The 288,358-nt window shown below is 38.9% G+C and overlaps 4 protein-coding genes and 2 pseudogenes across 8 annotated transcripts in view; 3 read left to right on the top strand and 3 right to left on the bottom strand.

The window, feature by feature from the left end:
• LPIN2 (lipin 2) overlaps nt 1–33,212 on the top strand; it is a 96,255-nt gene extending 63,043 nt beyond the window's left edge. For all 5 annotated transcript variants that reach the window (XM_058556880.1, XM_058556878.1, XM_058556877.1 and 2 more), the window contains exons 5-20: nt 4,551–4,658; nt 5,333–5,459; nt 6,656–7,001; nt 16,316–16,415; nt 19,373–19,560; nt 21,362–21,455; nt 21,891–21,960; nt 22,738–22,827; nt 23,496–23,578; nt 24,860–25,004; nt 25,974–26,122; nt 27,195–27,281; nt 28,268–28,420; nt 28,802–28,916; nt 29,574–29,677; nt 30,012–33,212. In XM_058556880.1, coding sequence (XP_058412863.1) covers nt 4,551–4,658; nt 5,333–5,459; nt 6,656–7,001; nt 16,316–16,415; nt 19,373–19,560; nt 21,362–21,455; nt 21,891–21,960; nt 22,738–22,827; nt 23,496–23,578; nt 24,860–25,004; nt 25,974–26,122; nt 27,195–27,281; nt 28,268–28,420; nt 28,802–28,916; nt 29,574–29,677; nt 30,012–30,156 — 2,104 coding nt within the window. In that variant the 3' untranslated portion in view covers nt 30,157–33,212. The remainder of the gene's footprint in view (nt 1–4,550; nt 4,659–5,332; nt 5,460–6,655; nt 7,002–16,315; nt 16,416–19,372; nt 19,561–21,361; nt 21,456–21,890; nt 21,961–22,737; nt 22,828–23,495; nt 23,579–24,859; nt 25,005–25,973; nt 26,123–27,194; nt 27,282–28,267; nt 28,421–28,801; nt 28,917–29,573; nt 29,678–30,011) is intronic.
• A 2,681-nt stretch (nt 33,213–35,893) lies between these two features.
• On the bottom strand, nt 35,894–87,534 carry EMILIN2 (elastin microfibril interfacer 2). Its single transcript, XM_058556874.1, is given in 9 exon segments — nt 35,894–36,931; nt 39,361–39,489; nt 40,184–40,216; nt 41,770–41,833; nt 41,835–42,190; nt 56,097–58,025; nt 62,132–62,307; nt 86,699–86,821; nt 87,337–87,534. Coding segments are annotated over 9 exon segments (3,282 nt in total). The 5' UTR covers nt 87,471–87,534; the 3' UTR covers nt 35,894–36,593.
• Nucleotides 87,535–123,126: 35,592 nt separating this feature from the next.
• SMCHD1 (structural maintenance of chromosomes flexible hinge domain containing 1) lies at nt 123,127–252,151 on the bottom strand. Its single transcript, XM_058556873.1, has 48 exons — nt 251,659–252,151; nt 245,012–245,087; nt 244,321–244,482; nt 237,090–237,172; nt 236,309–236,439; nt 225,237–225,351; nt 224,996–225,115; nt 219,833–219,999; nt 217,740–217,830; nt 216,826–217,036; nt 213,779–213,899; nt 213,517–213,700; nt 210,973–211,167; nt 209,045–209,158; nt 208,378–208,484; nt 207,535–207,617; nt 207,252–207,365; nt 199,831–199,908; nt 199,635–199,754; nt 196,636–196,780; nt 193,024–193,120; nt 191,579–191,651; nt 189,255–189,394; nt 188,476–188,610; nt 185,724–185,951; nt 182,342–182,490; nt 181,340–181,428; nt 180,644–180,762; nt 177,031–177,198; nt 173,990–174,115; nt 171,128–171,207; nt 170,743–170,900; nt 169,330–169,445; nt 167,571–167,635; nt 157,171–157,258; nt 156,158–156,289; nt 155,184–155,336; nt 150,696–150,822; nt 150,400–150,519; nt 148,863–148,948; nt 148,118–148,240; nt 144,765–144,955; nt 142,183–142,292; nt 141,841–141,911; nt 139,680–139,851; nt 132,163–132,321; nt 131,773–131,875; nt 123,127–124,178 (listed from the first exon to the last, which is right to left on the bottom strand). The coding sequence occupies exons 1-48, from the start codon at nt 251,833–251,835 to the stop codon at nt 124,154–124,156; spliced, it is 5,997 nt and encodes a 1,998-aa protein (XP_058412856.1). The 5' UTR covers nt 251,836–252,151; the 3' UTR covers nt 123,127–124,153.
• Nucleotides 252,152–254,298: 2,147 nt separating this feature from the next.
• Nucleotides 254,299–254,941, top strand: LOC131415151 (chromobox protein homolog 3-like; annotated as a pseudogene).
• Nucleotides 254,942–271,784: 16,843 nt separating this feature from the next.
• On the top strand, nt 271,785–272,927 carry LOC131415131 (actin, cytoplasmic 2-like; annotated as a pseudogene).
• Nucleotides 272,928–280,577: 7,650 nt separating this feature from the next.
• NDC80 (NDC80 kinetochore complex component) overlaps nt 280,578–288,358 on the bottom strand; it is a 46,859-nt gene continuing 39,078 nt past the window's right edge. Inside the window, exons 15-17 of the mRNA XM_058556861.1 lie at nt 286,811–286,941; nt 284,622–284,724; nt 280,578–281,021 (exon numbers count right to left, since the gene is read on the bottom strand). Coding sequence (XP_058412844.1) covers nt 280,884–281,021; nt 284,622–284,724; nt 286,811–286,941 — 372 coding nt within the window. The 3' untranslated portion in view covers nt 280,578–280,883. The remainder of the gene's footprint in view (nt 281,022–284,621; nt 284,725–286,810; nt 286,942–288,358) is intronic.

The raw sequence follows: 288,358 nt of genomic DNA, 5'->3' as shown, positions 1-288,358 counted from the left end.
AAATTTGGATAATTTTTTGTGTGTGTCAGTATCAAAATACTAGCTGGGAAGAGCTTAATTATACATGTTGTAAAATCTACTTTTACGGCATTGATTCCCAAAGAATTTTAAGCTAATAAAAAGTATCACAATTTCTTAAAAAGAGACTCTTCCCATCCTTTTTCTTTCTGCTTTCAGTCTCTTAAGGGTTATTTATCTTTTCCTTCTCGAGAAGAATAAAGGACTCTTTCAGATCTTCCATTGCTTGATTTTGATGTTTTTAAGAAGAGTATAAACAGTTCCTTTAAAAGTTTTGACTTATTTATAGTAAAATATGTAGGTAGGCTAATTTGGATTAGCACTGTAATACTCCCTTAAGTGCCTTAGTTCCTGGAAATATTTTTGCTAACTAAAATTCTTCCAAGATCCACCAGAAAGGACACTGAAGTGACACTTTTGCCTCCAGAGTTTTGTTGACATGTCCTTTGTTAAAATAGAGCAAAGTTTAAGCTCTTGAACAACCTGCAGCTTCAATTTAGGAAGTTAAAACATTTCTAAAACATAGGTACAGTCACCTACTAAATGCATGAGAATCATTCTAAAGGAATTTTATAAGTGAACGCATTGCAGAAATATTAACACCTGCCCTACTTCTCCAGATTGTGCAAAAGGGTGTGCCAACCAAATTTGTCCAAGTACTGGCATGGTCCACAGTTACAGAGGGCCGCCAGCTTCTCTCTCGGAGCCAGGACCTTGCTTGCTTGGTAAGCAGGCATGTCAGAACGCATGTAAACTAGGGCCTTATAAATAATAATTGTCAGGAGCTTGGTGGTTTGCTTTTTCTTTAGGTTACCAGTGAATTATATTGATGCTGCCACTTGGAGGAACTGTTCTCTGAAATTTCCTTAAAACAGGATCTGTTTAATTATGCAGCCAACAGAAATTAGGACTTAAAAAAGACAAAATGTAACAGTTGTGAGAATGCTGAAATAAGTACTGAGCTGAAAAGTAGCTGAGTGGGCTGGTTACACCCCTGAGGGTGGGACAGCAGCCTCCTGATCACCCGGGCCGCCATTTCTTAATCTATGAAATAAGAGAATTGAACTGCATGGTGTGCAAGACTCCTTCCAACTCAGCATCTAGATTCTAAAATAATTTAGGGGAAGATATTTGGGGTGAAAAGTATTAACAGCATATTAAATAGTGCGTTACAGAATCTGAGAGAAAAAGAATAGGAAGTCAAGTGCTTTTGCAGTTGTGAGATCTAGAAATTACATGGGATTGGGGAATTTGCAGCTTTCAAATATCTTCCCGTCCTCAGCTCCTACCACTTAGGAAAGAAATCTGTTTCCAGAGAAGATACCTAAAATAGGTTTTTATTTTATTTTGATAAATAGCATTCTATTTAAACTCTTTACTTTTCAAGAATTTCATTGATATTAGTAGAATTAAGGTTAATTCAGGCTCTTTGAAGGAGGCAGATGAAAGACGGAATCATCCTTTAAAGCAGGTTGCTGCCTTTGCACAACCAGAAGAAACTCATTGGTGGAAATTGGAGAACTTTAAGCTACACAGGGCTTTGTGTAAACTGTACCTAGTGACCTCTCACCCATACTACAGATGAACTTTTGGCTTGAATATATCATGGAAGCCTTATTTATCCTTCCAGAAGATGCATGGGTATGTAAGTGTGTATCTGTATTAAAAACATTGCACCTAAGCATAAGTAGCCTTCTGGAAAGAAGAGACTTTTCAAATTGGATGGTACTCTAGCACAATCTTGAGAGCAAATATACAAAATGTGCCACTGGTGGAAATAACTTAAAATACACAGCAGTAACCAAAATGGAAGGGTAAGACCACACCATCAGAAAGGAGTCTCTTCTTTTAATCCACAAAAGCAGACTTGCTTACAAGTTAGACTTGGGAACCAAGTACAGGGAACCTAGGACTTTTCACAGGGAGCGTCTATGGCCCTGAGGCTGCATACTTCATCTCTTGATCAACAGTTGGCTTCTCGAGAACTCTTCATGTTCTTGTGTGGTGACGTGAATCTTACAGCTTACTCCCCACCTTCCCTCCCCTTCATTTCTGACACAATAAAGAACATTTCAGGGCTCCTTTCAGTCCTCTTGTAAGGTATCTTTTATGGGAGATGACCTATATCCAAATGCAAACTTAGATCATTAGCCACACTGAAATTTATTGACCAATGCTGTGCTAAGGTTGAGAATAAACATATTGTTAACAGAGTTAGTGATCTTTGGTCATGATAGTTAGCAACTCCATTTATCTCTTACATACTACCAGTTAAATAGACAAAAACTCGTTCAGTCCCTCTAATTTATCCCACATAAATAATTCAGGCTATTTATTTTAACTTCCTATTGATTTTTTTCCTTCCTTTTAAAAAAAATTGGGGTATAATTTACATAAAATAATATAGATCTTAAGTATGCACTTCAGTGAATTTTGATGGTTGTATACATTATGTAACCTCTGTTGGCTTCTGAATAGGGAAGATAATTGGTTTACAAAAGAATGTTGAATTTGAAGACATGATGTTGGAGTGCATCTGTGAAGGCTGCAGTGCTCTGTACACGCTTACATTCCCCCAACCCTGATTCAACATTAAACATTTTCCCTACTCAAATCCTCTGCTGTTCAGCGTTAATGTAGATATTTGTCTTATGTTTTAACATAGGTGTAATCAGTGTTTGTACTATTTTCTTCACATTCTAATATGTACACTTCCTTATATCCTCAAGTCATGTACTTAGTTGAAGTTACTTTGTCATGGTCTGCGTAGCTGGTCGCCTATTCTCAGGCGTATGTGCCATTTTGAGAAGTGCTTAGCAGACTTTTAGAAGTCCTATTTTAGTTAATGAATCATGGGACTGAAAGGAACCTCAGCATCAGCAGCCTTTTCCATCACTCTAACAAGTCTAAAGTAATGGGCTCTATTTTTGTCAGGATGTGCCCAGAGAAGACCATTTCGTGTTATAAATTCTTAATGGTTTCTGATCTCTGTCTCTCAATATTTTACTAAATCCAGTTTGCTTTGCTGAATTCTTCTTGCCTTAACTTTTATACTGCAGTGAAATATGTTCCAAAAATAAAATATTTTTAACAAAAAGTTTCTGTGGCTTTTACGTTGTTCCTTCCAAACTGCTTTCCAATATGTGAATAGTGATGGGTTAAGCTGTACTATCCTTTCCAGTTTGGCAAATAAAGACTGTTCATAAGCATCTGATTTTCCTTTCTTAAGACATAGAGTATTTTTACCTAGATGTCTGCCTTTTTCAAGTGTATATTTTTCTCCCCTTGAATGAGGGTTGTATGCCAGTTTAATCCTTCCGAGAGAAAGAAGATTCGAGTTAAGAAAACCTTAAATTAGAAGATACAGCTATGTGGAAAAACCATTACATGTCAAAGTTAGTGGTAAAGCAGTGCGTGTTAAATTAAGATATAAAGGAAGAAAAGTAATATTAAAAATTAGTAAACTGATTTATGTCCTATTTTTAGTCCAGCAAATTAAATGATACAGATATTCTCATTTTACATTTAATATCTGTCCTGGTAGAGCACTGAATTTTCTGTAAGAAGTTCTCAAACTTGTATAGTATAGTGCCTCACGCTTTTCAGAGTATTTCTTTGTACTTGATAACTTTTCAGAGCTTTCAACATAATATATAGCACATGAGTCCCACAGGGACTGAAATAGACAGAACAAGTGATCAATTAAACTAAAGATGAAAAACTGGGGTCCACAGTGCTTCTGAGGGATGTTTTCAAGGTTATATGGCAACTTAGTTACATTAACTCTGCAAATTCAAGAAAACCAAGGGGTAAATTAATTAAAACTTTGTTAGCATTAGTTCAGCCTGCTGCAGTCCTAAGGTCTGTGTATGAATCTTAAAGGCATTTGTCGTCTTTTGTATCATCATCTTCACGTCCGTACATCACGTACATTCTGTCTAAGTAAGGAGATAGTTCTTAGGTGATGCTTGGGCCAGGCCAAGAGGAAAATAAGTTATAGGTTTTTAAGAGTTTTTAGGGTATTTTTGAATTTTTGAGCCATAGCCCTTGTCTTCAACTGAAGGGAGAGGACAGTGGAAAGAACAAGAGCCTACTTGTTTTGAATCCAACTACTTGCTAGCTTTTGTGTCTTTGGGCAAATTAGTGTACTCTGGATCCTTGATCCCTCATATCTAAAATAGGGTATTCCCACCTCTGATTTCTAAGGATTGAATGAAATATACATAAAGCCTTAGTTTTCTTCTCCTAGCCTTTGAATCAGTTACCCCTAAGGGATGTAAAAAGGAATTTTTAATCACATCTTCTTTTCTGTCCTCCCTCTGTTTATCCCATGTTTAAATAGTGATTGCAGTAATGTACAGTGGTGGCATCACTCCCTTCTCCTTCATGTTTTCGTTTTCAGAGGGTTAGTTGCTAATCACGTGGCCTTCTTCATCTGTATTGTTTAGATGATGTGTCAGTATTTGGGGGATATTTTTAAGCTGACATAAATGTCACTGTTCCTGCCTGCTTTTGTTTTTTTCCTTTCACAGAGGATCTTCAAATGCTTCCTTAAAGGAAGAGGAATATAAAGAGCCTTTGCTCTTCCATTCTGGGGATCACTACCCCTTATCTGATGGAGACTGGTCCCCTTTAGACAAGTAAGTATTTTCGAAATTTTTAAGTTTCTTAAAGGAAAGATACATGAAATAGTTTTTCTGTTATTTGACTAAAATATTTCCCATTTCTCTTACGCAGTAGAGGAACAGAAGGTGTACTTTTAAATACAGATCTTTTTCTCTCAATAATTATTTTGTTCTTAAACTTGATCTGACTTATTCTCACAATGTTGGTCTGTCTAGATCTATATAATCACATAGAATTTGGCCCTCTTCAATTCTTAAATTATAATCTTTTAGTGTCAGCTGTTAACTGTAGCTGTGGATAATACTGTGAAGAAACGTGCAGTCACTTTGTTCAAATCCAGTTTGTCTCACATTAGTGATGTTAATCTAGCCCGTCTTTCCATGCATTTCCTCTCCTGTAAAGTTACCTTTCTCATTGATTTCTTGTGAGAATCAAATGGGATAATGCATATACAGTGTTTACAGAGGACCCAGCAAGTCGCAAGTCCTCGATAAGTACTAGTTGGTGTTGTTTTTATTATTATTAAAGAACTCAAGAAGAAATAATTGACATTCCCTTCAATAGAGTCTTTATATCTGCAGGAAAAAGCTAATATATTCAGACTTACCTTTCTTTTAATCTCTTGAGCTCAGCAAGACTGAGGTTCCTGACTTTAAAGTCGTCACATTTCTTTGTCCTTTGTCTGCAGCCCCTATTCCCCGACGGCAGTGTGCCCTAAGAGCGATTCAGAGCTAGAGGTGAAACCCGCCGAGAGCCTGCTCAGATCTGAGTCCCACATGGAGTGGACGTGGGGCGGGTTCCCAGAGTCCACCAAGGTAGTAGGGTTTACTTGCCTGTGGAGTGTGTCCAGTTAAAAATGTGTGGGGGGTCCCTTGTCCATGAGTAAAGGGGCAGGGCAATTTCTGAGCGAGCTCACGTGAATATAAATGATGGTAGTGCCCTCATCTGGTCACATAAGTAAATCCAGATTTAACATTTTTTATTACATTTGCACTATGTGTTGACAGCAAAAGGAATCCAGCGTTATTTTGTGTGTGTTTTTATTTAGTAAACAATGTTGATTGTTAATTAACATTTTAATAAGGAAAATTTTAAAGGTACCTAAAGGAAACTAAAATTTCCACACTGAAATTTTAAACAGGAAATTGATTATGAAAGCTTTTTGCCAACTCATAATGAAAGGAGAAAGAGTTGGAAAGATATATTTCTTGAGACAGAAAATGTTTAGACCCTCTATTTAATTTAGTTTTTTAAAAATATACGTTTTGGTTATATGTGTGATTGCATTGAGCCTTGACTGCCCACTTGAACACTGTTTTAAAAGAGCCTTGGGGCTGGTCCTGTGGCTTAGCGGTTAAGTGCGCGCGCTCCGCTACTGTTGGCCCGGATTCGGATCCCGGGCGTGCACCGACGCACCGCTTCTCCGGCCATGCTGAGGCGGCGTCCCACGTACAGCAACTAGAAGGATGTGCAACTATGACATACAACTATCTACTGGGGCTTTGGGGAAAAAAAAAGGAGGAGGATTGGCAATAGATGTTAGCTCAGAGCCAGTCTTCCTCAGCAAAAAGAGGAGGATTAGCATGGATGTTAGCTCAGGGCTGATCTTCCTCACACACAAAAAAATAATAAAAATAAAAAAATAATAAAATAGCCTTGAGGTAGACCAACCAGGGCTAAATTTTCATGTAGTACTCAACTTTTCTCCATCAAAATGAATATTCTCTCTTTACATATGTAAAAATTGTCATATTTCCTCAGTCCTCTCCAATGTTTCTTCATAGTAGAACAATTATAAATATAACTCTTTTATAAATATCATGATATTGAACAAAATACAGTTACTAGTTTTTTCCACTTTACTGAAATATTTCTCACATACAAAATATGTTAACTGAATGTGTTAAGTTATAAATAAAATGAACACATTTACCTACATCCAGCTTCAGAAATAGATTGTAACAAACACCTTTGAAAGTAGTTTAATTTTTAAACAATTCAACTTTTTTAGGTCAGCAAAAGAGAGAGACCTGACCATCATCCTAGGACGGCTACGATTACTCCATCAGAAAATACCCATTTTCGGGTAATTCCCACTGAGGACAGCCTCATAAGTGATGTTGAAAAGGATGCTTCCATGGGAGAAACGGTCTGTACCATTGTGAAACCCAAACCCAGAGCCCTGTGTAAGCAGATGAGCGATGCTACTGGAGCTGCAGAACTTCTCGAACCTCTCCTTGAGCCTCCTCCGATCTCATCTATGTTAGATGCGGACCACCTTCCTAACCCCTCGTCAGTGGAGGCTCCATCAGAATCAAAACCAGCAGCTAAAGTAGACTCGCCGTCAAAGAAGAAAGGTAATCATTTCTGTAATTTGGCATCAGGTGCTCTAAATTTAGATGGTAAATTATTTCAGCGTTTCAGATAACATGTGATGACTAGCTTTATATTTGTGTTCCCTGATCAGAACCTCTCGCACACTGTTGGGATTGCTTATTTAGCATGGCTCCCCCTGCTCTGCAGGTTCCTCTGGAGCAGACTCTGACTTCCTCCCTGCGCTCTCCCTGCTGTTACTCAGTAGGCCCTTGAGAAATATTTATTGAAAAAATAAACAGAAGTGTTCAGATCAGTTAATGAGTAAAATTAACCACTTTATTGACAAGGTGTGTCAATAAAGTGAAACGGAATCCTCAAAAATTATATGATTAAACAAAAAATTAGATAAGAGAAAAATGTTTTCACCTGAGACATCTGGTTAGTTGAGGCCAAATTAAGTACTTTTTTGCAATAATATGGGATGTAAATAAATGTACACAAATTATTAGTAAATATTCTCTTCTTTCATTATTTCCCTGTAAAACAGAAGATAGAGTCTAACTCTTGGCTCAACATTTCCGTCTCACTTTTAGAATACAAGTTGAATAAATCAGAACATTCTTACCATTTAAAAACATAAAGTCATCCATTGATACTTGGTACAGGAAGAGCCAGAACACACTCACTATCTGAACATTGGCCTTTGGCCCTATTTTTAGGGAAGGTTTCACTTCCTAAAAATACCCATTGTAACATATTGCCAAATACCTACTTCACTTTTTAAAAAATTCTAACACCAAAGGTTAAATAATCACAAACTGGCTTAATAAATATCCACTCCAGGCATAGACCTTCATGGTCACTCAGAAATAATTTATTTAAAAGAAATGAGTTCAACTGTCACAGGTATATGTGGCCAAATGTGATCTTTCAGCTGATGATCCAGCTTAACTTGGTACCTGTTCTTTCACAGCTTGGCACTTCTGAAACCAAAGACCCATAACCATGTGTTGTACTCTAAGAAATGTGAAGAGGGAAAATCCAATTTTCAGGGTGAAAATTTGGTTTTAATCTAGGAAATAAGGACCCCCATTCTTAGCCCATAGTGACCCCTAGGGGAAATAATGACCCTTAATCTTATAGCACGTAGTGTAGGGACTGACTAGACATAGGAACACTGAGGGGTTTCCCCCATTCGTTTGGCCTCATCCCCTGCCCCCCAAACTTTTTTTTTTTTTTTATTGATATTTTAATGGTTTCTAACATTGTGAAATTTTGGGTTGTACATTTTTGTTTGTCCATCACCCCATATATGACTCCCTTCACCCCTTGTGCCCACCCCCCACCCCCCACCCCCACTTCCCGGGTAACCACAGTCCAGTTTTCTCTGTCCATGTGTTGGTTTATATTCCACATATGAGTGAGATCATACAGTGTTTGTCTTTCTCTTTCTGGCTTATTTCACTTAACATAATACGCTCCAGGCCCATCCATGTTGTTGCAAATGGGATGATTTTGTCTTTTTTTATGGCTGAGTAGTATTCCATTGTATATATATACCACATTTTCTTAATCCAATCGTCAGTCGAGGGACACTTAGGTTGCTTCCACTTCTTGGCTATGGTGAATAATGCTGCAATGAACATAGGGGTGCATAAGCCTCTTTGGATTGTTGATTTCAGGTGCGTTGGATAGATTCCCAGTAGTGGGATGGCTGGATCATAGGGCATCTCTATTTTTAATTCTTTGAGGAATCTCCATACCGTTTTCCATAGAGGCTGCACCAATTTGCATTCCCACCAGCTGTGTATGAGGGTTCCTGTTTCTCCACGTCCTCTCCAACATTTGTTGTTTTTTTGTCTTGGTGATTATAGCCATTCTAACGGGCGTGAGGTGGTATCTTAGTGTTGTTTTGATTTGCATTTCCCTGATGATTAGTGATGTTGAGCATCTTTTCATGTGCCTATTGGCCATCTGTATATCTTCCTTGGAGAAGTGTCTGTTCATTTCCTCTGCCCATTTTTTGATCGGGTTGTTTGTTTTTTTGTTGTTCAATTGTGTGAGTTCTTTATATATTATGGAGATCAACCCCTTGTCAGATGTATGTTTTGCAAATATTCTCTCCCAGCTGGTTGGTTGTTTGTTCATCTCGATTCTGATTTCATTTGTCTTATAAAAGCTCTTTAGTCTGATAAAGTCCCACTTGTTTATTTTTTCTTTAGTTTCCCTAGTCTGGGTAGGCATGTCATCCGAAAAGATTCCTTTAAACCCAGTGTCAAATAGTGTGTTGCCTATATTTTCTTCTATGAGTTTTATAGTTTCAGGTCTCACCTTCAGGTCTTTGATCCATTTTGAGTTAATTTTTGTGAATGGCGATAGCACATGGTCCACTTTCATTCTTTTGCATGTGGCTGTCCAGTTTTCCCAACACCATTTATTGAAGAGACTTTCCTTTCTCCATTGCATGTCCTTAGCACCTTTGTCGAAAATTAGCTGTCCGTATATGTGTGGTTTTATTTCTGGGCTTTCAATTCTGTTCCATTGATCTGTGTGTCTGTTTTTGTACCAGTACCATGCTGTTTTGATTACTATTGCTTTGTAGTATGTTTTGAAGTCAGGAATTGTGATGCCTCCTGCTTTGTTCTTTTTCTTTAGGATTTCTTTAGCTATTCGGGGTCTTTTGTTGCCCCATATAAATTTTAGTATTCTTTTTTCTATTTCTGTGAAGAATGTCATTGGGATTCTGATTGGGATTGCATTGAATCTGTAGATTGCTTTAGGTAATATAGACATTTTAACTATGTTTATTCTTCCAATCCACGTGCATGGGATATCTTTCCATTTCTTTATGTCATCGTAGATTTCCCTCAATAATGTCTTGTAGTTCTCATTGTATAGGTCCTTCACCTCCTTGGTAAGATTTATTCCTAGGTATTTTATTCTTTTTGATGCAATTGTAAATGGTATTATCTTTTTGAGCTCTCTTTCTGTTAGTTCATTATTAGCATATAGAAATGCAACTGATTTTTGTAGATTGATTTTGTACCCTGCAACTTTGCTGTAGTTGTTGATTGTTTCTAACAGTTCTCCAACAGATTCTTTAGGGTTTTCTATATATACTATCATGTCATCTGCAAATAGTGAGAGTTTCACTTCTTCGTTACCTATTTGGATTCCTTTTATTCCTTTTTCTTGCCTAATTGCTCTGGCCAAAACCTCCAGTACTATGTTGAACAGGAGTGGTGAGAGTGGGCAGCCCTGCCTCGTTCCTGTTCTCAGAGGAATGGCTTTCAGTCTTTCCCCGTTGAGTATGATGTTAGCTGTGGGTTTGTCATATATGGCCTTTATTATGTTGAGGTACTTTCCTTCTATTCCCATTTTATTGAGAGTTTTTATCATAAATGGATGTTGTATCTTGTCAAATGCCTTCTCTGCGTCTATTGAGACGATCATGTGGTTTTTATTCTTTGTTTTGTTGATGTGATGTATCACGTTGATTGATTTGCGGATGTTGAACTATCCCTGCGTCTCTGGTATAAATCCCACTTGATCATGGTGTATGATCTTTTTAATATATTGTTGTATTCGGTTTGCCAATATTTTGTTGAGGATTTTTGCATCAATGTTCATCAGCGATATTGGCCTGTAATTTTCTTTCTTTGTATTGTCTTTGTCTGGTTTTGGTATCAGGGTGATGTTGGCCTCATAGAATAATTCAGGAAGTGTTCCATCTTCCTCTATTTTTTGGAATAGTTTGAGGAGGATGGGTATTAAATCTTCTTTGAATGTTTGGTAAAATTCACTGGAGAAGCCATCTGGTCCTGGACTTTTATTTTTTGGGAGGTTTTTGATTACTATTTCAATCTCTTTACTTGTGATTGGTCTATTCAGATTCTCCATTTCTTCTTGGTTCAATTTTGGGAGGTTGTATAAGTCTAAGAATTTATCCATTTCTTCTAGATTGTCCAATTTGTTGGCATATAATTTCTCATAGTATTCTCTTATAATCCTCTGTATTTCCATGGTATCCGTTGTAATTTCTCCTCTTTCATTTCTAATTTTACTTACTTGAGCCTTTTCTCTTTTTTTCTTAGTTAGCCTGGCTAAGGGTTTGTCTATTTTGTTTATCTTCTCGAAGAACCAACTCTTTGTTTCATTAATCCTTTCTACTGTTTTTTTGGTCTCAATATCATTTATTTCTGCTCTGATTTTTATTATTTCTCTCCTTCTGCTGGCTTTGGGCTTTGTTTGTTCTTCTTTTTCTAGTTCTGTTAGGTGTAATTTAAGGTTGCCTATTAGGGCTTTTTCTTGTTTGTTAAGGTGGGCTTGTATCGCTATGAGTTTCCCTCTCAGGACCGCTTTTGCTGCGTCCCATATGGTTTGATATGGCATGTTATCATTTTCATTTGTTTCCAGATAGTTTTTGATTTCTCCTTTAATTTCATCAATGATCCATTGGTTGTTCAGTAGCATGTTGTTTAATCTCCACATTTTTGTCACTTTCCCAGTTTTTTTTTCCTGGTTCATTTCCAGTTTCATAGCCTTATGGTCTGAAAAGATGCTTGTTATGATTTCAATCTTCTTAAATTTATTGAGGCTTGCTTTGTTTCCCAACATATGGTCTATCCTAGAGAATGTTCCATGCGCGCTTGAGAAGAATGTGTAGTCAGCTGTTTTTGGGTGGAGTGCTCTGTATATGTCTACTAGGTCCATCTCGTCCAGTTTTTCATTTAAGTCTAATATTTCTTTATTAACTTTTTGTCTGGATGATCTATCCATTGCTGTAAGTGGGGTGTTAAGATCCCCTACTATTATTGTGTTGTTGTTGATTTCTCCTTTTAGGTTTGTTAATAGTTGTTTTATGTACATTGGTGCTCCTATGTTGGGTGCATATATATTTATAAGTGATATGTCTTCTTGATGGAGTGTCCCTTTTATCATTATATATTTCCCTTCTTTGTCTTTCTTAACCTGTTTTATCTTGAAGTCTACTTTGTCTGATATGAGTATGGCAACACCTGCTTTCTTTTGTTTGCCATTAGCTTGGAGTATTGTCTTCCATCCTTTCACTCTGAGCCTGTGCTTGTCTTTAGTGCTAAGATGTGTTTCCTGAAGGCAGCATATTGTTGGGTCTTGCTTTTTAATCCATCCTGCCACTCTGTATCTTTTGATTGGAGAGTTCAATCCATTTACATTTAGGGTAATTATTGAAATATGAGGGTTGAATGTTGCTGTTTTGTCACTTATTTTCTGGTTCTTTTGCATTTCGTTTGTTTCTTGTCCCATTTGTTTTGGACTGCCAATTCAGTTTGGTTGTTCTGTCTTATGATTCTTCTAGTTTTCTCTTTGTTTATCATATGTGGTTTTAATTTGATTATTTGTTTAGTGGTTACCTTGAGGTTTGGGCGAAAAATCTTCTGTATGAGATAGTCCATTATCTGATAGCCTCCTATTTCCTTATACTAAGTCAATTCAGTCACTTTCCTCTTTCCCTTCTAAGTTGCTCTTGTTATACCTTATTCTATCTTGTGTTGTGGCTGTGTGTTTACAGTGATGAGGTTAAATTTATTTTTGGTGAATTTCTTCCTTTGATCTTTGAGTTTAGTATTTAAGTGGTTGCTAACCTATTCCGGTAAAGATCTACTATTTCTCTGATTTTGTCTACCTACTTTTCTCCTTACTCCAAGCTTTGTGTTCCCTTTCTCTTCTTGTTTTCAGGCCTGAGGGCCTTCTTGAGTATTTCTTGTAGTGGCGGTCTCGTGGCCATGAACTCCCTTAGCTTTTGTTTATCTGGGAGAGTTACTATTTCTCCATCATATTTGAAGGATATTTTTGCTGGATAGAGTATTCTTGGCTGAAAGTTTTTGTCTTTTAGTATTTTGAATATATCATTCCAGTCTCTTCTAGCCTGAAAAGTTTCTGTTGAGAAATCCGCTGAGAGCCTGATGGGAGTTCCTTTGTACGTTATTTTTTGTTTTTGTCTAGCTGCCCTTAATATTGTTTCTTTGTCGTTGACCCTGGCTAGCCTTACCACTAGGTGTCGTGGTGAAGGCCTTTGTCTGTTAATATATATAGGCGTCCTGTTGGCTTCGCTTACTGGTATTTCCTGCTCCTTCCCCAGATTTGGGAAATTTTCAGCTATTATTTCCTTGAATAGGCTCTCTGTTCCTCTTTCCCTCTCCTCTCCCTCAGGAATACCTATAATTCTTATGTTACATTTTCTAATAGAGTCCGATATTTCTCGGAGTCTTTCTTCATTTCTTTTTAGTCTTAGTTCTCTCTCTTCTTCCATCTGGAGTATATCTGTATTCCTATCCTCTAAAGTACTAATTCTTTCCTCCATATTGTCAGCTCTGTTCTTTAAAGATTCCAGATTCTCCTTTATCTCCTCCATTGTGTTCTTCATCTCCATCAGCACTGATAGGTTTTTCTTTATGATTTCAATCTCTTTTGTGAAGAAACTCCTAATCTCATTTAATTGTTTGTGTTGTCTGGTATTTCGTTGAGTGTTTTTATGATAGCTATTTTGAAATCTCTGTCATTTAGTTTATGGATTTCTGTGTCTTTGGGGTTGATTTCTGGGTGCTTGTCATTTTGTTTCTGGTCTGGTGATTTCATATATTTTTGCATTGTGGTTCCTGTGTTGGTTTTGATTTTCCTCATCCTGGAAGTCTCTGGTTGCAATTTCCACCTGCCGCCACTGTCTGGTGGTAAAGGGCTGTGTAGTCTAAGCCCCCTGCGCTCTGCCCCAGTTTTTCTGCTGCGATCCGCAGTTTTGTTTTGTTTTGGTTTGTTTTTTTCCCCCACTGCGATCCACGGGTCCAGTCCAGTTTATTCAGGTCTGCCTCGGACCGCTAGATCTGGTCGAGCTGCAGACTCCGGGTTGCGGGGAGGGGGGAGCTCTCTCTTTTGCCCTCTGGGTCCCTGACGTGGGAGGCTTCTCGTTTGCTCCTCTTTACCTGCTCTCTGGGTTGCTCAGATGTTGATGGTAGCCCTGTGGCTCCTCTGAGCCCTCTGTGCCGGAGTTTCCCACTGGCTGAGAGAGCCCGAAGAGCTACAGTTTCCCGCCGAGGGCCGCCCCTCCCCCCTCTCTGGGAGCCGCGCGGACCGGATCGCTGATCTGATGGGGAGGGAGCGGAGTTCTCCTTACCTCTCCCCACTTCCTCCGGGGGCCCAGCACGTTCTGCTCTCAGATGTGCGGCTGTGTGGATCCCTCCGCTCTAGCTTTTCACTGTCTGGGATTCCGTTGTTGGTCTGTGGCTGTTACTTTTGTTGTATCTTGTGGGGGAAGAATTCACGGGAAAGCTCACTCCGCCATGATGCTGACGTCACTCCCCCCCAAACTTTTTATTATGAAACTTTTTATACATATTTGCTTTCTCTCTCCCTCCCTCTTTCTTCTCTCTGTCCCTCTCTCCACTCACACACACACAGATTTTTATTGTAAGCCATTTGGGAATACGTTGCAGACATTATGATGAATACTCCAAGATACACCTTCTAAGAATAAGAACCTTCTGCCTATAGCCACAGTACCATTGTCATCTTGAAGAAGCCATATTCATATTCATGCTTCCTCAAATGTACCAAGAATGGGCCGGCCCCGTGGCTTAGCGGTTAAGTGCGTGCGCTCTGCTGCTGGCGGCCCGGGTTCGGATCCCGGACGTGCGCTGACGCACCGCTTCTCCGGCCATGTTGAGGCCGTGTCCCACATACAGCAACTAGGAGGATGTGCAACCATGACATACAACTATCTACTGGGGCTTTGGGGGGAAAAATAAATAAATAAATAAAATTAAAAAAAAAAAAAAAGAAAGAATTCTTAAAAAAAAAAAAAAAAAGTACCAAGAATAGTTTTTTAGCTGTTTCTTTTTTTCCCCAAACCAAGATCTCAAGGTTAACATGTTGCATTTGGTTTTCATATTTAATCTTTTTTATTTAGAACAGCTCCGTCCCCCCCCCACACATACTCGCTCACTCTCTGTCATACACACACTCCCCCACTACCCTTCTCTCCCTCTCTCCACCCACTATACTGACCTTTGGAAAAGCTCAGCCAAGGGTCTTGTATCCTTTCTCACATTCTGAATGTATCTGACTATTTTCTTTGTGGTGACATCCCCATGTTTCCTTAGATTGGAGGTTGGCTCTCAAACTGCACTGTCTAATAGGAATGTAATATAAGCCACGTGTGTAATGTTAAGTCTTCTCATATTAAAAAAGTACAAATAAACAAGTAACAGTAAGTTCAGTAATATATTCTAAGCCAGTAAACCCAAACTATTATAATTTTAACGTGTAATCAATATAAAAATTATGGAGACATTTTACATTTTCTATAGTAAGTCTTGGAAATCTGGTGTGTTTTATATACATTTTTTTAACACATTTTACATAACCTCACTTCAGACTAGGACAGTTCAGGTGCTCAGTAGCCACATGTGGCTGGTGGCTACTATAGGGGGCAGTACAGATCTAGAGGCTTAGATTTGGATTAATTTTTTTTTTTTTTTTTTTTTTTTGGTGAGGAAGATCAGCCCTGAGCTAACATCCAATGCCAATCCTCCTCTTTTTTCTGAGGAAGATTGGCCCTGGGCTAACATCTGTGCCCATCTTCTCTACTTTATATGGGATGCGGCCACAGCATGGCTTGACAAGCGGTGCGTCAGTGCACGCCTGGGATCCGAACCTACGAACCCTCAGGCCGCCGAAGCGGAACGCGCGCTTAACTGCTGTGCCACCGGGCTGGCTCCAATATTTTTTATTTTCTGAAGATTACTGTATGAGATATATTGGGTACTTCATATTGCATCTTATAATGTCCCACCCTTAATGATTCTAAATGTGATCGTTTGTTTAAGGTATTGCCTGCCAGATTTATCCATTGTAAAGGATTTTTGTTCTTTTGCAAGCAGAAGGTCATGCGTGGTAATACTTTGGCACCATGTGACTGTCCTGTTCCCCAACAGCCTTTCCTTTATTAGAACAATGGTTTCTCATTGCCGATGATTTCATCAAGTTTGGTCATTCTTGTTCATACTATAAATATAAAAAAACTTTATCATCATGTAAATGATTTAAGGGCTAGGATTATTCACGTGACAGCAAACGAAAGAATGAGTAGATTAGCATATGTTCATTGAGCAGCTGTTATGTGTGTAACACTGAATTTCTCTTCCGTTGACATGAATGGTTGAGAACCAACACGAGTGAAAAGGTTAGTTAACACCTTTAAAAATAAAATGCAGTTCTAATCATGGTCAGTTTTATTGTTTGCAAATCTTTGTTTTCTTGCAGAGTTGTCAATGAAGAATAAGCAAGTTCTTGTCTCTGATGTGTTTTTCTTATAAAACAGGTGTCCACAAGAGAAGCCAACACCAGGGACCTGATGATATTTATCTGGATGACTTAAAGGCTCTAGAACCTGAAGTTGCAGCTCTCTATTTCCCTAAAAGGTAGTGTATTCTTTGTATATTGAAGGATGAACAGCTCTAAAATATCTAGCTATTTCTAGAACAAAACATTGTATCTGAGAAAAAGGAGCAAGATGATGGTGTCCTTTAGCTAAGTCAGATGATTGCTTCAGATTTTGGAAAATTCAGAAATTGTGCGTTTGTTCTTCAGACTATAGTGATTTGAAACTAATCATTTACCTATTTAATAAGAAGAAATTTTCAATGCAGTAAGAAAAGGTACATTGAACCTACATAAGGGTATACTAGTGGATCTGACTTCAGATTAGCACTTAGAGTCATTAATGCAAACTCAACATGCTTGGGAAAATTCATTAGCATTTATTTTATTTATTATGTGTTTTAAAGGTAATATATCTTTATTCGAAAACATTTTATGGAGAATGCCTTCACTCCTTCAGTGAGTCTGAGCTCCCAGGCTTTTTTGAACTTGGGCCTGGGTCTGATGAGGCACCGTTCCAGCTGGCCTGTGCACCCCACATTCCCTAGAGCTCGCCCCCCACTGTTACACTCCCCCGCCTCCCTCACAGGTTTCCCCTTTGAATAACTCTAAAACCTCAGATATGATATACTTGTGCTGTTTTCCCAAGTTCATTTCCATTCTTAGGGAAATTCCATTATGATACTCTGTGATTACAAAAAACAATTTACTTTTCCCCATGGAAAGTATGGCATGAATATAGAGTCATAGGCAGACATAATTAAACACTTGTAAATAAATTATTGAAAGACATTTCATTAAGTTCTTATTTAAAATAGAAAAATGAGATTGACATGAAGATATTTAAATTTTTTATAAATATTTTTAGAAGGTCCTTAAAACTCTGTCCCAACTCTCTGCCCTAAATTTGTCTCCAGTACCTACTTCATGTAAGTAATAGTTGGATTTTTAGGGTGAGAAAACTGAAACTGCTCCATTTTTTGTTAAAATGTAAGCTGTCTTCGAATTGTCACTTTCTTTCAGATTTCCTAGTCCTAAATCGTTTATTTACTTTGGTGTTCCTAAGCTAGATTTCTTAGTTTCCCTTTTAAAAAATGGGGAGAGTGACTAATGCAATGGAACCTTGCTGTGCTCTGTTAGAATTTGACTGTGGAGGGTCACTGCCCATTCACCAAGTAAGCTTCTTACCTCATGAATGAATTATTTCTTGAGACATTTCATAAATACATAAAGATAGTGAGACTGTTGTAATGCTTTCAAGCATTTATTTTGTTATTAGCATGATCGTTGTCATTTTGACTAAATATCCTGTATTTGTAGTTATAGCTAAACTTTGTTATAAATTACATTACTCTCGTGGATTTGGCAACATGTTGAGTCAAGTGGCATCCTCCGTGTATTTAGAAATTACACTGGTTAGGGTAACACTAGCTGCTCTAACTGATAAAACTCCATACCTCAGCGGCTTACCACAACACTAGTTTATTTCTTGCTCATGTGACATTCCAGTGCTGGTGCTTGGTGGGAGGCCTTGCACACAGAGATTCAAGAGCACACGCTCCTTCCATCCTGAGGCTCCACCACCCCTTAGGGCCCCGACGGAAAGGAGAGAGGATTGCACAGGGGAGCTTTCAGGGGCCAGGCTGGGGAAGGGCACGGCGTACCCCTTCTGTCCACGTCTGACAACTTGGTCACGTGGCCACACCTGACTGTAAGGGGACCTGGCTGTGGGCCCAGGAGCAAGAGGAGACGCATGTTTGTGAACACACAGCAGCCTTCTGTTTGCATTTTACCCGGGGGTCTGCCCTGCCCCTCAACCCCAGCATAACAACAGGTTCTGCTGCTTCACATGGGCTTTGGCTTTCACCATTTCCAGTGAGGAGAACTTTCTGTTGTTCCACTTCATCTCAGTATTGTGGTATGGGTCTACATTGCCATTAAGAGAGAAAATTTCCAAAAACAAATCTTTTGTTGGTTCAAATGCAAACGTAATAGCTTTTGAAACATTTTCCTTTATGACATATCTGTACTTTGCTGCCACCTACTGCTCAAATTTCAGATTTTTCTAAAGATCCTGTAATCGATTGAATTGCATACAGTGATCACATATGTTAAATATACTGGCTTTTTGAATAAAAGAATTTGAAAATTCTAAAACAGTATCTCAATGTGACGTTAAATATCCTTCAAAGGGTATAGAGCAGTAAACATTCGTGATTAAGAGACTTAAGGTTCCATTTCCATGTTCTTTTTCTCTCAAATTTATGTTCCATTACAGAAAGTTTCCCTTAGGATCACTTTCCAAGACCTGGCTCTGTGCCTTATCATCCAGAAAAGTGAAAATACTGAATAAGCGCATCTTCAGTCCTGGCCCTCACTAGTGTCAGAACAGTTTTCTCTAGTTTATTTCTCAATACAGTTCTTCAAGGTGGGGGTCTAGCCTCCTGAAATTTTTATCTTGCTTAACTTCTTTGTTCTGTTTTGTGAAATAGCAGATGAATTTAGAAAAGACGTGTTTTTAAAAATAATACAGCCTTGGACTACAGTAATTTTGTACAGGATGTATATGTACCACAGCTTTTTCTAGAAGTTAGGATCAAAACGTTTCCAAACATCAGATTTTTCTTAATTACTCTGTCATTTTCATCATGGAAATGTAAATAAATGCTTGTAACTCTTTTACTCTTTTAATTAAAATCAGAAAGGCCATAATTGAAAAGTTTGCATTACTGTGAATGACTAAAGTGATTTTTGTGATACATTTACTGTATTCACAGTTAATTCCTCAGTAGTGCTATTAGGTTATTTATTTCTAATGTCATTTATGATATGATTCTGAACACTACCTAAGAAAAGCGATGTCTGATTGTTGGTCAATCTGTTCCTTTTTTAAAGGGGGTATGTTATTTGGTTCGAGCCCCCAGAGAACCATGTGGTAAGCTAGAAGAACAAGAAGTTGTAATAAGGCAAATCCTTTTCTCCCCGTCCCCTCCCGCAGTGAATCAGACCCTGTCTCCAGGCAGTGGCCCGAGTCTGACACGCCCTCTGGCTCCCAGTCCCCACAGTCCGTGGGAAGCGCAGCCGCCGATAGCGGCACTGAGTGCCTCTTGGATTCTACCATGGACTTGCCCGACGTCACCCTCTCCCTTTGTGGGGGCCTCAGTGAGAACGGAGAAATTTCTAAAGGTACACCAGGTGGTCGTGCCCTGCCTTCACTTGAGAAAGCAGCCGGGTCATCACTCGATAGAAAACCTGCTGTTTAGCCATTGCAGGGTATTAAATTCTTTAATGATTTTGTGCAGGTAACAGGTGATCTCCTTTAATGTCAGACCCCTAGCCCCTCCTTTAAGGTACCTCATGTGGGGTGACATTACATATAAGTGGCTTGGGGGAGGGAGGGTGCCTTGAAGGCTCTCATTTCACATTAAGAGGTTGAGAGTTCTCAGGCCGCCCTGACTGTGTTGTTTTCTCGTCTGTAAAGTTGTTGAAATATTTGTGGGACTGGGCTCCAGCTGTCTTCCTGGAAAGCACAGGGCCTTAGACGTGCGCGTAGGGCCTGAAGTTGTTGAAAATTGATTATCTGCTAGTAAATGTTCTTTCTGGCAAAAAGTAGGAGGGATTACTCTCTGTCGCAGTCTTGAGAGTTGGCCTGGGAGAGTAATTTGCTCAAGAGAAAGGAAGGCGCTTATTTAGCAGAGGTGGTTCAGACGCCTCCGGTGTGGGCTGAGCACCCGTGTGTGTCTGTCCCAGGTTCTTCGGCCTGTTTGGTTTTACATTCCTTTGTAAACTAAACCCTTCTTACTATTTCCTCTATTTGGCTGGTGGCCCTTGAATGATTTTCCTCTAAGGAAAGGTTTTCTTTCCGTGGCTAGCATCATCTTTTGTCTTCTGTCACCCTCAGAGCAGCTGAAGGCCTGCGTGTGGCAGACTGCATGCCCTGAGCCTTACAGCTGTGCTTTCCCAAATCTTCTTTTTAGGGTCACAAGGTGCTCGTTATGCCTCTTTCTTCTCCATTTCTTAATTCTATTTGTTTTATTTTTTGCAAGAAATTGTGTTATAGCCAATGGTTTCTTCTGAGGACAAAATTAAATAGGTCACATTCTTATTATAATGCTCATAATCCCTCACTTAAAATATAGGTGTTCGGGGGGGATGGAAAATATACAATTTATATGCACTCTAAAATTTATATTTTTTTAAAAATATATAACTTAGGTAGAATCTGTTATTGGAGGAGGCAGAAATGGCAAGTAAAAGTAAATAATATACGAATTACCGGGAGGAACAATCCCAGTGAGAAATTTCTGTTAGCCTGGATCTCCTAGAGTGTAGGTTTAGGAACAGGGTACAGAAATTCATGCAAAACCCTCATTCATTCTGAAAAAACTTGGGATTTATTTCTAGACAGACTCCAAGACAAATTCTGCTGTGTGTGAGTTTCTTTCTCCAAGCAACTGTAAAACATTTTGATTATTCTTTCTAATGTAACTTGTGCTTAAAGCTGTGAGACCCCCATGAATATTCACCAGTTATGCAGTTGCCTGCCAGTAAAGAGTTCCTCCCTTTGATGGGAATGAAACTCACAGTTCTCATTAGTTATAGACCGTGTGTGTGTGTGTGTGTGTGTGTGTGTGTGTGTGTGTGTGTGTGTGTGTGTGTGTCTTCATGTCTTCCTCTCTCTATGGCCACATCTGTAATCTATTTTCCTAAACGTCTCTGACATATCCCTTTCTCCTGTTTTTGTTTTGTTTTGTTTTTTACACTGGGGGAGGAGTGGTGGAAGAGGGAGAGGATAGAAAGGAATTGTTCTTTCTTGTCCTAGAAAAACAAAGTGTCTGATGTTTTGCTTTTGATGGATATAAAAGTAGTTTTTTTAAAAAAGGACTTATTTTGTCCTATAGTCCTGTCAATGCAGAGAGCATTGTGATAATCTCATATGGGAGTTTGTGTAATCTCTAACCAAACGGATCATTATTTTACATTGCAGAAAAATTCATGGAGCATATCATTACTTATCATGAATTTGCAGAAAACCCTGGACTTATAGACAATCCTAACCTTGTAATACGGATATATAACCGGTAAATACACTCTTGCTTTTATAATTGTTAAATACTCTTGCTGGGTTTTTTTCCAAGTGCTCTTTTTAACTATCTCAGTTTTTCTTGCTATAAAATATGCCATCTCCTATAAATGAGCTTAATGGGCAATGACTTGGACGTGAAAGTGAAGCCTTAACTTTATTTTTAAATAAGGCCTTGAAATGTTACTCTGTTTTATATGTTTTACTGCTTTTCTGTTCTGTTCAGAGAAGTTTGGCTTAAAGCAAAGATTATTCATGTGACAAAAAATTTAGTGGATCATCTTTTCATTGAAAAGAATAAGGAATTTTCTGTAACTTCTACCCTCCTCCTCCTCTCCTCTTTTCTCCCTTCCTCCCCCACTTTGTATCCCTCTTCTCTCTCGTGCTCTCCTCTCTCTGTGTAATGGTTTTGCACAATTTTTATTTCTCACAGTTACTATAACTGGGCTTTGGCCGCTCCCATGATCCTTAGCTTGCAAGTGTTCCAGAAGAGTTTGCCTAAGGTGAGATGGTCTGCCATTTGTTGCCTTTTCAACAGTATCTACAGCATATAGTACTTAGAAAAATCCATGTGTTCATATTTCTAAACTGGGTACTGTTCAGAGTTTTAAGTTTTATTTAATATTATTAAAGATCCAAAGAGTTCTATGTGCCTACTCAAATTATCTCATGCCCAAAATCTAGAAAATTAGCTGGGCTGCCACATCTTTGTCATTTTTACTAGATATTTATACCAGTTTCTGATTGTATGTAAAAGTTGAGAGATTTTACTAATTGTTAGTTAGTTAAATATAGAATGAATGAAAAAAAGTTTCTTCTCATTAATATGGAAAGAAGCAGCACGAAGAGAGTGATGTGGCCACCAGAAGCATGATATCATTGTGATTTGGTCAGATGGGGGCTAGTAAACCTGCTGTGCAGAACCTAAAGGTTTGCTTTGAATCTGTCCACCAAGAAGACATCATCAGCCTGGTTAGTCCTCATAACTCATGAGAAGCATGTTTTCCAAGGGTGGAGAAGTGAGAGCAGCCCACCCCCAGCCCCTAAGGGGGCTGCTCCTACGTAGCCGACTACCCATCTCATACCACAGGATGCCACGAAGCCATGCTGCCACAAAAGAGGACACCGGCCATCTTTCAGAGGAGTTCAACACTCAGGAGGAGTTTGGGAGCATTACTCACATTCCATGATAAGGCACCATCCTGCAGGCTAATGTAGAAAGTCGTTGGGTGCTTTGTGATTGACAGGTTGCTAGACTAACTCAAGTTGATTGTTTTAAGGCCACAGTCGAGTCCTGGGTCAAAGATAAGATGCCAAAGAAATCTGGTCGCTGGTGGTTTTGGCGTAAGAGAGAAAGCATGACGAAACAGGTAACTGATCTGGAGGTAATCCTTCCTGTGGGCTGAAAAGAAGGGCATCTTTCATTTCTTCAAAAAACCTTTTTGCCAAGCACAAGAAAGTCAGTTTGGGCTATATAATGCTCTTCTACAATCATTATAGTCACAATTTTGGAACAGTTAATGTTCAAGTTCTATGCTAGATCTTTACGTATGTTACTCACACCTTTACTGCATCCTGACAGTGTAGATGTTTGAGTTCTCGTTTCATAGGTCAGGAAACTGGGGCACGAAGAGGGAAGCAGCTTGACAGCGAGGGCACAGAACTAGGTGGAGCTGAGGGGTGGAGCTAGAGTTGGGCCTGGGGTCCCCCTCCAAAGCCTGTGCCCTTTCCCCTTCCCTGCCAGCGTCCCAGTGTCTTGAGAATGTGGGCCAGAGTGTTATATTTTGTGACTTGAAATGGTGCTCTTTTTAAAATTTTTACTTCTGGCTTTGTAGTGCAGCTTTCTGTGCAGCAGCAGATGACTTCTGTCTCAAGTTTCTGTCCTTTGGATCAAACGAGAAAGTCTGTTTCTTGAGCATTGTTAAGTTGTGGATTAAGAAGGCAGTTTTGCCTGTTCCTGGAGAGGGCTGCTGATGAATTTTTGCTTGCCAGTAGGGGGAACAACTGCACGTTGCCGTTAACTGTCTTACTGTTTTAGCTGCCGGAGACCAAGGAAGGGAAGTCGGAGGTGCCGCCGACCAGTGACCTGCCGTCGGGCGCAAAGGAGCCGGCTGGTGGCAGGTGGGGTGCCTGTCCCTCCTCCTTGCTCACAGCGCGCGGGCCACCCCTGCTTTGGCCGTTGTATTCAAGTTGATTTGGGCAATTTTTTTTTTTTTTTAGGAAGATCAGCCCTGAGCTAACATCCATGCTAATCCTCCTCTTTTTACTGAGGAAGACCAGCTCAGAGCTAACCTCTATTGCCAATCCTCCTTTTTTTTTTTTCTTTCCCCCTCAAAGCCCCAGTAGATAGTTGTATGTCATAGTTGCACATCCTTCTAGTTGCTGTATGTGGGATGCGGCCTCAGCATGGCCAGAGAAGTGGTGCATCGGTGCGTGCCCGGGATCTGAACCCGGGCCGCCAGTAGTAGCGCACACTTAACCGCTAAGCCACGGGGCCGGCCCTGGGCAATTTTGTTTAATTCTTAGTCAGAAACATCTTTCTGCTGTGGACGTGCATGACAATAAGTGGCTTGTTTGTGCCACTCAGTTAGCAGATGATAACGTATGTTTTTCTAAAAAATATTATCAGCTTAGAGGAGTAAATATGCTCATCACTGCTTCTGAAATACCTTGCTCCCTCCTGGAGCCACGGAATCAGATGCCTGTGAAATGCAGGCCTCTGAGGGGATCTTGAGGGGTCTTAAGATGTGCTGCCCCTGGAGCTCCTGCCCCCTTGCTTCCAGTCAGGTGCAAAAGGAGATATAAAAGAGAATCTCAAAATGGGTGTGGGTTCATTTCATTTCTTGGAAGAAGTAGCACCTGTTCGTACATTGGCTTGACTGGCCCTGAGAGGAGGTGCCACCAGATACCCCATTCTTGTCTCTGCCATCCTGTGCTTTCCCCAGTCATATACTTTCTTCTCCTGCCATCCCCTGACTCGTTAATTTAGTAGTCTAAGCCTGAGCATTCACTTTCTCACTCTTTACCCTCTTCTTTTAAAAGGAGCGTGTAAAATCTTTCTTGTTAGTTTTTTAGATCAGTATAAGCAATTATATTTTCCACAATTTACATCTTTTGAAACATACATATTCTTTTCAACAAGGTATTAGACCTAGTGGCATTCACTGGTCATGGCAGAGAAGGACCAGTCACGGCCAGAAAGTAACTGCCAACCAATCTCGAGCCAGGGGGAAGGTGGCTTGTCACTGCGTGATATGGATATTCAGGCCTGGGAAGCAGGGAACAGCTCTGCCCATCCCTAGAGTGGATTTAGGATCTTTTTCTTTTCTTGATCCTAAATGAAGAGCTCTCATCAATAAAACACCTTGCTGCCTCTCCAGTAACTGGGTTGATGTTAAATAGGCTGGCCGAGGATGACTCGTCGAGTGACGAGGGATCACAGGAGCTGGAAGAATCGATCAAAGTGGACCCCATCCCCACAGAGCCCCCAAGCCGCTGCAGCACCACCTCGTATAAGAAGTCTCTTCGACTCTCCTCGGACCAGATTGTAAGTCGTGTGTCATCCTGGGGATCCAGTCGGATTGTCTTAGTAACTGTTGAATCGGACTTGCTTCCTCTTCTGTCCACCCAGTGCGAAGCTTACGTGCACTGCATAGTGTGTGGTCATGTAAATGCTCACATAAAGTAGAACAGCATCCCCCACGCCCAGGGACCACCGGGATCACCTGGGAAACCTGGGACACAGCTGCCCCACTGCCCCAGACCTCCCACCTCACTATCTGGGAGTGAACCGAGGAATCTGTATTTTTAACCTGTTTCCCCAGTGAATCTTACACAGCCAGCCCAGCACTGGGCCACGTACTATCTCTTAGGAGCCACAACAATAGAGAAATGACGTTTTCTTATTAAGACACAATTTCCCCTTTCCTGTTTGTTTCCCGCTCCCTGACTTGCACCTGTTTTCAGTGTGAAATGGTCTTGCTGTGCCCCAGGGCAGTCTCAGGTATGCAGGAAGAGCAGAGAGGGTTTGTGTTCTGGGGGATTAGAAAAGTCTCTTGGAATCTCGAAACACTGTTCAGGCCACGTCTCCCTCAGCCCAGCTTCTTGTGAGCCAGCCGTCTGCACAGCACTGGGCTAGGTGTGTGCTCATGCGACAGAAACCATCCTGCCCTGAGCTGCGGTTCTGGAACACCGACGGGTGTTTTATAAATATTCAGACTCTGTTCCAAACTGTATGTTTTCAGCTGATTTTCTTTTTCTCTCTTATTAGAGTTATCATATTTATGTATTTCTTTCCGTTCTTTATACATTCACACACACACATATACATTTATATATTTTTTTTAGAGATTAGGATCGTTTTTCACGTAACATTCTCTCTTAAGCAATCTCTCAGTGACTACATATTACTGGAAAATGTGACTTTTAATTGTTGCGTATAATTCCACCAAAGTGATTTACCATTTTCAAAATTCTCCCTCTTTAATTTTCTTTATTCTTTTACTTTTTATCAAAGGCAAAACTGAAGCTCCAAGATGGCCCAAATGATGTTGTTTTTAGTATTACAACCCAATATCAAGGTACCTGCCGCTGTGCAGGGACCATTTACCTGTGGAATTGGAATGACAAGATCATCATTTCGGATATTGATGGAACAATAACCAAGTAAGCAGAAGCAGTGGTGGGTGGCAGGGAGGGGAGGCACAGGTCAGTGTGTGGTGGGCGGTGCCTTGCCCAGCACTTGGCCCTTGGCCACTCCCAGGAGTGTTTTTTAAACTATATGCACTGAGACGTCCTGAGTGCAGTCCACACGGCGTCATTTTATGGATGGAGGAGGTGGGTGGAGCCCTACAAATGTAACATCAAAAATAACTTTTGGGGGCCAGCCATGTGGTAGAGTGGTTAAGTGCGTGCGCTCCGGTGTGGCAGCCCAGGGTTCACTGGTTCGGATCCCAGGTGTGCACCAATGCACTGCTTGTCAGGCCATGCTGTGGTGGCGTCCCATATAAAGTAGAGGAAGATGGGCACAGATGTTAGCCAAGGGCCAGTCTTCCTCAGCAAAAAAAGAGGAGAATTGGCATGGATGTTAGCTCAGGGCTGATCTTCCTCACAAAAAAAAAAAATCATAATAACTTGTGGGGCCAGCCTTGTGGCGTAGCAGTCAAGTTTGCGCATTCCACTTCAGTGGCCTGGGGTTCGCTGGTTCAGATCCTGGGCGTGGTCCTACTCACTGCTCATCAAGCCGTGCTGAGGCAGCCTCCCACAGAGAAGAACTAGAAGGACCTACAACTGGGACATACAACCATGTAGTGGGGCTTTGGGGAAAAAAAAGAAAAAGAGGAAGATTGGCAACAGATGTTAGCTCAGGGCCAATCTTGCTCAAAAAAAATAAATAACTTTTGGAAGGATTTAGTTATTTGGTCTCAATTCTGGTGTTAAAAAAAGACTAAGAAGCTGTTGAGATTAGGGAGGAGAGAAAGAGGATGTGTGGTTGTAAATGATCTCTGAAAATGAACACCTAGCTCTCGTGTCTGATTGTGCTTGAGGAAGTTCCTTGGTGGGTGTATTTGCAGGGACAGCCTCACTGTTGAAGGAGCCGTGACGCGATCTCCCCTGTAGAGTGTCACCCGACCCCCTCCACCCAGTGCTTTTTGGCTGCTAGTATTGAACTAAACAGGAAAACACTGGGGTTTATGTGCTCGATTCCTGATACCTTTTCCTTTCTCTACCCTCTTAGGTCTGATGCTTTGGGACAGATTCTTCCACAGCTGGGTAAAGACTGGACTCATCAGGGTATAGCGAAGCTCTACCATTCCATCAACGAGTAGGTATCGTGTCCCATGGGTCAACACACTCTAGTGAGCTAGCGTTTTGCTTTAAGAACTATAGAAAAAGAGCATACTTCAAGCCCATGGAAACTGTTCATAATCCAGCTACTCCTGTTCTTCTTTCTCACTTCCTTCCTATAGCCTCGCACAGAGAAGAGTGGCAGCCACCACATAGGGAACGTGAGCTGTGTGCCAGGCGTTACGTTCTGTGTTTAACCTATATGGTCTCATTCTCACAATGCAGTGAGTTTTAGGCACTACGTGTATCTATAGTTATAGCCACAATTGGGTTTTTTTAAGCTATAATTTAACAAGAGAGCTGATTTTCTTTTTTATTAATTGAGTATTTTTGAATTGTATTTTGTTGATAGTACAATTCAAAAGGTAAAATGATAATACCTTCCAAAAGGTAACATAGGTAATACACGTGTGCGTGGGGGAAACATTTCATCCATGGTGTCCTCTCTGTCAGAGAAAACAATGCTCTGGTCTTTGTGGGACCCTAATACATACAAGTTAAATTTATTTGAAAAATTAGAGTGTCTTACGCATTAGGTGAGAATGCCGTAATATAAATGTCAGTTACCCAGATATAATTTTGCTACTTGTCTTAACCGAATAGGTTGCATTCTGCAAATTGTCTTTATAAATAAGATCCTCTGTATCTTTACTTTAAAGCAGATAATTTAAAGATAGTCCAAGACTTTTGTCTGTTGTATATTCTGGCTTTTATGGACTAGATGCTGAAGATACATCAATGCTTGTAAATTTAACGTAATGCCTAGTTGCATATACTTCTGTTTTTCCCTGTGGTATTTTCCCTGGAAAGGTGAGATCTTTATAATCCTAACTACTTTCCTGTTAAATTCAAGAATTTGATTTTCACAGTAAGAGGAGCTTTATTTGGATCTTTTAAAAGAAAAGTGCTTTTTTTTCCCTTTCGTCAAGGCACGTCTGCTAAACAGGACATGTTCTCTTTCAGGAATGGCTACAAGTTTCTGTACTGTTCTGCCCGTGCCATTGGCATGGCCGACATGACCCGTGGCTACTTGCACTGGGTCAATGACAAGGGCACGATCTTGCCCCGGGGCCCTCTGATGCTGTCCCCCAGCAGCTTGTTCTCGGCCTTCCACAGGTACATCTCCAGTGGGCAGCCGCACTGCGTGCATGTTTGTGTGTGTGCGTGCGTACGTATGTCAGGCTCATGGGAAGGGTTTGTATCTGTTTGCGAGCTTCTGGGTCTCCTGGTTCTTTGGCTCCCCCATAGCATTCCTCCTCACACAGCTCACCTGGTCTGTGTCAGACATGGTCAAGAAAAGTCACGTTATCAAGTGTTCTCCTTCCCTAAACCCGATCCCGTTGTCTTAGTCGTCACATTGACTGGCAAAGGAGGAGAAAGATACCAGTTACAAAGGATTAAAAAAATTGGGTGGTTGTGAGCATTAAAATCTTTTTAGGACCACACACCAGGGAAAACTACCATTCTGAATTTGGTAATTGTATTTTTTTTCTCTAGGGAAGTAATAGAAAAGAAACCAGAAAAGTTCAAAATTGAGTGTCTAAACGATATCAAGAATCTGTTTGCCCCATGTAAGCAGCCCTTCTATGCTGCCTTTGGAAACCGTCCAAATGTAAGTGTCTCCTCTGGGCTACACGTTCGTGGTGGGTAACATCCAGAGAAATGTCCTTTTTAAAGTATAGGTATGTCATAATTCCAAACCAACTGTATGAGCAAAATGAATGTCTGTCCTGCTTAATGGGTTTTCTCTTTATCTGTTTCAAATTTCTGCTGTTGGGGAGGTCCTGCAGGTGGAGATCTTTCCCAGAATTTGGTATATGACAAAGGGCACTTTCACTTTGTTTCTGTGGCTTCAATTCCACTTCCTCAGGCAGTTCTGACTCATGTTCTACGTAGTTCTAAGCCGTGTCCTTGGATCGGCCCAGAACCACAGCATGACTTCTTGCCCTTCGTTAACACTTCCCTGACCTGCCTCCTCCCCGGGCTGCAGAGGTGCTGCGTCCTGGCCTCTGGCAGGCAGTGGGGCCCTCTCCTGCTCCTCTCCTTGGCGCCCAAGTTTTCTGACTCCCCGAGCGCCCTCTGGGTTTGGCTCCACTGTTTAGTGTTGTCTAAAGCTCAGTTTCATGGCAAAGCTGCACGCTGCCCGGCTCCACATGTCTTCCGTGGGCAATCTTCTGTTTATGCAGTTCTTGTGGCTCACGAGGAACCGGAGAAGCATCTCCTAATTTCTTCTCTCTGTAATCATCCTGTTTAATGTTTTCTTCTGCAGGATGTCTATGCTTACACGCAAGTTGGAGTTCCAGACTGCAGAATATTCACTGTGAACCCCAAGGGAGAATTAATACAAGAAAGGACCAAAGGAAACAAGTCATCGTAAGTGCGTTCCCATTTCTCAGCCTGGGGCCCTGCAGCCAGGGGTGAAGATGGGGACAGACAGATACTAAGGATCAGGCCCAGAACCGTACCGTACCTGCCTTTTGGAGGCTTTCCTCCGTGCCTGTGTGTTTTCCCCTCTACAACAGCTGTTTAGGGATCACGGATTATCCTAGACTTTGAAGAGGGAGGCTGTGCCCTGCGGAGGGGCATCTGTCTCGGATCCTACCGATTTGAGGAATCTGAATAACTAACTTAACAACCTGCAATCTCGTGCTCTTGGACCAACTTCAAAGTTACAGTGTGGCGTTTCTTCCCCAATCCCTTCTTCTAGGTATCACAGACTGAGCGAGCTCGTGGAGCATGTGTTCCCACTTCTCAATAAGGAACAGAATTCCGCCTTTCCATGCCCAGAGTTCAGCTCCTTCTGCTACTGGCGAGACCCAATCCCCAAAGTGGACCTGGATGACCTGGCCTGAGGCAGCACCTCGGGGGGAGGTCCTCAGTTACTCGCCTGGAAGCGAGAGAAAGTGACTGGCATTTCTGCTGGACAGAGGACACTGGGCTCTCCGAGCCACAAGCGTGGAACAAGACATGAGTTGCCGGGCGGGCACCAGCAGGGACTGAGAGAGCTCCTGGAGCTGGAGCTGCTGCCCTCCTGCACCTTCGCGGATCTGGCGGGGTTGCTGCAGCTCAGGGCCCTGGCGGGAGAAGGGAGGGGAGCTCAGACCTGTGGTTGGAGGCCTGCACTCCTGTCACTGGTCGGTCCTCACACACGCTGTGTCAGGTTGTGTACTGGGTGCTCCTTTAATTGAATAATTTAAAAGGAAGAAAAAAGAAGCTAAATAAGAGTGGACCAAAACATTGCGCAAAGTAAAGTGTTATAATTTCCACTGGGCAACTGAGAGTGTTTCTTTCTAAAACCAAGGCTTTCTTCAGAGTATCAGTCAGGGTCCACCAACTGCTGCAGGTCCAGTTAGTGATGTTGGATCAAACCGCCTGTGCACGTTCCTTCTCTGGGCTCCTCCTTCCCTGCCACACTGAAACAGGACAACTGCTCAGCCGGGCTGGGTGGGGCCCCAGGGCCACTAATCCCAGCCCCACAAACATGGGCTTCTAGGGAAGAAAAGCCCCTTCGATCATCGCCTTCTCATCTGTGACTACTCCCTGATGAGAGACCCTTAGGTTATGTCTTGGACCTAGCCAGAAGAAACAGGTGTTGCCGGATATATTTGGTGTCTGTAAGAACTGTACTAACAGTGGGAGTTAGTTAAACAACAACAGCCCTGTTTTCAGGGAGGCCTTAGAAACGCAGATGTGCATGCACGTTGGGTCCTGGAAGAGTCCTTTTCTGTGTCCCTCTGCCTGCAGCTCAGTTTCCCAGCCTGGTTGTAAGGAGCTCATGTCAGAGTCCGAGCAGACAGCACATGGAAGGGTTCTGTCTCATAAGCCCCTCCAGAGCTGTGGGCGCCTAGAGACGTCAGGCTGGGTGTTGGCATCACCTCAGTATTAAAGTCAAGAGAACTTAGAGGCTTCCAGGGGACCAGAAATGACCAGACATAGGCCTCTGCTGGTGAGAACTCAGTGGGCCGAGTTCCAGAGCAGAGAGTGGGAGCCGCAGGTACAGGTCCCCACTCTGGAAGGTCTCCATGTCCACCTCGGCTTTCCCCTGTACTTGAGAGTCTCCTAGTTTCAGTTTGCTTCACCCAAAATAATACTGATCTAGAGATGGAGAAATGGGGGCGGTTATTTTTCCAGATTGGAGAGTTACAAGTCCCTGATGTAGTTCAGCGGTTTTCCTAGTGCTGTTGGATGCAGAGACGATGGTCAAGTCCCGTGAACATGGTTCTCAGTAGGCGTGTTCCGGGAGGAGGAACGATACACACTTCCTCCAGTGCAAACCTTCCCACCTTAAATAGTTCAAGGATTGCTTTATGAGTTCATTTATGTCGGTAGGTTAGAGAAGCTAGGCTATGTTTATATGAAGTTCTGCCCAGTTAGTGAATTGAAGTCCTAGCAGAGCAGCATCTGTTGATCTCATAGATGTCATCGTCATGTTCTCAACCGTATTTGCTTTAGAGGAAGAACGTGAGCTTTACGTGCTTGACCTGAGCTTAGCAGGGCTTCTTTGCCTATGTGCGGTGCGAAAAATCATATCCACCTTCTGTAGTTTTTCTTAGGTTGTCCTTGAAAGAGTTTTTGACTAGACGGTTTTTTTCTTGATAAGCTCTTCTCTCTGGACACAGGGACCTCGTTAGATGGTCCAGCCTAGGAACCCGGGTCTCCCTGCCCTGCGTTGAGTGTGATCCTTCTGTCCCCATGTCCATAAGCACTAGACTTTGTAATTTTGTTGCTGCAGATTGATCCGGTGGGTACATGCGCTAATTAACGAGTCTTTTCCTTCTTTAAAGGAGTCCCTCTGGCTGAAAGTAGATGATTACTATTACTATATATAGTGTTATGAAAGTATTAAGTTTGTGCTGAAAATCCATTGCCATTTGGTACAAATGACATTTGTTCTTTCTGTGAAAGAGAGATGCCCTCGAGTGTGTTTGTACACAGATCCTTACGATGGTGAGTTAATGTGGAAGCGTTAGCCTCGTGCTCCTTTCAGTGATGGGCGGTATCACGGGGAGATTGCAGGCAGATTGGGCTCTTCTAAGTCCTCCTCTAGGCTGCTCCACTGGGGAAATGGCCATGGGCCCTTTCCCTCTTTCCAGTTCAGCCTAACTTTAGCATTTGCCTTGAAGTCCGCATGTGGAAGCTTGTGCAGCTATGGTGCCGACATCCGCATCTCTGGCAGGCGTTAGGAAGTAACACATGTAGGCCCGGAGCATGCAAACTCAGCCCCCGTGTGTGAGTACTGTGCTTGCTGTGCTTAAAAAAATCTGCGTAGTTTTCAACTGGAAAAAGAAAAAACTAGTGTGATGTCCTATAATGAAAGCTGCTGACAATCAGAGGGAGAACAGCTGAGGAACAACAGCCAGCTATAATGCCTGAGAAGTACTCACGCCCTGTAGTTGGCACCCCGCCCTCCTGGAGTGTGTTCTTGAAGGTGCAGGCAAGACCTTTTGAAAACAGGTAGAAAGTAAACTCTGTTTTCACAAGTTGGTGAATACAGACTCTTCCAGGGAATTTTATCATCTTTTTAAGTATCATCATGTTTACTCTGGGAAGTCTTGTTTGTTTTCCCCTGTTTTGGAGCATGCTGGGTTTAATGAAATTAAGTTCTTGCTTAAAGTAACTGCTCTTTCCAGGTGAAAGCTACTTTTTTGGTTTGTATGGAAGGTAAGAAAGGGAGGGAGAAACTTTGCTCTTTTAATTTAATAGTTACATTCGGTCTGTGATGAAGTATTTGATTATTAGACAGCAATGCCACTAATAAGTTTTAAGTTGTCAGAAATTAATTGTAAACATCAGTCCAGTACTCTTAGTTATGGCAAAGACAGTTGTCTTAAGATAAATGGCTCATATTTTGGTGCAGTGTTTGATGTTCAAAACAAAATGTTACAACAATAAACAAATGTAAACTGAATGCATTTGACTCTTTTCTTCAGATGATTTAAACCATCTTTATACTCTTGCCAGAAATTGATAATTTCCATAAATTAGCATTTTGATCTTTGCTGACACTTAAGTTTGTCTACAGAAGGGACTTCTTTTTGGTGCTTATTTTTATAAAACCTGACTCCAAAAGTGAGGCTACACCCACAGGAACTAACCTCTTCACTTTGTAGGTTCTGCCAGGGAATGAGTCACTCATACATATGTAGTTTCTGTGAGTCTCACTGTTGTCTTCTGGGCTGTGCCTGCCCCACCCCAGCCCTTCAGGGGTCCCCTGAGTGTCCTGCTCAGACCCCTGCCCCCCCACCTTCACTAAACCCTTCCTCAGGGTGAACACTACTTAGTAATCCTGATGTCATCAGCATAGGAGAGTCGACGTGATCTTGGATGAAAAACCACACCCCACATTTTATTTGAATGAGTGTCTTTATCCCCTCAGATCGCTGGGCCCTCCCAGATGCAGCATATGCTGAACACGTTGAATCCCAGCATGCCCTCCCGGAGTGTGCCCTCGAGTATGGAAAAGCTTTCCCTTCATGCTGCTTCTCTGTGACGTGATGGCCAGGTGAGAGGCTGGGGCGAAGGGAACCTTTGGGGTGTGGTTTGGGAATAGAAAGGAAGGGCTCAGGCAGGGAAACTGATTTTAAAGGAAATGGCTTTTACCCTAAACTGCTTCCGGGAGGAGCAGCGTGGGTTCCATCCCGAGCTCAGAGCCTGTCTCTGCTGCAGCTTCCTTCTGCCGCCCTCCCCACCCCTTAGGGTTTGCGTGTATCCTTCCTTCCCATTGATCAGACAGTACAGGGAAAACGTGTATATGTTTAGAAAGTGGATGTGGATGTAGGTAAACGGACAAGCGCGGACTTGGGTACGTCTCTCTGATCACAAATACACCTTTTTTTTTTCAAACTGCAAATGGAAACACTTCAAATGCTGATGGGGTCACTGAGAAAGCTAGAGTAATGTGCTAACATGGAACTAATTTTAAGTGCAATTTGCATTGATTTGCATTCTTTATTGCTGGTATTGTTTTGTTGTTTTTAATCAATTAAATGAAGCCATTTGCTGATGTTACATGTGGGGGGAAAATGTCCCAGTCCTGTCTCTGCTTAAGAAGTGCCCTGACCTTTTTCTCAGCCACGACTTTATTTTAGAAGTTGTAACCTGGTGCCTGATGAAGTCCTGGGGCTTGGTTCATCTGTCTCACTCACAGGCACATGGGTTAAGGGCTGTTGACGCTGGAAGAGGCTGCTCTGAAGCTCCCACCAGCGCTTCAGCCCTGAACTCAGCCAGCCTTGCATTTTCTCTCTGTACAAAAGGACAGCCTTTCCCTTCTGGAGATGCTGCCTCCTACGTGGGCTGTGGTCCAGCTTGCATCCTTGTTTATCTCGCAGTGACTGCAGGACCTGGTGAGACTTCCTAGTCTACTTGCCTGTCGTGGGTACACAGAGCTGAAATTCACCTTTTTCGGTAAATGAGTTGTCAAGATGTGCTGAGAGAGGAGGACCAAGTTTCACTTGGTGCCCTAGGGAACCATCTATGGAGTAGAAAAAAAGAATTGTCACTATTTACCTTCTTTCTGCTCCCTGTCTCTCTGGCGGAGCATTTGTCCCCTTTGGCACTAAGATCTCTAAGGGGGGTGAGAGAGAGGACAAAGCATATGCACATGCCAAGTGGGTTTTCCTGAAAAGGCTCCACTGCATGAGGGTTTTTCCATGAGTCACTTTCTGGACAGCCAGCAGTAACTCTGACGGCGACCTTTAGCCAGTTCCCCAGCTGAAGAAGCAGAGGATGAGAATGCCCTTCTCCCTCCCCTCCTGGAGAAAGAGGTCCAGACTTGAAAATACTAAGACAGCAGACCTTCAATGCTTGGTCACTTGTCCCTAGCTAGGGGAGGGAATGAGGAAGACCGTTTCTCTCTCAAGTGTCCAGTGGCCACCCTGAAGTCTCATTTGCAAACAGTCCTGGAAACTCAAACTTTTTACAGCATGAGAGTATCTGGTGGCTTGATTCAGGCCAAGGAAACTTGTTTCTACGGTCCACATCTTTCCCTGGGCTCTGGTGGACTTGCCTCCCCCAGTGGCACTTGATTGGCCAATAGATTTTACCAACCTGATGAGCAGAGACCACCTGGAGCTAAGGGTCTGATGAGCCTAGAGGTTTCTGTGGCCGCTGGTAAAGGAGGAACGTGCCTGGGCTTCCCTGGAACAGAACGTGCTCTCCATGGGAAGATTCCTGCTTTTTTCGGATGATCTCAGCTTTCAGTGTGATCAGTTTTATGTTGGGCCCCTTGTTGCCTGGGAACGCGCGAGTTCGTAAAGCCACATCTGCTGTGAGCTGTGCCGCCAGCGATCTCATTAGCTTGGGCAGCAGCTGATTAGATGGGAATTTTCGGCATCCCCTGGAGGAATCCCTCTTCAGCTGTGGGGACCACAGGGGGCCTTGACCCGCAAGCACATCTGGTCTGTTTTACAAGCCAAAAAAAACCCCAAGCGTACAGCCTGGACGCTGAGGGGGCCAGCAGTTGTACAGTTGAGATTAATTTATTCAAGCTTACTTTCTACAGCCATTAAAAAAAAAGTCAATTACCTTTCTGCAGTTTGCTTTGTAGCAAGAGCTCTCAATCCATAAGGCACCAGACTTAAGTAACTTGAAGGGGTTTTACATCTTTATTGAACTCCCTGTCTTTGCACTTAAATTGTACATGTCATTCAAGGAGCCCAGCAAGTGGCGCACAGTCTCGCGCATCCCTTCACAGCTGGGCAAGGCCGGGGTGAGCGGTGGGGAGCCAACCGGGGACACCCAGACTGTAAACCCCAGGGCTCGGTGGCGGCACGTGCCAGTTTAGCACTTCAGTGTTTAAACTCTCCTCCTTCATGCAGTGTAAATAAAGACAGTTGGTAACAGTTTTGCTCTCTAGTAAAGACAGATACCAGTTCTCGCCGGCCCGCCTGCTCTCAGGCCTGCAGCCCAGCAACTCTTCCTTCTCCAGCAGCAGGACTGCTCCGAGGTTCACCCCGCAGGCCCCTCAGGGCAGAGCTCAGGCCAACTTGGAGGCGGGAGCTGGGAGACAGATGCAGGGGGGAGAACCCAGCTGACAGGCAGGGCTGTTTCCAGCTCTTCAGTTGTCCAGTCAGAGTGACAGAAGTCACTGGATCCAGTAACCACGTGTTCACTCCTGCCTGCTGGGGACTCTAAGGTGTGGTGGCCTCTGCAGCCAGCTAGGCCTTTATCTTGAGGAAGTGGGGGGGATGTTGGCAGAAAACTAGACCAGTGCTCCAGTTACACACACAAACCGAATACGTTAAAGCTTCCGATCCTCACAAGGCTCTCCCCGTCCCTTGCCCCGGCCGCCCTAGAGGTGGGAAAGGAAAGGATATAAGAAAACCCCACTGAATGTGGAGTACATTTCATCAAAGTCCGTGTGGGCCAGCCTGCCCCCAGTCACCACGATGTTGACGCCATCTCCTGCCTTCAAGTGCACGATGAGGTGGAAGGCCCCCGGGCCCCCACAAGTGTGCAAAGCCCCTTGGGGCTGGTGGTATTCCAGGAATTCTCTCCTGTAGCCGGCTGTGTGCAGCTGGGCCACGCTGGCATTGGAGACCGACAGGACAGCTTCCACATACGCGTCCCTCTCGGGTGTGAGCGTAGCCGTGATCAGGTAGCGCCCGTCGTACGGAGCCGTGAAGATCCCTGGGAGGAGGAAGGCAGACGCCTGCATTCATGTGACGCCATCACAGCCCTTTGTGACAGGTTATCAGTTAACCCGGATGTTGGGGGCCAACCATCTTAAGAGGTTTGCCTGGGACTGCCTCAGTTTTAGTGCTCAGAGTCCTGGGCAAACCAGGAGAGTTGGTTACCCTACCTGTAGAAGGTGGGCTGACACTCAGACAGAGGTAATGCCTTTTTATACCTGCACCCACCCAATGACAGACCTCCTGAGCTCACACTGCTCTTTGCCACTGATCCAGTCCTCACTGCTACACCCACTGTCTTATGCTGGTAACATCCAGAAGAGGACAAATACTGCAAAACCTCCAGGATTTGGCATAATTAATGTAACTCACCTCTACCCAGAGCAGCCCTAGGAAAAACCTGCCCCTTACTGTTGTGCACAGTGCAGGAGAGAACTAGCCAGCCTTGCTGGAAGAGCTCTCAGTCCCTCTAACAAACATGCCCAGCAACTGGGTCTACCAGCCTTTGTGATGCCATAGGCATGGCACGTGCTTCGTGAAGACCCAGGGCTGAGGCCCAGCCCATGGCCTGCTCCCACCTCACCTAAGGTTTAATGGGGGGGAAGCAGCCGCCCAGATCCTGGTTGCCCCCTCGCAACCAGGAATTTTCTTCCTCATTGAAAGCACCCGAAGCCCAACTTAGAATCAGCCTCACAGCTTGGATGCTGGACAAAACATCCACGAAACACCTGAGCTGCCTCCTGAGGAGGCAGGACCGAAAAAAAACCCACCAAGTTTGTCACTAACCCAGGGAGAGACCACAACCAGCACTCCTCAGGTGGAAGAGGCAGTCTCCCTGTGTTGGACCAGTATATAGGTGGCATCCATTTATGGTGAGAAACAAGCTGATATTCACTTAGCCCATGACTCGCAGGTACTGGGGCTGGGGAGGCAGGGGAAGTGGTGGTCAGAGGTGGGGAGATGGTGTGAGACGAGATAAGGTTTGTAGATGTACCATTTGCAAAGCAGCAGCAGCTGTAGCTGGCCCCAGAGCTGGAAGAGTCAGAGGCCACACCAAGTCCTAGCAGGAGCAGCCACTGCCCAAGGGCTCTGGGGAGGGAGCTAGACATGGACCACTGACCACAGGTCAAGAGCTGACAGAGAATGGAGGGCCCAGGAGCTGAGAAAGAATCTCAGGGGCTTGGTCTTCAATCTGCCCTGAAAACTGGTCAAAATGCCAGACACCAGGCTCCCTTCCCCCACTTTTAATAGTAAGAAACCTAAAACTCCAGGAGTCTTTCCCGAAGCACCTGGGCCCTGAGGACAGACCCGCCCCAGAGGTCTGGACTCATGGCCTCGTCTTCGCTTGGAGACTGCCTGTGATGAGGCCTCCCTCAGGGTCACCCAGAATTCCTTTACTGAGGACCTGCTCAATGAAAGAGTATGGTTCTGGGCTGGGAGTCTCGGGAACATGAGAGAAATGTGGGTCACTGTCCCTGCGTGCAAAGACGACCTGACCTGTCGGAGTGGACAAGCCATCCCCACCACCAAGACGGCATGGAGTGAAGGCCCCAGGAGGAAGCCAACCTCAAGCCCTCCCATCACCTGCCTCGGGGCTCTGCCCTGATCACCCCAGGCACACCTGGAGCGGTGCCTCCCTCACGGCTGCCAATGGGCTGGCAGGGAAGCACTCCCCCAGGGGACATCGGTGGGCCGGTGGGGCCCTGACACACCTTCCCTTTACACAGGACACAAGATGCCCATGTCTGGCCTGGTGAGAAGGGCTCTTCCTCCAGTCTCCAGGGACAAAGCCCAGCCTCAGGGGTGGTGGGGCTGGCAGGAGGGAGGAAGCCTGTGCAGGAACCCAGGGTGACCTCTATCCCCAGTATCTCTGGGCATGGGACAACATGGGTGTTATGGACAGAATCCCAAGCAGACAGCTTAAGTGGTTCTGGTCCAGAGCAGGAGACCCACACACAGGTCGTGGCCCCTCCTGGAGGGAGCATGTCCCTTTTCTGGCTCTGTGCATCTGAAGGAGGCAGGTGGGGGTGGCTTCTCTCCTGTCCTGTCGCAGGGGTTAGGATAATGGTTAGATACCGAGAAAGAGGGGCACTTGGTGGCACAGCTGGGAGGGCCCAGGGCGTGATGCCTGCAGCTAGCAGAGACTTTCTAACAACCTGCTCACACAAATGGACGACGTCCCCGTGGGGAGTGCCAAGGCTGGTATGCTGATCTCAGGCCTAGAAAATGTCACTGCACACCAGCCCTGCGGCCTGCGAGCTGCAGCCTCTTCATGAAAGCCTGCAAAACGGGGAAGAGCAAGACAGGCCAACGGCTCCGCGTGTCCTCGCCGCTCAGGGCGCCTCCTCCGGGGTCCAGGGCGCCTCCTCCGGGGTCCAGGGCCCCAGAAACGGAGGGCAGGGGAAAGCAGGTGCTGCCAGGACTCACCGGTGCTGGGGTCATACACGTCCCCGTCGTTCACCAGCACTTTGTTAAAGAGAACGATGCCCCCGTCGCTGGGGAAAGGCTTCTGGGTGAGCCCGGCAGAGAAAGACACCAGAGAAGGTGCTGGAACCCCTGGAGCAGAGAGAGGACCAGTGTTCACAGGCTCCTAGGGACGGGCACAGGGTCAGGGCCTGGGAAGCTGAGGCCCACGTGCCGGTCCCGAGGGGCGACCGCTTTATTTCCCTGAAAGTGGTGAAGAGCACGGGACACAAACCGCTCCTCACACCCAGGGCCAGCTGTCCCCGTCAGAGGCGGCCAGGGGCACCGAGCAGGCCGGGCATGAGACTGGCACTTGCTGGGAGTGCGCATGTGAGAGACCGTGTGTGTGAGAGGGAGTGTAAGAGAGAGGGAGTGTGTGTGTTGGGGGATGGGGTGGGCAAGGAGTGGGTACTGGGAATAATCTAGGGTGCTGCTTAGTTCTAGAAGGACCACTAAAACTTGGCCCCAGGAGGCTGGTCAGGGCCCCGCCAGGCAGAGGCCCACCCAGCGGTCCCCTCGGGAAACTCCACGAGCTGGGAGGATACGTGAAGGAAAGTCCCTGTCTCGGCATGACTTGGACCCTCTCTGAGGAGCAAACCTTGGGAGGCTCGTCCACTGCAGTCAGCAGAGGCCCTATCCCCTGGAGAGCGGGCAGGTGGGGACAGGCTGGGCCCTGGTCTCCACCCACGCTGACAGCCCGAGGGAGGAGGCAGGACTCGCAGGGGAGGGACAGAGGCTGCCGAGGAGAGCCTCTGGCCCCCTGCCCCTGGTCTCCCGGCACACGTACCTGGGGAGGCTATGGGAGGTGACTTGGGGTAACCTGCAAAACAAAATGTGATGGAATGTCAAACAAAACCCTCAACAGCACCTCATTTTTCTGAGCCCCTCTTTCTCCCTGCTCCTCACACTCCGTTTCTTAAATAGACACAGATAAAGGGCACCCACTCGAGCTGCCTTCCTAGAAACAGGCACAGTTGCACCCCCCTGTGCCTGCTCCTTCACTAGCCACTGAAAGATGGCCCTGAGGGTGAGCTGGCTGGGGGAATATGAGGAAGAAACACGGGGCGCTGGAGCCTTGGGGCCCAAGCCAAGGTGGAGAAGTCTGCAGACTGAGTCAGAGTCACTCATGCCAACTGTGCTTGACCCCTAGGAGCAGTCTGTGCACAGGCTTGGCCTCCAGCTGGGCTGGATACAGTGCTGGATGCATGGATGCGTTGGGGGGGCAGGGGGAGAGGAGGGGGGAGGAAGGGGAGGGGGAGGGGAGGGAGGATGGCTGCATGAACTGACAAACGAACAAATAGCCCAAGAGTGTAAGTATCCATGATACTGGAACTATCAGAAGACGTGCTGTTGTCTTAGAGGGCAGCGTGTCTGCCCAGGGGAGAGCTGTGACTGCAGCTTGGGTGACTGAGAAGGAATAGAGGAGAGGAGAGCTGGTGAGAGACAATGTGTCTCCTTGTCTCCTCAGCAGCGACCCTGCCTACCTGGCAGCCAGGACGCTGCAGGGGTCATGGGTGCGCCAGACCATCCCTGCTGGTGACTGTCTGTGAGGGGACTGGTTTGCCCTGTCCTATGGGAGCTGACGTGACCTGCCCCAAGCACACCATTTGTTTACATGTCATCACCCTGAGCCTCCATTTCCTCATCTGTAAATAGAACTGATGTCAACTTTGTAGTGCTGTCAGGAGAGCTGTAAGAGACCAGGGACCTGGTTCAGTCCTGGCATGCATTGGGGATCCCACAAATGCTTGCTCCCTTCTCCTCCTCCCTCTGGCCTTTACCCGACACCACCCCCCTCCAGACCTCCCCCCCACACACAGTGGTGCTGCCTTCACAGCGTGCATGGAGCGCTTCCTAGCCAAGCACTGGACTAGGCTTTTCTCCTCCATCCTCACAGTAACTCCTTGAGGTCCTATTATCTTCCTCACGTTGCAGGTGAAGGACCTGAGCCTTAGAGAGGTTAGGAGGCTGCCCCTGCTCCCAACGCTTGTGATAACACGGCTGGCATTTGAACCAGAGCTCTACGGCCCTCCATTCTCATGTGTGGCTTGTCTTTGCTGCTACACAAGCTCCCTGCACACACTGGTTGCCCAGCTACACTTCCTGCTGGGAAAACCAACGAGCTGCCCTGGTGGCACAGGTATTGCAGCCCATGGGAATTCTAAGTATAATGTATTGCACTGTCCCCGGGGTGTCCCAGCCTCTGGGGGTTCCATTAGCATGAACTGGTCCCTCAGGACCCCAGCGCCTTTGGAGAGCTGAGTTTTGGACCTTGTATCCTGAAGGCGGGACGCACAGAGCCTCAGCAGCAGACCCCCGAGGCTCAGGCTGCGCCCTCAGTGTATTCTCACCCCCGGCCGCGACGGGCCTTACCTGGTGCTCCCGCGAAGCCTTCCGAGCTGGGGACAGGCCGCTGCCCCGTCTGGCCGTCCACCCCCCTGGGGCAGGCCCCTACCCGACACGCCCATCCTCCCCGGAGGCCCGGCCTCTCCAGTCTCCATAATGACCCCAGTGGAGCCAGGCAAGAAGGGCAGCCCTGTCCAGCCAGGCCGCACTGGCGGGGGCAGCGGCCACAGGGGTCTTTTGGGCAGGACAGGCTGCTGGCCCGTGGGCAGCCGTTGTTTAGGGTCCTCAGGAGGTGGGGGGCCACTCGGCCTCGGCAGCGGCGCAGGGGTCAGCTCTGGAGGAGGTGGCTCCGTGGGGGCCTCCACCAGTGCCGGGTGCCAGGGCCGGCGGGGCGCCGGTGGGGTCTTCCCTCGGGGCGAAGGCTGCGGCGCTTCTGAGGGCTCCTCTGCTGAGCATTTGGAAAATGGAAAGAAACACACAGGGTTAAAAACCTCAGACCCCTCTGTGAGATGCGACAGGCTTGGCTCCCTGTGAAGGTCTGTGCTTGGGTGGCTGTCCCTGTAGCATTGAATTTGTGGGCACTGCCCCACCAGGACATACAAGAGCAGCCACCACAGCATGGGGACAGCCTGCCTCACATCTTTGGAAGGAGTGGTGGGCCAGTCAGGACCCCTTGCTCTTGGGAGGGGTGTTGTCAGCTTCTTTCTATGTGATGGCTGCACCCTCCAAAACAGCATCATTCTGGGCTTCAGCACCCCAAACTTCCTGATTTCACTGCATGATGATACCATGGATGTATCACAAATTACTGAAAGGGACCTACTGCCACCGATGACCTTGCATTCTCTCAAACAAGCTGTTCTTGGGGTCACTGTGGATGGCTTCACAGACTGAGAGCCTGCCGGGTGCAGAGACCATGGCCACCCAGGTGGGTGTGGGGGTGATCAGGCCGCCCCTGCAGCAGGCACAGCCCCTAAAGGAGCAGCAATGCCCCATGCCTGTCGCCACAGCCTTAAGATCACCAACTGAAGGACTTTCCACTGGAGGAAGCTCCTGATTCACACTTCCCTGCTCTCTTGGGATGGCGCTGTGAAACATCCGGGAGGCTGCCGCCCTTTCCTCCTATGAGTACGTTCCTGGAACTAGCCTTCCAGGAAGCCTTCCTGAAGGCCCACGAGACATCTAAAAATAACCGGGACTGGCCGGATACCACCCTCAAAAGCCAAACCCCACCCACCTCCTCCGTCCATATGGTGTCTGTGATGTCCAGGTTTCAAAGCTATAAAATTATGTCCAGGCAAAATCAGTGACTGCATTTTGACCTACTGCCTAGTTTCGTTTTAAAACTCACGAAGGTAACTGGCAGATCAAACACACGCTCCCCCTCCACCCACAGAGCCAGGTCTAGCCTAACTCCAGCCCCAGAGGGAGGTTATTTCTCAAACAGCCTTTCCTGATCAGTGCTCCATGGGAGAATTAAGCCCTACAAAGAATGAACGAGTGATGACTTTCTCAGTTCTCCCCAGGACAGGACAGAGCTAACACCATTCTAGATGCAGAGAAGAGGTTAATTCACTCCATACAATGGAACAGCGTCAGGTCTTCTCTTCAGAACCCTGGTTGAGAAGGGCTGGGTTAGAGAAACTGAGGCAGAGGGATTCCAGACATGGGGACACCAGCCACAGTGGAGGACAGGAATGAGACAAGTGTGAAAACACTAAATCAAAGTCTCCACACTGAATTAGGAGGCTCCACGCCCCCTTCCCCTGCTCAGCTCCCAGGACACTGGCTTATCCATCAGGTCAGAGGCAGGAGAACTCTTCAAACTGACCATGGGGAAGCTCACAGACGTGAAACCCCATCTAGTGCCTCACCTTCAAATGTGAACCACAGTCAAGATCACCTGATGTGCAAGGAAAGCCTGCAATATGGAAGACAGACACCAAAACAAGCCACCAACCAAGTAACGGAAAGGAACTCTGAAGAAACAGACATAATGCAAGAAAATAAACACGTAATACCCTCAGAGAAACAGAAGACGCTGCATCCAAGATGCAAGAATAGATTGCTATAAAAAAGGCATAACCAGAGGATGAGAATGAGCATTTGTTGATTGAAAATATGCTTGCCAAAATAAGGAAATTCATTGAAAACACTGGTAGATAAAACCAAGGAAATCTTTCAGAAGATAGAACAGGAAGATAAAATGATGGACAATTGGAGGGAAATCATAAGAAAATTAGAGGGTCAATTCAGAAGTCTTTCCCAAAGAAAAGATCAGAAAAACTGGGATGGTAAGGTGGTAAGGAGAGAATTATCAAATACACATAGAATTTCTCAGAACTGAAGAAAATGAAAGATCCCAGCACAATTATTGAATAAAAGACCCAAACCACAGCATATTCAGAAAATTGAGGATAAAGAGAAGATCCTACAGGCTTTCAGGGGAAAAGAATTTTAAGGTGACTGTGAATCAGAATATCATCAGGCTTCTCAACAACAGTACTGGAAACTACAAGACAAGAGAACAATACCTTCAAATTCTGAGGGAATATCATTTTTAACCTTGAATTCTATACCCAGCCAAAATATCCATCAATTATGAGACTAGAATAAAGATATTTTCAGACATGGAATATTAAAAAAAAAAAAACAGCTCTCTCTCAAGCACCCTTTCTTAAAAAGCTACTGGAAAATGCACTCCACTGAAACAAGGGAGTAAACCATGAAAGAAAGAAACATGGAGTAAAGAAAAGAGTCTCAGACAGGAGAGAGGTTTGAAAAATTTCTAGGATAGTAGTGAAAGAAGTTTCAGATTGAAAGCCTTTTAGCAAGTCTAGAGAATTAAGCAGTCCAGATTGGATCAAGAAGAGAGAACTCGAGGAGGGAGGTCACTTGTTTTAAAAAATGGAGCCAGCAAATGATCTGATACTTTTTATGGTGTAGAAAGCTGTACTGAGAGTGTGTTGGAGGGTGAGAAAAATCTAGAATAGATACACAAAATCTAGTAAATAATAATGCAACACTACTACTAATTCAGAGAAAAGCAACACAAAAAGCAACATAATCATATTTAGCTGTTATTGAGCTATTTGGCTCATAAAAGCATAAATGTTGACTATCAGTTTCTGTGGTAAAACTCTATTGGGTGTTGGGAGCAGGGGTAGGAGGGGGAGATATGAGAGAGCCTAATATATAGTCTAATGTCGGTAGTTAGTAAATACTAATATATATAATGTCTAAATACTATATGTAATATCTATATAGAGGATACCTAAAGCTAATAAATCAATTTAGAAATATAGAGGACAATATCAAGGAAGAAAACAGCTGAGTTACACATGCTGCCTCTGGGGAGGGAGAAAGGTGATGGGGAGAAGTGGGGGCGGGGGGCTGGTTTTTATTATAAGCTTCTCAGTACTATTTATTTTTATAAAATGTAACTGTAGAAGATACTCACCAAGGGCCTGTTTCTACGCTTTCCCCTTCAATCCCGGCATGCTTGAGTCTGTCCCTCGTCTTTCTTCTCCTTCCTCCCCCTCTTCCTCCTCGTCTCTTGACACTGCCCTCCCCCAGAAGTTGTCCTTCCTCCCAGGGCACAGGCCTCTGCCGGAGCCCTGAGCCTCACCTCCCCTCTTCTCTTGGAGTTGCTCCATCCAACATCCAACTCCACTATTCTCAGGCTCTCTTTCCGTCCTCCTCACCGGCTCCTTCCTTTTAGCCCAAGTTTAGGTGTCTCCATCCAAAACTTAAGAATAAATGCTTTTCCTCCATCCTACAACCCTCAAGGAATTAGAGTTGGCAAACTACCTTAAAATACCAAAGTACAAGCCCCTCAAACTGGTCCTTCTTTTCTTACCTATCCCCACCAAACCCTTCAGACCAACCCTGTTTCTCTGAAGCCCACCATCATTCTCCCAGTCACCTCACCCAAGCGTTCAGTCATATTTTACCCCCTCCCTCTCCTTTACACACACACACCCCTCCCCCAATCTGTTGCTAAGTCCAGCTGACTCTAACTCTAAAATATTTTTGGCTCCTCCTTCCACACCTTTTTCAGAATGCTCTTTAGAGAGCATTCTAGTCATATTATTCCCTGCTCAAAAGTCATCAGTGGTTTTCCACTGCTCATAAAATCAAATCAGACCCCCTCCAGCTGACATCCGAGCCCCCACCACCTGCCCCATCTCCTGCCACTTTCAGTACCCTCGCTGGTGCCCAGCTCTCATCTGAGCTTCCCCACCTTCGTGCGCTTGCTTTTGTTGTTCTCACTCCCTAAGGTGGCCTCTTCTGGCACCTGCACTGAGAGAAACACACCATCACTGAAGTCCCAGTTCAGACACCACCTCCTCCAGGAAGCCATCGTGGATCTGCCCAGTCATGCTTGAACCATCCTGCCTCTGAACCATGAAGCCCTTTGGGCCTCTAAGGGTGCCTTCAATTCTTTATGTCTTTCCTCTCTTGCTGGATGATGAGCTCTTGAGGACACATTTTAATGATCTTTTATCCCCAGGGCTTGGCACAGAGCTGGCACATGACATTGAGACGTTTAAATGTTTGGTGAATGAAAGAAGGCTGGAAGTACGGCAGGTACTATGGGCTGCACACTAATTCCCCCCACCCATTAAATTGGGCATCCGAATTTTGCCAACAATCATTGTCATTCTGGGGTCCTGTTAGGGCAATGCTGGTACCTAGGGACAGTGAGAGTTCTCTCTTTCACATTCACCACCTCTCAACACCAGGCCTGTCATACCAAGTGGAAGGCAGAGGGAAAAGGATGGACAATTACAGCAGTCCCCCTTTATCTGTGGAGGATGCATTCCAAGACCCCCAGTGGACGCCTGAAACCGCAGATAGTACCGAACCCTATATATACTATGTTTTTTCCTATACGTACATACCTATGATGAAGTTTAACTTATAAATCAGGCACAGTAAGAGATTAACAACAACTAATAATAAAATAGATTATAACAATATACTGTAATAAAAGTTATGTGAATATGGTCTCTCTCTCTCAAAATATCTTGTTTTTGTTTTCTTTTGTGAGGAAGATCAGCCCTGAGCTAACATCTGTTGCCAATCCTCCTCTTTTTGCTCAGGAATATTGGCCCTGGGCTAACATCCGTGCCCATCTTCCTCCACTTTATATGGGATGCCACCACAGTATGGCTTGACAAGCAGTGCGTCGGTGCGCGCCCGGGATCTGAACCTGGGTACCCTGGGCCGCCACAGCGGAACGTGCGCACTTAACTGCTGCGCCACTGGGCCGGCCTCTCTCAAAATATCTTATTGTACTGCACTCACTCTTCTTGTGATGATGTGAGACAATACAATGCCTACGTGATGAGATGGAGCTAGGTGAATGACACAGGCATTGTGACGGAGCGTTATTTGCCGACTACAGTTGACTGCCGGTGACTGAAACCGTGGAAATGGAAACTGGGGATAAGGGGGGCTACTGTATATTCCTTGGGCCAAATATCCTCCATAATCTCTTTGGGGAGTCCGTCCATGAGTGCTGTGGAGAACTGACTGCTCCAAAACATCCCGTCACATCACAGCAAAGATGGCAAGGAGAAAGCTACACTGGATCCGGATCGTTCCCCTAGTCTCGCCAGCTCACGCTCGCTCCACAGCATCACGTGGTGCTTCAAATGCATACATTTATTATAAAGTTGTAACAAAGACTGGACAGCATTTTGCTCTTTCTGGGAAGATAACTCTGGCAGTCAGTGGCTTTCTGAATGGAACATATGTTTCTAATTCAGATAGTGACCATTTGAATTGAGTTCTTCATAAGAGCCAAGTGTTGCTGCCCGCATGTTTAACTCGTGAGGAGTGGGAAGGAGCCATCAGCCACACATGTGCTGGCTCTTGTTCCGGGAACCTGCCCCAGGGCCCAGTGCTGATGCCAAGATGTGGCCTCAGGCCACCAGGAGTGGCCCAACAGCCTTACTGTGGATGGACCTGACACCCAGGTAGTAAAGACCACTCCCTCTCCTTTAAAGTGATTATAATAAAGGCAATTTCAACTTTACTAAAACAAAGACCTGGCTAAGAAAATCCCCGACAGTCCCTGAGGCTGATGTGCTGAGAACGCGTTATCCTCCAGCTGATCAAGGCCCTCACTCTGTGGACAGGAGCCTGGGTTGTCTGTCTCCTCCTGCAGCCACTAGGGAATACTGACGGGGAGCCAGCTGCAATGTAAACCTAAACCGCAAAAATAAAGGCCCCTTAGCGTGTTCCTGGCAACTTGGTGGTGTCTCGTCACAGAGTAAGAGGCCGTGAGGGACAGACACCGGCCTCAGATGTTAGAGTCTGCGTCCAAGGCCCGGCTGTGGGAAAGTGCTGGAACCTCCTGAGTTATCAGCCTCGTCCATCACGTGGGCTCACCCTGCACTGCCTCCTGGCAACCAGGCATAATTCGGTGCCAATCGGATGAAGTGATGGGAGCAGGTGAGCTTCCCTGATTATAAACACTGTGCAATTCACTAGAGTCAGGTCAGGGTGGGATCTGATCTGCCTGGCATCCGGAGCGTGTGTCTGCAGACCAAACGTGCCAGCTATAGGAGGATTTTAAAGATGTCAGTCAAGACTTCTGACTTTAAAAATCCATCAAAATGCAGACATACAGCATACTAAGAAGATGGATGTAAGACGTTTTCACAGTCGACTGCCACACTATGTGGCAAAGCTGAGTTCCTGGAGTAGCCCACGCCACCACTGACAGGTGTGAGAAACGCCTGAGCCCTCGGGAAGTTCACAGGAGCTGTGCCTCCTGTGCTGAAGAGGCACATGGCGGGCTACGACAAAGGGGCTTCTTGAGGAAACAGTTGATCTTCCCTGCAGGAAGGCTGAGGGAAGAGCGGAACAGGAGGCATGCCCCTAAGTGGAGGACACACAGGCATGCAAAAGGATTCTCAGGGCTGAGACCATCGACAGAAAACCTGAATTGTTCTGACAACACAGGAAGGGAAAACATCTATTCACTGGAATGGTTCTACTCTGAGCAAATGGCCATCTAAATGCTCTTTTTGGCTTTGGCTGGAATGAAGAGAAAAAACCCCTCAAGCATGTAAGAGAGAGCACTGTGTTGGTTACATCACAGAAAGACCCACACTGACTCTTCCTCGACAGGGCATGGTGTGGGCTGAGCAAGAAAATGAGTCTAGACGTGACCACACAGAAAGCCCATGGAATGAGGCTAAACAGGGCAAAGAGTCTACATTTCTGAAAAGTGCAACCTAGAGACCACTGAAACACAGAACCAGCTTTAGTCGCGTGTGTTACAATCTGTGGGAATACATTTGAAATGGAAAGTAATTTGCAATCACTGAATCCAGAGAGGGGGGTCTCGCCTATCTGAGCATCAGCATCACATGGGAATTTTTTTGTTGGTAGAAATTCACAAGCTAATTCTAAAATCTATATGGAAATGCAGAGAATCTATGCTACATGATTTTAAGACTTACTCTAAAGCTGAAGTAATCAAGACGTAAGGAGAGAGAGATCAACAACACCGGGAACAGAATGGAGTCTGTACGTGGCCTTGACCACACACGGTCCACTCCGGTTGGTGGTGCGGTGTCGCAGTCGGTGGTTTTATTCTCTCTCCTCACTTGCCTGCTTCTCCCCCACTTTCGGGGCACAGCTGGCCAGGGACAGTTGTATCCTTCCTTCCACTTCTGGAACCAGAGCTAGGGGTTTTTTGTTTTAATTACAAATTTAATTACAAATTCCCGGGTCTCATCTCATCCCTGTTGAGCAGGAATCTCCTGAGTGAATCCAGGAGTTATTTTGTGTGTGTGTGTGTGTGAGGGAGATCAGCCCTGAGCTAACATCCGTGCTCATCCTCCTCTTTGTGCTGAGGAAGACCGGCTCTGAGCTAACATCTATTGCCAATCCTCCTCCATTTTTTCCCCCAAAGCCCCAGTAGAGAGTTGTATGTCATAGTTGCACATCCTTCTAGTTGCTGTATGTGGGACGCGGCCTCAGCATGGCCGGAGAAGCAGTGCGTTGGTGCGTGCCCGGGATCCGAACCCGGGCCACCAGCAGCGGAGCGCACGCACTTAACCGCTAAGCCACGGGGCCAGCCCTGTGAGTTATTTTTTAAAGCTCCCAGAGGATTTTTGCACACAGCCGTGGGAGAGCTCAGCTCTCAGAAACCCGCAGAAAAGCAGCTGCTACCTAACACTTGCTAAAGAGCATTACAAAAACCAGACGCCCACAGAGTGGCAGGGTGCGTACTGTCAGGAGTCGCATGGTCCGAGTGTGTGCAGTTTACTAGCCTCTATATATTTGTAAAACTCTGAATTCATCCATCACGCTATCTTGGACCTAAGCTGGCCCCAGACTCAGCCGCTTTCAAGTTAAGGGCCAAACCGTAGTAACATTGGCATCAGGCCACTCGGCCCCCGGCCAGGCTTTATGGTTAAATACTTATTTGAAAAACCTGTGCTTTTTCATTCTTACAGCAAAGCTGAAGTTAAGCAACTTGATAAAGATGAGATTCTTACATCTATAACACGCCTAAATGAAACAATGCTATTAATACAATTCAAGTATTATGAAAAATGACCCTAAGACATGAGCAGAAGAAAGAGGTGGGAGATTTGAAAAAGGAAGTAATGCTGTTGTCACTAGAGTATGTTGAAACGAGATCGTAGCATCTAGGCAGGCATGTCCCTTCTTGGAACGGTGACGTGGGGAGGAGAGCTTCCCTGATGCACAGAAATAGCCCTCTGCCTACCATCTCTGCTCAGCAGGGACCAGGTTTCTCAACACCAGGAACTCCCTTCTCTCCCAACTGTAAGAGGAATGGCAGAAACGCTGGAGCGCAGCCGGGGCTCAACATTGAGGTCAGAGCAGGAAGAGGCTGTGATGTGCCAGCCGTCTGAGGCTGCAGCCCGGCTCCGTGCTGTTGCAGGTGGGTGGAAAGGGAGAAGGTGCTGCTGAGAAGGTGTAAAGGGCTGGCACCCCCGCCATCTGTGACAACCGGTGCGAGTGTGTCCAGGCACAGAACGCCAAACCCCTCTGGCCACGTCGGGCAGAAGAACAAAGGACTCATGAACCTCCTCATCATTTAGAACCTAATCTATTCCTCAGTGCCAAGCTTCTCAAAGTATTTGAACATGAATCTGAATGCAAGGGAGAGGAGATTTCTAGGCTCTGTGCACTTTCTACCTGACCCCCAAGTGAGAAAAGAAAAAGAAAGGGGAAGAGGGAGAAAACCCTGTCTGGCTATCTAGAGCATTCTGTAGAGCAGCCAGGAGCCTGACCCCCAGGACATTCATCCCGCTCTGCCATCTGAACAGGCTGCTCTCACTCCTCTGAGGCTGGAGGCCCCGGGAGCTTGTAGGAAGAGAAAGGGAGGAAAGTTCATCCAGAAGCAGACTGAACATCCTTTATAGAGGACAGTGGGGTAAAATAAGAGGTAATACTTACTGAGTGATTACCAAGGGCCAGGCACTATTAATACTCCACTACTTAGGAGTATTAATCATCATACCAACATCTTAAGGTATTATTATCATTATTATTTCCAATTAATAGATGCAGAAAGTGAGGTAGATAACTTGCCCAAAGTCACAGAGAAAGTGTGGAGCAGCTGGGATTGCAAACATGGAAATAATAATCACTTCCTGGCTCAAGATTCTCCAATAGTTTCTCACAATACTTGAAATCCAAATCCTTTATCATAGCCTATAAAATCCTACATGATCTGTTTCCTACCCCCTCTTTGACCTCACCACCTCTATGACTTTCCCCCTTGCTCACAAACTTGATCAAACGGGCATTCTGAGTTTCAAACAGGGCAAACTCATTCCTGCCCCAGGGCCTTTGAATATGCTGTTCTCTCTGCCTGAAACACTTTTCCCACAGATTTATGCAAGGTTCACTCCCTCATCTTATTCATGTCTCTGCTCAAATGATATCTCCATCGAGCAGCCCTCCTTGACCACTCATGTAAAATATATTGTCCCCCACTCTTTATCACCTTACTCTGCTGTACCTTTCCTCACACACTGATTGCTAGCTGGATCCGATCTTCATTTGCTTGGCTGTGCATCATCTGAATTCCCCACTAGAGTGTAACATCCACGAGAGCTGACACTCCAGCACTAGGACACGACTCAGTAAATATCTGCTGAATGAATGAATGGGGGGGAGTGCACAGGGGCCAGGAGAGGGCATCACACCCACTTTACTGAGCTGAGGGTGAGACAGTGAAGAGCATACAGTGGTTCTTCACCCTGGAGAAGTCAGGCATCTCTCTGAGTCCCACATGAAAGTCATGGACCTTTTGTCCAAAAATAAAACCAAGCATTTGCATATAATCTCAAGAATCCCTTTACACCCCAGGGAAGAACATCTGCACTAATGGGGGGGGATACCACAGAGACCTGGATCTATTTGAGCATCAGCTGGCCCCTTCTGCTCCCCACTGGCTGCCTCCTGGATAATTCAGCCCCCATTAGGGATGCTTCTGAAGAAAAGAACATGATCTGTGAGCAGGGCAGTGGACTGAGCAGAAACCCCGGAGTCTGCATCCCTGGTCCAGCAGTCTGGTTACCGGCTACTGCACGCTATGTTAGGCATCCTCACCTCTGGACCTTTGCTCATTGTGGGAGATATGATGACTAACATTAATACTCCTTGCCTCCCGACACACACAGGCCACATCATCCTTTAAGAGCTGACTTACTTTGACCAATGAAATGTGGCAGAAGGGACGCCATGCCAGCTCTGAGCCTAGCCTGGATGAGGCCCAACAGCCTCTACTTTCCCTTATGAGCCGGGTGCCATGTGGTAAATCTGACCACCCCGAGACCACTGTGCTGTGAGGAAGCCCAAGTTAGCCACCTGGAGAGAGCCATTGGGCCATGTGGAGGAACCCCGAGGCAGGAGACATGTGGCTGAAGTCTTCCTGGACCTTCCAGCCCAGCCAGGCCCAAGTGCCAGCTGACTGCAGCCAAGTGGGTAACTCAAGCTGATGCCAAATGTAGGGGAAGAGCCGCCAAGCCAGGCCCTGCTTGAGTTCCTGACCCATGGACTAATGGAAGATAATACATCTTTTGTTGTTTTAAGCCACCAAGATTTGGGGTAGGCTGTTACACATCAATAAATAACTGATCCATTTTCACCAACTCCTCACCAGGTACGCCCTCCCCTCCTGCTTTTCTGAACCCTACCCATCCTCAATTATTAGCTCCAGAAGTTTCTCTTGTCACTCACCCCTGATCCCACCAGCCTCCGAACTCTCAACCTACTCAATCTTGAAGACTTGGCTCAGGGGCTCCCTCCTCTGAGAAGCCCCACCCAACTTCCACAGCACCCGTGGGTGCTTCTCCACATGTCCAATGTGCCTATGCACACCCTGTTCCCACAACCATATCTGTCTGCTTGTTTGTTCCCCTTCAGACTGTTCTTGTCACATACATTGTCATCCACATACTCCATACACACAGCTCATACCTACCACACAATAGGAGCTCCATAAAAAACGATGAACTAAAAGATAAGCCCCACACTACTCGCTGGACCTTTGCACACCATCTCATTCATTCTCTCTGCAGACCTGTGTGTCTCTTTACCACTGTGATGTTTCCATCGTGCTACTCATCTCTATGGCCCTCACAGAGCCTTGCACGTAGTAGGCACTCAATAAATGTTCTGTTGCCTTTTAACTGGTCCATGTGTGACTTTCACTGTGACTTTAGCTACAGATTCGCCCATGGACCTCTGATACTCAGCTTCCAGATCTCCTAGACCTGCATGCCATACAAGGACGGACAAGGCTCTGCTTGGTTATTTTTGGCTCTTTTAATCAATGAAATTCCCCAAAGTCCATGCATTCTACATTCACAACAATGAGTTCATTCCAAAAGGGTAATCTTTGGAAGTCACATTCTCTTTAATGGCATTCATTTCCAACTCCTACTTCAACAGAAGAGTATGAAAGAGTTAACACAGCTTCCTGCACTGCCAAAGAGTTGCAATCAACTGGAAATATCAGGTTCAATCTGTTATTATAAAGCACAATCCAGACAGCACTGTCACCACAATGGACAATCATTCTATGAACACACACATAGTCTTGTGACCTTTACTCAACATTCCAGAGATACAGGAGCTGCGTGGGCCTGGTGAGAGGGGGAGGGTTATAAATAGTATGGTGTAGTGGGCCCAACTACAGGGTAGCTCCTTATCTACAAACTCCTTGTCTCTGGGAACTCTAAAGCAAACTCCTTATCTCTCGGACCCTCCCCACGCCTCTTGGGGACCTTGCCCTGCTCTCCCTGGCCAGGCCAGGGCTCATCTGCCTCTTATGCTCCAGCCTTCCCCTCCCCGGGTTTTATGTCTCAGCTGGGACCTGATCATAAAACCTTATAGGCTCACATCAGGCCATGAAATCTCAGCTCAACACGTAAGGGCCTTTGTCACCTGGAGCTGAGCAACGTGCAAAAGGTGATAAAGACCCCAAGGGGAGGACAGGAGAAAAGAAAACAGGGAGAGGACAGGTCAGGAAGTGGGGTGCTGGGCACACAGCTGGCCCTCAGCAAGTCCTTACACACCCAGTAAGTCTGTGTTCAACTCTGGGAGACACAAAGGAGATGTATGCTGGACTGGAAGACAACGATTCTTGGATGCAGCCACCTCGCAGCTGTGTGACCTTGGATATATTTCCCCTCAGGAAAGCAGTATGCCTTCCCTATGAGGTTGTTGTGGGGCTCTAAGTCATGTCCCAGAAGGGACTAACCCAGTGCTGGTACACAGCAAGTGCTCAATAAATGTGGGCTCCCTTCTCATTCCTTTTCCCTCTCTGCCTCTGATTAGAAAAGGCTAGCTTATCATTGAGGCTACCTAAACGTAAGAATCCAGGTGTAAGAGAAGCTCTGTCCTTCAGGGATGATGTGCTGAATCCCCAAGTAACAAAGAAATTAACTTTTGTTGAATATACTACTCAATACTATTAAGGGACCATTCATTCATCCATTCATTCAACAAATATTTCTTACTCTCATACACTGCTGGTGGGAGCGCAAACTGGTGCAGCCACTATGGAAAACAGTATGGAGATTCGTCAAAAAATCAAGGATAGAACTACCATATGATCCAGCTATTCCACTGTTGGGTATTTACCCAAAGAACTTGAAAACACCAATTTGTAAAGGTACATGCACCCCTGTGTTCATTGCAGCGTTATTCACAATAGCCAAGACTTGGAAGCAACCTAAGTGCCCATCAAGGGACGAATGGATAAAGAAGATGTGGTATATATACACAATGGAATACTACTCAGCCATAAGAAACGATGAAATCCAGCCATTTGTGACAACATGGATGGACATTGAGGTATTATGCAAAGTGAAATAAGTCAGAGGGAAAAGGTCAAATACCATATGATTTCCTTCATTAAGTAGTAGATAATAATAACAATAAACAAACACATAGGGACAAAGATTGGATTGGTGGTTACCAGAGGGGAAGAGGGGAGGGAGGAGGGTGAAAGGGATAATTCGATACATGTGTGTGGTGATGGGTTGTAATTAGTATTTTGGTGGTGAATATGATGTAATCTATGCAGAAATAGAAGTATAATGATGTACACCTGAAAAAAACAAAAACAAAACAAAACAAATATTTCTTGCATGTCTGACATGTAGTAAGCATTGCCCTGAGGACAACTGATGAGCTCCCTTGTTCTAGGCACTACGGGGCTTTAAACAGTTACTGTCTCTAAGATGCTTTTGTGCAGAGTCCTTTCTCTGTCTTTGGAAAGGAGTAAGACAGGATTCTATCTGCCATCATCTAGGCCCTAGATTTTAGAGAACAGAAGGTGGCCCAAAGATGATGATCACAAAGATTATAATGACACCAGCAAACAAAACGTGATGCTTGTGGAGATGTGAATGGATAAGCACTCAGGCGCCTCCCCAAGTAGAAGACAGGACAACAAGATCCACTGCCCCAAGTTGTGCCAAAAATCAGACCCCAACTCTAAGCTCGCCAAATGATAGTAGAGATCAACATTTTGCCATCTACCTGTGGTGAAGTTTTCCTTTTTTATTTTTATTTTGTTGTGAACTGATACTTCTGTAAAATGCACAGATCATGTACTTGAATGCTACGGTGATGCCCAATTATTTTAAGTTTCTAAACACTCTCAATATTGGTATTTATCTCATTGGTACCCAGCACCAAATGATTCACAAATTTGCACCAATCTATGAACCACACTTTGGGTAACACTGATGTAATTTAGTTGATTCCACACACCATCCAAAATCTAGCATAATACATGTGGCAAACAAATACAAGAAATGGAATTGTAAAGGCTAACTTACTTGCTGATGGTTGAAATTTGATCAGATCTTGCAGGTCAGTAGAAATCTGGAAAACGTGGCTATAGAACTGCTGGATTGAATTCTTCAGGCCAGCGATGTCTCTGGAATGTGACCCGAGTGTCTCATTCATCTGCCTGACGCAACTCCATAGGCTGCTGACGTGCCTGTTGAGCCCTTCCTTGATCCTCTGAAGACTTCCAGAGATGGAGTCCAGTTTGCTGCAAGTTTTCTCCATACAAGACACCCTGCCCTCAACCACGGAGACCTCCCTCTGGACCCCATGTATATTTTCCTTACAAGTGTCCAGCTCAGAGAGGACCTGGCTCTGCAGCATCTGCCACCTCTCCTCCAGCTGGCCGCAGCAATGAGCCATGGGGCCCTGGGGAGACGGGAGGGGCTCCACCATCCTTTCTTGCTCATCCCCCTTAGAAAACTCACCCACTCCGGTGTTTTTACCTTCTCTACAATTGCTCAGCTCCTTCTGAAGATGATTCACATCATCTTCTGTGTGGTTTAGTTGCGAATAAAGAAAACTAAAATCCTGTTGAAGTTTCTGGATGCTACGTTCGGTTTCTTGAAACTTCCTATGCATCGTGTCATTTAGAGATTTCAAAAGGCTCAAACTATCACCCATTGTGTGGTCTTCTCCATTTGGCAAAGTACCTTCTATCCCATGCGGTTCCCCCTGGAAGTTCTGCAGGCAAACATCCTCCACAACTTTCACCTTGTCCTTTAAGTGGCTTAATTCCATCATGATCTGTTCACGCCCAGCCCCTGAAACACCTGGTAGAGCTGACCCTGGGGCCGTGACTTCCGCGTCAGTGCTGTTGGCTATGTCTAGAAGAACGCCACCCAGCCGCTCTTCCAGAGACTGTATTTTCTGATCAAGTAGTTGCTTCAAGTCATCTACCTCTCCATTAATGGTCCCCCGAAGGGTTTCTTCAATGTAAAAGCAATGTTCTTCTGCATTCTTCTCTGTCACATTGATCCTTGCATCTAGTTCATTCCATCTCGCATCAAAGTCCACATCTGGCTCTGGAACTACGAGGCGGTCAAACTCATTGTCCAGTCGTCCATTCAGCATTCTGGTGGCTTCAGCAACTCTTTCAATTTTCTGGTCTAACATCTTAATCTGTTGTCCAAAGCCACCAATCTTTTCACTGTCACAGCAATTTGATCGGGCTGAAGGATCCTGTAGCCGGGCTCGAAGTTCATTTATTTCTTTTCTCAGGTTTGTTTCCTTCTCTCCTATAAGCTCAATCACTCCCAGGTAGCTGCTCCCATAGTCATCACACGGCTGTTGGAGACCAATCAGCTTGTACTCACATGTGTTCTTCAGATCGGCCAGCTTTCTGTCCATTCCCTCCATGAGCTCCTCTCTCAGGGCATCAATCTTACTATCAACATAGGCTTGGTAGAGTTCATTGGCTGTCATGGTGACTGTAGGGCCCTGGGCAGCCTCCTGAAGCTGTTTAAGCTGCCCTTCATAACCCTTCACTTTCCCATCCAGCTCTTCCAGCTTGTCACTTTTGGTCTTCAGAGTGTCCTTGACTTCGGCCAATTCAGACTGGATGTCCTTCATGCCAGATTCCTTATTGTTGAGGACACCAGGAAGCTGGATCGTTTCTGTGTCTCCACCAATGGCACTGTCAGGCCCTGGCTGGGGGTGCAGGTTACTGAGCCATGATACCAGCATTTTGCTAGCATCGTCCTGAATGGCATGTTTGAGGTTTTCGTTCACTCCAGCAATGGAAGACTGGAGATCAAGAACTGTCCTTGTGAGTCGGATAATCTTCTCCTCAAGCACCTGGATTTTCTTTTCCTGAAGTTCTTGGGGTACCTGTTTTGGATCTACCACCTGATTTGGTTCTGTTGCATGAGTTGGTGACAAAGTCTTCTTGGGCTCTGAGACTTGGCTTGGTTCATTGTCTGTTACAAAGAAAGAGTTGGACGTGACTTATCATTTTCTACCTTTATCCAGTTTCTACAAAGACAATAAACAGGGTACTTACGGAGTACACTTAAACCTCACTTACACATCCCCTCTCACCACAGGCAATCATTGTGGTAGAAGGAAAAGAGTACGGGCGTTGAGTCAAATAGACCTCCACACGCATTCTGGCTCTGCTTTTTACTGTTTGCCCTTGAACAAGTTAACTAACTTCTATGAACTGTAATCCCCTCATCTATGAAGCAGATGTACTATCTTCCCTCCTAGGGTTGTTAAGAGAACATGTACATGGCACATAATAGATATTCAATGGTCTCTTTTACTCTGAAGGAAAATATTATTTATCTGCTTTATCATATGAACACATCATTCCCACATTAGTGAACTGCAGCCACACCCCAATGGTTGACTGCACACTGTAAAAACACAAGAAGCCACTTCAGCGAGAGCCACTCATTAGCTGTTGGGTAGGATGATATCACACAAGCAGCAAATTATCCTCCAAGCAACTCCTAAATGTTTTTACTTTTATTAGCACCCCTATGCTAAAAGAGTCCCACAGACATTGTTTAGCCCTGTTATGCAGTTAGGGAAACTAAAAAGAGAGACAAAGCAACTGATTCTATTGGCATCTCCTAACAACAGAGCCATATGGCCACATGTAGCAAGAGTCACTAAGTCAAAGAATACAAACATTGAATTTTCAATAATCCTACTTTGAGAAATATACTCCCAAGGAAATAGTCCAAAAGAAAGAAAAAAATATTATAAAGATGATTGCGATGAGTTATAAAATGAAAATAAACTGATAGATAAATTAAGCAAAAAGGAGATTATTGAACCCCAAAGCAATAGGAGAATAAGAAGCAAACCACGCTCTTGAATGCAGTAGGATACAGAGAATACCAGAAAGGGGTTAATATTGATTAGCCTGCAGGCAATACTGAGACAGACCGTGTAAAGTGGAGAAAGTCAAACACAACATAGATTACAATGAAATAAACTGCATTAATGTACACTGACAAACATTGGAAGTAAATTTAGAATGTTGTAGATAGAGTTTAGTATTCATTGTTTTTTCCTCTAAACTTTTGTACAAGATCATAACAACAGCTATTATTTATTAAAATCAATTTAGCAGTAAAACCAAGACTGGAATTCAGATAGCCAAACTCACAAGCAGAGAACTATCAAGCACACCTTGTTGTCCATACTGAAAAACGTATTCTATCTCGAGACACCAGAAGAAGAAAACAAGTTGTGGAAACACATACAAATGAAATGCTGTTCTGAGCAAAGGAAATGAAAACAAAGGGCAGGAGTGGGGGGAGGATCAAGGATGTAAGAAAATGCTTCTCTCATATACTGCTGGTGAGGTGGGAATTGATACAACTTTTTGGAAGGATAATTTGGTAATATGTATCAAAATACTCAGAATCCTTTTGACCCTGCAATTACATTTCTAGAAATTTTTTCTAGTAAATAATCAGGGATGAATCCAAAAATTTAAGAGCAAAAAAATGCTGATTTGCATATTATCTATGATAACAAAAACTGCTAACAACCTAAGGGACCGATGGTAGGAGACGGTGTTCAAATAATCACACTCTCTGAAGCCATTAAATGATACTGTAGAATATTTAATGACATGGAGCCTTGTTCGTTATAGATGAGGTTAAAAAATAAGTTTCAAAAGTATTACATTTTTTAAAATGATAGTGGATTGAGGATAAGCATTTCTTTTCATTCCTTCCTGAAATTCCACTAAAACGGCAGGGAAAAAAAAAAGGACCCCTGGAAAAAAACCACTCAAGTCACACATAAAAAATTGGGAGTCAGAATGGTTTTGGACTTTTTAATAACAGCAGTTGGAAGCCAGAAGAAAATTGAGCAACGCTTTCAAAATTCTGAAGGAAAATTATTTCCAACCTAGAATTCTGAAGCTAGAATGAAAATACTTTCAGACTATAAAATATCAAAAAGTTTACCTCCCATGCAATCTTCTCATCAAACTACTAGAAGATGTGCTCTACCACAACAAGGGAGTAAATGGAGAAAGAGCAAGCAGTGGGTGCAGGAAACAGAATCAACAGGAGAGATGCAAGTTAAGACTGCAGGGAGGGCACGGCCCCGTGGCTTAGTGGTTAAGTGCTCGCGCTCCGCTGCTGGTGGCCCGGGTTCGGATCCCGGGTGCGCACCGACGCACCGCTTCTCCGGCCATGCTGAGGCCACGTCCCACATACAGCAACTAGAAGGATGTGCAATTATGACATACAACTATCTTCTGGGGCTTTGGGGGAAAAATAAATAAAGAAAATTATAAAAAAAACAAAAAAGACTGCAGGGTAGCAGCTGTGAACCAGGAAAAGAGAGTAAACAGTCCAGGATGGACAGGCGAGTAGGCTTGAGGACAGATCTCTTCAAGAAGACGAAACCCATGTGTCTAAACATAATGAGAGGATGTTTAGATAACCAGAAGAGAGTGTGGGTTGAAACAGGGATAAAAACATAGAAAATCAAGTAAAGGAAACCATAAGACAATTATTAATGCTAGAGAAAGCAACAAGCTGTATAGGAAAGGCAGCATATTCATAGTATACTACAGGTCTCAGCTGCAACATTATCTACATAGTTGCTGCAATGTAAACGACAAATAGTGAATAAATAAACACATGGTGTAACTGTATAGAAAGGATGGGGTATAGGAGCCATGTGTTGGAGAGCAGATGAAAGGGAGTCAAATCCTCACCTTCCATAACGAGAAGTCAACAGATAGGGAGGTAAATTCCGAAAGACCATCTGAAGAGTTTAAAGTGACGAATGACCCCTGGGAAGGGAAAGTGGGGGCGGAGAAGGATCCCTGCTTCTCCTAATAGTCCTTACAAAGCTATTCGACTCATTAAAATGCATGTAGGTTTAAACTTTTATAAAAACTAAAACGAAACAAAGCAGAAATAAACTATCTATTATGATCCCACAGACCCCCTCATGTGTGCCCATCCTAGTACCTATCATGATTTATTGTAATTACTTGTCTAATGTTTGCCCTCCATGATGTCAGGGGCTGTGTCTGTCTTGTTTTTCACTCTTCCCAAGTGTATAGATATAGCAGCTCATAAATATTTGTGGGATGAATGAATGAATTTTTCTTTAACAAATTGTATATGCCAACATAGGAAAGAGTAATAATATTCTATAACATAATATTAACAGTAGTTATCATCAGGTAGTGAGACGAAGTATACTTAAATATTTTTCCTATATTTTATAAACATCCTTTAATTGACAGGCATTCCTTTTTAAATACAAATTATTTTAAAATCTATTTTACAGACATTGTTGGGAAGTATTACCAGTTTCAAAACTACAAACACCTCATAGGAAAATATAATCATTTAAATAAGACTAAATATCCAATTCATAAGAAAATCTACGTTACATTTATTCTGACTCAACTTTAAAAAGTAAAGAAAGATAAAGTGATATAGAATAAAATGACAAAAAATTTTTATCCATAAAAGTCATTCTCTTAATGTTACACTTAAAAGCAAAGGTGTACTATAGGTGAAAATTATAATTACTTTCTTAGCTATTCATTGAGTTTGTGCTACTTCACTTCATAAAAAAAAAAATTCAGGAACAAATTTAAGACAATCTCACTAGATACTTCTAACTTGGGGGCTTAGCTTTGCAAATATCTCATCCTGAACAGAATCAGAATGATTCTATTTACCTATTTTTTTAAAAATAATTTTAACTCTTCACTCAGGTTTATGGGAGCTTGTAGATGAAAAGTAAAGTAAAAACAAAGCATCATGACATTTGAATCTCTCCTCATCTGTGCCCCAGGCTACGTGTCTGAAACCATTGGCACCGTCTACACCGATTCTAAGGCCTTGGCTCTTACAAGTTGGCCCCTAACAAAGGCCAACAAACTTGTGTGCCACATCTGCCGCAGATATATACGCATGTTATTTGAAGATCTTGGAAAGCTCAACATTGCAAATCATAAATCCTGTTGTCTGAAGGAGCACGGGAAAGATCAGCGGCACCCATGCACAGCAATGCACAAATCAGAAGTTACCTGTGGCTTTCTTCATGCTATTTCGAGGCTGAGCGGGCGTGGGGCGGAGAGTCTTCACGGGGTCTCTGGGACCTTCCTGGCAGTCTCCTCCTCTAAAGCCAGGGCAGCACCTCCATTCCAACTGTGTCACCGTCTTGTACCTGGTGACATACCTCGGTCTGAAGTTCACGCGATACCTGCCGAAGAAAAGGGTGGCACCTCTTTACCAGCTGCTATTGCAAGCACCCCTGGCCCTCCCGGGGTTGGACCCGAATAAAGAGGATGCAGGTCACTCAGGGCCTGCCTGCTCTCTCCAGGCTGACTCGGAGGGGATCACTAGTCTCCTCAGTCTAGCCCTGACCCCCTGGGGTTCAGCCAAAGTCAGACTGGTCTCAGGAAGGCAGGGGCTTCCTGAACCAGGGTATTGGCCTCCTCCTCCATCTCTTAGATCCACCTGCACCTGGCTCCCCTCCCACTAAAGGCCAGGAAACAGACAACTTAGAAAAACTTAGCCCCACGATTCCCATTGGATATGGACATTTTTCACAAACTGAGCTTTTATTTCACCAACCAACTTCTGTCCACAATTTGTTTCTTTGTGGAGAATTTTCCAGGTGTAACCCAGGGTCGTTTTTTTTTTTTTAAAGAAACATGCCTGGCAGCTTTAGCATCTGTGTATTCATCTCAGCGCCCGCTTTCCCTAACACTAGCAAAAGCAGCAGGCCGCAAGCCTTTGGAGATGGCACGTTACGCTATTTGTGTTCAGATCTTTTCTTTTTTTTTTTTTTCTTTGTGAGGAGATCAGCCCTGTGCTAACATCTGCCAATCCACCTCTTTTTTTGCTGAGGAAGACTGGCCCTGGGCTAACATCCGTGCCCATCTTCCTCCACTTTATATGGGACGCCGCAACAGCATAGCTTGCCAAGCAGTGCGTTGGTGCGTGCCCGGGATCCGAACTGGTGAACCCCGGGCCACTGCAGCGGAGCGTGTGCACTTAACCGCTCGCGCCACCAGGCTGGCCCCCAGATCTTTTTAAAAAGATGCCCTGTTCCATACGACTAGTGACAGAAATAAGGAAGCAGAATGAGAACCATTCGAAAATCCCCTTTCGAAGTGCACCTTCCCTGATGCACCTGCACATCACACAGAGACCCCTGTGAGGAGCTGTCAAGTCCTCCAGACCCAGGACTGGGCCCAGGACAGACAATGACAACCCAGCAGCCCCTGGGCATTTGGAGGGGTGGACCCAGGTGCCCCTGCTCACAGCGCAGACACAAGCCTGCTCTTTAATTTTCCCCAAGTTCTATTTCTGGCTTGGAACCATCACTTTCTTGAACCTCTTTGCCTTCTCTTCATTTTGAACATCAGCACTAGCAGCTGGCCTTTTTTTGGGCCAATTCCCAGAAAGAAATAGGCTTTGTATCACTTCCCAGGGTTGCTGTGTACTGTTCAGGGGGCATTCAGGTTAACCAGCTGCCCGGAGGCCTGTGTGGCCTTGTACCAGCCAAGTGGCTCCATCTCAGGCCCCAGCCTCACGGCAAATGGAGTTCAAAGTTACATTCCTGAGAAAATTATAGATTACTAAATGTAGTGGACCTTCGGCATCTTCCCTGAGGGCCAAAACCGAGTCACTGAAAACCTCAAATGTAAGGATCCACCACCAGGACAGGCAAGATGTCCCTTTAGAAGTCCAGGAGGGCCCTGCTGACGGCGCCGCCATCAGCGTTAGTGTCTCAACACCTTCCATCACCCGTTTCTCTTGGTCTCTCAGGACATTGGTTCTCAACCCTGTCTGTGTGCTAGAATCACCAGGGAGCTGTGAAAAACTACCAACGCCTGGGTCTCACCCTCAGAAGGTCTGATTTAATTGGTCTGCAATGGGGTCTGGGCATGTGGATTTTGAGAAGCTTCAGTGGGAGTTTTCAAGGAAAACTGAATAGAAAGCCCAATAAGTAAAACAGAAAAGCAAGGGCTGCTCAGGGGTGGTGGGCTGGACCCCCTTCTGGCCCTTCATTCCCTCCCATTCCCACCACATCCCCCATCAGGCCCCACTAGTTAGATTTTCATCTTTTCACAAATGAGAAAGCAGACGCTCATAAAGGTTAAGTGACTCGTCCAAGTTCCAACGGTCAGGAAGGGCCAGGGCTGGGATTCAAACCCAAGTGCTCCCCCCAGGACCTCACATGGCCTCCCAGGAGGCAGAAGCAGCGAGTCTCTCTGGCACTTGCCTTAAATTCGAAATGGGCCCACCCAGAGATGTTCCAGAAGGCCCCACGAGCTGGGTAAGAAGGTAGCCACTGTCCCCATTGGGCAGACATTCCACTTCATTGTTTTGCATGCACAAGTGTAGCATAACGCTGGAAAAATGTGTAATCTCAGAAAAACTTGGTTCCTCTGAGCATTTAAGACTGAATGTGAAAATGTGTTTGCTCTTGGGTTTTAATCACGCGCCAGCAGATGACAGCCCATATTAAACCCTCTTGGACGTGGCTGAGCCAAGACTAGGAGAGCAAAACATGCGGCTCAGATGCCCGTGGAAGAGGGACGACCTCCCACCCCACCCGGGGGCCTTAATAGCCCCTCGCTGCTGAGCCAAGTCTAAGCAAGTTCTTGCTTTTCCAACACACTTCATTATTTTCTTTAAAGTCAGTTATGATTTTGGAGCCAGCTCATAACTTAGGAAAGTTCCCCAGAGCTCCGGCCTTCCCCTCCACCCCCACCTTTCCCTAACCGCTTGCTGTGGGGTTTCCGGTTTCCGCAATGGGGTGCAGGTTGACAGCGTCTCTAACCAAGTTTTCAGGTCTAGCGTGTGGAAGAGGCCTTCCTGGCGAGCGGTGACAGCTGGAAATGATCAGGCGGCCACTTCCAGCCGTGGGAAAGCTCACATTCTGACTTCTCTGTGCACGATGACACGGATCCCAGAGGCGGCCTCAGGTCCTCAGGCCTCAATTTGGGGGGTGTGAGGGAAGGAGCTATGGGTTGTCCAGCCCCACAGCCCTACTGGGATTTTTCCTGCAGAGACAGGGACCCCCTTCCACAGTAGCCAGCCAGGAGGTACCCCAGAGGATGGAGAGAAACCCAGTAGGATTCCCAGGCCCCTTGCCCCCATCACCCAGGGCCCTGCAGGCCAATATCCTCGCCAGGGAGCTTTAAAAAAAAATGCCTAGGCCTTTATCCCTCAAAATTCTAATTTTAATTGGTTCAGGGGCAGGGGGTGCCCAGGCATCTTTATCTTTCAAAAACTCCCCAAGTAATTATCAACCTCAGCTGGAGCTGAGAAGCGCATCCCCAGCCCCAGGGAACCATCTGCCCTCATAGCTGGGAGCCTCTGAGGCAACAGGGGCCGGACACCCAGGCAGAGAAGTGAATGGAGCCAAAGCAGCCCCAGTGTTACCCCAGGGCCCCTGGGCTGTTAGCACACAGGAGATGTGCAATAAATACTTACTGAATCAGCTAACTAACTGCACCCAGCTGGGGGCCACCAAGCCCAGGGACCGACGACAGCCACAACAACAGAGTCACAGTGGTGCTGGGCTGGAGGGCTGACTCAGGCTGCAGTTTTGGCCCCCATCCCAGTCTCGGGTTGGGACTGTAACAGCATCCTGTCCCTCAGGAAGCCCCGTCGGCAGCTGCCTCAGACACCCCCGGGGCCCCTGGGACCCCGGGCAATGAGCTGCCCACAGCCTGAGCCGCACCCCGCCCCTCCGCCTCAGCCACACCGACTCTCCCCAACTCTCCTCTCCCCTTCCTCTCCCTCTGAAACGCTTTTTGGGGTGAAACAAGAGTTCACCATTATTATGAGTTCAGCCTCTGTGTCAGAGCACCCGATTGGCCCAAGAAGATTCTAATGAGAAGGAAGGTGGCAAGAAAAGGATGGAAAAGTTGAGTCAGAGTTCAGGGACCACATGACTGGAAGCGTCCCGGTTAAAACAGAATGTGACAAAATGACTGTGCCTCCATTTGCCAGCACCCCCACAAAGACTCCTCCCTACTGACCAGAGGAGAGACCTCTGTCCCAACTCGCTTCAGCTCACACTGGATTTGCTTCTTGATGCTCGTCTTGTCCACAGACTGTAAGCCCCATCAGGGCAAGAATTCCTGAGGGTTTTGTTCTCTACACTATCCCCACTTTTAAAGTTTCTGTCATTTTGTAGGTGCTCGATAAACATTATTAACCATTAATTAATTGATAATTGATTAAATAATTAATGATCCTAGGTCTACTTTTGACAAGGTTTTGGGGAGTCCAACATCCACATGAAAAACCCCAGAGTTACCCTCAGGTCCAACCCCGAGCAGATGTGAATTCCTGAGTCTTCCCAGGCCAAACCAAGCTCCCAAATCCTCAGGTCATGACGAGCTGGACAAGAACCACACCCAGAGGGTGACCTGGAGCTGCACTGCCCAATATGTGGCCATTAGCCACGTGCAGCTGCTTACATTTAGACTAGTTAAAATCAGATCAAATTGAACATTTAGCTCCTCAGTCACCTTCGCCACATTTCAAGTGCTCAACAGCCACATGCGGCTCGTGGCTACAGTATGAGGCAGTATGAGCATCTCCATCATCGCAGAAAGTTCTGTTGGACAGGGCTGGCCTAGAGATTCATGAGATGCTCAACAGATGGGCACACGTCTATATCTCTTGATTTCCACCCCACATCTACCCGTCCTACTTTCTCCTCTCACATCGTTAGAACTGCAAGTAGAACGTTTCTCTGAAAAAATAACCACACGTCACTGGCAGAGGATCATCTAGACAGCTGCTCCACGAGAAGGATCTTTTCCCTGCATTTAGTATTTACTTGTATTTTATTTTAACACGGGCCACGAAACTTTGCACAAATCGAAAGCCCAGTGCACTCTTGGGCTTGGGGATACTCACTTATCCTGGATTTCTCCCAAGAGCAGACTTTCTAGTAAACCCTCCTTCCTCCAGTCACTGGCTTGCCCCCAAAACCTGGAGCCAACTCTTCTTGCTTCCTTCCACACGTGTGGTCTGCACGGTATCGATTGGAAGGGGACTGGGAGGGTGGAGAAGGAGGCCAGAACGAAGAGGTGCTCCCCTCTCTCTGGTAGTGAGCACCCTGATCTGGAGAAATAACTGCCTACTGGGGACAAAAAAAATTAGGATGTAAAGGCGAAAGTCATTTCACAGAGTTTCAGAATGCGCACCCAGGGCAGACTCGCTTACTAGCATTCAGCCACTCCTCCAAGTTCTCCATAGAGCAGCAGTTCACGCTAGCCACGGTAATTCAATTTTTTTTTAATTATGGTAAAATACACATTATATAAAATTTACCATCTTAACCACTTTTAAGAGTACAGTTCAGTGGCCTTAAGTACATTCACATTGTTGTGCAACCATCACCACAACCCATCTCCATAACTTTTTCATCATCCTAAACTAAAACTCTGCACCCATCAAACACTATCTCCCCTTTCCCCTCTCCCCAGCCCCTGGCAACCACCATATTACTCTCTGTCTCTATGAATCTGACCACTCTAGGTCCCTCATGTAAGCAGAATCATATAGTATTTGTCCATTTGTGACTGGCTTATTTCACTTAGCTTAATGTCCTTGTAGGAGAGGAAAAGACTTTTCCTCTACCCTCCTATATTTGTTCCTGGGGTTTGTAAATTAAACTTGACAAAAGACAGATGAACAAGAGAAAAGACACAAATTTTACTCATGATAATATTTTTATGTGCACGGGAGCTTCACAGAAAAGAAGCGAAAACTCAAAGAAGCAGTTAGACTCAGAAGCTTATATACCATTTTAACAAAGGGTGAAAAACTGTGGAGAAGTGGCTAGACAGAGCAAAGGGAGTTGGGGCTTCCAGGGGCAGTAAATAGTGGGAGTGTGGCTAGGAAATATACGGGAAACTAACGGAAGATAAGAGCTATGTTAGAAGGTTTGTTTATGCAGACTCATCTCAATGCCAGCTCTCTGTGTCCAGTGACAAGGGTCACTCTCCTCATCCTGGTACAGGACAGGTGGGAAATTTAACCCTGCCTTTTAGACACACAGGGGAGGGCAGAGAGGTCTTCTTGTCTCTGCTGATTCTCGGCAGCTTTCAGCTCAAAATAATCACTATGCCAAAGTGACGTGTTTTGGAGTGGCGTGCCCTGATCCCCTTCATCCTTAGCTTCATCCATTTCATAGCATGTGTCAAAATTTCCTTTCTACCCAGTAATTCACTTGTACAAAGTTTGGTTTCAGTGTTCTAATTTAGAAATTGATGAGACAGTGGACTGATTTTCTAGGAACTTCTTGTGGCAAATGGGTGTTTTTCTTTCTTTCTTGTTCTTGTTCTGTCAGTTGATGAATCAATAAGTGAGCTTTTTATTGAAGTAACACTTTGCCCAAAGTGAATACAGTCGGGTAGTAGAGGCTATAAAGTTTAAAACTGGAAGAGATTTCAGAAGTATGTAGAAGGAAAAGTGGTTCCACACCAGCAGAAGAGACTCTTCCCCTTTGAATCCACTTTGTCTGACTATCAAAAAACTGGCCATTTGAAACCATGCGCGTCTACAGAGATGATCTCTGCAATCTGAGGAGGGGACTCTAGCCCCCAAGGTCCCTTCCAGTGCTAACTTTCACATTCTTTAAAGTCTTCCCACACAGGGTAAAATGAAGGAACCAGAGGGCCTTTTTTTTTTTTTTTTTTTTTTTGGTGAGGAAGATCTGCCCTGAGCTAACATCTGCCAATCCTCCTCTTTTTTTGCTGAGGAAGACTGGCCCTGGGCTAACATCCGTGCCCATCTTCCTCTACGTTATACGGGACGCCACCACAGCATGGCCTAACAAGCGGTGCGTCAGCGCCCACCCAGGATCCGAATGGGTGAACCCCGGGCTCCCGAAGCCAAGCACGTGCACTTAACCGCTTGCGCCAGAGGGCCTTCTTCCAGGTTAAAGCACATCACACACAAAAATCAGAATTTTCATCTTATCTTTTTCTGCTACATTACATATTCTTAACTAGATCTCTGCAGGGAGAAATTAATAACATGTAAGGAAAGAAATATAAAATATTTTACTTGACTTTTTAGGAAACTCCATCTACATTTTAAAAGTAAAATGCTTGTGCAAACATATTTCTGAAATACAAAATGTATCTAATTAATCTAAAAGTCAGATTGATGAGCCCTGATTAAAATCAGATTACCATATAGCTTTGTACCCTTCTTAAAAATAACAGATGCTAGACCGAAGCAATGTGTTCCGAATGAAAATGTACGTATAGGAGACTGTTTCCCAGCACAAAGCAGATGTTTGCTGGAGAAACCACAAATCTAAGCCGCTTCTTTTTCCGTTTCCTTTTGAATTAGTGTCCTTGTACTTAGACTGGCAAATTAGATTTCGAAACCTAAAATCCTCTTTACTTCTCAGTAGTTTGCCCTGATCACACAGTGTAGTAAGGAGAAGTTCTCCCCATAATTCTCCACAATTTATCACCCCCCTTAACCCGGAGGGCAGAGCGATTCTCTGGTCCTGAAGAAAGGTGATCAAGAAGGCTCCAGGCTCAGCCCCGGCTTGGCTGCAGCGAACGGCGAAACTGTTCTTCCCAGATTTACCATAAGGGCGGTCGGTACCTTCCTTCGGAGCAACTTGCATCGCTGGAAATGACATCATCCCGCAGAGCAGGGCGCGCCCAGCACCATGAAATACAGCTTGTGCGCGTGTTCCAGTGAGTCCGCAATCCTACTTTTAACTTCCTCACTTTGGGAGATACAACACTCAGGCCTGTGCCCTGACAGTGGGGAGGAGGCCAGCGAGCGTGGGGCGTCCCCCAGGGCCTGAGCTAATGGGGATGGCTTTCTGGAGTGCTGAATAATCCAAGATGCTGTGAAGGCCCAGGCTCTCCTAAAGAATTCTTTTGGGCAGGGCTATTGCTGATGCAGGCTGTTTCCCCCAAATATAGTCTATACCACTCCACCTCTCAAACTTATGTCATGTTGCCTCATTCCTGGAGTCGGATCACAGGGCGCTCTCCTCCCAACCCTCCCTGACGTGCTCGGACCCAGTGTTCCCACAGTGCAGCTCTGAGAACATCTGCTACCTCAGCCCTTCGCATGATGCTCACCACGAAGACAACTGTCCGTGGTTTGGGGATCCAAACCTTTCCTTTTAGAGCCACCGAATAACTCTATTTTGATTACTTCCCCTTTCTTAAGATGAAAAATTACTTCCTCAAATTCTCCTACAAAAGTCACAATAATTTCAAAATCCTTTTTCCTGGGTTTCCCTTAACTTGGTTTGCAACATCGACCCTTCCTTCCTCAGGATCTCGCTCACTCGGTGCTTTCTCCTCTTCCTCAACTCCACAGCCTCCAGACCCTCTTCACCCTGCAGCTACCCATCCCACGTTCAGTCCTGCTCTTCCCTGTGCTGACAGGGGACTGGCCGTGACGTCCCATCTGTAATCTATTTTGGACCTTTGCGTGAAGACGACGGATGGCGGCAAGCTCTTAAACAGGCCGCACCCGTAACTTGGTGGCAGCCACTTGGACGCTTAGAAAATCCGGAAACAGTAGGAGTTTCTCTGCAGATATAAAAACAACATTTTCTTCCTTTGGGCCAATTCATTCTCAGTTAAAAAAATAATCTGAGAATTGAAAACACATTGTTTGTTTTCTAATTTATGACTACAGTGGGGGGAAAAGGACCAAACATTATAACGTAGTTCCATATTTCTCACATTGTCCAGACTAACCCAGTACTACTTTATGGGTTTTGTGTGTGTGTGTGTGTGTGTGTGTGTGTGTGTGTGTGTGTGTGTGTGTGGAAGATTAGCCCTGAGCTACCATCTGTTGCCAATCCTCCTCTTTTTGCTGAGGAAGACTGGCCCTGGGCTAACATCCATGCCCATCTTCCTCTACTTTATACCTGGGACGCCACCACAGCACGGCCTGATAAGCAGTGCGTAGGTCCGTCCCTGGGATCCAAACCCGCGAACCGCAGGCTGCTGAATCAGAGTGTGCGAACTTAACCACTATGCCACCAGGCTGGCTCCCACTACTTTATGTTTTTTAAATCCACACTTAACACAATGAGGTGAAGACATTTTCATTCACCTGCACTCCGCTTAGGAAGAGCATGGCTTTTCTTTGGAAGAGGCTGCCACAACCCACTCCACCTCCAGGCCTGAAGGTGTGGACAACCAGGGGGTTGGGGGCTGCTTAGCAAGATAAAAAGAAGAATTTTGCTTATTTGCTTTGAAGTGGGAGGGGGCGATGGAGCAGAGGCCATGGAGTAGAAAGAGGAACTTTTCTCTAAGAAGACTTGGTGGCCACTGGATTTGTAAGAGTAGTGATACTTACAATGTCATTTAAGACATTTGTGCTGCTACCTACAGTCTTCATTGAAGTTCTCACTGCTCATGCAGGCTTATGGGACTGGATTTTTCTTAGGAAACTTGAGGGTATGGTGTTCCATACCTCAGCCAACCCTACGTGGTTCTGAGAGAGCCACCATGGAACCAGCTACACAGAGGCCGTGGACACCCGTGGCATAGCGGTTAAGTGCGCGCACTCCGCTGCGGCAGCCTGGGGTTCGGATCCCCCGTGCGCACTGATGCACTGCTTGTCAACCCATGCTGTGGCGGCGTCCCATATAAAGTGAAGGAAGATGGGCACAGGTGGTAGCCCAGGGCTAGTCTTCCTCAGCAAAAAGAGGAGGATTGGCAGATGTTACCTCAGGGCTGATCTTCCTCACAAAAAAAAAAAAAAGTAACACAGGGGCTGTGGACACTATGCCTTGGGAATTGTCCCAGGCTAGAGGGAAGTTCTTGGGTGTCCACAGTTCCTGTAAATTGAGAAGTGACGAAATAAATTTCTAGGCCCAAGATGGAGCTGCTCCTGCCTGGGTGCCAAGTCAGCAAACCAAACTTCTGTGTTCCTGTAAATGCTCCACTTGACCAGAAACGCAGTCTATCCAGTCAGCCAATGCCCAAATGCCAAGCCAACTTGGACTCTATACTTATTAACCCTTTCCTTGATCTTTCTAAATAAGGTCAGATATGCAACCCCAGCCAACCCCGCCCTGTTTCCATGTTGCCCCTTCTAGTGCTCTGTAGAACTCGCTGTTGCCCAAAAGCCCTCGGGAAGAGTGAGGCTCTGGACTCCCCCAATCCATGGATTATTTTCCCTTGAACAAAGGACAAACTCATCACTAAAGGGTATAATTTTTGTCATTTGACAGAGGGGAGTGAGACAAACATATAGACTTTGAGGTGAAGAGGGGCCCAACCAACATCTGTTAACAAGTTGAAAATATACGTGGCTGGCTTTCCATTTCTTTAAAATCATGTTTTTTAAGAAAACATACATAGATTGCATTATTTTGTTGTTTCATTTAAACAAAACCCTTAAATCGGTGGCTTAAGTAATGGTTCTCATCCTCCTACTAATCAGGGTCATAAGCTGGCCCACTACCCAAAGGCTTCACTAAAATTAGCTTCAATTATTGTAAATAAAATATAAAGCAAGCACAGTATTTTCAAAGAAGCTACAAAATTAATCTTTAAAATAATTCCCTATGTTTTTAGCATCTAAGTTTCTCAAAATGCAGTTCTATCTTTGGTCATTGTATCCTCCCCATAACACCAAACCATTCTTTCTAGTTGTATAACATGAACCCTCACAAAATGAAAGCTGTCTCATACATCAGAGAGAGAGGCAATGTACGCTTACATTGGCAAAAAACTTGCCAATGTAAAAAAATCTTGGCAAAAAACTTTTAGGGCCAGCCCCATGGCCTAGTGTTTATGTTCAGCATGCTCCACTTCGGCAGCCTGGGTTCGGTTCCCGGGCACAGACCCACACCACTTGTGGGTGGCCATGCTGTGGTGGTGACCTACATACAAAATAGAGGAAAACTGGCACAGATGTTAGCTCAGGGTGAATCTTCCTCAGCAAAAAAAAAAAAACACAAACTTGTAAAGGTTACACTGAGATAGCCAGTTCAGGAATGTAAATTAAAATTTATATCATTACTTTGGTTGATTTAACTGGAATCCACCATATCTCAAATCCTCATTTTAGCTGTAAGCTGAAATCCTCATTTTAGCTTGCAAGCCTTAGCATTTTCATTATTAACAATTATTTTCAAAAATTATATATGTATGTCACAATTTCCATTTTTAAAACACAAGACATGGACAGTTGTTCAAACTTACGGTCTCCATGACTAAAAACTGAAAACAAAACTCAGCACATACGATTCTTAACAATGGGAGGAAAGACAAGCTAAAAACACATGCTTTCCCAAGAATAGACCCTAATGTAAACCATGGACTTTGCGTGATTATGATGTGTCAATGCAGGTTCATCACTTATAACAAATGGACCACTCTGGTGGAGGGTGTGGGTAATGGGGAAGGCTGTGCATTTATGGAGGAAGAGGGTAGGTGGTAAATCTCTGTACCTTCCCCTCAATTTTGCTGTGAACCTTAAACTGTTCTAAAAAAAATAGTCTTAATAGAAAAATAAAGAAACAACCCACATGCTCTATCTTTCATCCATTCATTCATTCAGCAATAATCCTTTGGGTGCCTACCAGGTGGTACCCAGGCACCACATTATGGCTTTCCTTGAGCCACCAGTATCCAATATGGAACAATGATACTTCTATGGAGACCGTATGGAGAATAACATCTAATTCCATTATCCAGTACAATAGTCACTGTTCTAGTCCTAACTTGGCCAAAGACCAGTTATATCAGACAAGACCCCAAAACTTCTCTAATCCTCAGATACCTCAAATGTATATTTGGATTTATAATATTTTCCCCTCTTCTACCTCCCAGATATTGGAAGAATAAAATTAGACAACAGAAGAATAAAAACTGTGAAACTATAAAGTTTTATATAATTGAAATTTGTAAACAGTGTGTGTATGTGTGTGTATATATATATTTACTGTCAGGCAAAAATATGCAATAAGACTAAAAACATGGGTCCCTTCTATAATAATGGACTCAATTGCTCAGGTGAAGGATTACAGCTGGTTCCTGATCATCAAAGGTAATGAACAATGAGGTCCTGATGGTCCCACAGATAAAGGCAATCCTGCCACAACCTCCAAATGACAGTCCATGAACTACTTTGCCTTCCTTCACAACACATGGTACTTTTTATCAATACCTTGGACAACGGACTACTCAGAGTGCTCAGTGACAGCTCTTCACACATCCTCAAACCCGCGCAGCACTACTGCGCATTAAGCACAAGTGAGCCGTCACCTGGCCATTGGAACTGGCTTGATGCTTCTCATCCTCTCCACGGCCAGGTCCTTCTCCCATCTCACCTGCCTCAGGTCTGGCATGAACTGTGGCCCGGATCCCAACAGGGCTCCTCCCGCCGCCCCTTGACCCCACCCCATTCTCTCCCCTCTCGGATCCATTTTACACATGTTGCCAGATCAACATTCGGAAGCACAGCTCTGATGGTGTCCAAGATCAAAACCCTCCCATGACTCCTCTTTGCCTAAATGATAAAGCCCAAACTCCCTACCCTGATTGTTATGGGTTGAATTGTGTTGCCCTAAAAAAGGTATGTTGGAGTTCTCACCCCCAGTACCTCAGAATGTGACCTTATTTGGAGACAGGGTCTTTACAGAGGTAATCAAGTTAAAATGAGGCCATTAGGGTGGGCCCTAATCTAGTATGACTGGCGTCCTTATAAAAGAGGAAATTTGGACAGAGAGACACACATCGAGGGAAGACGATGTGAAAAGACACAGGGAGATGACGAGCAGCTACAAGTTAAGGAGAGTGGCCTGGAACAGATGCTCCCTCGTGGCCCTCAGGAGGAACCAGCCCTGCGGACACCTTGACTTACTCTTCCCTGTGGATGTCCCTTCACTTCCACCTCTAGGCCCTTGCTCATGTTCTTTCTCGGCTTATGCTGGCGTCCTCTCACATCTGCATATATTCAACTAGACCCTTCCTTCAAAGCCCTGCTAAAATATCACCACTTGCAAACAAGTTCTCAGATTCCTCCTGGCTGGAAAGAATTTCTTCCACCTCTGAACATCCTCAGCCATTTGTGCTTCTCTGATTGAAATTCTCATTCCTACCTTTTATTTTGTAATTATTTCTATTAATGTCTCATTTCACCTGGACGTGAACTTCTGGAGGGCAAGAGAGAGTTCCTTGCTGTGTCCCCATGGGGCCTAGTCCTGGGCCAGACGCAGGCTTTGCACAAAAATAGTTGTTTAATGAAACTGAGAAACCAACAGTCTTCAAATAATAAGTCTTTAACCCTATTGAGCTTTCTGCCAATTCAAAATGGCTTATACTAATTATGCATCCTTAATCCAACATTTTCCATGACTATAAATGAGGTGTTTTTTTTTTTACTCTATTATAGTTTTATCAAGTGTTCTACATCTGTTATGTATTTACCATCCAACTGGTCTTCAGAAAAATCAGAGCAGTAACTTAGTATCAATATAAATGATTTTCTACACTGTATTTTGCCACAAGTCCTCAGCTATGAAACAACTATATACAAATGGTGGTACACACATACAAAGGAACATTACTTAATAAAAAGTAATCAACTACTGATACCTAGTACAACGTGGAGGTACCTCAAAATAATCATGCAGAATGAAAAAAGCCTAATATAAGAGTACATACTGTATGACTCTATTTACACAAATCTCTAGAAAATGCACACTCATCTATGGTGACAGCAAGTAGATCAGCAGTTGCCTGGGGAGTGGGTGTGTGGGGAGCAACTGGAGAGAAGGTTACAGAGAGGTGTGAGGAAACTTTGGAGGTGATGGATATGTTCAATATCTTCCTTGTGATATTGATTTTACGGGTACATACACATGTCAAAATATTAAATTATATGACTTTAAAATGTACAATTTATGTAAATTACATATGTAAAACAGCTTTACTGAGGTATAAGTATATATTTCTGCCTTAGGATGTTTTAAAATCTCTTCAGGACTGTGAGGGCAAAGTGCTAGACAGTCTCGTCTTGACCATCCAATAATACATCTCAGTTCAGGAGAAACCAAAACCAGCATCACCAAGTCTTTTTCAGAGTTTCAAAATGAGGATTTAACTAAAGTTTTGGTTTGTTTGTTTTTTAATGTATCAGATTACTCTTCAGACACACAACCAATTGTTTTATCTACTGGGAACTCAGGCCTAAAATTTATTTTTATACTTTTAAAGGTATGGATCAACGATCAAGGAAGACAGTCAAAACACAATTTTCTTTTTTATAACCACCTTCAAATTACCATTTTGTGTAAACAAAACATCAAAGACATAAATTAGCATTTTGAAAATACAACAAAGAGTGACTCTTCATTGGGATCATTATTTTCCCAGTGACGGTTCTGACAAGGAGTGCATGGAGGGTACCTTGCTATTTCCTTCAGACAATGAGCCACGAATGGTCTTTCTGCTTTGCCGCCAGCACTATCAGTGAGCAGGGAATCTGTGTTCTATCTTGCTAGCTGTTTTTTGCGATGATGCAACAGAATGACTCCCAAGTATCTTGCGAGTGGCCAGAAAGTGATGCAACGCGTTGGGATGGAGGAGGGTGCATCGTTTATCATGACCCAGCTGGAGCCCTGACCTTGCACCGCTGCCCTGGAACGTTGCTGCCCCAGCTGAAAGCAGCCAAAGAATCTCCAGCGTGGACCACCTGACACACAAACCAGGCATGAACACTGTCAGGACAGTCGGCCAGATTTGAGATTCTGGAATGTTCAAAATATTCAGAAAGTCTCGACTATGCCTCCCTGCCCAAAGCCTTCATTCCACAGCATGTGAGAGCAATTTGGGTTGAAACCGACATGTGCCAGAGAAACGCTTTAATGGTGAAAAGATCGCCTGATTGTGAAACCCACAGCCGCCCCTGAATTCTGTGTTGCAACCAGCACCACAGCTTTCGTGCTCCGCTTTCAAGATATGTGGAAAGGCTTCAGCAGAAAAACAAGTGGCATTTTCACAACTACGATTTAGAAGAAAATTTATGTCCTCATCTCATGATCTTTTATTTTTTTTATTTTTTATTTTTTGGTGCGGAAGATTGGCCTGAGCTAACATCTGTTGCCAATCCTCCTCTTTTTGCTTGAGGAAGATTGTCGCCGAGCTAACGTCTGTGCCCATCTTCCTCTACTATCATATATGGGAGGCTACTGCAGCACGGCTTGAAGAGCAGTGCGTAGGTCCGCGAGATCCAAACCTGCGAATCCTGGGGCACCAAAGCAGAGCACTGGAACTTAACTGCTACACCACCAGCCCGGCCCCGCTCATGATCTTTTAACAGCATCCTTGTTGAGCAGATGTAGGGAAACAACTTGAAGCAAGAGGGAACTTTCTAGTACTTTGTTTTATAATGGACTATGAGCAAATCTCTGTAAAAGATACCAAGCTAAGTACATTCGGCAGACCCCGTACAATCACAAATGTGTATAAAGATGGGAAAAGTTAGGAAACAGTGGAGAAGTCTCAGAGAAAATTCTCTTTCATGGAAGCAACCAGTTTGAGAAGGCTTCACCTCACCCATTTGTCCCCAACCAAATTTCTTTCAACCAATGCTTTGTAAAGTACACTGTCTTGAAAGGCTGACGCTGCAGAGAATGATTTTTAGGCATATTCCCTAATCTAGTATTTTCTGAGGTGGAAAAAGAAATAAAAAGCGCAGCTGGGTCCTGACACAGCCAGAAAAGTTTGCTTCTACAGCATTTTCAAACCAAGAATTTGGTTAGTTTGAACCCGTCCCACTTTTTTTCAGCATCCATCACCGCTTGAAAACAGGAAGGAAAGAAGAAAACTTAGTGGTGAGTTTCATTTTAATCATTTCATTATTTTTCCCCCAATTTGAACTGCTGTCACACTGAAAACTACGTTGTTCCTCTCTTGATCCTCCCAGGAAATCATTCTTCCCCAGGAGAAGTCATGCTCCATCGTTTTATCAAGTGGTTCATTGTTATTTTTAAGTCCAGAAAACTGCTTCATCAAGGATGGAAGCAGTTAATTCTGAGCAGTAAAAATGTCATGTAACCAACAACAAATCAGAACGTTTGGGTGACAGTCTGGAAGTAATCTGAACGCTGGCACAGTGTGTCAGTGTTTGGTTTTAAAATCAGTATGTAAAACGCTGTCACTGCCCTGTGCAGTACCTACCACATTATTCACACTCAGCAAACATTAGTAACATCTAACTATTACCAACATGAGGAAGAGAGTTTTTCCCAAAGACAAAGAATTAAAGCAGCACGTTAGTGGGTTGGTGAAAAATGGACTGGGGATCAGCATAGTTGACCAGCGCTCACAGTGACCTGGAACACCTGGCTAACCTCTCCTTACCAAGCTACCTACCACAGGCACTCAGACACCTGCGGAACCAGTCATCAATGCCCACGGCAACTGGAACATTTGCTTTAAATCGACCGTAATCACTTACGTGCATTCCCTGAAGAAACTGTACTGCTGGCCCTGCTTCCAAGGCCATCTCTAAGAGTTTAACCTCATCTTTAAAAGTTGATTTTAGAACTGGGCAGCCACGTGCAAAAGAATGAAAGTAGACCATCATCTTACACCATACACAAAAATTAACTCAAAATGGATTAAAGACTTGAATGTAAGACCTGAAACCATAAAACTCTTAAAAGAAAACATGGGCAGTACACTCTGTGACATTGGTCTTAGCAGTATCTTTTCAAATACCATGTCTCACCAGGCAAGAGAAACAAAAGAAAAAATAAACAAATGGAACTACATCAGATTAAAAAGCTTCCACAAGGCAAAGGAAACCATGAACAAAAAGACAACCCACCAACTGGGAGAAAATATTTGCAAATCATATATCTGACAAGGGGTTAACTTGCAAAACATAAAGAACTCATACAACTCAACAACAACAAAAAAACAAACGACCCAATCAAAAAATGGGCAGATGATATGAAGACATTTTTCCAAAGAAGATATACAGATGGCCAACAGGCACAGGAAAAGATGTTCAACATCACTAATTATTAGGGAAATGCAATTCAAAACTACAATGAGATATCACCTTACACCTGTCAGAATGGCTATAATTACCAAGACAAAAAAATAACAAGTGTTGGAGAGGGTGTGGAGAAAAGGGAAGCCTCACACACTGCTGGTGGGAGTGCAAACTGTGCAGCTACTAGGTTTGGAGAAACAGCACAGAGATTTCTCAAAAAATTCAAAACAGGAATACCATATGATCCAGCTATCCCACTACTGGGCATTTATCCAAAGAACTAGAATCAACAATTCAAAGAGATTTACGTATCCCTATGTTCATTGCCGTATTATTCACAATAGCCAAGATGTGGCAGCAACCCAAGTGCCCATCAACTGATGAATGGATAAAGATGTGGTATATATATATATACAACGGAATACTACTCAGCCATAAAAAAAGACAAAATCATGCCATTTGCAACATGGACGGACCTTCAGGATATTATGCTAAGTGAAATAAGTCAGACAGAGAAAGACAAACACTGTATGATTCCACTCATATGTGGAAGATAAACCAACACATGGACAAAGAGAACAGATTAGTGGTGACCAGAGGGGAATGGGGTTTGGGGGAGGGCGAAACGGGTAAAGGGGGACATGTGTAGGGTGACGGATAAAAATTAGACTATTGGGTTACCGGCTGGCCCCATGGCATAATGGTTAAGTCCAGTGCGCTCCGCTTTAGCAGCCCGGGTTCGGGGGTTTGGATCCCAGGTTTGGACCTACACCACGCATCAAGCCATGCTGTGGCACTGACCCATATACAAAATAGAGGAAGACTGGCACAGATGTTAGCTCAGAGAGAATCTTCCTCACCAAAAAAAAAAAAATTAGACTATTGGGGGTGAAAACTATGCAATCTATACAGACACTGAAATAATGTAGACCTGAAATTTACACAATGTTATAAGCCAATATGACCTCAATAAAATAAAAAAGTCGATTTTAGTGATTTCTTTCTTTATTTCATTCTTTAGCACTTCAGACTTTCTAACACATCAGGACACATTAACTTCAAATTCAAAGCCCTCAAAGATAAGACCACCTGAGAGGAACAACACTCCAAGCAATGAGAACAGGAGGTTCATTAGACATTGCCTGCTATGTATACCTGACGTGAGTGTAACAGGGTGGTTTTTCAAAGTTCTGTCAGCTATGTTACCTCACTGGTAACATAGAGATGAGGAAAACATGCCTCAGAGAGGCTGAGTGACTTGCCTGAAGTCACACAGCTCGGTGGTGGTAGAGCTCAGGCCAAAAGCCAAGTTTTCTCTCTCCTCTTCCAGAACACGTTGGCCACACCAGCCAGCCTCCAGGGACTACTTCAGGGAATGCCTGCCCCCTCCTCCTCCCATTTTCTGGCTACCTCAAAATTTTAATTCATATACCAACGTGGGTGGACTACATCAGCGGAGACCAATTAATGCGACTAAAACAGGGTTTAACAGGAGCAAACTGTTTTTCTTCTTGAAGTTTTGAGTCAAATAACCTCTATTTGAATCCTATGAATTTTTCTCCAAGATAAGAAAGGTAGAAAATGAAGCCCATAAGCATAAAGCTCTTTTTCTAAGACCCCCATCTCTGCTCTACCTAATGTGGCTGAGCTTGTGATGAGAATAAAATAAAATAATGAATTGGAAGTGTTCTGGAAACACCAAAGGGCTCTACAAACACAGCTTCTTATCTACTGTGAACCTAGGACGGGGAAAGAGCAGAAGAACAAAGAAACTTGAGAGGAAGACCCCAGGAGTCCAGGGAAGCACAGGAGATACAGCCCCCAAAGGCTGATGAGGATGGAAAACCCGCAGAGGGAAACGCACCAGCCACAGTCCGCGCCCGAGGCTGGGCACCTCCACACTGGCTCCGGCTCCCCTGATTCAAGTTCCCCTCAGCACCAAGGAGCAGGCTCCTAACAGCTAACGGATTGCAAGACACTTGTTTAAAAACTGAAGGAAAAAACATTCCCCCCAAAGCTCTACACACAACAGGCACATTTTGGATTGAGTGTAGAAAACGTAGAATTGGCTCTGGAAGAATGTAAGCCCTCATTTTTTCCCCAGCCTTAAGTGTTCTTTGTTTTTTTTTTTAAAAAAAAAAAGCTCTTCCTGGCTGAGGTTGCTCTCTAATAGACAACTTTTCTTCCAACTGAATAACCATCTGCTCCCCCTGGAATCTGAGGGTTGGAGGGGTTCTGGAACTCAGCACTTAGAACTCGCACCTGCTGCAAATTCGCAAATTCTTAGTCCGTGTTATCACAGCAGCACAGCCGTCTCCAGTTGGCCCCACCCAGATTCCCTCCCCCGACTGGTGAATTTTTTTTTTTTTTTTTTTTTTTTTTTTAGAGCTAATAGGAAAAATTCCACCGAGATCAGCACACCCAAGAAGGGTGTGGGGGCGGAGTTGGGTAGATGCTGATAAACCCAAGTCAGTTTGTGGTATCGGAGAGCAGGAAGCTCCTCAGCCCTGAGATGGGGGGTGCCAATACAGGGGCGTCATCCTGCCTCACTTGTGGGGGTCTCTGAATCCTCACCAGCAAGGCAGCTGCTCACACACAGGACGCCCCCAGACGCCTCCAATGCTAACAGCGGTCAGCTGGACCAACGCAAGGTGAGTGGGAGGCTATGGGAGCAAGTATCTGGAGCTACTGCCACGAAGCATGAATGATGCATGAAAGGAACAATGCCTGGTCCAAGGCGGAGAAGAAAGCACCGCTGCTCTCCACCAGCGCTGCACCCGAGCACCGCCAGCCCGCGCAGAGGGGCGCTAGGAAACCCCGGGCCCTTCCCCTCGCACAGCGTCACAGCGCATCACACACACGCACACCTCGGGTGTGGGCTGAGACTGCAAGGGGCTGCGCGAGTGTGGAGTGGGAAGAGCCTAAGGCTTGGAAATAACAGACCTGGATTTGGATCCAAGCTCTGCTGCATCCTAACTACATGCCCTCCAGTAAAATGGGGATAACGCCCCCAGTGGTCGTGTAAAGCCGGAAGGTAATGAAGGTAAGAGACTCACATGTTACAACAATGGCCTCCAAGGAGAAATTCTCACGAAGTCAGGCCCCGGACACTGGGTTAAGCCTAAGGAAGGTCATCCTGCCTGATACCCTACAGAAAGAACTCTAAATTGTTCACATTCCCATTCTCCCAAAATGTGTCCCTAAAACCAGCCCGTGACTACGACAGACCTCTCGACCCTTGTGCCGCCCCGAAGACCCCAGACTCAGAGAGAGGGATGCACCGGGACGGTCCTAAGTGCTACGTGGGTGGCAGCGTGACGGTGGCAGGCCCCCAAACAGTCCCGACTGCCAACGGTTTTTACGATGAATCAGAAAAACTCCTCAACGCAATGAAATTTTAAGAGATTTGGCTTTCTTAATATGGAAGTATAAAGTAAAACAACGATCTCAGAGGGGGAAAAACTTAGAACTACGTTAAGAATAGGGAGTAAACGGTAAATGACTACCATCGAGCTTTATGCTACAAAAGCTTTGTTCGAGTCTACAGGCAGCTGCCCCTCCCCACTCACTTCCAGCGGATCATCCCACTCCCTCCTCGGGTCCTATCGGCAGCCCCTAGGAATAAGCTGAGGGAAGACAGATCAGTTTTTGCTGAAGCCTGGGGGATCCAGACCCCTCCTCACATCTAGTGCCTGTGCACGAGAGAGGCAGAGACAGAGACGGGGAGCAAGGGTGGGGGAGACAGAGAGACACACACACAGACACACACACGGAGAGAGGGAGAGGGGGGCCGAGAGAAGGAGGGGGGTGAGATACAGAGAAATCCCTAATTTTAAATTCCTATGAGACAGGAAATCTTTACAGGAATGAAGAATTCTTTATACACAAGAAGGGTATTACTAACTCCCAAGCATTAGGGCATGGACTTTGAATTGTCTTTCCAGAAGCATGCTTTCACCACCACCCCTTGTGACAGGTTTCAGGGCAGTGGCTGAGCTCAGGGACGTGTGTAGAGGTCCGGGTTACTGGCCCACACAGTTAGACTCTGCAATTCTGTCCTCCCTAATATCACCCTTTAAACAACTGGCCTAACAGCCCAAACCAATCAAACCAAATCTGCAAGAATTTTATTAAAATAAGAAACAAACTGTATAACACAGTGGACAGTGTGAAAAACGATAGCGTCCACTGCCTCACAGCAAATGACCCACAGTAAGAGATTTAAGCACACGACGCACGTACAGACAGCTCTCCGTCATTTTTACATGGGAACTGCCTTCCATGAAAGGGTGTGAATGTCCTTAATAGTTGGGAACTGTGCAATCCACAGAAGGCTCACACTAACACAGACAAATGCAATCCACCGCTGCAGGGCCAGAGGCCGGTCCACGAAGGCCAGCCGTCCTGGATTTGGAGGCAGCTCAGCCACTTACCGTCGTGTGACCACAGGCAAGTTAGGGAACATCTGGTCCCCGTTTCCTCATTGGTCAAATGGGGACAGTGGTACTCATCTTGAAGGGTTGTTGCAAGAATTAAATAAACTAATAGACGGAATGAAAAGCCTGACACACAGAAGGTTCTTTACAGTTTCAGAAAAGTAATTACTCAAAATGCCCACATACACAAAAACCCTTCCTGCTCCTGGTTTCACATAATGATACTTAAATCTGGAATCTAAGATTCTTCATATAGGCAAATGGAGCATCATCTAAACCTTCTGGAAACTCACATGTGCTAGGTCTCTATGGCCCATGGAGGCCTGGTGCCCAAGGACACAGCCTGGCAGACGTTCTCCTGTTGTTTGTATGGACTCCTCCACCAAACCCCTGGTTTCCTAGCTGGTCTCCCCCTCAGTCTCACAGGATATTCAGTCTCTCTCTTTGGCTTTTTCACTTCTCTCGGAAAACATGCAGCATTTTCTCTCTTTTTAAGTAATTCTTCACCTACTTGGCTACTATCAATGCCTTTTTCCACCAAAGCCTTTGAAATACACTGGATTCCTGTGTAAGTGGGTTTCCCCATGACGTGAATCTCACACAAGTTACAAGCGTATACTCCACTGACCTGAAACTGTCTTTCTGCAAAAGCACATTCCCCCTGCTACCTAAAACCACCGGCCTTTCTGGAACCCCAGCCTCCCGCGTTTCTCCTCCCAGCATCTCTGAGATAGAATTCCCTCCTCCAAAGGCTTGGCTTTGCTCTCTCCCCCTGCCTGGCTTCTCTGCCTCCTTTCCCTCCACTGCTCTGCTCCAACCATGCGACTACATCAAGGCCTTGCTGGCTCACACCTGCCACCTTGGACGATCAACTGTCACCAGCTGCTAAATTGTATTTCTAGCTCCGGCATCTCAGCCAGCCTCCAGTCCTGTACTTCTAACAGCACCCAGAAAGCATCCCTCAGTAACTCTAGGATTAGCTTCCAAAGAACCTGCACTTCCACAGGCCTCAGGTTCTAAGGATCAAATAATGAAGACCTCACCTGAAAACACCTGTGAATTGAGAGAAGTTACTTAACCTTCCTAATTCATCAGAAATACCTGGGAAAGTCTGTGTTAAGTAGCCATTCCTCCTCTTTAAGTATAAAAGGAATGTTTCTCCCTTTGTCTTCATTCATCCACTAATCCTCAAAACTTGGAAACATTTAGTAGATGAAAAATAAGGTAAACCATTCCTTTCCCATCTCTAAAGAAACAAAGAAAAAGTCAAGACTGAAGTAGCTGCTTCAGTTAATTTTAAGGTTTTCAGCTTGATCAGCTAAAAGTCTTTTTATTTTTAAAATTTTACACTTACAATGCAGTACTTAAAATGTAAAAACACTTGAATTGTTTACATAGTTATTATTGAAGAAAAAGACCCAGGTCACTTATTTTGGTTTTGTTTAATAAAACAACAGAAACAGCTCTCATTTCTGATTGTAATTTTTATTGTCCTTCCCACCGGGTGGCAAAAATACACTCCACTGCCTTCATTAACCTGAAGATCTGGAGGTGATTCGCTCCCCACTGACACCCAAGAATCTGTTTCACTGAGTTTTGGTCAAATACAACAATTAAATCATCATTTGATTTTCCAAGCACTAAAATAATTTCAGAAAATTTAAAAAAAAAAAAAAATCTTTTCAATGAAAAGCCTTACCTCCCAAAATGAAAAATTCATTTATATCTGAGTTGTCACAAGTATTAAGGTTAGAGCAAACCACAAAATGTAGTTCTTGTGTAAAACGAATGAAATATTCCAGACTAATAATTCTAATTTTAAAGAAATGCATTCCAACTATGCTGAATACTTAGTTCCTGTCTCTACCACAGTGTAAAAATCTTACTTTCTCCTTTCACTGACTGCTGGCCATACACTGTGAGGTCTACATCTTAGTGACTAGAGAAACAGGCAGTATGACAGCCCTGCACTCCTCTGACAATGTACCCAACTCAGTGTGACTGCCAGTGATTCAATTTTAGCCTGATTCTCTGTGTATAGAAAGTGGGGATCTCCTCTAAGTTGTTGTTTGTTTGTTTTGTTTGGGAGGGTTGGTTTTGTTTTTGCCTAACAGGAATTATCCCTGCCCTGTTTGCAGTTCCCACAGCAGTCCCTGTGGGGTGGCCCGGGGCCCACTTCCACCTCACAGGCTGAAGGCTCATCCACAGCCTTCTGGAATAACATTTCCTGGATCACAAGTTTTAGTCTGTCCCTTTGCTTTGCCAAAGACAGATCTGCCCACTGGCTAGTCTTTGCTATAATGACAACTGCGCTCTAAGACAAACAACTTATTCTTAAGGGAAAACAATAAATTTCAACCATCACATGTGTCTCCCCACAGCCATTTATTCACACTGGCTCATCCTCCTATATCTGACTTACACAAAAACACAGACTTGCTGGATGACAATGGAATGAGTGTGATATATTTAACAGAATCTGTACTCTCTTGCATTGCTTCCTCTTTTTTTTAAGATGGTGAAATCTTTATAAGCAAAATGATGATTGATTCTTCCCCTTGTCTTTGAGGACCATTCTCTCCTGACAACCTCTTAGCTGAATCCCCAAATCTAACTTGAAAAAAACCACGACACACTTTTAAGCAAGTTATTCCTGGGGACTTGAGTTTGGAGCTCTACAACACTGGAAGAGGTCAGTTTTATGGGGACATTTGGACAAAATTCGCCTGTTTGAGAACACTGGCTAGAGCAAGCCTCTCGTCTAATCCTCATCTAAAAGTTTTTAGCAGTATACATTTTGGAATCTTCTGTGTGCCCCAGAACACACAATATGGATCTAATTAGGTCCAGCTGCCTTATGTTAGTAATAAAATTGAAAGAAAAAAAGAGAAGTGGGAGTGGGAGCTTTGTTCACCCCTCCTATGCCCTGGCGGTCACAAGCTCGCAAGTCGTGCGCATCCTCAACGCTCACTCAAGGTAGCACACACTTCTTCGGTACCCCAGCGCGCCTGGTACCCCGCTCAGCGTTCAAACTTTTTAGCTGCTGAGTTTTCACTCGTTCTGGAAGAGATCTACTGACGGGCTTGAGCCCGTCGCTCCGACCCCACCCCACCCCCACCGCCCAGGCCCGCCGCGCCCCGCCCGTTCCTCGGCTCTACGACTTACACTAGCGCGGACGGACAGGGCATCTGGTTCCAGGGACAGTTGTACTGAGCCTGAATAAAACTCTCACTTCCCTCCAGCACAGAGCAGCTCACATTCTTGTTCACAATGTAGGCGCACCAGTTCCTGGGGTGAAGGAGAGAGGGAGAAGTGCACAGTGTAAACCCGGAGAACAATGAGACTAGGAAAGAGGGTACGAGCTGATACAGCAGCGGACAGAGCGAGGGTCAGGGAGCCCGTCGTTCCTACGGAGGCGGGAGCTCCACAAACCAGACATCCGGAGGGTGCGCGGGTGCGCCTTTGGAGAGCATGCACCTTTATCCGACAAAAGACAGGGAAAGACATGGTGCCAGGGACTCCAGTAATTCCTTGGAGTAGTTTCCTGATCGCCCTGCTCTGCAGGACACTCACTCCCTGTGCCCCACGCCCCGGAGGCAGCGCTGCTTGAGGCGCTGGCGAGGTCGGCCGGGGCGCGCACGACCACCCAGGGTAGCCCGAGGGGAACCCCAGGCTGCTGCTCATCGCTCCTGACAGGGCAACTGCGGGGTCCCGCGGCGGGTCGGGAAAGAGTAGGCAGGGGCCCAGGGCTCCTGGAAGGAGCCTCGCCATCCTGGGGGCGAGGAGAGAGGCTGCGCACTTACTTGTTCCTGGCGCTGGGCCGCGCGGGGTGCCTGGGCTGCGGGCCGGCGTGGCACAGCCCCGCGCCGCCCAGGGTCAGCAGCGCCAGCGCCCAGCGCCAGGGCGCGCGGGGCCGGGGCTGTGTCCGATGCCACATTCTGCGCGCGGCGGGCGCGCCCCGCCTGCCGATCCGGAGCGCGGCGGGTCGAGGCGAGCGCTGCGAGGCTGCGGGCGGGCGTCCGGGGCGCGGCCTGAGAAGTCAGAGGCTCCGGCGCTTCCCGGCGCCCCTGCCCGCGCTCCGCGCCCGCCCCCTCTGGCTTCTAGCTCCCACTTCTCCTTTTCCACCCCGTGCGCCCGCGCTTCTGCTCGGTCCCTCAATGACGCACAGGTCCCCCCGGGTGCCGCCCTCTTTATTTCACTTCCCTCTCCGAAACGTGACTCTCCCTCCACCAAGTCTCCCTGTCTCCCGTCTCCTTGCCTCTCGGCAGGGGGTTTGGGGTAAAAAGGCTAAAGGGTTTGAGAGAAGGGTCTTTGTTACAGAATTTCCAATTACTCATTCCTTTGGTCTCTTCCCAGAAGCTGGGCAACTCCACCTCCCACCTTCCAACAGGCGCGCCCCCGGCCCCTCGGGAAGTGGCCGCAGTCGGCGAGTCTGGCGGTCCTCACGTCGAGCCTGGGTGCCGGCTTCCCAGGGTGAATGAGGGACATCTTTATCAGTTCTTTATCGGATTCGACTCGGATTTCCTCCTCTGGCAAGATTGGGCCATTCTCCTCATTTGGACTTAGGAATGGTCTAGGGGGAAATGAACGCGGGTCCTCTTTCTTGACTCAACTCTGCCTTATGCATCCATTTAACAGTTTCTAAGTCAGCGTGCAGGGCAGCAGGGGATGGTAGAAGCGACAGCCCCACCACTTCCCAACAGCTTCTGAAGAACAGCATCGGAGTGTTGTATTCTTGGGGTGCTGGAGACAGCCATGTATTTGAGTTAACCTGCTGCATCTAACGAACACTAGGGCGAAGTTATTTGCAGACTGCATAGACTAACTGCAATATCTGTGGGCTAACAGGCGCTGTTGGCTGTGAATTATGTGGACAATAAAGCTTTGCTATGTTCCCTACTCTAATTAAATGAAACCATTGGTCACTTTATCTCTAATATGCTTTGATGATGTTGTTGGGCCTTTTGATTTGCAAATGGAAGAAAGAAAATTCCCTAAGTAGAAACTTTACAAGAGCCAAGCAGAAAATTATACCATGTAAGGACATAGTCTGTCCATGAACTCTCTAAGAGGAAGATCACACAAATAGTGGACTGAAGTCATCCTAGCCTTCAAAAGAGCCACCCTGAGGAGAAAATCACAAAAAGGGATAAAAAGCTGTCTTGGGTAACCCAATCTGTATTTTTCTATGTTACTTCCCTATTCTCCTCATCCTAACACCATTTTTGTTCACAAAGTGTCACGGGAAAAAAACGAGCACAGAAATGAAGAATGACAGAAGAAAAAATGGAGGAAACGCACAAGTTATGTATGTCTACAACTAATAGCTAACAGACCACAACTTCTCTTCAATACAAGTAATTCTCAAACTTGAGAGTGAGTTGAACTGATCAAGTCAAATCTATTTTTTCCACTGAATCAGAGTTATGCTAGGAAGCTATATTCTTGTCCAAGAGTTTGAGGACCGACTGTTCATTGAGATGACCACAATACTATATTTAATCAGCTATAAATAGCATTTATCAGTAAATAAATTTTATTCTGAGCATCTGTTACATGCTAGGCATTGTGGGAAAAAGCTGAGGATTCATGAGGGAGCCCAAACTGACATGGGCTCTGTGTTCACAGCGCTTCCAGGCATTCCTGTGCAACCAAGGGGGGAAAGTTTCTGATGTACACCCAGTTAAGTGAGACAGTATTTGTCACACATGTTTCTCTAGACACAAGCCCACGTGTACCTGGTGAGGGGCTGCTCTGGGAAGTTGGAAGAAGACTCTTGGCTCTCAGGAGGACTTGAGGCCAAGATCCCAAGAAACTCTCTTCCCTTTCTCTTCTCTAGCCAGCGGAAGGGACACTTCAGACCCAGGAACCAGAGAGCCCTCCAGGAGGCGGAGGGAAGCTTCCCGAGAAGAGAGACATTAAGCACATTAGGAAGCAGACTAATTGGGCAGGTCATCTGGTCCCGGCTATAAGCAATAATGTGGACATAATTGGCAGAATGCTGTAAGTGTGAATTCTTTATAAGCTGCCAGCTACCTTGAAAACTGTCAGTTTCCTATAACAATCTGAAGGAATTTCTTCAGCTTTTAAAACAAAAGTGGACCATAGTAACCTACACTCTAGATTGTGTGACCAACTTACCTAAAGCAAAAATGCAAAGTAAAACTACTTCATAAAATCCATTCCATCGCTACTGGTCATGATAAAAGATGCTCGTTAGGCTTGGGGACACTTCTCCCGAAGTGGTGAGCCTGCTGGGCCCCCAGGACACCCGGACTCCCTTTCAGTTACCTGGCAACAGGCGGGTACATTTCCCCCATCTGTGCCCACGCTCAGTCATCTGGGCACAACACATTTGATCAAGATGAACTGATTTGCACAAGGATGTGGTCAAGAGTCATAAGACGAGCCTGCGTGTCCTATCCTTCTCGTTCTTCATCTTTGTTTTCTAGAACTCAAAAGAAATTTCCCCCTGATTTCTAGGTGTACTTTTAGATATCTTTACAGCTTCTTTGTGCTGCTTATCTAATGATGGAAAAAGAAAGTCCTTGAAGACTGGATGTCTTGCATAAATTTTTATTGCAAAGTATTTCTAACATAATACACCTTAAGAAAATGTCTTACCCATTCATAAGTTAGTGATAAGATGCCCTTCATTCTTTTAAAAAAAAAATGCAGTTTGGTAGGGAAAGAGAGACAGAAACATCTCTGAGAAAAATTAGCTGGCGCACCATCTAGCTTGGTCTTGGCTTTCGAATGCTCCGGTTCAGTTGATACAGTTTGTTTAGCTGCACTTGACATATGCATTGCTTTGGACAAGGGGCCTTCAGAGCAAATTCAATGAGTCCCCAGACTTCAAAATTTACAAGCAATAGTTACTTTCCTGTCTTGTCAAAGGTTTTGCTCAAATAGACTGAAACAGAACAAAAAACAATTGCTCTCTTTGGTTTTTCTTAACTTACATATTTGCAAATATCCTATTTGCTATACCTAGCTAAAGATTCAAAATCTCAATATCTTCTGAACCCAAGACTGGTCTTATTTATCAATTGATTTATTCAATAACACTGTTAAGGATTGTGGCTATTATCTTAATCATCTTTCTTGAAAGATGCCAGGAGCAAATTTCTCTATATTGATCAGGGGTGTGTGCCTTAATACATTTTAAACTAACTCCTGAGAACATCAAAACTGTGAAAAGTTGAAATCATACATGAAAAAAATAGTGTTTAAAAGCTCATGCAATGGAGTTAGTGTACTGTTCAAAATTGGGTACCCTCACCTCCTTAGCAGAATGATCTTGGAGAAGTCAATCAGCCTCTGTTTTCCATTTTCTCCTCTGAAAATGGGAATGCCTCATGTGGCTGTTGGGAGGATTAAGTGAGTAAACAGCTTAGCACAGTGCCTGGCACACAGTAAATGGAGGATAAATATTTACAATTGTTGTTATTACTCACCACTTCAACATTGCAACAAATTTGCACTCAGGTTCAGGAGTTTCGTCAATCTTTTGTTGTGCCAACTGACGTGGGAATCTGACTATCTACTACAGTTCTTCTTTTGGAATAAGAAATATAAAGAAGTGGCTATCAAGAGGGCGCATGCGTGACTCAATCACAATGACTCCAAATGTGACAGTCGGGAATAGAATACCGTGCTCTTTACTTCTAGCCCAGTTTTCTTTCTACTGCTCCCCAAGAGAAAACATACAGCTCAGCTTATTGTTGAGCAGATTTCATCGTCTCCATTGCAAAGGAATTTATTTTAGAGCAATTCAATGAGATCTTTGGGAGGATTAATAAATCTACAAACATAAACTCAGATCATCAGGCATCAGTGAATATTTTCTTCTTCCTCAAAAAGATGAAATTAATTACTAATTCCATGTCCCTTAATTTTTTTCAGATGTTTCTTAGATTTAAGAATGCTTCCTACAGCTAACTATAGGCCATACAGTACGTTTGAGAATTCACTGCTGTCACACTTATGGTGTGGTTTTGAACACATTTTTTTCTTCATAAGTAATAACTGACAAAAATAGGTTCTTAGAATTTTGTTTGTTTGTTTCCAAGAGAGCTAAAATAGCTTAGGCAATAATGTGTTCATATATCTGAGCCACACCAAGCTATGTTGTAGTTCATCATTTATTTATGGAATGAGAGTTGATTATTCTGGAATCAACAAAATGTTTTCAATAGGCAGCATGTGTTTGATGATTATAAAATAATTTATTAAATTTTATCACAATCTTGGTCCATACTCATTAGAATAGTATTCATGAGCAAATTAACTCTTTCTAGTATTTCAGGTTGTGCAGTTCTAAACAATGTTTTAAGTATTTAAGTAAAGTCAGTTCTCATTGTTTGCTGTAGTATATAAGTTCTATAAGCTGCTGGAAACAGGGAAATAGCAAATTCTGAACAATTGCTCCTAGGGGAAATACAGGGTTAGGTTCCTACAAGCCTCTGGTCACTAAGTTTTTGTCAAGCAATCAATACATAACCTTGTTTTATGTGTGTTTCTATTTAATGACACCTTATTTAATATATATTATTGATTCATTAACGTTGAACTCACAGCCAACACCGCTGTAACTCGTGCCTGAACAAAGCTTATCTAACACACATCTTTTCTCCAGAAGGCATCACAGCCTTCTTGTGCTTAGGAACACTAGACAGCACTTCAGCACTACGCTTGGGGTCATTTTAAACAGTGAAATCATCAACAAGGAGCGCAAAAAACGTGGCGCTAAATTTACCATGAGAAGGACATTTGTATATAGTATGAGAGCTAAAACAAGAAGGCAGAGCGTTGCCTTGCTTGACCTCAACTGGGAATGTGCACAGTAAGCAAGTCAAATTTTTCGCCACTCTGAGCAAGTCCACAGATGGCCATGAAGGTGCTGCAAGTATTGCTTTTGGAGTTACAAATAAATTTAGTGGGTAGGTAAATTCACAAATACAGAATCTGTGAGTAATGAAGATCAACTTTAAGTATGGGAACAATAAGAAAATGTTACGTTTGGGGGAGATAAGGAAAAGTTCTCAGAATTTTGTGGCCATCAAAAGGTCTGTTTCATCAGTAAGCATATTGAGGAAGTTTTGCATATTGAACACTATACCAGGCAATGTGGGAGCCAGAGAAAAACAGATGTATTTCGTTATCATCTTAATTGACTGGGAAGCAAGACACACATGTATGAAATGACTTAAGAACAATTACGAAGTTACATTCCGTAAATAGAATTTAGCATAGTAAAAACTATGTACCTAGGTGATGATAAAGAAATAGAACTTGAGGCAATCAGAAAAGTTGAATATTAATTAGGAAAGACCATGGAGAAGTGTGGGTTTAAGCTGTGTTTTATTTTTTGTTTTCTTTTGCTTTAACTGAGCTATAATATTGAAAATGAATGTGATTGCAAGAGAGGAAGGTGCAATTAATATGACCTTTTGTATTGTATGTCTTTAAGAAATAAAGGCAGAGGACAGCAGGTAGACCAGCTAGACTGAGGTATGTGGCCTAGAAGTAGCCAGGAGGTGGGTGAGGTAGAGGGCCAGGTAGGATTGAGAAGTACTGAATGTGAGGAAGGGGCGCAGGACATGTCACTGTTAAAGGTACTGTATAGGCTAGTGGAGAAACTCTAGTTCATTTTTTTGCTCATCTAAAGATAGGTCAGGTGACCAGATGTCCTGATTTGCCCAGGCCGGTTCCAGGTCACTCCTGTTGTGGATCAGTTAATACAGTTAATTATTTTTAGTGTCTTCTTTCATCTTCAAAAGTGCCCAGGTTTGGACAATAAATTATATGGTCACTCTAAGAGACCTAAAATGAACTGAAAGCCACACCCTGTTTAACACAAGCATAGTGTTTATAAAGGCTAAAATATTAGCAAATGTCAATGCAAATAATAAAATAAGAAAGAATTGGGCTGCCATAAATTGTAACTTTACTTGGGGCAAGTTTTTCTCCCCAAACTTGTTATTGCCACGTGTGTTTTGGTAACTGTTTGGAGTTTATAATTATTAAAAAAAAGTCGAGTGAGCACTGGAGACTTGGTTGTCTGGTCGCTTTTGACGAATCTGGATATTTGCATGAGCTTTCCTTGGCTCCAGTCTTCTCAGACTTCATCACTTTTAAACTCATTCCCAGGTGCTCAGTAAGAACACAGCGCCGTGGGGTTACATTCTGTTTAAATGCTCTGGCCTGGTCATAGCACATTTAAATATGCAGAGCAGGGAAGGACCTGCTCAAAAGCAGCTCACAATCTACCCCATTGACGTCTTTGAACATTTATTGGTTGAAGAGACTAAAACAACATAAATACTATGCCATAGTTGCTTACATCTTTTGACTAATGGAAAATGCAAGGTGAGATGAGTTTCACACTTAGAGAATGTCAAGGGTCAAGGAGGAAAGTGCCTTAGTTTTCTATTATGCTCTTGCATGTTTTTCCCTAACTTTTAAAAATACAAAACCAAAATATTTTATTTCCTGAATATTCTGAGATTACGCATTCCAAAGGGCTGTGTGGGGGCAAAGTGGTGCCAGGATTCCTGGGAGGAATAGGAAGAACATTAGAAAAAAGGTATCAGAACTCAATTCCAATGTGTTTCAACTCTAAAAGAATCTTTGGCTTTACCTCTGGGATTTCAGTTTCATAAAGGTTTTAAAATATGTATATTCATAGATTGTAGTTTTCTAATGTAAATTTTATCGAAGCATAACCTTCTTACAAAAAAAGTACATAAATCATAAGTGATCGGCTCCATGAATTTTCAGAGTGAACACAGCTCTGTAACCAGCACCCAGATCATGAAGCAAAACATGACAGCACCTTAGGGCCCCTTATGGCTCCTTCCAATCATTAACCCTTCCCAAAAGTCACATCGATTCTGACCTCCAACACCATCACTTAGTTTTGAATAAAGGTTGGTTGAAGAAAAACTATTTCTTATTTGTCTTATTCATATTTTATCCCTAATACCTGGCACATAATACTTGTTTAATAACGGGTTGAATGAGTGAAAGAAAGTAGACAGGTGTCTGCCTTTTACAAGACAGTTGATCAATTATGATACATAATATATAAGGGGAAAAGTGGCATTAAATTTGGGTGAGAACTGGGATCTGGGGATACTAACTTAGAAACAACTCGAAAACTCAAACTTTGAACAGAAGAGTACACTTCAGTTTTATCTTTTAACAAATGTAAACAACTTGAGTAAATATAAACCTCTGTAAAGTTTTCCTTGGGCTTTTCCCAACTCTGCTCACATCACATCCATTGTAACTGGTGAGGCCAACCTCCAGAGACCTTGTAAGAGAGGCCATCCCACCGGACCAGCACAGCCAAGAAATGACTATTTTCAGCCCTTCTCCACCCTGCTGTGAGGCCCAGTCAGTCAGAAGAAAATAAGAGTCACCTTCTCCCTAGGCCAAAGCATGTGATCTCCAGTCAGAGCGCTTCCCTCCCTAATGAATGAGGTAATGAGGGGCCAAATAAGGTTTCAAACATAGGTCGCCCCAGAATTAGAGTTTTCCTTAACTGTACTTTTAAAAAGCTGGAATTAGAACCAAGCATTGCCAAATCACTGCTTAGCCAGAGTGATCTGTCAACTGTAGAGATAACAAATAAAAGGAAAATCCATTTCAGGCTTTGAACTGCTGCTCCTAAATGATTCCCAAGAAAAGCAAATAAATTATGTCTTCTGTAGGACAGATTCATTATGAATAATCTCATTAGGTTGAGGTTTCAAATACTTCTTTAAGATACTTCAAAATTTTAAAGGGAGAAAGTCTGGACGATGGAAATTATTTTGCTTAGAGGATGGTTTCCTCCAATTTGCCCCCCTTGCCCAGAGATAGGTCATACTTTCTCAGAGATGAGACTGCAAAGGCGCAGTGCAGAGCTAAAGCCCTGACTGGAGAAACACAAATCCGCTTCATCCACATTAAAACTAGTCTTCAAAAATCAGAATGTTAAATCCAGAAACAAGTCTAATTTTCTTGGGGAGAGCTAAAGAGGAAAAGTGGGTCTTTCTCCTTTTTACCTTTTTCCACTCATGTTTGAGTGGAGACCCTTAAGTAAATATAATCTTTGCATAAACTGTTCCCTCCATGTGGAATTTTCTCTGTGTCTGGAGAACTTCAACTCCCCGTACAAGACCCTGGCAGTCCTCATCTGTTCCCTGAAACTGTTAAAGTTGCCTCCAGGCCCTCACACACGTTTGCAACATACAAATGATAAAAAATTGATAGAGGAACTTAACAAATCAACAAGAAAAATACAAACAATCCAATAGAAAAATGGTCAAAAGACTAGAATCTGCACTTCACAAAAGAGGAACTCAAATGGCCAATATAAAATATGCTCAACCTTATTAATAATCATGGAAGTGTAGATTAATATCTAATTAATTAAGATCTAATCCAAATAGATACCACTCTGCACTACCAGATTGACAAAAATTTAATAACCTGATAACACTGAGTGTTAGTATGAATGTGAAAGAGACTCAGACACTGCTGATGGGAGTGCAAACTGGTACAACTGTTTTGGAAAACAGTTCTTCATTACTTTTTACATCTGAACAGTCATATACCCTAAAACACATCCATCACACCCCTAGACATATAGCCTAGAGATCTTGCACATATGCACTGGGTGACTTACATTAAAATGTTCTAGTAGTATTGTTTCTAACAGTCAAAAATGGGAAATAATGTTCATTAATGTAAAATGGATAAACTGTGGTACATCCATATAATAGCATACTATGCAGCAATGAACATGGACAAACTACCAATATGCACATCGACATAGATGAATCTCACAAATGTGCTAAGTGAAAGAAGCAAGTTAGAGAAGACTATTCCATTAGAGTATGATTCTTTAATTTATGTAAAGTTCAAAAATGCCAAAACTAAACTATGTTGTTTAAGGATGCATATTAGGTGGTAAAATTATAAAGACAAGCAAGGGAGAAATGTGGCAGGATAGTGGTTACTTCCAGAGAGGAGGGAGGGGCGATAGATCAGAAAGGCACATGGATGTCTCTAGGGCAGTGTTCTTGTTAATGACTTTGTAGTTATTTAGTTATTAAATGGTTGTTGGCTTCATATTTTTATATATATTATTAATATAAATAAAACTCATACATATATATTTCACAATAATAAAGAATGTTTTAAAAAGCATACCTGGCAAAATGTAGATCTATACACCTTACCTCCTCCTGAAAAAAAGCTTTGGGTGATACTTTGAAACACAGAAGTAAATCTTTTAGGGAAATTATGGTGCATTTGTCTATGTCTAGAAATCTCTACAAGCTTGACTCTGTTCTTTACTCATATTGAGGCTCAAAAATATATTTGTCATACTTATTAAACATATTTTTGACTGTTTATTCAATGAATTGAAAACACACTCTCTTCTGGGGAGAGCTTGGCTCTGAGAGCAGGGCATGGTGACCAGCTCTACAATGTCAGGATGTCATTAAATCACCTTGTTCCTTCTCTTATTGCTTTAGGATTTTTCTCTTCATTTTCCCCTTTCTATCATTTATTCAGATTCCAAAAATCAGATTTTCTACTTCTTTCTCTGTATAATCTACTTCTTTTTTTTTTTAAGATTTTATTTATTTATTTTTTTCCCCTCAAAGCCCCAGTAGGTAGTTGTATGTCATAGCTGCACAACCTTCTAGTTGATGTATGTGGGACGTGGCCTCAGCATGGCCAGAGAAGCGGCGCCTTGGTGCGTGCCCGGGATCTGAACCTGGGCCACCGGCAGCAGAGCGCATGCACCCAACTGCTAAGCCACGGGGCCGGCCCTATATAATCTACTTCTTTTTCTCAATCTATCCCTTAATAGTAAAACTTCTCTGTAATCTGGACTTGAGATGGCAAAAAAACAAAACAGAAGAGCTTTACATAAGTCCGACAACAATTTCTCACCTCTTATTAATTTGGTTTTTGGGGGAGGGAGGATGCAGAATGGTGGGGAAAAAATATGAAAGGAAAACCAGGGCAAAAGAGAGAAGCAGCAGCAAAGTGGTGGTAGGAGACCAAGATTGGGGTAACACTTTAGAAAAAGAACACCCTGTCAGAGGTGAGTGATCATTGGAGCTCCCAAAAGTAGAGCCTAACCACTGTGCTCTGAGTCTCAACAATCATTTTGACAGCAAAAATGAGCTGTAAGCCCTAGAGCTATAGTCATGGTTGTGTTTCCATGCGTGATTACTATTGTCCTTTTCAATGAATTAAAACTCTGCTTCACAGAGATGTGATTAGAAATAGTGTGTGTGATATGTTTAGCACAATACTGTGCTAAACTCTATAAAACTCTATAGCACAAAGCTCTATAAAAACCCTTCTTCCTGGTTGCTCTGGGTTTGATTTTGGTTGTTTAATGGAGTGATCACATTAGACCAAAATGTTCACATTTCTCACTTAATTCTGGGTGAAATTTGAAATGACGTTGAATTTCTAAATGATGCAAATCCTCTTGAGAATGTAATTTCTAATGATTCGATGCCAGCACTCTATAAATAGGAGTTCCTTAAAATGTATTTGTTGAATAAACGAATCCTGGATGAGACTGAAGTATTTCAAATTCAACGTCACAGGAACCTTTTTTATTCTTCCCTTTTTACCTCAATCACGAGGGGAAGGAAATGTCTGTGCCCCATCTGAAGCCCAGGCCTCATGGTCTATACCCTAAAGCCAATTCTGTTATAATATTTTCCTGGGCTTGTCCAGGAGCTATAGTAGGTAGAAATTGAGGGATTATGGGACACCATTCTTCACAGAGAACACCCATGGGTTTCTATGGCCCCTACATATAGTGAAATTTATTAATCTTTTTCTTTATGGTCTTAATAAATCATTTTCTATCCTGAGGTCATGAAGTTATTTTCCTTCTATATCCTCTGTGGTAGGTAGCCAGCCTCCCAGATGGCCCCAAGACCCCCACTTTGGTATTCACACCATTGTGTCCCCTCCCACACAGTCTCAGAGTTGGTCTGTATGACTCACTCTGGCAGAAGTGATAGATGTTATGTCACTTCCAAGGTTAGCTAATAAAAAGACATCAAAGCTTCCTTCTTGGTCATTCTCTTATACTCCCTCTTCCCGATCACTTGTTTTGGGGAAGCCAGATGCTATGACATGAACAATTCCATAGAATGGCAGAGAACTGAGACCTTTGCCCAAAACCCAGCAAGTAACAGAGGCCCACCAAATGTGAGTGAGTTTGTAATCAGAACCTCCAGCCCCAGTCAAGGCTTTAGACACCAGACAGCTTGACTACAACGTCATGAGAGACCCTGAGCCAGACCACCCAGCTATGCCAATCCCAGATTGCTGACCCTCAAAAACTGAGTGAGATAATAAATGTTTGTTATCTTAAGCCACTAAATTTAGGGACAATTTGTTACACGGTATTAACTAATACATCATTTAATATCTTTCTAGTTTTGTGTTTGACACTTAAGCCTTTATACCATTTGGCCTAGATTTTTGTGTATGGTGTGAGGTAGGGGTTCAATTTAATTTTCTCCCATATGGATAATCAGTTGTCCCAGAACCATTTATTGAAAAGCTTATCCTTTCTCCATTGATCTACAATGCCACCTCATTTGGATATCAAGTTTCCACATATGCTTAGTATGTTTCTGGCCTCTCACTTCTGTTCCAATGATTAATTTGTCTACCCCATGACAATATCATACTATCTTAATTAGTTCAGCTTTATAATAATTTCTTATATCTTCTAGTTAAGTCTCTGTCTTCATCAAGATTGCCTTAGACAAAATAGACCTTAAAACAAAGACTGTAACAAAAGACAAAGAAAGGCATTTTGTAATAGTAGAAGAGCCAATCCAAGAAGAGGATATAACATTTGTAAATATTTATGCACCCAACATAAGAGCACCTAAATATATAAAGTAAATATTAACAGACATAAAGGGAGAGATTGACAGTAATACAATAATAGTAGGGGACTTTAATACCCTACTTACATCAATGGATAAATCATCCAGACAGAAAATCAATAAGGAAACATTGGCCTTAAATGACACATTAGACCAGATGGACTTAATAGATATATACAGAACATTCCATCTAAAAGCTGCAAAATACACATTCTTTTCAAGTGCATATGGAACATTCTCCAGGATAGATCACATGTTAGGCCACAAAACAAGTCTCAACAAATTTAAAAAGATTTAGGGCCAGCCCCATGGCTTAGCGGTTAGGTGCATGCGCTCCGCTACTGGCGGCCTGGGTTCAGATCCCAGGCACGCACCAATGCACTGCTTCTCCGGCCATGCTGAGGCCACATCCCACATACAGCAACTAGAAGGATGTGCAACTATGACATACAACTATCTACTGGGGCTTTGGGGAAAAAAACGGAGGAGGATTGGCAATAGTTGTTAGCTCAGAGCCAGTCTTCCTCAGCAAAAAGAGGAGGATTAGCACGGATGTTAGCTCAGGGCTGATCTTCCTCACAGAAAATAAAATAAAATAAAAAAGATTTAAATCATAGCCAGCCTTTTTTCCAATGGCAACAGTATGAAACTAGAAATCAATTACAAGAAGAAAACTGGAAAAAACACAAACACGTGGAGACTAAACAACAAGCTAATAAACAACCAATGGGTCAATGAAGAAATCAAAGAGGAAATGAAAAAGATACCTTGAGACAAATGAAAATGGAAATACAGTTTTCCAAAATGTATGCGACACAGCAAAAGCAGTTCTAAGAGGGGAGTTCATAGCAATACAGGCCTACCTCAAGAAATAAGAAAAATCTCAAATAAATAATCTAACTTTACACCTAAAGGAACTAGTAAAATGAACAAAGCCCAAAATTAATAGAAGGAAAGAAATAATAAAGATCAGAGTGAAAATAAATGAAATGGAAACTAAAAAAAAATAAAATAGAAATGTCAATGAAACTAAAAGAAATGGATAGATTCATAGAAACACACAACCTTCCAAACTGAATTATGAATAAATAGAAAATCTGAATAGGCCAATTGCATAATAAAATTGATTCAATAATTTAAAAACTCCCAGAAAAGAAAAGTCCAGGACCAGACAGCTTCACAGATAAATTCTACCAAACATTTAAAGAAGAGTTAATACTCACCTTCTCAAATTATTTTAAAAAATTGAAGAGGAAGAAATGCTTCCAAACTTATTTTACAAGGCCAGCATTATCCTGATAGCAAAGAAACCATAAAAAAAAAAATTATAGGGCAATACTCCTGATGCACATAGATGCAAAAATCCTCAACAATATATTAGTAAGCTGAATTCAACAATACATTAAAAGGATCATACACCATGAAGAGTGGGATTTGTTCCAGGAACGCAAGGATAGTTGAATATCAATTTATCAATCAACGTAATACACCATATTAACAAAACAACAGGTAAAAATCGTATGATCATCTCAGTGGATGCCAGAAAAGCATTTGTCAAAATTCAACATCCATTTATGATAAAAACTCTGAACAAAGTGGGTATAGAGGGAAGGTACCTCAACATAATAAAGGCCACATATGACAAACACACAGCTAACATCATACTCAATGGTGAAAAGCTGAAAGCTTTTCCTCTAAGATCAGGAACAAGACAAGGATGCCCACTCTCCTCACTTTTATTCAACACAGTATTGGGAGTCTTAGGCACAGCAATTAGGCAAGAAAAGAAATAAAGGAATCCAAATTGGAAAGGAAGAAGTAAAATTGTCATTATTTGCAGATGACATGATACTATACATAGAAAACCCTAAAGACTCCACCAAAAAACTATTAGAACTAATAAATGAATTCAGTAAAGTTGCAGGATATGCAATTAATATACAGAAATCAGTTACATTTCTATACAATATAATGAGCTATCAGAAAGAGAAATTAAGAAAACAATCCCATTTACAATGGCATCAAAAAATAAAACACCTAGGAATAAATTTAACCAAGGAGGTGAAAGACTTGTACCCTGGAAACTATAAGGCATTGATGAAAAAAATTGAAGACAACACAAATAAATGGAAAGATATACCATGCTCATGGATTGAAAGAATTAATAGTGTTAAAATGTCCATACTACCCAAAGTAATCTACATATTCAATGCAATACCCATTAAAATACCAATGATATTTTTCACAGAACTAGAACAAAACATCCTAAAATTTGTATGGAACCACAAAAGATCCCGAATAGCCAAAGCAATTTTGAGAAAGAAGACAAAGCCAAGGTATCCTGCTCCCTGATTTCAGACTATACTACAAAAGTATAATAATCAAAACAGTATGATACTGGCATGGAAATAGACACATAGATCCATGGAATAGAATAGAGAGCCCAGAAATAAACCCACACATGTATGGTCAATTAATCAATGACAAAGGAAGCAAGAATATACAATGGAGAAAAGACAAGTTTTTTCAATAAATCGTGTTGGGAAAACTGGACAGCTACATGCAAAAAGAATGAAACTGGACCACTATCTTACACCATGTACAAAAATAAATTTAAAGTTGATTAAAGACTTGAATGTAAGGCCTGAAACCATAAAACTCCTAGAAGAAAACTTAGGCAGTTAGTTTATTGACATCAATCTTAGCAATATTTTTTTTTTGGACCAGTCTCCTCGGACAAGGGCAACAAAAGCAAAAGTAAACAAATGGGACTACATCAAACTAAAAAGCTTTTGCACAGTGAAGGAAAACCATCAACAAAACAAAAAGGCAATATACTGAATGGGAAAAGATATTTACAAGTCATATATCCAATAAAGGGTTAATATCCAAAATATATAAAGAACTTATACAACTTAATATCAAAAAACAAAATCCGGGGCTGGCCCGGTGGTATAGTGGTTACGTTCGCACACTCCGCTTTGGCAGCCTGGGGTTCGCAGGTTTGGATCCCGGGCGTGGACTTACTCACCGCTTGTCAAGCCATACTAGGCGCCCCACATAAAATAGAGGAAGATGGGCACAGATGTTAGCTCAGAGCCAATCTTCCTCACTAAAAAACAAAACAATAAAACCACGCAAAAACCCAACGGGCAGAGGACCTGAATAGACATTCTTCCAAAGAAGACATACAGACAGCTAATAGGCACATGAAAAGATGTTCATCATCACTAATCATCAGGTGAATGCAAATCAAAACCACAATGAGATACTATCTCATGTCATCAGAATGGCTATTATTAAAAAGACAAAAAACAACAAGTATTGACGAGGATGTGTAGAAAAGGGAACCCTTGTAACTGTTGGTGGGAATGTAAGCTGGTGCAGCCACTATGGAAAACAATATGGAGGTTCCTCAAAAAATTAAATAAATCATTTTATTCCACTTCTGGGTATTTATCTGAAGAAAACAAAAATGCTAATTCAAAGAGATATATTCACCCCTATATTCATTGCAGCATTATTTACAATAGCCAAGATATGGAAGTAACTTAAGCATCCATTGATATATGAGTGAATAAAGAAGATGTGGGACACAGATCAATGGAATAGAATCGAAAGCCCAGAAATAAACCCACACATCTATGGACAGCTAATCTTTGACAAAAAAGCCAAGAACATACAATGGGGAAAAGAAAGTCTCTTCAACAAATGGTGTTGGGAAAACTGGATAGCCACATGCAAAAAAATGAAAGTAGACCCTTTCCTTACACCATACACAAAAATTAACTCCAAATGGATTAAAGACTTGAATGTAAGACCTGAAACTATGAAACTTCTAGAAGAAAACATAGGCAGTACGCTCTTCGACATCGGTCTTAGCAACATCTTTTCAAACACCACATCTGACCGGGCAAGAGAAACAATAGAAAAAATAAACAAATGGGACTACATCAAACTAAAAAGCTTCTGCACAGCAAAGGAAACCATCAACAAAACGAAAAGACAACCTAACAATTGGGAGAAGATATTTGCAAACCATACATCTGATAAGGGCTTAATCTCCAAAATATATAAAGAACTCATGCATTTCAACAACAAAAAAACTACCAACCCAATTAAAAAATGGGCAAAAGACCTGAACAGACATTTCTCCAAAGAAGATATACAGATGGCCAACAGACACATGAAAAGATGTTCAAAATCACTAACTATCAGGGAAATGCAAATCAAAACTACAATGAGATCTCACCTCACGCCCGTCAGAATGGCTATAATTAACAAGACAGGAAACAACATGTGTTGGAGAGGATGTGGAGAGAAGGGAACTCTCATACACTGCTGGTGGGAGTGCAAACTGGTGCAGCCACTGTGGAAAACAGTATGGAGATTCCTCAAAAAAGCAAGGATAGAACTACCATATGATCCAGCTATTCCACTGTTGGGTATTTATCCAAAGAACTTGAAAACACCAATTTGCAAAGGTACATGCACCCCTGTGTTCATTGCAGCATTATTCACAATAGCCAAGACTTGGAAGCAACCTAAGTGCCCATCAAGGGATGAATGGATAAAGATGCTGTGGTATATATACACAATGGACTACTACTCAGCCATAAGAAACGATGAAATCCGGCCATTTGTGACAACGTGGATGGACATTGAGGGTATAATGCAAAGTGAAATAAGTCAGAGGGAGAAGGTCAAATACCGTATGATTTCCTTCATTAAGTAGTAGATAATAACAACAATAAACAAACACATAGGGACAGAGATTGGATTGGTGGTTACCAGAGGGGAAGTGGGGAGGGAGGAGGGTGAAGGGGATAATTCGGTACATGTGTGTGGTGATGGGTTGTAATTAGTATTTTGGTGGTGAACATGATGTAATCTATGCAGAAATAGAAGTACAATGATGTACACTTGAAATTTTTACAATGTTATAAACCAATGTTACCGCAATAAACAAAAAATTAAAATAAATAAATAAATAAAAAAGAAGATGTGGGAGATATATATCACAATGGACTATTATTCAGTCATGGAATATTACTCATAAAAAAGAATGAAATCTTACCATTTGCAACAACATGGATGGACCTACAGGGTATCATGCTAAGTGAAATAAGTCAGACAGAGAAAGACAAAAACCATAAGTATGATTTCACTTATATATAGAATCTAAAAAACAAAACAAATGAACAAGCAAAACAAAGCAGAAACAGACTCATAGATAAAGGAAATAAACTGGAGGTTACCACAGAGGGGAGGGGTTGCGGGTGGGCGAAATAGGTGAAGGGGATTAAAAGGTACAAACTTCAAGTTATAAAATATGTAAGTCATGGGGACGTAATATACAACATAGGGAATATAGTCGATAATATTGTAATAACTTTGTATGGTGACAGATGGTAACTAGTGTTATCATGGTGATCATTTCGTAATGTATATGAATATCGAATCACTGTGACGTACCCTGAAACTAATATGATATTGTATGTCAATTATACTTCAATAAAAAAGAAAGAGTGTCTTAGGTATTCTGGAATCTTTGCACTTCCATACATATTTTTTTTATTGTGGTAAAATATACATAATATAAAATTTAACATTTTAACCATTTTTAATTATACAGTTCAGTGGCATTAAGTATATTAACATAGTTGTGCAACCATCACCACCATACATCTCCAGAACTTTTTTCATTTTCCCAAATTGGAAATGCAATCATCCCTCAATATCCATGGGGGATTGGTTCCAGGACCCCCAAAGATACCAAAATCCATCGACGCTCAAGTCCCTTATATAAAATGGCATAGTATCTGCATATAATCTATGCACATCCTCCCATATACTTTAAATCATCTCTAGATTACTTATAATACCTAATACAATGTAAATGCTATGTAAATAGTTGTTATACTGTATTGTTTAGGGAATAACGACAAGAAAAAAAGTCTCTACATGTTCAGTATGGATGCAGCCATCGTAGGCCATCCACGTTGGTTGAATCCCTGGATGCAGAGCCCTGGATATGAAGGGCCAATTGTACCTATTAATAATTCCCCATTACCCCCTTTCGTCAACCCTTGGCAACAACTATTCTGCTTTTTGTCTCTATGAATTTGACTACTCTAGGTACCTCATATAAGTGGAATCATACAGTATTCATCTTTTTATGACTGGCTTATTTCACATTGCATAATGTCTTCAAGGTTCACCCGTGTTGTAGTATATGTCAGAATTCCTTTCTTTTAAATGCTAAATATTATTCCATTGTATGTATATACCACATTTTGTTTATCCATTCATCCATCAGTGGACACTTGGGCTGCTTCCGCTTTTTGACTATTGTGAATAATGCTGCTATGAACATAAGTGTACAAATATCTATTCAGATTCCTGCTTTTAATTCTTTTGGGTATACAGTGATGCGTTGCTTAACAGGAATATGTTCTGAGAAATGCATTGTTAGGCGATTTCATCATTGTGCGAACATCACAGAGTGTACTTACACAAACCTAGGTGGTGTATATAGCCTACTACACACCTAGGCTATATGGTATAGCCTATTGCTCCTAGGCTACAAACCAACATGTTACTATACTGAATACATAGCCAATTGTAACACAATGATAAGTATTTGTGTATCTAAACAGAGGAAATATACAGTAAAAATATGGTATAAAAGATAAAAATGGTGCACCTGTATAGGGCACTTACCATGAATGGAGCTTGCAGGACTGGACGCTGCTCTGGGTGAGTCCGTGAGTGAGTGGTGAGTGAACGTGAAGGCCCAGGACATTACTGTACACTGCTCTAGACTTTATAAACACTGTACACAGGCTACACTAAATTGATATAAAAATATTTTTCTTTCTTCAATAATAAATTAAACTTCACTTACTATAACTTTTTTACTTTATAAACTTCTAAATTTTTTTAACTTTTTGACTCTTGTAATAACACAGCTTAAAACACAAACACATTGTACAGCTGTACAAAAATATTTTCTTTCTGTATGTCCTTATTCTATAAGCTTTTTTTCTTTTTTTTTAATTTTTAAGCTTTTTTGTTAAAAACTAAGACACAAACACACACATTAGCCTAGGCCCACATAGGGTCAGGATCATCAGTATCACCGGCTTCCACCTCCACATCTTGTCCCACTGGAAGGTCTTCAGGGGCAATAACATGCATGGAGTTGTCATCTCCTGTGATAACAATGCCTTCTTCAGGAATACTTCCTACTTCCTAAAGGACCTGCCTGAGGCGGTATCATTCTTTTCAGAAATATGTCCATGGTGGTTTTCTTGGTTTGTTTCTTTTTTTCATCATAGATTTGCTTGTAAGCAAATAATGCACCGTGAACATTTCTCTCTATTAATGAAAACTTTCGGTCTTGGGGTCCATGTTTTGAAACTTTTTAAGGAGCTTGTTGAGGTCTGCAAAACCTTCTGTTAAACGCTTCACTGAGAATTTTCTTGGGGGTTCTTCTTCTTTTTCTTCTCCTGCAGTTTCCTTTTCTCTTGTCTCTTCTTCAGTTATGCTTTCCTATTCTAGTTGCAACAACTCCTCATTAGTCAATTCCTTAGGCATCACTTCTAAGAGCTCCTCAGTGTCATCCTCATCCACACCCAAGTTCAAGTTCTTTGCCATCTCAACCACAGCCTTGAGGCTTTTGCAACCTCCTCATCCTTGGCAAATGCTTTGAAGTCATGGATGAACCTCTTGAGTGTCTTCTTCCAGAAGCCATTGATACACTCCTTGGTGACATCACCCCAAGCCCAAGCAAGGGTCTTGATGCACTCATAGATGTTGTAATCCTTCCAGAATGGCTTTTGTGTCTTCTCAGTGTCTTCCTCAGTTGCAGCAATAGCCTGGGAAAGCTCCTCCTCAGGTAATTGGCCTTAAAAGCTGCTATAACTCCTTGATCCATTGGTTGGGTCAAAGAGGTGGTGTTCGGAGGGAGAAACACCACTTTGATATTGGGATGAAGATCATCAATAAAAGGAGGATGGCCAGGAGCATTACCAATAACAAGCAAAATCTTGAAAGGTATGTTATTCTCCAACCAGTACTTCTCCATTCGCTGGTATAGCAATTCAGGAGGGCATCTTGGAAGAGGAGCTGGGTCATCCATGACTTCTTATTGCTCCTGTAGTGCACTGGCAGTGTGTGTTTATTGATATGCTTGAAGGCCCTGGGGTTCTCACTGTGCCAGATCACAAAGAGTTTCAATTAATCACCTGCAACATTGCCCCCAATCAAGGCTGTTCTCCTGTCCTTAAGAGCCTTGAAACCTGGCATTGACTTGGCTTACTTATGGATGAAAATCCTTTCTGGAATCCATTTTCAGAATAGGGAGGTTTCATCCATATTGAACATTTGCTCTAGCAAGTAATTTTCCTCCACAATCAGCTTACCTAGAGTTTCCAAAAATAATTCAGCTGCCTTCATATCAGCACTTGCAGACTCACCACTCACTTTCACATTATGTCATGAATAATGATTCTTGAATCGTTTAAACCACCCAGAGCTAACATTAAGTTCAATATAATAGTTAGGTCTAACCTTTTCTTTCAACATTGCAAACAAAATTTTGCTTTGGCCATGATAGTCATGGTGCTGAGAGGGATACGCTTCTGTGTCTGGTCTTCAATCCAGGTCATTAGAAGTTTCTCTATGTCTGATATGGGCCCTTCTTTAATTTTTGTTAGTCTCAAGGCCTTCACTGAAGCAGATACCTTAACAACTTCCATCGCTTTGTTCTGGTTCTTCAAGATCGTAGCTATGGTGGAATGGGACATGCCTGACTGGCGAGCAGTAACCATCACTGATTTTCCAACTTTGTAGTTCTTAATCACATTTAATTTCATTTACAGATCAATCACTCAATATGGCCTCTTACTGGCAACATTAGCAGTGGATTTTGTATGCTTAGGGGCCATGACGAATAAAACAACATGAGATTAAATCAAGCACAAGAGGAAAAGATGCAATCAAGAGACAGAGTAAACATGCGATGTATGAGGGTGCTGCTGGCATAACATGGCATAGTCTTACAGTAAACTTTTTTTATAAGTAGAAAGAATACACTCTAAAATAATGACAAAAAGTATAGTATAGTAAACACATAAACCAGTAACAGTCATTTATTATCATCATCAAGGATTATGTACTGTACATAATTGTATGTGCTATATTATTACACGACTGGAAGCACATTACTTGCAGGTTTGTTTACACCAGCATCAGCACAAACATGCGAGTGATGTATTGTGCTGCAATGTTATGATGGCTATGAGATCATTAGACGATAGGAATTTTTCAGCTGCATTATAATCTTATGGGACTACTGTCATATATGTGGTCCGTTGTTGACCAAAACGTCCTTGTGCGGCACATGACTGTGTACCCAGCTGTGGAATTGCTGGATCACATGCAAATTCTATGTTTAATTTTTTGAGGAACTGCCATACTGTTTTCAACAGGGGCTGCACCATTTTGCATTCCCACCAGTAATGGACAAGTCTTCCAATTTCTTCACAAATCACCAACACTTGTTATTCTCTGCTTTTTTGATAATAGCCATCCTAATGGGTGTGAGATGGTATCTCATTGTAGTTTTGATTTGTATTCTCCTAATGATTAGTGATGTTGAGCATCTTTTCATGTGCTTATTGGCCATCTGTATATCTTCTTTGGAGAAATATCTATTCAAGTCCCTTGTCCATTTTTTAATTGCATTGTTTGTTTTTTGTTGTGGATGAGTTACAGGAGTTCTTTATATACTATGGATATTGATCTTTTATCAGATATACGATTTTCAAATATTTTCTCCTGTCCTGTAGGTTCCCTTTTCACTCTGTTGATAGTGTCCTTTGATGCACAAAAGTTTTTAATTTTGATGACGTCCAATTTATCTATTTTTTCATTTGTGTTCATACTATTGATGTAATATCCAAGAAATCATTGCCAAATCCAATGTCATGAAAATTTCACCTTATGTTGTCTTTTAAGAATTTTACAGTTCTAGCTCTTACATTTAAGTCTTTGATCCATTTTGATTAATTTTTATATATGGTGTTAGGTAAGGGTCCAACTTCAGTCTTTTGTATGTGGATATCCAATTTTCCAAGCACCATTTGTTGAAAAGACTGCCCTTTCCCCATTGAATTGTTTTGGCACCCTTGTCAAAAATAATTTGACCATATATACAAGGGTTTATTTCTGGGGTCTCTATTCTATTCCATTGGTCTATATGTCTGTCTTTATGCCAGTACCACAGTGTCTTATTGTAGTAGTTTTGCAATCAGGAAGTGTGAGTCCTCCAGCTTTGTTCTTCTTTTTCAAGAATGTTTCAGCAATTCGGGGTCCCTTGAAATTCCATTTGAAGTTTAGGATGGGTTTTTTTATTTCTGCAAAAATGTCATTGGAATTTTGATATGGAATGCATTGAATCTATAGATCACCTGGGTAATACTGACATCCTTTTTTGGGGCGGGGGGTAGGAAGACTGGCCCTGAGCCAACATCTCTTGCCAATCCTCCTCTTTTTGCTGAGGAAAATTGGCCCTGAGCTAACATCTGTACCCATCTTCCTCCACTTTGTATGTGGGATGCCGCCACAACATGGCTTGATGAGCAGTGCATTGGTTCAAGCCTGGGATTCAAACATGCGAACCCCAGGCCACCAAAGCGGAGTGTGCAAACTTAACCACTATGCCACCAGGCCGTCCCCAGTATTGACATCTTAAAAATATATAATCTTCCAGTCCATGAACATGGGATGCGTTTCCAGTTGTTGGTATCTTCTTTAATTTTTTTCAGCACTGTTTTGTAGTTTTCTTTGTACAAGTTTTTCATCTCGGTTAACTTAATTCCTAAGTATTTCATTATTTTTTATGCTATTGTAAATGGAGTTGGTTTCTTAATTTCCTTCTCAGATTTTTAATTCTTGGTGCATAGAAATGCAACTGATTTTGTGTGTTGACTTTTTATCCTGCTACTTTGCAGAATTCATTTATTAGTTCTAATGGTTTGTGTGTGTGTGTGTGTGTGTAGTCTTTAGGATTTTCTATATATAAAATCATATCGTCTGTGAACAGAGATGATTTCACTTCTTCCTTTCTCATTTGAATGCCTTTTATTTCTTTTTCTTGCCTAATTGCTCGGCTAGGACTGCAGTACTATGTTGAATAGAAGTGGTGAAAGCAGACATCTTTGCCTTATTCCTGATCTTAGAGGAAAAACTTTCAATCTTTCACCACTGAGCATGTTGTTCTCTGTGGGTTTTTAACATATGGCTTTTATTATGTTAAGGTAGTTTTCTTCTATTCCTAGTTTGTTGAGTGTTTTATCATGAAAGAATGTTGAATTTTATCAAATGCCTTTTCTGCATTGAGATGATCACGTGTTTTTTCCCCTTCATTCTCTTAGTGTGGTATATTACACTGATTGATTTTCATATGTTGGACCATTCTTGTATTCCAGGAACAAATCCCACTTGGTCATGGGGTATAATCCTATTAATATACTGCTGAATTTAGTTTGCCAATATTTTGTTGAGGATTTTTGCACCAATGTTCATAAGGAACATTGATCCGTAGTTTTCTTATAATGTCTTTGTCTGGCTTTGATATCAGGGTAGTGCTGGCCTCATAGAATGAGTTAGGAAGTGTTCCTTCCTCTTTAATTTTTCAGGAAAGTTTAAAAAGGATTGGTATCAGTTCTTCTTTAAATGTTTGATAGCCTTCAACAGTGAAGCCATCGGGTCCAGGGCTTTTCTCTATCAGGAGATTTTTGATTACTGATTCAATCTCTTTACTAGTAATAGGTCTATTCATATTTCTATTTCTCTGTGATTTAGTCTTGGTAGGTTTTGTTTTTCTAGTAATTTGTCCATTTCATTTAGGTTATTCAACTTTTTGGCATACAATTGTTCATAGTACTGTCTTATAATATTTTTTATTTCTATAGAATCACTAGTAAAGTCCCCACTTTCATTTCTGATTTTAGTCATTTGTGTCTTTTTTTTTTTCTCCTAGTCCATCTAGCTAACGGTTTGTCAATTTTGTTGATCTTTTCAAAGAATCAATTTTTGATATCAATAATTTTTTTGATTCTCCATCTCACTTATCTCTACTCTGATCTTTATTATTTCCTTCCTTCTGCTGGCTTTGGGTTTAGTTTGCTCTTCTTTTTCTAGACTAAGTTGTAAAGTCAGATTGTTGATTTGAGATCTTTCTTGTTTTTTAATTTAAGCATTTATAGCTATAAACTTCCCCTTAGCGGTGCTTTCACTGTGTCCCATAAGTTTTGGTATGTTATGTTTTCATTTTCCTTAGTCTCCAAGTGTTTTCTAATTTCTCTCATAATTTCTTCTTTGATTCATTGGTTGTTTAAAAATATGTTTAATTTCCACAAATTTATGAATTTTAATTCCTTATTTATTATTTCCTTATTTATTTTTAAAATGGAAATATAATTCACAGACCATGAAATTGACCCATTTAGAGTTAATTCAATGGTTTTAGTGTATTTACAAATATATGCAACTATCACCACAGTCGTTTTTGTAAACATTTTATCATCTCAAGAGGAAACTCCATATCCTTGAGCTCTCACCTCTGGTATTAGTTTCCTAGGGTTGCCATTATAAAGTGCCAAAAACTAGGTGGCTTATGTTTTGTGCTGGTCTCAGCCTATCAATAACCAATGTTGTGATTGGACCAAAACTTGCAGTTCTTATTATGATTGCAAGGCATCCTTCAGGAATAGCCATCAGGAAACTTTTAAACAATAAAAATTTATTACTTACAGGACCTGGAAATTACACAGCACACTTTGGGCCACACAGCAAGGTCATGGGGAGAGAGTGAGAGGAAAAGCACAGGCCTGGGATTCTGTTTTTATTGGGCTCAAGTGTGGGGACCTGGGGTTTCACGGGCTCACTCTTTACTGGTGAATTTAAAACATAAGAGTGGAAATTTAAAGGCAGGAAGAGAAAAAAAAAGTGGCCCAAATGGTCAATTATGAAAATCAACCAAGATCTCTGACACAAAGGAGCCTCCGTCAGGGAGGCAGCCTTGTTCTTCACGTAGTTGTGTGGCTGGAAATGTGTTTATCTGAGATAGTTGTCTTTGAAATGGATGTCTTGGCAATCAAAGCTTAAGTCAGGTAGTTGCATCACAAAAAAAACCCAAAAACAAAAAACAAAAACCAATTGTCAGGGCTTACATTACAGCTTATCACAACATAAATTAATTGTCTCAGAGTTTCGGAGGCTACAAATCTGAAATCAAGGTGTTGGCAGTGCCATGCTCTGAGAACCTTTCTGTTTTAGTCCACTGGGGCTGCTATAACAGAATACCATAGATTGGACGGCTTATAAATAACAGAAATTTATTTCTCACTGTTCTGGAGACTTGGAAGTCTAAGATCAAGGTGCAGGTAGATTTTGTGTCTTTTAAGAACCGTTTCCTGGTTCATAGATGGCCACCTTTCCTTGTGTCCTCACATGGTGGAAAGGGCAAGGAGTCTCTCTGGAGTCTCTTTTATAAACTAATCTCATTCATGAGGGTTGAACCCTCATGACCTAATCACCTCCCAAATGTCCCGCCTCCAAACACCCTTACATTTATGATTAGGTTTCAACATATGAATTTTGGGAGGACACAAACTTTCAGTCTATAACATCTTTCTTGCTTCTTCTAGCTTCTAGCTCCTTGGTTTGTAGATGCATCATTCTAGTCACATGGCCATCTTCTCCCCATATTTCTTCACATTTTCTTCCCTCTGTGTCTGTCTCTGTGTCCAAATTTCCCCCTTTCATAAGAACATCAGTTACATTGGGTTAGAGCCCACCTTAATGATCTCATTTTAACTTCGTTACCTCTGTAAAGACCCTATTTCCAAAGACAGTCATGTTCTGAGGTACTGGGGTTAGGACTTCAGGATCTTTTTTGGGGATACAATTCAACCCATAAGGATAACTCCATATCCTTTGGCATCATAACCTTGTCACTCCACCCCACCAACCCTAAGCAACAAGTAATCTACTTTCCATCACTATAGATTTTCCGATTCCAAATTTTCATGTGAATGGAATCATATAGTATGTGGTCTTTTGTGACTGGCCTCTTTCACTTAGTGTAATGTTTTCAAAGTTCATCCATGTTGTAGCATGTATCAGTACTTCATTCCTTTTCATGGCCAAATAATATTGCATTGTATAGATAGAAGAAATGTTGTGTACCCACTCATGGGCAGTTGGATTGTTTCCACCTTTTGGCTATTATGAATAATACTGTTATAACATTCATGTACAAGTTTCTGTGTGGATAAATGTTGTCATTGCTTTTGGGTATATACTCAGGAATGGAATTGCTGGGCCATATGGTAATACTATGATTAATCATTTGAGATTGTTTTCCAAAGTGGCTGGATCATTTTACATTCCCATCAGCAATACATGAGAATTCTAATTTCTACACATATTTGCAAAAATTTGCTGTTATCTGACTTTTTGATTATGGCCATCCTAGTGGATGTGAAGTGGTATCTCATAGTGGTTTTGATTTATGTTTGCCTGATGAATTATGAGGTTGAGGATATTTTCATGTGCTTATTGGGCATTTGTATATCTTCTTTGGAGAAATGTCTATTCATATCTTTTGCCCATTTTTAAATTGGGTTATTTGTATTTTTATTGTTGAGTTGTGAATGTTCTTATATATTCTAGATATAAGTCCCTTATCAGATATATGATTTATAAATATTTTCTCTCATTCTGCTGGTTGTTATTTCACTTTGATAGTATCCTTTGAAGCAAAAAACTGTCTAATTTTGATGAAGTCCAGTTCATCTCATTTCCTTTTGTTGCTCTTGCTTTTGGTGTCATATCTGAGAATTCTTTGTCAAATGCAAGGTCATGAAGATTTACCCCTACGTTTTCTTCTAGGAGTTTATAATTTTTGCTCTTATATTTGGGTCTTTGATCCCTATTGAGTTAATTTTTCTACATGATGTGAGGTAGAGTCCAACTTAATTTTTTTGCATGTGGCTATCCAGTTGTCTCAGTACCATTTGTCAAAAAGATGATTGTATCCCCTCTGGTTGGTCTTGACACCCTTATTGAAAATCAATTGGCTGTAGGTTTATTTCTGAACTTCCAGTTCTCTTCCATTCATGTATATGCCTATCCTTGTGCCTATATCCCATTGTCTTGATTACTGTTGCTCTAGTAAGTTGTGAAACTGGGAAGTGTGAGTCCTTCTACTTTGTTCTTTTTTCAGTATTGTTTTAGCTATTCTGTGTTGCCTGCAATTCCACACAAATTGTAGAATTGTAGAATCAACTTGTTAATTTGTACAAGTCAGCTGGATTCTGATAGGGATTGTGTTGAATGTGTTGATTAGTTTTGAGGAGTACTGTCATCTTAACAATGTCAATCTTCCAAACCATAAATATGGGATGTTTTCCATTTATTTAGATGTTCTTTAATTTCTTACAACAATATTTTGTAGTTTTCAGAGTATAAATTTTGTGTTTTTGTTAAATTTATTCTAAAGTATTTTATTCTTTTTGGTGCTATTGTGAATGGGATTGTTTTCAATTTCATTTTTGGATTGTTCATTGCAAGTGTATAAAAATATATCTGATTTTAGTATATTGATCCTGTATCCTGCAACCTTGCTGAGCTCATTTATTAGTTTTAATGTTTAGTGTATTCTTTAGAGTTTCCTATATGCAAGATCATGTCATATGTAAACAGAGGTAGTTCCACTTCTTCCTTTCCAATCTGGGATGACTTTTCTTTCTTTTTTCTTGCCTAATTGCCCTGGCTAGAACCACTAGTATAACGTTGAATAAAAGTGGCAAGAGAAGGGCCAGCCTGGTGGCTTAGTGGTTAAGTGTGTGCGCTCCGCTACTGGTGGCCCAGGTTTGGATCCCAGGCGTGCACCGATGCACTGCTTCTCCAGCCATGCTGAGGCTGTATCCCACATACAGCAACTAGAAGGATGTGCAACTATGACATACAACTATCTACTGGGGCTTTGAGGAAGAAAAAAAGGAGGAGGATTGGCAATAGATGTTAGGTCAGAGCCGGTCTTCCTCAGCAAAAAAAAAAAAGGAGGATTAGCACGGATGTTAGCTCAGGGCTGATCTACCTCACACACACACACAAAAACGTGAAAAGAGCAGATATCCTTGTTCCTAATCTTAGAGGAAAAACATTATATCTTTCACCATTAAGTATGATATTAGCCCTGAGTTTTTCATATATAACCTTTATCAGGTTATCTATGAAATGCCCTTCTATTACTACTTAGGGCTTTTTATTATGAAAAGGGTTGGATTTTGATAAATGATTTTCTGCATCTATGGACATGATCATGTGATTTTTAAAAATTCTATTGATACGATGTATTACATCAATTCATTTTCAGATGTTAACCAAATCTTGCAGTCCTGGGATAAATCGTACTTGGTCAGGGTGTATAATTCTTTTTATATGTTGCTGGATTTGTTTTGCTAGTATTTTGTGGAGGATTTTTGCACCCATCTTCATAAGAGATATTGGTCTGTACTTTTTTTGTGTGTGTGTGAGGAAGACCAGCCCTGAGCTAACATCAGATGCCAATCCTTTTTTTTTTTTTTTTTTGCTGAGGAAGACTGGCCCTGGGCTAACATCCGTGCCCATCTTCCTCCACTTTATATGGGACGCCGCCACAGCATGGCTTAACAAGCAGTGCGTCGGTGCACGCCCGGGATCTGAACCGGCACACCCCAGGCCGCTGCAGCAGAGCACACGCACTTAACCACTTGCGCCAGCAGGCCGGCCCCTGTAGTTTTTTCTTGTGATGTCTTTATCTGGTTTTGATTATCAGGGTACTACTGGCCTCACAGAATGAGATGTGAAGTATTTCCTCCAATTTTTTGGAAGAGTTCGTGAAGAATTGGTATTAGTTCTTCTTCAAATTTTGGTAGAATTCAGTAGTAAAGTCATCTGGGCCTGGGCTTTCTTTGTAGGTAGTTTCATTATTATTATTATTGATTCAATCTCTTCACTTCTTATAGGACTATTCAGATTATCTATTTCTTCTTGAGTCAGTTCCAGTAGTTTATGTCTTTCAAGGAATTTGTTCATTTTGTCTGAGCTATATAATTTGTTCACATATAATTGTTTATTGTATTGCTTTATAATCTTTTTTATTTATGTAAAGTCAGTAGTAATGTCCCTCTTTCATTTCTAATTCTAGTATATTCTCTATTCTTGTATATTCTCTTTTTTTCTTCGTCAAACTAGCTAAAGGTTTGGAAATTTTGTTCATCTTTTCAAAGAACCAACTTTTGGTTGCATTGTTTTTCTCCATTGTATTTCTAATCTCTATTTCATTCTATTCATTTCCACTCTAATTTTTATTATTTTCTTCCTTCTGCTTACTTTAGGGTTTTCTCCTCTTATCCAGTGTCTTACAGCGAAAGATTAGGTTATTGATTTGAGATCTTTTTTCTTTCTTAATATAGTCATTTACAGCCATAAGTTTCCCTCTAAGAACTGCTGTTGCTGGGTCCAGTAAATTTTGGTACGTTGTGTCTTGATTCTCACTCATCTCAGTGTAATTTGTTGAGGTTTGTTTTATGGCCTAGCCTATGGTCTGAAGAATGTTCTATGTTTGCTTGAGAAGAATGCATATTGTTGTTGTTGGGTGGAATGTTCTATATGTGTTAAGTCTGCTATTTTGTTGTTGATCTTATGTTTAGTTGTTTTATCCATTATTGAAAATGAGGTATATAGTCTCCAACTATTATTGTTGAATTGTCTTTCTTCATTTCTGTCAGTTTGTGCTGCATGTATTTTGGTGCTCTGTTATTAGGTGCACATACGTTTATAATTGTTATATCTTCTTGATGGATTGACCCTTTTATCATCATAAAGTGTCCCTCTTTATCTCTGATAACATTTTTTATTTTAAAGTCTATTTTGACTGATGTTGGTATAGCTGCTCCAGATTTCCTGATTGCTGTTTGCATGATGTATCTTTTTCCATCCTTTTAATCTATTTGTGTCTTTGAATTTAAAGTGTGTCTTCTGTAGATAACATATAGTTGGATCATTTTTTAAAAATCCAGTCTGGCAACCTCTGTCATTTGGTTGGATTGTTTAATCCATTCACATTTAATGTTATTATTGATGTACTGTTTACAGATGGCCATCTTCTGTGTTCTCACATGGTGGACGGGTGGGTAGAAGAGAGATATCACTCTCATCCTCTTTGTATAAAGCTACAGTCCTATCAAATTAGGGCTCCACAATTGTGACTTCATTTGACCTTTAGGACCTTATGTCCTAAAGACTCTATTTCCAGATACAGTCACTTTGGGGGTTAGGGCTTCAACATAGGCATTTAGAGGGGAAACCAGTATGTAGCATTTTAATTTAATTAGTGATATTTTCACTATATTTTTCAAGTTTTTTTTTAATGGTTGCTGTAGAGTTTACCATATATATCTTATTAGAGTCAACTTCAGATTTATACTAGCTTCATTCCAGTAACATATAGAAATGTTTCTCCTATATAGTTCTATTCCTTTCACCCCTTTTTGTGGTTTTATTGTTACCTGTGTCTATTAATGTTACCAACCCAACAATACATTATTATAGTTATTACTTTACAATCTGTCTTCAAATCCTTAGCCCATTACAACTTTGCTCTCACCCACCTCCTTTATGCTGTTTGGCAAATATACTACATTTCTATACATTATAGGCCCAACAATCTATTATTTTATACAATCGTGTATCAAATCAGTTAAGAGAAAAAAGGAGACAAAATATGCATTGATAGCGTAAATTACATAATTACCTTTAGTAGTGATTTTGTGTGGATTTAAATTACCACCTCAGGTCACTTTGCTTTCATCCTGAAAAATTTCCTTTACTATTTCTTCTAAGATGGGCTTGGCTAGCAATGAATTGTTTCTGCTTATCTAGGAAAGTCTTTATTTTGCCTCCATTTTTGAACAGTAGCTTTGCTGGATATAGAATTCTTGGTTGACAGCTTTATTTCCTTTGAGCACTTTGAATATGTTATCCTACTGCCATAGGTCTTCACTGTTTCTGCTGAGAAGCTAGCTGTTAATCTTACTGGGGTTTCCTTGTAAGGGATGTGTAATTTTACTCTTGCTGCTTTCAAGATTTTTTCCTTGTCTTTGACTTTTGCCGTTTGATGTCTCTGTGAGTCTCTCTGTTTATTTTATATGGAATTCATTGAGCTTCCTGAATGTGTAGGTTATTGTTTTTCAATAAATTTGTGAAGTTGTCAGCCATTATTTCTTGAAATTTTTTTTTCTACTCACTTCTTTCCCTCTCCTCTCCTTTCCTTCTAGTACTATTATACGTATGTTGGTGTGCTTAATGTTGTCTCACATTTTCTCTGAGCCTCTGCTCATTTTTCTTCTTTTTCCCATTTAGTCTGCATAATCTCTATCAATCTATCTTCAAGTTCACTAATTCTCTCTTCTGCCAGTTCAAATCTACTGTTGAGTTCCTCTAGTGACTTGCTTTTTTCAGTTATTGTACTATTCAACTCCATAATTTCTATATGGTTCTTTAAAAAATGTTTCTATTTCTTTACTGATATTCTTTATTTGATGAAACATTGTCATTGTACTTTCCTTTAATTCTTTAATCAAGCTTTCCTTTAGTTCTGTGAACATATTTATAATAGGTACTTTGAAATATTTTTCAGTTAGATCTGACATCTAATCACTCTCACAAGCAGTTTCTGCTATTTCCAGTGTATGAACCATACTTTCCTGTTTCTTTGCATGTCTCAAATTTTTGTTGGAATCTGTACATTTTAGATAACATATTGTAGCAACTCTGGATATTGGTTCAGCTCTCCCTGGGGCTTATTTCCTTGTTTATTTAGTGACTTGCTGGATTATTTTAGTGATCTATTTCCCCACCCCACTCCCTTAGTGTTAAGTTTATGATGTTTCTCCTTGGGAGGCACAGCTTTGGGTATGTCCCACAGTGACTCTGGGACGACAGTTGTATTGGTAGGGCTCTCTTCTCTTTGAACCCACAACCAGCTGTTACACTCCAATAATAGCTTGTTGATTGCCCTTTTACATCAATGCCCTGAAGCAAAAATTTCTGCACAAACTAATTTAATTAAATTGTGTCTTGATGGGGATAGAATAGTTTCTGAGGTTAGTGTTTGCTCTTTGACACATGGAGGGCTCCTCCCAGCTGTCTTACTCCCCAGTTCTCTCCAAATTAGCTAGCCTATAATCTAGACTATATCTTCCTTCAATCCATGGACCTCTTTCCAATTTCCTATACCACACCTTCACTGTTTTTGAGAATGCTGTTAGGTTTAAGCTTCTCCATGCTCTGTTGTAAATGAAGTCAGTTCCTTAGGGAAGAGATTAGGAGCTATCTGTTTTACATGCTTCTCTCTCCTCCTCCCTCCCAAACAAAATCTCAGAGCTAGGGCTCCAGAGCTGGGGATGACGACACACTTTTGAGTGACACCTCTGCCCTAGGAGCTGAGTATGGTAGAGGGGGCAGAAGTCCGAGATCCTCTTGGCTTTCTTCTCCTGGGATGGAACCACCACCTCATGAGCCAGAGGAAGGGGTATCAAGGCTTCAGTATTCTCAGCATGCCATGCCCAACATAAAGCCTCCATTACACAAGTGGGGCCTAAGTGGAAGAAGAGAGCCCTCACCTCTTGGCCACACTGACCTGGGACTTAGCCTCAGCAAAAGCAGTTGGGGGCAGGTTGAGAAACCACTAAATTCTTCCTCCTCCTACAAAGCCCTCTGGCTGGAAGATGGAGGGACATGGGGCCCAGCGATCTTGGCTGCAGCAGTCTGGAGTGGAGTTTCTGCCTTGCTGAGCTGAGAGGTGGGAAGGGAGCACTCAAGCTTGGTTCAAAATGCCACAGATGCTCATTTTTCTTATAGAAGTTTCACAGGTTTTCTTGAATAGATGTTTCTTCATTTGCTGTTTGCCCTTAGGACCACTCCCAGAGATTTAAATTGTTGCTTTTTATACTTTTCACTAGTTTTACTGGGGATCACCATTAGCAGGGCTCCTCGTGCTGTCATGGCGAAAGTCCATCTCTCTCCATACTTAATTCTTAAAACACAGTTTTGATTAAGACTGCTGAAAAACTTGTAATTACTTGTGCTGATTCAGTATTTCCTTAAAAGCCCAAAGCTTCAGTGATCTAGTCCCAACTGAGATCTAATTTTATTTTCCATTGCACTCTAGTCAGACTCAGGTCCTTTCAAAGACATGCTGTCTTTCCTGCCTCATTGTCTTCACGTATAGTGTTCTTCCTAACTGGAATAATTCTTCCCTCCTTCCCCAAATTTCAGCATAAAGTACATATCCATCCACGCCATTTCAATGTGTTACATGCTTCACAACCTCTCTTCAATTCTTCATTGGAAACTTACCAGATGCTAGACCCTATGCTAATAATTCAACCATCGCATTTGATTATCAAACAACTCTACAAAACAGGTATTATCATCCTCATTTTAAGTGAGGAAACTGAAATACAAATAGGCTAAATAATTTGTCCTAGTCACAAAGCTAGTAAGTATTAAAGCCTAGATTATAGCATAGGCTGAGCTTATACAGAGCTTCTTTAGCTCTGGGATCAAACACGCATAAAGAGAACATGTCTAAATGTTTTACTCAGCATGTTGCTCAATAAATGGCAGCTATTATCTTCTTCCACAGTTCAGACACACTGGTTTGCAAATAGTAGATATAAATATTTGCTAAATTAATGAATTTATGAATGTTCCAATAAAAATCATTCTGTATTTCAAACTAAGGCCAACTACTTTTTAGTTTTACATTTTGAAGCAGCTCAATAATCATATTTATAAATGTCTTATGAAATTGGCATTCCATTCTAACCAATAATCTAAATTAAATTCTCTTTTTATAAAAAAAATCAGGCAATTAGTACATGAATAGTTAATACAAATGTAGCCAAAGCTCACTATATTGTTACTTTTAAACACAGCTGAGTGGTTTAACTTTTCACTAATATTCGACGAAGGGATCCATGGTTGAACTGTCAGCAGTTCTTAGAAAAAATTCACTCTGCAAAACTATTGAAGAGAATTATGCAATATGCTCAACAAATCAAAACAGAATTCTAGTCTATAAAAGTGCTGAAATAAATTTTTTCACTAAAATTTGGTAATCATTTATCAATAAATATATCACAGAACTTGTATCTAAATGAAATCAGAAAAAATACAAAGTAAAAAATCCCTCTAGCTTTTAAATACTACCCTATAATTTCTAGTCCAACATAAGTAATGGTCTCTTTCTGTATTAGTTTTTTTCCTGGCTATTTTAAAGTATAAAATTGAATTCCAATGTTTAACTACACCTAATAAATTCAAATCTTCACCAGTGGACTATTAATAGGTCAAGGTACATAATTCTTTACTCCTACTAAAATCAAAATATAGAAAAATGAAACACAATGTTCCATTTCCCTCAAGAATAAAAGAATAACTGTGAGAAGAAACACAAATGAAAAAGAGAGAGGTAAGCAAATTCTATCAGTAGAGATTTAAATATGGTATTCTACAAAGACGTAATTATTAATATTTTCCATTTCATGTTTGTTTATTGGAGCATGGTCTTAAAAATCAGAATACTAGGAATTTATTTTATATTATCAGACATTATTTTACTTTGAAATTAGGCTTCCTAATGTAAAAAATATTACACGTCTGTTTATACTGTGAATTGCTTGTCACTTGGGATAGACGATTCTTTAACACCAATTGATCTCTCCCCCAAAAAGGAATTAATTTTAAATATTTTAAATATCTGAAAATAATGTCTGAAAATAAAATATTTTCAGACACTTAAGTTACTGAAGAATCAATAAATGAAATAACTGCTTGCACAAAGCCAGATTTTGGAGATACTTCACCTTATATTTAAGATAATTAGTATTTTAAGGCCAAATGTCCTACTATGAATTTTAATGCTGCTACCTATCCCTAAACCTAAGCATATACATTCTAAAAGGTAGCAACCTCTTTCTGAAGTCAAAAGAAGTATACTATGTGTTTAACAGACATGCAAAATACAATTATCTTAATAACACATATACAAGTAATTTTATACATATAATTACATAACCATGAAGAGGAAGAGATGATTCCATGAAAATGTTTATCAGATATAACTGAAAAGACATTCTGACAGTATAAAAATGATACAAATTCCAACTTTTTACTAAAAAGTATTATTTGAAAGTTATATACTAAAAATATAATGGAATTAATCCTACCCATTTCATAACGACTATAAGTAACCAACTCACAAAGTTAAAAGTATAAAAAATTTAGAAGATAGAACTTTTATCTTTTTGGCACTAATATTTAACAACACTAATAATTTAACTAATAAAAAGTAGTTTCACTTAAAAGGAATCCAATCTTTCTTTTAGCAAACTCTATTACTGCCATTTGTTTCTTGGTTCAACAAAACAGTTAAATGACTTCCAATTATAAAGATAGGTTAACATCATAATAGTTTTTACCAAGGTAACTTTTATGGAGCTTTCAAGGTAAAAAAAGGAAAACACTCATCTGTCCAATAGGGAAGAAACAATCCTCTTTATTAACCTCACCATATATTCAGAAAGGATTTAAAAAACACACACATTTTCTGGGACACAAAACTGTACCAAAAAGTATTTCCTTACAAAATAACTTCACAGACCAATAGCCCTGGACTTACACAAAGACATATATATTGACATACATGAATTAATACACAATCCAAATGTTTTCGCAGCAATTTTCTAGCAAGATCCTTATTGCATTAATATGGGAGTGTACAACTTCTTTAGCCCTTAAAAATAGTAATAAAAAATTACAAAATAATGTAAATATTGAATTAAAAATGAAACTATAAAATCTAGTATTTAATAAAGTCAAACAATACTTATAAAAATTGATGCTGCTGCATATTTTATATATATACAGGGTAAGTCTTTAGAAATTTAAAATGCTACTTGTGTCACAAGTTCGCTCATCAATTTGTTTTTCCATGTATCTTAACATTTGACTTCCCAGATACCTGTGCTTTTTCTATTTTTATTCTGAATTCTTCATTAAAAATTTCCTCACGTTTACAATTAAATACCTAACCTCTAGAACTTTCCTTAGACACAACAGACAAAACAGTTTTGTTAAATAAATTCACACAAAAGTAATAAAAAAGTTTGTTTTCAAGAAATAGTTCTAGCATATCCATGATAATCAGACTGAAAAATAGTACATACACTTTTCTTCAGGATTAATAAATGCTATGTGCCAGTTTTATAGTCACTACCATATTTGCACGTTTTCCTCTGACACATCTGCAAGATAATGACGACCAAAGGGCATGATGACCGGAATAATTCCAGTGAATCCACATTGTTCAGTGAGATTTATAAAATTGAATGGTCGCTTCTAGTCCCATCTGGATAGACATGGAAACGCATGCCCAGATACTTGTATCGTTCCCAGAAATATTCAGTCTGGTAAGTCACCCTCTTGGTCTTCTGAAACAGAGCTGCAGAAGGCAGTGCATTCTTAGCGAGACCAATGGCTCCCTCTTCTCTGTCACCTTTCACACATCTGTTTTGGTTATAATCCTGGTAAAAGTGCGGAAAAAAACATAGTAAATCTTATAGACCAAAGGTTTCCTTTTCTGAACTCCCTCATCAGACCTGGATGGTTAAAGAGCCAACAGAACTATTTATGTCCTATTAATTATGACAATTGTTAGTATAAACAAATTTAAGTAAATCCTTGTATCCAATCACTTCTTTCACATGTATGCAAAAAACAAACAAAAAAAGCCTCAAAATAAAAGCAGTAGTTAACATATATACATATATAGAGGAGGGAGCAAGTAATTTGTACCATAGTTCTTTTAAATGGTGTATCTCAGACCCAAATTCTGTAGATTTTTGCTTACTTTTCCCCTTTCCTAAGATAAAATTACTGTTTTAAAAATTAACAGGAATTATAATGCATATTACAGAAAATTCACAAAATAAAGACAAGCAAAAGAAAAAACATTTAAAAAATACCCATAATTCCATTCACGTAGAGATGAACACAGGAAACACCCTGGTATATATCTACACAGATATTTTCTTATTTAGATATATCTACATACTTTATTTTCTCATGATAGTTCCCTGAACTGCCATCTCCAAATAGAAGACAAGCATTTTTGACAAAGAGCTAATCTGTAACCTTTATGAATAGAAAATGAATTAGAAAACTGAAGCCTCTATTGAAGACAATGAGTCTACGATGTATATTGCTAAGTATATTTTGTTGATTCTAAGAACCACATTTTTTCCACACTTAACATCTCTGAAATCCACCTTATAATGCTATGAATTAATTTGCAGTGTTTTTCTTTAAGGTTTCTTGAAATCATGGTGTTTCTTATAGTTGCCGATATCTTAGAGTTGATAAAATATGGTATGTAATCTCTATTAAAGCTAACAGTAAATATATTAACCATGTAATATACATACACAAATATAAATAAAAACATATAAATATACATACATATTATGTTGCTAATTTCCTACTCTCAAATTTGTTCTCAATTGTATGGATGAAATGTATCACTATTTCAATGCTGTTAAGATACTCTAATTTCAAATGCTCTAACATTTTTGAGATAGTGTGAGTATTAGTCCAAGATTTATGGAGACTAGGTGGAGATTGGGGATGAGGAAATTACTAATTAAACGGTGACTTAAATTGACTTTAAATTGAAATTTAAGAAATTTCCATTTTAAATGGAAATTTAAAGTGATTTAAAATTTTCCAAAGATAAGCAGGACGCAAAAGGGAAGGAAGCCATAGGCAAGACATACACCAAATTTTGCACCTAAACCTTCTAACTCTGCCACCACAAAGGTAAACAATGGCTAGCTTTTTGGGTTCGTTTTCTGTGTGCCAAAAGTGGTACAGTCAGCCCTCCGTATCCACGGGTTCCACATCTGCAAACTCAACCAACTGAGGATCATGTACTATACTCATGATCTGCAGATGCAGGCCCCACAGATGCAGAGGGCAGGCTAAGGACTTGAGTTGGTATGTGTGCGCACACGCGTCCTGGAACCAATCCCCTGCAGATACCGAGGGATGGCTGTACTGACAATATGATTCTCTTTCTTTTGCTCTCTGAAAATATTTATACTCTTCCCCCTTTTCTTGATATTCTACAATTTTACCATGAATTATCTTGGGGCATCTTTTGTCAGTTATTGTGCTGGGCATTCAATGTGCCCTTTCATTCATCCTTGGGAAGTTCTCCTCTACATATTTTTTCTTCTCTGTTTTCTTCTTTCTAGGATTCTTGATAGTCTCAATTGGTTCTCTACATCTCCTTTCTCTTCATGTATTTTTTTCCTACTTTTCTAGGAAGTTTCCTTGACTTTAGATCTCTGAATTTTTATTTCAGCAACCATTTTATAATCTGTAATCTTGTCCTGGCTGTATTTTTCTCCTAATACCCTCTGAGTTTCACGAATTTAACTCCTTCTGCAATCTGACTAGGAATTATAATTTTTAAAAAGAGTTCTGTTGGATCATCTTCCAGGATTGGTTTTGCTATTTATCTTGGATTTTCCCTCACATGCTGTTGATCCCCTCATATACATGATGATTCTGGGGTGTACAATTATACTTAAGAAAGAGCACTGTGTTGCTGGCCTGGATTTCTTCTGCTGCTATAAAAACAGAACTGTTTTCCCATAGTCTCCTCTCTGAGTGGGAATTTTAAGTGGGACAGGGCAGAGCAGGGTCAGTGGACCAGCAGGCTTTGGTTTAAGTGTGTGGCTAGAGAGCCAGCTCTCAGGATGCTAGCTCTCTAGACGCCAGCATTAGACAAGCCTCTAGGGTGCCACCAACTATACCTGAAGCCAATATACCAATATTTAATTAACTAATTACTATCACTATCTAACTTCGTGGTGGCACCTTTAATGCCTAGAAACAAGGGAACAAAGCTTTCAAAGTTTTGGGATGAAAATTTGCATATTGTAGGCTGCGGTTTCCTCTCCTTTTCCATTTTGCTCCCATCCCCCTGTTTTGGGCTGGACTTTCCTGACTGAGTCCATAGTCTCTCTGGGGTTCCATCAGGCAGACTAGCTCCCATTGTCTTTCAACTATTTCACAGTCCCTCCTTTAGTATACTCTAGTCTTGTTTCTATCCTGTTATCTCCAGAAAACTGCAATCAAATGTAAGGGCAGAAGGAAAACATTTTCAGACATGCAAGGGATCCAAGCTTCTTTCTACACACTTTTCCTAAGGAAATTATAAGAGAGAAAAAGACAAGGAATTCAAGAAACAGTGGATTCAACAACCCAAGAGAGCAGCCAAGGAAGACCCAGGAGACCTACATAGTTACTAGTCACTGCAGCAGGAGGAAGAATATGTTATCAAGATAGTTAATAAAAAAAAGAAGAAAGAAAGAAACTCCAGAAAAATTAACATCCAAGAAACAATCTAAATAAGAATTAAAACTTAACATGATTTTAAGAACTGACACAGTATGGAAGATTCATTTGACTTTGATGTTTGGAACACAGACTGGTGGCCTAAGTAAAGGTCATGACATTAGAACCTTATAGAGAAGAAAATGTAATCCTAGCTCACTGTTTGCCTACTACTAAATATATACATAGCCATAATAATATACGTTGTTCATGGCACTCTACCTTTGAAAAAAGCATGGAGGACTTGGTTGTGGTTGCAGGATAGAATATAACTAAATAATCCAATACAGTTCAAGTTCTAAAATAATTCAGAACAATTCAGTCCAAAAGTCATTAAGTGGGCCAGGCAAAATAGACCTCCATACCAAGGGGTCAGGTGAGCCATACTATCTGAAAGCTGATAAAACAAGACAGACATAAATATATTTAAAAAACTGGAAGCAAAAACAGAATAACTAAAACAGTTAAAACAAAGGTTGCCTCTGGGGAATGGGATGGGGTGAAGACGCACATGATACAAGAGTTCATCATCATAAGCTCTTTCTATACCTGTGCTGTCCAGTCTGGTAGCCATGACCCACATGTGGCTATATTATACTTGTAATATAGTGTTACAACAAGAGCACTTGTAATATTGCTGGTCCTAATAGCAATTTGCTGTCTTACAAATTTTGAAGACTTTGTATGAAAAAAGAATTTAAAATATTTCATTAATAAAAAATTTTATACTACTTATGTTACAATGCTAAAAATATTTTGTAGACTGGTTCAATAAAATTTATTAAAATAAATCTGTTTCTTTTTAATATGGCTCCTAGAAAATTTTAAATTACATGTGTAGCTCACATTACACAGTGCAATACTAAGTCTATATACCATTTGATTTATAAACATGTATGACTTTAATGAAAATGACGCTACTACTACTAACAACTTAATGATAAACTAAAAAATAAACTTTAGCCCACACCACCTCTGAATTGCTATAAAATCTTAATTAACAAGATCCAAATCAATGACATCATTTGTAGTTCTGCAGTAACTGCAAGGTCTTGGGCTAATTCAGTGCTGAGGCTGTGGTGTAGCCTCAAGAAAATGTACTTCAGTCTAGAATTGCTTGGCAAAAATTTCCTCATGATCTCTTAGAAAACTGGAGAAATGCTCCTCATCTTTCGTAAAATACTTATTTAAAAATTACAGCAAACCCACATAAAAGCAGAGGGAATAATATAATGAACTCCTATTTCAAGCTTCAGTTATTGTAACATTTTGCCTAATATTGTTTTGATGTCCCATCACTTTTTTTTCCTCCTGCAGTATTTTAGAGTATATCCCAAATATCACATTATTTAACTGATAAATACACCTCAGTACATATTTCTAACTGTATATTTAAAGATTTTATTTATTTTTCCCCCCAAAGCCCCAGTAGACAGTTGTATGTCATAGCTGCACATCCTTCTAGTTGCTGTATGTAGGACGCGGCCTCAGCACGACTAGAGAAGCAGTGCGCACCTGGGATGCGAACCCAGGCCACCAGCAGCGGAGCGCGCGCACTTAACCGCTAAGCTACAGGGCCGGCCCAACTATGATGCTTTTATACACAAATTAATAATTCCTTAATATATCTAATAAGGCAATATTGAAATTTCTCTAAATTTTTTCAAAGTTGTCATTTTAAAGTCAAACTCAAATCTGGATCTAAACAAGGCCTACACATTGCATTTGATTATTCTCTTTGAATCACTTTCATTCTATAACAAAGTTCATCCTTCTTTTATGTCATTTATTAACAAAACCAGTAATTTGTGCTGTACACTGTCCCTTTTTTTTTTTTTTTTTTCAGCCTCAACGTCCCATTCTTGACGTTCTAGATTTGGCTGATTGCTTCCTGGTGGCATCGTTTAACTTGTTCCTAAATTCTCCTTATTTCCTGTACACGTGTGGTCAAATTGAGCCCTTCTCCAATTTGTGAGAGAATTAAGCTCTAATGCCTTAAGGCATCTATTGTATGCAATGAATTAATTTCCTTCCTCTGCATCCAGAATGTTACCAGCTATGTACTATCCTAGAGAAAAGAGTCACGCAGTTTTCTGCAGTGCTGGGCTCTTCCATAGAACCCAAGTTGAGAAACACTGACCAGAAGTTTCATTAGATTCACATTACTTCCTACCGAATCATGTACAGTCGCCCCTTGGTATCTGTGGGGGGACTGGTTCTAGGACCCCCGCAGATGCCAAAATCTACAGATGCTCAAGTTTTTTATATAAAATGGCGTAGTATTTGCATATAACCTATGCACCTCTAGATTAGAGTTTAAATCACCTCTAGATTACTTACAATACCTAATACAATGTAAACGCTATGTAAATAGGCGTTATACTGTATTGTTTAGGGAATAATGACAAGAAAATAAAGTCTGTACATGTTCAGCAGAGACACAGCCATCATAGCCTTTTCAATCTGTGGATGCAGGACCTCGCTGATATGGAGGGCCGACTGTAATAGCAAACATCCTGCTTTTTTTTTTAGTGTTGCTAAGATGAATCAGTGGGTTAAGGGGTGTCAATCTGATCTTTCCATTATTAAGTTTCCCCATCAACTTTTTACCTAATCATTTGGGTATCCATTGATCATTATTGCCTAGATCTATTATTTTATTAGGAGTGGCAAAATTGTGATGTTTTAATTTTAGCATGCTTTTTATACTTTTATTCTTACATAAGAACTTTATAAAGAAGAACTTCTATAAAGAACTTTCTCCACTTATGTGGTTACCTTGAAAGAGTTCATATAAGAAAGAACGTGTCTTCTCCGTATCAATACATCGATTCTCACAGTTATGAGTCAGTGCTCTAGCAACTGCCAATACCAGTTAAGTGAAGATGTTTTTGCATCATTGTGAACTCATGATCTGTAAAATCTGTATGTGTTTAAATCCATTGCAAATATTCTTTCTGATGCCAAGTTACCCCAACACACTTTCAATGATTGGCTTAATAGTTTCCATATATTATGTGCCCACAATAAACACTATCATTCACATGCCCACATCGTGGAAACACCTCTCTCATACTGATGAGTACTATGAGTACTGTATTCATATAATCTCATTATTTCAGTAGCTCTCCTAATTTACTTTAAAGGCAGATATTCCAAGACATGTTTTTTCTCCTACTAGCACAAAATGTTAAGTACTCAAGAGATATCAATGGACTTAAAAGATAAAGAATTTTACCTCACAATTTTTTGTGAAATGATTTTGGCAAGTGGAGGGGCATACTCTGGCTTCCGCCTACCTCTCCAAACACATCTTGGGACACTCTCTCTTGCCCTCCAAGCTTTAGCCACATAAGCATCTTTTCAGTTCCTCAAATATGCCATGCTTATTTTCTCAGAGCTTTCATACCTATTTTCCCTCTGACTGAAACCAATCCCTGTATGGCTGGCCTCTTCTCATCCTTCAGTTCTCTGCTAAAATGCATCTTTCCTGACAACTAATATAGTTTCCCCACTGTTTTATATCACTTCATCTTTTTTCTTCCATAAAACTTAACATTATTGTATATGTTTATATATAGAAAAATGTTTACTTTTTTGAATTGTTCTTCTTCTGCCCATGGGGGCAAGAACCATGTTACTTTTATTTACTTGGCAACATATAGCACAAAATGAGCTTTCAAATAGTTACTGAATAAATGTAGAATGTGTAGATGGATAGGGCATGGAATACCAATTCCAAACACCACAGTCTCAAAGGAACTCCTCTAAGGTCAATATGAGAAACTTATTTAGGCAGAGTCTATATTTAAACCTTTTGAAATAACGTACAAGAATCCCTAGTACCATAGTATCCTCCTGTGGCGTTACTATTCTCTACTCTAAAAACGACAGTGTTCTTCATTGAGTTAGGCTGCAGATGACCTTGTTATTTTTTTTGTGAGCTATCTAAATGGTATCTGATTTTCCAAACCAAATATTATAAGCAATTTTAAAATAAGTAATGTACAAATGATTTTGCATATTCTATACTTACCAAGTTGCTCAGCCTATGAAGCAGAAGGCAGTGTATTTGAAGGTTAAGCCAAACAACAGAAAAGCAATTTATTTATTTATTTATTTATTTTTTGGTGAGGAAGATCAGCCCTGAGCTAACATCCATGCCAATCCTCCTCTTTTTGCTGAGGAAGACGGCCCTGAGCTAACATCTATTGCCAATCCTCCTCCTTTTTTTTTTTTTTCCCCCTTTTTCTCCCCAAAGCCCCAGTTGATAGTTGTGATAGTTGCACATCCTGCTAGTTGCTGTATGTGGGACGCCGCCTCAGCATGGTCCGACAAGCGGTGGGTTGGTTCACGTCCGGGATCCAAACCCGGGCCACCAGTAGCTGAGCGCGTGCACTTAACCACTAAGCCACAGGGCCAGCTCCCCAGAAAAGCAATTTAAATCTTACTATTGACTTGTAACATAATGTGAAAATAAACTACTAACATTTCCAAATAATTTGCAAAAATCATTTAGAAAACTGGAGTATTCTCGGAGAATATAATGACTATGTCTTATCTTCATTATCCATCACTTAGTTAAATTAAAAAAAAAAAAACAACTAATTCTGGTTCAAGGGGGTAATTAAAAATAAATTCACACTATTTTTAAAATATGATGAGCCAAGAGCTTTGATAAAGTAACCAGTGATAACTCTCACGTCATAACAGACTCACCTATTTTGTCTTGTAGTGTCTCTTCTCATCCTTTTAGGAGGAATTGGACAATCTGCCACTGGATGACGCAATGAGTCACTACACTTACGTGTGGGAGTCATACCTGTAAAGATAGAAAATATAAAAAATTAAGACGACTGGAATTATAAGAAAAAAAGAAAATATATCTTAATTTATAGAAAAAGACTTAATATATAATACTGAGAATGCTTCTTACTACTCCTTCTGAGAGAATAGTTTACAACCATTTATCAGATGACTTGAAGGTCAAGAGTGTCTGTCGATTTAAGTTCTGGATCATTTGCATTTTTTTTGAAGTTGAACTCTCTTTAATCATAAATATTATCTCCATGCAGAGAAAGTAGAAGTTAACAAAAAGTAAGCACATACCTAGTTTTTGCTCTATTAGTTTCAGATTTTTCTCTTGTTCATCAAGTTCTTGTTTTTTCTTCTTCATATCAGGAGTATGAAGGTACTCTAATTGACCATTAAGGTCTTTGTTCACAGTGCCCAACTTGCACACAGCTGTACGATACTGTTGAAGAAGATCTGAAAAGAAACAAAAGATGTTTGATTAAAACTAGACCTCATATCAAATCAGTGTTTTAGGAAAGAAGAATTAGCAACATTGGGTCTAGTGTTATAGTAACATGTGGGAACTACTTTTGAAGTCATAAAACGTTTAATGTAAACAAATGAAATAAAAAAGCACAGTTTAGATGCCAGCACAAGACTGGTGCTTGTTAAATTTTAATTTTCTTTAATTGCTTGACCTTAAATTTATTTCTGTCTCAGGAGTTTTCTTTATAAAAGCGCTCTGTGAATTGGGTCACTCTCTCAGTCAATGTTTACATCCTGTTTGATATTCAGCATTTAATCTAATTCCACACAGACAAATTTGTGGGGTGGGGTAATGCATTAAATATACTACTGTTAGAAAATCACTGCTTCCAGCAGACATGATCATTATTTTAAAAACAGCTTTCAAAAATGTGCTCTCTGTAAAATACTTAATTTTCAAAAGTTAATTTTCCTTAAATTGCTTTCTCTAAAGATTTATTACATTATTCAAGTTTGAGACTATTTATTGCCTGTATGATTTACTAGACATTAAATATTATATATAGTAACTACACTCTAGTCCAGAATTCAGCAAACTATAGCCCCTGGGCCAAGAATGGTTTATACAGTTTTAAATGGTGAGATTCTAAATGGTTATATAAATACCTTCATAATATGCTCAATTTTGCCTCTTGACTCACAAAACCTAAACTATTTACTATCCGGCCCTTTGAAACTCTAGTCACATAATAAGATGATCAATATTCATGGGAAGGGGCATATAAACACCCAAACATGTAACAAATATATATAGTGGTTTACATATAAAACTGTATAAAAATTATTTGTTAAGAGTTAGGGTATACGAGCTATAACTAGATATTCTATACGTTAAGGGTCAAGAACAGTATTTTAAAAAGAGAACTAACCAGCGTATCGGGAATCTACACATAGAATGAGTGAACAGATACACATGTACATCTGTGTATGCTTATGAACATATTCATATATTGAAATACAAATTCTATATGTGTAACTGAGTGATGACAAGGTCCTTATGTTCCTTAATTCTTTATGACTTAGTGGGAACTCTTAAAGGTATCTAGAAAAAAAGGCTGGTTTTCTGGTCTGATAGAACTTCTAATTTGATATTAATGTTTTCTATGTTCATAAAATAATATTTATTTTGTATCTGAATGAGTTACAAAATTTTATATTGTCAGCAATGCTGCCCTTATTCAGAAGGCAATACACAAAACTTCAGGCCATTAAGGGTTAAGATCCTATTTCTTAATATAATAAATTAGTTATGAGGTTCTTTTACCTTTTAATACTGAAATTAGTATATTCAAAAGCTTTAGCAGAACATTAGTCTTGTTATTTATAAACAGAAAGATAGAATATTAAATATTTCCCATTAAATGCAGCACTAATAGTAAGTAGTTTCACATTTTATGCATAAGATGGACAGTAGCAGCTTATTCCTTATCAATCCCCAATTTTTTATATATAAAATATAACTTCTATTTACCATGGTGTCTTTCCTAACTCATTTAATAGAATTTTACCAAAGAGAAAAATTCAAAATTCACATTCAATTCTGTTTGTTAATGATTTTAGAGCTTTTCTATTACGTGTCTGAAAATTTCAATTATCTAGAAAAAAAACTGATGAAGCTTTACCGTGAGAACAGCAAAATACTTAAAAAAAATTAAGTTCATATAAAGGGAAGAAAGCTCAAATTACAATGCATTAATTTCCATATGATGCATATTGAGAAAGATACAGATTATTTCAATGTATCTAGGGGAAAGATCATGTAAGCAAAGCTACTAAAAATAACACAAAAGTGTTAATTGAAAGTATATCCGAACCCCTGTTCTTAGCTAAGTATTTAAGATTGCTTAGAAGGCATAAGCAACTTTATCACTGTCAGATTTAAGCAGCTGGATGGGTAGGTAGACTTTACTAAATAATATTTAGGTCTCTTCAGACTTTGTGTTCTACATGATCTAAAAATTTTATTGGCAAAAAACTAAGTACTCGCAACTGGGAAAAAATTATGTAAATAATTTTTTGTAATAATATGTAAATAATTATGTAAATAATTAAGTGTAAATAACGTCTTGGCTGGCCAGAAAAGATATACTAGAACCTCTGCTCTATTTGTTTCAAAATAGTTCACCTGGGGAGAGCAGGAGGGAGGCAAGTTGAGAGAGGGATGGGTATAGATGAAATAAGACTGGCTAGGTGATAGGTCCATGGGAGTTCATTATACTGCTCTATTTATTTCCATAATAAAATAAAACAAAACAAAATATCCTTGCCCTGAAAACCACAGAACTTAATCTTGGTCATTATTTCTAAAAATATTAAAAACAATTTTACTTAACAACATTAAAAAAACAGTAAATGGACCGTAAATTGAAAGATTAAATATTAGAACTATTTAATTAAGCATGATACAATAAAGTGTAAATAATGTCTTGGCTGGCCAGATATATAATACACATTTGGAATATATGAACATAATAAAAGTGTTAATGAGTTCAATGATGTCACAATTATAAACTATATATTGATTACTTATTAGTTATTTTAAAATGCTTTTCCTTTCTTCAGTTGTTATTAACAATTCTCCTTTCTTTCTTTCTTCTGTCCATATCCTGGCTTCTGCAATGTCCATAGTTATTTTCTTTTAATACTTTTTTTTTTTAATGAGGAAGATCAGACCTGTGCTAACATCTGCCAATCCTTCTCTTTTTTTGCTGAGGAAGACGGGCCCTGGGCCAACATCCGTGCCCATCTTCCTCCACTTGACATGGGACGCCGCCACAGCATGGCTTGCCAAGCAGTGCATTGGTGTGCGCCCGGGATGCGAACCGGCGAACCCCGGGCCGCCACAGTGTAGCGTGTGCACCCAACCTCTTGCACCACCGGCCCAGCCCCCCCATATTTATCTATACTTTGCAACAAATTATATTTAAAACTTTAAATTTACTTATGAAAAACCTACAGGATGGGGTTAACTTTTTGAACACTTCCTTAGATAATGGTCTACATAAGTTTTCTGCCTTATTTATATCAATTTTCTTCATTTGTAATTTTCTAGAATTTAGTCGATTTTATTTGGAGATGCTAAGTGTATTTATAATATTATAGAAACCTAAGAAATCTCTATGTCTGAATACATCCTCTGAGCTATTACTCCTTTTCTATTTGTTTTTGCCCAAAGACCATCGTCAAGAATTACATATTCAATACAAAGATTTTCTTTTTCTAATTCGTTTGGTTGTACTTGTTTCTTGAGATGTATGTTTTTCCTCCTGTGATTTGAGTTGAATGATTAGTTTCTTTTTTCCCTCATTTAATAATAAATGCATTAAGCTTGTAGATTTACATTTGATCTCAGCTGTTTTCATGTCTCCTAAGTCTAATTTGTAATGTTCTTGTTCTCTTTAATTTTTAAACTTTTTCTTTTTGGAGAAAATAGTTGTTTCTAAACATCCAATATTTGGGGTTACTTCTGGAGGAAAGGAATAAGTTATTTTTTAGCTCTATTACATTACGTTAAAAAATGTATCCTAAATTTTGCTTTTTATAATTTGTAGTCTTGGTAGCTGAGTAGCAATTTGATCAATGAAATTATGACCAATTTTTGTGATATATTCTATAAATATTTAAGAAGGTACTGGTATTACAACTTACTAGATAGAAATTCCTTGTTTTTTGACTAACCACCAGTCACGGATTAATGGTTCCTCATAACAATGTTTCCATCTCTGTATTATCAACACTTTTAAAAATTTTGATTTTGTAATTTATTGCATCAAGTTTATTAACTTTTGGACCTCTAGTACGGAAACGTCTGTTATCAAAATTAATTTATCTTTGTCCTTTTAGTGCCTCTGCCTTGAAGTTAACTTTGGCACTAATACTGTTACTTGCAATTTCTTCTATTTAATGTTTACATGACTCTCCGTTCATTCTTTAATTTTACCCTGTATTTTGTTTAGAAGGGGATTTCTTGTAAAGAATGTAAAGCAGTGTCATGGAGAGACACAGCCTTTAGACACAGATGGCTCTGGGTTTGATTCCTGTTCTGCAGTTTACTGACCATGTGGGTGTGTTTGCATATGGCATTTAAATTTCCACAGGTCTCTCTTTACTCACTTTATCTAACTTCACTATACTTCCTTGCACATATTAAGCACTCATTAAATGACAGCTATTTTTATATATCCTGGGACTAGATTTTAAAAATTTGAGTGTCTTTGCCTTTTAATTAAAGAACTTAATCTATTTACATTTAGTTCATTATTTTTAATCATCTTATTTTATGACAATACTCATTTTTTTCTTTTGTTTTATGCTCTGATTTTGTTTGCTCTTATATCATTTCTCATACCAAATACTATAGCATAAAATACTGTGTAGGTAAAATCAGAAGACAAACACTCTGCTTTTAATGCTAGTAGTAGACAATTTTTGTGGTGGTAGTCTACTTCAAAATTGCTTTTTCTCTGCGAACAATCCTACAATACACGAGGAGGAGGTTCCTCAAAGCCATTTGTTCTATCTGATCCTTACTATAGCTGGCTAATTCAGGAGAGAATTTCTCTCTCCTAGGAGTTGTGGGATCTGAGTCATGTTAAAAGATGCACTCCAGAGTGAAGGTGCAAGGAACTCAATACTGCTGAATGTCCCAGAGCCATCCTTGTTTTTGTCTTGGCTATTTCCAATCTCCTTTGAATCTGTGATTTCTTCTCTTTCTTTCCAATACATTCCTGTTTTGCTTAAAGTGGTCAGGACTGGTTGCTATTGCTTACCTTATATAGATCAGTAATCGTTTTTAAACTGTCTCATTTGATTTTTTAAACCATATCTAATATTTGAATTCTTATTGTTGAATCATCAGTCTGTACGTGGAGTGTATCTTTGGAGATATTTATCATGAATAAGTAACTGTTTTAATTTTGAAATCCCTGCATTTATCTGTTAAGCTTACATATTTGACAACCAAGTAGAGCACAGAAATCTTTAATTACAATTTTTTCTTCCCACAGATCTATAGATACTGTCTTACTGTTATACTGACATACAGATGCCCAGGTAAACTGGAAATTCTGTCAATATGGCACCTATCTACTTTAAAAGTTTCACAGGCAATTCCTTTTGGTTTGGGATCCACTGCCATAAACTGTTGTGCTAGAGTAGTAAGAGTTGAGGCATAAATTTTTATGCTGATTCATTGCCCCTGACGGAATTGTTTTCTCTGATTTCTTATCAGTTTGTTTAGATGTTCACTTGTTTTCTACAGAGAAGATATTTTGCATGCATTCACTGCCAGCATAAACAGAAGTAGGAAACTTTGTGTTGTATATAATTTTAATTTTCTGTATATTATGATGTTTTGACATCTTAAAAATCCTTTCTTGCTTAGAGAGACTGCCCCTCCTGGGACTACCCAATTCTTAGAGATAGCAAAGGATCCAGCATGCGTTTGATATGCAAACTAACTAATCCAGAGCCAAACCTCCCCTATCTGGCCCCACACACCTCAAGAAGCAAGAGTCCTCTGCCTTAAGCATCTCTGGGCCAGGTACCAGGTAATTAGTTAGAGACCATGCCTAGAGCCCAAAGCCCACTGGAAATTATTCAAACTAGTCAATCCTAAATTGTTTACCCTGTCATGCCTTGCCTTTCCTGTGGAAACCCCAATAAAAGCTGTGGCCTAAGCACTCCTTGCTCCTGTCTTCTGCCTCCTGACCACCTGGTGTTTTTCCATGTGGCCCTGCATGGCATGCCACGCTGTGCCTCCTGTCTCTAGGACCTGTGAGTATAATGAAGTTTTATTTTCCTGAGCCTCTCTTGTGTCTCCTCTTATAGCTACACCTGACTCAGAAAAGAATACAAAACAACCTCCTTCCTACCATCTTTCTCAACTTACTATTTTAAACACTGTTGGGGCTGAAGTAATACCCCAAAACTGGACACTACCCCAATTCATCAACAGTAGAATAGAGAATAAACTGTGGTATATTTATACAATAAAATACCATTCTGCAATGAAAATGAACTACAACTACATACAGTGTTGAACAAAGCCAGACACACAAAAATGTATGGATTGCATGATTCTATCTACATAAATTACAAAAATGGGCAAAACTAGTGTATGCTGTTTTAAGTTAAGAAAGTTACTCTCCTTTGGAGAAGGGGTTGGGCAATGACTGGAAGAGGGCCTCAGGAAGCCTTCCATACTGATGATGTTCCATTTCTTAATACAGGGGCATTATTTATTTTGTGAAAATTTGTCAAGCTGTATGTATGTTTATGAAATGTGCACTTTTCTATATATGTATTATATACTTCGATAAAAGTGAACAACAAAATGTGGTATTACATTCAATAGAGTATTATTGAGCCTTAAAAAGAAAGGAAATCCTGACACATGCTACAACATGGATGTACCTGGGGGATATTATGCTAAGTGAAATAAGACAGACACAAAAGGACAAATACTGTATGATTCCACTTACACGAGGTGCCTAGAGTAGTCGAATTCACAGAGTCAGAAACTCTGGTAGTTGCCAGGGGCATGGGAGGAAGGGAGAATGGGGAGTTGCTGTTTAATAGGTACAGAGTTTCAGTTTTGCAAAATGAAAAGATTTCTGGAGAATGGTTGTACAACAATGTGAATGTACTTAACACTACTGAACTGGACACTTAAAAATGGTTAAGAGGGTAAATTTTATGTTATATGTACTTTACCATAATTTACCATTATTTTTTTTTAAAGTTAACAACAACAACAAATTGCTTTTTGCCCAAATATCCAAGCATATTAGAACTATATAAAATTAGGAGCAAATAGGCTGTTAGATAATGACCTATAGGAGACCTTCCGTAAAGTGTATGCACTTCACAGTACAGATGTAGAGACAATTACATCTGGCTGACTAGAAACAAGGGGACACAGCCTGTAGAAGGGAAAATGAGACAGGGTGGTCACATGTCATGCACTCTAAGAAAGGTCTTAGCTGTATTCTAGATAGTTATCAATTTTGATATAAAAAGAAATATTATGATGATTTGATGAAATACTGACATTCAACGAGGACAATATTTTATTTCAAGATAAGAAGAATGAAAATATGAGGGCAAACCTACTCTCTATATAATTTGAAACTACTTGATATAAGAAAGCTGAAAGTACTGGACAAATACATCTTACTTGTATTTGTTACTTTTTAGTTTTTCATGTTAGAATCTCAATACACAGGCCCCAAATAAAGGATTAAAACAAAATGAGAAATTGTTATTTAAGTACTTATTCAACCTACCTATTTGTTCCCCTAAGATCAGGCACTGTTTTGGTACTGGAGCTCCAAATACCATTCCCCTAAGTTTATCCATTGGAGGAGCTTTATTCTGAAGGCCCCCAAACTTTCCATTGCTTCGAATGCGATCTCCATCTCTGGTCAGCAGTGTAGGACAGTGTGTAATTTTAACAACCTGTTGTAAGTAAATGGGTATTAATTACTGAGTCTATAAAACTTATTTCAATTGCCCGAAGAAAGGGGAAATCATTTAAGGGTTCTGAGGTTAGAAATGACATGATCATCGTAGTATTTTCACAAAATTAAGAAGCTAGTGATGTGTAAGATGAACTGGCAGAAAAGAACGAGAAGTGAGGAGATAAATTAGACTACTTCTCAAGCGTCAGCCTAAACCAGAATAGTGACAATGCAAATGGAAAAAAGTGAATTTTATGGCTTGACTGATAAGAGGAAGGGAGAGAGCAGGACAAGCCAGAGAGTTGTGTGTTTCTGAACCCAAGGCAGTATCAAGGTAGCATCCCTAGCTCAGTTCCTTCTGGTAGACAGAAGTTTTCCAGATGACCAAAGGATAGCAAAAAGAGAGTATAAGACTGAAGAAAAACAGACTGAAGAGCACAGGGCTGAATCTTCAGAGGACAAGACTACCATTTCACCTGTGGGAAGAAAAAGAGCTAGTAATTTGAGAGTTGGGGGAACTAGAATTATGTAGTAAAACCCAAGTCGTAAAAAGGGTTAGTCAAGGGGCCGGCCCCGTGGTGTAGCAGTTAAGTGCTCGCGTTCCGCTGACGGCAGACTGGGTTCAGACCCCGAGTGCACACCAACGCACCGCTTGTCAAGCCATGCTGTGGTGGCGTCACACACACAAAACAGAGGAAGACTGGCAACAGATGTTAGCTCAGGGCCAGTCTCCCTCACCAAAAAAAAAAAAAAAAAAAAACAGAGAAATGGAGAGCCTCAGCGCTAATACCAAACCTAGTGCACAGCCAGTAAAATGTAGCCTCAGCATCAAAATCAAGTCAAGGACGTCCCTTTGTTAAGACCTCAGAAAGATTTAAGGCACTGCCTCCTAGATCCTCTTGGCTAGACAAAAGCGTTTCTAAAAATCTTAAAGGTATTATCCCACAGCACCCTAAGGTGAGGGGTGCGGGTCGGGGGGTGAGAACAATAACCCCAGAAGACAGCACCAGCTAAGCCTCTGGCCAACTCCCGCTCAATTCCCAGATGGCAAACAGCACCAACTGCCAACTGTGAGTGAGGCATTTTGTCGGTTTCAGCATCCCAGCGCAACCAGCCAACACTGAAACTAGCTAACACTACTTGGAGAAATCCACAGAGATATGAGAACTAACATGTTGTTACTGTTTAAAGCCCGTAACTTTGGGAGTGTTTGTTGCATAACAATAGATAAACGAAACATTTACATTGCCAAACTGCCCTTCAAGGTGTTATGGGTTGAATTGTGTCCCTCAAAATTCATACGTTGAAGTCCTCACCCAGATCCTCAGAATGTGACCTTATTTGAAGATAAGGTCTCGACAGAGGTAATCAAGTTAAAATGAGGTCATGAGAGGACACTCTAATTCAATGAGTGGTGTCCTTATAGTAAGGGGAAGTTTGGACACAGATATGCATAGATGTGAACAGATAAAGGTAGATGACTATCTACAAACAAGGAGAGAGTTCTGAAATAGATCCTTCCCTCAGAAAGAATCAACCCTGCTCACACCTTGAATTTGGATTTCAAGCTTCTGGAACTGTGAGACAATACATTTCTATTGTTTAAGCTATCGTGTCTGTGATACTTTGTTACAGCAATCCTAACAACTAATAAACAATAGCTATTCCAAATTACATTTCCACCATTATCTGAGAGTACTCTTTTTCCAATACCACCCTAAAACAGTTACCGATTTTGAGTCTTACACAATTTCACAGCCCCAAAACATCTCATTTTTATTTGCATCCTGGCCTATCCATTAACATATTTGCCCAATTTTATGTTGCTCACCAATTTGTAAGATTTAAATTGGTTTTGACAAGGTTACATAGTCATTTGCACGTCTCATAAAATGAAATTATTTCTATATAGGACTCTAAAACATTAAATTTTAAAAATACACATTAAAATTGGAGTTACAAATTAAAAAAGAATTCAAATACATACCTCTTTTCTATAATGATTGGCAGCATCCAAATTATCCAAAATAATGGTGTCTCCTAACAGCATACCAAATACTAAAAAAAAAATTCAACAAATGAATTTTTAAAATTATGACATTTTCCTTGATCGTATTAAAATATTAACACACATTGCAAACTTTTCTTAGAATGCTACCATTAGAATTTTATCCAAAAGTTTCCTCTAACAGAAAAAAATACGGGAATTAAATATTAAAAAATCAATTATAATCTAAATAAGAACATAAATTTCCATAATCAGTAATTTATATATCTGGATCACAAATGTAACATCTGTATAAAATAAAGTCACCATAATTTCCTTTACCTGTTTCACAATGTTCTATGTTATCTGGAAATGTTAACAAATCTCGGGCAAAGACTGGATCTCCAATGGGTTTAAAATATAATTTTCCATTTCGATAATGAGGTAGAGATCTGAATGAAATTTTAAAAAATATTAAAGAAAACACGCATAACTTTTTAATTTAAAAAATATGCAATATGAAAAACAAGAATATATTGCATATCATTGTAATCATTTAATCAACTCCCCATCCACAAGTGATACTCCTAAATGATTAACTATTATGCCCTTAGAAATGAAAACAATATTTACCATATAAAAGTTTTATTGTATATGGTATCTGCTTAGTTTTACCTGTACTACTACACTCAGTCTGTAAAATCAATATAAACTGTTGTTTAGTTTGACAAAGAAAGGAGAAAAGCAGCCTCTCAAGTTGGTCCTAGGTGAGGATGCCAATGATATGACTGTCTCACATGGAAAGCAGCCCTAGAATGAACGAGGGAAGGGGCAGGGCCTAAGGCTTAGACACATGTAAGGGAGGTAGCTCAGTACCCTGGCTCCCTGTCCCTCTCACACAGTGCAGAGAATGAGCAATTAACGCCCAGAGGTAACAATGAGAACCTAGAGATGGCCGTGGACTGGGGTGTCAGGTTAGGGCCTTTCCCTTCCACATAGTGTAGCTTTTCTCAAATCTTGAAGGTAGGAGTGCTGGGCTGTGCACATGGCTCTAGGAACTGGTTGACTCAATCCCAATAAGAGGCACAATACCAAGAACAGAGAGGATAACTAGTTTCTAGAACAAACATTAGCCCTAAATACCAAATTCATACTCTCCCCAAATCTAGGACGCTTACCTTGGTCTTGAGGGATTATGGAGATAAGAGAGGACCTCCTGGAGGGGAAAATTATTTTCACAAAAAGTATTATCCTTATCAACACAGTAATTATTATCTGACAGGATTTCCCAATCCTTAAAATGGGTAGCAACAAGTAGCAGAGTGGGAGATTTTAGAAGCAGACAGATTTGAGTTCAAATTCCAGTTGTTTCCTCTATCTATTTTTAGATTACAAAATGAAATAAATGCTAGTTGAATGACACAGTAGACTCTTAATATGGGTTCCCATTCTCCTTCAAGTCCCCATTCCTACTCAGTTACAGGCCCTACAGAGCTTTGTTTAGGGATCTGAAAAAGTTATTGGTCAATATTCTGTTATACATTTTATTTTTTTTTTGTTTCGTTACCATTTCCTTTTAGTCTTTCGAGGTGGATTTTAAAAAATAGTCAAAATCAGAGTACACATAAAATATTTTAAAATTTAGATTAAAAATGCCTAATTAGTTTGCACAGTTATTCCCTAAAAACATATTTTTAAAAGTAAACAAGGAAATAATTACTTAAAGAAACCAGATTTATACAGTAGTCTCCCCTTATCTGCAGAGGATATGTTCGAAGACCCCCAGTGGATGCCTGAAACTGAGCATAGTACTGAACTCTATACATATACACTGTTTTTTCCTATACGTACATATGTTTGATAAAGTTTATAATAAATTAGGCACAGTAAGAGATTAACAAAAATAACTAATAATAAAATAGAATAATTATAACAATATACAGTCATGCGCCATATAACGACAAACCACATATACAAGGTCCCATAATCTTATGGCCCCATAAGATCAGCACCATATAGCCTAGGTGTGTAGATATCTATACCATCTAGGTTTATGTAAGTACCCTCTGTTACAATGTTCACAAGATGAAATAGCCTAATGACACATTTCTCGGAACATATCCCCGTCGTTAAGTAACACACGAGTGTGTTATAAGAAAAGTTACGTGAAAGTGGTCTCTCTCTCTCAAAATATCTTATGGTACTGTACTCACTCTTCTTCTTGTGATGATGTAAGATGACAAAATGTCTACGTGATGAGATGAAGTGACGTGAATGACGTAGGCATTGTGACATTGCGTTAGGCTAACCGACCTTTTGACAACAGTCAGAAGGATCATCTGCTTCCAGACCACAGTTGACCACAGGTAACTGAAACCTCGGAAAGTGCAACTGAGGATAAGGAGGGGACTACTGTATTAAAATACGGATGAAATTCCTAAGCAGACGGTTTCTTACATGTCAGCTTTGCTATTTGCAGGTCCAATAGAGACCCTCTATACCTAAATGATGGCTGCTTATTTTCATAGCACATAAATAGGACAAAAGACATGTTATCTATACTCTTATTTCAAATAAAGGTGTTCCATACTGTTAATGATAATGACATCTTAGAATCCTTCCTGTCACAAAGGCCAAAAATTTGCTTTAGGTTTGTATGTGTATGCACTTGTGTATATATGTGTCATATACACAACATTTAATTGGCAAATTAAACATGGCCAGCATATATGATTGAATACACTGAAATACTAATCTTAATGAAGTATGCACATTTGTGATGAAAACAAAATAACGCAGATAATTTGAGTCACTTCTCAGTTTGTTTTAGGCATCTTTTAGAGAAATCATCTTTAAATTTAGTGCTTTGATAAGAAATAGAAAAGTTATTTCAGAAAAAATTATTACTTTCACTTTTTTCTAACCTTTTCCAATCTGGAAGAGTCTTCTTATAAATAGAATCAAGAGGCAACACCTGCTGACGACCTTGAGTTTCATCATAGATACGACGTGCAGCATCAGTGGTCAGGGTGACTACACAGTCCATATCACTTGCCAGATGCCAAGAAATAACCATTGCAGCTCTATCATCTTCAATTTGTGCCAGGTGTGCAATCTATAACCCATTTTTAAAAGTCAAGTAAAAAATTTTTAAATACATAAAAATTTGATATTAAATATTCTAAAAGTCCAAGTCTAAGCAGCAAAAACACTTCTCTGAAATATTCATGTGAATTAACAAAAAATTCTCAAGCTGTAAAAACTTACTGACTTGAATATATTAAACTGTCTATTCCGCTGTTAAATTTCAGAAAAACTGTTCCACAGATTCAACTCCGGTAAATTTTGCAAAGACCAAATAAAAATATTTGGAATATTATCAGCTAACTAATGATGTACCTTTTTTTACATTTAATATCTCTACTACTGGGCTGTATTTTAATTGATAAAGTAATCATAAAATACATTAAAATAATATACATATACAATAGTAAATGGAGTTTTAGATTTAATTAAACATAAACACAGTTATATACCATACTCTTCTAAGTAGATATTTTACTCCAATACTATAGTATTTCTTTCAGAAAACAATTCTAAATGTCACAAATAAGCATTGTTTCTTCTGCTTATAAAAACACTTTGGAGCTTAGGATGGTCACTCTCCTATTTATAAATACTTTAATCACAAGCATTCTTGCTCAAAGTCCAACAAGGTTGAAATTTTGTGGCCAACTACAAAACCTCATTCATTGCACTGGTATGTATGATCACATCTACCCTTTATTCCCACCTGATCTGGTAGCAAAAACCTGCCTTAACAATGAGAATGTTGTGTGTCACTGTTAAAAACATCAGAATGTCTACCCTTGTATTCCAATTCTCTTGAAGCTGGTCGAGGAAAGGTAAGAAAACAGACATGCAGAGAAACTAGTACATGTAAATAAAGATGAAAAAAATATTATATCTAACAAAGGAAAAATCAGTAGAGCAAATCAAATAAAGTGACCTCATTCATCTTGTGACCACAGCGTTAGGACAGTGTCCATTCTGTGGTTGCTCACAATCACCCTAATCTCATAACTGGAGTAATTATTTCTAAGTGACGATACGATTGGAAACTCTCACTAGAGTCCTTTACATTACATTTCGCCTTAAACTTGCAGGTAATATGAAGTATATATAGTATGGCTGTTTTTTCAAAAATCTAATCCTTTCTAAGACATAAACTTACTTTTTTTTTTTTTACCTGTATACAATGTACAGTGTTCTGTTCCTTAAACTTTAACTACTTTTTCAGCTTTTTTGAGTCTACCCTAGCCATTTTCATGGATGTTACTTACTACTTCTACCCCAGTTAGAGAAGGGAGATGAATGGCACTTAAAAAAAAGGAATGTATGTGAGATTTCAAGATATTTTGAATTAAGGAGGACAACACTAAAATATCCAAGTTAACTGAGATATTCTCAATGTTAAAAATAAACACAAGGTAAGGTTTGGGTGAAAAATCTCCCCTTGTCTCCTACTACATTCCACGATTATTTATTCTAGTTTTAGGACAAATGCCAGGAAGAATTTTTTTTTAAAGGAATCAAGGAAGAAGATTAAGCATAATTTGGAGGGAGTGGAAATTTCCTCTTGCTGGTTAGGAGAGGGTTTTTACTTCTGAGAGGACAGAAGACAAACTACATAAAATGATTTTCATAGATTTCCCACAGATTTTCATGATATGTAATGAGGGATATTTGAATGGAAGACTTTAAAATATATTTCTTCTGCTAAAATTTACTTCATACTTTGGTAAAAATGTTACATACTGAGCAGAATTTTGTATTAAATGAACCACTGAAACGTGGAATGTTAGTACCTGAAACCAGGCTAACTATAGATATTTATATGCTTAGATTCATAGGACTACTTCTTCCTATAAAGAGTGCTTCTTTCTATAAATTGGTTCTGAGGAATAACAATTTAAAAAATTATATATTAGCATCTTGTTTTCCAATTTTTAAATTTACATTCTTAATTTTTCAATTTCATATTTGGGTCTTGGATAATAATGTAACACGGTTTCGTTAGTAAACACTGCTACACAATTCTAGAGTAATCACTACGCCCTATTTTCAATGGGTCGTTTGCTTCTGATACTAGGGAACCGTTTATAAAGAAACTACCTTCTGAGTCAGAAAGACCTTGGTTTACAGCTAAGTTCTGCCTCTTACTAACTATAAACTGACAAGTTATTTAAGCTCTCTGAACTTCAATTTCCCATGCAAAAACTAGAAATACTATAAAAGTTCATAGAGTGGTTGTGAAAGCAGAATGATATACAGAGGCACTGAAGAACAGTGATTTAATGGCACAGCCTCCCAAGTCAGACTGCCTGGCTTTGAGTCCTGGCTCTGCCACTTACTTGCTAGCTATGTAACCTTGAGAAAATGTTTTAATCTCTGTGTACCTCAGTTTCCTAAATTTTAAAACAGAGGTAAAAAGCAGTAAGCTGAGATGCATATTAAATGGAAAAGTTTAACAAGTAAAACACAAGAACATATACCACAAATCTTTCATTAAAAACTGAAGGTGCTGGGAGAAAAAGCAGATGATAAAAAATACAGAGAGAAGAACCAAAACCTAGGTAAAGAACTTACTAATAATTGCAAACAGAAATTCTGATTGAGAAAAAATATAAAATGGAATGTTCTGGACTGAATAATGATAGAATAAAAATGAAAATACAATTCATTTGACAAAAGGTAAAACCAGAGGGAAAGAATAAAAGAAAAGAAGGAAGAATGGCACTCTTTCCTTTGGAGCAAATATGTATAAAACTTTTTGTTTGTTGTTGTTTTTTCTTAAGTTCTAGGAGCGTCCCAGAATTCACTCTGTAAAAATATTACACTCAGAACTCATAAAAATTCTGATCTTTCTCTCTCTTCTGTTGTCTCACTGAAGTCTGAGTCACATGTAAAGGTCTTGGCTACCTATAGAGCCACATAACAGGAAAGCACCTCTAAGTAGACAATAAGCCTTGAACTAAGACATATTAACAATTTCTGCCACAGCCCTCAACAGCAATAAGAATTATGGAATTAATTATGCATTTCAGTTTAAAATCCTGCCAAATCCCTATTATGGTAACGAGAGCAATTAATTTATCGTAAAAATTTAAAAGTACAAAGAAACTGACACTCTTTTACTATAATGTCATTTTAAAACACAGTGTAAACAAAACAGGACAATAAAGTATATTGCCTCTAAAAAGGCTCAAATACAAACCTTTCCCAAAACATCTCCACTGCCTTTAGTATAGTTTGGAAGAGTACATGATCTTCTAGGTTTTTTCTTTAGTTCTTCCTGTTCTGACATCTTTCTTTTCAAAAGTGCTTCAATGTGTGGCATCTGTAATTCATAAGGAAAAATTAACTACAAAGCCAATTACTCTTGTACGAGGCAGCCCATAATGACAGCAGAAAAAAATCAACAATTTGGACAACTCAAGAACATAAAGTTACTAAGCAGGCGTTACTTCAAAAGAATATGGTTAAAGTAATGTGAAGCTTCCATCTCACTGCTTTTTTCTATCTTAGTTAAGAAATGCACAACCTATAATCAGACTTCTCTTTGAAACTGAGTTATACACATAAAACTGAGTTATACACATAAAAGAATGTAAGTTTTTAAAAAATCTATTGTCTTTTGTTACTTTCTCTCATTTTCTTTGTCACCATATATATTGGTTATTACTTAAGCCTCTTCAATGCAGTTCTCAAGTTGGTGTATTATTCATTTCACTTATTGGTGTCATCATATTAGAAATAAAAGTGCCATTTCTTTGAAAAAGCACTCTATTATTTTGCTAGTCCCCTTTAATGTCTAGTAAGTGACTAGACTATAATCCACAGGTCTTGGTACCCAAAAACAATAGTGCCCATACATTCCTATTAAAATATTAATCGTAAAAAAATTATAGACTAGAATTTAATAAAAAGAGAACTCTTTCACATATACTTGGAAACTGTACCTGTTGTGTTGCAGGAATGTCAATATTATGTGTTTTCAGTTCATTTCTCAACTGGGCCTCTTTTAATTTTGCTTCTTCAACTTGGCCTAAAATTAAAAACAAAAATTAAAAAAAAAAAACTGCACGAATTCCTGATAGCCCCCTAAAATATAGCTTTTGAAAAATATTTTCAGGGCCGGCCTCGTGGCTTAGCGGTTAAGTGCGCGTGCTCCGCTACTGGCGGCCCGGGTTCGGATCCCAGGCGCGCACCGATGCATCGCTTCTCCGGCCATGCTGAGGCCGCATCCCACATACAGCAACTAGAAGGACGTGCAACTATGACATACAACTATCTATTGGGGCTTTGGGGGAAAAAAAAAGGAGGAGGATTGGAAATAGATGTTAGCTCAGAGCTGGTCTTCCTCAGCAAAAAGAGGAGGATTAGCACGCATGTTAGCTCAGGGCTGATCTTCCTCACAAAAAAATAAAAAATAAATAAAAAAAAATATTTTCAATCCTTTTTATTTTTTCCTGTTAATGATTGACACTAAAATGAAAAATGGGAAGTGGCTATCTTAGAAATTCAAAATTAAACTAAAAACCTAAAATTAAGGTTCAGATCTAATACAAAAAAGGAGAAACAAAATTAATGTGGTTAAGGAAGATATTATGATATTTATTATACGGCAAACTCTAGGTAGTCCTGGATAAGTTATTTAATCTTAATCCACATGGCTATACATAACTTACACATAATTGCATAAGGTTGTTCCAAGAAGCAAATTAGACTTTATAAAAACAATTTTCAGTGCTACAAATGATGTACCATCTCATTACTTTACTTAGCTCCTATTATCCTCTAACTATTCTTGACCTTGGATAGATACACAAAAATGAGTACTTTGACACAGGCAGTACATATCTGTTGGTTAACAGATCAAAATTTTAACTACGTAGTTAACATGAAGCCAAAAATCATAGTGAAAAAATCTGACATATGAAAAGGTAATAGAGCACAACCCAGCAAATGCCTTAATGGTATACAAACATTATTAAAAACTGCAGCAAACGTTCTGTGTATTCATTCAAAAATAAGTCACATCTCTCTCTGTGCGTGCTGCCCTGTACACCTCCACAGTGTGACATATTGCAGATATTTTAAGTAAACTACATACAGTCCTATGATTCAAATTAAAAATTAAGTTACACATCACTCCCTCACTGATACTGTCATCCAATATCTTTTGCTAGAAGCTGGAGCTAAATATAAACATGATTGTTGTTATGTCAAAAGTCTTGAATTTCCACAGATTCAGATTTCTAATTAAAAAAGATCTCAAATTTTTGTAGGTAAGCAGGATACAGATTTAATTAAAATGAAGAAATACTTCATCTAAAGAAGATCAAATAACGAATAATATAAACTATCATTACTACCATTCTGCAGTTTACTTGTAAGTCCAGGAAAGCAATGTTTGTGTTTCCTGGTCTCAGCCTTCTGCCTTACCATTCTCCAAAGCATAATTTTTTCATTACCTTTGAATACAAAATAACTTACACTTCATTTCATCAAGAAGCTGTTTGCTGGCTTCAAATAAACTTCTATACATTATAATAGACTTAGATAATTGGTCCTTTTCTTTTGTAAGTGCTGCCATTTGTTGCTGCTTCTTAACATCTAAGAAAAAACATTCAGATAATTTATTTCAAACAATTTTAAAACTGTGACTTTTCCAAAATATGTCATAACATGATTAGATAACTAATAAGCACCATGTTAATGGAAATCCAAACAAAGTTACTTAAAGTACCACGAACGTAACAGTTTAATCCACTACTTTCCTAGAAACTTACCATTGTAAAACATAAATGGTAGGATATATGATTCTAATGTTCTTGATAAAGCTGGTAGCCGAGGTTCAAATATAATAAAATATTCGGTACTATCCCTTCCAGGACTATTTTCTGCCAGCACTAGGCTCTGTATAAAAAAAAAAGCAGTAAGGAAAAGCAAGATTTGAAAAGGTATTTGTCAATGTATAAATGTTAGATATCTCATTGTGCTCCGTTTTCAAGTAAATGGTAAATTTTAAAGGAAAAGGCATTGACTGACTCTTAAAATGCGTTAAGCATTCATTAAATCATCAGCAGCATCACCCGAGACATAAAACTTTTTACCCTTCCGTATTCGGTTTGAAAGTCAAATGATCTTATCAAAAAAGAGCTTATGCAAAAATTATAAACAATGGAAAATTACAAGAGAAGTATCTTTTCTTTCAGACCAGAAATATCATGGTCACTTATATCTTGACCTGCAAAATCTTCTTAATTCCAACCAGTAAGCTGAAGCAGTGAAACAGCTGATAGTGTGAAAGTTATAAAAACAATCACAAAGAAATTCACAAAGCCCAATGCTGAGTTTTAAATTACAGCTGTTACCATGGAAGCAGACCCACCAATCCCAGGTGACCAAACAAGAGGTCCTGAAAAGCCCTCAAGACTTGTTTTTTTAAAAAATTGTATTTTCTTCATTAATGCACACACAAAAAAACTTTTGATATACCTTAGTTTAAGACCATGGCATATAACTAGTAAATAATGCAAATACACATACTTAGATCCTAAATGATTTTTTTCACAGTCTTACAGGAAACAACAGATATTAGCTCTTTTGTTTTTAGAATACAAGAATACACTTCACAGAGATGTAGAATTTTTAAAACTCTAAATCAATACTCTAGAACAATCCACGAATATAAATTATAGCTAACAACTCTTTTTTTCAAAGAATATAGAATACAAGCCCATCATTAAACCAATCTCCAATCCCACTTAGTTTCTGAAAGCTGTTTTCAATGTATTTACACAAATATAAACACATATAAAAATAAAATACTGTTTGCATTTAAAAAATAACATATTTGATACTTCAGCAATTTGCTTTCAGCACTCAATATGAGTTGTTGATCAATTCAAGAGAATGTCTAGATACCAATTTGTAAAATTTATGTGTATTATAGATATATTACATTATAATCTCCTTTCTCTGGGTGATGAACATTTAAGTTTAAAATTTTTAAGCTATTACTTCTGATACAGCAAAGAAAATATCTTTAATACTTCTTTGTGTGCTCACTAGAACAGATAATGGGAAATATAATGACTTGTTAAAACAGTTTATTTAAGGGAGTATCAAATTTCCCCTCAAAAAGGCTGTATAGCTTCTCACCATTAATGTACAAGAATAACCAGTTCCTCTGATCCTGGTCAACACTTAATATCAATCAAGTATTTTTTTTCCTAAAAAGATAGATTAAAAACTACCAGTCATTACTGTTTTAACTAGCATTTCCCTGACTGGTATGGAGGTCATGCTTCTTGTTTACTGTTCATTAATACTTTCTCTTCTGTTAATTACCTGCTCATATTCTTTAGTCATTAATTTTTCTACTAGATTATCTGTTTTCTTACTGATTTGCAGGAAGTTCTTTAAGAGGTTTTAAAAATATATTCAACACATTAATCCTCTATTATATATATATAAAATGGATATATGGCAATATTTTTACCCAATTTATCATCCGTAAAACTTCTTCCTTTTTTATTATACAATCATATAATGAATCTACACACCTATCGTTCAGTGTCAACAATGATCAACACACTGCCACTGTTCTTTAATTCTGATTAAGATATGCTTATGGTATTACAAAGTTTTAAATTTTTATATAGTTAAATATAAAATCTTTTCCTTTATGTCTTATTTAAGGAGGCCTTTCCTAACTCAGAGTTTTATAGTTTGTAATCTCTGAGGTACAGCTTATCAAGAAAAAAGGATAAAGAGAATAATAGAAATGAGGAGGACTGAAGACTCCAAAACTGGATTCAAGTATAAATGGGAATTTGGAATAAGAGAAGTGGACAAACACATAATAGAATGAAACTTAGACATCTCTTTCACAAGTTTCCAGATCAAGCAGGCAAATAATTATAGAGAATTTGAGTAACACAATTAAACTTGACCAATTCTAAAGTTAGATTATAACTTTAAAGAAAGCAACACACACTGCTTTCAAGCAAACATGGAGCATTTACAAATACTGGTTGTTTTCTAGGCCAGTGTTTTCTAAAGAAGCCTAACAGTAAGAATTACCAGCTTGTCACAAATCAGATTCCACAGACCTGCTCCAGACCCATTCAATGAATACATGGGTGAGGAGCCAAGCAGGACTTAAGAGATTTCTGTTTATTCAGTGTGATATCAGGAACCTCTAGTGGAAATTCATATGCATGACATGAAGCTTAGATTCTATATGCAGCTGTGGGGGAATAGCTTAAGTCACTGCCTTAATCCCAGAAACGTGTACACAGGGTTAGCCATTTCAAATGCATATGGGGGCCAAGAAAATAAGACATAGGTAAAAAGGTAAAGTGGGTGAGGTGCATTCTTCCAACGTAAACCCACTTTGCATATGAAACATACCTCCTCCCTTCTTTGTTTTTCAACATGTGGCTTTCCTTACCTAATTTTTGTTAGGGTACAAGAAAATTTCACTTTACTCTTTGCTACAATAAAAATAAAAAAACAACTTTACAAGTAGCAACTGACACTTGCCCTAAATGTCAAGAGATGAAAAGAAGTGGCAGAGATGCAGCTCACTGGAAAATTCTGCTGCACTAAGAAAATCTTGGCCCAGTATTGCCGGGTCTTTAGAATTCTCCAAATAAATCAGAAATGCAGATCTTTATGTAAAAACGCCAGAACTTTAATTAAACTAATTAAAATGGAAATGCTATAATGGTCAGTCATTCCCAGACCGACCAACAAGATGAACTGTAGGCCAGGTGCAAGCTGGCAGGCTCCCCACTTACAAGCCTAATGTTACTAAAACAATGTGATATTAGCACTGGAATTGATATAAAGATGAATAATGACAACAAAAAATATAACAAAAGGTGACATTTCAAATTTATTCATATAGGAAGAATTATTCAATAAATGATACTAAGAAATTTAATAAATTTGATAAAAGGTAAAAATAAAATCCAGACAAATCAAAGATTAAAGACATAAGAATACTAGATCTACCACTATGAATATAATCCTTCCTCCTGCTCCAATACAAACAAAACTAAAATCTGTAAGACAAACTCAGGAAAAAGTACTTATATACAAAAGAGCATTAATATTTTTAACATGAGAAGAAAACGAGGAACATTCCAAAAGAGAAAGAGTCAAGGGACAATTCTACAAAGATCAAAAACATGAAAAATGTTCAACCTTACTAGTAACAAAGAAAATATTTCTTTAAATATAGGAAGCTTGGTTAGAATTTAAAAAACCGTTCATATTCAGGGTTGGCAATATTATGAGGATGTACACATATTTCTGGCAGGAATATAAACTGAAGAGCAATTGGCAATAACTACCTAAAGGCTTAAAAACGTACATACCCTGTCTCCAATCCTACTTCTAGAAATTTCTTAAACTCATCAGATATACGTAAAGGGATACACACAGAAGAAAGCTGATAAAGTACTGCTTTGATAAAAACAAGCTTTGGAAAGAAACTAAATTTTCACTTAGGGTTGATGAAATAAATTACAATTAATAATACAATGATGTTGGTTTATTCTTACTGATGAAGAAATATATCCAAAGTTTACACTTACTGATGAAGAAATACATCAAAGATGTGTTAAATAAGAAGATTTTTATAAAAGTAGAGTTCTATTATATTAATGAAATTTTACACCCTCCATGCAAATAAATCATATACACACAGAGTATCCATGCAGTGTTAGTGTTATGTACAGAAAATCCTGGAAGGCTATACATTAAATTGCTAACCATTGATATCTCTGAAGGGTGATAACATAGTGATTATTTTTGAAGTTCTTGCACTGTGTGTTTTTTCTATAAGTAAAGCTGTTTCCATTTTGGAAAAAAATGAGTAACAAAGATAAGCTGTTGTATTAAATTTTTCTAGATAGGTGTACATATTACCAGGGCTATATTTTATTCTGTTTCTATCCACGGAATGGTGGCTTTTCAATGAAACATGAGTACCATATTAACACTAAAGGTAAAAATCACTACAATCTGAGAAAACAGTCATCCATAGGGAGAAGAGGGTCTTGCTAACAGTAATAATGATCCTGGATTCAATTTGTAATAGCTTAGAGCAAAATCATGAAATATTTCAGCTAACTTTCCAATTTGAAAGATGCTATAATTGGAGCATCTTCATAGATACACATACAAAAGAACAGATATTGTAATACTGTGGTTTAAACTATTAAATACAGAAATCTTATCTACCAAAAGACATAAAAAATTACCGTGATTTCAGCTGAACCTTTCACAAAGGGAAATTCAAGTGTTCTAACTTTCCCAATAAAGAGAGGCGTATCATTATCTTCCTCATTAGAACCTTTGATGGTAGCTATTACAGTGCCAACCAAATCAATTCCGGTATGATTGTTGTACTCATCCTTAAAGTAAACAATAAAAAGTAACTAATGAGAAGAATTGATAAGAAAATTAAACCCAGAGAAAGACATGTACAAATCAGAAACATTTTATAAAGCCCCAAATATTATCCAGATCCTTCTTACTCCAAGCACAGAATACAGTCAGAGTAGGTGCTCCATAGGCAGGAAATAATCCCCGAAACCATAAAAGAACTAGAGGCTTCTATCTAATACAATGGCTCCTAATTTTTCTATATTAAAAATGACTCCCATTTTAAAATTTACCTGTTAAATGTACTTTTAGCATCTACTGAGCTGGGGAAGAGAAGTTAAGAATGATTCACTCATCTAAAACAGGAAAATAAACTGAAGGTGTTAAGTACTCCAACAGCTACTGTGTTTTATGTGTTTTTGTTAATATTCTCAGCAGACCTACTGCTGCTTACTCTTTGGGTAATCAGAAGCTTTGAGGAGCTCATTATGATCAGTCATCAGAGCAGATCTCTTCAAAATAAATACTTAATTCATCTTCTGTCCCCTACCTCACACACATTCATAAGACATACATGAAATAGGCGATTAAAGGTATATATTAAGAAAGGTAGTCAGATTTCTGCATTTTTGAGTCAGTTCTACTTAATCTAGATTTACTATGTATAATGTTATGCACTCTCTATCTGTATTCAAGTACAAAGATGTTTATAAATATTGCTTTCATCTGCACAAATCTCTCCTATAACTTTAAAGTGTAATCAAGATCTGATTCTATAATTATCTTGCACCCTAAAACTAGCAATAATTTTTCTTGTTACTCTTTGTAATTGGAAGTAAATAAACATTACCGTGATATTAAGATGTAAATCTTTGACCAGGGTCCTACTGGCAACTGAGCGAACATTTGAAACAGCTGGTGTAGCTGGCTGAATTTCAGGAACTAACTTCACAGGTTGATTAGGCAGAATATCAACTATAATCTTAGAAAACAAAAGAAGCATTCTGATTAACAATATATTAATGACTTAGTATTTAAGAGAAAGAGAAGAAATAATGATAGCATATATTAAATGAAATGAAATGTTATAAATATATATATATTTCCATTAATCTCTTAACACTAATCAACTTACATTTTTTGTGTGTGTATGTGAGGAAGATTAGCCCTGAGCTAACATCTGTCGCCAATCCTCCCCTTTTTCTTGAGGAAGACTGGCCCTGGGCTATCATCTACGCCCATCTTCCTCTACTTTATATAGGATGCTGCCACAGCGTGGCTTGACAAGCAGTGCATTGGTCCGCGCCCAGGATCTAAACCTGCGAACCATGGGCCACCGAAGTGGAGCGTGCGAACTTAACCGCTACGCCACTGGGCCAGCACCTTATCAACTTTGAAAAATTCAAGATAAAAGTCACATCAGATTAATTTTTGAATGTTAACCATACAAGAACAAATTTAGAGGCATTTAAAAATACAGGTAATCTTTAAAAATTTAGTACACTAACACCATTGAATGGAGATGACGTATGTTAAAACTATCTTAAACTTCATTATCCAGAATTCTAGTACCTGAAATGTTAATTGAAAACTTTTCATGTATGGTTGATAGCAGCAATCTTACCATGATACAGATTAAAATGCTTACTAATTGAGTCTTCAATATAAAGGGGGATGGAAAAATAACTTCAGCATCAGGTCAAATTATTTAACATAATTTAAATATATTCTATTCTAATATTCCTGAAAATAACATTTATACTTTGCATCCAATAATTAATTTACTTTAAATAAAACATTTCATTTCTCAACTAAGCAAGAAAATGTAAAGCTAACTGTGGTATATAGAGAGAGTAAACAAACCTGTTCACTGTTAAGAATATTTACTTTATCCATCATAAAACCAAACTGGATACAATATGTCCCCACTTTGTTAGGAATTGCTTTATCCCTAAGTTAAAGACAAAGAGAGAAGATCGTTGACAATTTTAAATAAAGGGGGAAGGAATTCAGAGCATCAACATTTCTGTTCCTTCCACAAAAAGTTAATGAGTAAGAAGAGAATTACTATTACTACATTCATCTTCATTCAAGAAATGTCTCCTGCAATATCAGGATTAATCCCAGGTCCCACTTTCACAAAACATTCAGGACACAGGCTCTGGATACAGCAAAAGTAGAAAGAACAGGAATATACAGTTGACAGAGTAATAAATACAAAAAGTGCTGAATTATAAGTCAAGAGAATCTTGCTTCATTTGTACATTATAAATATCCAACTTACAGTTCAAAATTATAGGATATCCTGCTGACCTTTTTATGTTGCTTTGTTTTCCATTCAAGTACTAAATATGTAACTTTATATATACAAGGCACTTACTGTGACTGAATTACCAATAAAGAGCTCAGTAACCTAATAAGAAGTAAACTTACTAGCCTCTTTTGGTCACACTTAAACACAACAAAAATATGAATGACATTCTATGGTATAGCTTGCCTGATATGTGCAATGTGGTTCATGATCTCTAAAGTGGCTTTTACATGTCATTCATATTGTCAAAATATTGGCATAATGTAATAAACAAAGGCTTTGACTACATATCTGAATTGAAATTCCAGCACTGTAACATATATGCAACCTTGGAGAAAATTATTTAACCTTTTCCTAAGCCATGTTTTCTCCAAGTGGATAATTCCTAACACAGTTAAACAATAAGAATAAAACAAGACTTATGCTTCCAAATGACAGACCAACCCTTCCTGATAAACATTACCATATTAAAAAAGACATGTGCTTGAATATGTTTGAGAGATAACAAGCAAAAGTGAAAAATAACTCAGCATGACATAAAATAGCATGGAGATCCTGGGAGGTGAGTTTCACATTTAAGGCTGCTTTACTCCTGGGAGCATATCCTAGGAGTAAAAGTGGACCTAAAGCAGATAGGTTCTCAAGGAAAAAGCAACTTATAGCTTTGAATTATCTCAATCTCTGAAACTGGATGGAAATGATAACAGACTGCTAGTAGCCCAGACAACAGACAAAGCAAATGTAAATGCTAGCTGGAGAAAGATAACTCCTTAGACTTCAAATTATTTCTATAAATATTCATCAATAACATGTAAGGTTAAACCCAGGTACATGAAGAAGCAAGAGAACTAGAATGAAAATCAACAGACACAAGAGACAATTGAAACAGACAGAAAGGAACTCAAGACAGACTTTAATAAACTCTGATTACTGCTCAGAGTAGTAAAAGATGAAGAATTCAGAGAACTGCACCTTAAAAAAAAAAAAAAACTAAAAGTACCAAACAGAAAGTGATAATTCAAAATGATGTTTACCAGCAAATTAGATACCACTAATTAGAGATTAGTCAATTGAAGGTAGTTCAGAAGAAAATATCTAGAAGAGGGACAAAAGAAGGGCAAATAGAGAAAAGTGTAAGAGAGAAAATACTGCGAGAAGGACTAATGTGCGTGTAATTAACAGTGCGAAAACAAGAGGGAAAGAAATGAGGCGGAAGCAGTATTTGATGAAATAATGGCTGACAATTTTTCAAAACTGAACAAAGACCACAAAATCAAAGCCTTTGAAAACCAAGGACAAATAAAAAGAAATCTGCACGTAGACACGTTGCAGTAAAAGTGCTGAAAACAAAACTCAAAGCAACCAAAGAAGAGGGGAAATGATTACTTCTCAAGATGACAAGACCAAACATTAACTTCTCAACAGAAATGATGGGGATAGTGAATGATGGCTTCAAAGTACTGCAAGAAAGAAACTGCCAACCTAGCATATCCTATCCAGGAAAAATATCCCTCAAGTGTAAAGAAGGAATGAATATATTTTCAGGTAAAAAGAGATAATTTGTCACCAGTAGATGGGCACTAGAGGAAATACTAAACGAACTTCCTCAAAGGGAAAATGATCCCAAGGTAGAAGCCCTGAGTTGAAGATTAAAAGAAAAGGAGTTAGTAAATCTAAGTGAACACTGACTATGTAAAATAGTAATGCCTTGATAGGTTTAACTTATACAACAACAAAGGCATGTAAGTTGGGAGAGGAAAAATGGAGTTTAAGTGTTCTAGGATACATGCACTGTCCAAGAAGAGGGTAAAAAACCCTACATTGTCATTAGACATGCATAACTATGCATGTTGTAATCTCTTAAAAAAAAAAAATCTCTTAGAGAATAGAAAGATTGTATAACCAAGAAGCTAATAAGGAGTAGAAAATGACAATAAAAACACTTAATAAATTAAAAAGAAAAAAGAACAAATAATATTTGGATCAAATAAAAAACTAACAGTAGATTCAAAAGCAAGTGATTTGGTAATTATATGTAAGATCTAAATGTTTTAACTAAAAAACAAATTATTAAAAAAAACTATAATACCATTTATAAAACACTTAAAATATAAAGATATAGAAATAATGAAAACAAGACATTTTATGCAAACACTAACTCTCATGGTGGCTTTTGCATGTCATTCATATGGATCATGTTATCAAAGTAGATTTCAAAGCAAAAAGTATTATTAGAGAAAAACATGAATACTTCATAATGATAGCTGATTCAATCTGCCAGGAAAATATAATAATCTAAGTCTGTAGATAAATAATAACATAGCCTCAAAATACATAAAGTAACCACTGACAGAACCAAGAGACAAATCTCTTAACTGACAGACAAATCCACACACATACTGGGATATTTAGTACACTGCTAGAAAAAGCAGACCAAAGAAAAAAAAAAAAAGACAGAAAAATTAAACACAATGGTTAGCAAATTTTGACCTAATGAACATAAAGAACACTGTATTACAAATGCAGTATACATTATTTTCTAGTACACATACAACATTCACAAAAATTGACCATACAAACATACTACAAAAACAAGTGTCAAATAATTTCAAAATACTCAAATTATATACAGTAAGCTCTCTGACCACAGTGGAATTAAGCTAGCAATCAGTAACAGAAAGAGATAAGAAAGTCCCACAATTTCAAAATTAATATACTTCTGCATAAAACATGGAAGATGAAATCACAATGGAAATTAGAAAATATCTCGATGTAAATAATAATGAAAATACAATGTAAAAAAACTTGCGAATGTTCCTAAAGCCATGCTTACAGGGAGATCTACAGCTCTACATACATATATACAAATGTATGTACACATAAGAATGTATACTATGTATATGTGTATATATATACAAAAATAAATGAGCTAAGCAATCATCTCGAAAACTTTTAAAAAGCTAAAAGTTGGTTCTTCGAAAAGACCTATGAAATTGAAATAACCTGGTAAGATTAATCAAGCAAAAAAAAAGTACAAATAACTAACGTCAAGAATGAGAGATCACTACAGCTCCTACAGACAATAAAAAGGAGATAAGATATATGAACAACAAATTTGAAATTTAAATAAAACTGACAAATTCTTAGAAAATTACTAGTTACCAAAACTGACCAAAGACGACACAGGAAATATAAATACTCCTGTAACTGCTGAATTTGAAGAAACTCAATCCATGACTACAACCTTTCCCCTCAAAAGCTCCAGGCTCAGGTGACTTCACTGATGAAATCGACAAACACTTAAGGAAGAAATAATGACACTCTTACACAAGATCTTCCAGAGAATAAACCAAGACTTAGGGACCACTTCTCCCAGTTACTTCTGTGAGGTATACATGACCTAGATACCAAACCTAAAAAGAATATATACAAAAGAAAATGCAGGCAACCTTGACTCATTAATGTAGATGGAAAAAATCCCACACTAAATATTAGCAAAACAAACCCACCAATCTATAAAAGAGGTAATACATCATGATAAAATTGGGTTTATTCCAGTAATGCAAGATTGGCTGAGCAAACATTCAGAAAAAAAAAAAAAATGTACTGCAATTCACCACATTAAAAAAGGAAAAATATCATATATTACCTTAACAGATGATAAAATCTAATGTCAATTCATAATAAATAGAAATTCTCTTAGTAATGATTAGAAATGAACAGTCTGATAAAAATACCTACCAAAAGAAAAACCCTAAAGCAAACATTATACCAATGAGTGAAATGCTGAAATGTTCCCTTTGGATTAGGAATGAGACTAGAATGATCACTCTCAGTATATCCATTTAACATTTTACTGTAAGTCCAAGCCAGTGCAGTATGGCAAGAAAAAGAAATAAAATGCATAAGGACTGGAAAGTAATAAAACTGTCATTATTCACAGACATGAGTGTGCAAATATTTTAAAATCCCAAAGAACCTACCAATAAAATTGGAAATAAAGGATGTTAGTAAAGATGCTGGCTACAAGGTCAAAACACATAATTCAACTGGATTTCTATAGTCACAATAAACATAAAATAAAAAAATTTTAAAGGATATCATTTACAATTAGTATCAAAAATATCAACTATCTAGGCATTATGCTAAGTGAAAGAAGACAAAGACAAATACTGTATGATCTTATTTATACGTGGAATCTAAAAACACCAGAACTTATAGAGAACAGATCGGTGGCTGCAAGAGGCAGGGGGTGGGCAAAAAGAGTGAAGGTGGTCAAAACATACAAACTTCCAGTTATAAGATAAATAAGTCCTGGGCATGTAATGTACAGCACAGTGACTACAGTTAACAATACTGTATTGTATATTTGAAAGTTGCTAAGAGAGTAAATCTTACAAGTTCTTACCTCAAGAAAAAAATTTATACCTATGCGAGGTGAAGGATGTTAACTAAATTTACTATGGTAATCATTTTGCAATATATACATGTATCATCATGTTGCACATCTTAAACTAATACGATGTTATGTGTCAACTATATCTCAATACAACTGGAAAAAAATATCATTTAGGAATTAATCTAAGGAGAGATGTATGACACCTCAATTCAAAACATTACAAAATGTCACATGAGAAATTAAATAGAGGGATATCCCATATTTGTAGACTGCAAGATGTTCCCAAATTTCTACCCAAACAAATCCCAAGAGGTTTTGTTATTTAAATTGTTTTTGTTATCTGAACTTGATAAGCTGACTCTAAAATTTATATGGAAAAATATAGGGCCAAGATACGTATGAACAACAAGGCTAGTGGACTCACTGGACTCATTCTACAGGACACCAGGCTTATCAAGAAGGTATGGTATGGGAAAATATAGACAAATAGAGCACGAAATCAAAATAGGGAGTCCAGAAACAGACCCACATGGATACACAATTTATAATAAAGATGGCACTGTAGAAAAATTATCTGTTCAATAAATAATGCAGGGACAACATAAATTTGACCCACTACCTCACACCGTAGATTAGAAATATTAATTCCAGGTATAACTGTACAAACTGTTAACAAAAAAGAGTTAACACAGCAGATCTAAAAGCCTCTTACAACGTTGGCCCTTGGCTGGCATTTGTGAACCTAGATTTCAGGAAGGTTCACACTGTTAACTGGTAAGAGTGGCTCACAATGCCTTCAAATAATATTGTTTATGCTAAACACTTGCTTTCCTTCTGGGAATCTAGAATTCTGGTATGTGCTAGGCAGAGGCTGCCTATGTGACCAGCCTCCAATAAAAACCCTGGGCACTGAGTCTCTAAAGAGATTCCCAGGTTGACAACATTTTGTATGTATTATCATTTGACTTGTTGCTGGGGAATTAAGCATGTCGTGTGTGACTCCACATGGAAAGAACCATTGGAAACTTGGGGATGTTTTGCCTTGGTCATTGCCCCATGCACTTTTTCTCCTTCCTGATTTTGCTTTGTATCCTTTCTGTGAGTCTTCCTAATGAATCATCAAACATGGGGGTGGTCTTGGGAACCCCCAACACAATAATATAATACGATATCTTCATAACCTAAATGTAATAAAAGACTTAAGGACACAAAGAGGGCTACCCATAAAGGAGAGGATTAACAAATTTGATTATATAAAAATTAAAAACTTCTATTCAAGATATCATAAAGAGAGTGCCAAAGCAAGCCATGGAATGGGCAAAGATGTCTAATAATAAAGACCTATATCCATAATATACAAAGAACTGCTACAAATTAATATGAAAAAGAAAATTTAATAGAAAAATTGTTAAGACACGAACAAGCACTTCACAAGAAGGTTATCCAAATGACCAATAAGTATACGATGAAAAAAGAAATACAAATTCAAATTAAATGCGATGCCACTACACACCCACCAGAAGACTAAAACTGAAGAGATTGTCAAAATTAAATTTGGGGGAGGATACAACGCAATGGGAACTCTCATACACTGCTGGTGGGAATATAAATTGGTGTAAACACTTTGGAAAACTGCTTGGCAGCAGTTAGTAAAGTTAAACATACACATACATGACCCAGGAATTATGCAGCAATGAAAATGAATGAACTTATAGCGACAAGCCACATAATACATTGATCTTATAATGCTGAGTGAAAGAAGTGACATACAAAAGAAAATAGTATGTATAAAGTTCAAAAATGGGCACAACCAAACTATTGGGGATGTACGCTTGGATAATAGAATTCTAAAGAAAACCAAGTCAGGGGAGGCTTAATTTTGTGTGTTGTGTTCTGTGTGTATGTCTACATGAATGTGTGTACACGTACAACAGGAAGGAAGAAGGTAATGATTGGGAGGAACACAAGGTGGGGTTTCCATGATACTGGAAATCTTTTATTTCTTGACTTCAGTAGTAGTTGCACAGACACTCACTTTGGGAGAAATCACAAAGCTGCTTTTTTAATGAATTTTCTGTTTCAGTTTTTAAAAGGTTAAAAAATTAAGTGACATTATACACAGAACACCAAACATAGTGACTGACACACATTAGGAACTCAAATATTTTCATTAATTCAAATATACTCAACATATGGAAATATATTTTATTATACTACATGTGTAACTGACAATGTATGTGATTCTTTTTATTGAGGTGAAATTCACATGACATAAATTAACCATTTTAGAGTGTACAATTCATTGGCATTTAGTACATTCACATTGTTGTGCAACTACTACCTGTATGTAGTTTTAAAACGTGTGAGTATTTATTTATTTTTTTGTGTGAGAAATATTGGCCCTGAGCTAACATCTGTTGCCAATTCCCTCCTTTTTGCTGAGGAAGATTGGCCCTGGGCTAACATCCGTATCCATCTCCCTCTACTCTATATGTGGGACGCCTGCCACAGCATGGCTTAATAAGTGGTGCATAGGTCCGTGCCCGGGATCCAAACCTGCGAACCCTGGGCTGCCGAAGCACAGCGCACGAACTTAACCACTACATCACTGGGCCGGCCCCATAAAATGTGTGATTATTTTTAAGACATTTACTAAGATTTTCCTTCAAACTGATGCCCTGGAATGCTAAAATAAGATTCAATTAAAACAAATTATGTAAATATTTTGGAATACAATGAAATAGCCCAATTACCACACATTTTAATAGATTCATATAATAAAAGATAATGAGACTGAAAAGAAAGCAGTATTGTCCTTTCTAGAATGCCTAAATCAGTTCCATGCAATAATATAGGCATACCTAAAAGACCTAAAGCAATGTTATCCAAAGTGCAGACCAAGGACAGGTGCTGGTATAAACATTTTGTTACTGGCCTGTCACAAGACAATAACAAAACTCAAGAGTACTCAGAAAGGTATATAGCAACCAGACATTGCGCTAACAACAAGTGCATATTCAGAGGACCTTTTAAAGAAAAAAAAAAAACAACACAAAAAGCATCAGTCTACAACAGATTAGAAATTTTTTAAAAATAGAAACTGGTCCCTCAGTACAGCTAGCCTTAAAAAGCATTTAACTAATATAATAAGCATTTTGACCCTACTGATGATTCAAAGGATTTTTAAAATAAAAGAAACCTTAGAGAGGATTCTGGGAAGATGGTGGGAGCAGAAGCACCAGGAATCTGTCTCCCCACCTAGACAACAACTGCACTGGCAGAATGTGTGTGACATAACTATGTTGGAACTCCAGAAGCAACTGAAGGCTTGTAACTTAGTAAATTATGGTTAATTTCGGTCAATTTCAGCTTTAGCACAGTAGAAGCTACTCATTCCCCACCTCCCAGTCCCATGGCAGGCAGCTGTGCACATGCTCCTGGGCAGCCTACACATAGCTTACAGGAGCCAGGGTGGGCAAAAACGACCCATCCTACAAATATTGGGGATTGGTGCTCTGATTGCCGACTGTTGCCTCTGATTACAGAGGTGCAGACAAAAATGCAGACAGCTATTGTTACTGCACCAACCCCACTGTTGCAAGGCCCTCCTCATCCTCCAGCTAAAGTGACTCCCAGGGGGATTTAAAGGGCTACCTCTCTTTCCTTCATTTTTCTCTTTTCCCCCTTTTAAGAGCCAGACATTAAGAAACAAATGCATATACTGGGAAAATTAGAAAGTACCACACATGCCTAGTGAAAGGCTCAGAAAAGATCTGGGAAGACCTTAAGTTTACACCTAAGGCTGATCCTTGGCAGAGAAACAGCCTACGTCAATCAAAGAAACAAAAACAATGAACAAAAACAGCAACAAAACCCATCAAAGTCTGGGGAAGGCAGAGAATCTGAGTTCCAGAGTTACCACATTAGATTCAAATGTCTAGTTTTCAACAACAACAACACAACAATAAAAATCACAAGGCAAACAAAGAAGCAGAAAAGTATGGACCATTCAGAGGAAAAAAACAAATTGACTAAAACTGTCACTGAAAAACACCTGATGGCAGATATACTAGACAAGGACTTCAAAACAACTGTCTTAAAGATGCCCAAAGAACTAAAAGAAGATGTGGAGAAAGTCAAGAAAATGATGTATGAAAACAATGGAAATATCAATAAAGAGATAGAAAACCTAAACAGAAACCAATAACAAATTCTAGAGCTAGAAAGTACAACTAAAGTGAAAATTTCACTACAGGTATTCAAGGCAGATTTGAGCAGGCAGAAGAAAGAATTAGTGAACTTAATGATAAGACAATGGAAATTATAGAGTCTAAGGAACAGAAAGAAAAAAGATCGTAGAAAAGTGAACAGAGCCTAAGGGACCTTTGGGACACCACCAAGTGAACCAACATACACATATGGGAGTTTCAGGAGAAGAGAGAGAGAAAGGGACAGAGAGAATATCTGAAGAATGGCTGGCTGAAAACGCCCCAAGTTTGGTGAAAGACATGAATATAAATATCTAAGATGCTCAAGGAATTCCAAGTAAGATGCATTCAAAGAGACCCACACCAAGACACACTATCATCAAACTTTCAAAACACAAAAACAAAGAGAATATTCACAGCAGTAAGAGAAAAGCAAATCATTACATAGAAGGGATCCTCAATAAGATGATCAGATTTCTCATCAAAAAGTCTGGAGGCCAGAAGGCAGTGGGCCAGTGTATTCTAAGTGCTAAAAGAAAAAAACTGTCAACCAAGAATCCTATATCCAGCAAAACTGTCCTCTAAAAGTGAGGGAAAAATTTAGACATTCTCAGATAAACAAAAGCTAAGGGAGTTCATTACCACTAGACCTGGCCTGGAAGAAATGCTCAAGGGAGTCCTGCAAGGTAAAAAGAATGGCAACAGTAACTTGAAACCAGATGGAGAAATAAGATCTCAATGAAGGTAAATACACAAGCTAGTAAATGCTAGTATTATTATAACAACAATTTGTAACTGCTCTTTTTGTTTTTTACATGATCTAAGAGACTCATACATTTAAAGAAACAAAACAATTATTAGTTTAAAAGTGAAAAGGACATTTCTAATAAAAAATAAAGAAATCTTAGCTATAATCTATTCAAAGCCATTTTCCAGATTTCAAAGTACAGATTCAGAATGAAGAAGCAACATCTCAAAGTCACATAGTAGAACAGTAAAAAACTAGTTCAGCCTTTTTCACTTTGTAAGATCTTAAGTTTAGAATTATACAAATTTCTTATATAATAAAAAGTGCTCTAACAACATAATTCTCCTTCTGATGGCTTTGATAGTTTTGAAAGAAAGCTAATATATCACAACAATCTTTCCCCAAACCACTTTACAAAGCTTACAAAACAACAAAACACACATTTCTCAAAAAACTTCCTGACAAAAAATTAAGAGATACTAACATGTTCTATTCAATCATACATTATTTTTCCCTGGCTGAGCAGGTAAATATCACCAAGGTTGATTCACTTTGTAACAAAATATGCATAAAAATATGAAATGATTTGAGAAATACCTGAAGTAGAAGCAGCCATCTTCCCTGTCATTATCTTTTATTTTATTACAACTAAATGTTTCTGCCTAGAAAGGGAAGTAGGAGAAAGGGGGATGGGGAGAAACCACAAACATTTAACACAGTATATTTAGGATGAAAATTTATATTACGTTCACTGAATGTGAATCCAGATTACATTTAGATTTACAAATTCACACACACCTATATGTATATTATCTTTACAATGTATGTAAGACATAATAGTGAGATTAGCCACAGTGGAAAGACATACCATTATTATTATTATTATTTTTTGTGAGGAAGATTAGCCCTGAGCTAACATCCATTGCCAATCCTCCTCTCTTTGCTGAGGAAGATTGGCCCTGGCATAACATTCATGCCCATCTTCCTCTACTTTATATGGGACGCCGCCACAGCATGGCTTGACAATAGGTGTGTTGGTCCGAACCCAGGATCTGAACCTGCGAACCTTGGGCTGCTGAAGCAGAGCGCGTGAATTTAACTGCTATGGCACCGGGCTGGCCCCCAACACATACCATTATTAAAGGGCACACAGCAGATCTCTACAGTGGTGATATAATTTTAAGGTAATAGCAGTTTGATGGGACTGATAGTATAAATTAATGGAAGCTAGTTTCCTAAACAGATAATTAAAATGAATCACAAATCCTGAAAGGTAATATTAAATTGGGACCCTCTGATATAGTTTAAGGTTTAGTTTCCAAATTAAGATTTATTTTAGATTCGCACTGTCCAGTATGGTAGCCAATAGTTACATGTAGCTAGTGAGTACTTGAAATGTGGCTGGCCCAAACTGAGATGTGGTGTAAACATAAAATACATACCAAATTTCAAAGACTTGGTAAGATAAAAGAATGTAAAATCTCATTAACAAATTTTAAAATACTGCATACATGTTGAAATGGTAATTTTTGATATATTAGGTTAAAACTACCTCAAAATTAATTTTACTTATTTTTTACATTTTTAATGTGGCTATTAGAAAATTTTAAGTGTCATGTGTGACTGGTATTATATTTCTATTGGACTGTGCTGCTTTAGATCCTCAAACTAATCTGACCACTCTACCCGCCTTCTCAACCCTGTATTCTACCAATCACATCTCTTTACTCATTTTCTATATTATCTCTTACTAATGTTTAATAGCTTTTTGCCTTGTGCTACTGTCCTTCAGAAGAAAAAAACTATCTTAAAAGTTTAAGAAAAATCACAATTTAGGCTACTCTTTTTCAACAGCATCAACACTTAATTTTGAAACATATTCTGATATATTTTTATTTTATTTTTGTGTGTGTGTGTGAGGAAGATCAGCCCTGAGCTGACATCCATGCTAATCCTCCTCTTTTTGCTGAGGAAGACCGGCTCTGAGCTAACATCTATTGCCAATCCTCCTCCTTTTTTTTTCCCCCAAAGCCCCAGTAGATAGTTGTATGTCATAGTTGCACATCTTTCTAGTTGCTGTATGTGGGACGCGGCCTCAGCACGGCCGGAGAAGCGGTGCGTCGGTGCGCGCCCAGGACCCAAACCTGGGCCGCCAGTAGCGGAGCGCACACACTTAACCTCTAAGCCACGGGGCTGGCCCTATTCTGATATATTTTTTTTTCTAAATCCCAAGCAATGAAATGAGTTAATTTCTAGTTCTCCAAGACATACACATCGCACTTTTACATTAAAGTACATTTAATTAAGTTAAATATACAAGCTATTTTTAAATTCTAAAATGCTTTCCATGACTCACATTTGCTGGTGGTCGGTTCCCACTGTTAGACAGCTTCCACATTTTCATAGTAATACGTGCTGGATTAATATTTTTAATGATGCTGTCGTCTTCAGAAATAACAGTAATCATAAAATCTGTTATGGTGAACATTAAAAAAATTACTTTCTTTCCAGTTCAATTAATGGATTTGGTTAAATAATTTTATGTCTTAAAGCATATATTGTATCTTGGTTAAATGTTAATAATAAAATTCTGATGAAGAAAATAAAACTACTTTTTAATCAGCATTCCCCAACAATTTGTCTATAAAACTTACTAATCATGACAGACAACTCTCTAGTGCTAAATCTCCCCTAGAAATCTATTAAATACATCTTTGCTATTAATAGTCCCTTGTCTTATTTTCACAGTCTGCCATGTTCTAAGTTCTACCATGCAAGACCATGGATACTCAGCAACCTAGAGTTAGGACAAATGGTCACAAATCCATATGATTTATGTATTCCAAGAATACAATGTTTACTTTCTTTCATGATTTTCAATAGCATATAGTAGCTAAACTATTATTATATATAACATCCCCCTTACATTTATCATCTGTAACATTCATTTGGCACCTCTTATGGTTTTTTTATCACAGGAAATAGGTCTTATCTCCTCAAATAGATTTAAAACTCTGAGTAAAAAGGCTACGTATATATGTACCTTAACTGTTAAAAATTATTGTTAATTTTTGAATCTAAACTTTTTGGTCTGCTTTTTTCACTGCTTATAACTATGTATAGGAATTCATCCTTTCAAAAAAAGTAGAAGTCTTCAAGAAAATTACCTGTATAAAGCAAATACTACTTCCTATTGACTTGGCATTGAAATATTTGCTTACTTGTCTTCTATATTTGACTGAACTCATTGAAAACTGTAATATTCATTATTGCAACTGAGAGCCCAATATTTAGTGCCTGCACCTAGCAGGTATTTAATAAATGTGTGTCATTCTGAAATATCTTTAATCATAAATTATGACATGATGTATTTCCATCCAAAGTAAGTTAAACAATCCTGGTTCTGCTTGGTTTAAGATAACATCGCAACATATTTAGTAGATCATAACCCCAAAGTTCTTGTCATCTAGCAGTTCATATTTCTTTTGCAGAATTTCACAATTTAGTGAACAAACAAACAAACTGAGTTACCTCAGGCTATCAGCTTATTTATGAACTTTCAATTCATTCTTGACCATTAATGGAACGAAGGATATAGGGGCAAGAGATGAAATAGCTAAGTCAAATGTACTTTCTTTGGCATTTAAAAGGCTTCTCCATGCTTGCTTTTTTATCATGCTGAATACCTGGGATAAATAATTTATTCCACTCATGTAAAAATCAAATTATCATTACAAGTTTATTTTAAAACTGTGAATAACTAACTCACCAGTGAAAACACCTCCGGCTAAAAAGGAAGCATCTTTGTCATATTTAACATTGAGACGAATAGGTTTTTCAGGGTCTGGAAGAATCATTAACTTAATTATAGGTCCTTCTATGGTATTCTTGTTATAGATGGCTTTAATCTGCATACTATGTTCTCCTCTAACAAGAAAAAAAGGGCGGGAGGTTCAAATCACATTAGTTGTAATCTAAAAATTCTGAGACAATTTATACAAAGTTTAACTCATTTAGGAAAACTCTCTAATCCTGTTCAGTTCTAACTCCTGCCTAACACTAAATAGAAGGCTAGTTATTACTCCTAACTTCGGCAAGTAATAAAAAAAATCAATCTCTGTAACACCAATAACTATCAAACTTTTAGTTCTTACCTAGGGGCATAAACACTGAACACTCCCAAATTAGCCTTGCCCCTTTCATCTGTTTTATGTTGTTGGTTTGAAGGAGTGAGCTAAAAACAAAACAAAACGGTTTAATTAGAAAATTCCAGAGATCAGATTCTTTTCCTCTATTATAATGTTCTTTTTCTCTATTACTCTTAGAAAGTTATACTTGCACACACTTCCAAAACCTAAAATTTTCTAATTTGAACTAGCTGAAATAATGTAATACGTAATCACATAATCCAAAGGATAAAAATCATTCATCTTGATCAATTACACTAGAATTTACTGTATTTCAGTTATTAAGTTGCAGAATTTGGTGTTCACTGTTTCAATAACAGTGATATATCAAGTGAAGTTTGGTTACAAACACTGAAGGTATATTCCAAAATTGGGAGGTGTGGGGGATGGCACAGGAGAAATAAACATAAATATACACACATACACTTAAGTAAAGGCATCATAATACTATGTCCACTGTTACTTCATCTTTCTCTTTATGTTTTCTCAGATGTGCTTCTTAAATCTCTGCTGCAATACTACCCTTGTGGTGATAACCAAGCTTTCACTTTCAAGTGATTAAGAATCAGTGGCCAAGGGCTGGCCCTGCGGCTTAGCGGTTAAGTGCGCGCGCTCCGCTGCTGGCGGCCCGGGTTCAGATCCCGGGCGTGCACCGACGCACCGCTTCTCCGGCCATGCTGAGGCCGCGTCCCACATACAGCAACTAGAAGGACGTGCAGCTATGACATACAACTATCTACTGGGGCTTTGGGGCAGGGTGGGGGGAATCAGTGGCCACATTTGCTAATCACTGGATAGAAGAGTCTCTCAGCCTTTTGCAGGCGCTTCTCTAAAAACTAAAATCATACTCTTATTTGGGGTAGAAAATAATCACTGTTTAACTCTCCTGGAAACAAACATTAAGAACAAAAGTGAATTTGTCGACTGTAGTAGCAGAAAATCAGACTCTCTCCTAATACCCATTTCTGCTTAATGGAACCTAAAAATTAGGTAATTATGGTACATGCAGACAAAAAAAGCGATAGTTGGAGAGGCCGAAATGAGGAGTAATTGAAATGCTAGAATAAAGTCCTACATTTGTACCTGTCCCATTTACCCTCTGACCCATTGTCTCTCAACCTATCTTTCTCAAAGTATTTCTTCCATCTGGGTCCTAAATCCTTGTTGCCAAGCCAGAAAAGTAAGTCTTCCATTTTCGGCTGTTTAACAACAAAACTATAGTCTTTTTTGGTTTAACACCTCTGACCCTGATTACTTTACTCTGAAAACAAGTCCAAGTGGATGACAAGTCATTCTTGGCACTTTAATCTCCCATATGACTTTGGGAGGTGGGGGGAGACTGGCTCTGAGCTAACATCTGTTGCCAATCTTCCTCTTATTGCTTGAGGAAGACTGTCCCTGAGCTAACATCTGTGCCAATCCTCCTCTATTTTGTATGTGGCATGCCGCCACAGCATGGCTTAATGAACGCTGTGTAGGGCTGCACCTGGGATCTGAACCCACGAACCCCGGGCTGCTGAAGCGGAGCACATAAACTTAACCACTACCCCGCCGGGCCAGCCCCTCTCATATGACTTTTAAGATCAACTTCCTGGGTCCTGGGAAATCCCTATTGGGATTCTTTTTTTTTTTTCGTGTGTGTGTGTGTGTGTGTGTGTGTGTGTGACTGTCTGTCTGTCTGTCTGTGTGTGTGTGTGTGTGTGTGGAAGATCAGCCCTGAGCTAACATCCATGCCAATCCTCCTCTTTTTGCTGAGGAAGACTGGCCCTGAGCTAACATTCGTGCCCATCTTCCTCCACTTTATGTGGGAGGCCGCCACAGCATGGCCTGACAAGCGGTGCATCGGTGTGTGCCCAGGTGCATTGGTGCATGCCCGGGATCCGAACACAGGCCACCAGCAACAGCGCACGCACACTTAACCATTACACTACGGGGACGGCCCCCTGTTGGGATTCTTAATGAATCAACAGATTAATTTCATGAGAACTAGGTATTTATGTAACATCAACTGTTTTCATCCACTAAAATCATAAAATGTTTGTGGAGGGTTATTCAAGCCTGGCTGACTATAACCCCAAGAACTGTCTCTGTGTTCCATGGCAACAATCTGGCTGGGACAAACGAACTCCCTTCAACCAACAGGACAGACTGGGTCAAAATACAACTTTGCAAGGGACTGGCAGCTTCTCCCCTTTCCCCTCACAGCAAGGCCTCCAATTTTGCACCAGGCATCCAAAGTCCTCACTAGATCCTAAGCAGCTGGCTATCCCAATACTCATGTAAACAGCCGGTACCTAACCTTGGACTTCTTAGTATCCAAGCACTATGTTTGTACCCAAACATTACAAGGCCATGTTCACGCTTCCCCATACCCTAGAATGCAACCCAGTATAAGTCTGGCAGCTATGCCTAGGCCCTAGTAGCTCTCCATATGGTAAGCAGATGACAGCTGCTTGCCTGACTCTTTGCTTACTCTCAACTTGTAAGTTTCCCCCAATAATACCTATTTTGTAACCCATACTACAGATCATTGCATCTGCCTTCATTCACCTTGTCAGTGTAATCTATTCATCCTAACCTGAAATCCAACTATTATTAGTATTATATAATGAACACTCCAACAGTCATAATTGTAGAATGTTGCCCCTTGTTACACTGCTTGTGAGAGATAAACTTTACTTTCTCAAAATAATTAAGAAAAATCTTCAGGTTGATTTAAACTAAGCAATAATGAAAGTTATGAAAATGTGTCACCTAAAGACATTATCATGAGAATGAGACCCAGAATTTTAAGTAAGTGAAAATTACTTAAGGACGTTTAAAACTTACTTTTAAATAGTTAGCTTTTATGATACTTATTTTAACCTGTGGTACGGGTGCCGGATTATCCCACTGATCACAAAGTTGAACAATGAGAGGATGCTGTAATTCTCTTCCATTAATCACTGGAATGGACTGAAACAGACATAAATATTTTAAGAAGCATTAAAACATATGTGCCAAACAATATAATTTCTACTTGTTTACATATAAATCAATTTATCTCTGTTCTATTCATAAACGGCTTCTTTCACCAATTAAACTTTTGAAAGTCAATTATATTGTCACAAATGATCCTCTTCTTACAGAAGTGATTAATAATTTGCTAAAAAGGAAAAATAGCGTTTGACATTACCGGCTTCTAATACATTCCTAAAAGTTATGTATATAGACTTCAACGGAAACAGAAGCCTATCAGATTCAGCACTGGCTATCTATAGTTTAGCTCCTCTGTCACTTTATAATGCTCCGCCAGTCTACATGAAGCACTAACACACAGCTTTCTAGCCCTTGGTTAAATAGGACTAGTAGTCACTGATAATCTACACTGCCCTGTTAGCTTAAAATGCTTGTTGCTTTTTCCCTACTTTACATAAAGCCTGTGTAATTCTGGGAATTTGCCTGCTGACCTATTAATACTAGATATATCAAAGGAAACACACTGTCAAGCAAGAAACCTGATAAAGGTCCAATTCTGTGTGTCAAATTTTAAAAGTTAAAAAAAAAAAACAAGAGGGGCTGGCGTTGTGGCTTAGCGGTAAAGTGCGCTCGCTCCGCTACTGGCGGCCCGGGTTCGGATCCCGGGCGTGCACCGACGCACCGCCTCTCCTGCCGTGCTGAGGCCGCGTCCCACATACAGCAACTAGAAGGATGTGCAACCATGACACACAACTATCTACTGGGGCTTTGGGGAAAGAAAAGGAGGAGGATTGACAATAGATGTTATCTCAGAACCGGTCTTCCTCAGCAAAAAGAGGAGGATTAGCATGGATGTTAGCTCAGGGCTGATCTCCCTCACACACACACACACAAAAAAGATGAGAGAGAATTAACTAGCAAAAAAGCAAAGCTGATTTATCATCTCCCATCAATAATGTTCCCTCTGCTTCCTCCATTCCCCACCTTATCTGAGGTAGTTGGTTAACAAATTATGTTAGGAGGTTGCTAAAAGTGGGAAAAAAATTAATGATGTGTTATGAATAGGACTTTATTTAAAAAAAAAGATACCCTTGAAATCGGTTGACTGGTTTAGTTAAAATGCTTGACTATCACAAAGTTTACATGGATACAGCTGACTATATTCTACCTGTCAAAGTTTATAAAAAGCTTGAATAAAAAAAGTGCTGAGAGTTTCCAAATGTAAACACAGCATGGTACTTTATTCCTAATCACAAAATTGTCTATCCATTAAATAGTAGCTACTTTTAAAGGATATCCTTCAGTAAATGACTTGTAGCCCAAGCTGTTAGTCATAAAGTTTTCAGGGAAAAAGCAAATATCCAAAATCAAATGTTCAGGAATACAAATCTGCCCTCTGCCACTTTTTATTATCGGCATGTAATTCAACATTTTGGGATTTCAGTTTCTTCATTTATAGAATAAGAATGATAACAATACATCATAATGTTGTTGAAGATTAAATAAGAGAATGCATGTGTATATTTACATATTTTTTCTATTTATCATGCTTAGGTGTTAAATCATTTCCACTTTTCCACTTAAGATACTGTGGGGGGAAAGTAAGTTAAGAATTATTTTGAAAATCCTGGGAAAACCAGATATTCAATGGTTACTTTTTCAGCCTTATCTATATATATCTCTAAAAAAATGAGAAATTACTTTTAAGTTTTATTTGAAAAGCTTCTGGATTTCTATGGTATCTGCAAATAAATCTTACAATAAATTTCTGACAAGCAGCTGTCATTATTTTTGATATTCCCCCTACAAAACCATATAAAAAAATGCACGTGTCAAAATTTCTACCACTTCAAAGGTACAAAATTATTCCATAATATAGTCACTATCAGAATAGAGTGCCAGAAGGTGAGAGGGCAGTGCAAAAAGATTGGGCAGGGTTCCACTCTGTTGTACACAGGGTCACGAGGAGTCAGAAAGAACTTGATGGCACTAACAACAACAAATAGTTAACCAACAAATCTTTCATTGACATCATTAGGCACAAAAAATCTATCAATTTATGTAGTATATGTGCTCCCAGATAAAAATAAATGCACTGGCTTTTCAGTGAAACTCCTTTAGTCAATACGCTATTACAGAAAAAAATTGTTTTTAAAGCACACTGTCATATATTAGTTTATCTGTTTTTCTAAACTCACAAATCAAAAAGGGCAATCTCAAACTTAGGACACAGGTTATGTAAACTTTTCTTAGATGATCTGCTCCTTTACAAGTATAATTTCATCTACTACCATGGTCATGTGAGCTCATTTTCCTTTAGAAAAAATGTAAGCTGTCATACCAACAGGTAAAGTCCTGCTACTCCACAGCTGAGTACCAGAATCTGAACATTTTAAAATTAGAATTCTAAAAATTTAGTGAAAACTCAACAAAGGTAACAGATGTGACAGAGAGTTGCAAATTCAGTATTTAAGATTTAATTACTGTGTAGGAAGGTAAACTGAAGTTTTTACAAGCATAATGATTTCATATCTGCTATGTTTTTAAAAACTCAAGCAAAAATTTATTTTTAAGTCAGTGAAAGAGAACAATAAAACCGGCAAAAATCAGTAACTACTGAAACTGAGAGGTCATTATACTGTTTTTACTTTTAGGCATATTTGAAATTTTCTGTAATAAAGTTTTTAAGATTTGAGTTATTACACTATTTTTTAACAAATGAGGACACAGTGATGAATTAAATAATGAAATATTAAGAACCACATTACTTTGTCCTTTTGTTATTGTTACTACTACTATTTTATTTGTTGTTACTTCAACAACAAAATATATCTTTTCTGATCCACTGACACTCTGAAAGCAGTAAGCCATGTGATATTAAATTCTTTCCATCAAGACAGGAAGTTACTTACCTCCTTTAATTCTGGCCAGTCTATAAGGAGAAGTTTGGCTGGTGGTCCAGAAATTAGCTGCACTCGAATAAAGTCAGAAAACTCACGCCAAGTAAAACAAAGATCCTTATTTCCAGGAGGACCTGGAATAAATTTGATGCCTCTTACACTTATACTTTGTGTATTTTCCTAGCGAGGAAAAGTACATTGAGAAAAGACAGGGAGATAATGTTTAGTTTTCAGAAAAATGAAAATGTTGTCATTAACCCATGTGCATACAGATGTGTTTCTGGTAAAACAATGGCAAATAACTTGCACACACGCCAATATTGATATACCATGAATTTCATTTTCTTGAAAGAAGAAACTGAATTTCTTTTTTGTGAGGAAGAGATCTCAAAGATTCTGGCTATGTCCTTTTACCATATCTTTTTCTAGTTTCTCTCTTATTTACACTTACACTGTCTCCTTTCTGTTCCCCAAATAGCCTTGGGCAATGTGCTTGCCCAATACCCTTTGCACTTGCTCTTTCCCTCTGTCTGCAGCATTCTTTACCAGATATCTACATGGCTTTTCTTGAGGTTTTTGCACATGGGATATCTTGTAATCAGAGGGGGTCTTGCCTAACCACCTTATATAATGGCACTCTATTCCCTTACCCCACTTTACTTTCCTTCTTATCACTCATTTCTTACCTACAACATGCTCTCCTCATTACAAGGTGATCTCCAAGAAGGCAGGGGCTTTAATTTGTCACTGCTCAATCTCTGGTACTTAGATGCCTAACACATCATATTAATGGGAATTAATTAAACTAGCCTGCAATTTTTGCAATGTGATTGAATGATATAAACGGATTCCATACTGGCAGAAGCATTGTAATATCTGCATTTTAATAGTGACGCTTAATGATTTCATCACCTTAAATTTCCACTAAGTACAAATTGATTCCAACAGACATTAAAAATCAGAGTTAAAATTTCATGTTTTATTTTCTGAAACAACTGTTTATCAAGAACATTTTCTGTAAAAAGACATTGCAAAATAATCAAAATTAATCTTCCCCAAAACCCCACTGAGCACAAGGGAATTTTTTCAATATTTGGAAAACAAATTAAATATAATATATATTTTTGTGAGGAAGATTAGCCCTGAGCTAACATCCAATGCCAATCCTCCTCTTTTTTGCTGAGGAAGATTGGCCCTGGGCTAACATCCACGCCCATCTTCCTCTGCTTTATATGGGATGCCGCCACAGCATGGCTTGACAAGTGGTGCGTTGGTGCCCGCCCAGGATCCAAACCCGCTAACCCCAGGCCACCAAAGCGGAGTGCAAGCATTTAACCGCTACGCCACCAGGCCCGCCCACAAATTAAATATTAATTAGTACAACACTGAAAGTTCAAAATACGTCAAGTCTAGTAGAATTCCACATTTAATAATGAAACACCAAAAGCCCTTTTGAAGAGGTGATTTCTTTTTTTTAAGTTGTGTTGGAAGTTATTCTGGCTTTACTTCAGAATTTGAAAATGAAATTTGTGTATGCATTTACAAATTGTAGATGAGTACAAATAGAATTAAACACAAAATTTTGAAAGATACTAAGATCTGATGTTCAAATTATCAAAGGAATGTACTTCAGAATAGCAGTACATTTTATGTAGATGCAAAAATGATTTTAAGAAACAATGACATATTAAAACTACTATTTTTAAAAATAAAAACAGTGTTTCTTTAAAAAAAAAAACTTCAGTTAAAAAAATAAAAACCAGAAGGCTCCATTTCTCTCTGCAGACTGGGGGTAGCCGACTCCTGCTATTAGTCTGAAAGTGAGTCAAGATAGTATACATCGGTTATAAAATGACAGCATAAAGAAAGTCAACTTGGCTGGAGAATAGTGAGCTATGGGAGGAGAAAGGTGTGAGATTATGCTGTGGTAGAATACTACGGGGTATTTCAGGCCATGCTAAGGAGGTGGAGTCTAAATTTAAAGCGTAAAATGCTGATAGATCTGACAGGTGGCGTAAGATGAGAAATGAAAATTGATGCTGGATTTGTCAGGGGGAACAGAGCAGAAAAACATGATGAGAGTGGCCTGTCTGGGAATGACAGAAAAGGAGGTGAAAACAGAGAGTATATACAACTCTTCCAAGGAGTTATACAATCATAAGGAGGAGAGAAATAGGGCAGTAGATGGACAGGGATTTAGAGCCAAAGGGAAATGTTGGTGTTTTGCGTTTTTTTCGGGAGGGGGAGGAAGGGGAGACTGTTATTTAAGACGAAAGATATTATATTATGTTTAATATGCTGATAGGAATCTAATAGATGGGGAAAATGGAAGATGTGGGAAGACAGGTTACAATTTAGGAGCAATCAGTGAGAGGATGGGAGTCTGTGCATAAAGTGATAGGAAGCCGAGATTGTTTATGCATAACAGTGGGAGCACTGTTATCTCCTGATTTCACCTACATATAGGGTGAAGCTAGATAATGGAAGAACCTGAAAGTCAAAGAGCAAACCTTATCTTTGTACAGTAAACAAAAGATTATTAAAAGTTCTTTCAGCAGTGCTAAGATAGAGTGAAAGTGGTGTTCTGAAAACTAGAAAATAATAGCATAACAGACTAGTGGAAATAGAAACTCTAGTTAGAAAGAGCAACAAGTAGGCTATTCTTTTTGTTTTTTTTTTTTGGTGAGGAAGATCAGCCCTGAGCTAACATCTGTTGCCAATCCTCCTCCTTTTGCTGAGGAAGACTAGCCCTGAGCTAACATCTGTACCCATCTTCCTCTATTTTGTATATGGGATGCAGTCACAGCACGGCTTGATGAGCAGTGCGTAGGTCCGTGCCTGGGATCCGAACCTGCGAACCCCAGGCGGCCAAAGTGGAGTGCGTGAACTTAACTGTTACACCACGAGGCTGGCCCCAAGGCTATTCTTATGATTTTTCTGTCAGGTAAAAAGTGTAACGGAGGCTCCAAAGGAAAAAAAGAGTTTTAAAAAGCATTAAATGCTCTAAATGGATTCATCTTTACTTGGGCCTTAGAATTCCTCCTCTCTCACCTACTCTGGCCTGCCAGGTTCCTTGAAGGCCCAACTCCAACATCTCCTTTTCCTGCAAGCTATCTTTGATCTCTCCAAGCAGAATGCATCACATCTGCTTGCTTGTTTTAAACTGAAATAATTCCACTAGGGTTCTTATTTTTCAAACAAGTCTCTAACTGCATAGTTGTAAACTTTCATAATTAGTTTTCTCCCCAGCATCCTATGCAATGCAGGGGGTGTGAGCACCAAGAAATTTTATTTAAATAGCTACATGAAAAACTACCTTCAAATAAATACCAAAATATTTATGGATGAAATGACATGATGTATGGAATTTGCTTCAAAATGATATGCTAAGGGGGGAAGTGATGACTGTTGAAGCTGAGTGATGGGAACATGTGAATTATACTATTTATTCTATTTTTTTGCATATGTTCAAAATTTTTCATTATAAAATGTTTTTTAATGCCTTTTATGATTTTTCATTGTAAACACCTAAATCAAACTTCTTTTAATTATTTTAGTTTCCCCCCAAATTTTTCTTATACATAAACCAATGGTGTAAGCCAACTGCTATGAAAAGCAGCAATACCTGAAAAGTAGTTTTCAAATGTGAGCTATCAAGTCCAATCCCAGCAATTCCCAAGGCAGATAAAGAAGTTGGTGAAAATGCTTGAATCTGATTTCCATACTGATCTGTAACTATTATAACTATAAAAAAGGCAGAGAAGTTTTTTAAAGTGTTATCTTTTAATAAAAGATATTTATATCTTTTATTAAATACACAATTAAAATTATGCTTAGAAACTCACTCTAACTTTGTTCTCATGTATTTTTTTGTAAAAAATAATTATTCTCACTTCTTTTAAAATCACTACCAAAAATATCAAGAATCTACATAAGTATATTTACATTTATATATTTAATACGATGCTGACGTTAGATTTTTTAACATGAAAATTTAAAGGAAATAATTTAGCACTATGTAATATTCTAGATATAAGAAAAATAAAAGATACATATGAATCCACTGATATATTTACTTTATACTTTTAATATTAACTATTATTACTTCTAACAAAAGCCAACAAACTACTTCTGCCTAGCTGATTTTTCAGTTAAGTCAGCCCAGGCAAAGATAGTGAAAATACTTCAATCTTTTCCAGCAATGGATTTTAAATCAATAATCATATATAAACCCAAAGATTTCCTTTCAGATTATGTATGCCAAAACATGAACTTACATACTATAGAAGTGTTTTAAAGAAAAAAAGCAGGCCATACTAACCTATTTCTCCTTGAAGCTCTTGGCCCATCTGTACTGTTTTTCCTCCTTTCAACTCACATTTTAGATGTTTAGGTTCATCAGGCAGTGGTCTGAAATTGGTTAACAAGTTTAAAGGCTTTAGATACACCATTAATTGTAGAAAAAAATTAAAATAGTAGAGTAACATATATAACACTCACTTTCTAAAACTTAAATAGTATATAACACTCCTCCAAATACCTCTATTAACAGAACATCACTATTAACCCCAAAGGAAACAGAGAAAAGACAGCTTCCAAAGAAAGTAGAAAATACTGACCAAAAAAATTTACAGAAATGTTAAATCAGTATTTACGTTGGATTAAAAGGCAATTACGACATGAGAGCACTGAGAAAGAAAACTGATAGGTCAGTAAGAATAACTCATCACGAGATCTGGCTGTGGTTGGACAGTAGTCAGAAAATTTTATCTCAAACATGGACCTATTCTAAGTGTTGGGAATAATACGGAAATGGATAGAGGAATTAAAATGAAAGAGGTTATCGGAAAAGAGGTGCCCAAGGAATTGACAGGCCAGGGTAGAAAACAGGTTTTTTCATATATTTACTTAAGTCTTCCCCTTTTTTATCAGTTCTATGTATTAGGTCTGGTTGTACTCAGTTTTGAAAATCATCACTAATCAATGAAAGAATTTTTCCTTCTGAACAACACATTGACTGATCACACTGTATCTTTTGTATTTTTCACATCTTTGTCATTTTGCAGGTATTTTCACTATCACTTGCACTAGGAGGACTTTCCTTTAAGGAAAAGAGGGCCAATTAAGTACAGGGTTATAGTGATACTAAGAATTAATCACCGTCTCCAGTGAAGCTTTCCAAAGACAACTTACCATATTTCACAGAAACTGCGATACTTTCTACATTAAAAAACAACTTTTACAGGTGCGTTTTGGAGAAAAGTATTTTGGTTGCCATATGCTGAATTTTGAAATACCCTCAAAATATATTATGCCGACAAACCTTACTGTAAATGCACTTTCCAAAGACACATGATCATCTTGGTATGAAACCTGGCAATAGCGCATATCTTTTACAGATGTTGGTACTTGTACATCAGGAAGCAGGCCCTGTAGCAAGTGTTCCTTGTTAATCTCAGGAGTCCAATTAACCTAGGAGAAAAACTATTTATTTAAGAATAATATAAAGCTTAGTCTAATGCCCGTCTACTGCTACTTATCTTACTGAAGGCTCTTAAAGTTAAATTACAAGCCATCGTCCCCACCTCCAAAGAAAAAGCAAGTCCCTTTATGACCAGAAATGATGGTGGTTCATATATTACTATAATAAAAAAGTATCTTCTTCTTTGTCTTTGTTGTTAATGTTGCCATATCTTTCAATGCAGTAAAATAAAAATTCTTAAGTAGTTCTTTAGAGTTCTGCCACAAGATTATCACTGTGGTCATTATAGTTTCAATGTAACATATCTATCAAATCATGTGATCAATTCTGAGAGGGAATATTCGATTGGTTTTTTTTGTTTTTGTTTTTTTGGTGATGAAAATTGGCCCTGACCTAACACCTGTGCCCGACTTCCTCTACTTTGTACACGGGACGCTGCCACAGTATGGCTTGACCGCAGTGTGTAGGTCTGTGCCCAGGATCCAAACCTGTGAACTGGGGGCTGCTAAAGCAGAGTGTAGGAACTTAACCACTACACCATGGGGCCAGCCCCTTCAATTGTTTTTTCGAAAAGAATCTTATTACAGGCTTTGAATGAGATCTGGGCGGACTCATTCAACAAGGTAAGAAAACAGAAGTTACATCCCCTGATGTAATTAACATGCTGGCCACCTTGGTCTTAATCCACTCTTGGATGCTTTTAGCTCTATTTTAACCTTACATCTCTTGCATTCAATATTTTAATTTGTTACTTATCTATTTTTTTAAAGTTGATTATCCTATGCTATCCTACTTTCAAACTTCCAATCCTTTCTATTTAAGAATTTTTAGCTCAACTTCCCTTTAGCCTTCTATAGATGTGATTCTTAAATCATTGATATTTAATATTTTGATCCTAGTTTATGTTGTTCTAACCTTCTTAGTAACCTTTTTAGCTTTTTAAATCACCTTTTATTCTTTATCGTTTTTTTGTTTGTTTGTTTGTTTTTAAATAACGGAAAAAGCAAGCAGGATTTACACAAAAGGCCCTCTTCCCCCACCCTAGCTGTGCTATCCCTTCAGTCCTTTCCTGGTTCAGTTCGGGTTGACTTTCCTCAATACTGGAGAAATCTCTAAAGACCACAAAAACCACTATAAAAAAATATTATACATTTAATAAAACAGTGGTATTTAATACCTTTTACTGTCAATAAAGAGGTGCATGTTTTAAAATCTTTGGAACCCAAGAAATACATAACTACTAGATTTGAGGCAAAATGTGTCAAACGCAGGCCACAAGCTTAGAGAACGGCAAAAAGAAGGTTATATACAGAAAGAGTCTCTGCAGTCAATGTTTCTTCTTAACCTTGATAAGAAATTAGAATGTGGAAACATTATTACGAGACAGCAAGGAACCAGTTCAGAAGCCAGGTTCCTGGCACCACTTTTGAACCACTCACCTTCAAATCTGCTGATACAGATAAAATGACTTGCCTCTCCCTTCCAAGCAGAATCAGGATTATTTCTCTCTCAATCCTCCTTTCCCTTATGTTTGGTTTGAAAATGCAAATTTGTTCTAATACAAAGTATTAGGGATTTGAGTATAGCCAATTTTACTTTCACTTACGCCCAATTTCATCCATGAAAACAATAGTTGAACACAGAAAACTGTACCCAGCTGAACCAAGTCACGTAGAAATACACAAAACGACACACCTCAAACACCTACCAGCCACCTCAGCTAATTTTGTGTATTGAGCCACAAGTGTCCACATCTAGTGGAGCTTCCACCACTTCACAGTAACTCATCAGCTGCAACCTTTCCCGCACGCACTTCCACAAAGTAAACTCTCATATTATTATAATGTTTATGGATTCCTTGATGATTTAATGTGTTACTGTTACTGTTTTTGGTAGTGTTTAATTAGTTTCCTATCTTCTTTTTTTAATGAGTGAGTGATGAAGTTTGAGTATTGTGCCTCTAATTCCCATTTTCCCCATAAGCCTTGTGATTTTTAAAAATTTTTTATTTAGTTATTTATTTGAGGTCACATTGGATTATAACATTATATAAATCTCAGGTGTCCATCATTATATGTCAACTTCTGTACAGACTGCATTATGTTCACCACAAAAGTCTAGCTGACATCCGTCAGCAGACACATGTGCCCCATCACCTCTTTCGCCCTCCCCAGCCCCCTTCCCCTCTGGTAATCACCAATCTGTTCTCTGTACCCATGTGTGTGTTTCTCTTCCACATATGAGTGAAGTCATATGGTGATTGTCTTTCTCCGTCTGACTTATTTCGCTTAGCATAATACCCTCAAGGTCCATCCATGTTGTTTCAAATGGGACAATTTTGTCTTTTTTCATGGCTGAGTAGTATTCCAGTGTGTGTGTGTGTGTGTGTGTGTGTGTGTGTGTGTGCGCACGTGCACACACACCTCCCTCATTTTGTTTATCCATTCATCTGTTGATGGGCACTTAGGTTGCTTCCAAGTCTTAAGCTTTGTGATTTTTACTGCACCATATTACATAGTACAGTGAACTAACTGTACTTTGAAAGGAACAAGCATAGACTGTCCACTATTCTTTCAATAAGCCAAGTGCTACAGCTGTCTACTTTATGTAATAAGAATCTAACCACTTTGATTTGGTTATCTGTTAAGTGAGATATTAAGTTTCAACGTATAGATTCACCCTACCAAGCTACAAATGATACATTTAGATGACAACAGATTGATGAGGGCCACCTGAAGCTACTGAGAACTGACAAAGCTGTCTTCTAAGGATCATGCTTTTAGAGAGTGGTATACCAACTTCAAATGGCCAAATCAGGGCTCTGTGGTTAACAACACTGTTTCATCATTTGCCTTTAAGAGACCTTTTATTTAGTGCCTTCAGAATAGCTACAAATACACTGCTTTGGTAAAGTGGTGATCTTGATTGTGACTGCAGAAATACAGTTGGTCAGGAAATGCACAACTAAACAAAATGCAAAAGATCAGAATTTTGTTTAAGTTTCAAAATCATTTTTCTAAGTACAAATTTGTCACACATGAATCATTCACATTTCAATCTAGTGCATAAAAAAAATCTTATTTAGACTGGAATTTTAAAAATAGTATTATTTTTGTGATAAGCTTCTTCTTAGAGGCTATCCTATAAAACTTCTTGTTCAGAGTCTTCCAAGCATAAAATGAACAAAATTCTTGCAAATCACCAATCTGTTTGAGATACTTACTTTAATTTTCTCTGCTAAAGCTGATGTTATATGGATTTCTCTTTCTCCTTCATCGTACATTTGAAAAATAAGGTTATGCATAATATCGCCTGCTATCCAATTAACCTCATCTTGATGTTTTATCTGGATTGCCTTTTGTCCTTCCACACTGAATATCTGTAATCTTGCAACATGGCTACTGGGAAGCAACTTAATAGTTTTCTCCACAGGTGCCACATCTTTACAACTCTAGGAAGACAGGAAAACACAAACATACACTGAATGACATCTGTACTGAAAACACAGTTTTTGGCTTTAATGGTGAATCATCTTCTACACTGCTTAATAATTTATTTCCAATATTATGGAAGATCTTATATATTGTTAACATTCATAGGTTTTGTCATTAAGAGAACAATAGACTATTAATAATTCCGTATTTTATACCATCAAGTTATAAATAATGACAGTGGCCACATTCTTAAAATGGAAAACTAGCATTATTTGTACTTAAAAGGATTCCCTTCCCCTTATTTGTAAGTTTACTTAAAGTGTCACAAACTTGTAAAATTTTAATCACATGACACGGATCTGGTAACTAGCATCTATTAATAAGAATAAAGATGCAAGAAATTAAGAACTTTCCATAAAATCAGAGATAATTAGTTGTCACAAAATACAGTATTCAATGGTATTAGGTCACACTGAAGTTTCTAGTGATTATTTAACTCGCTATATATTGGGGTAAGTGGACAAGGTTGCTTATAGCGGGATAAAAAGACTCCAAATGCCCTGAAGGCTGAGCTGGCATATTTATAATTTATTATGGGCACATCAGTGTTCTACAGATCAGTAAAGATGAGGTGGACTATGCTACATAAGTTGATTTTAGGCACACAAAATTAAAACATTACATCATTACTTCATAATCTAGGTATAGTGCATTCCACAACATACACAATTTCAAAATAAGCCTAAGGCTAAAACATCTCTACAATCTTACTTAGCTGATGTCTCCTTCCTCATTCAGTTGTAGTCATTCCTACTGAAGCCCATCCACATGAATAATGACATATTCAAAATTCTTACCTCACAGAATATCAGACAAATTACCCATCCTCTATCATAAGCATATCTTATTTCCCTGACTCAAACTCAAGAGTCACTGCCTTTGGATAACATTTTCTAATTGCGTATTACAGGATATACCTTGGTCTTTGTCTTAACTGACCTGGATTCTTGGTCTTCTGCCTGTAATATTTACATAATTCCTAATGTTTGCTACACTTGCCTCCAAGCCCAGATTCCTCCCTAACTCCAAGTCTTTTCTTCCTGAATCTTCCTGATCTTTTGCAAGATAGCATGCTCAAAAAACATGTTGCCCACATTACTGAAAAAAAAAAATGCATAACAAATATTTGAAGATTATCAAATACAACCAGCTTGAAAAGAAAAGAAGTGGAGGGCCGGCCCCATGGCTTGGCGGTTGAGTGCGCGCGCTCCGCTGCTGGCGGCCTGGGTTTGGATCCCAGGCACGCACTGGCACACCTCTTGTCCAGCTATGCTGAGGCCGCGTCCCACATATGGCAACTAGAAGGATGTGCAGCTATGACATACAACTATCTACTGGGGCTTTGGGGGAAAAAAAAAATAAATAAAATTATGAAAAAAAGGAAAAGAAAAGAAGTGGAATAAAGTTGTCATCTCATTGTAATTAAAAAAACAAAAGCTGTCTTTTACTGTTTTGAGGCTCAAGACATGTTAACTGATGTATAATTAGTAGGAAAGCATCAGTTAATCAACTGATTAGGTTATTCATCATCTACCATATCAATCATGACGCAATCACATTTAAGTATCTTACTTAAGTATTTGTGATCTCACTCAGCAATTTTAGGAGATCAATTACTTATATCAACTGTTTGCCCTCCTCCAGGCTGGCTTTACCTTCAGCCATGATGTATATCCAACAAGTATCTTACTGGCACCTTAACACAGAAATCTCCTTATATAAAAATACTAATTAAAAATCATGTATTTATTTTTTAAATTATACATACAAATTAAATGTTTAAATGTCCTTCAGTGGTGGTTTAAGTGGGGATATATACCAAACTTTCTAAGGAAAAAGTGTAAACTATGAAAAAATAAGTAAATAAAATGGACACATAAATGTCACATTGTAATATAAGGAAAAAATTAATTTTAGGAATATGTAAATCAATAATAGCTATAGATACTGTCAAAGGTTTGATCAAGAAAATTACTAATATTCGATACAAAATGACAAATTATTCAGTATACTATTTGATGTTGCTTTTTCTTCTTCTTTTTTTTTTTTTTTGTGAGGAACATCAGCCTTCAGCTAACATCCGTGCTAATCCTCCTCTTTTTGCTGAGGAAGACCGGCTCTGAGATAACATCTATTGCCAATCCTCCTCCTTTTTTGTCCCCCTGCCAAAGCCCCAGTAGATAGTTGTATGTCATAGTTGCACATCCTGCTAGTTGCTGTATGTGGGACGCGGCCTCATCACAGCCGGAGAAGCGGTGCGTCAGTGCGCGCCCGGGATCCGAACCCGGGCTGCCAGTAGCGGAGCGCGCGCACTTAACCGCTAAGCCATGGGGCCGGCCCGCCTTTTCTTCTCTTTGGCTAAAATAGCCACAAATATCTCATTTTTAAAAATCAAACAACTTTACATAAAATATTATAAAGCTGTTAAAGAATATTTGTATGAAGACGATATAATACCAATGAATAACAATAACAACTTACAGGTATTTCAATTTTAGCTTTAAGCGTCTGGTCTTTTTTAATATTCTGAACTTGAATTGCAGATCCTGATAAAATACTGGTTCCAGAACTACTGCAATCCACAACGTAGATTGGAAGGTTTGGAGCACCTGAAAACTATTAGAAGCATACAAAATAATTTAAGTTGCCAATCAAACGTAACTGATTGTTCAATAATTGTTATTTAAATTTTCAAACACTTCACTACAGCTACTATTTCTTGCTATAAATTAAAAAATTCTAAAAAGAATTCACTGACATTCTAGAGAATATCTGAATGAAAACACTAACTTTCTACAATTCCAAGTAAAATTTTATCTGTTTTGGAAGAAAATCCAACTTCCTCAACCACTAGTCTTTGTTTTTTTACTTTACCTATTTGGGTTTTCCTTTCCTTCTTGTGTCTTTTACTCATCTTCATTTATCCATCCATCCCCAATCCTGAAGGACATTTCTACCATTCTATTCACAAATTAAATACTTCATCTGAAATGAGGGGGATGGACCAAGGAAGGAGAGGGGAGGAATCTTTAGTCCATAAATTTCTTTATGAAACAGTGTAGCTGGCATCTTTATTGGCTTCAGGATACTGAAAACTATTGGCAACGAGATAGCCCACAAATTTCTCCATGGAATAATCATTAAAAGTTCTAGATACTATATAGAGCTTACTATAAAGTAACTAAAAGATACAATCACTTCCATTTACCACAATGGGACTCAAAATAAAACCTACATATTCTTATTTTACAATAGCTTACCTTACAATGAACAATCAATTTTGGCTGTGCTGTTATATTGTCTGATTCATCCAAAACTTCTACCTGAAATGGGAAAGCTGTTCCATTTTCTATAACTAAAATTTCAGAATCAGGTTTCACTTTCAATCGACGAGGGGGACCTACCAGGAAATTACATAATGAAATAATGATTCAAGTTTCTAAGACTGAAATATTGAAATAACAAAAGAAACAACTTTTAACATTTCAAGTTTCAATATTTTATAAATGTCAAAAAAAATAAGCAATATCCGTGTTTTATCATTTCTATGCCTAAAATGCATAGATTCTATACATGACCAGGGTTGTCTCAATTATACAAAAATGTCTGATGTCTAGACTTAGTTTTATGTAACAAGTTATGACATAGTGATAACTCATGCTAGAAATCACCTAAATATGCGAAATCTTTAAAAGGTCCTGGCAAAAAGTATTCAAGATTAAAATGTAAAATTTTATTAAACTACTTCTTTATTTACTAACTTTTAACTTTACACAATGACTGATTTCTCACGCTCATATAACTACACACCTGTTTTATATAATAATGTTCAAAGGATTAGTTCATGTAAGGACATAGCCAGATAGTTTATCTGTTAGTTGCCCACTACTTGGATGTCATAAGCAAGTTAAACAAGTTTCCTCTAAGATTAACAAAAGAGAGTTCACACTTCTACAGCAAGATGACTTCATGTGGTCTATAAATATTGGTCTTTTAAAAGGTTTTAAATATTTTATTGCTTGATTATGTTAAAAATATTTTATTGATTTATTTATATGAATTTTTAAATATTCAATTTATGCTAAATGCTGGTAACATAAATTTACAAAAAGCCGTTACTGGAAACACTTATTTTACTTTATAATATTATTAATTAATGTTTTTTTACTACATGCAGGGCAATGCCTCAGGTTTTAAGTAAGCACTATTCTCATATAATCCTCACAATGCTCTTAACAAAGAAAGTACTATTATTGTCCCCATTTCATCGAGGAGGAAACTGGGATCCAGAGATTAGGTATCTGGTCTAGGTCACGTGGCTAGTGAGTGGCAGACTCAGCTTTAAGTCCCGGCTTATAATTTGAAACCTCTTGACCATTATCACTGTACTGCGCCACTTCCTACTTTATACTTTCACTTTCAAATTCAAAGGAAAAAGTCAGAACTATCTGGTTACTAAGAATTTCACTACCCAAATCCATAATTTTAGCTAACCTCTAAAATAAAAGCATTATAATTGTTTACTAATATGTAACAATTTTTTTCTTATACTTCTACCAATGTGCCAATTTTTATATCTTGATCAATTCAAGCTTGAGGGAAACCTCAAACTCCTTGAATTTGTGAAAGCAAAGAAGCTAATGTTTCTTTTCACTTAAAACCAGTACAAAAGGTCATACACAGACAAAGATACGATCATGGTATTGTTAATGTCACAGCTAAAACGTACATACCAAGCACTGTTCTAGGTGTTTTACAAGCACTCGCAGTTCTCACTTTGCACAGTACCGTGTTAAGGAGAACTCATGTACATTGGAACTGTGTCCTCCCTTCAGTTACCACAGAACCGTGCAAAGAGAGGGCTGCCTACATTAATTGATTTAATCACCACAATGACTCTGTGAAGGTAAATATTATCTCATTTTATACATGAGGAAACTTGAGGCACAGAACAAGTTTACCTAGCTCATAAGTGTCAGAGCTTAGATTCAAATCAAGACGGGCTGATTCCAGAATATACTCTTTGATCTCCAAAACAGACTGCCTCTCATATTAGCCAGCATTTTCTACCCTGTGTGACTTTTTTTTTTTTAATTTTTTTATTGCAGTAACATTGGTTTATAAGATTATATAAATTTCAGGTGTACATACCCTGTGTAACTTTAATGTAACTTCATTTTCAAATTGATGTCATTATCAAATTAACAACATAAACACATAAGAAATTTTTCTTTTCAAAATATGAAACAGTTACAGTTAAACCAGAAAAGGTAAAGAACTGATCCAAGTTCTAATATAAGCCTACAAGTATATCCCTAAGAATAGCGTTCCCCAATATATTTTTAATATTCAAATTTCTCTCCCAAGGTTATTATTAGAACTTCACTCAAGTCTTCCACAATGTTTTTTTGTTTTTTAATTGGTCATTTCTGTCAGTGCTATGTTTGACATTCGAATGTATCTTCAAGACTTATGCTATAAACAAACCAAAAAAACACTTCACCTTTATAAGTATCATTATACTTTATCATAAGAATATTATTTAAAAGGTAAATATGAGGAACATTTCTTAACATCATATTACCTGGTAGTAATCTAATTTTCAAAATCTGTGAGTCTTCTTTTAAACCCGGCAGAATAACCTTCAGATTAAAATTCTGTTAAAAAAATTTTTAATTAAATGCAAGTCTTCAATAAATACTTATGTTGTTTATCACCTCAATGCTGATTATATTTTGCTTTTCATTTTCATACCATTAGAGAAATCCACTCAGCAATTTTATATTGACTAAAATTCTAGATACATGTATTTAAAAGATACGGGTTGAAAAAACTGACATACTGCTTCTTTATAGATAAAAGTCTCTTCAAATTTAAAAGGCATAATCTCTGAATAATGATTAGAATCAGGAACGGCATTATAAAAAGTGTGGGAAAATAGTGAAGTGGAAAAAACCAAAAATCTAGAAATCTCCAAATGCAACGTAGTGTTCTGGATTAGATAGTAGAATAGAAAAAGAACATTAGTGGAAAAACAGGGGAAATGTGAATAAAGACTATAGTCTTTTTAATAGTATTGTATCAATGTCAATTTCTTAGATTGGATAAATATATGATGGTATAATATATAAGATATTAATAGAAGAAGGTGGGTGAAGAGTATATGTGAACTCTATACTATCTTCCCAGCTCTTCTGTAAATATAAAGTTATTTCAAAATAAAAAAGGTTTTAAAAATCTAGAAATCTTTTTAGTGAGTTTTATCTTACGAAAGACAAATTTTCCATGAATTCAAGTTCTTTGTCCAGGAAAATCTGAATTCAGAAAGATATACAGAACTTGATCTTTAATTTGATTTGATTATACAATGCAGTATTAATTAATTAAATTCACATGCTCTATGTTAAACATCATTTTGACAGGAAAAAATTTTAAATATATAATGAAGGTAATGATATGGTAAAAAAAAAAAGGTAAAATTAAGTTATTAGCCATAGTGTTATATATAAATCTATCAGCTGCTTTATATACCTAATTGAAAAATTACCTTATTGGAGTTTATGTCTTCACCTTCCCCAACCTTATCCCTCCCAAAACACCTTCCTTTATCCAAATACCAAACCCAATATGTTTATTCAAGTGACCTAAGTTGCTCATATTTTTGTTTCTGTTCTAAGAAAAATATTCAAAAATGGATGGAAAAAGTTGGAGAGAGAGAAAAAAGAAACAACATGGTCCTGGATAACTACGTTGAAAAAATGGCTTTGAATATGAAAAGACTGGATTGAAGATGATGAAGACAGTTGAAAAATATTTAACTAATAAATGTTTAACAAACAGTAGCAAACATGCTGATTTTTCTCAGATATATCAATGATAAGTCAGGTGACACGATCCTGATTAATTCCTAAGTACCTAATATTACTGTCATCATGTTAAAAAAAATAAGTATTCAATTTAAAATTTCCAATTTCATTTTTACCATATAAGAAATAAACATGTCTTATAACATTTATGTACAGTGCTTACCTTGCCTTGACAAGAGTTGATAGGGCCCTTAGCTGTAACACCTCGAATTACACAATTTGGTCCCTTGGTTATTTCTTCATATTGTAAAAATAAACCACTGGAAAAAATAAATTATTTTTTAACTTTCCCTCCATTACTTAAAATAAGCTGCAAATGTGTTTTGTTTTCTTATATGCCATTTACATGTGTAATTCATTTTTTAAATAAAATTTTTAAAAATAGGAAGAAATAATTGAACAGAAGCAAATTTCCATGGATTTCTTTTACAAAGAAAAATGATCCAACAGGTATTAATAAATGATACCAGTGGGCCAAATACTGCAAATGATAAACAAGACACACCGTAAAATGTAAAACTTCATATATTGAATTAGTAAAGACAAAAGGTAGGAAATAATCAAACGCTAGACCATGTATATAAGCCTAAGAAAAGGAAATACCCAAATAGGCCAGTTTTAAGGATTTCTTCAGACTTTGCCACAGATTCTTTTAAATCTTTCAGCCAGCAGAATTTTAGAGAATTCTGGCACCTATTAAACTAAATGGCAATTTTAGATAAAGTCCAAATAATCAAGTACAGCCTTGTGATGCTATAACCTTGTTAGAATATATACTGAGGGCCGGCCCCGTGGCTTAGCAGTTAAGTGCACACACTCCGCTGCTGGCGGCCCGGGTTCAGTTCCCGGGTGCACACCGACGCACCGCTTCTCCGGCCATGCTGAGGCCACGTCCCACATACAGCAACTAGAAGGATGTGCAACTATGACATACAACTATCTACTGGGGCTTTGGGGAAAAAAATAAATAAAATTAAAAAAAAAAAGAATATATATTTAAAAAAGAATATATACTAAGATCCCCTAATCTACTACCACGAGCAGTTTGATTCCTAAATCACCTCTGAACACGTGCAGATCCTTACAGTGTAAACACTTTACCCTGTCAAGGAGTAAGGTGAGAAAAAACCAAAGAAAACACACCATGATAAAGAAAAAGCCTATTTTTTCTGAAAAACTGAATTTAAATATTTTACCGGTATTATCTGAATTGTAAAAATTAAACAACATGCTTTTTTTTGAAAAAAGATGTAAAGTGGCATATAAGATAAAATAGACTCCCTGGGAAAGATGGCACATTAAAGGCACACATCTACTTTCACTATCTCTTTAAACCTCAGGAATATGAAAACAAAGAGATTTATTTACTATTAAAGGGAAAGATAAAAAAGAGAAGAAGAGACAAGGACAAGAAAACTGGTCTGCTAGAAAACAGGATAGACAGGTGGCAAATGACCTAGTAGTCCCAAGAAAACTGAACTCTAAAACAGCAATGGAAAAAGCTGCAAACCAATCTACACCACAAAATTTCCAGGTACCACTCAGGAATTGGAACACATCACAAGTTCCAAGAGAGATGTCTCCAAGAATATGAAACTGATATATTATCCATGTACTTAAACATCTTGAGAAGAGACCAGGCAATTGGCGAAGAGTTTAGGGTTTATCTTGTAACAAACTTAGCAAAGAAAAAAAGCATAGTAACAACAAAGTTGTGCAATAAAGAAAGTGACTAGCAGAGGTCAACACAGTGGCATAGCGGTTAAGTTCATGTGCTCTGCTTCTGCAGCATAGGGTTCACAGTTCAGATCCTGGGTGCAGACCTACACAATGCTCATCAAGCCACGCTGTGGTGGCACCCCACATACAAAACAGAGGAAGATGGGCACAGACGTTAGCTCAGGGCCAATCTTCCTCAGCAAAAAGGGAAGGGAGGGGAAGGGAGGGGAGGGGAGGGGATGGAGGGAGGGAGGGAGGGAGGGAGGAAGGAAGGGAGGGAGGCAGGGAGGAAGGAAGGAAGGAAGAAAAGAACGTGACTAGCATTTACATACTTATAATAAAATAAAACCAAATGCTGATCAAGCCAGAATATAACTTTACTGAAGAATGAGGAAGCAGGAAGGAGGCTTATTTGTAATAGAAATGGCAACAAGAGAGTATGTCCTCATCTTCCATAGCCATAAGTCAAGAGCTAATGCCTAAAAGTGAAGTATCAAGAAGTAGCAACATAAAAGTCACTGAGAAATATGGCAGTAGTTACCACAAGATTCAAGTAAAAAAGTTGACAGTGGTTCTCCCAGAAGTGGATTATGGGTGGGCACAGGGAGAAGGAAGTGTTCATTTTTATAACAAGCCTTATCAAAGGATTTGCTTCTTTTAGGCGATATATGTGAATAACTTTTATAAATCTAGATAACAGCAAAAAAACACGATAAGAACAAAGAAATCCACTCAGATAATGGTCTTACTTTATTGATGATAAATTCACATGGCCATGCTGCCAAGATTTTTTTTAAACTCCAACATCTTAAATATCAATACGTATATGTGACAGACTTCATATGTAAGACTACTCTATAATCAAGGATAAGATGGAAGTTATAAGTGATAATTAAGTGTTGACTAAAGCACTAATATTTTCCATTTGGGACTAGACAGGATACTTTTAGTGTTTTATTTTTAAGTATTCAACTCTTCCATTACCATTTAGTCTTCCAATGAATGCAGTAAGTCAGAAGATAAGAATCACTCCTTGCAACTTCAGGGAACATAAAATTGAAAAATTCATTTCGAATATTTTTTTTATAACTATGTATTGCTTTTCAGGAACTTGACCACAGTATAAATCTAAATACTAAACTATCTACACCTCACTAGTCTGTGAGCTTCCAGAAGGCAAATACTATGTCCTTATTCACTTCTTTATCTCCAGCTAGCAAATGCCTAGAATATAGTACATGCTCAAATGATTGAAAGAGTAAACAATTAGACCATAAGGGGAAAAAGACACATACAGACAACAAAAGAAAGCATACATAAAAAGTGGGCCCAAAAAGACAAATTTCACAGCCAACGCAAAAAAGAAATACTTAACATTCTTGCTTTTTAGAATGATCAAGAATTTCTCCCTAGGCACCTCAAAAAGAGGCAACAGAAAATAATGAACATCCTCAATTACATCACTGGACACACTATTAAGTTTCTAACAGCTATTTCTTAATATAAACCAATTACATCACTCTAAAGGGCTATGAAGTAAAGGTAAATTCTAAGGAAGGACTCTAATTTCCATGGAAAGCACAAACTTTATTGCTACGGTTTTTAAAACAAACCAAAATAAATTGCATTAGCGGGTTAAAAAGTCTGCTAGTAGGCAATACCACTAAGTTTAAATGGCCATAACTTCTAAGCAAACAGCAGCAAAATAAACATGGTATTACTAACAGAATCACCAGGAGACATCATAACATACTTGCAAAGAGAAATGGAGTAAGAGTTATCAGTCTCACCTAAGAATTTTAACAGTAAATTCAGTTAAGAAAACTTCAGTGAAGCAATTAAATTCAGTTAAGAAAACTTCAGTGAAGCAATTTATATATGACACTACGCACAGAGGTTAGCTTCAGGCTTAATAAATCCCCCAGGTATCATAAAATCCACTAAACATCTTAAATGATAATACTGAAGTTAACCACATACAAATAACTTCGGCTAACAGAAGAGTGAATACTTAGCAAATATGAAAAGCCAAATACAAGTTGATCCTTCAAATTACCTTGTTTCAAGAACTGGCTGAATATCATTTATTAATTGACTAGTATGACCAAATTCATCTTGAAACTCCAAAGGGATATTGAATGGGACTCCAACACGAAAAGGAGGATCCAGAAGACCAAATGAAAATTTCTCTGGCTTACCCTCTTTAAAAACAAACAAACAAAAGAACAGGTAGAAATGAAACGCAAATTCACTGGTCAGAAAATTAACTGTAGGTCAGAAATAGATCTATTTATACATGGGAAATTAGACTATGATAAAGATAGCATTTTAAATCTGTGCAAAAATTACATTAATTATATCTACAATCCACTTGGGAAAATAATAAAGTTAGATCTTTATCTCATACTATACATAAAAGTAAAATTCTAGAAGTAGAGATTATGAGAATTAAAAAATATGTTTAGAACCTTATCACAGGAAAAGCTAAGGCAAAACACAGTAATTGATAGGAATAAAAGAATATATCTGATGAAGTTTAAAATATCTTATTAGATACAATAAACAAAGTTAAAAGAGAGGCTCTATATGAGAAAATATTTGCAACATATGCAATCAAGGATTAAAATCCAGAATACATAAAACCTCCTACAAACTAGCTATTCTCAAAGTATGGTCTCTAGTCTAATAGTTTCAGCCATCCCTGGGAAATTATTAGAAATGCAGATTCTAGGGCTCCCCTCAAACCTACTGAGTCAGATATTCTGGCAGTAAGGCCCAGAACTCCCTGTTTTAATAAGCCCTCCAGGTGATTCAGATACAAGCTCTAACTTGAGAACCAAAGCTTCAAACTATCAAAATGGGCACAGCAAATAAGCGGGCTTTCACAGATGACATAAAATGTCCAATAAAGGCCAGAAGAGGTGCACAATCTAATAATTAAAGGAATAACTTAACCACCAACTAGGCTAAAATAAACATAGAGGTCAGCCAGGAATAAGCAAAGGGAAACTGGAACTCTCATAGTTTGCTGGTGAGGGTACATGGCATAACTTTTTGGTAGGACAATTTGACAGTAAATATATTTAAAATGTTAAAGCACATACACTTCAGCTGGGCAATTCTACTTCCTGGTATCCATCCACCCAGAGAAATTCTAGCACATGTACACAAAGCAACATAATTTTTTCCCCCATATATCAATATGGTTTGTAATAGCCAAAAAATTGGAAACTGAAATGTTCATCAACAGAAAACTGCTTAAACTACAGCACGTCCATACTATGGAATGTGTTCTACAGCTGTTAAAAGAATGTGGAAGATTTATATACACAAAAAGAAACCATCTTCATGGTGGACCTTCTGATGAAAGGCAAGGTGATCACAGGCACTTAGATCAGCTCTCTCCCAAAATGCCATAATAATAATACTATAGTTTTTTGTTTTTTTTTTTCAGAGGCCTAAATCCACAAAAACAATGAATAAGAAAAAAAGACAGTAGTAATAGAATTTAAAAGCCAGAGAACATACGGGCAAGTGTCACTAACTTAGAAAGACCCAAGAACCTCAAATCCTCAATCAACAACAAAGCAAGCAGAGAACCAATCTAATTCACACTATAGGACACCCAAAGATCTCAGGAATGGCTGTATCAAGTTGGAGTGAAACTGAAATAAAAAAGGAACACCTGTTGAATTTGTTTAAGAAACAGCTCCCCAGGTCCCCACGCCTCAATACCTAGAGTCAGTCAACTGCCTTCCTCAGCCCCAGCATGATGGAAGGTTCATTCTCTGAGAGTAGGTCTAAGGAGTGAGGGACACTAAAAAAGTGTCATAGTTTATTGAAAATAGGAAGATCAAGTGCAAGATTATATACCAAATGTGAAACCTCCAACAGTCTTCCCCAGCTTGGCTCCCAAAATACTGGCAGCCAGGTGTTTACCCTCCTAGCCAGAGACTGGAAGACTTTACTCTGGGGAATCTGAACAGTCAAAGAGAGAAAACCTAAAAATTTCCATATCATAATCTCCCCAAGTGAAATAAAAGCTTTCAAATGTCCTATTCTTAAATGTGAGCCAATCACCAGTCATTTAGGAGAGTATCTAACATGAAAATCCAAAGTAAACACAAAGAAAAGCAATATGGAGGAAACAGACTATGAAAAAAGTTTAAAAGCGTCCAGAAAGGGCCGGCCCCGTGGCTTAGCGGGTAAGTGCGCACGCTCCGCCGCTGGCGGCCGGGGTTCGGATCCCGGGCACGCACCAACGCACCGCTTCTCTGGCCATGCTGAGGCCGCGTCCCACATACAGCAACTAGAAGGCTGTGCAACTATGACATACAACTCTCTACTGGGGCTTTGGGGGAAACAAATAAATAAAAATTAAAAAAAAAAAAAGCGTCCAGAAAAACTGTCACTATTATTAACAAGCTCAGAGAATTAATAAAGATACTGAATCCATGAAGTAGGAAGAGAATGCTTTGAAAAGGGAATAATGAGAGAATAAAAAGTATTTTAGAAACTAAAAAATGATAGCAGAAAGGAAAAGCTCAAAATGAAGTGTAGAACACCATGTTAATGGAGTCTCCCATAAAGCAGAACAATAAAACCAAGAGATGGAAATTAGAAAAAAATACTAGTACACCAGTCAACAGGTCCAACATCTTAATATTACATGGTGTAGAAAGAAAGAACAGGGTAGGAAATCAAAGTAATCCAAGTAGGATTTCTAGAATTTAAAATTTCAGAAACTGGGACCAAAAAAAGATTCCCCAAACATCTGGGGATTGGGAAAGAGGGAAGACTGGGAGGCAGGAGCAGAGGGGTTCACACGAAAAGACCAGGAATTAGAACAGCTTTAGACCAGCAACAATGGAAGCTAGAAAACAATGATGTCTTCAAAATTTAGCTGGAAGATGATTATCAAGCAGAATTACAAAACTATTTTAAGATCAAGATGGTTACACAATTGGTCAAACATCTTTCACTGAATTATCTATTCCCCATTGACTTAAAGTGCCACCTTTAGCATATACAGTTATATATTGGTGTTTTGCTTACCTTTAACAGAAAATTTAATTGCTTTAGATGGCAGTGGTCTTCCTGCATAAGTGTCTGCATTACTTTCATTCAATACAACTTGTAATTTCAGTGTATAATTCCCCAACTTTTGAATATTTTCTGGAGAAATTAAGAAGAAATTAAAAATCAAGTCAACATAATACTGACATAATTTTTAACACTGAGAATAACTTACCCATTTTTTTAAACCAGTAAGGCCATTTTCCTCCATGCTGACTAATATGTGAAATTATTTCTTTATTTCCACTTGAAGCTTAATAAAAGAAAAAAGAAACATTTATACCTTGAGAAACTGAATACAGAATACGAATATGAACGTCACAGTGGCATCAAACATCTTTATTTGCTGTACATTTAAAAAAACTGTTTTGAAATTTCAAAAAGCTCTAAAGCTATCCTATGCAAGTAAACAGCTTAATAAAGATGTACTCATTCAGCTCATTAAAATTCCTTTATTTTCAGTCTTTTAAAAATGTATCTATAAATAAGCTTAAATAGTACAAAATAGAGATAATTTTCTTGTGATATTAAAAATCACTTTCCTTAAGTTTTCTTCCAGATTAAAATAACATAGTTTATTTATACTGAATAATCTCTATAGTGATCCATCGTTAATAGAAAAAGCAAGGAGTGAAAACATATACATATACATATAAATCAAGTATGCTACCTTCTTTTCTAAGGAAGGCAAAGAAATATGAATATATTTGTTCTTGCTTAGCATTACAACAGAAAACACAGGAAAGATAAGCCAAAAACTAATAAAATTACTACCTAAAGAGGGAGGAAGAAGTAAACAGAGTAGAGGGATGACATCACTTCTCTGAAATATTCCTTGTTGTTATTTTTGACTTTGGAATTATGTAAATGACTCAAATATTCAAAAAATGAAATTAAAACAAAGCAATTCAGAAACAAAACCAGAATGTATACATCAAGTAGGTGACACGACCACAATAAAAGGAGAGATTTTGAGTGACTTTAGAATAATTTTTTTTTTTTTAACAATTTACACACAGCAAAATATATTTTAAGGACAAATAGAACTGCAAAGAAGTCAAACTTAATTCAATAGTATTATTAGTAATTACATTAGTATTATTATTTTGAAACTATTTAACTACATTGTAGGATAAAGCAAATAAGTAATTGTTAATGTTATTAAGACCCAAGATTTTCAACATGAAAGAAATGAAATAGAAGCATAAAATAAAAGTGATTAAATGAAAACCCAAAACATCAATATGAATTCAGTTTTTCTCTTCTTTTCCACAAATATTCATGTTTAGTTATCAACTGAAAAAGCGTGGAGGCACTTTCACCCAGGGCCAATGAGCAATCTTAACATTCAGATTGTGGCCTCTAAATACCATTCCTCACTGAAAGGAACCAGGAGCAACGGCTGAATCCAGCTCTAGGGTAGAACATATACAAAAAAAGTCCAGGACATCTTGAGCCAGAAAGCAAGAAAACTTGCATCCAAGACAAAAAGGATCACATCAGAAGGATAGAGGAGCCAACGTGAAGGTGCATCAAAATTAATGAAGCATGTCAAATACATAAAACCCCATAAATTCAAAAGAACACTACAAAAACTGCTCACTGGGCATTACTGTACACCACCAATTCCTGACTGGTAACTTGTACTTGAAGAAAAATAATTAAGCCTTCATACTGCCTTTCCTGTAAAAGCTGTGTTTCAGAGTAAACCAATGACCTAAAGGAAATTTCTTCATAGATGAATTCCAGATAATAAATTAGGAAATGAAAGAATCAGAAAATAAAAGTCACCATTATGCATACCAAATAACTAATTCAAGCAAAAACCATTAATAGATGAAATGATTACATGGTGAATGACAGGCGAACTTAATAATCATACTAGCCAAGTGAATTCAGTGATCCATCCTAGCTGCACTAAAAGTGTGACAATTAGACATCATGCGCCTCACCATAAAAAACACAGATTAGCTATGAAGCACTGATTCTTGCTTTAGGAAAAAAAATGATGAACCTAAATCTATTTAAGCTTTTAAGGCTAACTTCCAGTCTTCAGGATATAGAACAAATAATGGAACAAGTTAAACAACATCCCAAAGAAACAAACAGAAATATATGAAACACTCTAAAGTACAAGCAACTGAATCTGCCGGCAAATCACTGGTGTGGAAAAAAAGGAGGGGGCTCTACTCTGGAAGAAAAGACACTCAAAACATATAATAACTAAATATAATACATGCGTCCGATTACCAAAAAAACAACCATAAAAGGTTACGATTTTAGAAAAATTAGGGAAATTTAAGTTGGATTGGTATTAGGCGATACCAAGGAATTACTGTGATAATTGAAAATACACGTTTTTAGAGATACATGCACTTGGGATTCACTGACTGCAAAAAAAAACACATGAGGCAAGTGCAACCAAATATTCAATAATCGTTGAGTTAGGTTAACTGCTATATATCGAAGCCCATTACATAATTCTATTTTTATTTCATTCACAACTTAAAAATTTAATTTAAAAATGCTGCAATTATAAATTTGTAACGAAATTAAATAGTAGACAACTATCAGAAGTTCTCTAGAAAAGACCAAACAACTGTCTTATTTTTTATGTATTTATTCAACAAATACTTATTAATTACCTCCTATATACCAGGCACTAGAAAAAAGTGAAGAATACAAACAATATCCTTTTGCTTTCATGGAGATTCTGCCTTCTAGAGCAAAAAGTCTGCAAACTTTTACTGCTTATGGCTGCTTTCATATGCTACAATGACAGTTGGGTAACTGTGACAAAGAGCTTATGGTCCTCAAAGCCTAAATATTTCCTACCTAATCCTTTACAAATCCTTTTCCATCCTTGTTCTAGAGAACAAAGATACATTTAACAGATAAAAAAATTTCAAGTTACACAAATAAATTTAAGGGAATGAATATGAAACTAGAAAAAGGTAATAGAGAATATCTATAATTAATACTATACTTATTACTATAATTATTATTACTCAGAAGCCACTCTGAGAAAGTGACTCAATTTACAACTTGAGAAATAAAGAACTTATCAAATATTTGCTGTTTGAACATTTTAGGCAGAGGAAACACGTGCAAAGATCCAGAGGTGGGAAAGCTGGGCTTGTATGGAAATAAAAGGAATGCAATTATGATTAGGAGTATGGTGAGTGAGAATGAAAATGCTATGAGATGAAGTTGAAGAGGAAGACAGGGCTAGATCATGTGTGGAATCTTTCAGAGCTATGAAAAGCCCACAGCTAACATCATACTCAATGATGAAAGACTGAAAGCTTTACCTCTAAGATCAAGAACAAGGCAAGGGTACCCACTTGCACCACTTCTATTCAACATAGTATTGAAGTCCTAGCCAAAGCAATTAGGCAAAAAAAAAAAAAAAAAAGAAATAAAAGGAATCCATTTTGGAAAGGAAGAAGTAAAATTATCTCTGTTCATAGATGACATAATCTTATATGTGGAAAACCCTAAAGATTCTACAAAAAAACTATTGGAGCTAATAAACAAATTCAGCCAACTTGCAGGATACAAAATCATGTTCATGGATTGTTAAGATGACAATAACAGGGGCCGGCCCCATGGCTTAGCGGTTAAGTGCGCGCGCTCCGCCACTGGCGGCCCGGGTTTGGATCCCGGGTGTGCACCAACGCACCGCTTCTCCGGCCATGCTGAGGCCGTGTCCCACATACAGCAACTAACAGGATGTGCAACTATGACGTACAACTATCTACTGGGGCTTTGGGGGGAAAAAATAAATAAATAAAATCTTTAAAAAAAAAAAAAAAGATGACAATAACATCCAACTGATCTACAGATTCAATATAATCCCTATCAAAACGCCAATGCCATTTTTTGCAGAAACAGAAAACCTATTCTAAACTCACATGGAATCTGAAGTGACCCAAATAGACAAAACAATTTCTTTTTTGCTGGTGAGGAAGATTGGCCCTGAGCTAACATCTGTGCCCATCTTCCTTGATTTTTTGTAAGTGGGACACCACCACAACATGGTGTGATGAGCAGTGTGTAGGTCTATGCCTGGGATCCGAACCCACAAACCCCGGGCTGCCAAAGCGGAGCACGCGAACTTAACCACTATACCACCGGGCCAGCCCCAATCTTGAAAAAGAAGAAGAAAGTTGGAGAACTCACACTTTCTAATTTCAAAATTTACTACAAAGCTACAGTAATCAGAACAGTGTGGTACCGTTATAACGATAGAATAGAGAGCCCAGAAATACATCCTTGGATATACGGTCAAATAATTTCTGACAAGGGTACCAAGACCATTCAACGGGCAAAGAAAAGTCTTTTTGACAAACGGTGCTGGGAAAATTGGATATCCATATGCAAAAGAAGTAAACCACATACAAGAGAAGAAATTAATCTATATAAAAGTTTGATCTTATATAACGGATCAAATAACTAAATGTAAGAGCTAAAACTGTAAAATTCTTAGAAATAAACATTCAAGAAAAACTTCATGACATTGGATTTGGCAATTACTTCTTGGGTATGACACCATAAGCACAGACCAACAAAAGTAAAAATAGACAAATTGAACTATATCAAAATTAAAACTTTTCTGCATCAAAGGACACCATCAATAGGGTGAAAAGGCAATCCATAGAGTGAAAGAAAATATTGGCAAATCATCTATCTGATAAAGGATTATTACCCAAAACACATAAAGAACTCCTACAGCTCAACAATAACAAAAAATCTGATTTTAAAACGAGCAAAGGACTTGAGTAGACATTTCTCCAAAGATACAGAGATGGCCAAAAAGCAGACGAAAAGATGCGCAACTTCACTGATCATTAGGAAAATGCAAATCAAAACCACAGTAAGATACCATTTCATGTCAACTAAGATGATTTACCAAAAAAAAACAGAAAATAACAAGTGTTGGCAAGGATGTGGAGACGTTAGAACACTCATGTATTGCTGATGAGAATGTAAAATAGCGCAGCCACTGTGAAAGACGATATGGCAGTTCCTCAAAAAGTTACACACACAATTACCATATGATCCAGCAATTCCACATCTGGGTATATATCCAAAAGAACTGAAATCAGGGACTGGAACAGATATCTGCACACCAATGTTCATAGCAGCATTATTCACAACAGCCAAAACATGGAAGGAACCCAGATGTCCACCAACAGATGGATGGATAAACAAAATGTTGCATATACATACAATGGAATATTATTTAGTCTTAAAAAGGAAATTCTGGGGCCAGCCCCATGGCGTAGCGGTTAAGTGCGTGCGCTCTGCTGCTGGCGGCCCGGGTTTGGATCCCAGGCGCACACCGACGCACCGCTTGTCAGGCCATGCTGGGGCAGCGTCCCACATAAAGTGGAGGAAGATGGGCACAGATGTTAGCTCAGGGTCAGTCTCCCTCAGCAAAAAGAGGATTGGCATGGGGATGTTAACTCAGGGCTGAGCTTTCTCACAAAAAAAAAAAAAGAAAAAGGGAAATTCTGGCACATGCTACATCATGGGGGAAATTGGAAGATATTAAGCTAAGTGAAATAAGCTAGGCAAAAAGAACAAATATTGTATGATTCCACTTACATGAGATAGCTAAAATAGTCAAATTCACAGAGACAGAAAGTAGAACAGTGATTACCAGGGGATGGGGGGAGGGGGTAATGGGAAGTTATTACTACCGAGTTTCAGGTTGGGATGATGAAAAAGTTCTGGAGATGGATAGTGATGATAATTGCACAACAATGTATATGTTATTTAATGCCACTAAACTACATTTAAAAATGGTTAAGATGGACCTTGTGCACTGTTGGTGTGAATGTAAATGGTACAGCCACTATGGAAACCAGTATGGAGATTCCTCAAAAAATGAAGACTAGAACTACCATATGATCCAGCTATTCCACTTGTGGGTATTTATCTGAAGAATACAACACCACCTAATTTGAAAAGATTATATGCACCCCTACGTTCATTACAGCATTATTTACAATAGTCAAGATATGGAAACAACCTAAGTGTCCATCAATGGATGAATGAATAAAGAAGATGTGGTATACACACACAATGGAATAGTACTCAGCCATAAAAAAAGAATGAAATCTTGCCATTTGTGACAACATAGATGAACCTTGAGGGTATTATGCTAAGTGACATAAGTCAGACGGAGAAAGACAAATATCATAGGATTTCATTCGTGGTATCTAAAAAAATAAACAAATGAACAAACAAAACAAAACAAAAACAAATTCATGATTACAGTGAACAGACTGCTGGTCACTAGAGAGGAAGGGGGTTAGGGGCTGGGGAAAATGGATAAAAGGGGTCAACTCTATGGTGATAGATGGTAACTAGACTTCTGGTGGTAATCACTTTGTAGTGTACACAGATGTCAAACTATAATTTGCATACCTGAAACTTATATAATGTTATATACCAATTTTACCTCAATTAAAAAAATGGTTAAGATGGTAAATTTATGTTATATACATTTTACCACAATAAAAAATGTTTTTGGAATTTAAAAATATATACATCTACGGGTTTTTTTTAATAAGAGGAAAGCAGAAGAGTCAGAGTCAGAGAGAGACTGGAAGATGTTACACTGGTGGCTTTGAACATGGAGGAAGCGGCCACAGCCAAGGAATGTGGGCAGCTTCCAGAAGGTAGAAAAGGCAAGGCTGCCCTAGAGCCTCCAGAAGGAATGCAATCCTGCTGACACTTTAATTTTAGCCCAGTAAAACCCATCTAGGACATACGAACTAGAGAACTCTAAGATAATAAATGTATGCTGTTTTAAGCGACCAAAAAAAGAAAAGTTAGAGAAATACAGTATAGGGTGTCACAGAGGCCAAAAATAAGAGTATTTCAGTAAAATGAACTAGTCAAACTGTTCAATGCTGCTGAGAGACCTAATAAGACACTCATACAATGAAAGTAATACACTATCACTAACTAGTTTTTAAATGTTGGAAATAAACACATTGAATAAAATACCGTATCTTCAAAATCCATAGACCAGACACACAAGTATATAGTGATAGAAAAGATTATTGAAAGTATAAGAGAAAATAGTTTTAGGCAGCTAAGACAGAAACAATGGACAAGCAAGTTAACAAACAAGGTGATCCAAATTAGGGAAATACAAGTTGAGCAATGACACCCAGTTATTTTCCCTTTACCAAAAAGTGGGTCAGCCCTATTATCTGAACCAAGTACCTTTGGTCCACAGGTCTGGAGCCACAGTATTTTTTACTTAGAAGGGGTCTTAAGGATTATCTAATCTAAATTCCTATCCAGTACAAATTCCTATACATATATATACCATATCTTTATTTTGGTCCACAGTTACCTACATGGGAAAATTCAGAATAAAGTGTTTAAAAAAAAAAACTCAGAAAATTATCAATTAAAAAACTCAAATTATTTGTAACAAACTTGAAATTCCTAACTTGAATCAAATCCATTGTGTCTATCAGATTGCTAGATCATCAATGACTATATGAAGATATTAAAATCTGTATTACACATTTAAGAGCAATATTAAAGATCCAAATTAGTTTGTATACTTACAGTGTAATATAACTTTGAGCTCAACCAGGAGTTTCTTTGACCCTCCATGACTTGTTCCTGGAAGCTTCTGCATTGCTTCCCCTTTTTTATTCAGTATTTCAATCCTTAACGCACCTATCAGTCCAAAATTTAAAATAAGAACGTTTTAGTTACACCCAAAGAATGTGATGAATCTGCTAGGTCTTCACATTGCATTTTAATTTTTCATGGTCTTTTACATATTCGAAATGTAAGACACAAGAAAAGCATTTTTCAGTATTAAGAAAAAAACCCAAAAACATACCTATGGGTGTTCCAGCGGGCCTAATCTCATTTGGCAATAATTCATCTCCTTCAGGCCAAGTTACTGACAATCTATCAGGGAGCCTATTATGAAACCAGCATATTAACATTTCATGAACTGTGTTAATTATGGTCTTAATTAGAAAAACACAAGTTACTACACATTTTAATATTTGTTTCTGATAAATATATATATATCTTTCAAAATATTGAAAGGTTAAATCTGAAATTCTGTGTGATTAATAATCTAAAAATTTTATCCTCCCTAACCATTGCTGTGTCTACTGAAAAGAAAGACAAAATCTCTTGGTAATTAGAGCCAGGAACTGTCAATTTTTTGTGATTTTCCTATTCATTTATAGTACAAGTTACCTTTGGGTGCCAGGATAAACTCTTAGAAGAATTACCACTGAGATCCGGTAAGAATCAAAATGACCGCATCATTAGCTATACAAGAGCCACAAATCAAGTCTTGTTTTTCTACTTACTTTTACTTCTTTTATACTAATCTTTACCTCTCAGCAGTTATTACAATTTTTTCCTAGTTGTAGGCCAAAGTTTTTTTTTTTCTTTAACATACCTTAATCACAGTGCCTATAATAGTGTCATGTTAGATATATAAAATTTCCTCCCTTTTCTATAAAACAAACATAGGACTCTGTTTTTATACCTAGAGCTCTCAATTTTTTTTAATGGCAAGAAGTTTGTCACAATACATACATCTAAGACTACGAATGCCCTATTAGAAGAATATATTCTAACAACTCACTCAAGAAGAGTTAAAAGCACTATGATTCCTCTTGATTTTTGTTATTTTTATCATGCATTTTGAAACGTGAATTACCTAGCCATTTCGTCTTCCACGTATTTTTTTATAGCTTTCTCAGCAACCGTCCTATCCAGCTTTGCAATTGGCACAGTTCTTATTTCATCATAGAGTGCCTGAGGTTCCTGAATACATAAAATAAATTTATATCAACATTTCAAAGAAAACTATTCAAACTCAGCTGTGACGAAAACATTCATTTCTTCCAAAGAAATATATTTTACCCTAAGTATATGAATCATAATAGCTATAATTACATTATACCACAGTGTTTATTTCCATTTTTCAAGTAACTTCCTTAGGCCTAATTAAATATCATTCAAATATTAACAAGAGCATAGTATAGGGGTAAAACTCCCTCCAGTTCAGGAGTTACTCATCCTTGAGACAGAATTCTGGCTCCAGTGTTTACTAGTTTGTGGGCCTTGGATGAAATGTGCACTTTACAAAATTACTGTGATAACTAGCAATAATATGTATGTTTGTTAAACACTGGGCATACAGATGTTAAGTTCTATAGATTATTAAAAACATCAAATATGAAACATAAAAAGTCATGCTAAAACGACTTGATCCAATGCAAAAACCAAATGCAAGCAAAATATAATACTGAATCTTTATTTCAGCATTGAAGCAAAAGTATACCAAGAGACATTCAATAAACAGTTATTACTCATTGTCTTACCATTGCAATTTGAACCTCTCCTCCTGTAGCATATACTTCTCCGTCATGATCACCATAAAGAAAAAATTTTACTATGCTTCCATAAAACAGAGGAAGTGTCTTGATTGTCTTGACCTAATGTTTAGTTTTTAAAACAGGTGTTAGTATTAATACTAAGAGAAACAGGTTTAACATTAATGATTATTTCACAGACTATTTTATACAAGGAAAAAAAACTTGGTATCTATCATTAGAAAATTAATGAAAAAGGCATTCTGATTTTCTAATAAAGTCATATTTGTAAAGTTCACTTATTCTTTTTTTGTTTGTTTGTTTTTGGTGAGGAAGACTGGCCCTGAGCTAACATCTCTTGCCAATCTCCCTCTTTTTGCTTGAGGAAGATTGTCCCTGAGCTAACATCTGTGCCCATCTTCCTCTATTTTGTATGTGGGATGCCACCACAGCATGGTTTGATGAGCAGTGTGTAGGTCCACGCCCAGGATCTGAACCTGCGAATCCCAGGTCGCTGAAGCAGAGTGCGTGAACTTAACCACTACACCATGGGGCCAGCCCCCAAAGTTCACTTATTCTTAACATATCTTTGTAAAGTCACAGCAGCTTCTTCATACATAAAAGTCACAGCTATGATTGTATCTAAAAGGCCTGTAAGTCCTTCAAAGTCAATTACCATAAATATCAAAATACCTCAAACCTTTTTCCCCCCATAAAATCCTGCTTTCAGACTATGAACAGTGACTTATAAACTCCGACAAGTTATCACTTCTTGCAAATAAATTAGCTCAAAACTGCCTGTCATATTTTTCCTTACATAGCTTCAAAAATCTAACGGTAATTTCAATTAGTCCAATTCAGAAATTCCCAAAAAAGACTCTAAGAGTTTATACCCAATCTAGCTTTCTGCCTCATTTCTAAATTATTTCTCTTCACATACACACAACAGGTTGCAGGACAACCCAACTCTACTGCTTGCTACGCCTACCTGTGTCTTTGTCTATGTTCAGATTATCCTCTCTGAGAAAGCATTTTACTCAACCCCCACAAAGAATTTGACAAAACTGATCACTCCGTTCTTCCTGTAACTCCTCGCTTGACTTCAGAGACACCATATTCTCCTAGTTTCCTTCTATCTTACCAGCTTATCCCTTTCATTCTCCTTTAGCAGCTTCTCTTTTTCATTCTAACCTCTAAGTTGGAAAAGCAAGGCTCTAGCCAGACACACTACTTTCAGGTGACCGCACCCAATTCCAAAGCTTTAAATATATGATGATGACTCTCACATTTATGGAGAGAATGCATGCCCTTTGTAACTATCTGTATAAACCTAAGCTTCAACCTCTTTCAAGGTCCACACAAATGCCATATCTTGCCCAAAGAATTTCATGATTTACTCTCTTCTCCCAGCCCATCCAAAGTGAGAAAATTCTCTCCTCTACTTCTAAATTGCCAAAGCACTATTCTCTTTTCATAGCACTCATCTCCTTCTTACCTATTATTATTTACGTTTAGGTTATCTCTGTTTTTAGGCTGTAATATCCCTAAGGACAAAGCACATCTCCTAGATCTCTGCATTCTCCACAATGCAGTCAACAAGCAAGGTAACTTACAAGCAAGCCACAGGTACTGAATAAAAATTTGCTATAAAGTCACTACTTCATATTACACACACACAAAAAATTGAGAATCTCCAGTTGAGTAAAGTTTAGTGCAAGAAACAATAAAAACCTGCTAAATGAGCCTTTGGCAGCAAACAAGTTTTTTTTTAAATGTCCTGTTAAATTATGTAATTAAAATCAGTTTAGCCTACTCATTCTTTCCTGACTCCTGAGAAGCCAATACCTATATTATTTTTGGTTGCTGTTAAATTCTAATACATGTAATTTAGTTTGAAATTCTATCAGAAATTGAATCTAAAAATAAGTTAAACCTACCAGCTGTCCTGCTTTGTATATTTTTCCATCCCATTCTATTGCTGAGTATGTGGCCCAGGGGCCCTGCTTTTTAGAAGGAAGATCAGGACGTGTAATTATTCCTTTAAAAAGTGTAAATTTTATTTGTTTGTCATACTTTTCATGACAGTCCTTCAGCCACAGAGCAAATTCTCTGTCAATTCTCATTCGCTGCTCCTGTAAAATTTTTAAATGTTCTATGAAATACAGCTATATTAAACAAATATAACCACAGACACTTGTCATTCATTCCATTTTTCCCTTCATACACTCCACCCCAGAAAACCTAAGAAACTAAAATATTTTGCTGGATCTTTCTCCTATATAAATTTAGCTTTCTAATAAAACCATTACTAAAGAAAGGAAATCTTTGCTATCAGCCTTGGAACCAAAGTCTCAATGGTCAATACCAACAACACAGCTTTCTTTCCCTGCTTTACATCCCAGGATACACGAAAAAAATGATGAACACTGGCTGCCTAGGAGAAGGAGAACTAGCTGGCTATGAGAAAGGGGTAAGAGGAAATCTCACTGTGAACCATGCACATTCTCAACAAGGCAATAAAAATCTCTTTTTATGTATCAAGAACAGACCTACACATATATACTACATAAACATATATATGGTATATCTATGGCATTAAAATATCACTGGGGTAGTGATTGGGGGGGAAAAAGTCTAAAAAAGGCTCCTTATGAGGGTGATAATGAAAAAAAGGTTGAGAAACACCACTATGTAAAACATATTTTTCCTTTTAATCACATATTATATATACATATTACCTATTCAAAAAGATTAAATCATAAAATAAAAATTAAGTGTTTTCTAACAATACCTAAGAAGAAAATGTGTTACTGCTTATCATTCTTCACCCTACTAGGACACAGTGTAGAGAGATTTATACTCAAGCATAACCTGCTATATACTACTTTAATGCCTGTCTTTAGGAGAATGAGTAACGAAGACAATCTCCACATTACACGCTTTCACAGAAGACAACATAGTTATAGAAGTTCATTTCTTCCTATATACCTTACTCCATAACATACCATTTCCAAATGAAAATGGGGCAAAATTAAAAATGATTTCAGCATAAGTTTTTACAGCTTGCAATTAGAGGGTCAATATCTTAATCATTAAAAAACAAAAAATTTGATTTTAAAAAGTTATTTAAATACAAAACACATAGACATAGTAAAGATTAAAAAATGGCATACAGTTTCAAGGAAATCTTCACCCTAATCCTGTTCCCAGGTACCAACTCCTTCCTAAATCAGCATATTGCTGTTGTCACTTTGTCAGCTTGACAAGGATACTAAAATTATTAACTAGGAATGGGACAGTTCGCCTACCAAATTTTTATACTGCACTGCAACGTATAGCCCTTTTCTTAGGTAAAATTGTTCTAAGCTAAAATGTAAATAAATCTCAAGATTCATTATCAACCAAACTACCAGATGTATTAATTAAATCCAGAAACTCCATAATGTGTCAAAAAACAATGTTACAGGTGTCACAAGATGACAGTTTATCTAGGAGAGGAGTATGTGGGTATTCATTGTAACATTCTTTCAACTTTCTGTGTATTTGAAATTTTCCAAAATTAGAAAATATATATATTCTAAAAACATAATGTAACAAAGAAACAGAAGTAACCTATGGTGGATTACCTTCTGTAAAGACCAAATTGTTCAATAAATGTTGGCTAATTAATACCATATTATAAAATGAATTCCAAGTGTACCATATCTAAGTATTATATAGGACTTTTCTCAGTGGTTAATTGTTTAAACATATCTTAATCTTCCATGATTCAGAATCTTTTATTAACAGCAAAATGAACTGCAACATCTTGTAGGAATGACCGACTACAAATACTATATGCTACGTATTCTGTTTACTACCCAGTAATTTTAGGTTCACAATAAATGCATCTATCTCTTGGCAACTCAACATTAAACTACTAAAAGAGCAGTATTAAGTACAAGTTTCTCAGGTATCTGGGTAGAATAAGAGTACACTAGTACACCAGTCCCATTTAACTTTTTAAAAAATTTATTATTCTTGTTCTATCAATCAATGCATGTATTTTAATACTGATGAATCTCAAATCACCTTTTAGCCCAAAGTATTTCACAGTTCTACCTCACTTTTATCCTCAAGATTAGATTAAAATTGCTTATTTAGGTTGTTAATACACAAACATAGCCCTTGTATTAGATAAAATTGTTCTTACATACTCTTATCAAATGGATATGCTTCTGTAACTTCTATTCACTACATCAAGGTCTTGATATTGAGATCTAATCAAGATCTGTAAATTTCATCCAAACATGGTCTAATCAGTTTGAAATTTTTTGAGTAATGTGAACACACAAATGCTCATGAAGAAAAATTTATACACACTCTTTTGATTAAATGAAAAGTATGCAAAATGTCAGCATAAATCTATACTACTAGTGACTTTTGTTGTACTTAAAATAGAACATTTGCAAATATTCAAAACTTGATATTTAAAATCATACCTGTCCATTTAAAATCCTTGTAAAAAGGGTGTTCTTATCTTTCAATTTTAGCTCAAGATCCATAAAAGTCAATTTATTTGTGCTGACCTGGAATTTGTCATTAGTGAATAATGCACCAGATATTCTATTGTAGCACTCAATTGGTGCAAGCCCTCTCTTCTTAGGAGGAGTACACCAGTCAAAGCTTGAACAGAACAAAATATTAGTTAGTAAAAAGACTAGGTTATAAAATGACAAAATTTCAGCAAAAGTCAAAACTTACTCTTCAACAGAAGTATATGGTATTAGTCGTCCATTCCAAAAACATTCAAAAATAGGCCTTTTCCCTCTTGCTGCTTTCTCAAGTATGAAACAATCGTCATCATCATCTTCATCTTTTATTTCTAGAGCACAGGAGTAAGTGGAACAAAGTGCTTATTGCTATAAAGTATACGCAATTTTATCACTGAGAAATCAATTTCTATAAGTAAAATGTTAAAGTTGCTTCAGAGAAATGCTAACAAAACCTCATTTGATCATTAACATTACGTTCTATAAAACCTAAAGGTAGCTTTATTCTTAGTTTGTCCTCAAAAAAGCAGATGTTCAAAGTGGTTCCACATTACCAATGGTGTTTCTCATTTAAAAGTCAACAATTAGGGGCAGGCCCAGCGGCGCAAGCGGTTAAGTGTGCGCGCTCTGCTGCGGCGGCCTGGGGTTCACCAGTTCGGATCCCGGGTGCGCACCTACGCACTGTTTGGCAAGCCACGCTGTGGCGGCGTCCCATGTAAAGTGGAGGAAGATGGGTACAGATGTTAGCCCAGGGCCAGCCTTCCTCAGCAAAAAAAGAGGAGGATTGATAGATGTTAGCATAGGGCTGATCTTCTCACAAAATAAATAAATAAATAAAAGTCAACAATTACTAATATACTAATCAGTCTGTGCTAGGAATACTACACTAGCCACCGAGCCTGCAATCTTTAAAAGTTGTTTAAAGAGCAAAAGAGCCATACATCCAAAGAGATTATGCACTATAGCAGAATCTCTGTTCCCTACAAATATAAAAGCTTGAATCCTGTCTAAAATAAGTTTCATAATTCTGTCAGAACCAGTATGTTCACGTAAAAATCATCTGGGAAATCTATGGTATCTAGTAGAAGGAAGTTTACCTAGTTGGGGCAAATTAATCAATAATACCGAATTTAAGTTTACATTATATAAACTTAAATTTTCAAAGATCAGATTCAGGTGATACAGCTAGAATTATATGTTATAAAGCATCAAAAGCATAATTAGCACCATTGTCTATAAAATTTTTATGTTTGTTAGCAATACATTTTCATATACCCAGCTAAGTTAGGATTGGTCATTATGATCCCGATACAGTAACACCTCAGTTATTCTAGCATTAGGTTGTCCCAAAATAAAGCCTCCTTCCCCACAAAAACCCTCAAAAGAAGTCCTTATGCAAAAGTTCCTTTCAATCAAACCAAATCATTTTTCTCTTAGAGAATCCCTCTGATCATTACACAACTTATTGGCTCTTATTTTAAGACATCGTTTGAAGAATTTTATCTTTTTGTCTACAAGTATACAAAAATTAGAAATGGCAAATTAAAAAGGGGCCAGAGACATCATAGGAGGCAGAGCCACTGAGTAATAACATGTATTACTAAATAGTGTTGGGCACTATTCTAAGGACTCGCAGCAGTTTCCTATTTAACACTCACAATACCTCTATGAGGCATGAACTATTACTTCCTATTTCACAGACAAGGAAACTGAGGTAGGCAGTCATTTGTTAAAGTTTACAAAATAGAAAGTGGCAAAGATGAGATTCAAATCAGGAAATCTGGTTCTAGAACTCAAAACACTAAGGATACACTGAGCAAGTATTCTGAATGAGAAAGTTTAATACTGTTAATCTATGAATTCAACGTACTCCCAATAATCCCACTTGGATTTTTTGTGTGTGTGTGTGAGAGGAAGATCAGCCCTGAGCTAACATCGGCTGCCAATCCTCCTCTTTTTGCTGAGGAGGACTTGCCCTGGGCTAACATCCGTCCCCATCCTCCTCTACTTTATATGGGACGCCTACACAACATGGCTTGACAAGCAATGCGTCGATCCACACCTGGGATCCAAAACTTTGAACCCCAGGCCGCCGAAGCAGAGTGTGCAAACTTAACCGCTACACCATCAGGCTGGCCCCAAACTTGAATTTTTTAAAGTGAATGTACAAAGTGATTCCAAAGTTTATCTAGAAGGGTAAAAGATTAACAATTTTCTCAAAAAAGAGTGTCTTGCCCTATAAATATCAATATACAGTATAAAGCTATAAGAGTATCATTACTGATGTATAAAAATACAAAATAGATCAATATCTTATAATAAAGAATCCAGATCTATGTACTTATAGGAACTTTTTTTTTTCTCTTGTGAGGAAGATCAGCCCTGAGCTAACATCCATGCCAATCCTCCTCTTTTTGGCTGAGGAAGACCAGCTCTGAGCTAACGTCTGTTGCCAATCCTCCTCCTTTTTTTTTTCCCAAAAGCCCCAGTAGATAGTTGTATGTCATAGTTGCACATCCTTCTAGTTGCTGTATGTGGGACGCAGCCTCAGCATGGCCAGACAAGCGGTGCGTCGGTGTGCACCTGGGATCCAAACCCAAGCCGCCAGTAGCGGAGTGCCCACACTTAACCACTAAGTCACGGGGCCGGCCCATGGAACTTAACATATAAAAGTGATATTTCAAACTATTGCAAAAGTCGTAACATTCAATAACTGGTGCTAGGAAACTGAACACCCACATGGAAAATATTAAGTTAAAGCCCCACTTCATCCTACACACAAAAAAGGAGGTTGTAGATGCATTAAAGATCTAAACATAAAATGATTTCAAAAAACTACAAGATATTTTCATAATCTTAGGGTATAAGAAGGCTTTCTACAGTAAGACAAAAATCAGAAAGGATAAAGAAAAAACCAATAAGACTATATAAAATTTAAAACTTCTTCATAAATACCTACAAAGATAACAGGAAGACAATATGGGAAATATATAAAGGTTCAGTTCAGTAAGAAATCTACAATAAAAGAATATATGTTTCTTAAAGCCAGTGCTTTATTCATCTGGAAGTCAATCTATGCAAAACCCAAGAACTATAAAAATTACAAATATCTAACAACTTAAGAAGATGTGCATAAGGGAAAAAGTTTTAAAATTTATCTAACCTTAACAGCCCAACCAATAATAATAATTAAAAAAACAAACTACTATCCTAAATCACAACTTTCCATTTTATAGCTAAGATAACAGATTAACATACTTGGTGGAAGGCATGGATCATCAGGATAAGTTTCTCTATCATATAAGAAAGGGTGATATCGGATAATCCCTTCCACTATACCGTCTCCTTCAACATGAGCCTTGAACTCAAAACTATCAGCTGCTGTATTTATATACAACGTCTGCATGTCATCCGGCATTTCCCTTAGGTTGACAATCCTAGGTGCCTTCCCCTTTTCAAACATAGAAATCTAAAATAAAAATAAAACAAAAATAATTAAATTCTATGATGACTTTACTTTTTGTTCTCAGCTATGATCCAACAGAATAGGCAAAAACTACTTTTATTTGTACAACTAATCCTCTAGCTTAATGAAATGTATACATATTTATATATGGGATAAATAGCTGTAAGTAGTATCTCAATAAGGAACATACTACTAAAAAATAGAAAGCAAGCAAAGAAAGAACAAAGCAGAGCTGAAGGACAGATAAGTCATGAGCACACTTAATTCAAAGTTTCTCGCTAGAGGTAGGAAGGGGGACAACGATGTATGTGAAATTCCTTCTAACGTGTGGGCAAGGACATTGAGAATTCAACACTGAAATGTTCTGTGCTTCTAAATCTTACTTCACCATCATAAGACTTCTATGAACAAAAGGGAAACTATTTATGTCCCTTTTCCTCCCTGTTTTGAGACATGATATTCAGCAACAACTCATATCTATCTCTATAGAAGACAGAAAAAAAGAGAAGCCAAATACTACAATAAACAAAGGTTCCAGAAAACTGTATCTAGGAATGATACTTGGATATCAAATTACCGAAGTATTCTGGTAAAACACATGGAGAGAGTTATCTATCTATTGACTGATTTTTCCTATCCAGAGTCACTTGGAACTGGAACAAATACCTAATAATTCATAATATTTTAAAAAGAAATTTTATCTTACTTCAATATCAATGTTGTTGAAAGGTCCAACTTCTTTTGATGTATGTTTTTCATTTCCTTTGGGGCCATGAATATAGTAATGATAAATATGCCTAAAATACAGAAGAATAACTTTATAATTTTAATTCACATAAAATTACAGTTCATATAATCTTCTACCCAAAAATTTTGTAACTACTATTTGGCAGTACCTATTAAGTGTCAAGCACTATATTAACCATTTTTAAACTCAGGGATAAACTATTATCCCATTTAATAGTAAAAACAATCCTGAGATGCAGTTATTATTACATCTCATTTTATACATATAAAAATTGAGGTGCAAGGAGTTTATATAATTTATCTAAGGTTACAGACCTAGAGTTCAGGAGAGCAGGGCTTCAATCCAGGCCTTTCCAACTTCAAAGCCCACATACTTTACACTTCCAAGAAGTACAATTTATCAAGAAAATAAAAACTAGAAGACAAAGGCTATAATTCTACTTGTCAGGGATATTCTAGATAGGACTCACAGGATTGCATATCTTTAAATTATCTCCACAATATGAGAATATCATTCTATAACTCATCTCTCCTCTCCCATAGCACTGAAACAATCTTATACCAATATTCCCCAAACAAAACTAATACAATCAACATTATCCCATCAAAAACCACCACTTCAGAAATCTTTGCTACTTTATTTTTAAGTAAAGGTTAAAAAAAGATTACATTTTGATGAACGTATTCAGGGCTAAAACATATCACATCTGTAGTTACTCCTCAAACAGGAATTTGCAATATTCCTTTATATGCATTTTAATTTTAAAAAATAATTAATTATCCTAGCTACTGTTTAAAAGACTACAGAGATAAAAGGAAAGCAGTGAAGATCTTGAGATCTTTCTTCAGACATCTCAAGTGCTAACATCATAATCAACATTATTATGTTGATAATTATTACATATAATAATATTCTATTAATAAGTTTATAACCATACATCAAGAGTGCTACAAATAGCTTAGCAACTATCTGTTTCAAGGAATGGTTCAAGTTATACGTTATTCTTTTTAGAGCACGAGTATGTTCTGATTATGTGTTATGTACACTGAATTCTTTCAGCTAAGAGAAATTATAATTATAAAGTAGCTAATAAAATATGAAGAGAAGAAAAATTCCAAAGTCCTATTTAAAACTCTTGGGTTACAGGGCCAATAAATATCAATATTCAAGAAGAAAAAAAGTACGCCTAAAATCAAATTTATCTCCCCATAAAATAAAAATTTTTTAACTCTGCTGTATAATACAAATTTATGTATAAAATAGAGACTCTCAAATTAAGTGTAATAGCCTTTTGGGTAAATGTGAAGATTTAAAAAAAAAACAAACAAACATGAATTTTGTGCAGATGTACCCATTTTTGCAAAATTCAGACCAACAAATTACAGAAACAATCCAGTAAATGGTCTGTCTATATATGTACCAAAGACTTAGAGCCATTAAATAAATATTCCTTCAATTTGGTCTAATGGAATTTTATACCTCCTAAAAGTTTTCCTGAAATAAATACACAAAGATTTATTTTCAGTATTACTAATATGTTATACAGGCATATATGCATTTTTTTAATGTTAAGAGACTTGGTGCATTCATTGAATAAACATTAATTGAGCATCTACTATGTAACAGGATACACTGGGGATATAGCAGTGGATAAAAAAAGACATTCCAACGGGAGAAGGCAGACAAAAAAATAACTAAAATACATGGTATGGAAGATTATGATAGGTGCTATAGAGAAGAAGCACAAAAGGAAGATATGAGAGTGATGGTGCTGAATTTGATGAATTCTGAAGTTTATTTTAAATTTTATCATAGAGGTCAAAAAGGCTGTGCCTCAAATAATGACCCATACATTACAGGTGAACAATAAATATTTACAGAATAAAGAACTGTTTTAATGCTACATGAGAGTATCAGCTACTGTACTGAAGGGAAGGAAATGGGACAGGAGCAAAGCAGAAGCCAAGAGGCATCAATGTATCTGTAATATTTTCTGTCTTACAAAAGATAAGTAGCAACATGTCCTAAATCAAATATAAATAATTACTTACGCTAACTGTCTTGTCCAAGCATAGAAATAATTTTTCAAGTACTGTATGTGTTCTGGCTGTACCCCTGTGATAACCACAGCAGTAAAGCTATCTTTTTGCTTCTCCTCTGAGATAAGAGAATGTAGAAATCTTTCATCATCATTTGTAATGTGAACAGAATCAGATGGCTACAAGAGTGAATATAAATAAAACAGATTAGGTACACCTTAATTATAATTATACAAATAACATTTACATTGACTTTTAATGTGATTCACTTGGATAGTTTCAAATACAGACTTCAATAAACTTTTAAAGGAAAATGACCCAATACAAATCAGCTAAGTGTGTGACAATGCTATAAGGACAGAAAACTTTACAACAATTGCTAAAATGGCATACATAAAGGAGTATCCTATACCATAAGCTAAACCAATTTTAAAATCATAAAGGAAAAAGTAAAGAAAAATAAACACAGTCAGGCATCACTTGATGGGGATACATTCTGAGAAAAGCATCATCAGGCAATTTCATAGTCGTGCAAACATCACAGATTCTATGGACAGGGAATAAAATTTGCCACTCCAAAATGTCTCTCTTTAACATGAGGATTATTTTAGGCTGATTATTTTTAAGAAACGAAAAACTCCAAGTTTTTTTGTTACCTCCCCAACTGGCTTAAAGAATTCATATATAACAATCTGTAGCAGAAAGTGAGCTATCACCTTAGCATAACATGAACTGACAGGGAGAAAAATACAAAAGCCTGTTTGTTGAGATCCCCTCTGTGTTCCTCTGTTCCTGTGTGGCCAAACACTTGTTTTCCAAACATTTGCTCCTTTTCACCTACCTGTGAATTGTCTTCCTCCCTTTCCAGTCTCTGACTCTCCCCACCCCCAACACCTTTCCTCTTTAGCTGAGGATGGCATTTAAGGTGAAGGTTTTGGTCATTTTGGTGAGTTACTTGGTTTTCATGGGTTTCTCCCGTGTATACGTGTCATTAAACTTTTGTTTCTCTTCTGTTAATCCGTCTCACGTCAATTTAATTCTTCAACTAGCCAAAAGAACCTAGAGGGGTAGAAGAAAAGTTCTTCCTCCCCTACAGTACCTACACAAACCTAGGTGGTATAGCCGCCTCACATCTAGGCTACACAGTACTAAGCTTATGGAACCAGCCACATACGCAGTCTGTCCTTGACTGAAATGTCATTATACAGTGCATGACTGTACTGAGTTTAAAGAATGTCAAGAAAAACTGAGAACACTTACCCTAGTTTGGAATGAGTCTTTGCTTGGGATACCTACAACTTAAATTGGTCAGGACCAATGCCCAGCCCTCCATGTTCAAGAAAATTAGGATACAACCTGAACCCAGCTGGCTTAGGCCAAAGGCACTGTGTGTAAAAGGGAGTAAAATCATCCTGGCTCACAGTTCACTTTCAGAGAATATCTATAGCTTGCCAGAAGGGAAGTGAGGAAGGGAGAAGTGTTTGAGGACAAGAATTACAAACTTCTCAATTTTCACTCTGAGTCTACATGTGTCAAAAATTGCACGCATATATATATAAATTGCATGCATCTATATATATGCATTTATATACTATGCATGTTGCTCTATAGATAAAAACTTGTAAAGATAAAGATACACACTGAACTACTTTGTCTAGGAAACTGGTTGATTTTATGTTTTTAATAAGCATGTTATTACTTTCTTAATAAAAAATAAATCAAAACCAAAACCATTCCAATGCATCGCTACACACTAAATCACTAATACTACAGCTACAATACCTAATATACAAGTTACATTTTATACATTTTGAGAGTTAGTAGATGAGCTTGGGTTTACTAATGATGCAGGTTCATTATCCAAATATTTATCAAGCACCTTCTAAGTCCTATGACTGAACCTGGACACAAGGAAGATAGGGTTCAAGATAAATAAGACACTGCCCTTCCTCCCTACAAATTCCATCTAGTAGGAGATGAGAAACAGTTACAAAACAGTGTGCCATTATAAAGACAGGAACCAAGAGCTAGAGTTAAAAAGAAGGTGAAATTCCCCCAACAGATGACTTAATAAGAACATTCCAGACCAAAAAGAACATGAAAGATTTGAGAGAATAAGGGAAACAAGGTAGTTCAGAATATATAATAAACATATGATGAAAGAGGAGGCTGGAAAGGCTCAATCAAGCAGTGGAAATGGGTGGAAGAGAGGGCAGATCAAACTATTTTAAAAGACAGAATTAAATGCGGTGAATGATTAACAACAAGGATTACAATTATTAACTACTTGGCCAGGGGATGTTGTTAATTGAAAAGGGTAGTTAAGGAGAAAGGAGAGGGCGGGCCCCGTGGCTTAGCTGTTGACTGCACGTGCTCCGCTACCAGCGGCCCGGGTTCGGATCCTGGGTGCGCATCGACGCACCGCTTCTCTGCCCATGCTGAGGCCGCGTGCCACATACAGCAACTGGAAGGATGTGCAACTACGACATACAACTGTCTACTGGGGCTTTGGGGGAAAAAAAAAAAGGAGGATTGGCAATAGATGTTAGCTCAGAGCCGGTCTTCCTCAGCAAAAAAAAAAAAGGAGAAAGGAGAAAAAAGAGAATAAGAACAGTTTATCAATAATATTTTTAATTTCAGATGTACTAAAAGTGAGTTATTTATGGAACATCTGGAGAAGGACATCTAATTGAAATCGGAAATCAGTGTGCTAGATATGATCAGCTGGTATTCAGCCACCCGTTCGTACCACCTTTTATCATCCCCTTCTGGGCTGCAGAAAATGGAAAGCCATAAAAGTCTATTTCTCAGACTCCCTTACATTTTGGGCTGTGAATGCAAACTAGGCTTCACGCATTAGATGTACTAGCCAAAGGTTTAGAAGGGGAAAATGCGGCAGAGGCCATTTCCTGAGATTTCTTGAAGGTTTTCTATCATGCAAGGTACCGAAAGACCAGTATCCAAGTTCTAGCTTCAAGTGTTAGCACTGATACAGCACTGGTTACGCCCAGAAATTCTGTGTTCCAGTGCGGGAGAAACTGTGGGAGCAAGACCTTTCCAACAGATCACAGATAAGGCAGTGTTTCTGAATTTCAGATCCAGCGGTGGTCCTCCAGGGACGTAATTACAGCAGATGTTGCAGCATCTCTTAAAGGTCAGATTGGAGTGTCCTGGCATCATTCTGCAAGGTTCAGCCTAGAGTTCATTCCTTCAACTCTTCCAATAATCATGTAAGCATGTAACTCCCTTTATTAAATCCTTTTCTGTTTAAACTGCCTAGAATGGTTTGTTTGCTTTATGGAGTCCAGCCTAATTCAGTGTCTCAATCTTAAGAGAAAAGTCTTGGCAAGAAATACAGATTTGAAAACTGCTGATATTAAGTGGAATATACACACACACACACACAGCCCACAGAAAATACAAATTGCTGGTTATAGATCAAGAACCACCAACCCCATACAAACTCTAATAACTGGTACCAGGTCAAGGATAAAGGAGGAGCCAGAAAAAGTAGGCTAGAATGGAATGGTCAGAAAAAGAAAAGAACCAGGGACCAACTGGTACCCATGAAATGTTTGCTGGGATGAACTAAGCACAAAACACAGAAAAAGCTGTCAGAAATGATGAATCAAGAGACCTCAGTTCTATCCAAGCCCTATTATATGTATACAGTTTTGAAAATCACGTAAATTCTCAATTCCTATTTTTCACCAGTTTTAACATGGCAAATAATATTTCCACCAATATACTTCATAAGGCTTTGTGATGGTAAGGTAAGATGAAAAAGTTAAGATGGAATACTGTTATGTAAATACATTAAGATACGTAAATTGTTAAATAAATGCAACAAATTTAAAGAGGAAAAACTGAGATGAGCAAAATGAAGAAATTTCCTGGACAGAGGAGAATGTTAAATTATAGAGAAAATAAAAGTTGCTGATTTAATAAACATGGGGAAAAAAATCCAGCCAACTAGTAATGAACGAAAAGGTACTGGTTTCACCTATTAAATTGTCAACATTTTGCTGCCTTCCTCTTTCCTCCTCCCTGTTCTTTTTAAAAATAAGGAAATGATCAGATAGGCACTTCCATATACTGCTGTTGGGAGTGTATTTGATTTGGGTTCAACCTTTCAGAAAAGCGATTTTGTAATATATACCAGGAATATTTATAAAGTTCAAATTCACTGTCAACAGCTATTAAAATTTTAACAAACTTTACTAAGAAAAAAATTGTAATTCAGCCAAAATGTTATGCAAAGATATTCATGGCAATGTCTTTATAATTATACTAAAATCTTTTAAATAAGCTAAATGCTCAACAGAATAAATTACAGTACATTCAACCAAAGAAATACAATGAAGCTATTAAAAATGTGTTGTGTGCCAAAATATTTTATAAAATGAAGAAATACTCTAAATGTTAATTTAAAAATGTGGGCTCAAGCAAAGTATATAATAAAAAAGTTAGACTAGAAGGAAATTCAACTAAATATGTTATAAATACATTTTTCTGGCATTTGAGACTATTTTTCCTTACACTTGATTATAAAACTTTTTACAATTTGTTTTACAATCAGAAAAGAATTTTTAAAAATCTAAAAATTAAATATTTTAAAATAAAAAAATTCTAAAATGTTTCAAACGGAGAAAAGTTGAATGAATAATACAAGAAACACCATATACTCACCACCAAGATTCAAATTTGTTAACATTCTGCTTATTAAAATGAGAATTTGAAAGCAAATTTATAACGGAAATAAATTGATCATTTATTTCTCTGCAGCTCTGATTTCCTAAAAGTCTATTACCCTATCACCACTTTTTACTCTAGTTCTGTGGTTATTACATAACAAAGATGTAAAAACTCAAACTCAGTGCAAGGAAAAAAGTTTACAATCTTATGGGCAATTTCCAGGAAGCTAACTCGGCTTTATGAGAAAATTTGTTGTCTGAAGACTTCCAGCCTGAGAAAGCACATAAAGAATCACTTTTGCTATTCAGATGATTAAAGGAAAAAGAATGAAAATTAAGTAACTTAATTTCAAAATTCCATACCTTCAAGTTTTTAAAGCAATAGCATTAGTATTTTAGATAGAAATTAGAATAAATATTCTTGTCCTATCACCCATCCAAAGTAATAAATTTATAATTAATGAGTTAAAATGTATTGTACCTTTCTGTTTCTAATATATCCACTATATATTGCTTCTTTGTTTTTCTCCTTCTTCTCAAAATCTTCTTTAGAAAGCACAAGCTCATGAACATCTTGGGAATCTGCAGGTTTGCTTATCATCTGTTAAATATTAAAGAGTATTTTAAAAATTCCTAAAAGTTAAACTGGCTAACATATTTAGACAGAGTCAACCTCAAAATATTTTGATGAACTTTCATTTGTAAGAAAACTTTTTACTTACTCTGGCTGATTGTCCAACAAAGAAAACAGCCTGTTTGCCCCCAACACCAAAATAGGAAATATCACTATTTAAACTGCGTGGCACTGGTACTGGTCGAACATATCCTGAATGATCACTAAAATAAAACATCACATTAATGCAGTGATTTTAAACAAGCTCTTAGCGGCCAAAGGAAATTGTTACAGCACTTTTATTAAGTGTTAATAAAATGTTCCCAAGCCAGATAATACCCCAAGTCAAAGGTAAAATAAGTAGAGCTAAAAATCAAGACATCATCTATTCCAGCAGTTCTCCAAGTTTAGTTATTCCCCAGATTAACTGCATCAGTATCACTGGGAAGCTCTAAGAAATGCAAATCCTTGGGCCCACCCAACTAAATCAGAAAATCTCTCAGCAAACAGGAATAAATAAATATCTGTATCCTTATATATTCTTACGCCTCTACAATCTTTCCTTCAAAGTTATTTACTACTTCAAAACTCATTAAAATATTGTCTAAAGAATAATGAGAATTATAGTAAAGAGATTATTTCCATGCATCATGAGCTCTGAAGATGAAGAGCTCTGTATGAACCTCTAACTGCACTATAACAACACTTTGGAGAGTAGGCATCCCTGGTCTCTCAAAATACAGGCAAGGTCTCCAGGGACACAATTTCCCAATATCAGAAATAAACAGAATTGGGGATGAGGCTGGAACCACTATTACACTAAATGGAAAGGGTAGAGAGCAGATGTGGCTTAGCTGGAAAGAATTAGAGAACACAAAGACATTCGAAGAACTTACCCATAAGAAACAAAGAAATAAAAGAAAGGGAAAATATCAAAGTGGGTCTAAAAGACATGAATGACTGAAGGAAAATATCTCACACAAGTTTAAGTGTAGTTACAGAAAGAGAAGAGAGAATGAATAAGAGCTGCAAATATTCTGGAACCACTAAAAGACATGGCTCCACAGATTCAGGCCAAAAGAGCTCAAACAGGATACATTAAAAAAATAAACCCACATCAAAGTGAACACCACAAACAAAACAGAAGAACTAAAAAACAGGGTGAGAGATAAAACAGGTTAGCATAACAACAGTTATAAGACAGTGGAATATTATTTCCAAAGTGCCCAGAGAAAATCCATCAACCTAGAATTGTGAACTAGAGCTAAATAAAGAATTTACAGATAAAAACCAAGGGAATTTAACAGATTTGCTCTAAAGGAACGTTTCTACAAACACAATCTGAGATGAAAGGTTATCATAATATGGTAAGTACAAAGGTAACTTTTAAAATATGTGTTAAATGTTTTAAATGCCATTACAAAAAAATAGTGTGTATAAATTGTGAGATTTATAAAAAGTCAGACCTGAAATACTAGACAACAAAAGTATTATTTTGGGAAAAAAGTGACAATAAAAAGACACAATGAATTAAAAAAACAGAGAAAATAAAACAAAGAAATAATGGGATAAATAAAAATAATTTAATTGGTATAAATTATATATCACTCTATATATCAATAATCAAAATAAACATAAAGACAATGACCAGGAGAGCCACTGCAATATGAGACCTATAAAACAAAGCACACAAAAAAACTGCCCCCTCACAACATACAAAGCCACGGCTACACACAAACCTATCTCCACACAACAGACACAAACCTGCCCCGACACAACACACACAAAATACCTCCACACAAAAACTCCACACAATACACAAACACACCACCCCACACAACACGCATGCACACTTACAATGCCCCCCCAACACCAGACAATGTCCAGACACCAACAATAAAAAGAACATCTTAAAGAGTCAGAGAAAACAGATACAAAGCATACTGAAAAACAAAGATAAGAATGACCACAGCTTTCTCATCTAAACTATGCAAGCCTGAAAAAAAATGGAGTGATATTTTTAACATATTGAAATTTATAACAAACTCAACTTAAAATTCTTTACCTGGTAAAAATATCTTTAAAGGGGGAGGGAAAGATCCAGACTTTATCAGACATACAAAAGCTGAAAAAATTCATCAAGAGCAAACCTGAGTTATGAAAACTGTTAAAAGACCTTCAGAATTAAAACAATGCTATTTGGATTTAAACAAAGGAATGAAGACCACCAGCAATGGTAAATATGTGAGTAAACATATATTGACTCAGGGACTCAGATACTTTTATGCGAACGTTCATAGCAGCATTATTCAAAAGAGACAAAAGGTAGAAACAAGCCAAGTGTCCACTAACCTATGAATAGAAAACAAAATAGCTATACGCTTCAGCCAAAAAAAGAAATGAAGTTCTGATCCATGCTACAACGTGGATGAACCCTGAAAACATTATGCTAAGAGAAATAAACCAGACACAAAATGACAAATTTGTATGATTTCTCTTAAATAAGGTACCTAGCACAGGCAAATTCATTGAGACAAAAAGTAGAATAGTAGTTACCAGCAGCTAGAGTTAGGGAGAATAGTTACTGCTGAATGGACACAGAGTCAGTTGTGTGGTGGGGATGAAAAATTTTGGAAATACATAATGGTAATGGTTGCAAAACATTGTCAATATAATTAACACCAATGAAATGTACACATTAAAATGGTCATAGCAAATTTTATGTTACACTTTTTTCACCATATTTTTAAGAAAAAGATACTTAAAAAGACAAACTATAAAAACAGGGAGTAGAGAAGTGGTTGACTGGCTAAGTAGCGTGAGAAATAGGGAGAGGTAGGTAAAAGGGTATAAACTTTCAGCTATAAGATGAATAAGGTCTGAGGATCAAATGTATAATATTATGGCTACAGTCAATAACACTGTATTGTATAACTGAAATCTGCTGAGAGTAGAACTTAAATGTTTTCACCAAAAAAAAAGATAAATATGTGAGGTGACTGATGGGTTAATTAACTAGCCAGAAAGAATCCTGTTTAAAGCAACACAACTAGAATATACTTTGATATTTGTAATATATATCAACGTAAAATGTATAAAAACAAAAACACAAAGATCAAGACAGGGTAAATGACATGGATGGTACTACCGTGGTGTACTTAAATGTGAAATGGTGTAATAATACTTGATATAGATGGTGATAAATTAAAGGTGTATACTATGAATCCTAAAGTTACCAGTAAAAAAAAAACGGAGTAACAGCTAACAAGCTAACAAAGGAAATAAAATGGAATCTCACACACACACAGACAAAATACTCAATTTGAAATAAGGCAGAAAAAAAGGAAAACAGGAAAAATGAAAAACAAATAACAAAGATGGTAAGTTTAACTTCAAACATACAATAAATCACATTAAATGTAACTGGTCTAAACATCCCAATTAAAAGGCAGAGATTGTCAAATTTTAATACACAACTATATGCTGCCTAAAAGAAACTGTCCTTAAATATAAAGAGATAGTAGGTTAAAAGGTTGGAAAAAGAGTTACCATTTTAACACTAATAAAAAGAAAGCTGGAGTAGCTATGTTAACATCAGACAAAGTTGATTAAATATCATCAGGAAATGAAGAAAGCACAATTAAATTCATGGGTAGTAAAAGACTACTTTTTGCCTTCTGAGTTTTTAAAATTATGTAAGACTACTGAAATCAAAATAACACTGTCTGATGTGGTTCTCAATGTATGCCAAAGTAATACTTCAGAAAACTAAATTACAAATGGGAGAGAGTTATAGGACCTACATAAATCAGTGAGATTTCTGCAATTCATTTTAAGTGGTAAAATGTCCATACTAGTAGACTGTACGAAGTTAGGTATGTATACAGTATTCTCTAAAGCAACTATTAAAAAAAAAGATATACTCAAAACCACTATAAAGAAAATAGTACACTAAAATATGTTCAAGTAAACCACAAAAAGTCTGGAAAAGAGGGAAATCAAAAACAAAGGGAATAAATAGAAAAGTTAAAACATGACATACTTAAGTCCTAATATATCAATAATTATGGTAAATGTAATGGTACAACTACACTAAAATTGGCAGAGTGAATAAAAAAATGATCCCACTATATATCTGTCTACAAGAAACTCATTCCAAATATAATGTTATAGGTAGTTTAAAAAAAAAATGGATAAGAAAAGATATACCATGCAAACATGAATGAAAATAAAGCTAGAGTGGTTATACTAATATCACATAAAATATACTCCAGAGCAAGAAAATTACCAGGGACAAAGAGTAGCATTACTAATGATAAAAGGGTCAGTTCACCAAGAAATCATAATTGTAACTGTGTATACACAAAATAACACAAGTTCAAAATGCACCAAGTAAAAATTCAGAGAACTGAAAAGAGAAATAAACAAAGCTGCAAATAAGTTATACTCTTCTCTTAGTCACCAACACAGAGAAAATCAGCAAGGAGATAAAAGAACTGAACAATATCACCAACCAACAGAATCTAACCAGTAACATTTACAGAACACTCCTCACAACAGCAAAACACACATTCTTTTCAAGGACACATAGAAAATTCACCAAAATAGATTATATTCTGGATCGTAAAACAAATCTCAACAAATTTAAAAGAACTGAAACCACATAGACTATGTTCTCTGACTATAATGAAATCAAACTGCAAATGAACATAAAGACAGGAAAATCTACTGCGAACAACTGGAAACTGAAGAACACATTCCTAAAACAATCCATGGATCAAAGAGCAAGTTGCAAGGCAAATAAAAATAACTCTGAACTGAATGAAAGTGAAAATACAGCATATCAAAACTTGTGAGACGCAGCAAAAATAGTTCTGAGAAGAAAGCTTATAACACAAAAGTCATCTTAGACAAGGTCTCAAATCGATAATCTAAGATTCCACCTCAAAATACTACAAAAGAGCAAAATAAACCGAAAGCAAGGACATAAATAATAAAGATAAGAGCAGAAATCAAAGAATCTGAAAACAGAAAAACAATACAGAAAATTTATCAATGTGAACAGTTTCTTTGAAAACATTACCAACAACTGTACACCAATAAACTTGAAACTTTAATGAAATGGACTAATTCTTAGTAAAATATAACCTACCAAAACTAAATCAACAAGAAATAGAAAGCCTAAATAGTCTCAGAACTCTATTAAAGAAATCAAAGCAACAGTTAAAAATTGCTCCCACGAAAACATACCAGACCCAAATGGTTTCCTAAGTGAGTTCTGTCAAACTTGCATAAGTGGTAGAGGTAGAAATTAATAGTCACTTAGGAAAATAATTTGCCATTACTTTTTAAATTGGAACATTCATTTTTATAACCCACAAATTCCCTCCCCTTGGGCATACACCTAAGAACTTACATAGATCGGGACCAGGAAACATATATAACACAACACACACACACACACACACACACACACACACACACACAGCCACCCACCCATAGGTAAGACAGTACTGCTCACAAAAGGAAGCCAAATGTTCACTGGCTGGAGAATGGATAAATACAGTGTGATTTCTTTTCGGTATGCACAAAAGATTACATGGTTATGAAAAAGAATGAACTACAGACCCACACAAAGATGTAACCTTAGTAACCTAATATTAAGTGAAAATGCAAGTCCCTCATAATCATACATAAAGTATGATTACCTTTTTTCATAATATCAAAACAAAGCAAAATTGGATATACATATTTTTAAAAAACAAAGAAAAACAATTCAAGATGCTTAATTTTGGTGGGGAGAAAAGAAACAGAATAAGGGAGCACACAGACGTAAGTTTTAGGAAATATTCTACTTATTGGATTGGGTGGTAGATTCTGGTTATTGAACTTATTAAATTTTTCAATAAATAAACTTTAAAAGAGCTAGGCCTAAATTGATAAATTTTTATAAACCAAGAATATTATTAATCAAATTCTATGGACCTAATGTCTATTAAGAAAAATAAAAAGACTAAATGGGTTCTAAGACTTGAATTACTATGGCAATACTTCTGGGAAACAGGCTGAAAATACCCTCCCCTAAATATTCTCCTTAAAAAACGTATGGGGAAGTACACAAAAGTTTAAGGAGAGGGACGCTCAGAGATAAAATACATACATACTTAATCTGATTCAAAACTAAAGACTTCTGTTCACTGATTAGGAATGGACATACAATCGCTAGGCAGTAAGTCTCCTTTTTCAACCCAAACCATCCATGCAAACCCAACTTAGGCAAAAACCTTGTCATGGCAAATAAGGCTGAAAAATACCAATTTCCAGTAGGTTTCAGACTTCTATAAATGAGTCCAGAAAAATCCATATTCAAGGCTATATCCATATTCAAGGGCTATATAAATATCCCTTCATGAAGATAGATAAAAGCTGAAAAATAATCTAAGACCTTGAGAAACAATTTTGCATCACAGAAGCAGTCTTCTGGAGAATTTAGAAAGTCACTTCCCTCAGGAATAAATTTATGTCACAGTCCAAAACAAGTTTTCAAAAATATCTCATTCATATTCTTGATACAATATAAGATGACACTCTATCTTTGTGAGACATGAGTATTTATTAGGAAAGAAGCAAAATCCTCATGGAAACAAGTCATAAAAAGTATTGAAAGTAAGAAAAAGGAACAAGAGAGATGATCAAATTAGTAAAAGAAACTAAAAACAATAAAAGTGATTGCCAGGAAATACAGTAGAGTGACTACATACGTATATTTATATCTCACTATCTCAAATCTACCAAAGGGAAAAAAACAGCCACAATGAAAAAAGCTTCACTTCCAACAAAACTTACAAATGGCCACAGATCTCTTTTAGAGTTTCTGGAATAAATCTGAGAGACACAATGAATATAACCAAATTAATGTAGAATGTCTAAATGTGACATACTCATTCTCTAAATTCAAGTAAATACAAATATCAGAAAGTAAATGAAAGCTCACCTTAATATGCAGAAAAATATTGAAGACAAGCTTTTTCTTTAGGAAAATTAGGGAAAAATCCTGTTGGAAGTCCATTCCTACAACCTAAAAATGGCATTGGAAGTGGGCCATGTGGCATGCTATCTTTATTTTCCCAAAAATGGCTCCCTGAGTTGAGAGCCTTTTAATTGCTGAGCAAGTTGAAAGTGCAGAAAGTAACACTGACCCAACACATACCTGAATTATGGCCACCCAGCAGACCTAACTAATGTCACTCTTCTTTCTTCCATAAAATAATTAAATGAACACACAGTATTACAATTAAGTTCTACAGATCTAATGTAACTTTTAGGGCAATGATTATAATAGTGCCCAAGTTATGAGCAAATTTTCTAGGTTCATGTAATGTTCTATATCTTAATAGGGGGTTTGGATTACACAGGTGTATGCATTTGTCAAAAATCAGTTAATAGAGGGAGCACTTCCAGAATGGCAAAGGATCTATGAAGATCTACCGCTTGATAAAAACAGTAAGAACAGCCCCAAAAGTTGTCAAAATCAACTTTTTCAGAACTCTAAAAATTAACCAATCCAAGGAGTGTTTATTCAAGACACACGGCTGAATCTCGGTAAGAAGAGCTAGCTCCGTAATGTTTTAACATGCCTTATCCTGTTCCCCTCTCACCAGCTCCACAGAAGCCTTGAAAACCAACAGTCCTGCAAGCATGGTGAAAACTAGCAATTTAGGAGTCACTGGATTATGTCTGGAGTTCCCCAAGAGCCCCTTCTCCACAGAACTGTCATTATTGGATCTGACAGTTTCCCAGGAACCCCCACTCACAGGGTGTCTTTATTTAACGTAAGTCAGAATTTGCTCACTGTGAACAGCTTTTTCCCCTGCGTCGTTTGTCCAAAACAATCAGTGGCAATTGTTTATCATCAGAGCTAACTAAGGCAATGAAATCAGTTGGGAGCAAACAAGAATCTGGCCAAAAACTTACAAAGAAACGCTGAGGAATGAGAGGTCCACAATGGTTTTTAAAAGCTCCACATATTCATGAGAATTGAACTGAAGGTTAGTGGGATAAATAGTAAATAGATATGTGGTAAAGCAACTTCAATGGTAGAAACTAGGTGTAAGTATCTGGGTATTCACTGCAGAATTTCAACTTTTCTGCATATGTGAAAATGTTCATAAAATGTTGAGGAAAAGAACAGGGCTAGGAAACACTCAGATCCAGGCTGTGGAACATTCTACAACTAGTCTGAACTCTACAAAAAGAATGACAATTTCATGAAAGACACAAACATGGGGAATTATTATAGAATAAAGGAGACCAGAGAGATACGACAAAGAGAAAAAAATCTGAATATGGACATTAGATATTTTGAAGCAATAATAAATTTCTTGGGTGTGATAATGGTATTATGGTTATTTATGAGAACATCCCTGTGAAGGAGATACATGCTACAGTATTAAGTAGTGAAATGGCATAAAGTCTGCAACTTACTTACTTAGTACCACGGTCAGTGAGAGTTATAAAGAATATTGACAGATTAGAACTCTCATCTCATCTCCCTCTATTCTCCTCTTCATATACTATATTCTAACCACATTGATATTTCTGTCTCTCAAACAAAATAAGCTGATCACAATTTCAGGGTCTTTGTCTTTGCTCGTCTTTCTTCTACTCGGAATACTCTTCCCCCAGGTCCTCATTTGAGCATTTTCTTCTAATTATTAAGCCTCAACTCAAATGCAACCTAAAAGAAGCTGCCCTCTTCTCTAATCACCTTACTGAAAGCAGATGGCCATCAGGGTCTAACACATTACTCGATATTTTCTTAACAGCAATAATCAATAACTGAAACGCTTTTAAATTTTTTTGTGTTTACTTCTGTTATTCTCTCTACTACAACGTAAGCTACAGGCCAAGACAGCTGTTTTGCACTTTTAGGCTGTCCTTTCTTTTCGTCCATAGTCTGTCTCCTATGACATCCATCCTTGTATCCAGCAAAAACTAAACTGGAAGCAGTAAAGCAACTGATAACCTTTTCTACAGGAGTAGAAGACGGGGAGTGAGAGAGTATATCTGATGCTAACAGAAACTGGAGTGGGACAAGGGACTGATTCTGGACTCAAAGACAGTACGAGTACATAACAACTATAACAATTTATTACTTATTAACACAATACCTATAAAGCTAGAACCAAAGCCAGCAACAAGCAGACTTCCACCAAATATTAAACAAAATTTCCCTAACATCTGGATTAAGTTTAAAAGTTTGTGTTCTGCTACAATCAGAATCAATGTTCCATGTATTCAGCTAGGATTTAACTTTTTTATTTTTTTTGTGTGAGGAAGATTGGCTCTGAGCTAACATCTGCCAATCCTCCTCTTTTTGCTGAGGACAACTGGCCCTGGGCTAACATCCATGCCCATCTTCCTCCGCTTTATATGGGACTCCGCCACAGCATGGCTTGACAAGCGGTGCGTCGGCGCGCGCCCGGGATCCGAACCTGCGAACCCCAGGCCACCAGAGCAAAGTGCGCTCACTTAACCTCTTGTGCCACCGGGCCGGCCCCAGATTTAACTTTATTTTAATAAACTGTAGACTCTACTTCTTTCTACTCTTCCACTTGATTTAACTAACACTGTTCTAACCTTTTTGCCCAATCTACCACCTGTTCTCCTTTCCCTTCTACCTAATATTTCTATCATATGCTAAATTCTATCTTTAGACTATAAAAGACAGTGGTCTTTGCCTTCTCTATGGCTATTTTGTAAATCTCTGAAGTGACAAGTACTCATAAAAATAGTGAAGAATGGCTGTAGAAAAGTCTGAGGCCAACAATGAGAAGTAATAACCAAAATGATATCTTATATTTATTGACTGCTTACCATGTGCCAGGCTCTATCCTAAAGTTTACATGTACTAACTCTCTTGGTCTTCACAAAACCTTATGAGTCATTATTCCCATTTTACAGATATGTGAACAGAGAACAGAGACAAAGAGAAGTACCTTGAACAATGTCATACAACTAGTAAGATTAGAATTCAAATCAGGGCAAATGATTCCAGAGCCCTTGTTCTTCACTATATTGCCTCTCACCATGGCACTGTTAAGTCTTTACAAATTTGATGAAAATTCTGAGGGGGCTGAAATTTCAGAAATGAGAAGACAAATGTGCTAACTATATTAATTTTTGACACATTATTGAGACTGATCCTTAAATTTGACTTTCCTTGACACAGCAAAGAGCAAAACAGGACATGAACAATTTTATTTTATTTATTTTTCCCCCAAAGCCCCAGTAGATAGTTGTACATCATAGTTGCACATCCTTCTAGTTGCTGTATGTGGGACACGGCCTCAGCATGTCCGGAGAAGCGGTGCATTGGTGCGCGCCCAGGATCCGAACCTGGGTCGCCAGCAGCGGAGCGCGCACACTTAACCGCTAAGCCACAGGCCAGCCCAAAACAGGACATGAACAAATACTAACTACTTAACAAGAATGCCAAGAAGAGTCTTCCCAAGTATGTTTTCCAAACTACACAACATATCGTAAAATATCAAAAGACTTGTGGGTCATTACTCTTAATAGAATTCAGCTAATATCCCAAGGACCTAAATCTTTATATCCCTCACAGCTTCTAGTATATTTTGTTTCCTCTATGACAGTCTCATTCAGGGTATTTTCCACAAACATATTCTGATTCAAAACTCCTGACTAGATTTTATTCCCTAACACTGTGAATGTTTTGTAATGCAGAGCCCTGAAAGTAGAGCAATAATGAGCTCAACAGAACTACATGTGGTTTGTTAAACATTTTGCAAGTGGTATCCAGTGATTTTGAAAGCCTATTTTAAAACCATTCTACTGCTCTAGCAACTACACAGCTTCTATCAAACTTAAGGCAGTAAGGAAAGGGGGAAAAGCTCCGAAGTACTCAACTTATCAACCTAACTCCTACATACCTCAGGAAATGCAAAAAGAATCGTTCAGTGGAAGGGCACAATATGATTTAAGTAGTTTTGACTATTTCTAAGTATTGATCACAAAAATTCTATAATATAAAAATCTAAATAAATATGCTGATAACATCAAAATCTCCAATATATCGTGTATAATTTAAAGAAATCAGTTCTTATCCTTATTAAAATACCCAGCTGCCCATTAAAAAAGTGAGTAAGGTTTTCTAACCTTTCAAAGTCCCCTTGCCTTGTAAATTTTGACAACCTATACACGGCCCAGTTGTTAAGCTGTTTAGAGGTCATTCCTCTTCCATTATCTATCACTGCAACGGCAGGTTTTCCTTGCGTTTCATCAAAATGCTACGAAATAAAATAAGTTCAAAAAGACAGGAAAAGTCAAATCAATATTAAAACCATGAAAAGTTTAATATAAAAAAAGCGATTCAATGGGCTCACTCATACTTTGCTGGTGGAATTGCAAATTAATACAATTTTCTGAAAGGCACTTCAGCTGTATGAATCAAAAGTTTTAGAATTCTTCATGTCCTTTAACCCAGAAATTCCATTTCTCAGAATTTAGTTTGAGAAACTAACCAGAGACATATACAAAGACCTATAAGGATGTTCATCATGCCAGCATTGCTAACAATGTCAAAAATATAGGAAAAAAAGTCTTAATGTTCAACAATAGTAGACTGATTACATAATTTATATTATAGTCAATAAACCAAACTGCAGCAATGGTGTATTATATTGCAGAATATTCATGATATGGCAATGTTTACAACGTACTGTTAAGGGAAAGTAGAAGATCACAAAAAACAAAATGTACACTATGATCATACATACATGTATACAGACATGCATAGAAAAAAGGGCATGTGAAAAATCTTAACAATGAAGATACATCAGATAATTATTTCCACTTTTAGTTAATTTTCTAATTTTTCCCCAATGAGCTTGTAGTATTTCTAAAACAGTTAAATTGCTTTACTGTATTATTTTCTTACCAATTTGATCTGTATTCTTCTAATACCAGTGTTACGAGAAGTAGCAGACAATGAATTGTCAATTAATTCCGCAAGAGCAAACGCTGGAAGAGAATGAGAAACATATCGCTTAACGTTTCCCTCCCAAATACCTCACATAAAAGTTCCAAGTAGAAGAAACTCGGAAGCACCTTAAGCCATCACTTTTATCTTCCAAAGAGCTAGAATCAGAGTATTATCCTGATCCTAACGATACAATACATAATAAAGGCATCATCACCAATCACCACCAGCATAAAAACGCAGTCATCAACCAGTATTTGTATGGCACTACTACGGCATGAGTCAAGCAGCCATGATTCCTGGCTTCAAGAAATTTATAATCTAAAGACAGACATACAGACATAAGAGACAAACCAAAGACCATAACCATAAAAACAAACAGTAGTCTGTGGTACGTAATTACATCATGCACAAGTCAAAAGTAAGCACATTTACAGACATGGGGGCAAATATAAAGCAACTATAAAAGTGTCTACTAAGAGCTAATTTAGATATAGAAACTTTATGACTAACAGTAATTTGTAAAATGGCAGAATATGTCTGCTTAATTGACACAGAACTGCTATTGATTTCCTAGTACACAACCAAGTTGACATTCAATTTATCACTGACTCAGGATTGTTCCTAATATTCTCCTTTATTCAAGGTCACTACTCAAACTATTGCCTACTTTTATTCCCTTAATGAAAAAGGGCAATATACCAAATTTATGTCTCTTACTTCTACTGAAGCTTAACCTAACTAAAGCTGTAACTAATCCACAGAGTAGCACTCCAACAAGAACTTCCACACTCTCAACATTTACGAGATGGCTATTTATAAACTAGTTAGAAAGAAGTTACCACAAATTAGTTGTAAGGATCTGGCTGAGGGTAATAACTCTAGAAAATGAAGAAGGGACATTGTAGGAAATAGGAGGAAAAACGAGGTAAGAGAAATTTGGAAGGAGGAAATGATTAGAATTTAGTATCTAATCTAATAAGATATAAAAGGAGAAAGAAAAAGAAATCCAAGATGGTTTTGAGTCTTTGCTCTAGAAAACTAGGTAAATGGTTATATTTCTCATAAAGGGAGAATTTAGAGGGGAGGAAAGAAAAATGCAGTTTTAGATGTGATGCCCTACCACTATATCAAGCTCAATGAGTAGAGGTGTTCCATACGGAGCTGGAACAGATATTGTGCTTACTTGAGAGAATAAAGATAAGCAGAGATACAGATTTTTGCTTCACTGAAATAGAATAGCTAAGGCTTAAATTAGTTCACTAAGTAAGAGAAAAGTATAAAAAGAAAGATCAGCGTGACTTGAAGAAATGTCCACCACACAGTCAAGAATAACCAGAAGCAGCACCAAAGACAAAGGAAGCAGAAGCAAGGAAAGACCCAGGAACGTAATGTAAAGTCACAGAAATCAAAACAAGAGTTTAAACGTTGAGATTCTCTGCTTATTCATATAATGATGGTAGGAATGAAAACTGGTACAACCAATCTGGAAGGTAATCAATCTATATCAAAAGTCTCAAAAATGAATATATCTATTGACTCCACAATTACACATTTAGAAATTTATCCCCAGAGAGAGAACTAAAGATTCATTCAATATGCAAATATTTAAGCACCTACTATTTGCCAGGCATTGTTCTAGGAACTTAACACAACAGACAAAAGTCCTGTTCTTGCTGACTTAACATTCTAGTGGAAGAAGACGGGAAATTAAATATAATCATAATAAGTAAATTCTTTAGTATGTTAGAAGGTGGTATACGCTATGGAGAAAAGAAAGAGTCATTTTAAATAGGTGATCAAGGTAAGTTTTGTTGAGAAGGTAACAGATAAACAAGTCTTAAATGAGGTGATGGAATGAGAGAGGGGCTATCTGGGGAAAGAGCATTCCAGGCAGAGGGCCCTAAGCTGAGAAGCAAGCTGGTACTGAAACGGAGTGAACAAGCAAGGAGAAGAGTTGTAGAAACAAACTCAGAGAGGTACAAAGCAGAGCCGCTAAGGCCAAGTACGTAATTGTAAAGACTGTGGCTTTTCCTCTTAGTGAAATGGGGAGCCATGAGTGGTTTCAATAGAAGAATAACACGATCTGACTTCTCAAACCTTATGTGGACAGGCATGAAAAGACAGAGATGAGTTAAGGGGCCACTGTAAAATCTAGGTGATACAATGGTGCCTCAGACCTGGTGTTAGCAACAGAAGTGACAAGAAATGGTCATTTCTAGATAAACATTGAAGCCAACAGGATTTTCTGACAAATTGAATGAAATGTATAAGAAAAAGTAGAAACGATTTGATTTTTGGCTTAAGCAACTGGAAAGACAGAGCAATGATCAATCTAGACGGGAAAACTATGTGTAGTTATAAGATGCAGTGAAGAGATCAGGGTTCCCATCTTAGATATTCTAGTGGAGATGCCACATGGGCAGCTGGAGAGACAAAATTGGAATTCAGAAGATAAGTCTGGTATTTTTTCAGTATTTAACTAAAAATGACCATTTCTCACCACCTCCAATTGGGAGTCACCGCTATAAAGATGGTATTTAGAGCAATGAGATTGGATGGGATCACCAAGCCAGGAAGTATGAGAAAATAAGGACCAACAACTAAGCTCTGAGGCACTTCAACATTAAGAAGGTGGGGAGAGAAGAGAGAAGGCAGCCAGTGAGATGGGAAGAAAACAAAGAGTGTGGTCTCTCAAAAGACAAGTGAAGATTATACCAAGGAGGAAGAAGTGATAGACTGTGTCAAATAATGCCCGGAGTAAAATAAGAACTGAAAATTGATCACTGGACTTAGTCACCGATGACCTGTAAAAAATAAGTACAAGAGAGTGAATAGGAGACAATGAGAGAAGAGGCACTGTAGACAGTGAATATAATCAACTCCTTTGAGGAATTTTACTGCAAACAGGAACAAAAAATTGGGTAGTGGAAGGAGTAAGATTATGATGTTGTTAAAATGAGAGAAATAAGAACTTTTTTTGAATGAAAAGAACAATGTCAGAGGTAATAAATATACTGCTTATGAGTTCAAGCTCTGAAGTCACCCTGCTTGGTTCAAATCCTGGCTCCAACACTTACTAGCAGGTCGGCCTTTGACAAGTTACCTAAAATCTCTCAGCCTTAGTTTCTTCTGCAAAACAGGGTCATTACCTAACATTAGCTACCACAGAGGATTAAGGATTAAATGAGAGATGCTCATAAAGCACTTGGCACAGTGCCTGGCACTGTAGCTGACAGCAGTCATAGTACTAGTAGCAGTAAAGGTAAGGATATGCACAAAGATTCAGCCACAAGAATATTCAGTCATTTGTAACAATAAAAAAACCTGAAATAACCTAAACGTCTAATAATAGGACATTTTTCAAATAAATTGTGGTATCTAAATACTGTGCAACCACTAAAAACAAATGTATACTGACATAAACAGGTATATAGCAGGAGATATTGTGGGTTCGGTTCCAGACCACAATAAAACAAATAACACAATAAAGTGAGTCACACTAATTTTTTGGTTTCCTAGTGCATATTAAAGTTATGCTCACTCTGTACTGTAGTCTACTAAGTGTACAGCAGCATTATGTCTAAAAAAACAATGTACGTACCTTAATTAAAAAATACTCTATTGCTAAAGAAGACTAACTATCATCTGAGCCTTCAGCGAGTCATCATCTTTTTGCTGGGGAGGGTCTCAATGTTGATGGCTGCTGACTGATCACTGTCGTGGTTGAAGGTTGGGGTGGCTGTAGCAATTTCTTAAAATAAGACAACAATTTTAAGTCTGCCACATTGACTGACTCTTCCTTTCATGAACCATTTCTCTGTAGCATGTGATGCTGTTTTATAACATTTTGCTCACAGTAGAACTTCTTTCAAAATCGGAGTCAATCCTCTCAAACCCTGCCACTGCTTCATCAACTAAGTTTACATATTATTCTAAAGCCTTTGTTGTCATTTCAACAATCTTCATAGCATCCTCACCAGGAGCAGATTCTATCTCAAGAAACCACTTTCTTCGCTCATCCATAAGAAACAACTCCTCATCTGTTTAAGTTTTATAATGAGATCGCAGGATTTCAGTTACATCTTCAGATTCCACGTCTAACTCTAGTTCTCTAGCTACTTCCACCACATCTGCAGTTACTTCCGCCACTGAAGTCCTAAACCCCTCAAAGTCATCCACGAGGGTTGGAATCAACTTCTTCCAAACTCCTGTTAATGGTGATATTTGGACCTCTTCCCATGAATCACGAATGTTCTTAATGGCATCCAGAATGGTGAATCCTTTCCAGAAGGTTTTCTTTTTTTTTTTTGTGAGGAAGATCAGCCCAGAGCTAACATCCATGCTAATCCTCCTCTTTTGGCTGAGGAAGACCAGCTCTGAGCTAACATCTATTGCCAATCCTCCTTTTTTTTTTTTTTTTGCCCCAAAGCCCCATTAGATAGTTGTATGTCATAGTTGCACATCCTTCCAGTTGCTACATATGGGACGCGGCCTCAGCATGGCCGGAGAAGCGGTGCGTCAGTGCGTACCCGGGATCCAAACCCGGGCTGCCAGTAGCAGAGCGTGCCCACTTAACCGCTAAGCCACGGGGCCGGCCCTCCAGAAGGTTTTCGATTTACTTTGCTCAGATCCATCAGAGGAATCACTATCTATGGCAGCTATAGCCATAGGAAATGTATTTATTAAATAATAAAACTTAAAAGTCAAAATTAATCCTTGATCCATGAGCTGCAAAACGGACGCTGTGTTAGTAGGCATGAAAACAACATTAATCTTGTTGTACCATCTCCATCAGAGCTGTTGGGTAACCAGGTGCATTGTCAATGAGCAGTAAATATTTTGAAAGGAATCTTTTGTGCTGAGCAGTAGGTCTCAACAATGGGCTTAAAATATTCAGTAAACCATGTTATAAACACATGTGCTGTCATCCAGCTTTCTTGTTCTATTTACAGAGTATAGACAAAGTAGATTTAACATAATTCTTAAGGGCCCTAGGATTTTCAAATGGTAAATGAGCATTGGCTTCAACTAAAAGTCACCAGCCACATTAGCCCCTAACAAGAAAGTCAGCCTGTCCTTCGAAGCCAGGCATTGACTTCTCTGTAGCTAGGAAAGTCCTAGATGGCATCTTTTTCCAATATAAGGCTGTTTTGTCTACACTGATAATCTCATTTAGTGTAGCCACCTTCATTAATTGTCTTAGCTAGATAGTCTAGATAACCTGCTATAGTTTCTACATCAGCACTTGCTGCTTCACCGTGCACTTACGTTATGGAGACAGCTTCTTTCCTTAAACCTCATGAACCAACATCTCTTAGCTTCAAACTTTTCTTCTGCAGCTTCCTCACCTCTCTGTCTTCACAGAATTACTCTGGATTAGGCTTTGGCTAAAGGGAATGCTGTGGCTGGTATGATCTTCTATCCAGACCATTAAAACTTTCTCCACACCAGCAATAAGGCTGTTTTGCTTTCTTATCATTTGTGTGTTCTGTGGAAGAGCACTTTTAATTTCTTTCAAAAACTTTTCTTTTGCATTTACAACTTGGCTAATTTGGTGCAAGAGGCCTAGCTTTCGGCTTATCTCGGCTTTCCATGCCTTCCTAAGTGTAATCATTTCTATCTCTTGATTTAAAAGTGAGAGATGTGTGTGACTCTTCCTTCCACTTGAACACTTAGAGGTCACTGCAGGGTTATTAATTGGCCTAATTTCAACAGGCTAATTGTGTTGTGTCTCAGGGAATAGGAAGGCTCGAATAGAGGGAGACTGACAGGGGAACGGCCAGTCAGTGGAGTGGTCAGACCACACACAACGCTTATTAAATTCACCGTCTTATATGGGCACAGTTTGTGGCGCCCTAAAACAATTACAACAGTAACATCACAGATCACTGACCACAGATCATCATAACAAATATAATAATAATGAAAAAGTTTGAAATATTACGAGAACTACCAAAATGTGACACAGACATGAAGTGAGCAAACGCTGTCAGAAAAATGGCACCGACAGACTTACTCAACGCAGCGTTGCCACAAACCTTCAATGTGTAAAAAAGCAATATCTGTGAAGCACAATAAAGCTAAAGTGCAATAAAAGAAGGTATGCCTGTATGTTAAAGATGTTCATTTTATTGTAAACTAAAAAGTAGGTTAAAAAAGTACGCATCAGGGGCCAGCCCCATGGCGTAGCAGTTAAGTGTGCGCACTCCGCTGCTGGCGGCCTGGGTTAGGATCCCAGGTGTGCACCGATGCACCGCTTGTCAGGCCATGCTGCAGCGGCGTCCCATATAAAGTGGAGGAAGATGGGCACGGATGTTAGCTCAGAGCCAGTCTTCCTCAGCAAAAAGAGGAGGATTGGCATGGATGTTAGCTCAGGGCTAATCTTCCTCACAGACACACACACAAAAAAGTACGCATCATAAAAAATCACTAAAAAAGAAAAAGAAGTAAACAATATAAAAAAGTCTGAAATGACAAACACCAAAGTGCTAGTGGTGGTTATATGTGGGTGGTAGAGATATGGATGTTCTTTAGGTTCCTTCTGCTTATCTTTGTTTTCTAATTTCCTACAAACTATAATGCATATGCAATGAGGAAGAATATTTTTAATAAGAAAGTTTATAATGAACATCTAAGTAGTATTAAACACTTTGGTACAATCCAGACTCTCTAAATCAACTGATTTGTAAAGATCAATAGCAAATAATCCAAAGGGAGGATAAGAACTGGCAAGAGTAAAGGTGGAAGGAAATGATAAAGAAATGAAGACCACAACACAAACCTCTTACTTGTGCAGTTCAGCTATACAAATGTGCACAGCAAAATAAATATGTTCTCAATTGGGAGAGGTCTATAGGAAGCCAGGAAGAATAAATCAAGGGACGAGAGTATACAGAAGATGGAAAGATGTGTAGGTACAAGATCTCTTACGAGTTGAAAAGAAATAAGTTCTAATACTAGTTTAGTTTTAAAGGAGAGGTATCTTTACTCTGAAGTAAGATGACTTAGGCAGAAAAAGAAATATACTGTGATGAAGAGGGTGAAGTAAGGAAGCTCACAACGACTGGTTATAGTCTTCTAATAAAGTAGAATGAGAGAAGTTTTTTAAAGTGAAGGAATAGGACACGTGATCAGGGGACAAAGAATAATAATAGTTTATCAAAATTAGTATAAATGGAATACTTACGCAAAGGATTTTGTCCTTCACTTGCATAATATTCATACATGCCACTTTTAACCAGTGTGTCATAGTGAGGTAGGAAGTCAATTCGTTCTTTTGTAGCTGTTTGTAGTAACTGATTGACTGACTGTAGCAGGTATAGTGTGACTCCATCTTTAACAGTTTCATCTGTAATCAAGAGGTAATATCTTAAGTGCTAAGCCAGCATCAGAAACACAATAAATTTACAATTATGAGTATGCAAATTTTATCTATGAATTAACTTTAAAGATGGTATAGGCAAACCTCCAAACAATGGACTGATCCATAAATTCTGTTATGTTTTGTTAAGAATATCAGCAGAGGGGGCCGGCCCCATGGTATAGTGGTTAAAGCTCTGCACGCTCCACATTGGCAGCTTGGGTTCGTGGGTTCAGATCCTAGCCACAGACCTACACCACTCATCAGCCATGCTGTGGCGGCCACTCACAAACAAAAATAGAGAAAAGACTGGCACAACGTTAGCTCGGGGCTCATCTTCCTCAAGCAAAAAAAAGAGGAAGATTGGCAACAGATGTTAGTTCAGGGCCAGTCTTCCTCAACAAAGCAACCAAAATCATCAATAGTGTTTAGATGCTTACCTATGTAATAAAATAGTTACTGCTCCATGATGTACAGAACATATTAAATGTGAAAGCATGAACTTAACATTGCTTACCAAAATTATCACAGGTAATTTCTTTTCTACTTGTTGTTGTAATAACAAATTTCTCTTCAGGTGAAATGCCAAGTGTCTATCCAAAATAATAAGAATAAAATCAATTATTACACAAAGGAAATAAATGCACTCTTCAAGTTTACAAGAATATGAAAATACTGATAGTGTATTATAATCTTGTAACAATTACTGCATTTATTTGTCTAAGAAACTTAAGTCTTGATATTTTTAAATTTTGCCTTTGCATAATTAAGCACAAATTTATCTATAAATTACCTAGTTGCTTAACACGGTTGTTTTTTCTGCTATTATATGCCACCTAGGAACATGAGTGCTTAGGTGGGACATTTTGAAAGGTTATTAACATCAGCAGAACCCTCCCAGACAAAGACATATTATTTCATGTCAATATATAACTAAACTTATTTAGAGCAAAGTATTAACATAACACTTATGTTCCTATAGATTAAACATTTAAACATGTAAAAACAAAAGTACTAGAAGAAAAAAGAAGTTAATATTTTATAACACTGAGGTAAGGATAGCTATGTCATGCAGGATATCTATATTAAAGAATCTTTATATCTGTTATAACCCCTTCAAAAAGAATAACGTTTAAAAATTAAGGCAAACTATAAATCACAGGAGGGAACTGCAACAGGACACAAAGAGTTACCATCCTTGGGAGGAAAAAACTTTCAGAAATAAAGATGAAGATAAAGAGAAAAAGTGAAAAGACATGAACAATCAAAAGGAGAAAATACAAATAAATGACCAACGAACACAAGAAAAATTGAAATTTCACAACTTACCAAAAAATGAGAATTAGAAAAATGAGTTAACATTTTCATTAAAATTTTACATATCTTTAAAATTAAAAGATACATGCTCTTTCTAAAACTAAACAATACAGTTTCGAACCCACGGATATGGAGGGCCAACTGTATTCACTGCACTACACAATTTTTATATTAAGGGACCTGAGTATCCACAGATTTTGGCATCCTGGAACCAATCCCCCACGGACACCAAGGGATGACTGTACAACAATGTACAAACAGTTGAGACAGAAGGCTGACTTCTGCTTCAGGTAATGATAAGACTACTTAATCTAGAACAACCTTACCATCAAAGACAACTAAAAAAGTCTAGACTAATGATACTCAAGTCTTCAATAGTGATACTAAAAATAGTGACTACTGGTCACCAAAACTAAGCGACCAACTCCTTACTCTGAACACTGACAAATTAAAGAGAAAGAATAAAGCATTTTATCCCACTTTCTTGCACCAATTGTATTTCAGGGTAACCAATTAGCTCTAGCTGATGAGGCAAAGTTGTTCTTTAAAGAATTCCAGCTAATAAATACAGGAGGAATGGCAACCAGAATATTACCATCAATGGATGAACCATCAGATCAAAACTTTATTATGGAGGGATCCAGCTAAAACCACCTGAATCCCACTAATTCAATCTTAGCATTGCTAAGAGTGGGTGAAATATACACACATTACATGACTCCTGCTGTCATGTAATATCAAGTACCAGCACCACCTACGAATTCTTTGCCTCCCCACCCCAAAGAAGTTGAACCTAAATCTTGATTACAATCTTTAAAAATAACTTCTAGTTTACAGGATACATGGGAGATAGAACAAGTTAAATTACACCATAAAGGAGCAGACAAATCCAGAATGTGAAATATAAGAAAAACCTACTTGATTTCTTCAACAGGTCAATGGCAAGAAAAGCTAAAAAGAGACTAGGGGAAGGGGGTTGTGCTCAAATGCTCTAAATTTTAAAAGAATTAAGAAACATAAAAAAGTTCAGTATGAGGACTCTGTTGGGATCCTGATTTAAGCAAACCAACTATAAAAAGACAACTGTTGGATCTGACTGATGAGTATATGTAGGTTCATTATACTATTATCTCTTTGTTTATGTTTGAAGTTTTTTATAAGAAAAATTTCTAATTTAAAATATACTATAATAGACCAGTGGAAGAGAATAGAGAACCCTAAAATAGACCACACATATGTACACAGGGAGCTTGGCAAATTACAAATTGGTGGGGAAAGAATAAACTGTTTAATGAATGATATTGAGACAACTAGTTACCTGTATAGAAATAGATAAAATAAAATCCCCATCTCAACACACAAAAATAAATTCTAAGAGAATTAAAGCAACTGCATATTAATCCAAAATTGTAGAGGAAAAATGGAATAATTTTGAGAGGACAGAGAACACAATTTCTGAAAATATACAAAAAGTACAAGCCATTAAGAGAAAAACTAGAAAACATAAAAAGATGCTCATCCTCACTAGTTATCAGAAAAATTACAACAACTTGATTATCATTCTCAGGAGGCTGGTAAAACTTTAAGTCCTGGTATACATATAGGCCTCCATATACTGAAACTGGACCTTACAGACTGCTGATAGGACTGAAAATCAGTACAGCCATGTTCAACAGCAACTTGGTATACTTCAGTAAAATTAAAGATACTCATATCCTATGCAATTCCACTCTAGAGAAATGAAGCTACGGACATAAACTGATGAGGAAAAGATTCTATTTGCTTAACAGAAATAAAAATTGTCTTTACAGATCTTTATTAGGTTTTTGTGTACTGACAAGTCTTTATTTTTTAGTTCATTACCACTTTATTTCTACAATGTCCCAACTGTTAGATCATGTGCTTATGCATCCTGTAGTACAAAATTTGTTTTTACAGTTACTGAAAAACTATGTGCTAAATTGAGTTTTTAAGATCTGTGTACATCTGAAAGTGTTTATTATCTAATTATTCCATAAAATCTCTCCATAATTCTATTATTACTCAATTAAGACACATAAGCTACCTTTTGTTTTATCTACAATTCTGCATAAAAATTTTCTTGAATTCATAATTTTCCTAAATATTTTATAGCTCTGATATTTGACAAACATAAATTCAATATTTTTACATTACTCATTATCCTCTTATTCAAGATGTCATACCCTTCTCTCTCCAAATTTTTGGTCTAAAGTCTACCTTATCAGACATAAACTAAAGCTTTCATGTATTTTCATCTTATTTGTCCTAACTACTGAATACAGATAATAGCACTTCCTGTGCCTTTCTCTACATGAAAGCAGGGTAACATTCTATTTGGGCAAGAGTCTTGACTAGTCTTTTTCATTTTTATAAGAGCACTTCAATCCCACCTTTTTTTGGGTTAATTGTTAAAGCACATGGATCTGCCTTGATTGAGTAATACAAAGTACCTGCCCTCCATGTCTTTAGGTCAGCTTCAAACTACCTGCTGCCCAACTTCTCTCAAAAGCCAATTTTACTTGCAGTCCATAAAACCTTCAAACATTTTAAATTTCACCCATGGATTAAGTCAGTCAGAAACTATACACACTTCAATGCATTGCTCTTGCATTATATCCAATGGCTCTGGCCCTGAATCACCCACAGACCAGGAAGATCCACACTGCACTTAAGAAATCTCCACAAGAAACTGGGTGGTTACTGGTTAAAGCAGTTTGCACTACCCTAAATAATACACATCCTACCTTTCATTACAGTACAAGATAAGCAGCAGCCTTTCCTATCTATAAGGATGCTGTCATATTATCACTCAGGATTTGTGAGGGATCTAGGGAGACAACTCCCATTTAACAACTCTCCGCATATCACCATTCTATTCTTTCCTACATGTATCTTCTACTTTTTTTCATCTTTTGGAATTTTTAACATAATGTACCCTATGTACAAATTTTTTTTTTGAAGGAAGACACTGATTCATCTAAATAGCTATAAACAGACTATTAGGTAAGGCTCCTGCCCTCAAGGAGCACAGAGTATTTTTAAAAAGTACTATGGGATAACAGGTGCCATGGTAGGATAACAAGATATAGCGAAACTACACAAAGCAAAAAGTAGTCATTTTTTCAAAATTGGAGGTGGAGAGGAGGAGGGTTTGCACACACACAACTTAATGTCTGGGCATATTTAAGAACTAATCAAATGAATCATTTTCTAATCTTTGATTCTGCAAGGTCAAAAGGGCTCATGAAGTTAACAGCTGCTTGTAACAGGTCTAAGGTATTCTTCCAGATCTACCCTTTCCTCTTCCTTCCTCTTGATCGCTCCCTTTTTCCAAAAGATGAGCTTTCCCCAAATAACAGTTTAGGATCCATATTACTTTCTAGCACTACAAACACTTATTGGTTTAACTTAAGTTTTAATGAAAAACTTTAGTGCACTGTTTTGCCTCCTCCCCTAACGAGGAAAAAAGAAGGCTTTAGTAAATAATGTGAGCACTGTGTATGTTTTTTTTAAGAAAAATACAAGCTTTAGAACCAAACAGACCTAGATTCCAATCCCAGTTTCACAGCTTATTAACTGTATAACCTTGGACTTAATTCAGTAACTTAACTCAGTTCTTCATGTATGTAATGGAGACATGGTTCTGGGATTAAATGAAATAATCTAATGATGCTTTAAAAAGTAAATATTCAAAAAAAAGAAGTTAGGCTTCCTTGTTTTTTTCTTACTAGTTCTTCTCTCTCACTGCTAATTAAATTTAACCTTGATCTGTTCAAGCAGGAAAAAAGAGGAAAATAAGTCAAAGGAAATATTTCTTTTGGTTTTCAAGTTAAAATATTAAAGGAATGGAATAAATATATCTGTTCACCATAACGAAGAACTTCTTTTGGGGCAGAGTGGTATAACAGAAGGAATATGGGTTCTGGGTTTGAATTCTGATTTGACTGCAGTGTTTTACTGAAGTGAGTCACCATCTCCAAAAGTGAGTTTCCCCTTCTGTAATAAACGCCTAATAACACTTCCCCTATCTACCTAACAGTGTTACTGAGACTTCTCACAGGGGAGAGTTTATTTCTAGAGGGAGGGTAGATTAGTACAACCTCTTTGAAAAACAATTTAAAAATAGGTATCAAGAGCTTTAAAAATGTTCCTGACCTTTGATCCAGGAATTTCACTTCTAAAATTCTAAACTAAAGAAAAATAAAGACATAAAAGACTATGGGTTCAAAGATGTTTATCATGACATTACTTAAAATTGAAAATAATGTAAACGTCGACAAAAAGGAGCAATTTAGTTATGTAAACAGTGATACTAAACAAACCATTTCAAACTTCGATTATGAAGCCTTGCATTAAAATTGAAAAATACTGACAATATTAAGTGGGAAAAAATTAAAATATAAACATGTATTACAGCTATTTAAAAAGCAGGGGAGAAGGATACCAAGAAATAACCCCAAGTGCTAACAGTGGCTATAAATTTTACAGTGAGTCAAAGTTTAGTTTTTCCCCACTGGTTCCATAGTTTCTTTAATGTGCTGATATTTTTACAATAAAAACAATAAACAAAGAGTTTCTTCTTTCTTCGGTTTCTGGGACGGTTTCAGTTTCTTCAGCTTTTTTTTCTGAGATGGTTTTGAATACAAAACATTCATCAAAAAAAATGAGCATTCATTCACTTTTCAAACATATAGGAACCTGCTATATCCAGGCACAGAATGCACTTCCGAGTTCATACATTTTTGTCTTCATTCAAATATTCATTCTATTTTGAGAATTTACTATGTGCCACGCACAGTTCTAGACACCAGGAATACACCTGGGAACAAATCCAAGTCCTTGCTCTCAAGTCGCTTTTATTCTATGGGTCTTGATTTCAATCATTTTAGCAACTATATAGAGTTCCGTCTCCCTAACAGTACTAAATCATCAGCCTACTCAAGTTAAAACTCGGCCTCACACAAAGCTCTCTTTCCTTGGAAGCTAAATGTTCTTTACAGCTTAAAAACAACCTCACGTGGTTAATGCAAGGCAGGACAATATCCCTTCTTTAAAGGGCACCGCCACCACCTCATAGCTATAACATACTTCCCACTTAAAGCAGGTTTTCCTCCACAGTCATTACTTTTTACAGCAAACGAACGTAGTAGGTATCAAACACACACACTTCTCTGGTGTTCCGCAGCTACCCATGGACACCCTTCGAGTTAGTTCAGGAACTCCCAAGGGCTGGAATTCCGAAAACCACAAGGGCAGCTCCACCTGCGAAGCTGCCTGGACAACCGTTCCCACCTCGGAAGGAGCCGCCTGGGCGGGCCTGCAAACCCTCTTGACAGGAGGGAAATGACTGCATCATTGAAGGAACCTGAGGTCCATCCACCCCAGGACTCTCACAACTTCCAACCACCGCAACACTCGTAACAGAGCCATCGGGTATAACTCTGCTCCCTTCTTTAACACAAAGTTCCACACGAGAGCGACACAAGTGGGTTTCCCTACTGGAAGGCGAGCTGTATGGCCTTAGAGTCCTAAGGTCGCTAAGGTCGCCGCGGGCCAATGAGACCCCGGGCAGCGAGATCCCCCGTAAAAGGGGCGGAGGGAGGCCCGCGGAGGAGCCGGCTCTGCACCCCGAGGCCGGGGCCAGGACCGGCCCAAGGCTTCCTGCCGCCCGGCCAGGGGCATGGCGGGCACCCGGGAGAAAGAAGCCAAGACCGCAGGACCAGGGTCGGGTGACAGGTTTATTGCCCTTGGTGAGCAACTTGGGTTTCTGGTCACCCTCCCAACCCCAAGTCTGCCCACTCATCCCTCCTTCGGCCCTTCGCGTACCTGACACACGGAGGCGCGGAACCCCGCGTAGTCCGAGCTCTCCCCGACCTTCAGCACCCGGTCCCCGAGCTCGGACTCCTTCTCGCGCCGGTCAAACAAGTACACCGTCCTGTAGCTGTCACCTCCGCCGCCCTCTCCAGTCTCCACCGAAGGCCCGCCGCCGCCCGCCGCTGCCATATTGGGGGAAAGGAGAAAAACACAGCAGCGCCGGCGGCCGCAGCCGCCGCGTTCAGGGTCGAGGTCCGGGCTCCGCGCGGCGACTTCAGCTCCAGCCCCCGGGGCGGCGCGAGGCCTCCACCCCGGCGCACTGCAGCTGCTCCCTCGGCGACGGCGGCGGCGACCAAGCAGCGCCAGGCGCGAGGATCACCCGGGAACCGATTCAAACGAGCTCCTGCCCGTGCACCACGTCACTTCCGCGGCCCGCCGCTGCCGGCGAGGAGGGGGCGCGAGGCGCGCTCCTCGCAGGGCCCGGACCCGCGCCCGCCGCCGCCCACACGGGTCTCGCCGGGCGACCCGCAACCAGGGCCGCCGCCGGGGACTGTGGCGCAGGAAGAAGAGGGGCCTCCCGCGGCGCGGAGGAGGCGGGGCGAATCCGGCATGCCGCGCGGGGCGGGGCGGGGCTTCGGCGGCCGGAGCCGGGGCCCGCCCCTTTTCCCCTCGTGAAGCTGGAGGGAAGCGCGGTCCTTCGCGGGCGCGCCTGAGCTCTGGGGGGCAACCAGATAGCGGAGGCGGGAGAGCTAGTCCCAGGAGCAGCGGGGGGACTCTTCCAAGAGGCTGTTTTCTCCCGGCCGAGAGGGTTCTGGTCCCTTCCCGCCTTGCTATGACCCCGACCGAGCTTGCCCGGCCTCGAGCTCCCGGCCCTGCGCCGGCGGTGGGGAAACCTCCGCCGCATCCTGAGCGCGGCGGCGGGAAGCGTCAGGCCCGCGGGCTTCGCGCGGTGGAGCTTGCTGCGCAGCGAGCATTCGGGTCCCCACGCGGAGGAGAAAGACGCCAAGAGACCCTGCGTCCCCTTTTCCGCCTCATTTCCCAGTGGTTCTGTGTGGGCTCAAGTGTGGGCCACAGAGACAAAGCTAGTGCTTGAGAACGTCGAACCGAGGTCCTGTGACGTCACCGCGGCCTCCTTCAGGTGGCTTCGGAGGGTCCTGGAGCACGGAGGGTGTTCTGGGCGCTGGGGGGGCTAGACAGCCGAATCTTACCCCCATACAGACCTCACCTCCACCGCCGCCGTCTTGTTGCTGAAAATTGTGAATAACACCTACGCCAAAGAGTTATTAGGATTAATTTAGATAATGTTCTCAAAATGCTTAACATATAGTACGCTTTCAGTAAAAGCCTTTGCGTTTCATTCAATATCCTTATCTTGGGCATGTAGTGCCCTAACTCAACAACAAATAATATTGTCATTGTTGGAGAACTAGGTTTAGTCATTTATTCTCCAGTTCTTAAAAATATTTAGTGAATATTTTGTACTTGAGAGTGACCTGTAAATTCACTAAGCCCAAAGGGTAGCAGCCTGGGGGGATTTTTCAATTTTCCGAAAGTTTGGGTAATATTTAGTGTAATTTCTGTTACTAGGTTTGCCAAACCTGCATGGTTAATTCTGTGGATAGACTCATATCCTTAGTGTATGTTAGAAACCTAGATTTGCTTGTCCGTATAAAAATGTTCCAGAATCGTAGGGTGTGTGTGTATGTGTGTGTGCTTGGCTAGACGTAGAAGATATTAAAGGGAGAACACACAGTTGGAACAAAAGTGTGAAGGCATGTGTTTTGGGGGAACATAAATAATAGAGCTGGAAGTGGGGAGAATGGAGCGGTAGATGGTGGAAGATAAAATTAGGAAGAGGAAAGTTGTGGCCAGACGCCATTCATGTTCCTGAAGGGAGAGTGGGGGAAGATGGAGACCAAAGTAACCCCCAATTCCTAACGGATTTCTTTGACATCTCTCTCATGTTTTATCTTTCAAATTCATGTGAACTTTTCGTTCTATTCAACATAATGTAATGGTGTTTGATTTAAATTACTCGAGAAAAATACAAATTGTTTTTCTGATTTTTGGTTAACGGGTAAAATGAATTGCCTTTCTGTTTCATCAAATTGGGACTAGGGCCAGAAGTTCATCATCAGGGCAATTTCTCATTTCTCTGTAATACCAAATTATACAAATACATGGATACAAACAGAAACTCTTTTTATGTCTTTAGAAGAGGTTTCAGGTTAATTGCTAAAAGGAGAGATCCAAAATGCTGCCAGAGTAGTGGACTACAATATTATGGGCAACTATTGGTGGAAACATTGATATGTATCTTCCTGTTGAGAGGTCAAGTCTGAATCAGTGTCTTATGTGGCAGTATGGCAGTCTGAAACAGCTTCGGAACCATTTGCCAGTTACTTTTGTTCTCAGAAAGAAACTCCTCAACTTTTTCAGCAAAGAAGGATTATGAGTTTGTTCTTTAATTTTCATCACAAATAAATAAGTTTGAAATGACCCAGTCCCACAGTTACTCCTCTTCAGTTGACTCTCAATTTTTATTTTCATTAGCCATCTTATCATATAGAGTATAAATATTTAAATGTCCCTGTGTCAGTCATCTACTGCTGCATAACAACCTACCCCGAAACTTAGTGGCTTCTTGCACAGCTCCCCATGGTCCTCCCTCTGGAATGTGGCCCCCATGATCTGAAATGCCACAGACCCAGACCAGAGCCACTGGGAGGCAGTGAATAATAACTTTTCAAGTCCACAACTAAAAATGGCCTCCAGTAAGACTGCTTTGCAAAAAATGGGAAAGAAACAGAATGGAAAAGTGTAAAAAAGTTGAATAGGTAGAGCCTGAAGATTTTGTTGTGGAAAAAGCATTGGACTAATATGTAGTGAATAGGAAGGTAGAGAATTTCCTTAAGTGGAAGAGATTTACAGTTGCTGACAATACTTGAATACTTGAAGAAAATTTAGATCGTCCAGAGTTAATTGAAGTATTTATTAATTCTCAAAAAGATGGTACAACAAGAAAATCTTTATGCAACAGTGAATCTGATGACAGCAAATCGAAGAAAAGAGATGCTGCTGAAAAACCAAGATGCTTTGCCAGCAGTCTTGATCCTGAATGAATGATCAGTGTCACAGACAAGCAGTGGAGAATTAATGTTTCTCATGAAGTGGAAAGATGCAGATGAGGCCGACTTGGTGCTGGCAAAAGAGGCAAACATGAAGTGTCCTCAAACTAATTGCTTTTTATGAAGAGAGACAAACCTGGCATTCTTGTCTAGAAGATGCTCAATAATTGTTTATATATATATAAAAATCTGGTTTTTGGTTGTATGACTTATTAGTGTGAAGAAGAGCTACATTCTAATGAAAATCAAGTTTGATATGTTCATTTTGAGTAGTACTGAGGAAGTTGTTGGGTTGTTTTTGTTTTTTTCCATCAGTAGCACTGGTTGCTTTGAACAAATAAGAGCTTTCTGTAGTTGCTTCATTTATCGGAAAAGAACATTTGATACCATGATATATTATTTCTTCTGCATTAGAGAACAGCTTTTCTAAATGTTAGAAAAATTTTCCATAGTTGTTACTCAATCAGAACTTATGTTTAGGGGCTGGCCTGGTGGAGCAAGCAGTTAAGTGTGGGCGCTCTGCTGCGGCGGCCCGGGGATCGCTGGTTCGGATCCCGGGTGCGCACCAACGCACCACTTGTCAGGCCGTGCTGTAGCAGGCATCCCATATAAAGCGGAAGAAGATGGGCACGGATGTTAGCCCAGGGCCAGTCTTCCTCAGCAAAAAGAGGAGGATTGGCAGATGTTAGCTCAGGGCTGATCTTCCCCACAAAAAAAAAAATTAAAATTAGAACTTATGTTTAACCTATAATGCCTAGGGACTGTTCTGGGTTTGTTTTTGTGTGGGTGCATAAATACATATGTAAATGGTTGTTGTTGGGTTTTGGGGGGTTTTTTACAGTCACCAATACAAAAACAGCATTTCACAACCGTAAGTAAGTACATGTTGTTTCTGGGATGCCCTCATTCTGAGCAACCCAAGAAATAGGTCACCTCAAGTTAAACTGAAAATTTTCCTGAAGCCATAACCTTTAAAATCAAATAGATGATTCTGTAATTAATTGGACAATTTAAATATAAACAGTTTAAATTGGGTAATTTAAATATAATGTAAACAATTTATATTGGGCAATTTAAAGCAATCTTAGAATTCCTCCTCTCTATATCTATAGTCATGTAAATGCAACAGTTTATTTGCAAAACTCTCTGAAAGGAAAAGTTTTATCACTACCAACAAGCTCTCCACTCAGATGAAGAAACTAAACAAATACTGGGTGTTTAATTAGCCAAACAAGGCTTAAACAGGCATTTATAATTTTATTTATTTATTTATTTCCTCCCCCCCCAAAGCCCCAATAGATAGCTGTATGTCATAGCTGCACATCCCTCTAGTTGCTGCATGTGGAACGCGGCCTCAGCATGGCCGGAGAAGCGGTGCGTTGGTGCACGCCTGGGATCCCAACCCAGGCCTCCAGCAGCGGAGCGCACGCACCCAACTGCTAAGCCACGGGGCCAGCCCTGTTAAACGGGCATTTAAAGTTCTTTTTAGAGAATCATTCCGTTAAGAAAAGTTGAAATCCTTGTGCTATATTGACTAAAAGATCATGATGCACAGAATGTTTTTGCTCATGAAACCAATTAGATGATTAGAGGTGTTGCTGTTTAGGACCTAGTAGCATAAATGCGTGAACGAACTTTTGCAGTCTAAACTATTGATTGGCATAATTTTAATTTATCCAACCCATTCCTTACATGTAGGCTCAATCTTTTCACTATTTGTTTTACTGGTTCAGCAGAAGTCAGGAAAAACAGTAACTTTGTAGTAATCAGAATGTTATCCACTGTATATTGCTTACTTGATTGTAAATATTGGTGAACAGTGGTCACTAAATAGTTTTACATTAAAAAAAAAAAACTTAGTCGCTTCAAATAGGAACCATTTATTTGCTCCTGATTCTGTAATTTGGGCTGAGCTTAACTGGGCAGTTCTGCTGGTCTCACTTGAGATCACATATACAGCAGCAGTCACCTGGCAGCATGATGGCCTTGATGGTCCATGACAGTCTCACTCACATGGCTGGCACTTAGCTGAGGCTGTTGAAAACTGATGCTCAACTCTCTATTAGGCATCTCTAAAAAGACACCTTGGTTTCTTGCTTAGCTGTCACAGAATTTCAAAAGAAAAAGCTCCAATGTGCAAGTGCCTATCAAAGCTCTGCCTGCATCACGTTTGCTAATGTCAGTGGCCAAAGCTAGTCACATGGCCAAGCCCCTGAGTGTCCCCTCCCACAGTAGAGGGAAGCTTACAAAATGCCCTGCTGATTTGGAGGGTAGCATTCATACCTGTGTACTGTGATGAGACCAGTTTGAAAAAGTATTACAGATATAGGATAGTTGGCAGAAAGAAGGGAAAAAAATACAGCTTTGTTAGGATTTGCTGATGAGATTAAATTCCCCCAAAATAAAAATACCTAGAAAACAAAGGGCAAGAAAAGTGAGTTTTTATTTTATTTTATTTTATTTTATTTATTTTTTTTTTTTTGTGAGGAAGACCGGCTCTGAGCTAACATCTATTGCCAATCCTCCTCTTTTTTCTTCCCCAAAGCCCCAGTAGATGGTTGTATGTCATAGTTGCACATCCTTCTAGTTGCTGTATGTGGGACGCGGCCTCAGCATGGCTGGAGAAGCGGTGCGTCGGTGTGCGCCTGGGATCCGAACCCGGGCCGCCAGTAGTGGAGCGCGCAGACTTAACTGCTAAGCCACAGGGCCGGCCCTATTTTTTTATTTCTTATTATTATTTTTTTTGCTGAGGAAGATTCACCCTGAGCTAACATCTGTTGCCAATCTTCCTCTTGTTGTATGTGAGCCACCACCACAGCATGGCCACTGACAGACAAGTGGTGTAGGTCTGTGCCTGGGAACCGAACCTGGGCTGTTGAAGTGGAGCATGCCAAACTTAACCACTAGGCCACCGGGGCTGGCTGGTAAAGTGAGTTTTTAAATATTCCTATCTTCTTGAATTTTTTTGTGTGTGTGTGAGGAAGATTGGCCCTGAGCTAACATCTGTGCCAATCCTCCTCTATTTTCTGTATGTGGGATGCCAACAGAGCATGGCTTGATGAGCAGTGTGTAGGTCCACACATGGGATCTGAACCCATGAACCCCAGGTCGCTGAAGCAGAGCACACGAACTTAACCACTGTGCCAAAAGGCCAGCCCCTTGAATTTTTTTTTTAAGTATATTTCTTTCTGGAAAAGTAAGGACAGTTTTAGTGATATGAGTTCAGACTTTGCCAGCTAAAACACCTACTTTCTGTGATACAGTTTATGACACCAAGCCCCAATCTACCAAATGGGTAGAGAACATCTTGGGGTTCCTTCTATTTTCATTTTTAACAAGTTCCAAGCTGTGGATGGTGGAGGAGAGGCTCATCCATGTCTACATGGCCTCTTTAGGTCTGGTGGCTACCTGTTGCTTTGATGTCCCTTGGGCCAGGGGAATCACTTGCCAGGCTTCTTTTGATCCTATCTGCCTAGATGTACTATATAGCTCTTTAGGGGAGTCGGGAGTACCATCTCATTTTACCAGGCTAAAGGGAATCTTTTTTAATCTGGAGAAAATCCTTCTCTCTTCATATTTTTTCAAGGCACTCTATCAATGTCTGTAAGTCCTTTTCTCATTTTTATCCCCTCTCCAAAACCCTCTGCATTCCCCTCAGAGCTGGGTTTTTAGGAAAAAACATTCCCAGGAGGAAAGTATCTTTTCTACTCTGCACCCTGTTTCAGTTATCAATTGTTGTATAATAAATTACCTCAAAACCTAGTGGCTTAAAACAACAATCGTTTTCTTTATTTGCTCATGATTCTGCAATTTGGGCAGGACTTGGTGGAACTAGATCTTTTCTGCTCCACATGGTAACAGCCTGGGCAGTTCTTAGAGGAGTGACTTCCAAGATGCCTTCTCACATGGCTGGCAAGTTGGTGCTGGTTGTCGTCTGGGAGCTCTGCTGGGGCTGTTGGCCAGGACCTTCAGATCTCTCTCCCATGCCTCTCCTCATGGCTAGGCTGAAGTTCCCAAAGAGAGGTGATCCCAGGGTAGTCAGACTTCTTATGTGGTGGCTGGCTTCCCCTGAAGACCTTCCCATTGTAGACCTTCTGAAAGTTTAGGACTTGAATTGGAACAGCATTAATTCTGCCACACTCTATTGGTTAAAGCAGGTCAGAGGGCCATCCCAGGTTGAAGGGGAAAGACTACCCCACAGGCAAGAATATGGGAGGCATGGTTCTTCGGGAGCTACCAAAGTAATAGCCTGTGACAAAGTTCTCCTGGGACAAGAAAGCACACAGCCTGCTATTTTCTTGAATTGGGGTAGGGAGTTGGTGTGGTTGGTTAAGGGAAAATCAAAGAAGGAAAAAAGTGTTAAAATATGTTAATATCTCAAAATATATCTCTAGCGATACAGGCCTTTACCAACTTTCTCCTGATGCATTAGCTTTAATTTCCATATCACTTAAGAAACCAACTTTGAATAAAACACCTTAAAATGTTTTAATTAATTGCTTTGGTTGTGGTTCTACTTTTTGGTTAAAAGCACTGATCATTTTTCCTTCAAGAATCCAGGTAGTTGAATTTTTTCTTTATATACGAGAAATGATACTTAGCATTTATTGAGTTCTTGAGTTGCCAGTTGTTCTACAGAGACTTTACACATTCCTGGTCAATCTGTTTTTACATTTTGATAATTATATCATGAAATATTTCATACATACAAAAGAGTACATATAATCTAAATATCTGTTAAAAGACAAACGTATGTGTAGCTACCACCCAACTTAAGAGAAAGAACATTCCTAATACTTTGAAGGCCCCAGTATGCCCCTCCCAAAATGACATCTCTACTACTGAGACAATCTCTATTCTGAAATGTGTAGGTATTTTTTTCTTCTGTTTACAATAGATTATTTGGTTTTTGAAAGTTTTTGAATTTATGTACTGTAAAGGGAAAACAACACACTTCTGCTGTGTGCCTCCTCTACTCTCAATAATCTGTTACAACACTACTTCACTTCTGACACCAGATGTGTGGGTTTTCCACACATCAAGCATTTCTGTGACACCAGCTGGGCATCCTACAGTTTGCTTACTCTCTCTACGTAAAGATAGTGTCAGATCCCACAGGTTAGTGGTTAAAGGTTCAGTCCTACAGGACTGGCCCCCTTCCGCACTTCAGATGGGGAAGTCCAATCACAAGTCCAGGTTGTTCCCTGTGCTTCTGATCCAATGGCTATAAATCAGAGGTTCCCACCTATAAATCAGAGGTTGACCCCTTTCACAGTTCAATTAATTTGTTAGAGCAGCTCACAGAACTCAGGAGAACAGTTTACTTACTGGATTACAGGTTTATTATAAAAGGATATATAACTCAGGGACAGTTAGATGGAAGAGATGCATAGGGAAAGGTGTAGAGAAAGGGGCATGGAGCTTCCACGCTCTCTTTGGGCTCTCCACTATCCCGGAACCTCCATGTGTTCAACAACCTGGAAGCTCTTTGCACCCTGTCCTTTGGGTTTTTATGGAGGCTTCATTATGTATACACAATTGATTAAATCATTGGCCATTGGTGACTGATTCCACTTCCAGCTCCTCTTCCTTCTTAGGAGGTAGGGGAGTAGGACTGAAAGTTCCAACCCTCTAATTCTGGTTGATTCCCCTGGCAATCAGCCCTCATCCTTAGGGGCTTTCCAAAAATCCCCTCATTGACATAAACTCAGATGTATTGAAAGGGTCTTGTTAAGAATACAAAAGGCACCTTTATCACGCTTATAATTTAAGAAATTCCAAAAATTTTGGGACTATGTGCCAGAAACAGTGGACAAGACCAAATATATATTTCATATTATAAATTACAATATCACACATATATTTATACTTCTGCAACTATTTTTTTGCTCAACATATTTGTGAGATTCAATCATGTTGATGCATGTAGCTGTATTCATTCTTTTTTTTTACTGCTATTTAGTATTTCTTGATATGAATACACTACAATTTTTCCAATCTCTTATCAGTCGACATTTTAATTATTTCCAGGATTTGAGTTTCTTGTTTGTTTTTTAAAATTAGTCTTCTATGAATACTTATGTGTTGTATCCTGATGTTTTTATGCAGTGGATGTGTTGCATAGGATATATGTCAAGTGTCATAGAGAATGTGTATTTACAAATGTACCAGATAATGCCAAATTATTTCTCAGCAGTATAGAAGAGTTACTGCTGCTCCATTTCCTTGTCAACACTTAGAAGTGTTTTTTACTTTTTAAATTTTTTGTCAGTCTGGTGGATGTGAAATAGTATCTTATTGTGGTTGTAATTTGCATTTCCCTCCTGGTAAATGAGATTGAGCATCTTTCCATATGTTTATTTCCTAATTGTGTTTCCTCTTCTGTTAAATGCCTGTTCATGCTCTGTGCCCATTCTTCCATGGGCTTATTTAACTTCTCCTATTGATTCTTAGAAGTTCTCTAAATATCATGGCTACTAAACTTTAGTTGATTATATGTCTTATTAATATCTTTCCCCAGTTTGTGGCATTTTCCCTTTCTTCCTGAGACATTTTAATGAACAGTAGTAGTACTTGATATTAATATGATTGAATTTATCTATCATTTCCATTATGGTTTGTCTCTTTTGGAGAATTCCTCTAGTACCAAGATTTTCTCAGATTTTAAAGTTTAAATTATTTCCATTTTTCAAATTTAAGTTTTTAATTTGTATGGAGTTGATTTTTATGCCTGATACCGAAAAGGGACCCAATTTCATTTTTTTAATGAATAATTAATTGCCTGAGCATCATTTATTGAATGGTCAGTCCATCTTTTCCCTGCTATATCCTATGTATCTTTGTCACATACCAAGTTTCCATAAATCCATGCTTCTGTTTCTGGGTTTTCTAGTCTGTTCTATTGGTTATTTTTTTTCCTCTCTGCTAATATTGCACTGCCCTAATTATCTGGCTTTATTATGTTTGGATATCCTATAGAGCAAATCACCTCACCTTATTCTTCTTCAGGAGTGTCATGTAGTTGGTTTTTAAGTGTCATTGCAAAGTGATGACTTCCTCCTCCTTTTGTTCAATGTTTTCTCACTTAAGAGACACTTGAGATTGTGGTCAACTGCGTTTCCACAGTAGCAAAACCTATAGTTTAATGAGGAACTGAGTACATTATAAGCTTTTTGAATTGGCTGGCATTGCTTACTGCTAAAGAAGTAGCGGTGCTTGGAAAGCTGCTCTTTGCCTCCGTATCAAGTCCATTATGAGACCCCACAAACCCGGTTTCATTTTATTCTTGATTATCCTATGTATTCTGATTCAACTACAGCACTAATAGACCAGGTGCCCTAACAGCACAGAAGGACCAAATCTTCTAATCCTTCACTGCTTATATAAGAATTTCTCCTCCCTGGGTTTTCACGATTTTCACACAACTGAACTAAGTAGAAAAACGTGATTCTGCTAATTTTGCTTGTATATATACATGCATGTGGCAAAACTTTTTAGGAGGAATAAAATTGGAAACTTTCTCCCCCAAATCCTAAAAGTAAAATTGATCCTCTGAACTAGAATGATGTGATGCTTTATCCTGTGATTTCTCCATCCCCTCATACCTCAAATAGAGAATGATGGCTATTGTCAGTCAGAAGCAATAGAAAAATTTTATACGTGTGAGTGGCATAATAAGATCCATCCTAAAAATATAACTCTGGCAACAGTGTTCAGGAAGGACACCATTTTGTGCAGACACCATTTTGTACAGATTATACCTTATTTAGATGATAAAGTGACAATTATTCAAGATCTAATATCATTCATTCATTCATCAAATTCTTATTTGTGTGCCAACTAGATGTCGAGGATACAAATTAAACTCTTTATCTTCATGGTGCTCATATTCTATAGGGGGAGATGGAAACAATTTGACAACTAAATATACAGAATGTCAGGTGGTGATCAATGTGCTGTGGAGAAAAATTTAAAAGGATGGGAGTCCCAGGGCCAGGAGGTCACAAGTTTATATGGTGTTCAGAGAACATTTTCTGATAAGGTGACATTTGAGCTGAAGGAAGTGAAGGAGTAAGTTGTAAAGATCTATGAGACAAATGTTCCTGGCAGAGGGAAAAACAAGTGCAAAGATCCTGAGTTTTGAGTCTGGTTGGCGCTGTGATGAGAGTAGCAGAGGATGAGAACAGAGAGATGAAATGGGGGAGAAAGGCATAATGGAAAGGGCCTCATTGGTCACTGTGATGACTTTGACATTCACCCTGAGTGAAATGGGAAGTACTGGAGGGTTTTGAGCAGAGGTGTGATATAGTCTGACATATTTTTTAAGAGAACTACTCTGACTTCCATGTTAAAGATCAACTGTAAGGGGCCAAATGCAGAAACCAAAAGACCCGTCAGGAGGCTGATTCAATAATCAAGGCAAGAGATAATAATGATCTAGGCCAGTAGTGGTGGAGCTGAGGGGAAGTGGTCAAATTCTGGATATATTTTGAAGGTGAAGCTGACAGATTTGCTAGTGGATTAGATGTGGGCTGTGTGAAAAAGAGAGGAGTCAAGCCAATCTCCAAAACTTGTGGCTCCCTGGGAAATGTACTGCATACTCACATCTTCTTGGCTACCCAGCCTCTCAATCCCTTCCTATGTTTGGAGGATTCCCCATCATATAAAACTGGGTGCCAGACAGAGCACATCTCTGGCTGAAGGTTTGGCTGCAAATGCCGGAAACTCCTTGTTCCAGTCTCCCATGCTGCAGGGATGCATGCACGTGATCAGTCAGACATTAACAGGGCAGTGACTGCAGCATCCAGCTAGCGGAGGTAGCAGAGGCACCCTTAGCCCAGAGTGGAGTGGTGTCCGCTGTGCCAGGGGCAGCTGGCAGTTGTGTTCTCATGGAACCAGTTCATGATTTTAGCTATGCTTCTGGCTATGTAGCTTTCAAGTTGGGTTTGCCAACCTCCCAGCAAATCCACCAGCTATACAGTTTCCTAATCAAAAATACTGTTTCTGCTTTTAAAAGAGCCAGAGATATTTCTTTTCCTTGTAGCTAAAAACCCCGATTGATACATTAAGGATTGATATTCCTACTGTGAGTGTAGTCATAATAATAACTGCCATTCATTGAGTAATTGAGGCATTTATTTCAATTAATTCTGCTAGATAGATATCATTCCTATATTAGAAGTGAGGAAACTGAGACATAAAGGATAAATCACTTGCCCAAGGTCAAATGGCTAGTAATTGACAGAGCCAGGACTAAAATCCAAATTTATTTGACTCCAAAGCCTGAACACTTATACACTATAGATAAGTTCATTTGGGGTTCATATAATATTGTGAACTGAGTCATTTTTCCATTAATTCAGTTCTCTATATAACCTCTATGTATATTCACAAGTGTCAAATTTCCTTGAAATTCTCTAAAACCATGGACCTTAGTGCTGAAATAATAAGGTGTGTCAGTGTTTTGAAAACTTATCATAGACTGGTAAGAATCATAAATCTAATTCAAAATAAATTCTAATATTTGTTAGTGTTGCTTGAAATCTGGGCAAAATCAGTTGTTTTTTCTGAAAGTTTCAGTTTTAACAGAGCTTGTTTCCATCAATTAGAAGTTGGAGGCAAAGTGCTATATTGGCAAATACACCAAGCTTCAGATGACCTCTTCAGATGACCTCTAGTACCACTGAGACATCAGAATGCCATGGCAAACATTAAGTACCACGGCAGATTCAAAAGTACAGACTTTTTGTGCTCTTTTAAATAAATTAGATAAAACATCTATAGTTACCTAAAATAAAAGGGGGATGAGTTTGGATATTTGAAACTCACTGCTTAAAAAAAAATGCTGCTTACCAATAAGAGGTGTGGCTAAAAAGAAATGAAACTGGTTATCAGAAAAGAAACTGTGGTTTATGAGCCTCTGAGAAGCACTCAGAGGAAGAGCATGTTGTAATATTTTTACTTGTACAGCATTAAAGAGGTGACGTGTTAGAGACAAGAAAACTTACCTGGGAGGAAGAACATGTGCTCCCAAGTCCCAGACCTAACCCCTATCTAGCTAGGCAACTAAGGGCAATTCAACAAATCCTGAGCACAAGGATCAATGAGGCAGAAAAATAAATAACTGTGATGCTTTATTAGAAGTATTCATTCATTTATTCATTAATCCAGTTGGCATTTGTTGCCAATCATACGTCTATCCTGTGCCAGGCACTGGGGCTTCAAAGATGAACAAGAAAAAGCCCCCACCCTCACCCCATCCTCCCAAGGAGCAAGTGGCCCAGGAAATAATGACCAGCCTTGCTGTGGCACGGACATTCCACTCCACCCTCCAATAGACTTCTCTCCCGCTTACCGTGGCCCTTCCCAGCTCTTTCCTCTTCTACCAATCACCTCCCCACACCCTTATTTTAACTAACTGGGCTCCATTTAGACCTTATTCTTCCAAGTAAGATTTTCCTTCCCCAGGGCTGCCTCTCCCTCCTCCATACCCCCTGGGCCAGAAAGATCTTTAGAAACTTGAAACTCTGAAAATATGATTGTGTTTCCCACTCCATAGATAAAATAAAATTCAAACAATACAAGACTATATTTAATTAATCTGCTCTTCCAGATATTCTAAACCTTGGAAAATTTAATGTAATTTATCATCTCCCCCCCCCGGGGGAGGGGGAGGACATGTCCAAGCGCATATCAACTTTTGCATACACATTCATGGGGTCCATTGATTTTCTGAAGTCCATTATGTTCCCCAGCTGATTCTAAAACATTGTTTATCCCTGAATTAAGAACGAGGTCAGATCTCTAAAGGCTCTGGAGTCACCTTAAAGATTTTGTACTTTATCAGGATGACAATGGGAGTTAGGAGCTATTGAAGGTTTTTAACCGAGGATGGGGCGTGCTTAGATTTGCACTTCAGAAAGTTCTCTCTGACTGTGGTATGGAGAAGGGATCACAGGGGCTTAAACTAGTAATTTGTTGGAGGCTGTTACAGAAACGCAGGCAAGAGATTATGGTTAACTGATAAAGGGTGCTGGTTTCTTTTAGGGTTGATAAAAATATCTAAAATTAGATTGTGGTGATGATTGCATAACTCTGTGAATATACTAAAAGCCATGGAATTGTATACGTTAAATGGGTGAATTTTATGGTAAGTGAATTATTATATCTCAATAAAGATGTTTTCAAAAAAGCAACAGATTAAAAAAATAAACACACAACTAAATAAATTAATGAATGAATAAATAAATAAAAGTGGTCATAGTTGTGTTATGACCGATATGAAAGACTTTTAGGAGATAAGAGAAGATAGTGAGGAGAGGTAGGAGTCAAGGATGACTCCCAGGTTTGGGGTTTAGGCCACTGGGTAGATGAAGCTATTATTGAGATGAGCAGAGATGTAAGTGATCTTAGGGCAATGGAAGGGATTCTGGAGAGCACAATACAAAGGGCTGGAAGGAAGTGCCAACGGAAGACTCAAGAGACTGTTGCTTTGAAGAAAGGAAGGACCAACTTTACTTGCTATCAGTGTGAGGGTGTCAGACTTCTTTCTGAAGAAGCCAGAAAGACTGGCTCACGAAATTCAAAACCCAAGTATTTAAAGGGAAAGAAAGACAAAATTATCAAGGGTGCCAAGTTTACATTAGTCTGTTCATGATGGGAAAAAAACAGCTTTCTCACACAACCATCATATTTACAAAGGTCATTCATGTCTTCAGACACCAGCATAGCAAAAATCAGGGAAAATATTGTTTAGAAAGTCCAGGTTTGGGGCCGGCCCCGTGGCTTGGCGGTTGGGTGCGCGCGCTCCGCTGCTGGCGGCCCGGGTTCGGAGCCCGGGCGCGCACCGGCGCGCCGCTTCTCCGGCCATGCTGAGGCCGCATCCCACGTGCAGCAGCTGGAGGGACGTGCAGCTATGACGTGCAGCTATCTACTGGCGCTTTGAGGGGGAAAAAATAAATAAATAATAAAAAAAAATCTTTAAAAAAAAAAAAAGAAAGTCCAGGTTTACAGGAAATTTTCTGGGGTTTATTATTCTGGAGACCAGAACCAGTCAGGATGACCCTACTATTTTTGGTTTATCTAAGCGTGCCAAGTTGTGTTATTATTATTATTTTTTTTAACTATAGTATGTGATGTGCTTGATCATACTGGAAGCAGAACAAAGTGTCAGTTTTGCTTTATGGGAGATTAGTAATGAATAAATCATGCAGAGGGAAGGAAAGGACGCAGGAAGGATGGGACTGACAGTATGAAAGCATATAGTGGGTTGGGCATGGCAGGCATGTCAGGCAAGGAGGAAGTATTAAAGGAGGAAGTATTGACTGTTACTGGGGCTCCTCTCGGCCCTGTGTGGTCACTCAGCTGCATCAGAGGCCCCGTGAAGCCACAAAGCAGTCAGATCAGTAGTCTCCAACCTTTGTCTCAGGCTCCAAATACAGTGTTGGTGAGGAGTCATTGTAGTACTTGGAGAAGAGAGAACTGAACACGGAGGGACCTACTCAAATAGTTGCAGAAAGATATTGCCAGGCTCGAAGAAGATCACCTTCTTAAGGATTTCATAGCAGCCCAACTTGGAAGCCACAGTCTTCATCTGGTGGCAAATAATAGAAAGGTATTTCTAGGCTTCCCAATAAAGAATCAAAGTCTACAGGAAATCACTATCTCCTGCAATAACAAACTAAAGGCTCCCCAGTTGGCAACAGAAGGAGAATTTACACACAGCCTCTATAGAATAGCTGGACTTTGAAGCTCCACTCTTCCGCTTGAGAATCTCTTTCTGTTGCAGCCACCACCAGCTCTCTCTCAGACTCGATCACCTTCATGAACACAGAGCCCCTCCTTAATTCCTGGCAGCACAGTTGAGATCCTGTTGGGGCGTTCAGCCTGTAGTATGCATAAGAAAAACCTGTAAGGGGTGTTTAAGATACAGATTCCTAGGTTTCATGCCCAGATATTTTGAATCAGTCAAGTATGGGACTAGGAATTTTTACTTTTAACAACATTTAGGTGATTCTAATGGAGGTAGTCCAAATACCACATTTTGAGAAAACACTGGACCAAGGGGAACAAAAAGGACGATGCATATAGAAAAGAATATATAGTCGGATTTACAAAATACAGCTGACTCATTTGCAGCTTATAGCCCTGGCCTTCAAATGAGCAGAGATTGTCTTCCCCTGATAATCAGTGGTTCCTCGAACACATCTACCTTATTTCAAATGGAGTGCCTAAACAAAGCCCAGGGAGAAACAAAGGTCCCCCCTGGACTAAGTTTCCACTGGCTATCTAGGTTTCACTTTCCTGAAAGAGCACTAAGCTCTTCCTAGAAAACTGTATTCTATTCATCCTCCTCTTACAGGGCAGTAGGCTGTTACTGAGTTAGAATGCAGCATCTCACAAGAGATACACGGATATGATAGCAAGTAGCTCTTTCACTTTTACATAACCATATCAATTATGAAAAACAGGGACAGCTTGTACTTTTCACATTCCTCAAAGTCTATATTTTTTAGTTCTAAATACTCCCATCAATAGTTCGATTCAAGCTGACCTTTGCCAAGCCCAGGCCGGTTCCTCTTCAGACTCTCCTCCAGCTTGAGGTGTACATCACTCCTATAATTGCCTCCCTGCTGTCCTATGGGACTTAGCTCTTAATACTTCTGAAATGTGATCTAGAAAAGATCTCTCCAAAGGAAACAATAAGTTTACAGAGATAAAACTGCCTAAATCACGCTGAATACATTGCACAAAGGGAACCAAGCATCGCCATTCCTAATCATACATAGACGAAATGTGGACTTTTTCAAGAAAGTTAGTTGGAACAAAATACGCACAAATACTCTCAATTTTCATGTTTTGTTTTTCAGTTTTATAGTGGATGTTTCCTGCTTCTACAGCTGTTGGGTGTGTCCCTCCTCCTGTTCCTGTGATCTAAACCTAAAAAAAGGCTTCTCGAAAAAGAAGAAAGAAGTCGAGCAGAGTCACAAGTACACACACAGACACACACACAGACACACACACACACGATACTTTACAGGGTCCCATGAACATTTTAGATTTTTAGATTCACAGTATCTCAACACTTTCCATTTTAGAGAACATTTTTGCCTTACAAAATTAAATCTGTCCAACCCAGTTGCTTTTTCAGAACAAAGGGAAGTTTATACTAAATAGTGTATTGTCTCTAATTTTGCTAGCCTAAGAGAAAAACTGCTTGCAACTCAAAGCCAAATTCCTCAAGGTGTTCTAGCTCAAAGCTAACCACAACAGGAAGAGGAAGTACATGGTATCTTATACTCAGTGTAATTTTGTTGTTCTCTCTCCATGTGCCTAAGTCTTCTCACAGAACAGAGCATCCACAGAAGTGCAGGAAACAGCTTCTGGGTATCCGAGGTAAGATTCATCTCAGGTATTTCAACAACTGCTGAGCAGCCTGTTAGTTCCACACAAGCCATATTCTCCATTTTCCTCCGTTTTAGTTGAATTTTTCCTGGAGTGCTCCTCTAGAGCCACAACTCTACTGAGGCTTTTCCATATCCTTTTAGTCAACCAAATTACTTTCCCCAACTAGGAGCCTGAATTCTAATTAGGGCCTGAGAAAGAGCAAAGCAACTCTGCTAGCAGTCAGACTGTGATAAACAATCTTTTCAACAAGACACAGGCCAACAAAACAAAGTTTCTAAGCAAACGTAATTAAGGCTATATTGCAGTTGCAAAAATGACTAACAATCCATCCTTTCTTAGAAACAACCGGCACAAACTCAAACCCCACTCTGTCTGACTGAGACATCCCACGGCCAGTTCTTCCTCACTGCAGCAAGTTCCATAAACCCAACTTTTTTCTATAGGTATGGCCTGGTGGCCTTTTCTTCAGCTGATGGGCTTTAACTGGACTTTGTTGGCTCTGGGTGGCTTCTTCAATGCTCAGAGGGACTGCTCCATAGAATTGGAGTCTCCTTATTCTCCCTTCCCCTGGAAGCCACGTTTTTCCCACTTTCTTGATGGAACTCCCTAAATTCCCTTTCTTTGCCTCAGGACAGAGGTTTCCTTAAGGAAAGACACCAGGATATGCTGTTCTCAGTTCTAAATTCCCCGCTTACTCACCTTCTCTTCATCTACAGATTGAGAGCATCCACTACAGGGTGATTTAGGATTGTACCTACTACTTGACCACTACCTTCCACCAGAGGTTTCCTGCTGGATGTGTCAGAGCCAATTCAGCCTTTCCTCCTTCTCCACTGCCAACTGCATTTCTGGCCTGATTCAATTCTACCTCTTTCCTTGTTTGCCCGAGAACAGACAATTTCAAATAACCAGCTGTTTCACCTCTCCATCTTCCTCTTCCAGGATGTGAGGCATGAGGGTGCAGGTATGAGAGCAGATCTGGAACTCCTTCTCCAGCGTCCAAATAACTTGGACCTTGACCCTCTTGGTGCCTAGAAAACCAAGTCTCTCAATCAGATCTAATCTCATCTTCCCTACTTCAAAGTTGTCAGGTACCTAGAGAATCTGTTTTACAACCTTTCCATTTCTCTCGCAGCATATTGGTGGAGCTTTGAATTCTCCATCCTTGTGGGCATACTACCTAAGGGCCTTCTCTTCAGGGCCTGGACAACTAACTTATTCTCTGATTTGTAGAGATCAGACACTCTTTCTACTTCTGAGGCCAAAAGATAAGCAGGGAGTAATTTTTCCCTGTAACGACACTGCTCTGTTTGTATCCTGTTTTAGACATAATGCCCAAAGACTTTCCTAACATGGACTCATTTCTGCTAGTGAACAGACTAGCTTCTTCAGCAGAGACATCTTTCTCCTTTCTTAGTTAGCTGGAAGACCTGCCAGTGGAGAGCTTACTCATTACCCCACCCTCTACCACAATGGAACCGTCACCTCCCTTTCATGGGCAAACAGCTCAGGGGCCTTCCTCATTTGTATCTTAACTCTGCAATTGTCTGGTGGGTGGAGTCTCCTGCTTCGGAACTGATATCTTCCTCCCCAGTCAGAGGTTGGAAGGTCTGCATGGGATAAACTACTCCACTATCATACACAACCTCTTACCGATTGTTGGTGGAGCTTGTTCCCCGCTCACTCAGTTGCTTGATATTAGCCATTGACCATCCCAAACTTACCTGCATCTCACCTGCCCACCACATGGCACCCTTGCTAAGTACGCCACACCCTTGGCAACTTCATTGACCCACGTTCCATGTAGTTTACAGTTCCTTTTGCTCTAGTCATGTTACATTTTGCACAATTACTCAGCTCTTTGGAGAATTACCTGACTTCCTGGATACCTTGCTAAATTGCTTCGCAAACTCCTGTGTCCTCATAATCCTTTTGATTGATTTCAAGTTGTTCCCCTGGGAGATCTCTCTTCCTCCTACTGAATGGTTTGACACCCAAGTGATACCACACAGAGAAAAATCGAATCAATACTCATGAAAGTCTGCATGGTACAATGGTTAAGAGTTGAGGTTCTGAAGTTAGTCTGCCTAAATTCAGTTTTGCCATTTACTAAAGAATTTTATGATTTACTATTGAGAACTTGGTAAAATTACTTAACCTTTCTGTTTCTCAGTCTATGCAAGATCAAATAACTAAAAAATATGTAAATTATGGAAACATTAGTAGTATAATTGATAAGGTAGATCTGATTGATAACATATCAAATTATATGTCCTAAAAAGAGAACATACTTTCCTTTCAATTGCCCATGAACACTCACAAAAACTATTAGGCCACAAAGAAAAACCTCAGCAAAGTACAAACAGTAAATAGTAAAGATAGCATTCTCTGATCGCAACGCCATATAACTAGAAATTCATAAAAGTTAGGAGGACAAAACTCCTTCCATGTGGAAATTTAAAACTATTTTAAACAATTCTTTGAATGAAGAGAAACCACTAACTGAAACTGTAGACAATGAAAACAACATACAAAAACTTGTAAAGTCACTGGCCACAGCCAGCTACGTACGCTCCACCTCCTCCAGCCAATTCACCGATAGCGATGGAAGAAGAAATTGCTGCTCATCCACAATGGCTCTGGCACGCACAGAGCCAGCTTTTCTGGGGATGATGTCCCCTAGCCATGTTCTCATCCATCGTCGGGTGCCCCGACACCAAGGTATCATGGCAGGCATGGGGCAGGACAAGTATGTGGGTGACAAGGCCCGGAGCACGTGTAGCATCCAGATCCTGAAGTACCCCATGGAGCAGGCATCATCACCAACTCGGATGACATGGGGAAGATCTGGCACCACACCTTCTACAATGAGCTGCATGTGGTCCCCGAGGAGCACCCGGACCTGCTGACTGAGGCCTTCCTGAACCTCAAGGCCAAAAGAGAGAAGACGACTCAGATCACGTTTGAGACCTTCAACACCCGGGCCATGTATGTGGCCATCCAGGCCGTGCTGTCCCTGTATGTCTCTGTCTCCACCACTGGTATTGTCATGGACCCTAGGGATGGGGCCACCCACATAGTGCCCATCTACCAGGGCTATGCCCTGCCCCACGCCATCCTGAGTCGGGACCTGGCTGGCTGGGACCTGACTATCTCATGAAAATCCTCATAGAGCATGGCTACAGCTTCACCACCACCACTATCGTGCACAACATCAAGGGGAAGCTCTGCTACATCGCCCTGAACTTGGAGGAGAAGATCCTTCCCGCTGCGTCCACTTCCTCCCTGGAGAAGAGCTATGAGCTGCCTGATGGTCAGGTGATCACCATCAGCAACAAGTGGTTCTGGTGTCCAGAGGTGCTCCTCCAGCCCTCCTTCCTGGATATGGAGTCCTGTGACATCCACGAGACCACCTTCAACTCCATCATGAAGTGTGATGTTGACGTCGGAGAAGACCTGTCTGCCAACCTGGTGCCGTCTGGTGAGACCACTGTATACCGCATCACGGACAGGATGCGGAAGAATATCATGGCCCTGGGCCGCAGCAACATGAAAATCAAGATCATCGCTCTTCCTGAATGCAAGTACTCAGTGTGGATCCAAGCCTCCATGCTAGCCTCGCTGTCCACCTTCCAGCAGTTACGGATCAGCAAGCAAGAGTGAGAAGAGTCGGGCTCCTCCGTTGTCCACTGCGAATGCTTGTAAATGGACTGCGAGCAGGTGCATAGTATTTGCTGCTGGAGTTAATTCAGAAGTATACATTTGCCCCACCTCCTGCTGGGAATACCCTTTGAAACTGGAATACCCTTTGAAAGGAAATTTGTCCTTGAAGCTTGTATCTGATATTAGCACTGGATTGTAGAACTTGTTGCTGACTTTGATGTTGTGTTCAAGTTAACTGTTCCCTTGGTATATGTTTAATACTCTGACTATATCTTTGATTGAAACCCTTAGAATACAAGGTTTGGTCACTTCCTGGCTTGGTGAGAATCTATGAGACCATCGATTTCTTGATCTGTGCAGGGTATTAATGTGTAAGAGCTGACTAGTACAGGATTTCTCTAGAGGCTGGCAAGAGTTCTTGAACCAGTTGTCATTTCTGTCTTGTTAGTCTAGCAGCCTTGGGAAAGTCCAAGCCTTCAGACCAAGTATCCTTTCTTACCTGATGTTTTCCCGCGAGAATACCATGGGTTATTACTTGCTTGGAATTGGAAAACGGTTTGCATTTACATCTGTAAATTTATTGATACTTTTAATTTATGCAAAGTTTTTGTACACAATTCTCAATTCTTTAAGAGATGACAACAAATTTTGGTCTTCCACTGTCAGGTGAGAACATTAGGTGCCAGCAACATGTCATTGTGCCCTTGTTTATGATGTTATTTTTATTTACTATCTTGGCCAGGCAGGCAGTTTCAGTAGTTTCCATGTGGCTTTCCTCACTATAATAGCTCTTCTTATATATACCAGGGACCCAACGTGGGGTATACTCCAAATCCCAAGTATATCAATTTCAATTATCTACTTGGAGGTTGAGGAAATGACCTTTGGGTGGGTCCACAGACCCAATGGGTATACTATGAGCCAGATCTTGGCCAGGACTTCACGAAATTACTTAGTCCTCATAGGCCCCACTCTAATAGATGGGCCGTGGTGATGCTCTTTTTCAATGTCAAGTCAGATCTTGTATCAAGTAGTCTTAAAATTGTCTGGTTAATCCACTTTCCACAGTGTGCAATCACTCAGGTAAGTGGCTGTTAAGTCTCTTTGGGGAAGAACGGGTAGAATCATCACACTATACACCTGCCATGTTGTTGCTGGTCCTTCCTTCTAGAGACTCAGCTACCTCCTCAGTCATTGGGTTTCAGATCTGAAAATGGCCCAGATCTGGGAACTGAGCAAGGCATTGTGGCTTTTTATAGAGGTGACCACCCTTAGGCCTCTGCTTTGACATTCTTGTTTTTTGTTTATTATAGAGTGAAAAAGCACTCTTGTTCAATTTCTCTGGTAACCTAAAACTGCTCTAAAAAATAGTCTATTAACTAAAAAAAAAAAAAAAAACAATTAAAAACCCCACCCTTGTTGAATCAGTATGTTGTCAAGGCAGTCTCTATTTCTTTGGGCTGTATTATGACAGAGGGTGGGAGAGTTAACATAGTTCTGTCCTTTTTTGTCCCTAGGGACACCATCTCTATTAACCACCTCCACAACTTCTTCAGATTAAGCCCCTTGACTACTCTTCTGACCTTGCCCATCACTGTGGGCAGCCTCCTAGCCTTTGTTACTTTGGGCTCCATCATCCCCATGGATGTTCATGAGCTTAGCTCTGTGCCTGCCTCTCCCACTGTCATTCCAGCCTGCAGAGGAGCCACCACTGAACTTCCTAGTGATGCTGCTGCCCCCTCACCAGGTCATTCCCTATGGCCTTAGTGAATGGGGTGTCCTCAGGGTCCTCCTGTGGAACACTGGGTGTTCTTCTGGCTTTACATTATGTATTCCACTGTGCTCACTTCCCTCAGTCTGTCTGTTCCTTCCTTTACTTTCTGCCAGGGCAACTCAGGCATTTCCACTTTGCTGAGAGTTAGCCATGATTTTGCAGCCTCCTAGGAGCCACCTCAGAGTGAGTTAGCCCCATCCTTTGGGGTCCTTTCCAGGGTGTTAAATCCCACATTCTGGAAAAGTGTCCCTAAGCCAGTGAATTTTTCCTTATTGAGCCTATGTTCTGGTTTCCAAGATCAAGCACCTGTGTGGTGTTGGATTGGAACTGGAGATATCGGTATGAACTCATGGTTTTTAATATATCACTACAGAGAGAAATATAAATATAGCTGTGTGTATGTATATGAATACTTATATTTTCTAGCCCTGTTCTTGAAGAGGGCCTGGAGGCATTGGCACCTTAGGAGCAATGAACACACATAGTGCTCAGATTTTCGTTTCTAAATATTATTGTCCACTAAAAGGGACCAGGCATCCTTGGAGAACTGGCCAACTCCAGGGATGGGGCAGGGAAAGTACAGAATGGGCATGGAACATCTTATTGTGCCAGAAAGCAAGGATATACTCAAAGAACGATGGACAAATGTCAGAAAAGAACACAGGAGCCAGCCTGAAGGGGCTCCCACTGGTCAAATCTGGGACAATTTAGACATCAAAATAAATAATGATAGTTACAGTTACAACCCATTGATTAAAATAAGAATTCACAGGTCCATACTGATATATATAAATAAATAAAAGGGAAAGTTCTTCCTTAGAGCAGAATACCAACTGATTAATGTAGAAGAAATGAATAACAGAATTGGAAATTAAAGAATCACAGTGTACATAACGGTGGCTATAGTTAATAATACTATATGGTATATTTGAGAGAGTAGATCTTAAAAGTTCTCATCACAAGAAAAAAAGTTTGTAACTATGTGTGGTGATGGATCTTAACTAGACTTATTGTGGTGATCATTTTGTAACATAGACAAATATGGAATCATTATGTTGCACACCTGAAACTAAAATAATATGTCAATTATATCTCAATAAAAAAATCACTTTTTGGCACCCATCATAGCAATAATTCATTCAAGAGACATACAAGTTAAAACTAGTAGGTAAAAGCTTGATGATAAATATTTACAGAGTCTCAAAGCATCCTCCCCACTTCTTAATTACAAAGGAGAAAACAGTAACCTTGCAGATACCACCAAAAACAAATGATTAAAGTTAACATTAATGGGACCAATAAACATCATGTACCTTTTGATATAACGTAGTGAAAAGAATGTAACATCACTTCTGTGGTGTCCTGCAAGGAATACATACCCTATCTAATCATGAGAACACATTAAGCAAAACTTGAGGGACCGTCTATAAATTACTGGACTCTTCAAAAATGCTAAGTCATAGACATGAAATGAAAGAATGAGGAACTCTTCCAGTGTAAAGGATATTAAATAGATTTGACAACTAAATGGAATGTGTGATCCTGGATTGGATCTTAGACCAGTAAAAAAAAATCCTAATAAAGGACGTTATTGGGACAATTGGCAAAATTTGAGCAAGTTCTGTAGATACTAATGTACCAATATTAATTTCCTGACTTTGATAATTGTCTTATGATTATACAAGAAATGGTCATTGTTTTTAGGAAATATACACTGAAGTATTTAGAGGTAAAGGGGTAAAGAGGTAAACTTGCATGTCTGCAACTTACATGTGGGTCAAGACAGATAAATAGGGAGAGCAAGGGGAGAAAATGATAAATAAATGCAGTAAAATATTAGCAAGGGAATTTGTGTGAAGGGGGTTATTTGTATTAGTCTTAAAACTTTTGAAAGTCAAATTATTTCAAAATTAAAAATTAAATAAAAGAAAAAATAATTCTGTGCCAGCCCTGTGGCTTAGTGGTTAAGTGCACGCGCTCCGCTACTGGCGGCCCAGGTTAGGATCCCAGGCGTGCACCAATGCACCGCTTCTCCGTCCATGCTGAGGCCGTGTCCCACATACAGCAACTGGAAGGATGTGCAACTATGACATACAACTATCTACTGGGGCTTTGGGGGAAAAAAAAAGGAGGAGGATTGGTAATAGATGTTAGCTCAGAGCTGGTCTTCCTCAGCAAAAAAAAAAAAAAAAAAAAGAAATACTTCTATAGATGAAAGGCTTAAAATAATAACATTGAAAACAAGGTAAAATAACAGATTAAAACAACTGGGGCTGGGCCAGCCCAGTGGTGTAGTGGTTAAGTTCGTGTGCTCCACTCTGGTGGCCTGTGGTTCACAGGTTCGAATCCCCAGTGCGGACTGATGCACTGCTCATCAAGCCATGCTGTGGCGGCATCCCATATACAAAATAGAGGAAGATTGGCACAGATGTTAGCTCAGGGCCAATCTTCCTCATCAGCAAAAGAAAAAACAAAAAACCAATTGAGGAAAGATTGATTTAATCAAACATAGGATCAAACATAAGATAAACAATAATAGATAATTGATGTCCCTAAATGGAACTGGCAACTATGATAACCCAACTCTTCTATGAGAAAAAGATAGAACTAGCGAAAGTTACATGAAGGCAGATTTTGGCCGAATACAAGATAGAACCTCCTGGCAAGCACAGCGTTGCTCAACCATCAAATGTTTGAAGTAACGAGCAATTTGGAAAAAATCCTATCACTGGAAGTATTCAGACAAGGGCTAGGTAACCATCCACAAAGAAGCTATGGGAGGTGTTCTTCGTTGGTTGGAAGGTTGAACTGAATGATATCTAAAGCCTTTTCTGACTGTAGGATTCTTGGAGTTTGTAACTGGAATAATATCTACCTCAATGATGTTAGTTCTGAAGATAAGCACGTCCTTAGGAATTCAAAAGAAAACTTGTCGAGTGAGGTAAAAAATGTTAAGTGAAAAGTGCCCTGCAAATACACTGATCACTTTTGTCTCTTGAACACGTCCCACGTTGTGCCTAGGCTAACAATTCAGTTGAACTTTGTATGATTTTTCTATCATTCCTAAAATCACTATTAAATAGTATTACATTAGGGATAATATATATATTAACTACTGATGACTTTTTCTTTTCAAGTAGCACATCTCAAATTTTAATGTACATATGTACAACTTGAAGAACTTTTTAAAATTCAGATTTGGATTCTGATTTTGATTCAGTAGTCAAAATTATAAAACTTCTAGAATAAAACATAGGTGAAAATAATAGTGACGTTGGCAAAGATTTCTTGAGCTTGGCAGAGATTCCTTAAATACTACACAAAATCCAGAAAGTATTAAAAAAAGCAGTAATTTGGGCTTCACCAAAATTAAAAACTTTTGCTCTTCAAAAGACACTATTAAGAAAATAAAAGGGAAAGTCACAGGCTGGGAGAAAATATTTATGAAACATGTATCAGACAAAGGACTTGAATCTAGAATCTATGAAAACTCTTGCAAATCAGTAATAAAACAATCCAGTAAAAATATGGGCAAATATTTGAAGAGACATTTCACCATGAAGATAGATGGCTGACAAAGAAGCAAATGAAAAGATGCTTAACACTGTTGGTCATTAGGGAAATCCAAATTAATATCACAGTGAGAGAGAACCACACACCCCTGGGATGGCGAAAACTAAAAAGACTGACCATAGCAAATGTGGATAAGGATGTAGAGCAACTGGAACTCTCATACAGTTCAGGTATGAATATATGGTACAACCACTTTAGAAAACTTCTTTTTTTCCCCCCTTTTTCTCCCCAAAGCCCCAGTAGATAGTTGTATGTCATAGTTGTACATCCTTCTAGTTGCTGTATGTGGGACGCCACCTCAGCACAGCCGGTCAAGTGGTGCGTCGGTACGCGCCTGGATCTGAACCCAGGCCGCCAGTAGCGGAGCATGAGCACTTAACCTCTAAGCCACGGGGCTGGTCCCATAGAAAACATTTTCTAAGTTTCATAAAAGTTAAATATGTACCTACCCTATATGAACTTGCCATTCCACTCCTAGGTGTTTACCTGAGAAATGAAAGCACATGTCCATACAAACATTTGTACATAAATGTTCATAATGACTTTATTTGTAATAGTCAAAAACTATAAACAACCCAGATGTCCAACAGGTGAATGGATACACAAACTCAATATATTCATAGAATGGAATACTACTCAGCAATAAAAAGGAATGAACTACTGATATACAGTGCAATGTGGATCTCAAAATAATCATGGATCTCAAAATATTCAGTGAAAGAAGCCCTACAAGTGTACATACCGTATAATTCTATTTATATAAAATTCTAGAAATGCAAACTAATCTCTAGTAACAGAAAAGAGATCAGTGCTTGCCTGGGGATGATTGTGGGGCAGGTGTCATGTAGGGGCAAGAGAAAGGATTGTAAAGGGCCGTGAGGAAACTTTTAGTGGTGATGGATATACTCATTAGCTTGATTGTGACGATTTTACTGGGGTATATATATGTCAAAACTTAAGAAAAGTTTAAATATGTACAGTTTATGTCAATAAACTATAAAAAGTGCAGATTCTGATTCAGTAGGTTTGGGGTGGGGCCAAGAGTCTGCAGTTTTTTTTTTTTTTTTTGTGAGGAAGATTAGCCTCGAGCTAACATCTGTTGCGAATCCTCCTTTTTGCTGAGGAAGACTGGCCCTGGGCTAACATCCTTGCCCATCTTCCTCTACTTTACGTGTGGGACGCCTGCCACAGCATGGCTTGATAAGTGGTGCGTAGGTCCACGCCTGGGATCTGAACCTGCAAACCCCCGGCTGCCGAAGCAGAGCACATGAACTCAACTACTACACCACCGGACCAGCCCCAAGTCTGCAATTTTAATGAGCTCCCAGGTGATGCTGATGCCGGTTTTCACACCATGTTTTGAATGGCAAAGCTCTGAGTCTTTGTCATTTATACATATGTGTCATTTGAGTACATGATAGACCCATACAGCTGGTACCATATTGGATAGTGCAGACAGAATATTTCCCTCCCTGAAGAAAGTTCTATTGGATGTCAGTAGTCAAGATTCTTGAATACATTGGTAACTATTAATTTTGTCATATCAATTGTCTCCCAACTATGACCTTTGTTCATTCCACTCTCTCAGGCTGAATACCCTCCCTTCATAAAGCTTTGCTGGAATTCCATTCTGGGTTCTTACATTGTATTGCTTATATTTCATTTTATCACAATCTTCATTTTGACTTGCATTAGAGTTGGAACAAAGTTTAAGGAATAGAAAGTTCAACTGGAGGCAGATTTTAGTTCAACTTGAGGAGCCTCCTGATACTTTAGATCTGTCTAAAAATCTCACATTCTAACACCCCTTCCTCCCCATCCAGAATATTCATATTTCATGGCTCCTGTGGCTTTACTCAGGATTGTGCACTGGTTCAAGTAAGTTCCAGTGTGGCTTTTACCACTACTAAAAGGTGTGATCTGAGGTAAATCAGAACTTCTCCAGGAAAGAATTCTCATCTCTAAAATGAGGAGGTTGTACTAGATTATTTATTACTTTTTCTGATTCTCACATTCCATATTATTTTTCTTATTTCAGAGAAAAGATGGCATGAAGCCAGAAAGAACTTTAGTTTTCCACCCTGGATAAGGAGTGGGTTAGACTGAGTGTCCAGAGTCATTAAAGTTTTTTAGTTGGACAGTACCAAACTTTGTATAGTTTATACCAGGGATTGGCAAACTTTTTCTGTCAAGGGCCAGACAGTACACATTTTTGGCTTTGGGGCCATGTGGTCTCTGTCGCATATACTAAACTCCGCTATTGTAGTGTGAAAGCAGTCATAGATGATACGTTGATGAATGGGCATGACAGGATTTGGCCCACAGTTAGTTTGCTGACTCCCAGTTTAGACCGAAATACCAATCTTCTAACCATCTGAAGTTAGACAGAGAAATCAGGGAAAAAATACACTTTACTGATACAATTTTATTAATTCCAGGTACATAATATAACTGGTCTTTCACATCTAAAGATAACAATCTAACAAGTTATCATAATTTCAGGTTATACATACTTTAATGAACTAGATTTATAAAAGATATAAAAATATTTCACAAGCTTGGGAGAATATGGTCATGAGACTTCATTTTAAGGAGAGGTATAGGATATGTTACAGATTTTTTAAATTTACAAAGGATTTTTCAAAATTTACACTATTAATAAAGTTCTTGCTTACATTATCCACATTTTATCTTTATTCATCAGGAGCCTTAAGCAGAGCAGCTTTCTTCTTATACTTGTCTCCAATCTCTCTAATATTTTCCAAGAGATCTTCAGACATGTATTCTTCATAGTCTCTATCAGCTTTAGCAATCTGCTCCTCAAGATGTTTCTAGTGAAAACAATTAGCAATTGTTAATGTAAAAACATTAATTTCTTTTAAAGTGTTTGTGAAATTTACAAACAAGACTGTAACATTTGTAAGAATGGGGATAAAAGGAATACTCCCGTATCCACCATGTAGGCCCCTTTTGGGCCCCTTCCTAAACACATGCCCTCTCTTTTCTCCCCAGAGACAACCACTCTCCTGAACAGTGCTTTGCTTTTCTACACACACACAGATACAGATATATACGTATGTATCTCTAAACAATATACTAGTTTAGTGGTACCTGGATTTAACCTTCATATTTATTTATTAAACGTAATGTTCTATGACATTTTTTTCATTCACTATTTTAAGATTCATTCATGCTAATGCATATAGCAATAGTTTATTTAGGTACTGCTATATAGTATTCTATTGAATATATCAATATTTACTTATCCATTTTACTGTCAATGGATTTTTGTTTGTTCCCAGCTGTGGTAGGCTAAATAGCCGCCTCCCCAAAGATGTCCATGTCCCAATCCCCAGAACCTATGAATATGTTATCTTACATAGCAAAAGGAACTTTGCAGATGTGATTAAGTTAAGGATCTTGAGAAAGGAGATTATTCTGCATTATCCTGGTGGGTCCAAAAGTAATCACAAGGGTCCTTGTAAGAGGGAATCAGCACTGTGAGAGTCAGAGAAGATATATAAGAACAGAAAAGAGGTCAGAGAGAGTAGAAGATGTTGTGCTGTTGGCTTTGAAGATGGAGGAAGAGGCCACAAGCCAAGGGCAGTAGGTGGCCTCTAGAAGGTGAAAAAGGCAAGGAAATGGATTCCCCCCTAGAAACTCGACAAGGATTTCAGTCCAAAGGGCCCATTTCAGACTTCTGACTTCCAGAAATGTATGAAAATAAATCTGTGTTATTTTAAACCATCAGTTGGTGGTAATTTGTTACTGCAGCAATACGAAACTAATAACCAGGTTATTTGCTTTTTTACTATTTCAAATATTATTGTGTAACAAATTACAACAAACCAGGTGGCTTAAAACAACAGAAATTTATTCCCTCACAGTTTTGGAGGCTATAAGTCCGAAATCAAGATGTTGGCAGGGCCATGCTCTCTCTGAAGGCTCTAGAGAAGAAGCCTTCCTTGCCAGTTCCCAGCAATCCTTGGCACTCCTTTGCTTATAGCTGCGTCACTCTAATTTCTCCCTTCTCTTCACGTGGCCTTCTTACAGTGATACCAGTCACTGGATTTCGGGCCTACCCTAATCAAGTATGACCTCATCTGAACTAATTACATCCACAAAGACTTTACTTCCAAACAAGGTCATATTATGAGATACTCGATTACATCCACAAAGACTTTATTTCCAAACAAGGTCATATTATGAGATACTCGATAGACATGAATTTTGGGGAGATACTATTCAACTCAGTACAGTACCCTAGCACACAATGTAAAAATTTCTTTAATTAAACACCGAGAGTGGAACTGCATAGTTTTATTAGGGATTGCCAAATTGTTTTCAAAAATTGTCACATCGATTTACAATCCCAGCAGCATAAATGAGAACTCCCATTTCTCCACATCCTTGTTGGCACTTATTACTATAAAACTAATTTTTTTGGCCAATTTCTTGAGGGTAGGAATTGGTATATTTTTTCATACGTTTATTTGCCACATTAGCTCTTTGTGAAATTCCCATTTGAGTCCTTTGCCCACTTTCCCTATTTATGTTTCAGAGGTCATTATATATCTGGATATTAATCCTTTATCAGTTGTTTTTAAAAATATCTTCTATCATTTTGTGGCTTGTCTTTCTACTCTCTATGCCTTTTGATGTAGAGATCTTAATTTTAATAAAGCGAATTTATAAATAATTTCCTTTGTGGTTTGTACTTTTCGTGTCTAATTTAAGAACTCCTTTACAATTCTTCAAGTGTAAAGACAGTCTCTTATAATTCTTCTAAAAGTTAAAAATTTAGCCTCACATTAATTTCTTAATCCGTCTGGAACTGATTTCTGTCTAGGGTTTAAGGCAGGAATCCAACTCTATTAACTGAACAATTCATTTTACCCCACTATTCTGCAATACTCTCTCTCTCCTATATCAGTTTCCTGTCTATGCTCATGCATTCATTTCTGGACTCCTAATCAGAGAGATTGGTTTGTATGCATCAATACTACAATGTATTAATTATAGGTTTATAATTATTTTTGGAACATCTAAATAGACAAAAGAAATGATTTTGTGCCCCTCAGGGAGGTAGGAGTCCAGAACAGGAGCCAGCAACCTTTTTCTGTGAAGGGCCAAGTAATAAATATTTTAGGTTTTGTGAGCCAGATCAACCCTGCCGTTGCAGTGGGAAAGCAGCCATAGATAGTACGGAAATGAATGAAGTGGCTGTGTTCCAATAAAACGTTATTTACAAAAGCAGGCTGTGGGCACAATTTGGCCTGCAGGCTGCAGTTTGTTGTCCCCTGATCTAGAACATCAAGCCACATATAGGACCTGTATGGGGCTCCAAGCAGAAACTGCTTAAGAAACGCTTTGCCCCAGAGAAAAAATATACCATCTAAAAATACCATTAGATCCAAATTCCTCTGTTTTCTTTAGTCCAATTTCCTTACTTGTAAAATTTCCCCACATTAGCTTTTAATGATGATCAGCTGACTTTCTGTGCTCCTTCCATACTTTACTGGCTAATTGTGAATTTCGCATGGTGCAAAGCAAGTGCTCATTCTCCTTGGGAGAATGAGAAAGTAATCACTCAAATCATTTTCCGGTCTGTGGTTCAGATGAACAATACTAGTCGAAAAAGGATCCATGAAAGGTTATAAAGCCACTAAGTGGCTGAATTAGGAAGAAGAGGGTAGAACCCAGGTTTTCTGATGTAGTATCCAGGATGTTCTTCTTGTTCTTACCACCAAGAAGAGAAGAGCACTGGCGCAAGAAAGCAGCAGTTCAACGTCTTTCAGGGGAGATGAGGGGAAATAAGCTATCACACGCTCTATTTTCAATAAATGGAGCCCTATTAATATGATATGAGTTTTTTCCCTTAAACCATTCACAACTGGAAATACATTATCACCTGATAAATTACCCAAGAATTTTCGAGTTTAGCAATTTAACTTAGCTTTTGGACTCTGTACAGCTGGTTGAAGAAACAGTTTCATTGTTGACTTTCAAGCTATGCGAAAGGTGGGCATAAGGTAAACTTCACATTTTTGAAGTACTTTATTCTGTGTTTATATGAAATTAACAGAAAGGAAAAGTATTTGTCGTAACGTATACTCTTTCATCTAAATCTTAATGAAATCTTAAATGTACTAATATGTTTTCAGTATGTAGAATGTGGCCTGGCACAACATCATTATATACTGTTGATGTAATAAATATCATTGTATGTTGTCTATGTGAACAAAACAGATTACTTTATAAAATGCACAGGTATCCCCTTACCACACCGCTTGGCAGGATTCTTCTGATAAATTTTTACTAGATCATATTTTCCAGAGAAATAACATTTAATTTCCACAGAAACAAAACAGAAATATATCAAAGTTTTAAAAAGCTTTCTTAGAATGTGGGAAAGACCTTCACAAACTTACCTCCACAGACCCTACATGTGTAGCAACCATCTCTAAAAGACGCTGCAAGTTATTTCCCACCTTTCGTCTTTCTTCAGTTGTGGTCTGCACAACAAGCTGGTATCTGTGGAATAAAAACTCTTGTTTGAGTTGTCTAGAAACAAACCTAATATATCAGTTCTAGTTAGCTTGCTTCTCCTTTTCATTGCTTCTCCTAATATTCAATTAAACCAGACTCTGATTGATACATGTGCTGCTTGCTCTATGTATAATTCATAGAGGGCCACTTCTCAATCATTAAAACAGAAATAAAAACATTTTCAAAGATCCTTTGCAAGCAACAAAACAAAACAGCACCAAAACCTTGTGTTTTAACATACAAAGCTTGGGAGCAAATGGTTTAACCTGAGTCTCCAAAGCGATTGTAAACTTAAATGCTTTCAGAGGCAAGACATTAAATACATTTGAATGGGAGAGTAGAAGTCTTACCTTTAGGCATTCAAACTCAAAACAAAAACTGCAAGCCAAAGAAAACCTTCAAGTGAGTTTACTATCTCTAAGCTACAAATAACGAAACGAAGAGGTGTGATTTTTTTAAGAGTTGTACTTCCAACCTCAAAGTAAGATTTTTTAGTTATTTCAGGGCCACTTAATCAAGACGTAAAAAAGTATATTTTAATATAAATATACATTAAGCCTATGGATTAACTATTCAGTATATTGATTTGATATAGGTTGCACGAGAGAATTATATACAGTAAGGCAGAATATTCTTTAATGAAGGAATGTCACTATTTTTAGTTATAGTTATTACATAATGTGGCTAAAGCTTTTTCTATGTGAGTTTTAAAATTATAGGGGAGGGGCCGTAGCGGTTAAGTGCGCGGGCTCCGCTGCTGGCAGCCCCGGTTCAGATCCTGGCCATGCACCGATGCACCGCTTGTCAGGCCATGCTGTGACAGCGTCCCATATAAAGTAGAGGAAGATGGGCATGGATGTTAGCCTAGGGCCAGTCTTCCTCAGCAAAAAGAGGAGGACTGGCAAGGATGTTAGCTCAGGGCTGATCTTCCTCACAAAAAAAGAAAAAAAAAGTTATAGGGGAAACCAACAGGAAATTAACAATGTATAATTTAATAACTAAGAACTTCTAAGAAATGTTATAATATACAGTCAGTTCTGCTATAACAGTTGTTTGGAAACATGTATTTGTTCCAACAGCATTGATATATTAGGTAGAAATTTGAGCATAATGCAAATTTTGCATTTGCTTATGCCAGTTTCTTCCTTAGAAATACCAGGTGAATGCAGAAAACTGCACTCAGCTGAATCCAGATGTAAAGGAATACACAAAACACAAAATACATACACACACACCTCAAACATGTACCAGCTCTCTCAGTTCATTGCCTATGTGATGAGCCACACACATCCACATCTGCTGTTACAACTTTCCATCTGATTCAGATAACCCTCCTTCCACCTCTTCTCGATAATTCACAAGCTGCAACCCTTCTGAATGCCCATTTCCCCAGGCAAACTTCAGGTCTTTTTAAGGTAAACCGTCATATTTATCGTAGCATTTATGTATTTCTTAACCATTTAACATGTGTACAATTGTGCTAACATTTTTACTAGGCTCCCATCTTTTGCTTATGTGTGTCACTGACAGACTTTTAGAGTGTTGTGCCTCAATTCGAATTTTCCCATAAGTGCTGTGACTTTTACTGCATGATTATGCACAGTGTGGTGATTATTATGATGGCACAGGTTGTGTTACAGCAGACTGACTGTACAATTTATAGTATAATTATAGTTTACTATATAATATACATAATTTCTAAGAAATATATCTTAAAAATATGAACTTAGTGGAGTTTATTAAAGCCTAGTGGAATTTTGTTAAAATTTACTAAAAAATAGTCAGTTATTTGAATTGATTTTAAGATTTTGTTTCCAAGGACTAAAAGCCATCTATTAATTAGATCTAAAAATGAATGATTTCTTAGGGGGCAATAGCTATAATAGTAGCAGAATGTGTTTTTCTAGGGAAAGTATCTCAAGTTATAAGCTGTTCTGCTTAAGTTATATTCACTACTCCCTCTCCCCCAAATAGCTCTATAATATAAATTAAAGCAAACATAATTTAGTTTTACAGAAATGTTAAATAATTAATCTGAAAATAAACATAAATCTTGGCGAGATGAACTTACTCCCGCTGAAGAGCATCTAATTCATTCATAGCTTCACTGAGGCCCTCATTAACAGCACTCTCTAGCAGGTGCTTGTGTTTCTCCAAGGACTCCAGCTCACTGGCACATTTTTTGTCCTCTTCCTCAGCTTCCTATCAGGATAAAGTCATGGTTATGATTTTTTGATATTTACATTCTATATACTCCAAGTGGATTAAAAAAAATTTATGTAAAGCATTTAAAAAAAAATCAGGTTGCATCATCATTTGTATTCTCAGGATGCTTAATGCTTTACATGTAAGAGACTTTAAAATGCTTCTTTGGGAATTTTATACTGTAAACATAAATGTGACCCTTTCAACAGGCCTGTATAGAATTCATTCAGCAGTATTTTCAAGTCTGTACTGCAGGAAATTTTCTGATACTCTGATTTAAATTTTTTACATGAGCATCAAAGAGGCCTTTTATATAGGTCAAAACGTGGATAACTTTCATACTACCATTATTTCACATATGTATTAACTAGGTACAGGCAAAGTAGCCCCAATTCATCAATTCTTAGATTTCTCAAGATGAAATATGATAAAGTCTTTCATTTAAGTGCTTTAGAGAATAAACTCAAGTGTATTGTCATGGAGGACATATGAAACAACAAAATGATTACCAAATGCCTCCTATTTCACACGTAGATCATATTATTGTGGTGTGTTTTCTAAAAATTTCACACTGCTTAAAAAAAATGTATAGGCCCTAAATATAATACAGGTCAAGAGAAAAGTTTTTAATTCCTGATAATTTGTTGGTATAACTAAGTCAAAAATATTGGTGTGGGGCCGGCCCCGTGGCTTAGTGGTTAAGTGCTCGCGCTCCGCTGCTGGTGGCCCGGGTTCGGATCCCGGGTGCGCACCGACGCACCGCTTCTCCGGCCATGCTGAGGCCACGTCCCACATACAGCAACTAGAAGGATGTGCAACTATGACATACAACTATCTACTGGGGCTTTGGGGGAAAAAAAGGAGGAGGATTGGCAATAGATGTTAGCGCAGAGCCGGTCTTTCTCAGCAAAAAGAGGAGGGTTAGCACGGATGTTAGCTCAGGGCTGATCTTCCTCACACACACGCACACAAAAAACTGGTGTGGTTAAAATTTTCACGTAAATTGTATAAGTGGTAACGCACAGTCATCTGAGTACTTCTCTAAGTAAAATCCTGGCCAGAAGGTGGGTTAGAGGTGGTTGGAAATGAATCTTATTATTTGACCCACATTTTAGATTTCATGCAAATGGTCTTTGGAATTTGGCCAGGATAGTCCTTTGCAATGACTCTTTATAGGCAATCACATATACAAAAGGCCTTATTGGAGTTCAAGCTTTAGGAGTACTTAACACTAAATCTCTATAAAAAGGTAGAAGAGATTATGTTTAAAACATGTTTTCGTCTTGCAAGGATACTGAATCACATATGCAAGTATAAACTATTAATGGGACAGAAAACATGTTCTATGGTGAGGTAGCCCTGTTCCAGAAAAAAGTCCTTTAAAAGAACAAAATAACTCCTTACAATACACTTT

Source organism: Diceros bicornis, chromosome 16 (assembly GCF_020826845.1).
Source record: "Diceros bicornis minor isolate mBicDic1 chromosome 16, mDicBic1.mat.cur, whole genome shotgun sequence".
In the NCBI taxonomy this organism is placed as follows: Eukaryota; Metazoa; Chordata; class Mammalia; order Perissodactyla; family Rhinocerotidae; genus Diceros; species Diceros bicornis.
This window is presented reverse-complemented; position numbering and strand designations above follow the sequence as displayed.

Excerpts from the sequence above, each read along its gene's own strand:
- SMCHD1 (XM_058556873.1), bottom strand. The coding sequence starts at position 251,835 with ATGGCAGCGGCGGGCGGCGGCGGGCCTTCGGTGGAGACTGGAGAGGGC. Across the intron at positions 182,491-185,723 it reads CTTTAGCAGAGAAAATTAAA|GTTAATTGGACTCCTGAGAT; the intron begins GTAAGTATCTCA and ends TTTTTCTCCTAG. Across the intron at positions 131,876-132,162 it reads ACTAATAGAGCAAAAACTAG|GTATGACTCCCACACGTAAG; the intron begins GTATGTGCTTAC and ends CTATCTTTACAG.